The sequence below is a fragment of the Mastacembelus armatus genome, chromosome 3 (assembly GCF_900324485.2).
Source record: "Mastacembelus armatus chromosome 3, fMasArm1.2, whole genome shotgun sequence".
NCBI classification, from domain to species: domain Eukaryota; kingdom Metazoa; phylum Chordata; class Actinopteri; order Synbranchiformes; family Mastacembelidae; genus Mastacembelus; species Mastacembelus armatus.
In genome coordinates, this window is record NC_046635.1 from 23,093,614 (window position 1) to 23,381,971 (window position 288,358).

The 288,358-nt window shown below is 39.9% G+C and overlaps 14 protein-coding genes and 1 long non-coding RNA gene across 28 annotated transcripts; 6 read left to right on the forward strand and 9 right to left on the reverse strand.

Annotated features, from left to right (window-relative positions):
• Positions 1-12,266: 12,266 nt before the first annotated feature.
• On the reverse strand, positions 12,267-18,785 carry LOC113122572 (synaptotagmin-4). 2 transcript variants are annotated; one of them, XM_026294007.1, is made up of 4 exons: positions 17,611-18,785; positions 13,746-13,917; positions 12,725-12,891; positions 12,267-12,615 (listed from the first exon to the last, which is right to left on the reverse strand). In XM_026294007.1, exons 1-4 carry the CDS (start codon positions 18,763-18,765, stop codon positions 12,475-12,477), a joined length of 1,635 nt encoding a protein of 544 aa, XP_026149792.1. In that variant the 5' UTR covers positions 18,766-18,785; the 3' UTR covers positions 12,267-12,474. The 2 variants fall into 2 exon arrangements, 1 of the variants encoding a protein (XP_026149792.1); XR_003294872.1 differs by lacking the exon at positions 12,267-12,615 and adding an exon at positions 13,268-13,359 and having other exon boundaries at positions 12,825-12,891.
• A 10,213-nt stretch (positions 18,786-28,998) lies between these two features.
• On the reverse strand, positions 28,999-30,048 carry LOC113122734 (uncharacterized). The gene is made up of 3 exons (XR_003294895.1): positions 29,948-30,048; positions 29,352-29,471; positions 28,999-29,183 (listed from the first exon to the last, which is right to left on the reverse strand). It is a non-coding gene; the product is annotated as an uncharacterized LOC113122734 (long non-coding RNA).
• Positions 30,049-30,891: 843 nt separating this feature from the next.
• LOC113122494 (semaphorin-7A) lies at positions 30,892-42,739 on the forward strand. Its single transcript, XM_026293893.1, has 14 exons — positions 30,892-31,109; positions 32,027-32,151; positions 32,267-32,323; positions 32,433-32,531; positions 32,732-32,834; positions 33,136-33,243; positions 33,409-33,551; positions 33,646-33,824; positions 35,423-35,531; positions 35,844-36,030; positions 37,118-37,233; positions 37,402-37,547; positions 40,389-40,447; positions 41,788-42,739. Exons 1-14 carry the CDS (start codon positions 31,016-31,018, stop codon positions 42,141-42,143), a joined length of 1,881 nt encoding a protein of 626 aa, XP_026149678.1. The 5' UTR covers positions 30,892-31,015; the 3' UTR covers positions 42,144-42,739.
• Positions 42,740-44,165: 1,426 nt separating this feature from the next.
• On the reverse strand, positions 44,166-92,466 carry LOC113122543 (AT-rich interactive domain-containing protein 3B). 2 transcript variants are annotated; one of them, XM_026293966.1, is made up of 9 exons: positions 92,288-92,466; positions 90,535-91,167; positions 70,164-70,238; positions 68,836-68,908; positions 53,223-53,406; positions 51,600-51,859; positions 49,497-49,772; positions 48,532-48,633; positions 44,166-48,288 (listed from the first exon to the last, which is right to left on the reverse strand). In XM_026293966.1, the coding sequence occupies exons 2-9, from the start codon at positions 91,159-91,161 to the stop codon at positions 48,092-48,094; spliced, it is 1,794 nt and encodes a 597-aa protein (XP_026149751.1). In that variant the 5' UTR covers positions 91,162-91,167; positions 92,288-92,466; the 3' UTR covers positions 44,166-48,091. The 2 variants fall into 2 exon arrangements, with proteins under 2 accessions (XP_026149751.1, XP_026149750.1); XM_026293965.1 differs by having other exon boundaries at positions 92,136-92,466.
• Positions 92,467-94,284: 1,818 nt separating this feature from the next.
• fam219b (family with sequence similarity 219 member B) lies at positions 94,285-99,103 on the reverse strand. The gene is made up of 6 exons (XM_026293627.1): positions 98,894-99,103; positions 98,290-98,398; positions 97,197-97,290; positions 97,022-97,099; positions 96,548-96,599; positions 94,285-95,870 (listed from the first exon to the last, which is right to left on the reverse strand). Exons 1-6 carry the CDS (start codon positions 98,966-98,968, stop codon positions 95,721-95,723), a joined length of 558 nt encoding a protein of 185 aa, XP_026149412.1. The 5' UTR covers positions 98,969-99,103; the 3' UTR covers positions 94,285-95,720.
• Positions 99,104-107,120: 8,017 nt separating this feature from the next.
• Positions 107,121-117,818, reverse strand: LOC113122339 (putative gonadotropin-releasing hormone II receptor). Of its 2 annotated transcripts, none has more exons than XM_026293626.1 (4): positions 117,796-117,818; positions 109,720-110,371; positions 107,862-108,066; positions 107,121-107,748 (listed from the first exon to the last, which is right to left on the reverse strand). In XM_026293626.1, exons 2-4 carry the CDS (start codon positions 110,266-110,268, stop codon positions 107,243-107,245), a joined length of 1,260 nt encoding a protein of 419 aa, XP_026149411.1. In that variant the 5' UTR covers positions 110,269-110,371; positions 117,796-117,818; the 3' UTR covers positions 107,121-107,242. The 2 variants fall into 2 exon arrangements, with proteins under 2 accessions (XP_026149411.1, XP_026149410.1); XM_026293625.1 differs by lacking the exon at positions 117,796-117,818 and adding an exon at positions 110,786-110,826.
• Positions 117,819-119,393: 1,575 nt separating this feature from the next.
• LOC113122398 (glyoxalase 1) lies at positions 119,394-122,774 on the reverse strand. Its single transcript, XM_026293716.1, has 6 exons — positions 122,619-122,774; positions 120,901-120,983; positions 120,642-120,782; positions 120,305-120,372; positions 119,981-120,070; positions 119,394-119,631 (listed from the first exon to the last, which is right to left on the reverse strand). Exons 1-6 carry the CDS (start codon positions 122,685-122,687, stop codon positions 119,540-119,542), a joined length of 543 nt encoding a protein of 180 aa, XP_026149501.1. The 5' UTR covers positions 122,688-122,774; the 3' UTR covers positions 119,394-119,539.
• A 679-nt stretch (positions 122,775-123,453) lies between these two features.
• eprs1 (glutamyl-prolyl-tRNA synthetase 1) lies at positions 123,454-141,981 on the reverse strand. 4 transcript variants are annotated; one of them, XM_026293539.1, is made up of 35 exons: positions 141,837-141,981; positions 140,392-140,476; positions 140,100-140,199; positions 139,865-140,021; positions 139,632-139,768; positions 139,269-139,363; positions 139,044-139,170; positions 138,719-138,911; positions 138,430-138,601; positions 138,093-138,326; positions 137,919-138,003; positions 137,536-137,595; positions 134,015-134,125; positions 133,530-133,666; positions 133,220-133,427; positions 133,005-133,117; positions 132,762-132,879; positions 132,059-132,232; positions 131,806-131,967; positions 131,314-131,529; positions 130,235-130,453; positions 129,893-130,123; positions 129,546-129,817; positions 127,801-127,852; positions 127,479-127,688; positions 127,283-127,355; positions 127,008-127,087; positions 126,733-126,834; positions 126,397-126,552; positions 125,990-126,187; positions 125,611-125,784; positions 125,268-125,428; positions 124,874-124,952; positions 124,715-124,779; positions 123,454-124,374 (listed from the first exon to the last, which is right to left on the reverse strand). In XM_026293539.1, exons 1-35 carry the CDS (start codon positions 141,877-141,879, stop codon positions 124,224-124,226), a joined length of 4,950 nt encoding a protein of 1,649 aa, XP_026149324.1. In that variant the 5' UTR covers positions 141,880-141,981; the 3' UTR covers positions 123,454-124,223. The 4 variants fall into 4 exon arrangements, with proteins under 4 accessions (XP_026149324.1, XP_026149325.1, XP_026149326.1 ...); XM_026293540.1 differs by having other exon boundaries at positions 124,224-124,374; positions 131,314-131,355; XM_026293541.1 differs by lacking the exon at positions 131,314-131,529 and having other exon boundaries at positions 124,224-124,374.
• Positions 141,982-143,251: 1,270 nt separating this feature from the next.
• On the forward strand, positions 143,252-149,713 carry tdp1 (tyrosyl-DNA phosphodiesterase 1). 2 transcript variants are annotated; one of them, XM_026294486.1, is made up of 16 exons: positions 143,252-143,292; positions 143,754-144,365; positions 144,721-144,764; positions 144,853-144,908; positions 145,242-145,338; positions 145,660-145,694; positions 146,079-146,171; positions 146,316-146,486; positions 146,694-146,772; positions 147,028-147,204; positions 147,368-147,416; positions 147,551-147,617; positions 147,767-147,874; positions 148,372-148,474; positions 148,756-148,861; positions 149,493-149,713. In XM_026294486.1, the coding sequence occupies exons 2-16, from the start codon at positions 143,756-143,758 to the stop codon at positions 149,564-149,566; spliced, it is 1,869 nt and encodes a 622-aa protein (XP_026150271.1). In that variant the 5' UTR covers positions 143,252-143,292; positions 143,754-143,755; the 3' UTR covers positions 149,567-149,713. The 2 variants fall into 2 exon arrangements, with proteins under 2 accessions (XP_026150271.1, XP_026150270.1); XM_026294485.1 differs by having other exon boundaries at positions 143,270-143,363.
• Positions 149,714-150,807: 1,094 nt separating this feature from the next.
• LOC113122516 (homeobox-containing protein 1-like) lies at positions 150,808-163,897 on the forward strand. 3 transcript variants are annotated; one of them, XM_026293929.1, is made up of 10 exons: positions 150,808-150,977; positions 155,032-155,535; positions 156,466-156,551; positions 156,650-156,760; positions 157,660-157,816; positions 157,965-158,047; positions 158,997-159,092; positions 159,461-159,555; positions 159,889-159,972; positions 160,130-163,897. In XM_026293929.1, the coding sequence occupies exons 2-10, from the start codon at positions 155,033-155,035 to the stop codon at positions 160,457-160,459; spliced, it is 1,545 nt and encodes a 514-aa protein (XP_026149714.1). In that variant the 5' UTR covers positions 150,808-150,977; position 155,032; the 3' UTR covers positions 160,460-163,897. The 3 variants fall into 3 exon arrangements, with proteins under 3 accessions (XP_026149714.1, XP_026149715.1, XP_026149716.1); XM_026293930.1 differs by having other exon boundaries at positions 159,464-159,555; XM_026293931.1 differs by having other exon boundaries at positions 159,467-159,555.
• Positions 163,898-167,205: 3,308 nt separating this feature from the next.
• kif13ba (kinesin family member 13Ba) lies at positions 167,206-206,856 on the reverse strand. 3 transcript variants are annotated; one of them, XM_026293149.1, is made up of 40 exons: positions 206,813-206,856; positions 206,108-206,248; positions 205,515-205,847; positions 198,547-198,640; positions 191,066-191,078; positions 190,685-190,745; positions 190,452-190,544; positions 189,796-189,976; positions 189,060-189,147; positions 188,483-188,617; positions 184,555-184,667; positions 184,053-184,164; positions 183,734-183,946; positions 183,546-183,656; positions 183,291-183,425; positions 182,580-182,710; positions 182,279-182,365; positions 181,841-182,031; positions 181,459-181,738; positions 181,148-181,310; positions 180,896-181,051; positions 180,543-180,692; positions 180,011-180,136; positions 179,657-179,830; positions 179,377-179,534; positions 179,121-179,253; positions 178,770-178,925; positions 178,555-178,654; positions 178,323-178,449; positions 178,171-178,226; positions 177,833-177,957; positions 177,471-177,746; positions 177,218-177,370; positions 176,967-177,044; positions 176,828-176,878; positions 176,525-176,681; positions 175,684-175,814; positions 175,489-175,548; positions 173,779-174,367; positions 167,206-173,501 (listed from the first exon to the last, which is right to left on the reverse strand). In XM_026293149.1, exons 3-40 carry the CDS (start codon positions 205,582-205,584, stop codon positions 173,296-173,298), a joined length of 5,433 nt encoding a protein of 1,810 aa, XP_026148934.1. In that variant the 5' UTR covers positions 205,585-205,847; positions 206,108-206,248; positions 206,813-206,856; the 3' UTR covers positions 167,206-173,295. The 3 variants fall into 3 exon arrangements, with proteins under 3 accessions (XP_026148934.1, XP_026148935.1, XP_026148933.1); XM_026293150.1 differs by having other exon boundaries at positions 175,684-175,781; positions 206,072-206,248; XM_026293148.1 differs by having other exon boundaries at positions 206,072-206,248.
• A 14,298-nt stretch (positions 206,857-221,154) lies between these two features.
• On the forward strand, positions 221,155-233,161 carry pnoca (prepronociceptin a). Of its 2 annotated transcripts, none has more exons than XM_026293948.2 (3): positions 221,155-221,263; positions 229,722-229,855; positions 231,328-233,161. In XM_026293948.2, exons 2-3 carry the CDS (start codon positions 229,736-229,738, stop codon positions 231,943-231,945), a joined length of 738 nt encoding a protein of 245 aa, XP_026149733.1. In that variant the 5' UTR covers positions 221,155-221,263; positions 229,722-229,735; the 3' UTR covers positions 231,946-233,161. The 2 variants fall into 2 exon arrangements, with proteins under 2 accessions (XP_026149733.1, XP_026149734.1); XM_026293949.2 differs by having other exon boundaries at positions 221,158-221,263; positions 229,725-229,855.
• An 873-nt stretch (positions 233,162-234,034) lies between these two features.
• On the forward strand, positions 234,035-245,671 carry pdpr (pyruvate dehydrogenase phosphatase regulatory subunit). The gene is made up of 18 exons (XM_026293693.2): positions 234,035-234,137; positions 234,791-235,058; positions 235,176-235,309; positions 235,586-235,667; positions 236,468-236,631; positions 236,851-236,972; positions 237,059-237,176; positions 237,700-237,849; positions 239,115-239,307; positions 239,528-239,652; positions 240,164-240,319; positions 241,290-241,423; positions 241,758-241,906; positions 241,990-242,102; positions 242,653-242,747; positions 242,959-243,048; positions 243,174-243,356; positions 244,130-245,671. Exons 2-18 carry the CDS (start codon positions 234,802-234,804, stop codon positions 244,535-244,537), a joined length of 2,673 nt encoding a protein of 890 aa, XP_026149478.1. The 5' UTR covers positions 234,035-234,137; positions 234,791-234,801; the 3' UTR covers positions 244,538-245,671.
• A 2,763-nt stretch (positions 245,672-248,434) lies between these two features.
• Positions 248,435-251,421, reverse strand: mrps11 (mitochondrial ribosomal protein S11). Its single transcript, XM_026293694.1, has 6 exons — positions 251,238-251,421; positions 250,986-251,081; positions 250,796-250,894; positions 250,248-250,377; positions 249,168-249,233; positions 248,435-248,630 (listed from the first exon to the last, which is right to left on the reverse strand). Exons 1-6 carry the CDS (start codon positions 251,324-251,326, stop codon positions 248,523-248,525), a joined length of 588 nt encoding a protein of 195 aa, XP_026149479.1. The 5' UTR covers positions 251,327-251,421; the 3' UTR covers positions 248,435-248,522.
• Positions 251,422-251,899: 478 nt separating this feature from the next.
• Positions 251,900-255,769, forward strand: mrpl46 (mitochondrial ribosomal protein L46). 2 transcript variants are annotated; one of them, XM_026293928.1, is made up of 4 exons: positions 251,900-252,163; positions 252,932-253,133; positions 253,554-253,724; positions 255,088-255,769. In XM_026293928.1, exons 1-4 carry the CDS (start codon positions 251,906-251,908, stop codon positions 255,330-255,332), a joined length of 876 nt encoding a protein of 291 aa, XP_026149713.1. In that variant the 5' UTR covers positions 251,900-251,905; the 3' UTR covers positions 255,333-255,769. The 2 variants fall into 2 exon arrangements, with proteins under 2 accessions (XP_026149713.1, XP_026149712.1); XM_026293927.1 differs by having other exon boundaries at positions 255,085-255,765.
• The last annotated feature ends 32,589 nt before the right edge of the window (positions 255,770-288,358 follow it).

Sequence of the window (288,358 nt, forward strand, 5' to 3'; positions counted from 1 at the left end):
AAAGTTGTATTGAGGACAACAGAGGTTTCCCCTGCAATATTTGGGAATTTTGTCTCCTCAGAAACTCAAAAACTAAGGATGGTCATAGTCAGGATACATTCATTTCATCATCTCACATAAATCCTGACTGTCTGTACCAAAACCACATTTGAGGTCATTCATCATTTAAACTGGAAATATCTGGAAGCCTGGTATTGTGGTTCTTACATTGCCATCAGAGGCTGGTTTCACTTGATTACAGCTTAGATCTATCTAACTGTCAAACTTTAGATAGACATCTCCATTTATCTGTTGCACAATGCTATTTAGTTCTTGGCTATTGAAAGTAGGACATTTCTGTGAATTCTGGGTAAATTCTGACTTCATTCAAGCTAAAAACATGGCTGACTAGATCCAGCCCCCTTCCCTCCTGCTGAAAACGAATGCCTCCTGGAAGAATCAGTTTGTGTTTCAAAACACCAGGTGAAAAGGGAGAAAGTAAGTGCAGACGCAGACAGGCTGGTAAATCAAGTGTAACAGTTTGTTACTGAAAACAAAACAAGACTTACTCCAAGTCCAGGGAGGCCAAACCAGGCAGGGGAGAACAGGTGAAGTCGGAGTCCAAATGAAGGTCAAAGACATGCATAGAGTTCAAGCAATAAATCCAGCATTGGAGGCGAGAAGCAGAATCCAACAATCAAACTCATTCCAAACAAACAACTCAACTGTGGTGAGCAGCTACAGCCCAGCCAGGAAACAAAGAAAGCAAGTGTGTAGCAGGGGAACTAATCAGGTAGGTATAGACTGGGTGTGGTGGGTGTGATGGGTGTGGCAGTCAGGACAGGGCAGAAAATCTGGAGACACCTGCAAACCGGATCGGCACTGACAGTCCAAAGTGGAGAACAGAGAAGGCCTGTGACATACTCGGGGAAAGTCAGTGAAGAATGTAAAACACTCTAAAAACTTCCCACTGCCCACTCCACATCAGCAAACCACTAATAATGTTTTTGTCTTTCTTTTTTTTCACAAACTATATTTTGGAGCCACTGGTCAGAAAGTGTCACTAGCTTTTATGTTGGAAAAATAGGTCTTAATTTGAAGTTAACCTTGGGGTATGGTGGTTAACGTTTTAGATTTAATATAAGTCAGTCTTTATTTCTGTGGAGCTGGTTCCTTTATCTCTAAATCCTCAACGCTGATATATAAGATATGACACTGTGGCAACAGGTCCTCCTTGCATAGAGCTCTTTATATATTCAATCCATGTAATGGTGGAGAAATGATAGAAACTCACTCTGCTGTTGTCCTAACCTCCACACAATCATCTCGTCTTTCAGGATAAATTGCCTTAATGAAAGGCTGGTTTCCTGCTAAAAGCTTTGACCACAGCTCAAACCAGTGCTCAGTGAGTGAATTGATGGTGCCATTTTGCCCCCTTTGAGGACTGTCGCCCCTACTTTACCTGGATAAGCTCCTATGATTTATAGTTTGTCGAAAATGCTTGTAAGAAAGTTTCTCTTGCTCCCACAGGTGCACCCAGCAGTCGGCAGCTGAAAGCACAGACTCTCAGCTCAGCAGACATGCACCAAAGCTGTGTCAGCTGGATTTGATTCAGCTGGCTGCATGATGACATGATAAAATAGTCTTCATCAGGAAACTTGCCTGAATGAATACATTTTTAAAAATAAAAAAATAAATAAAAAAGAGCAACACATGCAAAACTCAAACCTTATCAAACTAATATTTTAGGTAAAATAAAAAAAAAAATGTCACAGTGCTCTCTAAGATATGCAGTGCAGCAGCACATCAGTACTGCGTTATCGCTAAAGTAAAAAAAGAGGAGCAAATGTTGCAATAGCAAACAGTCTCTGGTGATAAGTATCATTCTTATTCCGAAACTGGAAAGGAAATTTATGTTTTACTGAAAAAAAATCACTGTCCCACCTGTGACCTTCATCGTTCATGTCAATGATGCTTAAAGTGTAAAGGTGTACTTTGATAAATGATGATGTGTGTAATCTGTGGTAGGTGTGTTAACCATCGGTTACATCCTATCGGTCACGGAGTGGGGATCCCACTGCAGTAGCACTGTGGTCCAGTCATGCAGAGACAGCTCACACTTTGTGTGTGTTCAGTGATCGGTTTAATGGGGTACAAATGGTGGTTATGTCTGGAATGTCTCCGACACAGTCATGACCTCCTCAGACAGGAGGGATTACAAGCTGTGGGAGAGAACGGACTTTCTTTCTTCACACACTGGGCAGATTCTGTGGTCAGACCCACTGAGCAGCATCACGGGCCACAGGAAAAAAAAAAAGGTCTATGAAGCTACACACCCTGAATGACTGGTCTGCTTTTGTCTCTTTGCATCAGAATCTTTATAACATCCTCCTCCATTACAAGTAAGATTTAACACCAAACCTATATTAAATTATAGCACTACAGGTTTTTTTCAAAACTCCATTACTCGGCACAGCATGCTGTTTTTGCATTGAACTTCCACCATTCATCATCACAGCAGAAATCAGAGCCCTACCCCTGGCAGTGATCTACCCCTTTAGCTAAATGGGACCACATGCAGACCAGCATCAAATATACAACAATGAAAAAGTGCATATTTGGAACTCTGTTCCCCTAGCTGACTTTTAACTTATATGCTGCCAGCCCGTCGTGGGGAACAGAATGGGGAAAACGTGTAAATCTCCTCAGTGAAACTGTGAATTAAGCAGCTCTGAAAAGATAATGTGAAAGCCTTGTCATGAATCAGGCTGTGCAGTCAGGCTGCACCATACCTAGCACAGCTGTGTGGCCTGGAACAAACATTCCTGCATGCAGTAACACACACAGATGGTGGTCGAACACACACAATGGAAAAGACAGGATTATTCATCATTCTATTCACACTCGAGGGAAATATTTTCTGTCTTAACTGACTTTTGAGGTGACGTCTCACCAAAGGGAACAGAGACGGGGTGACTAATGGGGCATGGCGCCATGTTTTTTCTCTCAGTAATGGCACTGAGCTGAAATCAAGGTCTGCTCACTGTCCAGCCAGCACCAGGCTTCCCAAGGTAATTGCCACACTTTAATTAAATGGACACTCTTCCTAGGAACCCCGAGCTAATCACATCAACTGGATAAATAATGATGACAGGCAATTCTAATTAGAGGTGCTCACTAAATCTTATTGCCTGTATGTGAGGTCTTGCTACCACCGTATTAGCATGCATTCTGTATATGTGTGTAGGGTGTGTTAGACAAGGTGAAATATCGCAAGGGATCTAAAACTGCATAAACAAAAATAGCTGGTATTTTATTGCCTGCAACACCCAGCTTCAGAGCAAAGAAATGCTTTAGAAGGTATTTGTACTACTCGTAATTGCTGTCGGTATTTAAAAGGCTGCACGCAATCATAAGAAAAAGAAAACACAACATTGAGATGACTGTGTGGTATTTAATCGGTGCCCAGAGCACAGATTAAAAAGAGTGGCCACAAAGATGAAACACTGGATGAAACCTGGTGTCATCCAGAGTCAGACACTGTAGCTGTGATGCTGCTAAAAATGATGCAAAGACTGTACATTTATTTAGGTAGAGTTTAATGTACTGTTAGTAATGTTGTGATACTTTTATTTATACTTCTACTCCTGCACATTTCAAAGGGAATATAGTGTGAGTTGTTAGCAGTTCATTCAGGTTTTCATTTACGTTATTATGGACCCAATGAAATAAAACTATGAAATATGTCTGCAGAGTCAGTAGTTTAACTTTTGATACTTTAGGTACATTTTGTTGATAATGCTATAACTTAACTTATGTTGTCGAGGGATTTACAATCCACATTACAATCAACTGGTTGCCACAAGACTTGATTAGCTCTGTTTATGAAGAATTATTAATATCGCTGAAAATACCTGTTGTTTTACTGGTTCCTTGAACTCACCTCACTAACAGAATCCATGCTAAAAATATAAGACACACCCATGGTCACGGACCCAAATAAAACATGACCTTCCATAATTTCTTTTATGAAGATAACTAAGCACCGTGCAGACAAACTTTTGCAATCCATCTTAGATATGTGAGGTGCAATATAAACAAACTGGGCCTCAGGCAGCAAATAAATTCTTCAGTCCTTAACAAAGCAGGCTTTATTGTACAAAACAGGCAGTTTGGTAATGGGTGAGAAGAGGTGAGTTCAAAACTGTAATGGTACCAGTAAGCAGGAACAGATGGAGACAAGGGGCAAACTTCTTGTGGCAAAGTCCTCAAATTGCTCTGTGTAAAGGTTTGGTGTTTTTCTTCGGCGCTCTTTATAGTTCCCTGTAAAATTGGGGTTTGTGATGGTCGTCATCGTGGTAAAATGCAGAATGCAAACACCAAGGAAGTTATGTCATTAACAAACGATGTGAACAAGCAGTGACTAATTAAGAGCATTTGATCTTGTTAATCTAAAGCATCTGATGATGAGAGATAGCTTACTGCATGAAGAGGTACAGTAACTATTGTTTGTTAAAAACCAACAGCAGATGTCTGTAACACAATATAACTTTCTAACTCAAACCTAAAGTATGAAAAACTTGAATAATCATACATCATAAAACTTCACCAATTCATGATCTTCAAGCAATTCAGAAGCTTTCCTATGGGAATAGAAATACATGTCATTTGTTTATCCTTATTTACCAAATTACTAAAACAAACGTGTGCAACAATTGTCTATAAAAAATGCGAATTCGTTCATTTCTTGTCTTGTACTGTGACTTTCCAGTGTTAAAATTGCAGATTTACAGAATTATTACCAGCTGTTGTTAAGAATACAGAGAGATATAACTAATTCATTGACTGTTCATGCCATTGTCTCTAATCATCAGGCTGTTGCTTGTTTCACTCTCATTTTTTTTTTAGCAACACACCATACTTGCCTTAGAAGAAGGTTCTCTGTGCCAGACAGCAAATAAAGAGAGGAAATAAGGGATTTTCCAGCTCTGTCAAAATGAAAAAGTAATCCACGAGTGAATGAATTAAACACCACAGAAAGTGAATTTGACATCTATTGTACCTGCGTTTGTTGAATGCCTGGGTGTGTAAATGTCTGTGGTCTGTATCCCTGTGTTCACCGCCCACCATGACACTGAGCAAATGCAGAGAAAAGGTTAATAGTGAACAAAGGGGTTAACAGGATCTGGACCGGTTCTTTCAGATCTGTAGGAACATAGTCCCGAAAATAGACACACGTCTGTCTTGCTAAGTGCCTGATTAAACAAGAACAATTCAATTCAACTTATTGTCTTTGGCTGGTATCTCTGTGTGACACATGCACATCATTAGTGCCATGCCTTTGATCCGAGACTCCTGATTGAGAAGTTATTGTCATCAAATATGCCTGAAAGATCCAGTAATGAGCCATGATCTTCATTTAATTCAAAACAACATCTTGTGCAGATAGTAAGCACTAAATAATAGAGCCCATACACACCGGCTGCTTGAAGAAATCAAATCATACTTAATGATTTGTTTTCTTTTTTCAGTAAATAACACTTTATAAACTCTCCAACCTGATCTTCTGGGCATCACATGTGGAGACTGAAATCTTTCCCATAACATCATTGTCACATAATCATCTGACTTCCATTATTGGTTTACTCCTATTTATTTATTTCCCCTGGCAGGCGAACAGAGCCGAGGTGACGCAAATTTGACAGGGCCTGCTGGCTGGGAGTGGTGCGTACACGGAGCAGGCTGTTAGGCCTGAGGACATCGACTCAGTGGAGTAAGAAAACATGGTTCATACTGATGCAATAGAAAATGTATAGATTCAGTACAACTGAAGGTAACTTTTCTGTCACAGTTAACTATTGAACAGAACATAAATGTAATAATGATGTAATAAATTCATGGAATAATGTGAAATTATGTAAAAGACTGTAGTTTCTTTACTCAAACTATATCAAATAAGGTGTGTTGCTGGTTTTGGACTATGCTGGCATCTAAGCATTGAATACCAAGTATTGTTTTGTTTTGTTTTTTTAAAGGATGATGGAAAATAAGGCTTCAGTTTATGAAATGCAGCTAGTCCTTGAATGTGAGTCCTTGCATCCTTGAAGCTCCACTAATAGCAGCCTTTCACAGCATCCTCAAATCCTCCCAACATTTCAAGGAGTTCAAAAATGTATTTCGTGCAGAAGAGTCCGTCAGCAAACACAGCAATGGAGATAGAAACAAGTGTCATGTGTTTTTGCTTAACATTGCCTGGCCTATTGTTTACACAGAGAAGAAAGCGGCACACTGGGTCCAGCTGCTCTGGAATATTCAGGCCCTCTGGTCTTTAACACATTGTCATTGTAGTTTGTAGGCCTCATCCAGGCCTCCTTGCAGCTGTATTCATGCACCATGCTGTCCCCCTGAATGCACAGCAGGGACTGCTTGTTGTGGTGGAGATGTCTATGAATATACTACGTATCGTTTACCAACTCTTGTGTTTCCAGCACATTCTGACTCTTTCAGCAGCTTTTATCACCTTCTACAGTTAACAGTGTTTGGCATATGGGGGCAGGTGATTCTTACTGTTTTTACTTTTTGAGGTATTTTAACTTTTTCTCATCCTGGACTGACATTGAAATCTTTGTGGTTAAACAAACTGAAATAATTCAGTACCATTATATTATTTTGAGATCAAATGAGCAGGATGCTGCAGTTTTTACTAGGGCAGGGTGAATATGATGTTGCTTCATAGTTCTGGGGTGGAGGGTCCCAGAGTGGATAATTGATTTTTCACAGATCTTTTTTTTTGTTGTTGTTTTGGAGCAAGTTTTTGGATTTTCTGGGGGAAAAATGAAATCCTTCCTGTTCAGTGATTATTAGAAAATGGGAATAGGATCAATAGAAAATGAAATAAAACTGCATAGGTAATTTACATATTAACTAAAAAAACATGAATCCTGTCTTCAGTTACTTTGTGGAAAGTGATACATAAAGTGAACATAAACTTCAATGGCCTCTAAATGCCAAGAATTTCTGTGCACTCCCTAGCGCCTTTATGAAATGTATTTGTTGCATTGTATGGGTAAGTGGGCCTTCACAAACCCGTGAGTCTTAACCTGATTACTTTTTTTATATTCATCTCTCACTTTAATACTCCAAGCAACCCAAAGTACCTGTCTACTTTGATCCAGCTGGCATTTGATCCAGCGCTGATGAACTCGAGACCTCTGACCTTGCCGTGATTTCAGGACCCAGAGCAACCTGAGATGGAGGGGTTAAAGTTCTGAGCTGGCACAAGGGGGCGTGAAAGCTGGTCTAACCATGACAGAGCATTCATTTATCATGGTCACACACAGCTCTAATAAAATAAGGAAAATCTGGTCTCAGCTTTGGTTCTCTGATCCTCCACCCGGTCTGTATTGAGGTCCAGATGTGAAGGCTGGCCATGAACTTGTTCCCTCACACACACACACACACACACACACACACACACACACACACACATCCCTGTAACTGAATTTGATTTGTTTTGCTGTGACCTGGTTCTTGCTGGTCCAAATAACAGTGTTCTCAACACGAAAACTGTGTTTAACACTTTCCATTTTAAATGCTGTACCTCAGATATCCACTAGAGGGCAACATTTAAGCTGTTTTATTATGAACTATAGTCAGTTTTAATAGTTACCATGTTTGTTTAAAGTATATTATTAAAAACAAAAACAGTGCCCTAAAATCTAATATATTCATCACTAAACTGTAACTGACTGTAAATCATAGTCTTCCTCAGTAGGCTTATGTCAATTTCATGATGCATATATTGTATATAATACAAATTTGATTAGTTATGTTAACAGTAAGTCACTGACTATATGTTGCAGTATTTCCAATGATACTTAAAATTAAAATTTTCAAATTTGATTAAATACAGTACAATTTTGCTTATGTTGGTACAGTAACTCCATGAGAACTATACAAGTATATGCACAAGTTTTCAAAAAAGAATGTATACATTGGCACAAATAGCATTGAACCAAAAAAAGGCAAAGTGACAGGAACCAAAACGCACATGGACAGGCAGGCTGGCAGATAAGTTCAACAGTTTAATAACAGATGAAAAACACAAAAGGATTACCGAGTTAGGCGAACCAGAGGCAGATTCTGGGTCCAAATGGAGGTTGAAGACATGCAATTGGTCCCACTCAAGCAATTTATCCAGGGGAGCAGGCGATGGGCTATGAGAGGCCGTTGAATCAGCGGTGTCCAAATTCATGAAAATGCTAAAACATACAAGCTACTATTGAAGCTAATGTAATTTGTTCATAAACAATTTGAACAACTTATCCTGAGGTGAACATGAAAATCAAATACCATGGCAATCCATCCAGCTGTTATATATTTTATAATGAACCACAGATGTCAGCCACTGATAGAACTAGAGTAAAAGGAATTAGCCTGTACAAAATAGCATGGTAATCCATACAGTAGACAATTTTTCACTCAAAAATCAAAAACAACTGTACTGACATTGGATTGCCATGAATTCTTCTGCAAACTAACAGCAAATGCCTGCTTTCTCCTCAGATAAAAGCAGGTGTACCGTGATAGGCTGTAAATGTCAGATCGTGGGTCTAGTGAAGGCAAGTGAAGCGACATCAGACCACAGGAGTGAGTCACGACTGCATCCTGCAGTGCAGTGTGGAAGAAAGTTTGAACTCTGTCAGGCAGGAGATCGTTAGTCTCTAAATCATGAGCCACATTCAGTGGTCAACAATGACTCCTCTGTTAATGTTTTAGAGCAAACAAACTATACAGTTTCCCCACATAAGCCAGCAGGGATGGATGTGCCCCCTCACAAATGAACAAAACTTGGTCAGTGTTCCCTAACTTCAGCACAGGCTTCAACATGGTAGATTGTTTTTTATATCTGTTCATATATCAATAAGCTACTCATATTTGTTTACACGTGTATCCCCAGGTGCCCAGTTGTAAATGTAAAAAAAAAAAAAAAAAAAAAAAAACTTACTGTGATCCAGATGTTCTGCAGATTTTTCCAGAAGGTCAGAGGTCAAATGGTCCATTGAAAAGGTCTACTGGGTAAACCTAAGAGCATCCTGTAGGAGGATAAACACCAGCCTGAAACATTTTTCACAACCTGGCAATTTGACAAATGTTCTTATTTATTGATGAAATTTATCTATAAAGCTGCGATAGACTGGTGACCTGTCCAGGGTGTAGCCCTGCCTTCCAGCCCAAAGACAGCTGGGATAGGCTCCAGCAGATCCCTGTGACCCTGGTTAAGGAATAAGTGGGTATAGATAATGAATGGATGAATGGATAAAGCATCAGAAATACAATTTATTACTGAACAGATATTTGTTTGTTTTGCCTTCATTACTTGACATTTTATGAAACAGTGTTAAATGTTCAGTTTCTGTGAAAATGATGCTGGGAGTTTGTTTGCAACAGTAGCCGAGTCTCTGCAGGCACACACACACACAGCCCAGAGACTCCTCTACAGATAGATCAACAAAATCTAATTTACTTAGCCTCTCCCAGAAGAGTGGGCAGATCAGAGGAATGAAGAGAAAGAAGCATGTCTGTATCAAATGGTTTACAGCCTCATGCCAGGATCTTTATTTCACATTATTTACACTAAACAGGATGTGCTGTATTTTGTGCTTTCATGTTTTAAGGATTTTATCCCCAAGCACCACAGACACATCCTGGGAAAAGATTTGTTCAAATTCATTTACTCGGTTTTTCTGTTTTTTGAAGATTTCTTTTTTTCATTATAGATTTTAGATTGATTTGACTAGCTGAATTTTTATCTTAAGTGGAGGAAAAATACAGTTGGGTGAAGGCAACACAAACACACACAATACAAGGCAACACAAAACAACTAACTACCTGACATTCTGTTTTGTAGGAATTTTTGGTTCCTCACAGATACAGAAGTGATGATTTAAACCAGTATTAAATCCAAATTACAGAGTGAGGAAAAGAGGCAGGAATTTATATTGAAAAGCAAAGCTGAATAGGCAACGTTACATTATGTGATGAGTGTAATTAAGTGCAAGAATGTATTTTCCATACAAATGGGTCCATGAGATTCAATTTTCCACATTGCACTGGTTTTCAGAAAGATGACTTGTGTGGGAATGTGCAACAGTGTATGCACTGTTACTATGCCTGTGTGTGTGCGTGCAGCAGTACTTGTTTGGTGATCTGATATGACATAATATCACCTTAGGAGTTAGATTACATGACCTTTGGACTGCACATCCAATGGATATTTATAACCATCCTGAGGAATGTCACCCACTGAATGGGAAACAGACTAAATCATCCCAGTCTGGGGCATCCATCCATCCATCATTTACCGTCTATCCCTGAACATCCAGGGTAAAAGGGGGGCTGGAGTCAATTCCAGCTGACATTGGTGGGGTATACCCTGCACAGATCCTCAGTCTATCACAGAGATGACACATACAGACAAACAGTCACACTCACGTTAACACTTACTGCCAATTTAGAGTCACCAGTCAACCTAACCTGAAGCTGCATGTCTTTGGACTGTGGGAGGAAACAAAATTACCTGGGAAAAACCCACACAGATACAGCGAGAACATGCGAAAATCCTACATGACATCAAAATGTCTTTTATAAAAAAAGAACATGTGGGCTGCCTAAACATACCATCAATGACAGGTTTCACTGTTTGATAAGTATTCAGACTTTTTCCACAGCCAGACTCTGTGGAGCATTTCCAAAACTCAACAAAAGCTGGTTCTTCACTTTGTTTCTTTAGATAACATATTGATTTATTTTGAATTCTCTGAAACTGTTCCTTTCCAAAAGCAAATACATTCATATATAGTACAATTGAGACATACCACCAGCAGGCATCAACATGGTCAGTACACTATACATTTAAACACATCATGACAAGTACTTACCAGCAACACACAAAAAAAAGTTAGTATTCAAATAAATTACATTTTTTCAAAATTATCAATTACGTATGTGAAGGCTGCCAAATTAATATTAAAAATTGTTTTGTTCAGATTGATCTTATATCCTCAGTTAGGGCACTGTGGTATATATCAAAACTTTTTATGACAACCATAAGTGACCAGAGAAGGGTCAACATAATCCTTAAAATTTAATTGTAATATTAATATGTGCCAAAAAAAACAAAGAACAGAAAGTGATATTTCCATTCCCATTTTAAAAATTATTTTAAAGTTTATCTCTCACAAACCTAACCTAACAAACCCAACTCCACTTCAATAAATACAGTGCATTTACTGAATTAATGGATCATATAATTTCTAAGTTGATTTTTGACAGCTATCTGCAGACAAATGAATTTCATACAATTAATCCATATACAGCAAGAAAAGCACTAAAGCAGCATAAGCTTTAGTGATTGTGAATCTTAAACCCCTACATGTTCAGCCACACAAAGTGAGGTCACTAACAGCTTCATACTGAATGAAAGATATGTCTAAGGAGACTTGTTTACAGCTTGAGGACAGATACTGGCACATTAATACACCACAGTGAACCACAGGCAGAGTGGCAGCATATATGCTCTGTCATTTCTGAAATTCAAACAAATTCTAGTGAACAGTTAGTTTTGTAACATCTGGGCACAATGCAAACAGCAGCACAACATCAGCACAAGTTGCGTACAGTACAATAATATAGTTTTACAGACCACAATTAAAAGAAGCCATAGTGGAAATAACCACAAAGGCAATGCAGGATACTGTGAAAGCTGCTGCACCTTCCTCCATGCAGTTCCATGTGTTTCTCCCTGTACAGCTCTGGAGATGCAGAAGGATCACCTGGTTAAGGAGCCACCAAACTAACACTCCAGGTGTCTCGCTAAAACTGTTAGTGTCATTTAATTTATGATCATCATCATCTGCTGATAAATGACATGGAAAGCAAAAAACCTGACAGAAAAATGAAAAGACTAAATTGAATACTTTGGAAGCTGAGGAAATACACAGATGAGCCATAACATTATGACCTGCCTGCAGTTGGTTGGTACTTGTGTCACTCTACAGATCACTCTTGTTTCCAGACTTACACCGTCAGGAAGAGCAGACATTTGTCTATCATTCCGTGGAAAACAGATGCAAAAGGAGTTAAAGCTGTGGTCATGAGGACAAGTTAAAGATACATTTTTTAGACAAATTCAACAAGCTTATTTTTAACCATTTTAAAGATTCAAACCAAATTGGATTTTTTTGAAAAGGATGAAATTTGAAAGTGTAATGTACAGTAGGTCAGACCACCACTTCACCACTTCACTGTTAGTCAGTACTAACCATGGCAGACCAGGAACACACACAAGATAATCAGTGTTTTTCATTTTACCTGTAAGTAGTCATAATGTTATGGCTAATTGTTGCATGTGCACCACAATCACGTTCCTCCCATCTAGTGCCACCTCTAGGACTAGGCAGCAGAGGGCCAGCGGCACAGTCCCAGCCTGCCGGGTCAGTCCTGGATGGAGTGCCATCGAGCTGTTTCGATTTGACCACGACTGCACATTTCCTTCCAGTGTCCCTGTCCTGCTTCAGACACATTGTTACCAATCAAGACCCGACCCAGAACAGTGCTCTTAGTGTAGAGACGACCCTGTAGATACACAGAGGCAACTGGACTTAAAAAGTAATCTGTTGTCAAAGCAGCAGCACATAAATGTGAAACTACATGGCTGCATTTAAAGAGGTGCAGAACATCTTACCTGCATGACAATAAATTCCAGGACCAATGGGAGCTGAATAATGTCACCTGGGGGCAGGTCAAACAGGAAGGGAGCGTTCCAGACAGGGTTTGGCCCACTGGCTCCTTTAGTCTCCTTGGTACTGATTACTTTCCCACCCTGACGCAGATTGATGACAACATAGTGGTCTGTTGGAAAAAAATATTCAGTCATTTTATTATATTGATTTTTCTTTTTTTGCCACATATGTCACAATTAGATTACTTAATTATTTTCTAGATGAGTCGAAAAAGGAACAGCAAAATAATTTAAACTAACATGTACACTCATTGCAGTGTTGTAACTTTGCATGAAATGGCCCACATGTTGATTTCTCTCTGAACACCTTTCCACTGTCACTGCTCCAAATCTGCTTCACCACAAACACAATCTGATTTCCTCTATAAATCCTTTCTAGAGTGATAATTGGATTTACTAAAATTAAAAACCAATGTTACCATCAGACAAGACTCATGCCTCTGCAAAGTGCATGTATTTTCATAGATTTCTGAACACATGACTGACCATATAGCCTCAGTAGTTTGTCAGTGTAGGTGTGGGAAACCAAAACGTCAAAGTTGTTTTCCTCTTTCAAGAAGATCCTTCTTCATCCTCTCCTAACCAGAATCATCAAAGCAGAGCTTTAAATCAGATGCAGCGTGATACGATGCAGACAGGAGGGGAAATGACACCGGGCTGATCGGTTCCTAATCTGATTATACTACAAGCCAATCAGGGAGCCAATCTGTCTGACTATGGCTGAACAAGAGAGGAGAATACAGACAGATGCAGGCTGAGGTTTACATGTCAGCCATCGTGTCCCTGTGCACCACAGCTTAAGGTACACTGTTGTACTGTAAGCATACTAAGTATTGTACTATACCAGTACTGTACAAGTCTACAATTGATTGAAGCAAATCTTCATATTAATGTTACTGATAACCAAGCTCTTGTGCTTTTTTTTTTTTTAAGGTGGTAGGTTTAAGGACTTTCTGGGCTTTACCTGGAGTTCCTGGGATCCGTGTGAGCTTGGTCAGGCTCTCAGCCTTTCGGACCATCACCTTGACACGCTGGGCCAGCGTCTGGTACTGCAGCAGGATGAACAGTTGGCCCAGTACCCGTGGCTCACACACCAAACTTTTCCTGTGATCTAGAGTCTCCTGAGAACTCACACTCTGAGGGCAAAAAGAAAAAAAGAAGACATTTACCAAGAGCGGAGAAATTTTTATTTTATTTATTCCATCCTTTGGGATGCCAGCAATGAAATTAAACCAAGAAAATAAAATTAGTAAATAAAGCAGATTCAAGCTATGCAGCACTTAAAATGCATACTCAATGTTTGCACAGTTCTGCCAGCAAATGGGTCGACCAAGGCACTGATACTATCAGAATCAGTGTTGCAGTTCTCCATCAAAGGGATATGTAATAAGTCACTGACTGTCAAAGTAAAGTAAAAGGTTCAGACTTTGAAACTGAGTCAGTTTCTTTTCATCTGAAGGTTGTTTCTGAAATATATTTTCTTATGCATGAGGATGATTGGCCTGCCTGAGGACCCCATCTGGACTGAATCTGCATTGCATTTTCTATCACTTTAAAGCTGATCTGTACCAGTTACCATTATATGTTGTTGTCAGAGTTATTTCATTTTTGTTGCCAGTGTGACTACCTGTCCCACCATTTGTTCATGCACTTAACCACTTAAGATATAAGTAATAGCTACTGTGCAAATGTGGTGGTAATTTACATCTGATTCCGTGTCAGATCTCATTAACTCGCATTGTTTAGGATCCTGTGAGTCACAGTCTGCTGTCAGCTGGCTGACTGTCAGCCCAGCAGGCCAGGCAACAGCGTGAAGGCAATTTCACCCAACGACTGAGCTTCGGTTCACTGCCTCTGTCTGTCACAAGCACTTTGCCTCAGAGCGTGTCACTCACAGTTACAGGAGAGATGTTATTCTGCAAATACATTCTGCCAAGCAAACCGTAAAGATACGCACATATTTGTTTTTCAGCACAGTAAAATTTTGTTCAGCTTTTCATCAAACTGGTACCTGATAGGCTGCTTAAAAGTATTTTTCTAAAATTTAATATTTAATAACAGTTTTTATCCCATTTTGGAGGTGTAAATTCAGCTCCCCAGTATTTTCATATTCATGTATATAACTGACAGTAAGGAATGGTAATTTAAATGTACATTTGGCAAAAGCTCAAGATGTGATGTCTGTGTAAACATTTTTTTAATCAAAAATCCCTATTTCTACCCTGATGTTCCTCTTTACCTGTCTCTCTTGATTATGTATTTTCTATATAAATGTGTCCTCTTCATCAACAAAATTGCTTTATGTTAAAGAAAAAATGCCCATGTTTTTTAAAAATCCTGGGGTACAATACAGTTGAAAGGTTGTTTTTTTTATGTAGATTTTTTTACTTGCAGTGGAGCTCTGTATGTTTGCTGTCCTGTTATTTTGGAACTCTGTTCACTCGTTACATAACAAACCCCAACAAACTGATTATGAGTCATCCAGTGATCTCCAATGCATGGAAGCCTCATTAGGGAAAACATAATACTGACAAACATCCCTCTATAGTTTACTTCATTTAACCTTTATTTATGCAGGAATGAATGCACACTGTGTAAACATGAAAAAAAACCCTGTCATCAGTTGGCATTAGATTCCAAGGAATAAATTTTGTGACATCTTTCCCTGTTGACGTGTTCCCTAAACCTAACGTCATGTCTTTTGATACTAGATGGATCTATTAGCAGGAATTTAATATAGTATTCATAAATATGTTGTCATTAGTGTGTAATTGCAAGCACTTTGAATTGCATAATGTATGAATGGTGCTATACAAATAAATTTGCCTTTGCCTAATCACTGGAAAATCAACTGTAGCATTTGGTTTGTCTGTTCTGGCTAGACAAACACTGGTTCTAGATGGTAAATTGCATTTTGTTTTAAAGGTTGACACCACCATACCCTCCCTCATGCCTGGAAACAGGGAAATGAAACCGCTAGACCTTTCACATTGCATCTTTAACCTGACCTTAACTTTATCCTACCTGCACCCCCCCCCCCGCCCGAGTCTTGGATGCAAAAGTTGACTTACATGTGTTTGACAACATGTTCCTAAATCATACAACACAGTAAAATAACAGCACGCTATAATGTAAAAGAGCTTTTAGCTCGTTTTGGTAGTTCAGATGAACCAACCACAACAGTGCTGTTTTTTTGTTTAAATACCATGGGCATCTGCTGAAAGCCAATTTAATGCTGAAGCCCTACAAGTAGTCGTGTAGAGTAAATGGATGACCCAGGCTAAAAGGTAAACATTCAGCAGGATACAGAGAGCCAGAAAATTAACTCAATTACCTGAAGAGCTCAGAACCAAAAAAAAAAAATGTCTAAAAGGATCACCCCTAAATCAGTAACAGATCACAAAAATGTTTATTATGGTAAAATCATGACATATTTGTACTGTATATGCATAGCAAACACTTATATCATCACTTTTATATGGATTAATGATTTGTCATTCATATATTCTAAGTCATATATATAATATTTGTATGATCATATTAAACTGGGCAATTTGTAAAGAATGATGTATGACTGATTTTAAAGTCTACAGGATCAGTAGTAAAAGTAAAACGCTGATCAATAGTCATCAAGCTCTTGTGCTAAAAATGCACAGTCCTCAAATGGCTGCCACATCCAAACGATTAATATAATGTAGATGAATAATCATCTATATTCAAGCTGGACCCATTACACAGATTACAAAACCTGGTGTTTTACTAGAAATCCAGTAGGTCTTCGCATTAAAAACTGGAGTCACTGCTGCACAGCCTTTTTGCTTGCACTTTTGCAGAAATTACCTCCTGCTTGTATTGAGCAATAGAAAGGCAGTGCTGTGTGTTTTCAGGGGAGGAGGACGAACCATACACAGATGAAGGAGGAACAGAATTAAGTACACCTGAATAGGATTTTCACGTGTATAAAATAGTAACATTAATTAGTGCTACCTACCAATCCGAGACCAACTAACAAGTTAAAACATCAGGACCCCCTCTCTTTCTTATTAATGTCCTCTGGGAGTGTTTCAACACAACTGCAGAGGGCACAGTGTGGGCACACTGCCAATTTGCTACACTTTGCTTGTTTGCTCTGCAGTCACTAACAACGTCACCATGACTAACAACAGTGGAAAACTGGCTAATGGGAGAGCTGATTAGACGCCACATTCCTTCAGGGATAAAATATGATATGTGCTATTTGTAGTCCTGTGCACAGTTTCTGTTAAATCAGCTAAAAATGCAGACTTTGTCAAAAAGAAATAACATACAGTACAATAATGTCAGGGAAAGCAGTCAGTGGCCCAAATGGGTCCAGTCCCAAACAACCAGTTACATGTTGCAGCTACTTTAGGTTTTGCTCATGCACAGTCATTTCTTGTTGCTCTTTGTTAATCTGAACCTGCACCTCACATGAAACAGAAAGTGTTACACAAAACCACCAGCACAGTGTCCTACTCTACCGTACAGATTAGACAGTGGTATCAATCTTTTCATCAAATTCTTCAAAAAAGCAAAAAGCATGTTTACTTCACAAAATGTTCCTTTAATGTTTATATTGACAAAGATATACCTATTACATTCTCCCCTGATTCAGCTTTTTTTTTTTTTTAATGTTCACTGCAGTTTTGACTACTTGTTACCAGTCAGGACTAGTTTGGTGCTGGTTAAGGCAAAGGGTGCTCTATTGCAGGCTTTTAGAGACCTCAAGGGCTCATGGTCAGTAGCTGACTGACTGCCTTCACTGTGTATATAATGCATCAGTGCAGTAAATGAATGAAATCACCATATACCTTTTTCAGCTTGCTTTTAGTGGGGTTGAGTTGCCTGGTGAAGGTGATGGTAGTGTCAGGTTCCCAATCAATCTGCTCACAGGATAGATCCACCACCCCCAGCGCAGCCTCTCTTAGGCCTGAGAAGTCCTTGCTGTAGACAGCCAGTCTCAAGGTGCAGGTGCGCAGTTCTTCCACAGAGCCCACCTGCAGCACAAAGCTGTGACGGTGGAGATCTGGGCTGAGGCTGCGGCGCCGAGAGGAGATCTGCTGAGGGGAGGGGCAGAGTGGAGGAAGGCTAGCCCGGACAAACACCCCGCTGCGCCTTCTACTGGCCCCAAAGAGCCCTAAGATGTTGACCACCAGGGTGCCATAGGTAGAGGAGAAGAGCAGGGAGAAGTGCAGGAGAGGAGCAGGCTTTGAGGGGATGGACAGAGAGTTAGAGCCATACTGAGATAGACAGGGCTCTCCCTGCTGGGTGGGAGCTCTGGCTGTACCAGCAGTCAGTCGACTGCTCTCACTGTAAAGGAAACTTTCACCACTTACGGTGCTGCGTCGACCCATTGCTCGGCGAGACTTGGACACGAGGCTCAGTTTAGTGAGGGAGGGCAAAGAGGCCCTGCCATGAGTTTGAGGTTTATTAGATGAGCAGGGAACAGCTGGGGTACTAAGCCGTCGCATTGGAAAAGAAGACCCAGGAGCCTGCACCAGTTCAGCTGATCTGGTGGGACTGGGGTCAAAGGGCAAAGCAGTGAGATCATCCTCAGAGGGAGAAGAGCTGCTCTTCGAGGAAGGGAACTCCAGCACCTCTCCATCCAGCTCCTCATACTGCTGCTTGACAGGCTGTGTACATGGAGATGGAGTCAATGTCACCGTCACCCTCTCAGCAGGATGAGGAGACAAGAAAACTGCCTCCTTGTCCTCTGATAAAACACTCTTCTTTCTGCGACAACAAAGGATGCAGCCAAGAACCAGGCAGTAGCAGAAAACAGCTAGACCCACAGCCAACAGGATCTGCAGGTGAACTAGACAGGAAACAAAGCAGTGAGGTGTATTATTGCGTGAGTGGCATCTGTAAGGAGCGAAGTGAGATGAGGAAGCATGAAAACAAAAAGCAACAAGGAGAAAAGAAATTAAGAGAAAAAAAAAAAAACATGTTAATGAAGGTAAGATCATTGTAAACAAGAGACTTCCAATAAAACCAAATTCATTACTAAAGATCATAGGAAACCTGACTCTAAACATGATCTTGCTGCATCTGCATCCTTAATGAGATTAAAAGGTTCATGTCTCAGTCTTGTATTCAGAATGTTACAAATGTATTGTCACAACTGCTAATTTGAGCCAAAGCAGCAGCAGCAGCAGCGCACGTGTTGGTGTCAGCTTTCCTGGCAATCAAACTGAGTGTGTGTGTGAGTGAGTGAGTGCATGTGGTTATATTCATCATTAGAGCATCAAGCTGATTACACATTCATTGTCAGCATAATGATTTCATTCTCTCACATGCTAATGTCTGTTTTACACTTAAATTTCCTATTACACTTTGAGTAAATACTTCCCTACACACTGACATCACATAAGAAAAAAAATTAAAGCTTAACATACTGGACTGAATACGTTAGAAACACGAAATCTTGAATAGAAATTCAGAAAAATGATTTAAGATCAATTACTTCTCTGCATAAAATCAGACCTGCCTGAGGTTCTGAGATTTAAGCTGCGACATCTGTTAAGGCTGAACCCTGATACTCATTTATGTCAGATAATGAGACAGTGTGTTGGATGACTCATGCGCCACATGTGGAAGACAGTGTGGTGAAAAGAAGGTTGGAAAGCTGTGAGCTTCAGCCGGTGACCACTGCAGGGTAAACAGACAGCAACAACAGAAACATGTCACTGTGAAATCTGACTGATTTTCTTCTTACAGAAATAAATAAATCTCTTCTGTCTATCTGAGGGGTGTGTCCCAATAGGTATTACAGCTCCATCTTCACATCCTCCTAAGACTTATCAGACAGTTAAAACATTAAGACACATCCTTATACAGATTAGGTCACTATCAAAGCAAGTCGGTGTCTGTCAGTGCAGACAGAGTTCAGTCTGTCCAGGAGCAGGCAGCCTCCATTAAGAGATGAAAGTACAGAGGGGCTGAATGCTGCAGTGATGGTAGCAAATAAAAGGCTGATGGGATCGCTTCAAAAGTATGACTCACACTGGTCAACCAGTGGCCATGACCATAAATCAAATGAGATAACGGTGAAACCTGAGCCGCGCCAATAGAGCATGTAAGGTAGGACTCTTATTCCTGCAGGATGAGCCTGGATTTTACTGCTGCGGTGCGCACAGGCTGCAGATGGACTTCATTTAATTATTCCTATAACCAAGCCAACATTTCTAATGAGTCCATTGACAGAAAGTGTTTGACTCTAACCCTCGGGCTGTGCCAAGACTGTCCACACAACTTTTGATCGTTGTTCTGACAAAGTTATCTGAAACAAACACAGACGAGTTGCAGCCCTCTGCCTTAAACTAGCCCTTCATCTTCAGCTCTTCGTCACGATTGAGATCAGAAGAAATTCATATAAAGTACCAACATTACGGGATTATAAAAAAAAAAAAAACACTCCATGTTCTGTTTGCGTTTGTGCGTTTCTGTCCGGGAAAATATGCGACAAAAACGCGCAGATAAAGTCTGAGATTATAGAAACTCTAGATTAAACAAAATGACTAGGATTAAAAGAAACAGCCAAATTGAGGAAAATGCAAGTGTCCTTACCTCCCAGAGTGTACTGCGACATGTTTCCGTGTGTGTCGAGTCAGTGCGAGCGCTGGATATGAGAGCGGTCCATCGCAAGTGCGCAGAGCCTGCCAGCCAATAGCTGCACCGGCTGCCTGGGCTTTTAATTCCAGTCGCAGTGATTACAGTGATTACAGTCACACTTCCATTCAGTTTCAGTAAACAGATCCATGGTCCAACATGTCTTAGGGTGGAACGATTAAAGAGGCCACAGACCAGAAAGATCAGGCAGTAAATACATATCTATCCCTGCACTGCGACATAAAGTCACTACATTTTTGCTTTGGCACATCACCACAGCAGTGATGGCAGCAACTCATGCCAGACCAATCAGTCAGCGTCAGACCGCGCTGTCTACCTGCGCTGTCTACCTCCACTGCCTCTACCTTCAATCAAGAGACTATTAAGAGACAGCAGGAAAATGATTAGATAGGAAGTGACCTGAAAAAGAAAACTCTCCCAGAACCAAAACCACAAGTCACGTGACCAAGGGGATAGCTGGGGTCACTGCTGTACTTTAAGCTTAGTGACTTTTTTTCCACCAGATTTGGAGACTTTTAAGACCCTCTTAACTTGTTTTTTTACTGTCAGTTTGCAGCCAGGCCATTTTATACGGATCTGGCATAAGGGTTCAGTGCTGACCCTCCTAACATTAGTGCAACAGTTCAGCATCAGTGTCTGTAAAATGGGGAGAGAACACATCTTCCACCATCTACCAATAGGAAGTCAGATAAACCATTGATTGGCCACATAGAGACAAACAACCTCACACACTCACACTCACTCCTATGGACAATTTAGAACTTATGTCAGAATTAGAGCAAGGCCAGGACTCAACTGCAGGGAGCCCCAAGAGGTGATAAGCTTAAATCGGAGTCTTTATTTAAAACCAGGGATCAATCACACAATACCTGACACAGAGTTGAGTCCAGGGAAACCAGGGTTAATCAGAATAATCCACATGGAAAGTTCACAAGACTCAGTAAAGAGCCAAGTGAACAATAAATACAAGATACTGGGTAAGAACAGACAACAAGACCCAGTGACAAGACAGTAACAGGAGAAACTGAGGCTTAAATAAGGACTAGGACACTAACAAGACAGGTGAAAACAATCAGGCAGATTATAGGGAATAGGTAAAACAGATAGAAATCAGGACACAATCGGGACAGAAAATATGTTCAAAATAAAAGACCCCAGACAGGAAACAAACAGGGATTGTGACATAAATTCCCTCAAACCTAACCTAACTGCATGGCTTTACACTGAAAGAGGAAGCTGGAGTACCCAGAGAAAATTGCAGGCATGGGGAGAACATGTACACTCCACACAAGAAATTAAACCCACACCCTACTCCAAAAACTTTTGTACATACCCTAAGTAATCACTCTTCAGCACAAAATACAAATAAAGTTCTCTGTCAAAAAAATGGGCTGTAACTGACTATTTTCACAATTTCAGATGAAATGACATTTAAAGGCCAAGCTATTGGACTACACTCCATATACTTTCAGTCCAGGCAGACAAAACTAAGAAGGGAGACCCTGAGGGAGAATCAGTGTGTAAATAGGGGTCTGAGAGAAACAAATAGTCTGCATGCAGAGGCAATTCAAATGGGTTTGGCAGAAAGCAGAGTCTCGAGACAGGTGAAGGAACGTGGAGGAAATACTTCATGCATGATGGTTGGTGCTGCATAGACAGAATGATTGGATAAAGAAATAGAAGAATGCCTGCAGCAAGTTACCATCACACTACTGTCTCTCTCTTACAGCATGTGTCACATTATCACACACTGAGGATGTTTATTGTGAAATATTTTGCCAAACTAAGACATGAAAATGATCCCAGTCAGCTTCAGTGTGTTAGTGTGTCCACTGATGTTGTGATTCAATGCATGTGTGGCTTTAAAAAAGAAAGAATACAAGTGTGTTCACTGACTGCAAACTGTGGTGCTTCGCCCTGACAGGATCACAGTGCACTAACTACTCTACACACGGTTCTAAATGAAGTTAAATGTGATTATGGTTCTGTAGTTTGATGCCAAGACCTCCAAATAAAATGTAGAAGCAGTCACTCAAGCACATTTAGGACCACTAGAGGGCAGAAGTTGAACATAAAGACAAACTCTGCAACCCTATAGAAGGCTGATGCATTTATGCCACTTCTTCTAAATTGTTAAGAAGGATATCACACTTTTTTTTTTTCTCTTTGCAAGTATGGTTTTAGTGTCTTATGTGCCAGACTAGCATTACTCCATTCCTGATGAAAGTAAGAATGGCTCTGAGCTTTAGAGCAGCCAGCATTTTTAGGTTTGTTGACGGGTATTGATAGTGATTGTATGGGGATTGATACTTCAGCTAGATACAATGTCAAGGTGCCCCACTATAAGAGCATACCAGTATAAGAAAATCATATGTTTTTATATTGGAATATCTCTATGTTTGTTGTTTTGAGTATACACCAACATCTTAATATATAGAATATGAAATCTATAATGTTTAACTCAGGGTTATATGAAGTAAAACAGGTTTACTACAATTATATTTTAAGATGTCATTAAGTAGAATTTCAACATGACACCTCCCAGCTAATCAGAAACAAGCATTATTATAAGTGCTGTAACTCTACACCCAACAGATGTTTGAGATGCAGAAGCAGAACAATCTCTATTTCTATTTCTAGTTTGACTTTCTTTTTTTTTCTGTGTGCACCATGTGTTTCCCTTCTTTTTATCTCTTAGGAAACACAACAGAGGATTTTCTTAAAGTTAAGTTACATGATATCTACCAATTTAACCTCCTGTGGTGTTTCTCTCACTTGCCTTTAGGCTGTCTGTGCACAGGTTGGGGTTGTAACTTGTCTAAATAAAAGTGACATGTCTGAATATAAAATGGCATTTTCAGATTGATTTTGTGAAGTGCACCAGAGAAAAGATTGAAGGGGTCAGTGCTAGTTATGGACCCTCATAACATTATCACCTACCTCTGGAGTCCCCCACAGCTATAGATCACCTTCACGTCTATATTGGATCGTTGTTTTGATTTTCTGGCCCACAACTCAATTTTCATTAACCTTGTTTCCACCCTCAGTAAGAAATGTTTGCTGGAAAACAAAACAACAAACCTCTACAAACTCTAGACAAAAATACAGTGTGGACATACAATAGTGGAGCAGTGAGCCAAACCAAAAGCAGCAAACAAAAACAGGGTGAGAAGGAGAACAAAATTAGACTTGCATTTGTCATGTGGCCAGACCAACAGCCAATGAATTCTAATGCTGGAGGTTTGTGAACATGTTTGCCATGTCTCTGTGGTTTTTTCAGCTTGTTGCAGCATGACTTTAAGAAAACAAACCACAATACACTCTTACAGTCTCCAGTCAGCAGTCTTGTCAGCAAACAGTGCCAATCCATGAACCTGATCTGTTTTATAAATATGGCTGCATTCAGGCCAACAGGGCTCTTAACAGAAGCCACCTGGGGTCACCTTTTCGGCTTGTACAGTGTGGGTGGGCCAAATATCCACTCACCTGAATGCAGATAAATGACAGCTACCTGTCATGATTCCTGTTAATATTGCCCACTGTACCCCTCTGTCCCTGTTAGCCACATGCTGACTCTCAGGTACTTGCATTCTCACTGAACTTTCCTGACCTGCTGTTCTCCATCCAAACACCAGATGCCCCTGCAGAATCAGCCACCAGACCGTATCACTTTCACACCTGTTCCAGTTTCCCTGTCCTTCTTCTCTGTATGTAAACCTGCTGCCACCACCTGCTCCTTGAAAATGTTCTGTTCAAAATTCCAATGTATAGTAAAGTGGAAAACACTTCTGTTCGCTTATAAAACTTTGGTTTAGGTCCAGAATAAATGACCAGTCTGCTGCTCCGTTATGAACCATTCCAACCTGTAATATTATCTGGGACAGGTCTACTTAACTGTTCTCAGAGTGAAAATTAAACTTGAAGAAGCAGCATTCAGATTTCAGGTACCACATATCTCAGTCTTTTTAAAACCCCAGAAGTTTATCTCTTTCACTCACTACAGATACTGTTGACATGTGAATGGAGGTTAGGTAATCTTGCCAAAAGCACATTTTTCTGTAATCTGACACAACAATGAGCTGCTTTCCACTGATCTCAAACACTGTTTCAGGCAGTCAGGTTTAGAGAGAAGACACATTGTAAATGCCTCAAAATGAAATGTAGCTTTGATGAATGTGGTATGGGTCTGAAATATTAACCAATATGATTATCCATGATGAAATGAGTATGATTTGAGATGAGTAATTGTAGCCAGGGATTGTATCATTACAATAAAACTAAATCTACTCTGTGAGCTTTATTAGTAATCAGAAAACTGGGCAACCATACTTCTAGGTTTTCAAATGTTTTTTTAGATTATGTTGTACATTGTAGTCTTCTTCTTCTTTTCCTTCTGGCTGCTGCCTTCAGGGGTCGCCACAGCAAATCATCTGCCTCCATTTAACCCTACACACAGACACACACCAACACTTGCACGTAAGTTTCAATACCTTCCAAATTCTTGATGAAGAGAACCTGAACAAGGAGCCAGAGGAGGAGCAGCAGGATGATGCCTTCAATCATTCCCTTACAGCAGAAAGAGACAACAAGTTGCCATGCAGGGTGGTTGAGGTTCTCCTCTTCAGCTTGATGAGGCATCATCTATTACAGATAAATGTTAGTATAAAATAGTTTAAAAACTGATGTTTATAAAAATAACAACTTTAATTTTATTGGCTTTGAATTGAAGCTCATGCTAATGGAGAACTTTGGGCTAAAATCAGCTAAAAGCTGTAAATGTAATGTTCTTAGAGGACTGTTAATAAAACATGTCAGACACAGACTAACATTAATCTTTCCCTGGATCCCTTTCAATGAAAGAATGAATGGCGTCACTAGTTGTAAACAGTGGATGTTGGAGAGATGCAACTTGAGGTCCCTTTTCATCAGTGAGATCCTAATGCCATTCCCAAACCTGTTCAGTGTTAAATAAGTAAAATATCGCTTGAATGACACAGGAAAGAAGATAAATCATTTTCAAGAGCAGCAGATCTGCAGAAAAAGAGACACAACAGTTAACTCACGTGCACTGAGGAGCGTTTCCCACCTGGAGCCAGCATCCACTGGCTGTTGGCTGTTGTCGCTGATGAAATCCTTACAATGCAAGTGATGCTAATAGCATGCATTATATATTTCTTTTGCTATTTTCCATAGTGCAGTGTTTGGTTGAGTGTCATGAATGTTGGTCGACCCAGCTCAGCCACCATTAACTGCAGAGAGCTGTCAGCTTGCGTGCTGCTGCAGCATTTACAGTACTCTATATCTGGCCAGCTTCCATTCAGAGCTGCAGTCAGGTACTAGCTGTTGGCTGAAGACACACACACACACACACACACACACACACACCAGCTGTAAACATCTGTTGTCCTGACTATATCCAAGGGGGAGTTTAAACCTAAAGGCTACATAGACTTACTATTTTTCTTTATAATGACAGCAAACAATAGTAGTAATTATAATAATAATCTTAGAATGCATAAAATACATTTTACAAATTTTTGCCCCAAAATAATAAATTAAGTGAACTTCAGAAACTCCGGGGACAGTAGCTGTTTCTAACTGATGCAGGTGCACATAAGCAGTGAATTCATATGCCATTTTTTTAAACATTTTTTGGTTTAGTAGGTCACCTATTTTGGTCTAATTTGTCATATTGCACCTGCTAAATGATTTTTTTTTTTTTATGTGTGTGTGTGTCTAAACGTAAATGATTAATATGAGACTACTGTTAATAAGTAGAAGTATTTCTATTGACACTACAGACTTGCTGGTTTGGATAGACACCATATACATGACATGATGACAGAACGAACCAACCAGAATAGTCACAACTAGTAATTAAGTCTAACTGCAAATGGGAAATGACAGAGCAGTAAGTAAGATAAGAGCTAAATGAAAACAAACTGTTCTGTCGGGTCTTGCTGCTTTCTCGAAAAATGCTACCGCAGCGCGAATCGTTAGCGGACTCTGTCGAGTCGCGCTACCCTATCGAAAAATGCTACCCCTGTATTATTAACTAAATGGGCAGGGGTAGCATGATTTGACAGTCCATTTACCCTGACGAATCATGCTACTTGTGGTAAAAGCTTATATTTTACCACAGGCAGCATGATTTGACAGTCCATTTCCCCTAACGAATCATGCTACCTGTGGTAAAATATAAGCTTTTACCACAGGTAGCATGATTTGACAGTCCATTTACCCTAACGAATCATGCTACTTGTGGTAAAATCTTACATTTCACCACAGGCAGCATAATTTTCACAGTCCATTTACCCTACCGAATTAAGCTCCTAGTACAAATTTCACTTCGTATTTAACTAACACTCACTCCATCTGAACTGTAAGAATTTTGGGAGCATGTTTTAAATATTCACTACTTAATAAAACCTGTGTAATAGTCTTTGAAAATTATTCATAGGAAATACGTCAATCAATAGCAGAACAGCTTTGGACACAAAAGACAACAATTTTGAAGACAGTCTGAATCTGGCACAACTGTACATTTATATATATATATATATATATATATATATATATATATATATATATACACATTTATTTTTATATACATTTATTTTTATATACATTTATTTTTTACATTTTTTACAAAGATATGGTGCACCAATTCAATTCAATTCAATTCAATTCAATTTTATTTGTATAGCGCCAAATCACAATACAAATCATCTCAAGGCACTTTACAAAAACTAAAACTAAAAACCCAACAATTCCCTTATGAGCAAGCACTTGGCGACAGTGGAGAGGAAAAAACTCCCTTTAACGGAAGAAAAAAACCTCCAGCAGAACCGGGCTCAGTTTGGGCGGCCATCTGCCTCGACCGGTTGGGGTGAGTGGATAGAGCAGAGAGAAAAGAACAGCAAAAATAAACAACAAATAGACACTGCAAGTTGGTGGGGCCAGTAACTGCACATCAGCGATAAACAGCTCCAGGACCAGGGACACCTGCAGAAGGTACAGAGAGAGAGAGAGAGAGAGAGGGAGGGAGAGAGCACAAACTAGGGGAGAGAGAGAGCACAAGGTTAGTAACATTCAATGGTGGAATATACATGAGGTGGGAGAGAAGGGGGGGGGGGGGGGGGGGTAGGGTAGGGGAGCTCAGTGCACCGATGGTCCTCGGGCAGTCTAGGCCTATAGCAGCATAACTAACTAAGGGATGGTTCAGGGTTGCCTGAAGCCAGCCCTAACTATATGCTTTGTCAAAGAGGAAGGTTTTAAGTCTAGCCTTAAAAGTACAGAGAGTGTCTGCCTCCTGAACCCAGGCTGAGAGCTGGTTCCACAGGAGAGGAGCTTGATAGCTAAAGGCTCTGCCTCCCATTCTGCTTTTGAGAACTCTGGGAACCACAAGTAGGCCTGCACTCTGAGAGCGAAGTGGTCTATTGGGATAATATGGTACTATGAGGTCTTTAAGGTATGAAGGAGCTTGATTATGAAGGGATTTGTATGTGAGAAGAAGGATTTTAAATTCTATTCTATATTTTACAGGGAGCCAATGAAGAGAAGCCAATATAGGAGAAATATGATCTCTCTTGCTAGTTCCTGTCAGGACTCTGGCTGCGGCATTCTGGATTAATTGGAGGCTTTTTATTAAGATATTAGGACATCCAGATAGTAATGAGTTACAGTAATCTAGCCTTGAGGAAACAAACGCATGGACTAGTTTTTCTGCATCATTTTGAGACAGGATGTTCCTAATTTTGGAAATGTTGCGCAGGTGAAAGAATGCAGTTCTAGAAATTTGTTTTATGTGTGAGTTAAAGGACATGTCCTGGTCAAAAATAACTCCAAGGTTTTTTACAGTAGTGCTGGAGGCCAGGGCTATGCCATCTAGAGTAGCTATAATTTTAGAAAAGTTATTTCTGAGATTTTTAGGCCCAAATATAATGACTTCTGTTTTCTCCGAGTTTAAAAGTAAAAAGTTACTGGTCATCCAAGCCTTTATGTCAGTTAGACAGGCTTGAAGTCTGGTTAACTGGTTTGTGTTAACAGGTTTAATAGATAGATATAACTGAGTGTCATCCGCATAGCAGTGGTAATTAATAGAGTGCTTCCTAATGATATATCCTAAAGGAAGCATGTACAGGGTGAACAGAATCGGTCCTAGCACAGAACCTTGTGGAACTCCATAACTAACTTTTGTTCGTGTGGAAGGTTCATCATGGACATGAACAAACTGGAATCTGTCCGATAAATAGGATTGGAACCACTTTAACGCTGTTCCTCTGATACCAATCACATGCTCCAGTCTCTGTAATAAGATGTTGTGGTCAATGGTGTCGAATGCTGCACTAAGGTCTAGGAGGACAAGTATCGAAACAAGTCCATTATCTGAGGCTAAGAGAAGATCGTTGGTAACTTTCAACAGTGCTGTTTCTGTACTATGATGTGCTCTAAATCCTGATTGGAAATCTTCAAATAGTTCATTCCTGTGTAAGTGGTCTGATAGCTGCTTAGCAACAGCTTTTTCTAGGATTTTAGAAATAAATGGCAGGTTGGATATTGGTCTATAATTAGCCAAGACACCTGGATCAAGACTAGGCTTTTTGAGTAAAGGTTTGATTACTGCAGTCTTAAAGGCCTGTGGTACGTAGCCTGATACTAGAGATAAATTTACCAAGTCCAATAAAGCACCACTGTCTTTGTGATATTGGGCACATTCAAAATGTGCCCAACCATTACAGGAATCACACTGCACCTGAAACAAAATCAATAAAAAGGCATGAAGTACAAAAGACTCCACAATGATCTAAATTCTATGGTAATACGCACACACATTTGTGAGTAAATTGATCATACAAAACACAAATGTTTGTGCTATCTTGCTGAGACACTAGTTACATTTGAATGTATTTCAGGTACTCACCCTTTACTGTGAATTTGGAGGCGTACCTCCTAAGATTTAATCTTTGGGACTTGTTATACCCAGATGGGTATGTTCCCAGAGAGATGAACTCGTACAATTCGTCCCACCTGTTCTCCATAGCTATGCAGAGAGACGGGATAACTTTATGACACACCAGTGTGTTTATTGTTATTACATGATACATATCTCGTTATAACAAGTATTTACAAGGCAAATTGCTTAAATAGCTGAGATGACGATAAGAAAAAAACCTACAGAGGAAATAGCTTAAATATACTGAGGAGTTGTTAAGTTTGTTTCTCCTCATTTAATAGTAAAAAATATGATCGGCTTAATCAAGAAAAAGTAAGGAACAAATAGCTGTATTGGGTAAAGAATGAAGAGCACACAATTTTTAATGATGTGTTTAACTTTTAAATTAAACATGGTCTTAAAAGGTGCAGCAACATACGCATTTATAACGAGAGACGCTTGTTTAAAGATAACACTCGCTGCACGCTAATATCAGCTAATTCCTTATTGCTGAAAATGTACATACAAATATTTACATGTTTACAGGTCAAAATGAGGAATAAGAAAGTTTAAATAATACTTACCACCAGCCAAAATCTTTGCAAAATGAGTTTCCACAGCAAGGTAGCATGGATTTATAGGCATGGAAAAGCCGAACCAGACATCTACTCCGAGTCACTCTACTGCGCGCATGCGCAGACTCGCAAAGTAGCATGCCTCGGCAGATAGTGTGTTTCGTCGAGACACCGGAAGGACTATAAGGAGACCACTGACTGTTGTTCAGTTGTTTTGTTTGAAGATTTTGTGTTGATAATATTTTCGTTGTTTTTGATTATGAATTTAGACATTTAGGCTACGTTTTGTGTTTTGTTTTCTCCTGTTTTGTTTTAGGAGTTTCCAGGCTGACGACCTGTGATTTTGTGTTGTTTCTTTGGATTAGCTATTATAGGGCTGTTTAGCGTTTTTGTTACTTGATCTTTTGTTTGTTTGAGACCATAGGGCTATATTTAGCGTTTGTGTTTGTTTTCCAGTATTCGTATAGTATCGTAGGGCTCACGAGGCGTTTTTATTTGGAATAGGGCTAAATTAGCGTTTGTGTTTGTTTTGACCATTCTGTATCGTATTCTATGTTTCAACAGAATAAAATTTCTTGTTAATTGTACTTAGTATTTTTCCGTATTTGTTGAGAGTGGAAGAGGTTTGGAGAAAAACTCCACAATCGTGTTATGCACCGGGAACCCCTAGGCTAGGGCATAACATATACAGTAAGAAAGGTTTGACTTGAAACTGATGATTTATTGATGCTTATGACATGTTCAACCCTAACCAGGTCTGTGAACCAACAGCATCTCACATATTTCCCCCAGGAAATGCAGACTGGTCTAGATTATTTTACCACTCAGTCATCTAAAGATGCAACATTTCTGTTGTGTGTTAATTAATAAATGAGTTATATATGTCAAAATAACGCGGTCATTTGCCAAGAGAGTATTTCCTCTTTCCTCATTGGCTGAGCGTGAGCAAAGGAAATGTGCGTGTCACGGTTGATCAGCACGATGTGGACACGCTCAGTTCTACTTTGTAAAACCCGTATCGACTTGTGGACATAAAATCTAGTAAACAGCTGGATCGATCAAACTATCGAAGCCAACATGGTCCTTTTCCTTTATTTATTGATTTCATCCCTCCACTGTGTGACCAGGACCAACTCAACGTGTTTTCCTCGGATGATATTCACAGAAAAAGGTAAAACAAATTTTTACCCCGCGACATTTTTAACTTTACTCAGTTAATGAAGGAAATTATTGAGGTGTTATTGTCCATATGCGTGACATGATGACAGAACTAACTAAGCAGAGTGCGACGATTTTGTTTTTTTCATTGTTGACTTTATGTTTATTTATTATATTTACGTTTATTGTTCCGTTAAATTAAAGTTGGTCTATGAACTGAAAAAATAACGTTACAAATAAACAAGAGGTGATAAATGATACTGTAAAACTCAGTTCCTGTTGCTATTTGCTCCAGTTCCACCTGGTCCCCAAAAAAAGCTATAGTGAAATGTGACAGAGGGCATCAACGCTGTGGTCCTGAGTAGTATTAATCTCTGGAAACATGAGAGTGAAATGTTGAGCCGTTTCTATTAGTGATAGTGAATTTCTAAGAAAACCACGCTTCAGTTTTAAATATTATCAGTTATGACTGTGCTTTTTCTGCTGTGTCCTGCCAGTGTGTTGCCTTTGATAATGGTCCATATTTTGCATAAACTGCTGCCAATGATAAAGTAGTCATAGTCATAGTTTAAAATGTGGCTTCAGCTTCAGACTATGTTCTCTGAAGTTCAAATCGGAGCTGATGAGCTGTGCGTATTGTGTACATAGCTCAGCCTGTGTGTTGATAAGGGTTAGAGACCAGTCAAATAAGACATTTGTAATTCAAATGATCATTTACCTGCCAACCTAGAACACCTGAGAGGTTTTATTGTGAAGGCCAGTGCTTTGAGCTGCAGATAACATTAGCATGCTGAAGTTAAATTCACTTGTTGGTCAAACTTGAATAAAAGTCAGAGGATGACCAGTTTAGATAGGGTTCATCCTCTGAGGACACCCAGTGCACATGCCCAGGCCGTGTCAATCATCCAACATATATATTTTTGATTGCAGATACGATTAAAAAGCAACCTTTGCCTGGACACAATGTTCGGATTCTACTGGACGAAGAACCAGACACTGTCATGGCTGCTGGACGAACAAGCCTGAATTCATACAACTTTCAAAAGGTTCCTGAGGTAGTGACCAACTCTACAGGAAACTGAACTACTTAGAATTACTGCATTGAAATTTAAGAAAGCCTGATTTTATGCTAATAGGGAGCAAAAATGATCATGTCATTTCTCATCTCAGATTCATGGAGAAGGGAAGGTGTTGTGGAACACAGAATGTAATGACACTTCACAAAAAGTGAGCATTGGAAAATGACTAAAGCAAACGGAGCAGAGTGTTTGAGCTGGATCTGATTATGACCAACAACATCTGAAATACAAAATAAAAATCCTCCTCTTGTGTTTAGGAGTGCAGCTATAATATCACTGTGGTCCACAAAGAGGAAACAACCAACAAGATGTTCGTGTGTAAAACCAATGACAGAGAGACGCTGTGCTGTGTAATGGTAGGACACTGCACATGTGTACTGGATGTGATAATGACAATGTTGGTGGTGCTCATTTCTGCTTATGGTAACTGAGCTACTGCTTCTGTTAATCTGAAACAACTAGTGCTGTTTCAGGAAAGGTAAATGGACAATCATATTTGTGCTACCAGTGACGGACAATAGTGGGGACATTTAAAAACAAATTGTATTTTTTGTAGAACCTGACAGAGCAGACCCCCACGTGCAGCCCTATAGAGAAGAACATACAAGACAGCGTTCAAAGCTTTTTATTAAATGAACGTGAACCTTCAGTTTTTGTGGGTGAGTTTTTTTTAATCTGCTGTTTTTCATGATGGCTTTTAAACTTTTTCTGACTTGGAGAATTTATTTATCTTCCATCTAGAAAAGATGTTTGCTGAACATCTGTGTACTTATAAGTTTCTACATACCTGTTTTACTCACCCTATCACTTCCAAATGGTTTCTTCTTTCATCTCGCTGCCGTTGCTTGCAATGAGCTTGCACTGGTGTTTCTTACCAATAACACACAATATGTTTCTCACACAATGACCAGGTTTGTTTATCAGTATGAGGTCAGACTAACATGACAGTTATTTTTCCAGGATCGGGAGACACTGCCAGCTTCTACACCACCTACTCTGGATCTAAAGAATATGTTGGCATCCACAAGTTTGGAAAAGACAGAGTTCGACCAACTATTCATTATAAAGGTACATGCATGCTGATTCATTTCTTTGGATGAATTATGTTATGAAATCTTCATTAGGTTCTAAGACAAAATATAAATAAATAAATAGTTTCTATCTATCTATCTATCTATCTATCTATCTATCTACGACTCTGCACACACAGTGACTTTGTATTTCTGTCTATAGAGCAGTACTATGTGGGTTTGATGCTCAGCAGACGTAGAGACGATCCTCTCCAGGACAAAGTTTATGCTTTCTACAAAGAGAAAAACAAAGATACAGGCTTCCACAGTGACATGTGGCTCCCTTATGTGACCCAGGTTTGCATGGTGAGGCCTGATTATTTACTATAGGATTAAATAACTTAATGACTTTAGACGTGTGTTTTGAAGAAATAGATCATTGGCTGTGTGTTGCTTCTAGGCAGATATTGGTGGTCCCAAGAACAACCTGCAGTTTACCTGGACATCCCAGATGTACGCCAGGCTCTTCTGTGGAGACCATGGCAGGAGGCAGCATTTCTCTGAACTGGTCGATGTGGCCACTGTGTATGCAGAGCAGTGGCAGGATACCAAAATTTATGCGCTCTTCAGAAATGAATGGTAGGACTCCATCGTCATTTAAGCAATGATTGAAAGAATATAGCAAAGTTTAACTTAGGTGAAAACACTGCTAATGAGTTTGAATCGTACTGGAATGAGATGATCTGTGTTTCACTGTTACATGAAGTTTGGTGAAAATGATTAAGCTGAGTCAATACTTTTCCAAACCAGAAGTTGTTTTTCTCCATTTGACTCAGACACTAGTCTGTCCCAGCGTAGTACTCTAAGGTGAAATCCACAATGACTGGGCTGCTGTGTTGCTTTGTCTTCATTTAAAGGGAAGAAAATTCCAATATTTTTATAAATATAAAATAAAAAATAAAAAAAATTCCCGTCTCACCCCTATGGGTGGTGTGTCTTCCTCAATCTCGGGTCCTCTACCAGAGGCCTGGGAGTTTGAGGTTTCTTCGCAGTATCTTAGCTGTTCCTAGCACTGCGCTCTTCTGGACTGAGATCTCTGATGTTGTTCCTGGGATCTGTTGGAGCCACTCTCCCAGTTTGGGGGTCACAGCCCCGAGGGTGCCGATTACCACGGGGACCACTGTTGCCTTCACCTTCCACATCTTTTCTAGCTCTTCTTTAAGCCCTTGGTATTTCTCCAGCTTCTCATGTTCCTTCTTTCTGATGTTGCTGTCACTTGGGACTGCTACATCTACCACTACGGCTTTCTTCTGCTGTTTGTCCACCACTACTATGTCCGGTTGGTTAGCCATCACCTGTTTGTCGGTCTGTATCTGGAAGTCCCACAGGATCTTAGCTCGGTCATTCTCCCTCACCTTTGGAGGCGTGTCCCATTTTGACCTTGGGACCTCCACCCCATACTCGGCACAGATGTTCCTGTACACTATGCCGGCCACTTGGTTATGGCGTTCCATGTACGCTCTGCCTGCTAGCATCTTACAACCTGCTGTTATGTGCTGGATTGTCTCAGGGGCATCTTTGCACAGCCTGCACCTGGGGTCCTGCCTGGTGCGGTAGATCCCGGCCTCTATCAATCTTGTGCTCAGGGCCTGCTCTTGTGCTGCTACGATCAGTGCCTCTGTGCTGTCTTTCAGTCCAGCTTTTTCCAGCCACCGGTAGGACTTTTCGATATCAGCCACTTCTTGTATCTGTCGGTGGTACATGCCGTGCAGGGGTTTGTCCTGCCATGATGGTTCTTGCTCCTCGTCCTCTGCATCGGGCTTCTGTTGCCTGAGATATTCACTAAGTATTCCATCGCTTGGGGCCATCTTCCTGATGTACTCATGGATCTTGGCCGTTTCATCTTGGATGGTGGTGGTATAAATATATATATATATATATATATATATATATATAACCCTCAAACTCCCAGGCCCCTATATATATATATATATATATATATATATATATATACTAGGAACATTATGACCGATCTTACTTCTGTCACCTAAGCACACTTTTGTTTCCTCTTGTTTGTTGAAATGGTAAAAAGGTTTACTTTGGTTCCTCTTTCTGAATAAGTCTTAGTTCTGCCTGTATGTTTGACTAGCATGATTAAAGTCATTACTGACCTCTCAACAGTTTCTTGTTGCTGCACCTATTTCTGTGTTGACCTCCTGACATCTGTCTCTCTGCAGGGGGATGAGTGCTGTGTGTGTCTACACCATAAAAGACATTGACCACATATTTACTAAAACACCATTTAAAGACTATGGCCCAGACACAGACAAGGACAGGCCCAGGAAGGTATGTGTCATTTAAACTAATATAAACTAAAAAACTAAAACATGGTTTTATGATGGACTCTAACGTTAAACATTGTCCATATGTTACAAAGTGCAGGATGTCAATGAATCCTGAGTAATAAACATGACTCTGAATGTAGTCTGAGTGTTTTAAAAATTCTTAAGTGATAAATCTGCCACTGTTGTTATTGTAAAGTACAAATATGCTGTGTGAGAGCAGGAAACTTGGAAGTACTTGGTAGTAATGGCAACTAAAGGTGTTAGGGCCCAATCAGCCTTTTTAAAACCTACCAACATGCCATTTTTCTTTCAGTGTGTTGAAGACAGCAAAAAGATCGCTTCAGAAACCCTGAGAAAGATTGAGAAGACTTTGGAGATGGAGCAATGGGTCCAACCGGTGACTAACGCCACTTCACTTCACCATAACTACACTCACATCTACGTTGACAGTTCGCAGTCCAAGAGGAACAGTAACTACATAGTTCTGTTTCTGTCTCTAAGTGAGTACTACAGTGAAATTCAGCACTTAAATCAATACCAAGAATGATGCACCCTATTGTGCTGTTCTATCAATAGCTGGGAGAAAAGTATTTGCCCATCTCATAAAAACAATGTAACATAACTAAGGGTTGATGCAGGCCAGTGGTGTTGTTCACTGTGGTGTCAACCCAAAAAATGTCCTTGTTGGATCTCAAAACCAGAAGGCAAAATTAACCCTAAATTTGAATATAAAGTTAAAATGCAGTGCAAACCCAAAACCACCTAGCTTTAAACCTTTTACTGGAAAACTTACCACTCACACAGTCAGATGTTTCCTTATATTCTTGTGAATGTTTTTGTTCTTGTTTTCACATGACTCCCTAAACATGACTTTTGGTTTTAGGTTTGTTTTTATTTCCCAAATACGGAAATGCATCATGTGGAATTATTTTTTCAGGAATTAGCTATTTTATTTTATGTCACCCTGTGACTATGATGGGTCATCGGTCTTGGTTACCACTCATATTTAAAATAGGGTAAAGAGATTTAGGACTTAACCAAGACGACTAAGAGACTAAAGCAGAAGAACGTCCTGAATCTTAGCACTTTGTATATTACTCATCTAGACACCCACGTTTTTTGAACATTTATGTCTCTGCTATGTTATGACAAAAGCTTACTTCTACTAGAATCATCCTGTTCTTGTAAGATAAATATAATAACAGTGCATTGTCCATGGTCTTACTCACAAAAGACACGTGACTTGGCAAGTTTAAAATTACCTGATGAGCACATATGGAATGATAAGACATGTCAAGTCTAAATAGATTTTGTGGACAAGGAAGTTCAAAAATAGTTTAAAACAAACACCCATAGGCACACAAGTATTTATATTTCAGTTCCAGATAATAAAAACTTTAGCCATGCACAGGCAGAATTACATGTAAATAAACTGATACCAGCTTGGCTTTTCACACCATTTTTTTGGAAAGGAGACAAAGGCATTTTTCATCATATGAGCTAATGAAACATGAGAATTCTTTGGTGCTGTGTTCAAGCAGGTTTGAGCATTTAGTCACAACTCCTCTGCATTGTATCGTTAAACAGATAATGGAAGGATTCATAAAGTGATGCAGAAAAAGGGTCAGACCTTGATCATCGCTGAATATCAACCCTTCAACCACCAAGCCCACATCCTCGGCCTTACCCTCAACCCTGCCTCTGTGGGTAACACAACTCCTCCACACACCTACACACCTGCACACCTACACACAAAGACATGAGAGAAAGTGTAATAATGGTTATGGGAAACTAAGAAAGAAAATGGTAGCAGGTCTTTAAATGAAATGTCCAGTATAACTAAAATATCTGTGTATTCTGTATCATTGTAGAAGAAGCTGTATGTGAGCACCAAACATGAACTGGTCCAGCTGGATGTGGCAAACTGTAGTCAGTATGGAGACACCTGTGAGGACTGTGTGTTAGCCAGTGATCCGTACTGCGGCTGGAAAGACACCCACTGCACCAATGAGGCAGAGTAAGACCACTGAGCTCGATGTATCTAAACTTTAATCGAAATCAAAATCTAAACACACTTTTTTTCTTTTCACATCCAAAGATTACATGCAGCATGCAGCCCTGTACACGGTTCTCCATAAAAAGTCACTTGTTAAATAATGAGCAGACTTACTGTGTAATCTGCAGCTTGCTACATCTGATTTACTGCAACCTGCAGCTACTTCAGGAAATTCACTTCCACAATGGAGCAACTGTGATGACGATATAAATCTTGTTAAGAAAATATGTCAACACTTTGCAGGAAGTTTAGTCCTTCTACAGTGCAGGAGTGCTATGAGAAACTTTCTATGGATATTTTCATGGGTACATAACTTTATTTACAGAACCAAAGAGCCTAGAAATGTGGACGATATGTCGACCTGACCTCTATAAACATTATTACATTAGTAAATAAAACACACAAAGAACAATACAGTACAAGCATGAAATGAAAGTGAGCTGGAATGAGGACTGTGATGATAACTTGTGTAGTTAAATATCAGCTGATGTGACGTTAAGCAAATCTGTGTCATGTGTTTTGGCTGGGAAACAGCCACTAGCTTGTGCTGATCATGTGTTAGAATTGCTACTGAAAAATAGGTTAATTACAGCAAATGATCTGAAAGCATATTTAGCCTTATGGTGAGGAAAAATTGGCATTATCATGAAACACTTAAAGGAATTTTTTACTTATCATTCATATAGAATTTGTCTATCACATAATATAAGTCGATCACCTTTATTTATATTGAATTAAATGCAAGGAGTTAAGTAAATAATACAAAATATACAACAAATGTATTATGATCTAAGTAAAACTGAAACCAACTGAGCATAATGACCAAGTGAATTTGAAAGGAGATGAGTTAGTGTTGGTGCATTAAATGCTGAAATATAAGCTGAAAAACCTCTTCTGTAGAATCTAGACTAAATCTCTTTCGGGAGCTAAAAATATTCATCTCTCTTCCCGTATTACCACTTGTGGTTTTGAATGTTGATCATAATGTCAAAAAGTTGTGTTGAACATTTCCTGTAAAGAAAACGTTTTTGTTATAATGTTTTGTTTTTTTTTTATTGAAAAGACAATTTTCCTACATAATGACACAGGAGTTTTCTTCTCATGTGGTAGCTCAGTTTACAACTAAGAAAATGTAGAGATCTGGTGTGCTGGCAATATTATTATATGTTTAGTATAGTTCAGCTTTGATATCAGGATGGAAGAGTTTGATGAGTTACGTTTTTTTCCTAAAAGAGGCCTTATCTGCTAGAGTTTCTCAATATCTGGCGATGGTGTAAGTGTGTGGGTGTAAACTTTGACACTCCTTGTTCAGACACAAAATCACCACCCCAACTAGCTCAACCGTGTTCAACTGCAGTTTTTACATTTGGCATAGACAAGCACCCCTGCATGTATGCTGTCTGTGTTGTGATCTATGGAACTCTTGAGGGTGTTGAAACATAAACACACTATCAAAGTGTGATTCACAATTTGCTCATTTACACCAGGAGGGAAAAAATTTGTGACTAAGAATAAATAACCTGACATAGGGGAGTGGAGCTCTAACTCATGCAAAACCCCCCACACTGGGTGCTGGTTTGCAATACTCACAGGATGTGGTGATGAAAGGGAAGAAAGGTCTGTGTTGGCTGATTTAAATAGACACGAGGTTTTGTGAAGGCCTGCAGACTAAAAGCGTAGATTGAGACTGTGACGGTGAATCTCAGTTCTTTTGTTTTACTGTTACTTAGTCAACCTGCAAGTTGTTACGGTCTGCCATGATGAAGGATTTATTTGGCTGACTAGAAGAGATTTAACCAAGGATACACAAATGCATCCTGCATGGAAGTTACAGCTGTTACAGCTTGACAGTCTCCCGTTTATCAGAAATCAATTAGTGATTGGACGTTTCACATTAAGGACCGAAAAGGACACTTAATGTCCTGGCTCCTATGTCCTTGCTTGTTTTTCTTGCATCTGATGTGGTTGGGACTAAGGCACAAGGAAGAGACACAAGTTAAGGAAACACAGATGCGATCAATGGAGCCCAGCCAGCCCAGGTGAGAGACATCAGCTTAGTTGGCTCCATCCATCCCTTCAATAGCACAAGAGAAAATACGAATCAAATAGGATGAGCAGGGCACATCACAAAGCATGTTTTTAAATGTGGACTGAACAAATGTTAAATTGATGAAACTGGCAAATATTCAGCCTCATTTCTACACAATGGGGCCACACTAGCTTGAACATGGAGGCTAAAATGTTGCAATGCCCAGATGGGAGCCAAAGCTTCTTTCTCAATCAAAAGGTTAAGATGGTACAAACTGAACTTCAGGAAGAGACTGACTTAATGAACAATGCACTATTCAATTGTTTGTACCAAACATCTGAACAGAGTGATCAATATAAGGTGGGCAGAAGTATTGGCTTTGCCCTCAAATCACATTATCTACCCCTCTCTCAGGTAGTATTCATGGCCCAATATCATTTCCATCACATTTACAGTTGGTTAAGAACAACCAATAAAAACGTTTGCTTGGAAACAGTACTGAAACTGGTTTAGCGAAGATGTGGAAAAAATGTACTAAGCGCCTGTCCCTCAACATTTACCCTGAAATCTCGGCTTACTGCTAAAACAGTTGAGAGCAGATTACCTCAGAACTCCTCCTCATCCACCTGTGGTGAGATGCATGGACCAGAGAGAGTCTACTGTAACACCTCTGTACTTCTGCATATCATAGTGGACTATGAGTTACTTTACTCACAGTGCTGTTTTGTCTCACACAGATTTTTCTAACTGAGATACCCTTTCCTTTTTGACAGTGGTACACTTCAGGATGTGGAGGGAGGGAACCATTCCATCTGCTCTCAACACGGAAAAGGTACGAGGACATTTAGGAGTTTACTACTTATAAAGCTCAATCTATAGCAAGACCAATGAATTATAGCTGTTTTCACATAGACTACTGAGAGTGGGGTCAGATAAACCGATGATTTAATGCTTTATTACAGACAGTAACTACAAGCTAATTTCATTGGACTGATTTCAGCTGAAGTGTAGTTGCCAAACGTGTCAAAGGCATGATATGTTTCATTCTGAAAGTTGAACTTCTTAAGTCTTTCCCCCCATTTGTTCTCTTGATAAACTAATTTCCAATTAGTGAAGTTACACCAAAAGTTTAGTTTGCTTAGGCTAGCATTTTTTTAGCTGAGTATTCAGGTTTTCAATCTTTAGAAAAATGAACAACGGTTCCCCTATTCACCCAAGTCCTGCATGCACCAACTTCTGTTAACACAGTTCACCCACCACTGTTTTTCAGCAATGATCAAAACAGATCAGATGGGCCTGTAGTTGTGATCATCATAGGCAAACAGTGTGTGCAAAATAAAACAGGTTTAATCAATTACATGTAAAATGGAAATTTTCCAGTGCCCAACAGTTCAGTAACTAGACTTAGGCGGTGACACTATGATCTTTGGGAGTAGTGTGTTTTCATCATATCATATCTTGAGGTTTGGTCTGGCCTCCTATTAAAGACTATATTTGAATTTTGGAGTCTGTAACTACACTAAGATCTTTAAACCCACCCAGTGGTGAAGTTCCACCCTACCAGTCCACAGCACTTACTGTAGTTTCCCTTCAGCTTACTCCAAATCCCAGGAATCAGTGTTCTTGTGTATTTTTATCTTAAACGGAGTAGTCAATCTCATTCCATCAACTGCACGTATCTTTTTAATAAGGCATATTTAATATTGCTTGTCTTTGTTCAGGTTGACTTGAGCTCTCACGATCCTTTCTTACCAAACGCTTCACATGATATGTCAGACTTATCATTTAGTTAATATTGGTGTTGAAAACATGTTTTTTTCCACGGTTTCCCAACTTGTCACACCCACTTTTGGTCATCAGGACAGTACCACAGGCTCAGTTTCAGGGTTATCATACTTAGATATTTGGTTTTCACATTTTAGAAAAACACATTTGAAATGCTTCCAGTAACTCATTATGTGCCTAATCCTGCTTGACTTGGAACCTCAATTGCATCTTGAACAAGGATCCGAGCTTGTAGCCAAAAGACTTAACATGATTTGGTGCTTATGCTGAAATAAGAAAACAGGTCTGGTCAAATAAAGGTTAAACAAATGAAACAAAGTTAACGTCCATCTCAAAACTAAAGCAGCCTTTGTGTGTGTGTGTGTGTGTGTGTGCGTTTTTCCTCAGCACTTAAATATTCCACTGGCACACATGTAGATAAGAAAATGGACAGCATCACACTTCCCTCTCAGTCCAAGTATTTTCTCCAGTGCCCAGTATCGTCTCATCATGCCCAGTACACCTGGCATCACGATAAAAGCTCCACATCATGCAGTTCAAAGGAACAGAACTGCCTCCTTCTGATAGACAACATGGGCCCCGAGCAGGTGGGAACTTATAAATGTGTGTCAGAGGAAATGGGCTATAGAAGAGTCCTGGCACAATACCAGCTACAATTGGAAAGCAGGGCGGTGGGCCAATTACCAAGTCCACTGGTCTGGGTTTGTCTGTTGGCTGTTCTTATTAAGAGTGTGTCCTGTTAGCTGTTTGTAACTCACAGGATATGAATACGATGGTGACAAATGATAAAATTATGAAAATATTAGAATTATGTCTATATGCAAATGTTATACAATGCTGTGAGAAAGTCAAAAGTCACCCAAAATTATTCTGCTTCACATGTGGTAAAACATTTGGACCTATCAGCAATAATGTCATTTTTCTATGCAGCAGCTGTTGACGAAAAGAGAAGAAAATAATAAACACTGACTAAATGCACATGGTACATTATCAAAATAATCTATGTATAATGTATCATAGAAATCAAGCCAGAAGAAGCAACAGAGATGCTACGTACAGTGTGTTACAAGCAGGTATATTTTCCCAGCTGCAATTTCTGACCTTGTTCTTGATCTACTACCTCATGCTGGCTGTTGGTTAGAACTTGAGCCATGGACTCTGTTAGGTTAGAAGTTGCATGATACTGCTGTGATGTTGAAAGCACAATGTTGAGAAATCCTTTTTTTCAGACGCCTATTTTTAAGAAGTGAAGTGTGAATGTTTAGTAGACAAAGCAGACATGTAGTAGTCTGCAGTGTTCCGTGTTTACATTTATGCAAAAAATAACCATCTCTCTCTCTCTCAAAAAAAAAAAAACTTTCTAACTTTGCAGGTCTCAGTTAGCTTATATGCAGTTTTTAGCACTCTGTTTTGTTTGTATTTTATTTGAAGTTCACAGCAAATGTAATATATATACGAATGTAAAAGCCCAAATCACACATGTTAAACATGTTGTCCATCCATCCATTATGTATACCCACTTATTCCTAACCAGAGTCTATCCCAGCTCTCTTTGGGTGAAAGGCAGGGGTACACCCTGGACAGGTCACCAGTCCATCACAGGGCGACATAGAGACAAACAACCTCACACACTCACACTCACTCCTATGGGCAATTTACCAATCAACCTGACATACATGTTTTTGGACTGTGGGAGAAAACCAGAGTACCTGGAGAAAACCCACACAAGCACAGGGAGAACATGCAAACTTCACACAGAGTTGGGTTGTGAACCTGGGGCCTTCTTGCTGTGAAGCAACAGTGCTAACAACTAAGCCACCATGCTGCTACATGATATGGATAGGACATTATGGACGGCTGGATGGTGTTTTTGAACTTCCTTAATGATAAATGCAATTCAACAACAGAATTAGGCAAACATGAAAATTACCTTCAAATTAAACTGCATTTTCTCATTTCTCCTAGTTAGTGGTAGCTTACGTTTTAATTGATATATTCATTGCTGTTCATCTCAGATTCCTGCCTTCAACCCCAAATAATGGAGGCAGGTCATTTATTGTTTTGCAGAATACAGTTGTTTATATAAATGTGAACTATTGTGTTATTTGTAATGTTGCTGCAATATTTCACAGTAAATACTGCTTTTATTTTTGTAAAATAAATTATAAATGATCTATTTGCATTATTTGTTTTAACGTAAAAAAAAAAGCAATTGTCGGTAATTATTTCACCAGGCCACTTCTTCAAACCTGCCAACTGTGATGCAGCACGCACTTTACTTCATGTTCTATCTGCACCACTTCCTCATACAGTGTAAAAAAAAAAAAAAGTACACTTGTATTTTCAACCTGCTGTCCTCTTCCCCTATACCACTTGGTACAAAGGGCTGACGGGAAAACAAAAGTTCTTGTTCTTTTATTGACATTTGCTGAATGCGATGTACATGCAATCAGACAGTCTGTTGAGAAATGTTTTGGATGTTTAATTCTGGCATTTCCTATTGCCAGAGTGACTCAGAGAACCTAAGGTGATGTACTTGTGGAATAACCAAACCAACTATATCTATAGTAGAGTCGTGAGGTGGGATTTCTTAATAGGGAACCTGCTGAACCAGTGATACAGAAACCAAGGGTTTCCTTTCTGGAAAGAGACTTTGAAAGATGTGAAAATGCTTCAGGGAGTTTTACCAAATATATCATCATATCTGGTAGTCTTAGAGGTACAATGACATTTTAAAGAGGGTATAAAACAAATACACACAGAAAGAAGATATAAAGTAAAACTTTATCATGACATACAAGTTTAAAGCCCTGAGAACCATATCTTTATATTACTAATATGAACAAAACTGAATGTGTGAAAACCACTTTGGAAAAGTGCTCGTCTTAAATACAATCAGCACAAACCAGTTTTTACAAGCATTCGTGTGTTTTGTCCTATTTTTGTTTGCTTTAATCAAAGAGAAAACTATAATATCAGTAATATCATTATTATCATGTCCATAATAATAACAACAGTACAAAAATATGCACAAACCCCACAGTTGAATTAATATACGGAGCATTGTACAAGCCAAAATCAACAAAAAAAAATAAATTGATAAATGAGGTATTCAATAACCACTTGCATATGCGCCTGTTTTTACACAGATCAGGTTAGTTTCTAACAATTTCAGAGTGAATTAAGTCCAAAATAAACAAGAGACAAATGGTTCTGCAGACTTCCAACTTCACAGCTTCCTGAGTGACGAGACTTCATCTGCAGTTACTAACGACAAAACCAAAATGCAACACCAAAAACCAAAGTAGCATTCAGCAAAGTGACTGCAGACTGCACCAGTACTCGCCCCTCAATGCAGCTTCAGCATGGAACACAGCAGTGACTGCAGCTCACTGCCTTGAGGTATTGTGGTATGACGAGGTAGGGGGAGGCATCTCAAACAGACACACACACACACACAGATGCAGGCTTACAGGCAGCACACGTCATCTATACTCATCCACACAGCAAGTCAGGTGGCAGGAGCCTAAAGGTCAGTGTGGTGGGGTTGATGATCTGAAGGCCAGAGAGAAGAGGGGAGAACCGGAACTCAACTTTTCACTCCCTAAACATTCTGCAGAGAGCTATAAGTAAAGATTATTATTATTATTATTATTAATAAAGATTAGTTTTTAAAAAGATTATTTTAAAATATATCATTAAACAGGTTGCTGGTACCACCTGCTGGATCCTTAAGGTTATTACAACTGTATGTCAGTGTGCAACTACATGGAAAAACCGCAAACGCATCCAGCACAAACTGAACCTACTTGCACAAACACACACTCAAACATACCAAGGCAGCGAAGCTACACTATCAAACAGCCCTTGTGGGGACTGACCATATGAAATACAAAGCTTGGACTTAAAACAAGAAAATGTTTTAGTAACACAGCCTAAAAAGAGTCAGGCTTAACAGTTTCTAAAAACAAGGTCCACCAGGAACAACACAAATAAATAACGAAAGTCTCCTTTGAAAATTGGTGTCTAACATCTGATTGAACTGTTTCTCCCCCCAAAAGATTGTTATTCTCCAAAAGATTAAGCTCCAAGAGAAAGACACTTTCCCAGCCAGTTGAGAAGTGAAACCTGCACTGGCCGGATCTCACCAGCAACTATTTTAAGGCAGCATCTATAGTTTTCACCTTTATACAATACAGTTGTGTGTCATACAGGCTTCAAAGGTACACCAAAAGGACTAGCAGCAACATCCTCAGAGTCCTCAACTGTGATTTACACTGCAAAATGTTCACAAAACCTGACACATAATGGCTATAATACAGTCTTATAAAAGCAACAAGGCTTCCTTCCTCCGGTCACACTGGGTTTAACAAGGTTTCTGGACAGGTAACATTCAACACAGAAAGATATATAATTCTTTTTAATCATTTATAGTAAATCAAAATGGTAAAAAAAATTCTTTTAGAGGTGGAAAACTATCTTACAACTGAAGGGATAATTTCGTGATTATCAGGAAGTGGTTCTTTTAATTATTACACTCGGGTTTTCACCCACTGTGGATGCCAGTGTGGACAGCCCCAAACACCCATAAAGTGTAAAAGATTAAATAAGGGAAGCAGCTTGGTGAAGCCACGGCATCTGGGCTACTGCTCAGGATAACAACACTTAATTATCTGCAAACAGTATGCGAATATGTACATCTGCATATATCACAAAATTTAATTTTGAGTCTTTCCAATTCAGTTTTAAGTTTACGTCAATTGTAATTTTCCAATAATCAGGTCATGCATGCAGATCATGCAATCAAACATAAAACAGAGGATTTGGTATCACTTCATCCTAAAGAGGTTTTTAACTTAATTTAGAAAAAACTCAAAATCAGATTTGGTGAGATCAGATACATTTTCTGCAGTCCAACCAGACCCTGACCTGCCTTACTGCACACCACAGGAGGTGTGATCAGGATTGTACAAGAGATCATTCAAAAGCGACCGGGGTAGTCTTTGGCATTTAGCTGTGCAATAACCAGAGGATTAAGGTGTTCAAGGGCTGGCCACATGATTGTACACATGCATATCATTTAGCGATCAAGGTTAACTGTGGACTTTAGGTTAACTTAAGGACTTTGCAGTCATCTTTAAGGTTCAAAGTTGTTTTTTATGTTTTCTGACCTCTGTGACCTTAACAATCCCAGAAATCTAAACGTGTCAGCAAAGAACTAACTATTCTCTTTCTCTTCCCTGAAACATATGCTGATATGTCACTCTTCTTAACTGGGGAAGAAAACAAAAGAAAGAAGAAAAGAGAAGCAAGCATAAAACAAGCCCTACAAGTAAATACAAGGAGAAAGGGAAAGTAAGCCCATCCCAGTCCTGTTTGTCCCTAAAACCACCAGCAGTGTGTCAATATGTTCATGTCAGTTTCAGTTCAGGGAGGATTTCCATCACAGGTTGGGGCATCAAGTCTCAATGACTTGGCAGCTGCATGAGGTATGTAGTGTAGCGCTCCTTCTGAGAGTCTGATGAGGTATTGTGGAAACAGTCACGTAGACTTTCATTCTTCAGGTATGAATCCTTTCTTTTCTGAAATTAAGGGTGACAGCTGCAGTTGTCACATTGCTTCCTGAGAGAGATGCCCTCCAGAGCAGAGAGGCCATGAGAGGTCTGAGAAATTTGCCCTGATGGGGAGGCCGTCTGATTGACATTCAGCTCTGAGGCTGCAGCTGAAGGAAGGATGCCAAAATAAAATGAGACACAACAAACTCAAACCTGATTCTGCAGCAGAGGTTAAGAATCCCTCAGTACTACCACTCTGCACTCTGAGCTCAGGGTCTGCTGTGGTTGGATAAGTGTCGCTGTTGTCACACTGATTGTTTAAAGACAGCCTGTGAGGACCTGTGACAGATTGAATTGAAGGTTAGCACTTCCAACCTTTATTATGATCTTTCTTTCCAAGTGATCTGAAATGAGGGCGGAGTCATGAAATGAGGTATTCTTTGTGCTGATCTACAGCATCTGATCATTCACTAATTTGAGCGGCTACAGCATGTTAAAGAAACCTGAGCGACTCGGGCTGGAGGCCACTGTCAGGTGGGTGCTCTGACATAAGGTCCCACTGATGAGAATTACCCGACTTCCCCTGATTGAAACTAGGTCAAAAAGAATACAAAAATAAAGTCAATTCGGGTTAAATATACTACAGCTCCTGAGGTAAAGACACCACTGCAGGTTACTTGATTTGAGGTATGTAAAAAGAGAAAAACTAAAAACAAAATCATTCTAAACACAAAATCAAAAGACATCAAAATGGCAACAAACAAAATATCCTAAGATAAAACTTTTCAAGTTCAGTTGTGACTACACCTGTCAGTGGGTTTTGGCTGAGCTGATTGTGTTTAGCATTTACATTAGGATTAACAAATGTATATGTGATAAGACTGCGGGTCTGTGTATGTTTGATTGTGTGTTCGTAGTGTGTGCATGTGTTTGTTAAATGCATAGCTGTGCATTTGGGCACATGTTGTCATATAATATTCTCAGGCTCTGTGTTCACGATTGGACAGCCAAGAGATTGACAGGGTTGATGAGGTATTTGTTGTGCAACAGTTCGTTATTCTTATCGGTTTCTCATTGTACTTTTATATTCATGCTAGGCCTCCCAGTGGAGGAACAGGTATAAAGGGCAGCCTGAGTTAAGGTGACCCACTGGGGGCTGGCTCAGTTGAGCTGGGACCCTTGGAAGAGGAGGAGGAGGATGTGGGGCTCAGGGTCTGAGTCAGGGGTGCAGAAAAGCCAAAGCTAGTGCTGGTTCCAGCAGGGGAGGCTGAAGCAGCAGCAGCTGACACAGCAGGTCCAAGGGCCCCACCAGACTTCTGGGCAAATAGGGTTCCTGTAGGGAAAGAGGAAACATCATTACATAACGATGGACATGGTGCTTTTATCACATTTGGTGCTACTGACATGACCTGAAACCCTGAAAAAAGACCTCACAGGTGCTGAAAGCCATGGATCATAGATCTGAGAAACCTTGGGAGCATTACCATTTACACAGCATAGGTGGAAGAAAATGATTTACCACATTATTACTGTTTATTACTAATATGTAACATTCAAATCCCTCACCCATACTCACCTGAGTACATTGTTCCATTAACTTCCACTGAGACAGTGATGCTGGCATTTCCATTGGTTGAGATGCTCAGAGACATGTCCTGCTGCTTCTCATCTGAAGAAACTGAAGTAACAATACACTGATGATTATTTTTGTATTTGAGTAACCTGGTTACTGGGTTGGGAGCTGGGGGTTACTGGGGAGAACACATTTACATGCACTCTAGTCACCTGGTAAATCCATGTATAAATACAGAAGATCGGTAACTGGATTTCTTCTGAATCCTGAATTTTTAAATCATGGCTCAGAGATTTGAACAATATAGTGACAAAAATCTTCATGATTTTTATTTTATTTATTTATTATATATTCTATTTTTCTTTTTTTGCATCTGTATTAGCAGGCAGACAGAGCAATATAACTGGGAAAAGGATTCTCTAATTGGTAACCAAGTCTGTTGATTGCATAACAGTTAAGAAATCAGTGTAGGAGGTTGTAGTAAGACAGTAACTGATTTCATATGACTGAAAACTCACCCTATGAACTATGTAATATTTAATGTCCATAAACTGTTCAGGTGAATTAGTGGCATTCACCTATCATTAAAGTTTCTCTCAGGCCCCTCTCCCCCCACCACGTTCAACAGCTTTAAAGGTTTATTGTTGATGTCATTGTCTGTGACAATATTTGTATAGGGTTGTATAATATCCACTGGTGGTTATTGCGACAGAATTAAAATGTTCACTCATGTTACTGGAAAAATGTTGCTCAACATCCGAATTGTCTTTCTGTTCAGGACATAAACAACAAGGCAATTCTGATGTTGTTTCAACACAGTATTGTCAGGTACATGTTTCTTCTTGAAATGAGATGCGACAAAACTTCAAAGGTACATGACCTAATACTAATTTCTTCTTTTGAGACAATGGAAAAAAAACTCAATTTCTACATTCTCTTAACATTAGCTTAAACTTGGCACCACTGACCTCTGGTGGTGATGGCAGGGGTTCCCAGCCGCAGGTTCATGGGCATTTGGGAAGCCATGGCCAACAGGTTGTGCTGGAAAGCCTGCTGCATCAGGCGTTGCTGCTCCTCTGCTATGCGAGCCATCTTCCTCTCAGGCCCCTCTCCCCCACCACTGGTTTCCAGCTTTTCTCTCAGCTGCTCCAGTGTGGCAGCTCTTGCCAAACCAGCAACCTGCTGCTGACCCAGTGCCAGTGCCATGGAGGGCCTTGCTGCCATAATAGGGGGAGTTAGGTCATCTGGAAAGAGAGAAATGCAGGATTAGTGTATAAAGTCTGGATTCTATAGTCCATCTACAGACTAAAAAATGAATCTAAACAGGAATCTACACAAGGTGAATGCGAATGGTTTCAGCCCAGACTTTGCAATGCTGAAGAGGGTAAGTGGGTTTTAAAATGGATGGATAGTTTATCTTCCACATATTGCAATATAAATCTGAGGATTTCATCATGATAATGTGAAATGGCATCATGATGCCAGTCAGAATCTAACTGGATCCCAATTTTACCTCAACAACAAACTGAAAATCCAAGCAGACCTTTGGTAAAGCAGTTTGAATGACAAATTAGATTTTTAGCTCAAGCACAAGCATATGATGAAAGAATAGTGTATGTATTATTTTTATTTTACTTTCCTTCTTTGTTTAACCTCCTATCTTCCTTTTTAAAAAAAAAAAAAAAAGTGTTACTTTATTTTAATTCTTGTACATAGAGAGAGCTTAGTGGAGTCAAATTCCTTGTTTGTGTGCACAAACTCAGCCAATAAAGCTGATTGTGATTCTGACCCCTATCAGAGTCCTTCAGCGACCCTGGCTATACATCAGAACTCCACTTTAAGAACCACTGACTTAAATAAAAACAAAACAGAGCTGATTCTGAGCATATGAAGAGGTAACAAAATAAAACTGAATAAGTCAGTAAAACTAGGTGCCATCCTACATGGCCAGATAAAATGAGTGACAGGTAAAATACAGGGAATTGCACAAGTCAAACCAATGACGTTATTGGGGTCTAGAGCAAAGTCACATTCCAGCCAAATCAAAGAGACATCAGATAGCCGTGTAATGACAGTTATCAACACAATGGACTGGAGGCTTCAGTGTTCATAATTTGTCCCCTCAGTGTGGGAACATGTTATTAATCAGTAGTAAAGGTAAGGGGGCTGTGAGCAGCCTGAGGCAAAACACATGGACTGTAAAACACCTGGATGGATTACACGCACAGGCAGCCCTGCACACACTCACAAAGTCACATAAAACACCAAAACCACACACATGTACTGACAGTGGGATGCAGTGCAAAGGAGGAGTATGAGCTGGTGTGAGAATGTAATACACAAATGCAACACTACACCCTCATACCTACATTCCTGCATGCACACACGCAAGCACACACTCATATACACATTATCATACACGCGCACGCACGCACGCACGCACACGCACACACACGCACACACACGCACACACACGCACACACACGCACACACACGCACACACACGCACACACACACACACACACACACACACACTTGTTTTGATTTCTAATCGGGACTTTGTATTGACTTACATTCATTTCCTGGAGACTTATCTTAGCCTGAACCCCAACCACTATTTGCCTAATCCTACCTCTACCCCTGGCCCTAATCTAACCTCAAACAAAGTCATCAATTCACTGATTTATAGCTCCACAAAACAGGCCAAGTACCCAAATTGTGTGTGTTAACATGTTTTAGTGTGTGACCAATATCTAGGTATGCACAAATGGACAGCAAGATGCCAATTGATTTTTGACCTACTCTCAAAGCATATAAATTATGTCTTAGAAATGTGAAAAGTCTCCTTAAATAATTTAAATCATAACCATATCTGGACGTACAGTTTCATCCATGTTTATCCACAGCTATGACTAGATGTAGTTTTTCCAAATTACTCCAGAGGGCAGTACTTCCCTATAAATATCTGAAACTCCCACAAAACCTTGTCACTGGAACATTTTTATAGCCTAATAAACAAAGGGCACGCTATCAGAAATCACAATTATCCTGCACAACTTTAAGGTGCGAACCTTTCTTCAGTGAGTGTCCGGGTGAGGCCTGTAGGCCATTGAGGGCCGATGAGGTCCCGGCCCCCAGAGCTGAAAGGTGCATCTTGGGAGGTGAGAGGATGTGGGGAGCAGTGCTGGGAGAAGGAGAGAAGCGGAAGAGGCTGCTGCTGTAGCTCGGACGACGACCCTCACGTCGGTTACTGTCAATTGCAGCCTGAAGCTCACCTGGGGAGCTGAGGCCTTTCCTCTCACACTCATAAGGGTACAGGTATTTCATGTACCTTTAGGGGAAAACAGGCACACACATACACAAGGTCACATAGAAGCATTCACATGGCAAATGATGGCATTATCAAGCTAATCCAGCACAAATGACTGAAAGTCAGTCTAATTTGAAGTGATTTAGAGCTTAAAGATGTGTCTGTGAAGATTTTTTTATTGATTTTTTTTGGCTGCAGTGAGAGGACAGGGTTTGTAGTGAGAGATTACTGATTGATTTGTGAAATTTGGAAAGTCTATGATATTTGAATGTCAGTTTGACAATTTGGATTTATTTTTCAAACAAAAGAATACGGATATGAATGTCATTTTTTTCTGTGACACTCCTGCCACAGTGACTCTGTCTCTTCCTCCATACACATTCACACATAAAAATCACATTTGATACCTGGTTACATTACATATACATGGAATAAAAGTAGAAAAAAAAATAAGTTTCCCAAGCAGAAATCTTGCTTTGTTTTTCTTTCTCTAATTGTCAACCCTAATTTTAAAAACCAGGTCACTTGTTCATGTGACATCTACAAAAATGAGGTTATTCCAGACAGCAAACAGGAACCTCCTTAATTAAGTGAATGTATTTTGAAGATTTTAATGAGGTACCTGAGAGATCTTTTGTTTGCTGAGTATAAGTGGATGAGTGGCTCTCTAAGTATGCAGTCACAGCTCTGGTATATTTTCCATCCCATAAGCCCACACTCTAAAATGAAATTTCAATTTTATGCAAGCTGACTGCATAATGGTGGAATAGCAGCATCAAGGATCAAGGATCAATAAGAAGAGCAGACGCGTCCATTAGATAGATTCACAGGAGTAATGCTACACAGCAACCAACCAACATTAAAAATACATAGAAGTTCATTAGGGGAAGCTTACCAGTGGACAGGGCAGAGAGGTGTTACTTAAACTTAAGGGTTTCCAATGAGGGAGCGAGAGAGGTTTAGTCGACGCTCGGCAGACAAGCAGTCAGTCAAACCCTACCTTAGTCATTGGGATATCTGACCCAAATCATGTCAATAAATCTATCAATGGGAGGTAATGGCTGGAGGGATTGACAGAATAAGAGGGAAGGCGCCTGGTTGAGGAAACAAACTTGCATGTGTATAAACACACTAGCACAGGTTATTATTGACACTGCTACTCAAGCCACCAAACAAAAATCCACAATTACTTTCTGGAACACACATATAACAGAGGTGCTTATTTAGCTGAGACCACACATTTGACATTTTTAATTTAGTTCCAGTAAATTAAATTAGAATTTACATTAACACTGTATATCTGTGTAAACAATCAGTTTAAAGCTACTGCTGCCAATGACATGAATTTTGCTGATTGTTTCGTAGCATAGACATAAAGACTTACTGTGTGCGCAGGGTGAAAGCTGCACTGGTGATGGAGGTAGGCAAGTTGAGTCCCTTTGTGATTTCTCTCCAGATCTTCTTGTTGATAACCTCCACAAGGCCTCCCTTTTCTGTCACTAGCTTGTACAACATGTACAGATCCAGGACCTGCTTAGCCATGATGGGGATACGATTGACTGGAGTTCCTGTGGAGGACAGGAAAACCATAAAATAAATCAATATGGTGCTACATCATGCATTTAAATTAGAAAAGCTTTATTTCTGAACAATAAATGTTAATAGTGGATTATTTTTGTTTAAAAGTGCATGTCCATGCCTGGACTTTTAAGATATACACTCTCAATGGGAATGAAACCCCTAATGACGACAGGGTGCATCTCTGCTCAAACACCTAACAAGAAACATTTAAAGCTGTTCCAATGGAAGTGACAAACATTGTGCATTATATCATCAATCAACATGCTAAAACACGCAGGACCATTTTGAGATCTCTAGATAATGATCTCAGTGCTGTCAGGATGCTGGTAAGACAATGGGCACAGGCCTGTTTCCTGCACACCTGTTAAATTTGCCTTGAAAACGTATTAGCCCAGTTAAAGCAATCTAGCTTGACCTGGAAAAAGGGATTTGCAAACAACACAAAGCAAAGTGGCTCCAGTCTTTTGATACAGATACATTAATCTTGTCAACAAGATTCAACTGTAGTGAAGCTTGCAGGAAGTGAGCGAGGAAGGGGGGGAGGATTACACAATGGGCAAGGAGGGGAGGGGTAGTTCTCTGGGCTACACCAATTTAGCTATTCCAGCAGAATCAAAAAGTGCAATGTGCAAGAGCGTAAGCTTGAAGCGGGAGGAGGGGACTGAGGATTGTGACGACCTGCTGATCCATAAGCAGTTGTGGGTGGGGGCTCCTAGATATACCAGTATAATGAAGCTAATTTAGAGGATTGTACTGAGTAAATCCACACCCCTCTCCTGTTAGTGCTGCTGGTCCCAGCGCCAGGGAGTCATAGATTTGTCCTTGCCGTTAACACCAGTAAGTCTTTTGTCCTTTAACAGGCTGCTCTTAACATGTAATTGGAGTCATTAATGTGTAAAGCAGTAGCGTGATCAGGCCATTAAGATTAGCCAGGACTGATTTTCTTAAGTTAGCAGCATGGCTTTAATCCATGTGCAAAGAGCCCAGGTGAACACATGGACTTACATAAATGCAGAGATCAGGAAAGTGTAGCAGCACTGTCAGGGCACCATGGGTCTGATCTACCGTACCACTGTACAACTGTACACTATTAATGTGTTCACTAAAAATCATTCTTTAGGTTTCTGCCTACAAATACAGCCACTTTCTAGAATACAAAGGTGTGACATACAGGGCACTATAGAGCAGTGGTTGCCAAAACAATAATTCTTTGGCATTGTCTAGGGTTTCCTCTTTCTCTGTGTTATTTTTGCAATAGAGGGATGTGAGTAACATCTTGTTGCAGACTAAATAAACCCTACTTTTAAGGTTGATATATTCAAACAGAGAGCAGTGAGTAATTAGAGGCAACCAGGCTAGCATAGAAACAAAAAAAAAAGAGAAGGAATGCAGAAATACATGATTTAGAGGTGACCTGTATAATTTAATGAAATGTAACACACCATCCCTTTGATAAACCAGCATTAACTTTATTATACCCACCTCCATTCACATATGAATAAATAATTAAAAATTGCATTGGATTCCATTAAATGGTACCGGTGGGCCATCTTGTGTGACCATGAATCTCATAATTAGAAAACACATTAAAATGAATATACAAACTCAGAGCAGAATTATAACCCTCTACACAGACAGTAAGGCCATCTTGCCTTGTAAAATGAACTTAACCTCAGCAATGCAGCATACTGTGTGTGGTTAATGTCATATTAATTCCAGAATGAAATCCAAACATATGCTGATAAGCAATTTAAAAACAAGAAAAGCTACAGTAATGTAATACTACATGTGCCAACTGTATACTAAATCTGAATTTTAAAGAATGTTAGACACATTTTTGCTGACTGAAAAAAAGATTGTATCATATTGTTGCACTGTAAACTGGATCTCAATGCCACAACAGCTCTGGGCAGTAGCAACATTTCCAGAAAGCACAGTAGAGAAAAGCAACAAGGATGTTTTGCTACTAGCACACAGCAGTTATTTAATGCACCACAGCATCAATCTTACATCAAACAATTAGTACAAGTAGAGGGGTCAGAGATCATCCAGGGGTTATTGATGTCTGAATTAAACTGCAGGTCAGCAGGAAGCCATGTTTTCATAGTGGCCTGGCCATGAACAATGAGAGCACAACAAATGAGACACAACAGCATTTGCCCCATAGTGACAGGCCAGCAGTTAGTTAGGCTTTAATCCTACACACCTATGCTTCCATTCACCTCCCTATGAACACCTGCTGTCAAATCAAATTTAGATTTCAGATTTAATGTGTTAACACGGAAGTATTTTTAGAGCATGCAAGCACACAAACAAAGCCAAAAACACAAATGTTAGACAAGAGAGCACAGATTATGCCAAGTATAGCTTTTTGAGAGAAAACCAAATAACTATCTATATATCTAAAACCTAAAACAGCATTATTTGCATAAATTAACACATGACTTCAGGCAGGTTTCAACAAACACAGCCTAACCACATGTGAAAGCACTGGAAAAGCATGTTGATAATACCGTAATTGACCAAAAATCACATTAGCAACACTTGGTCAGTTCCCCTCAGTGTTCCCTGATTTGAGAGAATTAACATGCTAGTTGCCTTTGGTGTCCAACATCTGCTCCATTTCCAACCCTGGAGACATTTAGCTATAACAGGCTTAATTAGACCAATCCAAAACATCTTTTGATCACAGCAGCACAGCTCTTCTGCTTCATAGTACCATTTGATGCGCCATGCTGTTAGAATAGTTCCCATTTCCACCTTATTGCTTATATTATTTAGAGAAGACCAGAGGCAACATCATTGTCAGTGTTACAAGACCACTTCGTGACATTACGCCATGGAGGCCTCAAAAAGGCAACTACTGGTCATTTCATCTCTCTATAAAGCCCTGATATGTCCACTCGGATGTTCTGAGCCAATCTGTAATTGGCTGCAGGCTTCACCTCCCATCATCCTTTGCCCCGGACTGATTTTCCCCCAGGGACAGGGCCATCAGGAGCCTAGTGATTAATGGCACCAGGGGTCAGAGGTCACTCTGGTGGGAAGTGCCACGGCTGAGGGCCCCTGAACCACTCCCTAAGCCCTTCCTCCGACTTCCACAGTGAACACAAGAGCTACACGGCTAGGCTTCAAATGATAAGGGATACAGACAGATAGAGGGGAGAAAAGGGCAATGAGTATCACTGAAAAGGACGTTTACAATCTTTTAGGGATAAAACTTTTGGAGAGAGTTTGATTATTAGCTAATATCACTGATAGTTTGGGCACATAATCAATATCTTTCTATCTGATAGATTTCATGCCAGTGATGATTTCCCAGAAGGGTTAAAATCATTTATAGTATGGTAAAATAAATATTTCCACTAAAAAACAATGGAATGACAGTTATTATCATGTCATTATCAAAGTAAAATGTCTAATCAAATAAAAAGTCCATTAAAAAAGCTTAAGACATTGATTAGACCTTAGGCAGTTTGCAATAATACTGGAACCATAGACAAAACCAAATCTGACAGACAGAGACAGATTGTCCACCTGATTCAAACATTTCCAACCTCGCACTGTACTTCCAGCTTTCTATCTCAATGTAAGGGCAAAAAAAGGAACAAGGATATTTTATCTGACCCCTGACCTATTTTTAGCAGGAAACAGCTGCTCACATTGAGGTTCCTCTATAATAAATCAATTAGGTGCCTCTGACACCAGTAGTGGTAAATTAAGTATCGCTGACTTCACATGATGGGCATTTTTTAAATAATTAAGTGACAGAGTGACAGCCTTACAGTGGACAACACACAGGAAATGAATTTTCTACTGAATGAGTACTGGCTGGTGTGAGGTTTCACTACCATCTACAGTGAAGAAAGAGGAAAAAGGAGAGGGACAGTGAAGGAAACACCTCATCATCATGTGATCTTTGCTCAATCTGATGATGAATTTAAAGATTATTCTACTGCAGTTCTGGTAGGAGAAGAAAGAGATAAATAAAAAAACAAATATGAAAAGGAGAACAAAAAAGATTTGAAGAAAAATTGTTTTTTCTCCCTCTGGGACGCAAGTAAGGAAGGAAGGATGAAAGGAAGGAAGGAAAAAAAGGGAAGGTGGAGTTGTAGCCAGCTGGGAAAAGACTGGATTACTGCTGTAAGAAAGGTATCAACCAACACAAACAGCATCTGGTCTCATGGCAGTGTCCTTTCCAAGGACCCACACCTCTGCCACCTAGCCACATCTTCTTCCTCCTTCCTCCACATCTACACAGCGGCTGAGGACTACATTTCACTCTGTGCCCCTCAGACCATTTCCTCCGATCAGCTGAAGTACATTCATTGCACTTACTACAATGGCTGTTAGTGTAAAGCACTAAATCTAAACAAATATATGAATCATTCATTGTCAATAATGCCTTCTGCATTAAAACGTCAAGAAAATTCATTATTTGAAGAGCAGTGGTCAATGCTGTCAGTTCACATTAACAAGGTTTGGCCGACTAGGGCTTTTCTGTGAGTTTGTATGTTCTTTCCAGGCCAAAATAGGTTTTCTCTAGGTGTGAATGTGACTGGTTGTCTGTCTCTGTGCATTACCCTGCCACCAGAAAAAAATTACTATATTTTATATTAACACAGAACAGGCCAAACCCTTCATGGGACAGAGAGACTGACAGGAGAGAGATGAGCATCTGCGCTCCACAGGCTGAATGTTTACTTTACATCAAGCAATGTTAGCTGTTTAGTTTATATGTTCATGTGTCAGGGCAGCATGCTGCCAGAACACTGTTATACACTGGAGCATGTTTGTTTTATTTTTAATGCATACCCAGGGACATAAAAGGTAAAAAAGCCTTGAGTGCATGGAATTTGCTATCTTTAGTCGAGACAGCCACCACATGCATGACGGACCAATTCATATCAAGTGTTAAGATATGTACTCTCCTCATATGGGAACTTAAATGTAACATTACACTATAGATACACTGCTATTCTAAGCATGACGCTAAACACACAGCTGGTAGAGACACAGACATAGAGAAAGAAAGGGCGGGACGACCTTTTAATAACGTCTATAATGTCCGTTGAAATGGTCTATAGTGTTATTGGCTGCATGGGTCTCATTCCTGTCATGTCAATACAGTGCGATAAATGTGCACTGACAGAGGGGGAAGAGCCGAAAGACAAATGGAGAGATTCTGCCAAATGTACTTAACCATGATGTGATAAGGAACACAACAAGGGAGGAAAACAAAATCTTTCCCTTGACCTGTGAGATTCAGTGCAAAAATAAAAGATATTCTGGGTGTCCAGAGGTTGAGTGGATAAGGCATAACCCACATGGTTGCAATGTCCACAGTTCAGTGCTGCATGTCATACTTTTTTTTTCTTTCTGCTGCCTTTCAAAAAAAAAAAAAAAAAAAACTTCAATACATCTACAGCAGTGGAAAACGTCAGTGAAATAAATTAAACAATTGCACAAGTGTCAGGTCTAACACATTCAGAGTGAGCTCACATTAGATAGCCACATGTCAGATTCAGCTTTTTTTTTTTTTTTTTTTTTTTTTAAGAGGATCAAATATCACCAGATCCTTTTCACTTATTTCATTTGCCTAACCATTCTTCCATCCTAATAAAAGGAGCAAATATTTAAGGGTAAAAGAAAACACTCCATGATGACTTTGTCAATCATGATATATTTCCTCAAACAGTGAGAGTAGCTTCTTAGTAGCAACAATTAGAGTGAGCAGGCAGCCAGTATATTAAAAAGGCCTTCTTCTGTGCACTGTCATCTGTTTCATTCCATGGGTGCAAGCGTCACAAAACTGGTAGGGCTACAAACAACAGCCAGAAGCTGAAAATGTTTCACTGTGTCAATGTAGTTAGACTACATTTAATGACTCTAGTAGAGCTTAAATTCCACAATTAATAGTGTATCAAGTTCAACTTTGCAAGAAATCTCTACAATGAAGAGCCTTATACAGTTTACATATGATGCTAAATAAATTGTTCACCATTTCATCCAGCTGAAACCTTTTAAGAGTTGAGCAAGTAAAGCACCTCTGAATGCAATTGGAGAAAAAAAAAAGAGAGAAAGAAAAGAGGGAGAAACATGACACCTTCTCCATGGGTCATAAAGATGGGTCACCTGGTGAAATAGAGGGGGAGGGAGATTGAAAAGGTTGGATGGTGCGAAAAGTGAGATGGCCTCTCCAACTGTAATCCAAGTCCCCTTGATCCCCAGAGACCTGACAGATCAACTGACTGGACCCCAATCAACACGGGCTGATATGGAGCCGACAGCGAGATGGATGAATGGACAAATCGGTAGATGGATGGCTGACGTTTCCTATTCAACATGGTTATTCAGAGTCACTGGCCATTTAATTTCTGAAGGACCTCAGGAAGAGAGGGAAGATAGGTGACATCTGAGAGATGCCAGGCAGAGATGACTGCACATTATAAAAGAATATGCAGCATTTACAAATTGTATACAATCATGTCATTCGTCAGTGAACCTCAGCTGTGAGCTGCCAAACTGGTAAAGACTGTAAAACAAAACAAAAAAATGAAACTAATACAAAGCAATGAAGTGCTGCAGTTTTATGATGGAAAGTTATAGAAAAGCCATGGGTATAATTCAAGTAATAGATGGACATTTTATGAATGAAGGGAACCTGACAGATGTCTGCTACAGGCAATACTTAGCCCCTCTTCTCTGTTTTGAGCTTGATAAAAAAAAAAATGTAAATGTTGACTCTGTCTCAACACACAGTAGACACATAAACTGTCATCCAATAGATTTTCAAGCTGTTTCTCCCTGACACATCTCTGGTTAAGTTACTTCACCTAGCAGTGATCTTTGAAGGTAACCATCCAGAATCTGGAAATGCTTGTTGTCTGTAAACGTCTAATAGATCAGTGACATTACGCTGGTGGCTGATTAATGAGCATTACACTAGCCAGAGGCCAGTGCTTTCAGTGTGGGATGACATATACTCTATGATTTATGAATCTGATAATAAAACCTCTACGGCGTCGCACAGACGTACTGTCTGGTGTTGATTTAACAACACATGCATTTACCATAATGATTTAACATTTTTCTAATAACTTCATAACTACAGGCTTAAACTACAGCAAATGGAAAGCCTTTTGCATTGCTCACACATGAGAAATGCACTCAGTATGTGGACATTTCTCCACCCTTGTTGCACAACTACTAAATCCAAGTACTGTCAGCAATTTACATTGCTATCGATGGTATAATCCAAGTGTTGCTTACTTATTCTGTTTAGTACAAACATGTTCTGATATAAATCTGGACGTTATCTCTTCAAAGATTTCCAATACAAAAGTATTAAAGTTGCATATAAACTGGGATTATAAATGTATCCATCATTATCTCACCCCCCCATCTGAAGTACATCACCTGTACTTGCTTAACCTCTAAAGACCAAAGCTGTAACTGTAATTGAACTGAAAATATATTTTGCAAAACAAAATGTATGAAAAGGTTTTTATTACAAGGGCAAACAGAAGATGACAGCTTGAGTAGATTTAGGATGTGTGGTTGCTGGAAGAGGTTGAGGTAAAATCTCTGTTGACATGCAGTGGTTATAAACACTGATGATACAGGCCTGTATTGTGAGTTACACAGTCAGTTAGGAAAAGGTCAGTGAAAGTTGTTTTCTATCCACAAGCTGAACTACTCAAGATCATGCATGAACACACTAAAGGGTATAAGGTCAGCTAAATTTCAATATGTATTATTACCACTATTAAAACTGTTTGATGTGCAAACATATTTAAGAATTTCTATCTAGAAATGAAGTATTATGTCCATAACAGGGGGAGTGGAGTTGGAATCAAATATTGATTCCCACGATTAAACTGGAAAAGGAAAAGAGTAACATTTAGAATGAATAACAAAAAAAAAAAACTGTAAGTAAACGAGAGGTATACAAATAAAAAGGAAACATAATCAGAACCCACATTATGTCCACTGAGAATAGCCTCTAAGGCCAACATTGGTGACAGTTTACTGGTGAGAATGGGTTTAAAGGGTTAAATTGGTGACAGTGATGTCTTCACTGGCAGGTGCAGCATTGAGGCAGCTCCTTCTCCTAGCAACCTTTATAACACAATCAATGGACACATGGATTGACAGATAAAGCCATCAGCTGACGAGCACCATTTGAGGCCAAGCTTTGCTGATCAATATGGGAGACATCAGCTGCTATAAGCTGAGAAGGAGGGATCTGTTGAAACTGGGGAGGAGACTGTGGGTGGTTGTACACTCATCTTTAAAATTTTAACTCTGATCAATGCTAATTACTTTTGGCTTTTGGAATCCATGGCAATGAGGAGTCATACATTCACCTTTGAGGGATTCAGCTGATGCTCTTGATACAAACTGACATAGAACAAGGTCAGCAGCAAAATTAGTTTTAAGCCTAGTTACAGTCTTAGCATGATATTTGTCATGTTATGACTTAACTATTTCTTTTATCAACATCATCACATCATCTTAAGTAAGCAAAGATGTAAAAACGGCTGTGTTTCATGTAAATTTCTTCCCTCATATCAAGCCATTGTGCCCCTTTGTATACATCTCCGTTATTGTGTGGTTTATACAACCCTGCTGCAATGTCAATGGAAGTGAGCTCAGGGCTATTGTACTGCTGTAGGGCTCCTCTGGGGGCTGTAATGCATTTCATACCATCCATCACAGGGTGTGGAGGCCAGGAAACATTACTTTAAGAGCACACACAGGACACAGATGGAGAAGCAAGACACGCAGATATGCAGAGAGAGCAAAGGTTTAGGAAATTTGTTGATCACTAGAGAGCTTCATGTGAGAATTGATTAACAAAGCCTAAACAGATATTAAATATTTCACATGAAAGGTTAGTATGTGAGGGAAACCAAAACTCATTAAAATTTGATTTTGAAAGAACAAATAGATCCATTCATTACATCCACAAATAGATTTAAATCATTTAAATAAATATGCAGTGGCCAGTTAGTGCAATACAACAGGCCCGCAATAAATCCTCTCTTTATGAAGGTTACACTATTCCCTTGTTTGCCTCAGAGGTTTTGATTCATCTGTATGATCATTATATGGCCACAGCTTGTGATGCTGTTTAACTGTACTGTACTGTACTGTACTGACAGGTGTGTGTATAAATAAATCAGTAACAGAGACACCTGTGAATAGAAAACAATAAAATTAGTCAACAACACAAACTGCAGCCTCCAAAATTATCATCCAGGTGAATCAACATCATTGCAGGACTGTTGAATTTGATTGACTTAAGTGAATGTATGTGTACCTGATAAACTGCTGCTGCAGCAGGTTCAACCATATTTCACTTTATATGATGTGCAACACCCTCTTGTGTTTCAGTAGCCCCTTAACATATTTTTGATGCATCCATTTTTACCCTCATTCTTTGTTGACATGTTATTACTCATCGATGAGTATCCGATTGCTTGATTTGTTGTGAAAGGCATTAGTATATGTATTCCGTTGAAGACAGAACAAGATACACTGACAAACTTAGCATCCAGTGTTATTTTTACCCTGACCAATGACCTAGTTGGAAATCATCAATCTGCTTGAGGCTGGCACTCGTCCTCGTTCCTACTTAGTAAGTTATGAGCATGGTGATTAAGAATCTCCCATCTCTGCACCTTAGTGACTTAAATCCCTGTACAGTACAGTCGTAATTAAAGGTGGAAAGCACAGTGGCAATCCAGGACTGTGGATTGCAGAGTCTAGGTAAAAAAACAGAGGAAATAACAGAGTAAATGTGCAGACTAGGGGGTTGGGATAAGGAGACACAGAGGGGAAGAGACACAAAGAGTAGTCTTGGTTGGTTGAAAAAAAAAAAAAAAACAAGAAAAAAAAAAAACAAAAAAAAAAAAACGCATCCACATACAAAATAACATCAGGAAAACTATTATTTCCTTCCTTACAACCTTCCACATTTCCAATGTGCTCACTCCCTAACGGCTGGGCTATAATTTGCCAGGCAATGGGTGGAGTTAACCAAAAGCAAAGATAATCTCAGCTCTCAAATATATCAACACGGTAACCACAAAATCTTTGATCACAAATGCAGTGGAGGACATGTCCAATAAGAATAGTCAGAGCTCGTCTTGGGGCAATGATTAGAAAGCAGTGGTTAGGATCTGTGTATCATTAGGGTTCCCACCCTTTCCTGAGAGTAGGGGCCCTTTCCTACCAATTCTAGTTTTCTTGTATGTCTGCCTGATTATCCTTCTGTCTGGTTGGGCAGCTCAGTCAGCTTTAGACCACTGACTTTCAAAGGGAAATGAAAAAGCATGGTCTTGTCTCTACTCAGGCTGGCTGATGCCTCTCTTAACCTTCCCTCAGTTACACTAGTACTCATCTACTACTCTTGTCTACTCTTGTCTCCTACTGTGGTTTCCATGTCTGCCCTTTTCATCCGTCATTCTCTCTTTTCTCCCTTTTCACACATACAGACACACGACGGTCACTCCCTTGTCTGCTGACCATCAGCGTTGCCCTATCAGAAAAGGTTGGCCTCCACTTATTTGGAGATCATTAATCATCCCGTGTAGGACAGGAGGCCCCTTAATCCAGCCACTCCTCTTCCAGGCCTCACCAAGCAGGCCACAGCACAGCCCTCCGCCCCAATCCCCCACGGCGTTATCAAGTTTCAGTGGTTGTAACTGTAGCACAGTAAACAGAGTGGGGAGAAGAATGAGGTAGGCCAACAGAGGAAGAGATGGCTGCAGAAAGAAAGAGAAAATGTAATTTCCTAACTACATTTCAATGGTGCAGTCAATGGAAAAAGACACTTCTTCGGTCTCATAAACTGAACCCCATGTTGAGAACTGTATCAGTAATGAGTCATATTATTCAAACTATTTGAAATAAGATGATGCCCGAACTGCAGGTAAAAAGGGATTATATTTATTGTGTATTAGTAAAGCAACATATCAGTTTAAAAGGCTGCTCTCAAAGGTAAACAATTTAACCTGTAATCCAGCACTATCTATAATGAACAAATGTGCTCACAATACCTTGTGTTTTTGCTGTTAAACCAACCAGGACCAGGTGCTGCCAGTTTCCAGAAGTTGTGGGGTGTTAACTAAAGGAAAATGAGGCCATATCAAAGAGCCAGTGAATGTTCCTATTGTAGTGTGGTGTTTGTACAGAGGGTCTGCCTGTTACGAGGGCCAGTGTGAGGCTGACCGGGGGAGTAATATAATGCATACATGGATCCCCCAGAGCCCATTCATGGTGTAATTGGTGTGGACAGAGATCTTGGTCTCAGGGTTACAGTTAGGAAACTTCCTCTAATGTCCTGCTGGGAGGCCACTTTTCCCACACCACAAACACTGCAAAAAATACCCAGTTTAACCTGGACATAAGATTCTTGTTTTTAGGTGAAAAAAGCTCATACAGCCTTGTGCTGCCCAGTCCAAGTAGTTTTTAGGGTATTTCAGATATAAATGGTCTGCCGTTCTCATCTTGTTTACAGGAACCTAAAAATGCCATTTTCTTATTTCAGTAAAAGAAAGTAGGATTTAAAAGGGCCAATAATTATCGACTAGCTCAAATTTAATTATAGCTTTACAGGAACAAACTGAGGGGAGGCATTCACAGTAAATTTTACTATGGAGCTGAAGCAAAATAAAACATGCTTGTTATAATCATTTCCATCTTGCCTTTCTTCTCTCCTGACTTTTTGTCTAATTCTACACATCTTTCTCCAGCCTTTTAAAGACCACTACAACTTAAACAGGACAGACAAGTCCAGCTTACCACTTTATTACCATGATCAGACCTACGTTTAGTATAGAGGGATTTACCCCTAAAATAGCTCTAAAGCAGCGATAACACACCATGTGGTCCCTCTTAAGCTGAACCTACACTTCTTATTAAGAGTGTCACCCTGGGATAAATCTAGCCTTTGCTGAGCACGACGTGTGAGGTTTTCAGGCTGGAGCAAGAGGGACTAAAACACTTGTCTTTAGTAATGGCATTACTCCCTCCCTTCTTGACTGGTGATTTCACTGAACAGGAGGCTCTCTCTCCTTGCCTCTGTCCATCAAATCACCTCTGGCCATTAATCATCTCAAGCGGACAGCGCTGACAGGCAGTTGGCTGCATCACTCTTTTATTTTCTTCCCTTTTTTTAATCTTGTTTCCCTTACTGCTGCCCCCTCACCAATTACCTCTTTACAGCCCCACCTCCTGCCCCAAACCCCCCCAATCCAAAATAAAAAGTGGCCTGGTGTCAAACCAAAACAATCACCCATCTGCTTAATCGAAACCTTTGAGGTGGTTAATGGCATCAGGCTAGCGTTAAAGCTTCTCTCTGGTTTCCCAGTGGGGGTTATACAGCAAACCCTATAATGGATATGATGAACAGTGATGCTTTGCATGAAGGCTGATATCCCACACTCTTACAACATTAGCAGCCCTAGTGCATTTACATCATGCTTACATGCTGTGGCTTTAACCAATGTTTAAATTGACAGTGAATTGCAGGAGGTTTTCCACTTTAATAAAACAGCTCATTTTCTAAGATTATAAGCAACAAATAGTGTGCAGGTTAATGGTAAACGTGAAAGAGACACAGCAGTGGATCTAAGAAAAATTCCTATGGCCCAACAATGATCTTATATGACAGAACAGTAGTCATTGAAGAAAAAAGAGCTCAGAGGGTAAAGCTAGAGAGAGTTTATATGTGCGTCTTCTGCCATTGCTGTGATGTACAGCTCATCAATGGGCCCCTTTACGCACAGACAGGATTTAGGACAGCTGCTAAAATTCCTCAACCATTAACACACACACGCCTGTTTTTAAGTGCAGAGGCAGGAAATGGGAATCCCTCGTAAGTTTTCCTTCCGCTGTTGCTTTCCTCTCAAGGTCTAGAGGCCCCACAATGAGGTGGGAAAAGCACTTCACCATTTGTCTCTCTCAGTTTAGAGATTCCCCTGAATTTCACTTAACCTCACAATCAACTTCAGACAATCTGAGAGTATTTTCAAGCATTGAAGCAAGTATTTGTAAGGTCAGTCAAATGACGAGGTTGGCTTTTTCCCCATTATCTGCTTTAATTCCCCTTTCGAAATCCCATATAGCAGTGACATTAAATCTAAAGGGCCTTTTAAATGCTCTTTCATTAAAAAGAGTGCAATAACCTTGGCCTCATAGCTATGAATTGAAATGAAAGGAGGAGTAAATGCACAGTAATTAGAGGATGCCATCAAGAAGAGCTAAGCAAGGCTAGTTCTTTTATCTTACATATCTCTGGCACTAAAAGCAAAAAGGGAATCCAGTCAGGCAATTTGTTCCCTGTGATTAAGACTCTGGACTGAGACACAGTAGAGGTCAGCCAAGTGCCTCTTGCCTTAAAGGAGGGGTGAAGATTACACTCTACAGTAGTTGAAATTATGCTGTACTGTCTTGTGCAATAGGTTCCTCAGATCTCTCATCTCTAAGGTCAATATCAACATCCTGTATCCAGATTTTTCAACTTTTCCATTTAATTTTTTCTTGCCCTTTTGTTTTCTCAAGTGAAAACATTCAAATAAAATCATCTACCATTGCTACTTCTGTTTGTTAAAACTGTTGTTGGGCAATGCTCCTTGCATTTTCTCACTGTTGGTCACTTGAGCTGATGATGATACAGGAACTTGATCCACACGAGCTTACTTCAGTAGTCCTAAGTGAATTACATTTCCAAATGTAATTCAACTAAATAAGTTAGGCAAAATGCAATGCAATTTTAACTGCTGTTTTATTTTATTTATTTTGAGATGGGAACAGTTTACTAGCTAATTTGTCATTTTTGATACTGTTATTTCTTTCGCATTTGTTCTGTTGTGGTTTTTCCTGTCTTTCGTAAATGAAAATCTAATGAAAATAATGTGATGTGGTGCAATGTAATAAGCCAGTTATCTACTGTCAGGTGGTATTTTTGTCAGCTTGATGGATTTCTCTGTCTGACCAGCACAAGTAAAGGGTCAGCCAATCAGTCCTAGTGTCTGCCACTGGACAGAGACGCTAACAGGGCCCTGACAGATCCTGTCCCTCCCTCTCTTTGACTCAGCTTAATTCATCACCCTACAAACAAGACCTCCGGGTGCTAAGACCAGACCAGACACTCAGAAGCTGCTGCTCGCTAAGAAAAAAAGCACACACATCCACGTCAACGCACATGGCCCCATCTACACAAGTCTACACACCATCATCATCCGTCACAGTCTGACAAAACAAACTTATGCGTTGCATACACATTCACATGCACACTATATCACCCATTACAGCCTGTGACCAAACATCATCATGTATGAACCACACACATGCACGCACTCACAGACCATCATCACCCATCATAGCCTGCCAAAACATAATGTGAAATATGCACCACTGTGATAACATTGTGATTCACCTTGGGAGGTATTGCTCAAGGCATGGCACCAGATTTGTCTGATAAAGGCCTAAAGCCGTCCTGGTAAGAGGGGTCTTGTAGGTAGTGTCAGGCAGCATGCAGTCAGTTGAGCCTGCCCGGCTGTGGGCCAACTAAATAAGTGAGGTCATGCCAGATCCTCTTGGCTTTGATACTGCAGGATTAACAGAGGTAGATCTCACCTGCTGACCCCTTAAGGCCTTAACTCTGGGGAGGGGAATTAGTAAAGGATTTCTTAGCTAGTGAGAGTTACAGCATGTTTTTTGAGTTGATCAATGATCTATGACTATGAAACAAGCAGAAACATTTGCAGGACCAGAGCCACAGAGATTTGTACTTTTGTCATTGCTCAATTTACACGGGTTTTAACAATCACATGACCAAAGAAACCATTTGTTGTAGGCCTAACACCAATCTACAGTGAAATTCCAGATGCCCTGTAAAAAATAGCAAGGTCTCTTCACACTGAGACAGGAAATGACTCTTGAGAAATGGAAGACGTGTTCTATTTGCTTTTCTCCACATAGACAGAGGGTGAGAAATTAACTCCAAGCGATGCCACATCTGTGGCAACTCTTATAGACCCACATTACATAATGCAAATGTTTTTTCTTCTAAAGGGTTTAAATACACCATTGGCTTGTAGATGAATTTTAGAGTATATACTGAATTGTTAACAGGGTACAAAGCCTGAAACCATACAGCAAAACCCAGGTCCTTCAGTCAGGGAACTTATTGATAAATGATTCACATAAAACTTTAATATGCAGGGGTTTTTCACAAACCTTGATCCTTGATCATGTTGTAGCAATCTTGAGAAACCTCTAAATTCTATGGAGAACTGCATACACATGCATATGCAACCCAACTAAACTTTAATTTGAAGCGTATGCCAAACCACTGGAACAGAGTAAATAAGAAACCATAAATTACTAAAGAGCACCCTTACCTCTTTTTTGCATGAAGGTAAAGAGGTCGTCCAAAAACTCCTTCCTTTTGGGATCACTGTCCAGTTCATACAACTGAAAGAGAAAACAGAAGTTTATTATTCCACTGTGCTACATTTAGCTCATTCAACAAGTTAAATTGAAACCGAAGTTATAGTCGCCTAGCTCTTCAGTCGAGTAAACTATGTAGTTTTAGTTAAGTTTCTCTTTATGGTTTACATTTGCCCTTTTCCAATATAAATCCACAAGCTGACAATGTCAATGCAAACACTGAAACACTTTTAAATTGTGATATTTTAATAATTCTATATTTTTACTGTTTGATCAGATTTACACTTATACAAAAATACCTCTCTGCAATGTTCTTTGCAGTATAATTACTGAGCAGTTCTTTCCCCTCACACAGGTGTAGAACATACAAGCATGTCAACAGTCAGTTAACCAATGGCTGCTGTCATTGTGGTGCAACCAAGTGCAACTTTTAAATAGAAGAGATGAGGCAACAAGAGGCTATACATCCATCAGTCTTTGTCAGTGCTAGTTCTCTGAAGCTGGCACGGAGTTTCATGGCCATGGAGATACATTTATAGCTCTGCATATTGAGGATGCTTCAAAAGGTTAACCTATTTACAATTTTCATTAGGCTGACTTTTATAAGAACGCATGTTGTCATGTAATTGATGCAATGGTTACCTTATGGCTGAAGCCATTTTAGCTACATTTACATTACAGGCCCTAATTCAGATTTTGGGGGGGGGTTTTGTGTTGATGGTTCACATTCATGTTTTTCAAGTGGCATGCATCTGCCTCCAGGGTGAGCACTGTTGACCTGCCATGTATATACAGATTTTGTTGAAATTTGAGTCACAGACATACAAGAATAACATCATTTGCGCAACAATCAAATCTCGAAATGACCTCTAACTTCTGCCTAGAATATGTTCTTTTCAGTTTAGTCTCTCCATAAATGTCCATCAAATTTAAATGTCCATCATTTCTCCGCTGACCCCTCTCAGTTTTGCTCTTCTTCATTTTTATTTTTACCAGTCTGTGAGTGGTCAACCCCAAATGAGGGCAACTGACAATATGCACATTTGAAGAGGAGTGAGATGTTGAAAAAGCCCACATTCATTCAAATCTGACCTTTGTGATAGCAGCTGCATAGTCAGAGGTCAAGTATTATATCTGATTAAATCTAACATGAAAAAATCTAATTAGATTTTTTCACACTTCCCTGAAAGAAATCAAATGTGAGTCACTTGTAGCAAAAAGGCCACTTTTGCATGTCATGCGACTATAGCTCCTGTGACCACAATTTCCATGTGCTCACCTTTGCAAAGTCTCTGGAGGCCTCTCCTCTTCCTCTGCTACTGTCAGCATCATCTGCCCAGCCTGCATTCCCATTCTGTGACAGAGAGAAAACAGATAAGGTCAGTAAACAAAGAAAGTGATTATAAACACACACACACACACACACACACACACACACACACACACACACAGAATTTACTCTGTGGTATTCTCATATTTAGTAATGTAAATGGATTGTCAATTATTTAAACATTTTTAGATAAGATCATTTCTAATATTTGTTTCATTTTTTGATAGGGACTAAAGAGACCCAAACAGATAACATGATACACAACAAGGTTCCTGACCAGCACTGACCCAGTGATACTGCCTGTTTCAGCCATGAATGTAGTTGTATAAGAAGGGATTTTTGGCATTATTTTCCAAAACGTGTTGATTTGATTTTATCTGCAAATATTTCATCAGGTTAACCTAGACTGCAAGTGAAAGACGTTCATGCTCAGCCAAAACACTGGCTAAACTCTGTGGTAGTTACCACAAATACCAACGTTCTGCGGCACAAAGTGAAACAGTAATACACACTCAAACACCAAGAATGCATTTTTCCAGGGGTTGGAGGAGTAACCTCTGGAGTTATTGTGCCCCTGAGCTCCAGTGTGTCCCTCCCCCTTCATCCTCAAACATCTCCATTTGACCTAAACCATCTGCATCTGGGCCTGCCCTTCCCCCACCAATGTCTTCCGACCCAGCTGGATACAAGGGCCCCCCATCCTTCAATCTTAACGCAGCTGTGACGGGTGGCCAAGTTCATGGAGTGTAGCTGGCTGTCAGTAGGGGCCGGGGGAGGGCTGGTCAGTAGCCCTAGTCCACACACACATGTGCGAAGGCTATGTTTGTGAGTCAGGTAGGAGGGGCAATGGCCCCACAAGAAGGGAAGGAAGGAAAATATGGGAAGAAAAGAGTGCACGGTATGTGCCGACCAGGAATGTCTCCTAAAGACAAAACCTATAAAAGCATCAGGAATCAAAACAAGATCTGTTTGGGGGGGTCTTGTTAATAGCTGCAGCCCAGAGTCTAGTTTCAACCAGGAGCCCATTGGTCAGTGGCAATTACAGAGCCTGAAATGAGAGCCGGGAGGGCAAAGGTTGTCAAGGCCCCTGAGAGCAACTCATTTCACCCCCTCACTGTCTATATGTGCAATGGCTGTCAACATTCATGCTCCATAAACAAATACTCACCAGCCATCAATTTGTAAACCCACTGCAAATGGTATGTTTCAGGGCAGAGTTAAAAACATAAAGATTTTAATACAAAATGATATGTCTGTTGAGAGATGTCAGCAAGCAGCCAGTTTTACACGTCAAAGGTAATGTATATTCACATTACAATTGCAGACTCTTTGTTAAGATACAATCAGGCACATTTTGAGCATAGAAAAACTAGTATTTGAAGTTTGTTTAAATTTTCACCAGTTGATTACTATAACATATCTGTTTTGAAAAAAATGGTTTCTCAGCTGATATCTGGTGTTGAGTATGAATTTAAAAATACAACTCATTTCTTATCAGAAATATTTACAGTCAACAAAATTAGCAATACTATGCCATATAGATTACAACAACTTCATCAACAAGGTAAATTTATTATGACATATTTGAAGGCCTTCCAGACCTTTGCACACAATTTGTCCACTGTTGTCAACCTATGAAGGTTATAAAAGATTGTAGCAGATTGTAATAGACGATAATTCAGACTGCACACATATAAAATTGGCAATTTCATGGGCACTTTTGCAAAGACAAAGCTTTGTATTCTTCACAATTCATACATGCTGGATGTTCCCTATTCAATGAACCAGAGGTTGACATCACATACTGACAGCAACCAAGCAATATGTACAGAATATAAATATCGTTTTAGTTAGATAGACCTCTCTCTGAATGTTTTGGCTGATAAAATGCTAAACTCACACCATCAAATCCTTTTAACTAATTATTATAAAAAAACTTTCCACAAGGTGACTTCTGTCCATACATATGAGGCACACTGAGCTGCATTAACTGTAAACTCTGCTTAGTGATTAACATGTTCTAGTAATTTAACAGATGCTCTTATCCAAAGTAAATTACTATGAACCCTCCAACACGTGAATGACCTTCCAACTCAGCAGTATCACAGAGGAAAGGCAGTAGTTGCTCGGTTACTGGCCTTGGGTTTCTTAGGGGAACACAAATGTGTCTATACAGAAACAACACGCACACCGACACACACACATACACACACGCACGCACGCACACACACACACACACACACGCGCGCGCACACACACACACACGCGCACACACACACACACACACACACACACGCACACCTTTCTATAGTTGTGAGGACATTCACAGACGTCATACATTCCCTATTTGCTTACCCTAACCTTAACCATCACCGGTAAATTCCTAACCCCAATCTTAACCATAATACTAGTTATAACCTCAAACTAAGTCCCACCAATCAAACAGCCCTTTGAGGTTTTGAGATCTGGCCATAACGTCCCCACAGCAATAGTTTCAAACTAAAATTTGTCCACGCAAACACACCCGCCTGATTGAGGGACACTCTGTGTTATGGGAACACAGGGGTCAAGGTGTTCCTGACATCAACCAAGAGTAAAAGTCCATAGTGACAGAACACGACAGTCCAGTCGGTATCAGACTTGGAGCTGGAGCTAGACTTTAGAGCCACCCCCCCCTCACTTTCTGCGGTGCCTCTAAAACATAACATTTATTAGTATTCTACTAATTTTGTGTACAATCTGTGGATATTTCGTTTATTTGACAATGGGACAACTTTATACTAAATGGTATGTTAATATATATATATATATATACATATATAGCATAAACACAGTCGCAATGCTTTTCTTTATGGTGGCGACAGTGCAGTTACAGAGGTCAAATCTTTAATCTATGTTCAGCACAAAAAATGCTAAGGTGAGCCAAAATTCATATCATGCAATACAAATATAAAATCTAATAAAAAACTTTGTAGATAGAGGTGGGAAAAATCATTACTGATAATCAGCCCCTGCATTTTTATGATCTTTTTTGGAAAATAAAATACTCAAAATAAAATTAGTTCCAATGAATCAAAAACTTTTTTTCATATTGTTTTGCAGCAATAAAATATATTCTCACAGTGACTGATTATTTTCCCAGCAAACATATGTTGCAATTTCCCCATCAACATATCTGGAACAGCATAACAGCAATTTAAACTACATATAATATGAACTGAGTTTGCTAACTACTGAAATATCACTCTGAACTGTGGAGTGCTCTTTAGCTGAACAAGAATTCATGGGTGATATGATGAGAGAGAAAAGTGATGTTCAAGATAAAACTACACTGTTCTATTAGTAATATTTATTCCAGCGCAAAGCCTGTTTACTAAAGCACCTTAAAGCAACCAAAAAGCTGTTTACAACAAGGACATTTCTGCATCATGTGGCTGTGGATTTTGATACCATCAACAATGAGCTTTAGCGACTAAACCAGAGGCACTGAAAGGACTGCTGTGAATGACTGCCTGTGACTGGGTCTGGGAGTGGCATTTCTGCTGTCACTTGGCATAACGCAAATAAATCCAGCTGCATCTATAGAAAAACCTGTCTTCTCTAGGTGGTTCAAAAAAGACACAGTAATTGGAACTTGGAAGCCATTAACCATGAATAGACATGTCAGCTCTTGAATTGGGACCTTGGTCAGCTCAGGAATGTTAACACCATGTTGTTTTTTGTCAAGTGAAGAGTGGATACTGATGTTTTGGGACTACTCCTTATTATCAGCCACCTCAGTCCCTTCATCACATTCAGCACTCCACCCAGAAAAGACTTCTTTTTAAAAAATCCTATACCCTACCTACATTAAGGACAGAAGTGTACAAAATTTGGTTTGCCTTGATTAATATATGCCTTGGTAATGCAACTTAAGATTTTGGACTTTATATCATAAGCAGTCTTAAAGCCAGAAATCTGAAAGTATTCCTGCAAACATCAATTTAATCAGGTTAAATTAAAGGGTGATATCTGTATATCTCCGCGCCTGAAGGAAGTTATGTCTATCAAAATGGCAGCAATTGGCAACATTACCTCTCCCTGTTCTTCCTTTCACTAAAACTCTAAGTGCACCAGTTCTGAATTCTATGTATTTGTGTATTTATGCAACACCACTTCCACCCATTATAGTGGACACCCTTCTGGCTGCAACAAGTTGACATTCTTTGCATAACCCTGTATGGGACAAACCTCACAACTCCTACTTGAATCTTGATACATAGCTTCAGGGTAATTCTGCGCAGCCATTATTGAAAGATGTCTAGAGTAGAGCCACCATTTTAGTGAGGCCAAGCAGGGAGGCCAGGAACAAGAAGGGTTAATGGCTGCTGCTTGGTGAGTGGGGGGTGGATGGCATTGATTGCCCAGGATGTTGACAGCACTTCTCCAATTTGATAGTGGAGACTTAATAAAAGCATCATGTGACCTGCAGTTTCAGCTAATCAGAAACATGGAGCCAGACCTGAAAACAGTTGCTGCTTTGCAGTGCAGTGGTATGATCCTGCAGACTAAACACAGTCTAATGAAAAAAGTACATTAGAGCCTTGTTAACCCTGAACCATACACCAAACCCATATCTTCCCACTCCGAACATGGTCTTTTCTCTTAGCGTCCTACCCACTTCACAGTTCCACACTGCAAACCAAGTTTCTTGGACCACAGCCAATGAAGGGGAGGCCCCAAAAAACAGCACTGGATGTGCAAGCACAAGGAACCACTAAGCCCCTTCTAAATGTAATCTCACAACCCACAGCAATACTCGTCATCTGCAGTCATCTACGCCATGCTAAGGTAAGTGAGATGAGGGCAGGATCACAGCTCCCAGGGTGACCTAACCTCCCTCAGCTCCAACTAGATACCCCAATTTTGGGAAACCCTCATGAAAATGCAAGTATCTACAAAGAAATCAGTGTAAACAGCCACACCTATCCTCAGAGCAAACAAAATACATGCACATACAAGCAGAATCCCTATAGCAACCCCAGGCAGTACACCAAGAGTAACAGTGCTCTAAGTGCAAGCTCTGCCAGAAGAGAGACTAGAGGAAGGGTGAATTGAGTGAAATTCACCAACATTCCTGTACACCAGTAATAGGACCTCACAATAACAGAGCACCAGAGAGCCCCTCTCATCCCACAGGTACTCTTAACATCTCAGTCACGGACTAATCTTTTTTAGCCAAATTGCTGCCTGTCAAAACAGTTCAGCGAGGGAAATCCTTTAAACAGACACAGCAGCAGTAATTTAATCACAATTAAACCCTGCAGTAGAAATCTGGATCACAGCCAACAACAGTGACAAATGGTAGTCAAAAGCAGCTACAAGTATACTTAAGAGTTAAACTATTGCTAATTTTGCACATTTGACTACAAATGACCTTAATATTGCTAAGCCGGTAGATGCCCTTTTTTCAAAAATGCACTGTAGTGAACTAAGATGAAGACGTCTTTATAGGTCTTTGCTTTCTACATCTACATCTCAGTACATTTACAGTAGCATGCCCATTTTCTCCACAAGAGAAAAAAAAAAAAAAGCCCTGATGTCTTTTGTTTAAGTGCATCTGTGAAGTCTCCTTAATGCTCTCAAAGAAAGCGAATCTGCTTTCCCCTCAGCATGGCTAAAATAACGAGCATTGTGGGGGGCAGCAATCTCTAATCCAAATCAAATAATTGGGGTCTTGATCCCACTGCAGGACTCCAGGAATCATTACATTGCCTCTCACCAGGGAGAGAGGTGGGTATGTTGGGAGATGAGCTGAGTGGATGGCATCCTTTTTCTGCCAACTGCTATAAAGGATCTCATGGTGAGGTGACCATAAGCTGCAACCAGCCAAGGCTTTTGACTAATCGCTATTCCATGTGCAACAAGAGGGAAGTAAATCTCACAGCCACTCTGGAACATATGGTAGAGTTCATACTTAACATCAGATCCACTACAAATTCTCTGCTCTCATTAAGAATTATTATGGAGCATAAAAAAAAGTCACATATCAAATGAAAGCAGGCCAGAAGCAGTGAACAGGACCCAAGGGCATGCCTGCCTCTGAATGTCCGGTCATGTTTGGAACCAGAAGAGATTTCTGGCTTTTGGGGGAACAGGCAAAGTGGCAGGGACAAGGGGCTATAACACCCAAGGCAGAACGTGTTTCTACCTGCCCCAGCCTCAGTGGTGCTGCACCTCTAAACAGGCCACTGAAAACAGGCCTCCAGGCAAGACCACCTCTCCTTCCATTAATCACTCCAATTACAAAGCTGGAAGAAAGAGCTAGAGGAAAAAAATGGGTGGGTGGGAGAGTCACAATAGAAAGACAGAATAAAAATAGGCAAATGGACACACCAAAGAGAAACCAAACTCATACCCTGGTCAACACACCTCATCCAATTTCACACGCAGAGAGAGTTCATACTGTAACCAACTAGAAAGACTTAAGTTTGAAAGAAAGGGGTGGAGCTGCATATTTAGTTCCTGGGTAAACACGTCGGTTGGTGACCAGCAAGTCTGGTTTGCCAAATAAACTGACTGCATTTGTTCAATTCCTGTCCTTTCACCAAGATACCACATTCCAGAGGGAGAGGCCCCATCCCCCATTACACGAGCTGGCCCCTTTCGCTGCCTCACACAAATGCAACTTTTATAGGCTGGTGTGGGCAGAAGTTCACACTCACTGGTTCAAAGACCCTTTCACAGGCAGAGCAAACATTTCAGTGAATCACATCTGTGCCACCACATACACTACTCCACAAGTTAACCCTTTCCCATAGTGTTTCAGGCCTATAAGAAGCTAGACTTTCCACCTAAACTATGCCCCGACTTCCCCCCTCATGGATAATTTGATTTAAACCTCTCACTTTTGCTCTATAAAGTATACAAAGACAGATGTTAAGTTGTCTCCAATATACAAAGCACTAATGATAAAATTATTCAAATTCCTATTCTCACAGCACATTTACACTAAAAGAATTGCACATCCACAATAAAAAAAATGTTCAATAAAACCAGATTTTAGGGTCCTTGGTAATCATAACTGCTTTGAGCGAGAAGCCATGGTGCTGCACAGGTTATGGCAGATTAGCTGCTTATTCTGGGTTAAAAGCTTTGGCTAAAAATACCTTGCATATCTCACATCTTTCAACGAGCAAGCATCCACTTCACCCCCATGCTAATGGTAGCTAGAGACATCACACAGACCTGATAGGCCTTTATATACATTCTCGTCGTTATACTGACAGTGCTCAGAACCTGATACATTTAGAATCAACAAGAAACCTTCACTGCTATTATACGTCACATCTAATTACATATGAAATGACAGAGGTCACAACGCCTGCAGTCATAGGGGTAAATGACTTCTTTGTTTGGTGTATCGCAAATGGGCAGAGAGGTATGGGGAGGGCTAGAAACCAGTACCATTATTCTTAAGGTTTCCTTCATCAGAGAAGTTAGTGTTATGACTATCTCTTTAAATCTGTAGTATCAAATGTTCAAACCATAAGCACAATTCACAGCTGTCTATAGAGCCTAATCGATAGGGAGCAACTTCCCTGTTCAACGCCAGAGGTATCTGTTTCCTCTCCGCTAGCGTTAAGTGTGCAGGGACATTCCACCCCTGACAGGCCAGTACACCCCAGGGACCTGGGCTGGGATGGTGCAGCCCGTCACACATCTGGAGCTCATCTTCAGGGGCCAGCAAGCCACTACATCTCTACTGGAAGATCAAAACACGGTAGAAACTTAAAAGGAACCAAACCATACCTAACTTATTTTACTGAGGGAATTATTTAATCAAAATAGAAGGAAAACCACCTTTCAGTGTCATTGCTGTGAGTTATGCAATCATTGAACAGCCATACTTAGCGTGGTATCTTGGCCAATGCTATCAAGCTCATCAGGTTAAAATATAAGCCATGCTGTGCAACAGTCCTTTAGAACTTCTTTTGCCACTTGTCATTTACTTTTTTTAACTAGTTTAAAAATTAGAAAAAAGGTTTTTACCATAAACATATGGATGATAAATGATACTTGCATAATCAGGAGTTAAGGCAGCTAATTGACAGGCCGAGTTAGTTCTATTTGTTGTAACTGACCAACTCCACCAAGCATAGGCATTCTCTGAATAGTAATCATGTATTCTAGTACGTTATAAGACATTAATCAGCTTTCACTTAGCATGCTTTTTTGTTAGGTCTCTGCTTAAAGCAGCAGCCACATGGAAGTGGTTACCTTTTATTGTGCAATCCCTGCTCTATGGAAAACCATGTTGTACTGTATCTGCCGCTTTTAAAGAAAGTTTTTCTTATTCTGAGGAAACACTGTATACAATTAAGAAAATGTTGTTATAAATTATCAGTTTGTCATTACTACATACATACATACATGCATACTAATATTACCCAATTTTTCTTTTTGGTGTGTTGCAAAAGTGGGGAATGTAATATAGACAGCAAAGCAAAGAGAACCTACAAAACAGAAGCACATAATGAGAACAGCAAAACAAAAAAAAAATTAAGAAATTAAGTCTTTCTTTGAAAGACTGTAAAGAATGTTTTTCAACCATGTGCAACAAGTTGCTCTATTTGGTAATCTAATTTTCCTTACCCTATTTACATGTATGCTGACTCATGTAAAGTGCACTTGAACTATGATTCCAAAGTGAACTGAGAACAACACTCTCCAAATGCATTAGACATTGTTCCAACTTTGAGTTATCGATCATTCAGTAACACACGCAACACAGTCAGTCATTTAGCTCATATCCTCCTTGTGCTGAAAGTGTGGAGCTTCCTCAGGTTTTGTAATCACATTTATTTTTGGGCCTAAAAGCCTGAGATATCTTTGTTTGACCAGATGGTTGGCTAATCAAGGGCGGCTCCGCTGGGGGTTGGGGCATCCCAAATCCACCAGAAACATTACTGAACCCTGTTCTACATTAATATGTTTATGTTTGTCAAAAAAAAAAGCAGTGTGATTTGATACACATTATTTAAATTTCAGAAACACACTCTACATGTTTAAGAAAACCACCCACTCACTGACACCTGACTATATAACATAAGATTTTATTTATGTTGTCAAATAATTAAGTACAAATGGAAATAAAAAAACAATTCAGGCTTCATCAACCTGAAAAATACAGAACCACATTTAACAAATTTAATAATCTCCTCAAGTTCCAACATATATTTTTATAATAACCTACATTCACAGTAGTCCCTGTTAACATTTTAATTTTCTGTGCCATTGTTTAATCATTTACTAATGTGGCTTTTGAAATTATCGACTGCAGTTGACATGGTCCATAGTACTATTCACAGTGTGATTGTTTATTAACCAGATTAGCTACAGTTCAAAGCCTGATGTGTTTTTTTCTGTCATCTGAAATAATTCAATGTTTAAAGACCAACCTGTCAATCCAATACATGCAGTGAATCCAACATGTGTGCTGCTGAAAGTCACGCAAACATTAATCTAAAAGGATCAGACTTCCACTCTTTTCATTTCAAATGCTCAAATATTGTACTTCAGTGAAGTTGAATACAGAAATGAGATGCATAGTTTGATATATTCCCCGTTTGTTTACAAAAGCATTAATCAAAGCCTGATTTTTAATTATTTGGGTTTTAAGTTCAGAACTTTTTGCACAGAAAAACATATCCATCACAACCAAAAGAACCACCAAATATCATGATTTTCAACATAAATATGCTGTCCAGTAACCAGCGTGAATGAATCACTGTTACAAACAGGACTTTGCTCTTGCTAATGGGAATTAGCAGAGTTTTTTTTCCTATGTGAATCTGTGATAAATACTCTACTATCTGCGGGTTTCTTGTGTTGACTTTGAGTGGGGAAGTGAGCAGCTTAGATGTACAGCCCTGCGTGTAGAATGTAAATGTTAGAAGCTGAGCTGTGGACACATTGTCTTTAGTGTAAGTGACGTTTCCTGGGCTCCAGCCAGGAGCTTTTTTTTTTTTTCTTCCTTCCTCCTCTGCTAGTAGCTCCCTCTTACAAGCACATGATTAAGCTCAGCTGGCGTTTGAAGACTTGGCAGACAAATAACCTGGCCACATGCTACTATAAACTACATGGGATTTTGGCAGGCAGCGCAATAAGCGTGCTGACTGAAAAGCAAGCAGGCTATAGTGAAAGAAAAGCCTCCTGCACATCTTTCACCTTCCTCTCCTCTGTGTGGCTTTGTGCCAGATCACAGCCAGCTGCTGTGTTTACCCAAGGGCCTTGACACAGTGGCCCAGTTATACCTACCAAGCCCTGAAACCAGCCTGGAGCACAGCCAAAGCAGAGACAGAACACAGCCAAGAGAGCCAGCAACAATAGAGACACACGCTACACCTCTTCATTACAAGGCCTTGTCTACAAGGAGCAAAAGCCAATGCCAGAAGCAAAATTTTGCCCGATGCAGAAGGCTGTGGCTAACACATAAATGCTGCTTGGCTTCAGGTCCCCGATATGATACATCTTACAACAGTATTTGAAACACCTGATGTCTGGTAGTTCTTTAGATTGGGCATATCGTGGTGATTAATGTTAGTGAAACCCAAATATACAGAAACAGTGAACGCAACCCTCAGTACCACTTTCTGTTACCAGCTGCGTTAGTAATGAATATTACAAATTCTCAAATAGCCAAAGCAAATTACCAAATCAAGTGTTTATTTAGCCAATTTTTGAATTATATATTTTGGCTTCATGCTATATGCCCTATGTAAAAATAAACAAGCAAATAAAATAAAGTTCTTGTACAGGAGTCTAGATTCAGACATTATTTTGCCTGTAGAAACTTTGGCTTCTTTTGTAAAATGATAAAGTGAAGTGTCAAAAAATGAGAAACTGATTTGGTTTCAGTATCACAATCCAGCTATCATAATGACAGCAGCACTAGCAGGATGGATGGACAGAATGGATAGACAGATAAAATTAGAGGTCGACCGATCGATCAGCCGAGCCGATTAATCTGCTGTTTTTTTGCACATTTTAATTAATCGGCATCGGCCCATTTCGCTGCACATTAGGCCGATTTATAGGCTGGCACATCTGCAACCAGCTAAGCGTTGTTGTGGAACACGTGAGGACCCCTCTTGCAACAAGCAAGCTGTCGCCACCAGTGTTCAGTAAGCTGATGTTCCCGTCTGCTGAAAAGCGTCCAAAAACGGTAAGAAAGTACTTATCTTTCGTTTTTAATCTAGTCTAATACGTTTCATTGGTTAAATATGAAGATACTTTTGGAGAGCGATTGCGAGTACCTTTTTGGGTCTGTATTGTTAGCGAGCTGTAGGCACGGGTACCAAAACATGCTAACAAGCCCAGCGACTAAATTATTATAGTAGCATGCGTTGTATGGATAAACTCTATGTTATTAATTCTGTTTCTATACCGGAGAGTTTCTCTTCCTCTGCGTGAGAGACAGAGCAACGCACACACTGTAGCCATGCCCTGTTTACATTTTACACACACAGCTTCAGCTAATGATGGCAGGGGAAAACCATTCGTAACGCGTAATTACATTGTAGAGTATTAGAATTGATGCTGACCATGCTTATCATGTGTGCAACAAATTTGAAAGTAGAAACGCGTGCAATTCAGACGAATACTCTTGCTAAAACACGCAGGATAACTTTCCTCAATAAATGTGTCTGTGCGTCCGACACACACAGGAAAGAGATGAAGGGGGAAAATTAACATTGGCCAAAAGAATCGGCATCATATATTGGCCATCGGCTGCCCTGATTTCTAAATATTGGCATTGGCCAGAGAAAACCCATATCATCGACCTCGAGACAAAATCAATCAGTATAGACAGCAAGTCTATTTGAAACTAACAGAAATGTTGCTCAACAATGTCATATGACCATGGTTCTATTTCTCACCAGCTGCCAAAGGCGTTGGTGGATGTCTTTGTTTCATTTGGCTATTCCCCTTTCTCTGTTTGCCTTCATTGAAGAGCAGGTGTTGAGATATGTTGACTGGGAGTGGTTGTAAAGGCCCAATAGTGCCAGGAGAGGGGGGCTTGTGGTTTCACTACCAACTGATCAAATTACAGCAGGCATCAGTAGCTCAGTTTCCATTAGAAGCAAGGAAGTCAATCCTCCAGGGTCGATTTAAGAAAAAAAAGTGTGACAACCCTAATGGACATGCACCATTTGCATTTAAATGTGAGAACTTCTGCCACTGAATTCAATTAAATGGATTTAAAAAAGTAATTTGCATGATGTTTCAGAAGCAGACAGATTTCTCATATATCTGAAGAGGGAAGTGTGCTAATGCAGCGGGCTGGGACATGAAGTGGTGGTTGTACAAAACAAAAGACCATCGTGTGAGCAAAAAGTTTTATGTAGTTCAACTTTTTCTATACCACAACGTAATGTCCAGCGAGGTCATACATTTTAAACGTGTGTGAATTTCTGATGGATTACTTTGTTACGTCAATGCTGTATTCCTAGATCTTCTTGGGAAGTTGATGATCCAAGATAATAAGTTTCCAAAGCTGTAAAATCCCATCTGTATTACAAACTGCTGCTGTGTTTTGCTGTCTGATAAGCTTTAAACAAATAAAAACATTCTTCCAACTGGACTTCCCAGATCATATTTTGTTGTCTCATGGTTCATGAAATTTGGGGGAAAAAAAAAACAAAGCAACACAAAACAAAAACCAAACATGACTATTGTTGATCCTTGAGTCGTTTTAACATGCGGCAAATGTTTGTGGATACAGCCCAAAGCAGACACCTCTCATACAGTATCAAAAAGACCTTGTACTCTTAACAGGTAACTTAACAAAGCAAAATGAAATGGGTCTATTGAAAGGAACACCACATACTTCTTCCTCTGGTGAAGATGTTTTTGTCATTTAAAGGACAAAGGTATTTAAAGAGGGATCTGAATGGGAGTATGTAACACCCAGGCTTAAATGGACACAACCTTCTCCGCAAACATGTCTACAATGCAAATCACTAGAACATACTGATGATAAAACCACAGAGGAAATGAGCATTTCAAAACAGCTGCTTTGTCAAGATAAAAAGGTTTAGACGAGGAATGGTCCTATAACAGAAATTAAATTAAGATCAGTGAATTTTGTTTGTTTGTTTTACTGTTTGGATGAAAATGCATAACTCTTATGTGATGTGATAAACACACTGAAACACAAGCTGTCAAATATTTTCGATCCACGGGACCACAGATTTCCATTTGAAAGAAGGCTGGCCCAAGTCTTCTCCATCTAGGATGTTTGTGTGGTTTATATTTCACCCACATTACCAGTGTGGAGTACAAAATGTAACTATTAGCGTAAAACCATTCCTCACTTTGATTGACTACCACAGGATCCCCTCAGGGATACTGGACCATGAAACCATGAAAATCTAACACAATCTAACTCCTTCAGTCTTGTGTGTAGATGGCAGAATCATCACAACAGGCTAAACACTGGCAGTTATAACTGTGTTTGACCAGGCAACGGTGTGGCGGAGGTGAGGGGCCTGGATGCACCATGAGAAGCCTCCTCTCCTGTCTGCCAGCAGCAGATGTGCCCTTTGGGACACAGACAAATAAAAAAGTGTCTCTGCCTGCACTAGTTGGCCCTCCCATTCTACTCCTCCCATTCAGGCCCTTTGGCTTTTTTCTTTTACAGCCCCTGCAACACTGGGTGAAATGAATTGAAAGATCACCAATCAGGGTCCCACTACAAAAACGAACATACACTCACCCACCCCCATCAACCCCCCCCCCCCGCCACCATCTCTTGCTGGGAGCCCCCAGTGGGAATGTTCACTGTTTGAAGAGTTAACTCTTTAATTCCGTCTGGAATGTTTCCTCTGGGTGGGGCAGCGTAATGTGTTGAGCCAGTCCACTCACCCCTCTTCCCCAGCATCTCCCCCTCTCTCTCCCTACCCCCTTCATCTCCCTGCTATATTCAATACCTCTATTTCTGGGTAGGGGGAATCTTACACACTTGGCTGTTAAGAGCAGGTCAGCACAAAGTGAAGCTTGTGCTATGTCAGGATGAATCTGTCTTAAGCACTATCCCTGATAAATCTGCCACAGCCACCTGCATGTAAAAAAGAAAATCTCTCAACCACACTGGCATATTAGAGTTTTTCATGGATGTTTACTATCAAAACTAATATGCCAAAAAAGTTCACTTGAACTAGTAGCATGATACATGATAAATCAGTATCAAAAAGCATGATACTGGACACTATAGGTTTATCCAATTATTTGAAAATCCCAAGCATTTTCTGAGAATATTGACAACAGTAGAACATGTTTTGTATTTCATTTCATTTCAAAATTGTATTACCCATTTTTAAATACAACAGGCAACTTAAATCAAATTACATGTTCCCACATTGCCAATACACCAAATCTACTGGAAACGGGAAGTCTAAAATATAATTATGCATCACTAATTGTGTGGGTCTATGTCCTTATTTGTTTTCATAACAGTAGGAGCTACATTAAGCATCAATCACAACATTAAAAAAGAAAATCTAGAGCTAAAAGCCTCCATCCAACGCAACCAGCCAACGCCTGCTGTTAATGAGGCAAAGCAAGGCTCACACAGTACTGGACAACAAACATAAACTGAAAATTTCCAGAGCAACGTACCACATAAATGAATGTGCAAACACTACACCTCACCTCAGTCCATTAAAAATGCTGGACTACCAAAACAGACAGTTCAGTTGAACAGTTGAAAAAGATCGTTTTGAAAGTTTAGCACTTGATATGAAGACACAAATAAAATAATTTATAACATTTTATATCCAAATTAACCACGTGGCTCACTTAAAAAATATTCACGTTTTACGTGAAAATAGATTGAAGTGCTTGTGTACAAACCTGAATGCATTTAAACAGAAACAACAAACCATATAAGACATCACATTAATGAGGAAGTTGTTCTGGTTGAACAAATGTATATAAACAGGAATAAGGAGAGATGGTAGATCGAGCAAACAGAATGTTGAGGGGAATTTCACCCCAGCTAAAAATACAGATAAAATCAGACACCTTCAGCCAGCACAATCTGAACTGAGATCAGTGTTGTAGCTAAGGGCAAATTTATAAATGAGGTTAACCAGTAACTGTTCCTGGCAATTCATCACAAATGGCATTAGTAATATCATTTTGCAGTCATGAAGTCGCCCAGATGACAAAGAAACTGGGAGAGAGTTTAAAAGCTCCATTTTCTCAAAAAAAAGTGGAAAAACTGAAAAGAACATAAATTTAATTCAGTTTGTGCATTAGGGTGCATGTAACAAGAGGAATTAGTGTAGATAACAACAATATAACTGACAGATAGGATTGCCCCTTTTTTGATAACTTACAAGCCTTTATTTTTTAAAATCACAATTGTACTTTTCCTCATGGTACTCATATATCAACTAATGACTGCGCTGCTACACAAAAGCAGATTCAAATGCAAATAAGCCATCATCACTTCCATTACTACAATGACAAATATGCTGGCTTATTGTCCTTTACTGTAACATTCTTCAATTGTTGGTCGGGTAAAACATAGGAGACAACGTATTCATTGAGATGTTAAAGCATTTCTGTCAGTCTTACCAGCAGAAGTTATAGTTGACATTTTCTATTCCCTTTGGCTGAGAAAACACAGGTCTCACACATTATGGTCATACATCTTGGTCTGAACAGGCACTGCAACATGCTTTAATGGATCTGAACGTTCCTCATTAGTTCTCATCAGAAGGACCTCCATTTGAAGGCGATATTGCACAAACAGAGGTCAAGCAGTAATTCCAGCCTTATTACATCAGCCTAATAGGAAGTCTAGCAAACAGAATAAGACTATGTGCATCATTTAAAACAAACTGACAGTTATGGCATATGAGAGACCAACATAACAGTCAGAAAGCAGAAACCAGATCAGGTCGGTGTATACAGCCTTGCACGCCAGACACTGAGGCCTCCCGTCTCCCACCGCTACACTACTGAGAGAGATTGTGATACAGCTTTCCCAACCACAGTGCAGCAATGGGCACGACACACCAGCATGCTTTTGTTTTACATTTGACTTTCTAAATGAAAACTTGAGTCCATCAGCTACATATAATGCCCTCCTCATTTATCATAAATGAACTATAAATGAGGCCAAACATTCCTGCCTCTAAAAGCTCACACACAATCCTTATCGATTTCTGTGATGCAGCCATGCAGATCCCCACTTCCTGGCTGATGTGTTGCTGGGGCAACAGCTAAATTATGCAACAGGGCTGGTTCAACAGACAGGCCGCAGTGCCCAAGCAGGAGAAGCATGGTGAAAAAGTGAAAAGTGATGATAAGGCTTGACAGTAGATTTGCCCAGTTCTCAATTGTTCTATTCTGTCCCCCCCCCGATTAGCCTGAAAAACTTTCCAGTTTTTCCTGGTTTGCAGTATCTCAGAATCCAAAACACCCAAAATGACAAACTACAAATGTAATCAGGTTGTAGTGTGTAATTATCCAGCCAGCTGTAATGGAGCCTGCTAAATACATTACCTTGCCATTGTGCATCTACATTTACTAGGTTAATGTTCGTGGCTGTCACGTAACAAAATCAGTCTTTGTGAATCAATGACGTGCTAGGGATTCTTAATAGGATTTTCTTTGCCGAGTCACAGGATATCACTAAACAAGAGCACCAACACTTAAATTACAAACAATGCCTGGCTACATGCTCCTAAAACATACTGTTCAGCTCTATGACGAGAGAAGCACTCATACCTGTTTCTGTCTCCCCCTCTGTGTTCACAGCAATGCAAATGTGGACATGCTCTGTTCACAGCTTCCATTTTGTCTCATTTGTCAGAGTCACAGGTAGTTGCACAGGAACAAACAGTATGTAAACATAAAAATCGAGAGCCACTGTATCCACACACCTGCAGCATACCACACAATGCCTCCTGCCAACACAACTGAAGCAATGTCACCACCAGTATACTAGGGCATAAGACACAATCTCTATTCTATGTGATTAAAATTTGAAGTGGAGTCGTCTATGGACATGTTTGTGTATATGAGCATCAGTGGTGGTTGGGTGGATTACAGGGGTCATGGAACCTCTGTCCTGCTGCGATGGAAGCCAGCGTGCTGAGGCCAGCCTGTTTCCCGCCCCAGCTCTCTCTCTCTCCACGCGATGGCTTTGTCCATTCCCTTGTTTAACAATTATTTACTCTGCTGTTTAGGATACGGCTGAGGTCACCTCACATACATCACTAGCATAAAAGCACTGGCTACCCTTTCCTGTCCACCCCCATCTGACCTGTATAGTCCCACACTACTCATATACACTCAAAACACTGAGGAGTACACAGAGTAAAGGACAAACTAATGTTGTCTGTCAAGTGCTGCTGCTCAATGAGACAACTAAATGTTATCATTATCATCATTACTACAAAGCTACACATGGTTTGTTCCTTCATATATCTGTGACATGTTACACGTTGCATCCATTGCCAATTTTAAACATTAGGGAGTTGCAAATAAAGTTGCTCTATGTAAAATTACAAGCCAAATTCTTTAAATATGGACTCATTATCCCAGTATTTGTCACAGATCACACAAAAAGTACTTTGTATAAAAGCCTCCACCCAGCAATACTGACTTCATGAAATGTAAATGTTAATGTAAATGGTCTTGCGTACATTTGACTCTTCAGCTAGTCATTTCATCCCCCCCTCTGTCAGTTCTTTTGGAACATAATAAATGTGTTTCACCCGTTATTAGAGGGGGTCGGCATTTGTGGCATCTGCCAGGCTCGTCTCTGGCCTCCGGAAGACAATCACATCAAAAAAAAAAAAAAAAAAGAAAAGAAAAGAAAAAAGAAAACAGTTACCCTTCCTCCACTATCCCCTCCCCCTACAGCGGTGCAACCTGAAACTGCCTGAAGAGATGAGCTGTCATTAAATACTGCAGAGCTGACATAATGACAGGAAAGATAAAAGAGAGGAAACAAAAAAAGACCAGACCAATTCTTGTCCCATAATGCCTCCCCCAACCCCCAGGCTCAGCCCGCCTCACCTAATAAAAGACACCGGGACACAGAGAGGGCACTGGTCAGCTGCAACTGTACTGTCAGGATCTCCTGTTCTGACAATGTTCACACAAAGCCTGGTCACCTTGCAGAATAACACTACTCCACTCTGACATGCCTGAAAACTAGAAGGCAGAGGCTCTAGTTGATATTCAACAATAAAACAACTGCTCCTCCTCCCACCACCTATATATTGCTGCCTTCCCTGAGCATCTCTACTGTAGTAATCCTGTGTGTCCTTAACAAATGTGCATACTTTAAAGCCAAATTTGGAAATGGCTGGAGAGCATTTGCCTTTAAATAGACAGTAATTAAATCCAGTCACATCACAGTTCAGCACCCTCAGCCCAGTGATCAAGAGCAGATATGTCCTCTGATACTGTCTGCTCTTGTGCAACCAGGGCTTTTTATATCACCAACAGAGTGCTGAGTTCTCTTTACCCTGTTATGTCCCAAGCTATGATGCTAACCCACGTGTAACTCGGCTTCGTTCCCAGCTGGCATTCCAGTGTTCTGTAACACTGTGCTGAGGCAATATTTACCTTCAAGAGAACGTGTACTTGAAACACAGCCGAAACTCTGTGGGGTGGGTGGAGTGGGAGGAGTAAGGAAGGGGCTGAGGGGTTGCTACTGTGCACAGCATCAAAACTTCCCACCCACCCAAAATCCTCGTGTTGACCCGGCCAACCACCCACAGCCTCACAGCAGCAGCCCTACCCTGGCTGACTGCTACCTGGATCAGAGCCAAACCAGAGCCTGAGCAAAGTGCCAAGAGCAAAGGAGAACGAGAGAGAGACAAATGTACTGAATGTGAGTGCAGAGGGAGAGAGCTAGTGAGCATGAAAACATTGCGCTTCAGTCTGGCCCTTTGCCAGGACTCACATACGAGGATTTTTAGCCACAAAAGCCAGTTGCCAGTCAACCCTCCACAGAGTGAAGTGTCTCACAAAGATACTGCTGGAGAGGTTTATCCCACAGTCAAGATTAAGCAGTGGGAGGCTGGACTGAAAAATCAGAACACTCAAAGGGAAAGCAGTAAATGGAGAGGGGGTTTTAGGTCACTGTGTCACTACACTGTTTTGGTTATGGAGCTCTGTGTAAACTCACTACATTTAAGATAGGGCCATTTTTAACAGAGACGAGGCTTTTCTAAGATATAACATCCAAAAACACGGTATATGGACTCATCTTGATTTTATACACATGAACAGGAACTAGCAAGAGAGATCATATTTCTCCTATTTTAGCTTCTCTTCATTGGCTCCCTGAAAAATACTAAATAGTATTTAAAATCCTTCTTCTCACATACAAATCCCTTCATGATCAAGCTCCTTCATACCTTAAAGACCTCATAGTACCATATTATCCCAATAGAGGACTTCGCTCTGAGAGTGCAGGTTTACTTGTGGTTCCCAAAGTTTCCAAAAACAGAATGGGAGGCAGAGCCTTTAACTATCAAACTCCTCTCCTGTGGAATCAGCTCCCAGTCTGGGTTCAGGAGGCAGACACTCTGTACTTTTAAGGCTAGGCTTAAAACCTTCCTCTTTAACAAAGCGTATAGTTAGGGCTGGCTTCAGGTAACCCTGAACCATCCCTTAGTTATGCTGCTATAGGCCTAGACTGCCCGAGGACCATCGGTGCACCGAGCTCCCCCTACCCCTCCCCTCCCTTCCCTCTCCACCCCCCTCACATGTATATTCCACCACTGAATGTCACTAACCTTGTGCTCTCTCTCTCCCCTAGTTTGTGCTCTCTCTCCCTCTCTCTCTCTGTTCTCTCTCTGTACCTTCTGCAGGTGTCCCCAGTCCTGGAGATGTATATCGCTGATGTGCAGTTACTGGCCCCACAAACCTGCAGTGTCTATTTGTTGTTTATTGTTGCTGTTCTTTTCTCTCTGCTCTATCCACTCACCCCAACCAGTCGAGGCAGATGGCCACCCAAACTGAGCCTGGTTCTGCTGGAGGTTTTTTCTTCCATTAAAGGGAGTTTTTCCTCTCCACTGTCGCCAAGTGCTTGCTCATAAGGGATTTGTTGGGGTTTTTGTTTTTGTAAAGTGTCTTGAGATGATTTGTATTGTGATTCGGCGCTAAACAAATACAACTGAATTGAATTGAATGAAACAAAGATGTCTTTATTTTAAGGGCAAGGCATAATTGGAAAAACACCAAAATAGAAACCAATCTAATTAGAAGGAAATGGTGCAGCCAGGAGTCTACACACACCACTAACCTGTCTGAAATGATCGTCAAAGCCCCAGTCAGCTTGTCCATTGGGAGAGGTAGCAGATTGAGGCCCTGCAGGAGACAAGCCCTCGTCAGGCTCCTGCTTCACTCTGACGGGTGGTGATGCAGACCTCTGGGGTGCCGAAGCAGAGTAACTGCCAAATGGACGGGCCGGGATGCGGGAGGCGCTCTGCTGCAAAGCAAGAGTCTGCTTGCGGAGGAACTCAAGGCCACTGGCACTTCCTTCGTCCTCATCACTGCCCTCATCTCCCTCTATCATCTCATTGTCATCGTCCTCATCCCCAGAATCCCGGCCTCTGTCCTCATCATCCTCCCTTTCCGAGTCCACACTGGTCTGATTGGAAACCCGTGGAGGGAGCCCACCACCTGGGATGCCTCCAGCCATCCCTTTGCCCATGAAGCTGGCCCCAGAGGCGCGGGCAGCTGCTAAGATGGCATGCTGGGCGGCAACCTGCTGAGCATACATGATATGGGCCTCTCGCAGCTTCCTCTCCTTGCGCTCCATTTCCAGTCGGGCCTGCTGCTGGCGCTGGAGCTGCTCCATCACTGCCTCCAGCTTCATTCCCCCTGTAGAGGTGCTCTGAGGAAAGGCCACACCAGGCTCCTGAGACATGCTGGGCTGCGGGAGGTAGAAAAGGAGTCAGTGATGACCTTTCCTAAGTTACCATTTTATCTCATTATACCAAATGAAATGAGACATGCAAGCCCCTCTGAATCTCTAAAAAAAAAATTCTACCTCCAACTGAAAGAAAGAAACCAGGGTTAAACATAAACTCCCACACATTTCAGGTAACTCAATCACATAATTTTCACCAGAGTCACACAGTAAAAACTTAACCAGGAGGCCTCAAACTTAAAAAAATGGAAAAAGTGCAGCATTATAGGAATAACGCTAAAGTATATTAAGACCCCAGCATGTGTGAAATTCACTAAGACTGTAATTAATGTGGCCAGGCTCATTAGAAAGCAGCCGGTCCAAACCTCAGCCAAAAGAGAGAAGTTTGAGAGAAGTAACACAGATTAAAATCCACACTAATGTTAAAGGAGGCGACATCAGAATGATTCAGTAGTGGAAAAACAAAAATGTTAATAATTCACTGTATTACTGTGAGTTCACATAACAACTGCACGATCATTTATCAAACCCTGTTACACGTTAAACCCCTTTATCAAAGCAAAGGGTGAATGACGCTGAATCTGTTTTGACATTAGTGATTAAACTAGTCCACCCGAGAAATTTCGCTGTTAGTTAAACCTGCAGTCAGCAAACACCTTTTCCGCATTTTGGCCAGATGCCCCAAGCTCAAAATACGTGGATAATGTATGCGTAATAAGTTTCAGGATGGGTTACTGTACAAACAAGCACAACTGGTCCATTTTGTTTTTCCAGAAATGTTTTGTGTTGTTGCTGTTAGACTGTGAAATTAAATAAAAAGTAACCTACCCTATGTTCCGATTAGCTCTAGCTTTCCCCTTTTTCTTTTGGTCAAAATAAGCTAGCTCAAAGTAAAGACGCTCTTTCGGCTCTTCAAGTAATTTTACGGATCAGAGGAATGTAAAGGGCCGCCAAGCAGGACCGCGACTCACCATTTGTGCCTTACTACTGCCTGAATTGTCCACCATCCCTCCTTCCTCGGCTTTATCCTCCTTCTTCCCTCGTTTCTGGCACTCGTTCAAACACTTGTAAACACACGCGCGCGCGCGCGCACGGGGGAAGGTCAGAAACAGCGTGCACGCACCTCGGAATGAGAGCGCGGACAGAAAGGCGCTGGCTGCTGTCTTCAACTCTCCAAGCGATTCCGACTTTTCTTTCCCCGCTGACTTTTCCCGATTTTCTTCTTTAATACAAAAGGGGACCAAGTGGAAAATGGCCTGATCTCATGTCTCAGAAAGCGCTGAGGTCACTCCCTTCACTCGCTTTTTTTTTTTTCCTCCCCTTCAATTGACACCCCCCGCGTGGCGCACGACCGCACTAGGCCCGCCCAGCGACGGCAACAAGTCTCACGGACCTTCAGTTGCGTGACAATCTTAAGTATTTGAATCTAATTTATTCACCTACGTTTCTTCATTTGAATAATATTTCATTTAGTGGTCACTAAGAAGTAAATAAATGTAAACAAGACATTGCGCATTGGGGAACCTTCTAAGCCGCACAATCTCAGCAAAAAGCTAAAGCGTAGAAACGTTTAAAAGCAGAACTATTTATATCGAGCCAAATAAAGTTCAGTCTGTTATCCTGAAAAGATGCATTAATGATTGACCCGCATGCTATCAAGTGGATATATTTTGGAAGCTACAGTGCATGGTCGGAAATGCATCTTCTCACTAAGTACTGCAAATACCTACATGCATAAGTTACACTTGGCTTGTTTACAGAATCACGTCTTTCTTTTAATACTATGACATGGATATGATTATGATGCAATGTCTAAATGAAATGCTACAAAACTCCCACGGGGAAGGTGCAATAGGTATTACATTGCGACTGCTGCACAGCTCCACGCTGCCCCCTTGTGGTCCTACCGTGTTCAAAATGTATTAAAAAAAAACTCAACATTCCATGATGGAAAGGCTGCATTCACATATTACATAAAATACTGTATAAAAATTATCATTGTCATACACAAGAAAGCATAGATAACTGTTTTATTTTAGAATGTAAACCTAGAAGCAATACAATAACATAAAAAAGATGATTAGTGTTTACATCATAAAATAACAGTATAAGTTCATGTATTTCGCACTGCAGAACACTCTATTCTCACAATGTTGTAAAAACAAGCAGATTGTCCCAATAGTTGCATAGTACAGGTGAGTCAAGTGTACTTGCTACTGACCACTGGTGTTAAGTGCAATATTTATGTATGTAAAACATCGTGCAGAGTCAGGGCCAGGGTCAGCATACAGCTCACACTTTTATCAAGTGACTCACACTTAACGTAAGAGTGAAAACGACTTTTATTCCTAAATCACCCACATTACAACCATGGAGTGCTGGGAGATTATGTACATTATCGGTGTTAAAGTAAAACTTTAAACATCCTATTTTAATTTGTGAATTGATCTTTTCTGTCATTTCCAGTCTATATCTTCTTCATGGTGGTCTGCTATACCATTTTATTTATCTGTTTTGAAACAAACATCACAGAATCAGAAATAAGTGAGTCTGCAAATAAGTACATTTATCTCCACCTAAAACCTCTACACTTTGTGCAGCTGTGCAAATTTTAAGATGTTTTTATTTTACAAATATATGTGAAAGGCAACTTCATTTCTAGTTGCACACACATAACCATAAATTAATGTCTTACTATATTTGTGATACTCCCTGACATAATGCATTCGCTTGCTCCTTAGCCTAACCTTAGCCAAATGTTAAACCTCAACCCTAAACTAAATCTAATTCAAATCTTAACCCTCAAACGAGGGCATGAGAAAGTGAGGCCTGGCCAAAACTTCTCACTTTTTCCCCAAAATGTTCTCTGTATTATACTCATAGTATTTTACTCAAAATTTTTCTCACCAAGATAGAAGTGCACACATATATGCAAAATATTCAGTGAAACCGGTCAGTCACTTTTTCAGAGTTTTTGTTTCAAATTTAACAATTAATAGTGAAATAAGACCTGGACTGTAACATGATATATAAAACTGAAACATAAAATATGTGTATTGTTTTTTTAAAGACTCCTCAGCACAGGCAATGTGTAGAAAATAAAAATAGACACATAAAAAGTATTCTTAATTCTATAGCCATTCAGACTGTTTTTAACTTGTAGCAACTTATTTTTAGTGTCTCCAGTAATTATGTAATGAATAAATAAATATGACAATCAAAACCTGCTTTCCACATAAACTGTAATGCTTTAAAGATGAGAGATCTTTTCTAAGACTTACATCTGATCCAAAATGCTACTATATTGGCCAAAAGAGGGAATAAAAACTGAGACAAAGAGTTTTGAATCTTTCTGTCACAAATTGTTTTCTAAAGCATGTATATTTTTATAAAATAACTTAAAATTTTAAACATATACACACACAACCTGCAAGATGACTTACACGGGAAGGTATAATACATTTTGCTTTTTTGCCTACAATCTTTTTGTAACAGCTTTTCTGAAAGCGGCAGATAATGGTTTCTGAAATGAAACCAATTTCTTTTACAATTCACAGACTAAAATGTCAGATCTAATTAAATGATGGTTCTGCCAATGGAACTCAGTAACACATCTACTTGCATTTTGTGTCATTTGCAGTAGTGTAGCATTTGATAATTGTAAGTATTTCTCAAAAAGTGGATACTAAACTTTGTAATAAGATTCTCTCTATGTGCATCTTATGTAACAGTGGAAAAGTTCTTTTTGGTATGTAGCCATTTACTCAATGTCAACTTGAAAAATGTAACAAATTGTTAGACAGAAACTAAAAAAATATTGAGCCAGCAGAAAATAGCCCCGGCCCAGAATTGTCTATAGTATTTCATTTCAGATTATTGAGACAGTTGATGAAAACAAAATTATCATTGTACATAAGTCATAAAGCAATAAAGTGATTTCAACCAAACATTACTTCAATTCAGTGTTGGAAAACATCCTTGTTATCTTTCTTAAAATGTGTCAGCTCAACGTGGAATAGCAACATTTGTAAGGACAGACAGAAAAAGAATAAATAAAAACAAAAATCGGCTAGTTAATGCAAAAGTTGGTGCTTTCATATAGCAGTTAGTATTAAAATTCACCATAAGGCTGGAACATTAAACATAATACATCACACTCTGATGCAGGTCGTGCTTAGTGGGCTACATATTTGTTCGCCAGTGATCAACAGACAGGAACCAGCTCTTCAAATGATGAATGACTGCCACTCTCTGAAGCAGTGGAATAGTGAGCATTTCATGTAGTTTATAAAAAGAAAAAGTAAAATAAAAAATTGGTCAAGCTCTGGGGTCACAGTGGATAAGGCTTGTTCTTACATCTCTCCGTGTTTTCAGGCAGGTTGAGCAGTCTGAGTAGTCGTCATGCACACAATCCTGCATCAACAGGCTTGGCTTCAGAGGTGGAAGTCCTCAGGTAGCACAGGAGTAGACCTGGGTTACAAAGAAGGCCTCTGGCACCAGTGATGGGGACTACAGTGGAGCCAAGCCTTTGTAAGGATAATGTCTCAGCACAGATATCATTGCATGGAGCAGGACCATCCCTCAGAGCAGCAGCAGACAGAGGAGCCCATGGCTTTGGGCGGAATCAGGTCCAGGTCTTCATCATCAGGAACCTCATCCAGACGGTAGCCGTCCTTAAGTAGCTGCCTGGTTAAATCTGGATGGATCTGGAGAGCAAAATGAAGGATCTCACTGATACGCATAATATCATAGATTATTAGCTAAATATGGTATAGTGTTGTTTGTAATGAACTTTTAATACACTAAGATCCTCTGGCAAAATAAACCAAACTTACCTACAACTTTACTTGAGCAGTCAGGCAAAAGAAAACATTCTTTGTGAATTTACATTGATTAATCAGAGAGCCAAATGCCTTTTGGGTTAAAGTTAATTTGCCAGTGCCACCATCTTCAGCAAATGAACAACAAGCAGTCCTGCAACAGATGGTATGGCCTCCACACAGCCCTAATCTCAAATTCATGGAGTCGGTCTTCTATTACATGAATAGACAAGCGACACTCAGAAAGCCTAAAACCACACAAGTGTGGGTTGAAACAAGCTACCTGCCAAGTATTTTGACAAATTTTGTGCAAAAATTCCAAGAAAAACTGGTGCTGCAAAAGGTTGTCACATCACATATCTATTTAGAGGGTTTTTTTGTTAACTAGACTTTGTATCAAGTTTTTGATAAATTTAAACAAAACTATTCATGGCAGTATTTTTGAAAGCAGCCTCACTTTACTATTAGTGACCAAAGCTTTTGCACAGTGCTGTATAACCACAAAACAAATGCTTGCACAGCCAAACAGCTATATTCAACTATGTCCCGCAGGGCACACTTACCTCAGCTGAAGAGTATCCTGAGGAATACTGCTCAAAATCAATCTCTTCATCGCTGTAAATACAGGTAGGACATGTTCTGTCATTCTGATATAAATTACTGCAATGTGTCAACTGGAAAAATGTTTAGGGACACTACAGTGGGGGAAATGAGAGAAATCTAACTAGAAGTGATAAATGGCACAATAAAATGGCTGCATAGCTGGTTAGTTGTTACACATGCTAAACAAGTCAAAGAATTTGTTTCTCATTCTTTGTATGGACAACTGAAACTACAAACCACATTTTTCCACTGAACATATTTTGCTGATAAACTGATAGTTTTACTTGTCCTCTCTCAACTAGACTGCATATATACAATTGCACCAAATGATCATTTTAGAGCAGTTTTATTTTAACTTGTGAGGAATTAAGGACATAACTATGAACTGAAAATTTCATATGGAAAGAACACGATACAGAGTGGTGGAACCTTACCTGTCTGAATCCAGTGCAACCAGTGTCTCATCAGCGTGCTGACTCAAAGCAGCATAGCCCTTATTATACTTGACCGTCCTTAAAAGAGAACAAGAAACTGTAAATATGCTAAAAACACATTTCTCTACTTAACAGAAGCAGCTTCCCCTTTCATTCTCACGCTTCCTTGTCTTACCTCTTGGCTCCTTGTCTGGGCTGTTGTATGACTGGAGGTCCTGGTGAGAGGGCTTTCTTCTTCAGTGCTTTCCTTGCCATCTCCCTGTGTTTCTCTAAGTAATATCAACAAGAAACATTTTTCATGTTAACAAGGACTGACCGGATAATAGCCAAGGCAAAAATCAATATACGAAGTTAATGACTTTTTTTTTTTTTGTTTGTGTGTTTATATCTGAATATAAGGACCTCAGTGTTTCTTCAGTTTAATCAATCAGGTGGCATTTGAAATGTGGCATTTCTCATGGACCTAAACAACTTCCAGATCAATGGAGGACAGAGATATAATAAAATAAGGGAATTAGGATCCATGCAATGAAATACATATAAAACATGACTGTTTTGTGCAGGAGGCTGCCCTGCCAAATGAATGGTAGAAGAATCACTGGATTTGTTACAATTACACTATACATACTGTATTTCAATGAAACCAGGGGATTTATTGTTATATCCTCTAACAAAATCACTAATGAATCTCACTGAAAAGTGGTGTAAAATTAGAGTGTAGAACTCCCTACACTCACTGTAGACACACACTCAGCAAGGAGTACTTCTTTTGGCATCATAATGTCCTAATGCTTAAACAGTATTAATGATATAGTTCCTGTTAGATGTTATTGGGTGTATTTGATGCATTTAATAGATTGACAGGCTGTTTGTGACACCACAAATTAGGAAAACAAAATTGCATGAAATACCATCATTTGTATGCCATACTTCTTATATAGAGATTTACTACAGTTAAATTTAGTTCTGCATTTTGCACTAATATACCATTATGCCCATTTCTGGATCTGTTTTCACTGCACTGTATGAAATATGCCTTGGTCTTCTTCCTGTTTTGCTCTAACAAACAAAATCTTGAAAAGTTCATTTCAGTACATTCTATACAGTCTTAGTTCATCAGTCATATGACTCAGGCTAGTTTGCTGCACATTCAACACTCTTCCTTTGCGCCATTGAACACCTAAGAACAACAACTAAGAAAGGACTCTACTGACCACCACAGTGTTGATCTATTGTCTTATGTCATGAGTTATGATGAAAATGCTTACGCAGTTTGAGGTGAATGGCTGGAGCTCTGGACATGATGTAAGGTCCTCTTTTCTCCACCAGCCTGACGCCTCCATCAGCGGTCTTAGATCTTGTGCCACTACTGGGCCCCTATGGTTATAGAAATGAAAGCAAAGCTTTACCGCACATTCACAAACGATAGTGAAATAAAGATCATGTTAATAAACATGACAACGTGGTTATGCCGTAACGTTATGTTAAATAAAGGACACGCCGACAAAAAAGGCACATCGGTGTGTTAAACACTTTAAATTTTTTTGTTTGTGTGCTTATCTCCTGTTTTGTTTTATCAGTAACATTAAGTCATCCTGTCTGTCTCCTATGGTAAAGCCCCAGAGTTTCACAAGAAACACATTTATTTATTTATTTTTAGAGTAAAAGGCAATCAATTTTACCTGATTTTAAAGCTTATTACAACTATACTAAATATAATTTAAAACTTAGTTATACCTTACATTGTCCATAATAATTTCCTCAACATGCTTCATCTAACAGCTGCTGAAAATCCGACTCTAGCTAACCTCGTAACTACTATTTACAAAATGTTAGCGTTAGCCCGACTAGCTTTAGCCAGCATTTAGTTACCGACAAAACTTGTGGCTCCTGCTGCGTTTCCAGCAGGGAGTCCTTCTCTGGTTCCTCTATGATGTCGTTCATCATTTCGACGTTACTTGTCAGAGTTTGTACCACCACACAGCCATCGTGGCAGGTGTCCCGCCGGAGAGATTACGTTGTTTTCTATAGCAGCAGGTAGCCGCTTCTGTTAGCCAACCATGCTAACATGCTATCAGTAGCTGACAGGTTACGCACTACTTCCGAGAAAATATTTCAAAATAAAATCCTGGCTTTGTGAACAATGCATACTGGTCGTCGGTGCATTCAAATTTTTGGATAAATGGTTGGTTTTAAGACATTTTAATAGTTAACCCACCTTCCATTTTAACACCACGCACAGGAAAGCTAATAAAAAATAATCCAGGAATAAGTCACAAGACAGGAAAAAACGATGGACATTTATTATATTACAAGTAACCCACATTAAAACCTTTATACTCGGCTGTCATAATGATCTGTTATAATGCCTCCCTTTGAATTATAAAGGCCATATTTCGAAAACGTGTGAAAGGTAAAGTTATTAAATTATTACATTGAAGACCAGTGCATTATTTCCCATGTACCCAGCTCTACAATAAACAATACACAGCCTTGTTGCGCCCTGGTGGGGGAGCGACCAACGTAAAAAATATATCCTATACTTGGCGTCTTTAGAAAGCTAATAAACTATAATCTGAACTATGACAGAGTGGAGAACTACTAAACTGAAAAGGCGCTTTCCACTGAAATATGACCTGCTAATAGTAGTTTTCAAAAGCGGGTCATCCTCAGGCTATGTGCTGGCAGACTCATCTTTTAACCTCAGATGGAAAAAAAAGAAATAATAAAGCATGATAAAATAATTTCAGTGCTATCTGACACTAACTCTGCAACTATCACTAAATTTGTCATTGTTCGCCTCCATATCACCATGCATATCACCATCTGACCGGGACCGACTGGCCCTATTTTATTCTGACTAGCTTTATTCGTTGTTTTCTAAACTGGCCCCACAATTATTTTTTGGCATTTTCGTTATCATTTTATTCGACAGCTGGTCACGGAGAGGTGGACAGGAAACACAAGGAAACCCGCAGGGACTGACCGCACATGTCTGGCAGCGACTCACTAACCTGTCTGGGCGATCCAACGCAACTTTTAACCGAAACAAATCTGGGGTTGTCAACCTGTTCAATCCTCCACCGGGCCCGAATATGCACCTTATGTACTGGTCGAGAGAAAACCAAGGACACCTTTCTCTCATTCACTCTTTTCCTTTCGTTCAGTCTTTATTTTTTCATATACTTTTTTTTTTCCCTCTTTTTTGGTGCGCCTTGGGGGTATGTGCACCGACCAGTGGCAGTTTGCAGCTGTTCCTTTGTTTTTTCTCCTGTAAATATGAGCCATCAGATCCTCTTATATTTATGTCATGGTTTAAATATCACCACTGTGCGCGGGGACCGAACCCTTTTCCACATAGTGCTACGAGGAGCCAGAGGACATTGAGCTGCAGGACTATTTTCAGACACAGCAAAAAGCTAATGGGCTGGGTGGCGCCCTCCCAACATTTACAGTAGCCTGATGGTAAAACTCTGTTTTGGAGAAAGCGGGTCCTATGTGTAACTATCCTCATCAGTCAATCTACCAACTTTTTATTTGATTATCATTTTCTAATTAGTTGGTTATTCTGCTAACAATGTCCACTGTATTTCTTCCAGAAAGGCTATTGCCTTTTTACATGAAATATGTGAATCACGGAGCCTTTCCAAACTCCTGTCTAATGACATTGACAGACGTGATAAACTTTATTCATCTTTACTGAATAAATCTCAACTTTTGGGTCATTAGATAAAAGTTTAGAAAGGCTGAAACATTTTATTTGAATTTGTAGGTCTAATTAGTCTGGCTGTAGCGTTAGTTTACTATATTCTGCCATCGGCTACCATAGTGATGTACAGCATTATATATGGTTTCCTTCTAGTGCCGCTTGTAATTGGAAACGTAACGTTAGTAGTTGTATCTTTTATCCGCAAAGGTGGCTTAGGCCGCCTATGCCGAAACGTTTGGCTAAAACGTCAGATCCAATAGAAAAGTGAACAGATAAACGTTACACTGTCTTTTATTTACAGGCGTTAATTCTGCACAAAAACAAACTGCTGGAAAAGAGTGTTGTCATGCTAACGTTAGCTGTTAGCATCTGCTCTTCCGCTGAGTTCTCGTCTGAAACAGCAGACTCCACCCAGGCACGGACACCGACCAACAACCGAAAAAGAAAAACTCACTGATGTAAAAACTTACGCTGCTGTCACACGTCCGGTAACCTGGCTCCAAATCCTTTCGGATGAAGTCTCACTTTCAGCACACGCGGAAGAGTGAGCCGCCATAACACCGGCGATGAACGTAAACATTGAGACGCATTCCACGCAAATCTACGTCCTGTCGTCACCGATTACGTCAAGGCGTCGTTCCGGCCATTAATGTGCTGTATTACATTAACGCTACTAAAGCTGAAGTAATTTCAAGTTTTATACGCACTGTTACTCCCCTGTGTTTTGACATGGCCATGTCTAATACCGTCGATCAAATGTTTAATTTCTTATTAAATGTATTTCTTAAATATAACGAATTATATCACAAAAATCTATTGTGTTGAACTCGTGAGAATGCTGGTCTGGGTTTCTTGACTTTTCTACTCGGGAGAGGGACACCATGTTCAATGTTCAACAGCACAACAAACCTACTGACCCAGGCTACAGTCATGTAGTCATTCTGCATCATGCTGAGGTGGGAGAGCTGAAGCTTCCTTCCCTAAAACATGTCAGCATTTGTTTTCTCTTTGAGCAGGATTATAGCAGCACGCCACAGTCGGCTGATTCACAAAATCAGAGGGATCCTTGTCTGGTTTTGGAAACTGCACAACCACGGCACACAGCTCAAACCAGGAGTTATTCTGCAGCAACAACTAAACCTCCAATCGTCTGACATCTGATTTCCTTTATCTCCTGCTTCTCTGATCCATCACTGGATTAAACCTGTTTGATACTAACTGGTCTCAGCTCAACTGGTGGAAGTAGCATTTCTGAACACACCAACATCAACACTGACAATACTTCAACATGGTGTTAACCTGTACATTTAAAGGTGATCAGCTCTTTAGAATAATTGCTGTCATCATCACCACTAGATGGAAAATTAAACTAACACACCCGAGGCAAGGTGGTGTTCAACAGCAAGTGCTTGTTGGACGCTGGGTTCTTCAGTCTCAAGGAAACCAGACTTCAGATTTGGTTGGTGCTCATCATTGCACATGCACCTAGAAGATCCTTTAAATATTTAGTGCAACATCATTTTCTTAACTGGAATTTTATCCAGAAAATCAACTAACATGGTTAATGTTGGATAGAAACCAGGCTTCCCAGAGCTGTCACAACCAACAACTAACACGAGCAGGTTAAGTTTTAGCTTAGGCTGTCACTCACCTTCCAGGATCAGTTTTCATGGTCCTTCTGAATCTAGATGTGGTCAACCTGGAATCTTTATATGGCAATCTTTAGAAGAGGCATTTTTTTTCCCCCCTTCAAGGACAAAGGTTATGGATCTCTGTCCCACCATCCAGCAGCCAATATGGCCTGTTTGTGTTTGTGCCGGCGAGGGAGGAAAGATTTGAGCTCTAGTTCTATGTCCTAAGCTGCCTGCGTGTTTCTGCGGTGGACTGGACTAACACCTGAGAACCTGGCACTCAGAGTTTAAAAGGCGGTGATTGACGGCTACACCCACTTCGACTGGCCTCTGGTTGATGATCGGCTCAGCTTTTTTCATAGGTCATTTCCTTTTCCCATGTTATTCATCGATTATAAAGAAATCCCAAGGTTTAGAAGAAAATAAAAGGCATTGGGTTTTTTTTTTTTACATTTGCTACACATTTTGTCATCTAATGTGGATTGTGAATTCAATTAATCATAGATAGATAGATAAGAAACCTTTATTTGTCCCACAATGGGGAAATTGCATTGTTGCAAAAGCAACGTACAAGTACACAGCAGAGTGCCAGAGGTAGCAAAGATGTGAGATAAATAAGAAATGAAAAATATTAAAAAGTACTAAGTGGCTATGGGTGTGCACAGTTTATGGCCATCGATGGATAAATAAATAAATATCAGGTAACGTGACTACAGTATATTGCACTGGTGTGATTTACCTTATACTACAGTATTGCACATGTTCATAGCAGATGGATGACAAATGTACAGTGTTAGTCATGTTCATTGTAGAGTCTGACAGCAGCAGGAAGGAAAGACCTGCAGAATCTCTCCTGCTTCACACAGCAAGGGGGTATCAGTCTGTCACTGAAGTTGCTCACCAGGGCAGACAGGGCCTCCTGCAGAGGGTGAGACTCATGGACCAGCATAGATGTTAGTTTAGCCAGGACTCTTCTGTCCCCCACCTCCCTCACTGAGTCCAGAGGACAGCCCAGGACAGAGCTGGACTTCCTTAATTTTCTTTGTGATACATTAACTATTATACTTTATAACATAATTACAATTATTTGTGATACATATTTGTCACTTGCAAGTGTTTACAACCCTGACATATGCACATAGAAAAAATTAAAATACAGCCAGGATGTTGCTGATGGTCCTGAAATGCTGCGCTTGATAGTGAACATGTAATATACTAATATAGAATAACAGAGTCATTGTTATTATTGGTACCTGAGAAGGCCAAAAGGGCTGCATTTTGCATTGAGGACATTATAACAATGAAATCAAGCCTGTTTTGGAAGTTTCGCACTGCACTTGCCACTAGATGGAAGCAAACTATGTCATGATTATGTTACTGTTATGTGGCGTTATAATGCAGAAATGTGATACCAACCTTCTAATATCAAAAGCACTGTCATCTGTGTGTAGTGCTTACTTTGATTCTATTTTTTTCCTATCCGTTCCCATCTGAAATTAGCATAAATATTTGACCAGTTACACCATTTATAGCCAGACCAGCGTTATGTAGTGACTGATATTAATTTAAATTGGTCATAGTTGGTTTATGTATATTTTCACAGCAGGAGAAGCATTGTGTTAATAGTGACATTATCCAAGTGCCCACTCTCTGTAAGTAGCCTAGTAAGCCCTTAAGAACCACTAATATTAGCTGGGAAAAATGAAAGTGAATGCATCATCAGTGGTACCTGTGCTTTTCCTAAATCAAAATGCCTGCTGTAAAAGAGTCCCTTATCTTAGAGGTCCGAAACCACTCCGCAATTTATCATTCACATGCACATGGATGTCAGCGACTCACTAAGCTAAGCTAGCGCAACTTTTAACCGAAAAAAATCCGGGGTTGTCAACCTGTTCCGTCCTCCATCGGGCCGGAATATGCGCAATACCGTCGATCAAATGTTTAATTTCTTATTAAATGTATTTCTTAAATATAACAATCTATATCAGAAAATCTGTTGTGTTGAACTCGTGAGAATGCTGGTCTGGATTTCTTGACTTTTCTACTCTTAAAACCCTAAAGGTCACGCTGTACTTGATGACACTGAGCAGCAGTGGGCGTGATAAACTTTATTCATCTTTACTGAATAAATCTCAACTTTTGGGTCATTAGATAAAAGTTTGGAAAGGCTGAAACATTTTATTTGAATTTGTAGGTGTAATTAGTCTGGCTGTAGCGTAAGTTTACGCTTCCGCTGAGTTCTTGTCTGAAACAGCAGACTCCACCCAGGCACGGACACCGACCAACAACGGAAAAAGAAAAACTCACTGATGTAAAAACTTACGCTGCTGTCACACGGTCTGACAACCTGGCTCCAAATCCTTTCGGATGAAGTCTCACTTTCAGCACACCGAGAGATGGAGCCGCCATAACTGGCGATGAACGTAAACATTGCGACGCATTTCACGCAATTCTACGTCCTTTCGTCATCGATTACGTCAAGACGTCCTTCCGACCATAAATGAGCTGTATTTTAATAAAACTAAATGAAAAGTCAATCGCATCCTCCAAACTATTTTAATTGAAATTCATTTATACCTTAAATCTCTCAGATTTGTCACAAAGACAGAGGCATTATATTTACCACCCATGAATTTTCATCAGGAAGTCTGTTATGCTTTATTGTTTTGTTTATTGACATATTTATTTGCAATTGCTATTTTTCAATAAAAAAAAGTACTGTATTATATTTTAAAGTTCTCATATGCTGGTTTTTAGAGACTGGTTTCACTGAGCACTGTTTCTGGCAATATGGATGTTAAATAGAAAAAGCCAGTTTACAGCCAGTTGTTGCCTACAAGGAACCCTTGAGCAATTTCGATGTCCTTCACAATTTAGCTAATTCTGATGTCAATAAGACATATCCCTGACAGTGTCTGGAATCAGCTTTAATTCACTTGAGAAGTCAAATTTAAACCTCTCCAGGTTTTACTTTGTGGCAAAACTTAGTTCTAATATGTTAAAAAAGATTGTCACTTTGGTATACAAGAACTAGTTATGAACTAGTTACTAGTTAGACTGTGGCTCGTTGCATCTAATAAATGAAGATTTTGTTTTGAAAATACATCCACTTAATGGCATTCAGCTATCTCTGCACTTTATCTGTAGTGTTCAATGGAGAAAATCACGTTAGCCTGTACAGTAAAGTGGCTTAAATACATCAACAATACAAAGTCTTCAATCTGACAAATCCCATTACATGAAACTGACCTTTAAAGAGCTTAGCTTAGACTTCTGTGTGAGATTTTCCCTTTTGAGGAAAAATGTGTGTATTAAAAACAAAACTGTAATATTCAGCAGTGGTGATTTCACCAGACACACAACTATGAACTCTGTAAGAACAGCAGTTTTTATGCAAGGCCGATGTTGTGGAACATTGGACTGTCTTTATACAGACATATACAGTATTCGGTTATAACACTGAATTAGCAGCTGCAGAGAGGTTTCTTTGCTTCAGCAGATGTCCTTTAGCAAGCTACAAGTTGGCACATCTGTTTTGTGAGCAGATTGTCTGAGATAAATGTAGAGAGAAGGCTTGTGTGATGATGCACTAATCAGACAATGTGCTACCGTCTCACTGGAAGAGATGTAAGACGAGCAGACAGGCTTTGGAAAGGACCAGTGAGCAGTGAATAAGTTAGGATTCTTTGGATGATATAATAATGGGGACCAAGTCCAAGATAATGTAACCAATAACTTTTTGTCTGTCATAGTAAACAATCTTCAAACATGCATAATCTTTCAGTCATGATTGAAAATAGGATTGGACTGAAACCTGCGCCAGTGTCAGTGATATGCATCCTGGCAGGTCACCATCCAGATTGAAACAAGAGTCTGTTGTATGACTGGCTGTGACTGTAATATTTTGTTTCTTTCATGAAGACAAAGGTTGTTTAGTCCTTTTGGTCAAGAGGACAGAGTCACATCATTGCCTTTCACCATATGTGCTGACGGCCCTGACAACACGGACCTACCTCCAGAAAATCCAGTGGAACTGGTTGGGATGGGTGTAATTCTTCTAAATATTCTCAGGCATATTAATGGCTCATGATGCAAATGTCAACAATTTCATTTGTTGATGAATTATTTAAGATATAAAAACTGAATGACCTTCTTCTTAATTTGGAGATTACCCTCTACTAAATGTTTGCAATAATATTTTGGCACAGCTGGCCAAGTGGCAGTAAAGTTGATTTAATTTTTGCATGTGAGAAAAGGACAAAGCACAAGAGTGAAAAATATAAAAAACTGTAAAAAAAAATATTCCTGCGATTGCTGTGATCAAGCTCAGGTTCAAGAACTGCTTTTTAAAAGTGCATAATTTTTCAGAAATGTTGCTTTACAGCTGTAACAAAGAGCCTAACAGGCTTCATGGGATACCTTATATAGGCCCATTGTGAACTGTTTATTTTCCTGACTGAAAACATTTAAAAAACATCCCCTGTAGGTAGTGTCTAGCATACAAAACACAGGCAGCACTGTTGTGTAACCTGACAATCACTGTCTTTTGTATTTAATTTCATCTTCAAGCTTTCTGCAGAGACTGGTGAATTTAAACTGTGTGCAGCGGACTCATCTTGAATGGGAACCAGTTACACAACGCACAAACCATAAACAGCTCCAAGCATGTTCTACTCTATTCGTTAAAATGTTTTATAACCCTAAAGTGTGACTCCACCAGCATACACACAAACACATCAGTTGACAAATTTGTTGGTGTTTTATGTTTATTGACTTAATCTATACTAAATATTGTTGTGAAATAAATACACCCATTAAATAGATGGCCTCAAAGAATGAGAGAATAATTCAACAAGTTAGTGCTTATGCTCCATTTTCTCATCATACTGTGTCAGCATTGATATGGCAAGGTTGTCCTTGTCCTTGACTGAACACAGTCAGACACTTGTCATAACTGGAACGTGCCTCAGTTTGTTCACAGTGGCTGTCCTTTTCACTAGTGATTAGCCCTTTTTTAAAGTGTAGGGAGGGAGCACTGCCTTTCAAAGACTCTGTTATCACCATGTTAGTTTCCTTATCTGACATCACTGCAGCTTTGTGGTAGCGGCTCCTCAGTCCCTTACAGAAGCGTAAGGTGAACAGACCATAGATAATGGGATCCAGGCAGGTATTGAAAAGCCCAAAGATAAATAGGATGTGGGTGAGGGAGTGTGAGACCTTTCCCTCCAAATCATCTGGGAAGAACCAATACCACAAACCCAACAGGTAGTATGGAGTCCAGCAGACTATGAAGCAGATTACTATGACAATGCTCATTTTCAGAGTTCTCATCCGAGCTTTGGGGATGTTGTTCTTTGAGCAACGCAGATGTGGCTCACTGGGGGACACTAGAGTAGAAAAAGAGAGTCAGCTTTTAATGGACAAATGAGATAAAAATATGCATAGTAATTCATTAACAATGTTCTACCTTTTGTTTTAATAAATCCAACAGTGAACTTACACCTTGTTTTTGTCATGCGCTTGGAGATCTGGATGAAGATCCTGGTGTAGCAGATTATCATTATGACCAGCGGCAGCAGGAAGAGGCAGGAGAAAGTGAACATGTTGTAGGCTGTTTCCTGCCAGTGAGTACCAAAGCTGCCCCTCGTGGTGCACTGAGTGAAGTTTGCTGGATAGGTGATGGTAACAATATGGAAAATGAACATCTGGATGGATGTAAAAATGAAAAATTATTAGAGTAGCATTTTGCTAAAACCAGTTGTCATCCAGTATATTTTCTTTGACCTCTGGTAAAGATGAAAGCTTTATGTGCTTCAAAAATGATTAAAGTGAAATACAATGTTTTAAAATATGAATAGTCAAGAATAAGTTCCAAGTCTTGAGTATTTGATGAGGAGTGATGTTATGTTATGTTCTCTGAATTTACATTATTTCCTTAAATTACTGGAACTAAAGAGCTTTACACTGTAGTACTGTGACGTCCCGGGCTAAAACTTCCGATGAGGGAGTTTTATGCTGAAAGGTCAACAGGATTCTGCAATGCCAGAGCTGCAGCACTGACTCATTAGTTAATGAATTTCACCTGGGAGTCTTTTCACTGCTTAAATAGCAGACCCCGGGCAGCAACCAGCTGCTAGGTTGTCTGCTGCCATCCCATTGTGAGTTTCGTTTCTCGACCCTGCGCTAACACTTACGCGACTTGACGCCAAGTGGAAGGTGGTCGGGATCTCCTGTGGGCCCACGCTATAGAGAAAGAGAGACCTGGGGAAAACCGCTGACGGTTGAACACCCAGCCAAGGCGAGAACGGCACCCGACCCTCTACTAGAAGGAACAGGTGCGTTACTCGTTAAACTCCTTTCACTAACTTCTTTTCCTTTCTTTGTTTGTTTCGGACTCCAAGCATTGGTGAGGACGGTTCGGAGACCTGGGGTAGAGGTCCGTGCCTGTGATTGCTGCAAGCATTAGTCCCAGGAAGGACCACAGCGCCATCTCCTGGATTCATCGTTTTAAGCGCCCGTGCCGGCCATAACCGCTGGATTATTTCACCACTGACTTTTGGACATAAATAAACTATTTTGTTGTTGTACCTCTGACTTCGTTCCTGAGTGTTCTGTGTGGGGAACCAAGATCCTACACCACACCTCACATCGTTATGACAAGTACAAGCACAATACTGTTTTTTTATTTCCATATCTTCTGCATGGATTATCAGCCAATGAGGCAAAGATTTTATTTGCCTGGAATATACAGCTTGAGCTTTATTATTATATGTATGTAGCTATCAAAGGCATTTTTATGAGCCTATACAGGAATCTCATTTTAAAATGCACCACTTTGATAGTTTTGGGGTTCTATTGCTCCCAATACTTTTCTTACCTAGGTTATCATTTTGTATACAAAAAATGGTCAACAATTTCTAATAATTTATAATGAGGCCAAAGAGATATATTTTCATTGTTACTCTACTCAACCAACAAAAACCATAGATTTCCAGTTTACTAACAAGAATGAAACGCATTGCAAATCTGTGGGTTGAAAACACTTAGTGAACATATAAAAACATTGTGATTAAATGTCTGTTTCAAAACCATCTAACATCAGCCTTCTGTTGGTGAATGGTTTGAGCCATATCACCACACATGATCAACAGTGTTACATGCTGAGTGTAAAGCTATGTTTTTTTTTCTTCTGAAGCATCTATATTGCCAGGATTAGAGATTGCCATCTTTGTGTTTATGTATGTAGAGCCAATCATCTGTTGTCAGATATAAAAACCTACAGCCTGCTTACTGCGACACTGTATGGAGCACAGAGGAAATGTTTCACATGTATCGAACACATTATTACCTGGCCTTACCTGAGGAACTGAGAACAAGGCACTCATTGTCCATGCCACCATCAGCATGACCCTGTTCCTTTTCCGGGCCATGCTAATGGCCAGAGGGTTGAGGATAGCTGACTGCCTGTCCAGACTAATCACCACTGTGACAAACGCACAGGAGTACATTGCCTGTAACTTGAGGAACATCAAGAACCTGCAAGCCAGGTCGCCAGCCAGCCACTGAACCGTGATGTTCCACACAGCGTCCACGGGCATCACAATGAAGGTAACCAAGAGATCAGCCGCAGTCAAGTTGATTATCAGTACTCTGACGTGGGATTTGAGCTTGTGGCCATTGACCGCCCACAGCACGGCCAAATTGCAGAATGTGGAAATGCCACATAGTATGAAGGTAATGATCACTCTGACTTTAGCTGCAGTAGAAAAGGTGGGCAGCTGCAGAGCTCTGTCCATTGATGTCCAGTTACAGTGAGGAGTCAGCCAGTCACAGGTGGTGTTCAGGTCAGATCCTGAGCTCTGCTGATACAGGATAACTGGAGGGTCACAGCAGGAAGAGGCATTCATTGTCTAACCTTCACTAGGAGTCAGCATTTTGTTCAACTACAGGGAGGCTGGTGGTGTCAGAGTCACTAATATATTCATGAGCAGGCTGGTACACAAGATTCACCTGTATTTGCATAAAAAGACAAAACAACACATTCAGTGAGTAATAAATCAGCTGACAGAGAGAACAGTTTGCTGCACATTTCTCTGATGATCACCGATGTGGAAAAATACTATGATTACTTCTACCAAACCACATCATTTGCAAAGGGAGGGGGTTTAAACTTTTTCCCATGCATTTATTTGATCTGTGAAGCCTTACCCTGGTATTCACAATACAAATGTCTCAGTTAAGTAACATCAAGATATTCACTACCTTGAGCAGTACAAATTAAAGTAACTTACATGTCATTTCCATAGAGTTTCTATATTCTATCCATAATTTTGTTTATATGCTGAGAATTCAAGGACGAGCTTATAATCAAAAGTGATTATAGGCCTAATATATAAATACAAGCAATCCTCACTACACACTTACTGTACATTTATATCCGTGTTGTCGGGCAGCGACTATTTCCAAGAGCAGACAGTGATAAAACAAAGTGAAAATCATCTTCAGCAAAGCCCCTGACCTGCCTGCTAGACTCTTTAGAGTGATTTTCTCAAGAGTCTCCGGTCTTTCCTCGCAGTTTCATCTGTGTCTTTTCAGTTGATTTCGTGCTCTCTCCGTGGTGCGCGTCAGCCGCTCCGTGGGCGCGGTTACGAGGCTCCGCGCACTGCTAGAGAGTCAGTTCAATGATTCCTTGACCCAGACAGGGTTTCTCATTTTAAACCTGCCAGACTAAATGTGAAGAGAGAGACCAAAGCCAGCGTGCATGTCTTATGTCTGGCTAGACTGTGTGAAGATGTTTAATACACGCTACATATTTTATTTTAACTTTGGTTCACCATCTCTTCACTCTTGAAATGCATTGTATGGTCCACGCTTATCAAATAAAGACCAAGCCAAGACTCATTGGGCATAATAATCATTAAAGTCAGTGTTAGCAGCATAAAGTTCTTTAGTGAACAAAGTGTGTGTGGTCCAGTACAGCTCAGCTCAACACAGGCAGATCCATCAGGTGAACACAGCCACATGCTTCCAACATGGAGTTGGGTCACAGGGATCTGCTGGAGCCTATCCCAGCTCTCTTTGGGTGAAAGGCAGGGGTACACCCTGGACAGGTCACCAGTCCATCACAGGGCCACATAGAGACACAGAGACAAACACCCACACACACTCTCACTCACTCCTATGGGCAATTTAATCTGAATTATTTTGATTACATGATAATCACACATTTATAACTCACCCAATTCTTTAAAGCATATGGCAAGTATGAAACAAACCTCATTGTCTCTTGGTTTAGAAAAAGGAAAAAGCTACAAACAGGGACCTAAATTGAATTCACCACATGACTAAAACATTTAGAAATATTTTATTTTCCCTTTCCACTAACTAGACAAGAGAGGTATGTGTGAGTGATGCTGAAACAGAATGATGTTGTGGGAAAGGTTACAACCTGGATCCAAACAAACAGGCTGTTACGTAAACGGCCAAGCTGTCACCGTGCTCCACTTCTCATAGGCTGATTGTTTTAACAGGTTAGAGCATCAGGTTTTAATAAAAGAGGGGAAAGCATCTGTTCATTCCCTCTGAGCAAAAAGTAGCATATCAGCACTAAAAAATGAGATAAAGTAGTGCTCATGTGCATAAGAATAATTTTGGTGTGAATTCAACAGGACTTGTACAAGCCGACAGTGAAAGGCACCTCTTAACACAAAACACTATCAGCATCCTAGTTTGTTTTCTCACTCATGACCAGAGAGAAAAACCTCACATGAGAGAGACATTTTATATAAACTGTCTCATAAAACCTTTATTAAACCATGGTCTCTGCTGTTCAGCTGATTCAGTTACATAATTATGATAAAGAAATTAACACTGAGAACAGCTTGTCTTTGGTGGACAATGTCGAAATTCAAATGAGACAATTAGTTAAAACATGCGGTCGCTCATGGAGGTGGAATCAATTATGTGATCCTGACAAAGTGGAAGGAAACCTTCATGATAACTGAATTAAGGTACAGTTTAATTACTGATGCTATCTTTCATATGGCTGTACAGATGTAGAGTAGAAAATAGACATACTGTTGGTATGTCATTGTGTTAATCCTTGCTGCACATTCTTGCCTAGCCAGTCTACAGCTGTGCATTATCAGCTGTGTGCCAAGCGATAGAGCAGCTGACTGGAGCTGGCTGTTGGTTTATGCAGATGTCAGACTCCAGGCTTCTGTCCAAACAGGCCGTGGCATTAGATCCAAAGATATCAGACTCATTTTCATGTGTATCCACAGTAACTGTGGTGTTTGCATTGTGGTTAAGTATTATTATCATACATTGCTTCACCGTAATCCCTCTTTTTTCATAACTAGCAAACATGAAGGCATCTGGCTGGATCTGTGCTGTTTTCCAGTCTGATTACAAAGTTAGTAAAGCATTCTTTACTATTATATCACTGAAAAAATAGCCACTTGCTCAAATATTCTGGTATTATGTCTAGAACTTATGCAAAGTAATAGCCATATTTATCCCAGCGACAGTAGCTGACAGAGAGTTGCTTCACTTAAATAAAAAAAAAACACACACACACACACACACACACACATATATATATATATATATATATCAGATATCCGAGAAAGGGTCTCCAACATGAAGAACTGGACAGCACCGGGGCCTGACATGATCCACACCTACTGGCTAAAGAAGCTAACTGCCCTCCATGAACACCTGGCAGCTCAAATGAACCAGCTGCTAATGGATGGGACTCACCCAGAGTGGCTAACTGAAGGCAGGACAGTCCTGATCCTGAAGGACCCCCAAAAGGGAGCAGTCCCATCCAACTACCGTCCGATAACCTGCCTCTGCACAACCTGGAAGCTCCTGTCGGGCATCATAGCGGCTAAGATGAGTAGGCACATGGCTCAATACATGAGCGGGGCCCAGAAAGGAATAGGTAAGGACACCAGGGGAGCAAAACACCAACTACTGGTGGATAAAGCGGTCGCTCGAGACTGTAAGACCAGGCAGACCAACCTGTGCACCGCCTGGATTGACTACAAGAAAGCCTACGACTCAATGCCTCACACATGGTTCCTGGAATGCCTGGAGCTGTACAACATCAATAGGAACCTAAGAACCTTCATAAGGAACTCAATGGGACTGTGGAAAACAACCCTAGTAGCCAACCTCAAGCCAATAGCACAAGTCTCCATCAAGTGCGGCATCTACCAAGGAGATGCTCTGTCCCCGCTGCTGTTCTGCATAGGCCTGAACCCCCTCAGCCAGATCATCACTAAGACTGGCTTCGGATACCGACTGCGAAATGGGGCAACCATCAGCCACCTCCTGTACATGGATGACATCAAGCTGTATGCCAGGACTGAACGAGACATCGACTCACTGATCCATACCACCAGGATATACAGCAACGACATTGGAATGTCATTCGGACTGGACAAGTGTGGTCGAATGATAACAAAGAGAGGGAGAGTTGTCAGGACTGAAGGAGTTGAACTCCCAGAAGGCAGCATAGCGGATGTTGAGGGCAGCTACAAGTACCTTGGAATCCCACAGGCAAATGGGAACCAGGAAGAAGCCGCAAGGAAAGCAGCCACAGCCAAATACCTACAGAGGGTAAGGCAAGTCCTAAGAAGTCAGCTAAATGGGAAGAACAAGGTCCAAGCCATCAACACCTACGCCCTGCCGGTCATCAGATACCCCGCTGGCATAATAAGCTGGCCAAAAGAGGACATAGAAGCCACTGATGTCAAGACAAGGAAGCTCCTCACAATGCATGGAGGACTTCACCCCAAATCCAGCATCCTGAGACTGTACGCTAAGAGGAAGGAAGGAGGCCGGGGACTGGTGAGTGTCGGAGCCACCATCCAAGATGAAGCGGCCAAGATCCATGAGTACATCAGGAAGATGGCCCCAAGCGATGGAATACTTAGTGAATATCTCAGGCAACAGAAGCCCGATGCAGAGGACGAAGAGCAAGAACCATCATGGCAGGACAAACCCCTGCACGGCATGTACCACCGACAGATACAAGAAGTGGCTGATATCGAAAAGTCCTACCGGTGGCTGGAAAAAGCTGGACTGAAAGACAGCACAGAGGCACTGATCGTAGCGGCACAAGAACAGGCCCTGAGCACAAGATCGATAGAGGCCGGGATCTACCACACCAGGCAGGACCCCAGGTGCAGGCTGTGCAAAGATGCCCCTGAGACAATCCAGCACATAACAGCAGGTTGTAAGATGCTAGCAGGCAGAGCGTACATGGAACGCCATAACCAAGTGGCCGGCATAGTGTACAGGAACATCTGTGCCGAGTATGGGCTGGAGGTCCCAAGGTCAAAATGGGACACGCCTCCAAAGGTGAGGGAGAATGACCGAGCTAAGATCCTGTGGGACTTCCAGATACAGACCAACAAACAGGTGATGGCTAACCAACCGGACATAGTAGTGGTGGACAAACAGCAGAAGAAAGCCGTAGTGGTAGATGTAGCAATCACAAGTGACAGCAACATCAGAAAGAAGGAACATGAGAAGCTGGAGAAATACCAAGGGCTTAAAGAAGAGCTAGAAAAGATGTGGAAGGTGAAGGCAACAGTGGTCCCCGTGGTAATCGGCACCCTCGGGGCTGTGACCCCCAAACTGGGAGAGTGGCTCCAACAGATCCCAGGAACAACATCAGAGATCTCAGTCCAGAAGAGCGCAGTGCTAGGAACAGCTAAGATACTGCGAAGAACCCTCAAACTCCCAGGCCTCTGGTAGAGGACCCGAGATTGAGGAAGACACACCACCCATAGGGGTGAGACGGGAATTTTTATATATATATATATATATATATATATATGTTTATTCAATTTTTTAAGAATAGAGAAAAAAAAGAACAGAAAAAAGAACACATACAATCACATAACCATGCTTACAGTACCTACTGTGATTTGGTTAGGTGTACCATCTAGTGGCAAACAAAACTACACAGGGGCTTTTTGAATAAGTCTTTCGTCCATACACAGGAAAGGGTGAAGATCACTGCACTGATCACTTTCCCATGTTCTGTACAACTCATTCTTGAAAACACACCACTCATTGTTTAGTTTACCTACAAGAACAAGAAGACAGAGACTGAAACAGCAGCTACGTGAAGATACAGAAACCCGATAATAGGTCATCCCTTAAAAAATATAATGTAATAAAAACATTTATTACAAGCCCCAGTGCTGTGACTTGACAGTACACAACAAAATATTAGGCTTCAAATAGTTATTAAAATTCATCCTCTGGGGAACATGACTATAGCAATTTCATGGTAGTCAGTCCAGTGGTTAAATTTGGTCATAAAATTTGGTTTAACTTTGCTCATAAATTCAAATACCAACTTTTTGGTGAAAGTCAGATTATCAAAGTCAATGGGATTAATTCTCTGGGTGCCATGAGTATGTGCACAAATAGATTTTGTCTGATGTATATTGAGATATCTGCTAGATAGTGACAAGTTTGACCTGCTGAGAAACTAAGGATCACTAATCACTAATGTCATTAGGTACCACGAATATTTGTACCAAAATATCTCATAATGGCACTTACAAATGTCAGAGGGCCACCAAAAATTCTATTTATATATACAGTGGGTACGGAAAGTATTCAGACCCCTTTAAATTTTTCACACTTTGTGTCATTGCAGCCATTTGCCAAAATCATAAAAGTTCATTTTATTTCTCATTAATGTACACTCAGCACCCCATCTTGACAGAAAAAAACAGAAATGTAGAAATTTTTGCAAATTTATTAAAAAAGAAAGACTGAAATATCACGTGGTCATAAGTATTCAGACCCTGTGCTCAGTATTGAGTAGAAGCACCCTTTTGAGCTAGTACAGCCATGAGTCTTCTTGGGAATGATGCAACAAGTTTTTCACACCTGGATTTTGGGATCCTCTGCCATTCTTCCTTGCAGATCCTCTCCAGTTCTGTCAGGTTGGATGGTGAACGTTGGTGGACAGCCATTTTCAGGTCTCTCCAGAGATGCTCAATTGGGTTTAGGTCAGGGCTCTGGCGGGGCCAGTCAAGAACGGTCACAGAGTTGTTCCGAAGCCACTCCTTTGTTATTTTAGCTGTGTGCTTAGGGTCATTGTCCTGTTGAAAGGTGAACCTTCGGCCCAGTCTGAGGTCCTGAGCACTCTGGAAGAGGTTTTCTTCCAGGATATCTCTGTACTTGGCCGCATTCATCTTTCCTTCAGTTGCAACCAGTCGTCCTGTCCCTGCAGCTGAAAAACACCCCCACAACATGATGCTCCCACCACCATGTTTCACTGTAGGGATTGTATTGGGCAGGTGATGAGCAGTGCCTGGTTTTCTCCACACATACCGCTTAGAATTAACGCCAAAAAGTTCAATCTTGGTCTCATCAGACCAGAGAATCTTATTTCTCATAGTCTGGGAGTCCTTCATGTGTTTTTTGGCAAACTCTATGCAGGCTTTCATGTGTCTTGCACTGAGGCTTCCGTCGGGCCACTCTGCCATAAAGCCCCGACTGGTGGAGGGCTGCAGTGATAGTTGACTTTATGGAACTTTCTCCCATCTCCCTACTGCATCTCTGGAGCTCAGCCACAGTGATCTTTGGGTTCTTCTTTACCTCTCTCACCAAGGCTCTTCTCCCACGATTGCTCAGTTTGGCTGGACGGCCAGGTCTAGGAAGAGTTCTGGTAGTCCCAGACTTTTTCCATTTGAGGATTATGGAGGCCACTGTGCTCTTAGGAACCTTGAGTGCTGCAGAAATTCTTTCGTAACCTTGGCCAGATCTGTGCCTTGCCACAATTCTGTCTCTGAGCTCCTTGGGCAGTTCCTTCGACCTCATGATTCTCATTTGCTCTGACATGCACTGTGAGCTGTAAGGTCTTATATAGACAGGTGTGTGCCTTTCCTAATCAAGTCCAATCAGTTTAATTAAACACAGCTGGACTCCAATGAAGGAGCAGAACCATCTCAAGGAGGATCAGAAGAAATGGACAGCATGTGAGTTAAATATGAGTGTCACTGCACAGGGTCTGAATACTTATGACCATGTGATATTTCAGTTTTTCTTTTTTAATAAATTTGCAAAAATTTCTACATTTCTGTTTTTTTCTGTCAAGATGGGGTGCTGAGTGTACATTAATGAGAAATAAAATGAACTTTTTTGATTTTGGCAAATGGCTGCAATGACACAAAGAGTGAAAAATTTAAAGGGGTCTGAATACTTTCCGTACCCACTGTATATTTAGTGCTGGACAGACCAAATTGCTATAAATCCATAAGGTAAACAGTTCTGTCTTTATTTTCATTAAATTACATTTGAATTCCAAAAATGCTGGAGCACATTAAATGTTTGCACTGAAGCTTGACTTGATTACAGCACAAAATAAAAATGCTCATTTTCCCTGTAATTCTACTCACCGAAATTCTGAGAAGTGATGTTAACATTCCCGTCTCCTCTGGACCATCTGCATACACCATCTGACCTGTTATACAAACCAATCCAGCCTCCAAACATAGAAAGCCTGAAATTGTCCCATATGTTACTGATGGTGACCAAGTCGGTGTAGTGCATTCTGCAGTAGGTCTGAGCAGTCATCCAGGTCCTCTTAAGGGGGATGTGGACAACCTTTGAAATCTTCAGGTCTGTTTGCTGAACACAGTTCACTTTTCAGCAAAATAACTGTGTATTTTACATTTATTACAACAAACTGTTATAATTAGAGCAGCAATTTGTAATTATTCATTACAAAGTGATGCATCGATCCATCTATTTGTTCACATTCTATAGAGAAAGTAGTCTTTAGTTAGGTAAATAGCTTGATATAATTGCACAGGAGGTTACCTTTATGATACCACAGTGATCAGTTTTAGGGCAGTTATTTTTTAATTTGTGCATGTTACTCTCATCACCAGGCACAGCATCTCTTTCCACAGCTATGCTGATGAAACTCAGCCAGCTGATTTACTTTTTAACTGCATTTTAGATAAAAATGCCTGAATTTTTTGCAACTCTCTCTGGATCAACCAGAAATACTGATCACTGGTTTAAAAGCTCAGAGAGGAACTGGCCTCCAAACTAAATACAAGAAGAAAAAAACTTTGAGTGATTTTTGATTGTGTCTTGATTTTAAAAAGACACGTGCCCAGTGTCAAAAAAACATTTTCTAATTTAGAACACATTTCTAAAATAAGGTCATTTCAAAGTCACTCTCTGAACAACACAAAGACTAAAGCTGTTTATGACACCACCATGAAACTCAGTCACCTTTTCCCCAAAACAACCAAGCATGTGTCTACGGTAACACTCACCACAAACAATGGCACCAACAGGAAAATCAGCGTAGCGTGTTTTTGTTGAAAAGAGAAGGAGGACTGTGTATTATGTGGGACTGTGTCTATGCACCACCTATTAAAGCTCTACTACATCTGATCTCCACCTTAGTGGACCAATCAGAGCAGTGTGGCACAACAGTCCGGCTCATTTACCTGGAGATCTACTAAATACATATGTTTGTGGGCATTAGTCAAATTAGTCAAACAAAGAAACACACACACACAAATATGCTGTTGTTAAAAACTTAAAAATTTATGCTTATTTATATATATATATATAGATCTAGCTATTATTATCTATTATAGATCTATCTATTTTTCCTTTATGACCAAACTGTGACCTTATTGTTGCTGATTCATTCATGATATGATACAGACAGCGAGACAATTGGCAGAGCTTAGTTTTGATAGTTTGACTAAAAATTCCATAACTTTTTATTTAATCTCTCAAAACTATAACAAACCACAAAAATCAATACTGTTTGCATGGTGACTTTCACATTTATTGCATTGTAAAACTCTTTTTATGATTTCAGCATTACTTTTCTTAGATACAAACTGATGATGGTAAACAAACGGAACAGCAATACAAAATAATTACTATGATTAGTAATAACTCAGATAACTAATGTTTTGCTCTATTTAGTATTAGTCCAGCCCATGCCAGAGCACACTGGTTGTCGCTGTGCAAGCAATATTGCTCCATATTCCCTCAGCTGTCTGGTGCATGTCACTAAATCTTTTCCTAAAGCACAGCTTTCTGCTCTTCCTGTGAAGCCACAGTAGGTCTGGCCTATATGCACGGCTGCAGGTACCATGTTGTCAGTTTTTATGAGGTAATGGGCACCATATTGTTAGGACTCAGGATCTCAATCCAGTAGCCATCAGGGTCCTGAATGAAGGCCAAGCCTTTCATTTTACCTGAGGAAGAAGATAAGGGCGGGTAGATTTATTAGAAATATTAAATAAAAATGCAAAATACATTTCAACTTCAGATTTCAATCCCATCATTGTGAAAATCCGAATCATACTGTGGTAGTAAAATGACAATACATTGAATGGAAATGTATGTAGACTTGTATACTGAGCAGGTGTTTTCTCTTTTCCCCATTTAAACAGTGACAATACCAACAACAATTCTTAATCAACAATGGTTTTTATTGAATGAGTAGTTTAAGCAATCATCTCAATTTTAATAATTTGCACTTAAGAAAAATGCAAATGTGGAGATTTAACCATTGAATCTGTTCATTAACATTTCACATCTTACCATCATCTGGCTTCTTGACAAACGTGACCCCTTGCTCTTCAAACAATTTGCAGGCTGCATAGACATCAGGAACTGCAATGCCAATGTGTCCTGTCAAATGTGAATGCACACTGCAGTTACACACATCCAGAGTATAATCTAGTGAGCTGCTACAGAACCATATGGACATGTGCATTTATATAGGAAAAGACAAGAGGGACAGATTATATCCTTTATATATCATAATGTTTTGCATGTGACAGTCAAAAGCAAAAATGTGACAAGTTTATTTCATTTTATTGGTTCAAGCTGCCTGCTTATTGTGCAACAAGAAAGCAATCTTACCAAAACCACGTGGATCGGAGTTTCCATTGTGATAAGACTGAGTCTCATCTGACTCAGATCCCCAGTTGCTGAAAGAGTAGAGGTACAAAAGGTAATGGTGGAAGAAATGAGAAAAGTTGGTTAATAACTGTAAAGTGAATATATGACTGACATATTTAAAACCTGGAACTAAAAATACAGGAAAGGCTGATTTCAAAATACCCACCACTGTAATACAACAGTGGAATAGTCAAAGCAAAGACTGAAACGTTTTACATCTGGATTTTAATCACAGACAGTTGTTTTCATCATTTCATTATAGATTGTGCAGCTTTAACTGTACTATGCAAACCCGTACTGCGTCAGTTCAATGGTGGCTCTTCTAGAAAATGTCCAGGCCGTCCTTTCCTTCACATCTGTGGGAATCTCCTTCTTATCCTCATAGCCCAAGAAGAAGAGAGAGAACCGCATGGAAGGGAAGTCAAACTTTTGCAGAAGCCTGTAAGTTTAGGACAAAATAGGAAAATGTTCCGGTGACAATGGCTGGATATGACAAACCGGACAAACAAATGTTCATTCAATGCATCCACTGAACTAAAGCTCACACTAATACTTACGTCATGCCGAGGATTCTGGTGTAGAAGTCCAAGGATTTAACTGGATCTTTAACTCGCAGCATAGTCTGCTGCATCATGAAATCCTACAGCAGCATGAAAAATATAACAGAAACACAATGAGAGAGCTATAAGTAAATGATGGAATGGAAATTGAAAAAATAGAAATTAATTCACTGCAGGGATCAGAAACAAGAACAATATAACTCAGCAGAGTTTTATTTTTGAGCTAAGAGATGTTTTAACAACACATTTGTTTGCCTGGCTGAAAAACTCCTGTGGGTCATGCTCGCTGTGCCTGAATTCCAACAGAGGAAAATTTGTAACATTGCGCTCAGTTGTGAAAAAGGATTTCAGCCAAGCTTCATCTGTGTACAACCAAGCACATACGGCCGCACCATTTGTTTGGTAGCTCAAACAAATGGGGTGGAATTACCCTATAGAACAGACCAGGCCTGCTTGGATAAGTTATATTTACTTCTTTGATTTCGGTGCAAAAACAAGCTTTACATAGCGGAGGTCTGATGATGTCTTCAAACTTATACTGTAGTGGGATCCATTTTTGTGAGCACAATGCTGAAGATGGCAACAGCAACACATTTCTTAAATGATCCATGCTGATAAATCGCAGGTAAATTTGTGAGTACTGCAGGAATCTCACATGCCCATACGGAGGTGAGAGGTGTGGTGTGGTGTTTTGATGGCATGTTAAAACTAATGCAAGAAGAAGTGATCTCATGTGAAGTACCCAAATGCAGCTTCCATTATGCAAATTCAGAGGTTGTAAGAATATAAGCATATGGATGTTTTATCTCTGTGATTGTTCCTCTTTCCTGTGCCCATCCCTCAAAATGATTACACTGTGCAATATGTATCAATACGTTTATAGAAACTCCAACACCTGCAACATAATGAATTTCTCCACTTCAGTACTTTCAGATATTGTCAGTTTTGCCAACCTGTGGTTCACCCAGAGCTTCAGGTCTTTAAACCCAATAATAGCAGAGGCAGAAGCAGTTAGTTCTGCCACAGGCTATTTACACACAGCAACTGAGCAGGAGTAAGTTAGTGGATCACATTGCAAGGTTTGAGTTTCATTTCAATAGATGTCGGTGCAATATTATTAAATACTGTACGTTCAGAGTAAAGTATGTTTACTGTCCATGTATATCGAAAGGATACAAGCAGCACAGCTGGAGGGAGAAAATGACATGTATTGTAAAAAACAATAAATTGCGGATGTATTTATTCTGCCACTTTATACTTTAACACTGGCCACATCAGTCTTTTCCAGATCTGCCTGTTTCAGCCACAATGAGCGAAAATATTCCGGTCTGACCGCGCCTAAATGTCACACTTCTTACGATTGCGGGGCAGTTTTTCTCTTGTTGTTTGAATAAAATACGTCTCAGCCTCGGACTGACTTTTGTTCCACGCACCAGCGAAAGTTACAGACTAAAAGTTAGCTGGCTTAAAGCTCGTAATGAACCAACTAGTCATACATGGAAGGTGAAAGTCCCAACTACAAAACTATTGGCAACTACTTTTTATGTGCCCGAATCACTTATCACCGGTGTCCAATGCATTTTCTGTGGAGAAACGTGTCGCTGTCCGATAATGGACGCATAGCTGGCTAACCTGTCTGGGAGTCGCTGGCCTGTGGAGCTGACAGAGTGTGAAGAAGCTCAGCTGAACTTCGACGGCAACAACAATCATGTTACCTTCGTTATTGGGTCTCCATCTTTACAAGCCACAGCCGCTGCCTCTGCCGAAAGACCTTTGTCGCTCATTTTTTGCGTTACGAAGCTGGATTGTAAGTGCGGACTGACATGGAGCAGGATCTACCTGAGGGGTATTAACACCAAGACCTTCCGGTACCAGCATTCCACAATAAAAGTCCCACTGACGCCCACACGGGAATCTACAAGAGCGCACGGGAGGAGATCTGACTCTCAGTACATTTTATATTTCTTATAGGGCGAAATATAAAATCAGATAATGTTATTAGCACAGCTATCAATTTCTACATTACGTTTCATGACCCAATTGGAAACATAAATTGACTCAGGCAAAATTAAAAAACAAATAAGTCTCAACGTAGGAAATATTTGTTTAGTCTGTCACTATTAAAACATTTCACCGTTAGCACAGTGACAGGCTGAAATACCAAAAATGCTAAAACTGAAATAAACCACAGTCACGCTTCATGTTTTATTTTGAAACAAAAACAGGAAGTTTTTATTTGTTGCCAAAGAGATTATGTAACCAATGAATACATCATGTGCTCGTTAGCCTGCATACTTACTAAATATATTGCTATATTAAAGTAGCGTTACTATGATTTTATAAGAGTCTTTGTGGAGGTTTAAGCCGTTTCTAATTCATCGCTAGATTTACATTGGAATGCCTTAACTTCACATGCATGATATTCGTCCTGATGGTTTCACTCATGCTGTTCCAACACAAATAATTAACGAGGTATTCTGCAGAGCAGGGACAAGCTAATTTAACATCCTCAACTATCTTTGGCCAGGATCAAAAACGCCAACAGGAAAATTTGACATGGAAATGAGTTTATTATAGACAGGCTGTAGAGTTCCTTCATGTGAGAGATGTGCCAGGAGGCTTCATCACAGCTATTAACCAAATACATTATTCATCAAAGCTGTTAATCCCTTAGCTCTGTTGGAAGCAGTCATATAGTAATGGGGAGGGCCAACACATGTGTAAGAGTAACACCAAAGCCAAAGTACCTGCAGAGTTCCTGAGACAGACTGCTGGGCTGCAAGGGATGTGACAGCTGTAGTAGTTTCCCCCACACATTAGTAGACAATGTTTATCAGGATTTTTTTTCCATTAGTACTTGTTTTGCGAGAGATTTGCTTTCTCATTCAATTCATGAATGCTGAAAATATTTTATTACCAATAACACAGGTATAGAGTTATAAAAAAAATATCACTAATTTTCTAACTCTACCAGCCCCTAATCACATTTAGAAATACTCCGTAAGGTCCTGTCAGGTCAAACTTGCCTGACAGGAAAGATTTAAATCTACCTGGTATCCGTCCTCACATGAACCATGTCTGGATATGAAGGGTTCCTCAACCATGTAAGGAGGGAAATGACACAAACACTCAGAGTAACCAATTCTTTCAGCTCCACCTCCTTTCAGATGCATTATAACAATGTTAACACATGTTTAAAAACAAAAAATATTCCCACAGTCCTGTCACCTCCTCATCTCTATTAACCTAGACACCCACATCAAAAGGGAAGAACCAGACTGAACTACAATGTTTATCCTTGAGCTCCCCAAAGCTTGTCCTCAATAGCTGCGTCCAAACATGGTGTAGTACTGGGCCAGCTCCTTGCCACTGACACACATCTGACCAGGCTGCAGCGTCTTCAGGGGAGAGAATGGGATACAGAGACTCTTGGCTCCCATGGATGGAGCTCCAGGCTCCAGGTCCTGGTCCCTGATAAGAACAAAAGCACAAAAATCTTAAATGGTTTGAATTAGAGCTACATGAGATAAAATTGGGCAGAAACAATTAATGTGACATTTTGTAATTTCACAAAACCCGACATGAATGGGACAAATTATAAGAGTACTTTTAAAATGCCTTCAACAGAACAGAAATCATTTTAACAACAGCATGCATCATTTCTTTTTAAGGATACATACAATGTCCAGTGTATTTGATAGATACTTGTGTACTGTACAGATGATATGGGTGACCAGGGTGGCTTATGCTTCCTTACGCCTTGATAGACCAAGGCACTCACTGTCATGTAAGAATGGTGTTTTAAACTTACTTGGCAGTGATTTTCTTGATCCAGTCCTCACACTCGATTCCTCCACAGAACGGGATCTGGACAATCTATCAAGCCAGACAAATATATATGATCAATTGTTAAATCTGGTGAGGACAGACAGTAAAATGCGTTGTGCTCGGAGTGGGTTGTGTTATTCACCTTGCCCTGGTCCAGCTCTTTCTGGAACTGTTCCATTGTGTCCACAGCTACCATGTGATTCTTCAGGTCATCTGAAGCTCTGACAAACACACAAACACTTCGGTCAATCTTCTTGTATGTGTATGGACACCATGTGTTCAATAGTTCCACTATGGAATAATTCTGTTAGTGTATTGTCCCATTCACAATCTGTCATGTCTGTGTACATTCATTCTACAGTAATATTACCCCTAGCTGGTTGGGCTGTATTAGGTTTAAGACTGAATGTGATATGGTTTTTTGTGCCTTTATGACAGTTAGTCGATAAACAGTGCAGCTATCTGCAGTGACAGCAGACTCAGTCCAGTTCCAGCCATGTGCAGTATAAGTCTGGCCTTGGTGTGCTGTATCTTACTTCTTGTAAAGGCTGTTCTGGATGTCCTCCAACATGGCAACCAGCTTCTCCTCCACGTCGGCTTCTGGAATTGTCACCTTTGCACCAGAGTCTCTCCTCACTGCGACACACTGACGCTGCTGCATATCTTTAGGGCCGACTTCCAGACGAACAGGAACTCCCTGCACGAGAACAACAGGCAGTGAGAGATTCAATGATAAAGCTATTTGTTTGAGTGAGATCACTAACTGTTGTTCCCATTATTGACTCTCATTCTTGAGATTTCTCATGACTTTGAGATTTAGGTGATATCACATTAAGCTAAACTTAATTGTCCTCCTTTAAATTTCATGTTGGTAATGACCTTGAGCTCCCAGTGGTTGAACTTCCACCCTGGGGAGTAGTTGTCTCGCAGGTCATTCTTCACCCTGATGCCAGCACCCTGCAGCCTGTTCATATATTTAGAGCACTGGGCCAGCAGCTCCTCCTTCTCCTTCTCTGGCAAGGAGGCAGTGATTCCACATGGGATGACGATAACCTGAAAAAGGAAAAGGAAACATTGTCTGTCTATGCTCACATAAAAAAAACCACAAGATAAATTATAATAAAAAGCAGGTAAACATTTAATAGGTATATCATTATATATTTGTCATAGGAAGTACAGCATTCAGGGTGAATTTTTGTATATTTCTGTCTTCTGTGTTTCCATGTCTCAGTGAGAATGTGTGTAAATGAGGGTCTACCTGCAGGCAAGCGACCCTGGGTGGCAACACAAGTCCCATGTTGTCTCCATGGACCATAGTGAGGACACCGATGGTCCTGGTTGTGATTCCCCAGGAATTCTGGAAAGCCAGTTGCTTCTCGCCCGGCCTCTTCGGATCTTCAAACATGATCTCAAACATTCTGGAGAAGTTTTGGCCCAGATGGTGGGATGTAGCACCCTGAGAAAGCACAAGGCAATGGTGAAAGTAAACATCAGCACAAGGCACTCACCGAACACACATCAGTTAAGTGGTAGAAACTGAAGGATAACTGTCACAAATTAGTTTCTTTGCAGCTTCTTATTAGCGTTCAAAGATTTATTAAATCTAATGTTGTTCCCCTCAGAATATGAGAGGACTGAGTAAAATAACCCAGAGTGCAAAAGTACCTGAATGGCTCGGCCGCTGGCAGAGATAAAAGCCTCCACAGTGGTCGTGTAATCTCCTCCTGCAAACTTCTCCTTCTCTGTCTTTCTCCCCTTCACAACAGGTATCGCCATCAGCTCTTCATACACCCTGGCATAAAGATCCAGGATCTGCAGCACCTACAAACACATAGCATTCACACACAAAGCACACAAAGACTTACTGGTTGACTTCGATACAGTATAGAAGAACAAAACAACCATCTTTCATACTTTAAAATGTTCTAGTGATGCACAAGCAGTATATTTAAATCACTGCATCCCAGCACTGATGCAATAAGATGAGTCTAAGTTTGTTACCTCCTCAGCTGCCTCCTCTTTGGTGGCAAATGCTGTATGTCCTTCCTGCCAGAGAAACTCTCTCGTCCTGAGGAAAGGCTGGGGGTGTTTGAACTCCCATCTCTGAAGGGAGGAGTGTGGGAGGATGAAGAGAAAGCAGACAGAGAAAAGACTACAGGGTTTACGTTTTTTTCCTTCAGGAATGGTAAATGCTTGCAATTAAATTACGATGTATGGATAATGTTGAAATGAAATGTATTTAGGTCATGCACAGAAGATTATATGAGAACACTGACCACAACGTTACACCACTGGTTGAGTTTGATTGGCAGGTCTCTGTGAGACTGGACCCATTTAGCGTAGGCTGGGTACATCACTGAAGTAAAAAACAAAGACAGAGCCAAGGTTCAAAACATGACCAGGCAGTAAGACTACACCCACAGCTGCATTAAATACAATCTAAATGTTTTAGAACCGATTATGTCACAGTGTATGTTAAGTATACACTTGGACTGGCATAATTATATAATTAGGTCTAAAAGCCAGAGTGAACTGAGGAGCAGGTCCAGACCTGTCTCACTGGTGGGTCTGACAGCAATGGGCTCTGCCAGCTCAGTCTTTCCTGATCGTGTTACCCAGGCAACCTGACAAAGGACATCACCATTAACAGATATAACAGTGTTTATATTTTAATTAAATTAATAGTTTATTTTTACTTTCCACACTGCTGCCCCCCTATTATTTTGTTTCAAAAAGGCCCTCTTTACCTCTGGAGCAAAGTCTGCAATGTGGGTCTTTTCCTTCTCTAGAGCGGCCTGAGAGACAAACATGGGGAAGTAGCAGTTTTCTACACCCAGTTTCTTAATTTCTCGGTCAAAGAACTCTTTAATGGACTCCCAGATGGCGAAGGCCCAGGGCCGCAGTACATAGCAGCCGCTAACATCATAGTACTCAATCATCTCTGATTTAGTGATGACCTGTAGAAGAGATGCAATAATATCACATTTAAAGGGCATATGGAACTAAAAAGAAGTTTCAAGACACCAAAGACTGGGTTTATAAAGTATTCTGCGACCTATATTGACTCACTTGTGAGTACCAGTCAGCCAGGTTCTCTTCTTTCTTGGCCTCCAAACCCAACCTGATAGGAGGCAGACTGAGTTAGTTTGATGTAAACCTTAAGATGCACCAGTCATGAGCAAAATAATAATATAACACACGATTACAAGTGTAAATACATGTTAAACTGTTATGGTGTTAGAGCAATCAACAACACAAATACTGTTTGCACTCTTGCAACGCCATGCCTATTTGGTTAGTCTGCAAGGACAATGATCATTACTCATGAGTGCATTAAAACAATTAAAACAACCTTTCCCAACCAAACCTACCATGCAAAGCCAGAAAACTAGTTTTCTGCTGCTAAAACAAAAAACAAAACAAAGAGCTCAACCATAAGGGTAAAATCATAACCCCATTACTTGCACAATATTATGACCATTATCATTAATTTTGATCTGAGGAACAAAAATTACTTTCTGTACTTTTTGCATCTTACATAAAACGATCTTCAAATCAAAAAACCTATTCGCCTACTGAAAGGTCTTTAAAGTTTCAATGGTGCTAATGTGCCAATACCAGACTCTACAGCCATGCTAAGCACAGGTGAGGCTGATAGGATTCATCTTCTACATGACATGTAATAACTGTCAAGACATTTAGCCAAATGTAAACTCTGTGAAAGGTCAGGGATCACGTCAATAGGATTCACAATCTGGGAATTAATATATCATCACACTTCTAATAGTGGTTCAGGCAAAGTAGCTAAAGTCACTAAAAACTATAAACATGAACATACATGATTAGTAGTGCAACACTACCATAAAGCCAGCAATCAAATTTTACCTTCAGGCAAAGTAGCTAAAATCACTAAAGCCACGCCAACAGCACGGCTATAAACATGAACATACATGATTAGTAGTGCAGCACTACCATAAAGCCAGCAATCAAATTTTACCATCAAGGCTGACAGCAGACAGGCACTTATTAAGCAGATGAAAACCACACCAACCATATAAACTCACCAAATCTCATTACAAAAACTCTCTTCAGCCATCAAGCTACAGCAGCAAGGGGCTGCGCTTAAAGATGATCTGTCTTCAGTGTCCAAGCAACAAATCCAAGTACATTTGCTTTTGGTCCCAAAATTTCAGTATTTGGCTCAAATATGAAGCTCATGGCAGAGTAATGTTTGAATTAAACTATGATCCACAAAGTTCCAGTTACTGTATGTTGAGTGTTTTCTGGTAAGATTTCAACACTTCCGCACAAAACAATGCAACTTCGTAAGGTGTTCGTATCTTAACTATAATGTGCTTATCAAGACAAAATTCTGAGAAAACGGTTCAGAACAAGACGTTTTATTAGCTCAGACATTTGGACACCACTAGTCAGTTTCAGCCAAATCATTTTCACCCTCATCTCATCTGGTCAAACATCTGTTCATGTAACTGCAGATTTCCATGCTTATTCTTCAGCCTGCTGGGCCTTGTGCAAAACATGGGATGGGACAGAAATATTATCACAAGACTGACGGCAACCACAATGAAAGTGCGAATAGGTTTAGAAACAGTTAAATCTTCACTTACGGTGAGACTCAAGGTAGAAAAGTTGACTTCAGATGCAAAAAGTAAAATAATACTTTGTTCTTCAACATTTTTCCAATCATGATCATATGTATAGTAATAAGGATTACCATTTTATCCAAAAGTTTTAAGTTTGTCTGGATCTACATTTTCACCTCTCTCCCTGTTCATTTGTTTGCAGGTTCTCACCGTGTTTGTTTCTTGGGTCCTTGGCCCTCTCCTGAGCCTCCTGCTCCTCCTGATGACTCCTTGCCCTGACTGGTTTTGTCTCCTTTACTCTTCTTCCCTGCTCCTGCTCCTCCTCCTGTCTGTTTCTCAGATTTGTTCTCCCTTTCCTTGCGGTTTTTGTCATCTCCTCCAGTGGCTCCAGCAGCACCCACTGGTTTGTATTCCACTCCAGTAAGTGTCTTGTACCTGCTCTTCAGGTCCAGCAGAGTCTTCACGGCTTCATCCACCTGGTCCTGAAATGGAAGCAGTGTTGCTTTTAATCCATCCAAAACTAGACGTATTTCATTCCACTGTGATTAGATTCTTACCTTGGGGGCCTTCTCGGACTTTAACTTTCTCACAAGTTCTCCCTGTTGGGACACCTGAGAGAACAGCTCCTGGGCCTGCGGGGAAGAACTGGTCGTTGTTGATGAAGAACTGGACTCGGTCTGTGCAGCGTTAGCTGGAGGTTGCGTGCCTGGTTTGTAATCCTGCCCTGTCTGCTGTTTGTACTCTGCCTTTAGAGCCAAAAGCTGTTTCACTGCAGCATCTACCTGATCCTATTGAACAAGAGAACCAACCAAAAGGAGAAGTGTTGAGCCAAAAATGCAGTTAGTAGTAAATGTATTCAACAGTGTATACAATGTGTTGGGGAAACACTATAGTCCCACCTTGGGGGCTTTTTCAGACTTCAGTTTTCTGACCACTTCGCCCTGCTCAGCAACCTTCTCATAGAGCCCGGTGGCAGTAGGGGCAGGGTTGGAGCTGTTCTGGACCGGGGCAGGGGTTTTCTGAACTGGGGCTGCTCCAGGCTTATATTCTTGCCCAGTGACCTGTTTATATTCTTCCTTCAGAGCAAGCAACTGTTTCACTGCTGCATCAGTCTGGTCCTGAAGAGAAGAGAAGTATACTGTGACTCAGTTCTCAGCATATATCATAACCCTATAATGGCGCAGGCACATTGTGTGAACTACGTAAAAAGATTAATATTGTAACGAAGTGAAACTTTAAAAATCTTGATACTGATGAAGAAAGCCCTTTGTAAATATATTAAACATATGTAGTTATTGGCTGGTCTTTAATTTATCACTTTTTAGAGGGTGTTGGACTGGCTGATGTCCCATATTATAAAGATATAGCTTGCTAGGTTAATGTTTAAAAGGAAGAAAACCCAGGTATGGTTCCTGTCAGTGTGCCAGTGTTACACTGCAGGGAAGAGTAAATGATGTGTTCAGTACCTACAGATCATGGGCAGCCTGTGTTCTGTTAGTTGCACTTAAGACAGCCCAAGTGCCATTTGCGGGTGCATTTATTAACATAGTGCGGCTGAACCACTAGTTAACCTGCAAACTGACATCAGTAATGCACTTCTCTCCAGCACATGTATGTTTGCTGGCTTATTCAACAAGCTAAGGTACAGGACAAGATGTGTTTATGTTAGCACATTAGGTAAGAAGCTAATGTGGGTTGTTGTTCAAAGTCTGAATGTTGAATGTTGAACTGCATGCTGGTCTTTAGTTTAGACAAAAAAAAAAAGGAATTTAATATCAGCTGGATTTAAGTTTTCTGACATGGAACATTATAGTAGTGAGTGTCTACCAATCTGCTCTGCACAACAGTAATTCATGCCCAAAAAAAAAAAAAAAAAAAAAACACCTATTGTGGTTGAAAGGTTGATTTATACTGATACATATGCTTTGAGCTTTAATAAACACTGTTTCCTACTGTACACTACATTGCATCTGGATACCTTGGGGGCTTTTTCAGACTTCAGTTTCCTCACAACCTCCCCCTGTTGTGCAACACGAGCATAAAGGCACGAAGAAGAGGAGGAGTCAGGCGTAGAAGGAGGAGCAGTGGAGGTGGGAGTGGGTGGGGCCATCCCTGGTTTGTACTCCTGACCAGTCAGCTTTTTAAACTCTGCCTTGAGAGCGAGGAGCTGCTTCACTGCTACATCAATCTGGTCCTGGCATCGTCAACATATGATCTTATAGTTGCATGTGGTAAATAGTAAATTTGACTGGCATGCAAATGGCATGAGGACACGATTGGAGACTCAACAAATCATTCGGGACAGCTTCAACGATGTGCTTTGGATGTGAGAAGTGACTCGACAAACGCATGGAGAAGACAAGAAAATGACGGGAACAATCACTTGATATGAGACCACGAAAGGACAAATGGAAATGTGGACGCAAACAGTGATTAGACAAGACAAGTGACTAGGCAAATATTCAGGTACCTTGGGTGCCTGCTCTGCCTTCAGTTTTCTGACTAGCTCGCCCTGCTGTGCAACACGGGTGAATGGACAAGAGGTGCAGTCTGAAGTGGGCGGAGCTGGAGCAGAGGTGGTAGGTGCCATGCCAGGCTTGTAGTCGATGCCTGTCTGTTCCTTAAACTGAGCCTGCAGAGAACGAATAACACAGCACATTTTATGAATAATGAACATAGTGTCTTTATTTAGAGTTTAATTACTTTTAGTTACTCAGATGTACCTTTAGAGATAGCAGCTGTTGAACTGCCTTGTCCACCTCGTCTTTAGGAGCTTTGGCAGTCTTTAGCTGGCGGACAGCTTCACCCTGAGATACAATGCTAGAGAACAGGTCGCTGGCTGAGGTTGAGGCAGGCACTGGGGCAGAGGTTGAGGCAGCCTTGGTGGGACTGGCACGCTGAGGCAGGAGATGGGCAGATTCAAAGATAAAAGTGCAATAAATTGACATGTACCAGATTAAGCTAGACATCAAAGAAATAAATGAAGGTTAATCTAAGCCTTTTGTCATTAAAGACTCTCCCTCTACTGGCATCATCAACTCTGAGCCCAAACATACAAGGCCAAACATTGCTGGTTAGACTAGTTAGCATTCACCATGTCATTGTCCTGCTACCGTTGCGCTTGTCTCCAGTTAACATCTCTAACAAAGCTGTGCTCTGATCTTTACTTCAGCTTAAATATTTAACATTTTGTTAACCACTCCATGTACTCATCTCAAGCTTGATCACACTGTTGGGAGGCAAACTCTGCTTCAATAAAAACTATAATAGTCCTGATCAGAAATTGAAATCAGCCCTGAGCTTAAGGGTAGGTGCTCTGATTTTAGCACTAATGTTGAGTCATTTAAAATGTTCTTCATGCTGATGACACAATCACTGATGCACAATTCAATGATTTTAAATGGGATTTTCTTCCAAAGCACTCACTGCGTTGTTGGAGCTCTGGCTCTTGCTCTTGTCTTTGGATCCAGAAGTTGGCATCTCCTTGGTGTGCCCATCAGGAATATAGAGCAGAACACAGGGACTTTCCTTACAGCTGTTAGGGCTACAGACAAAAACAGGAGAAAGTTGTGATAGTATTGTCAAAAATCCAGGTATATACATTTTATTATCTCCACTGAGAGTGAACCAGGGAGGGCTCAAGAAAGAAAACCGATAATTTCCCCTTACCTGATAGGCTCATAGGGCTGGTCACAGATGTAGAAGCCGCGTCTCTGGAGCTGGATGATGTCACCTTTCTTCAGGTTCTTCAGACAGGGATCTCCAAGCATCTTCTCCTCCAACTAAAAAAATGAGACCGTCAAAAATGGATAGAAATGACCATAGCAAAAGTAATATGAGCGCTGACAAGAGACTGACAAGAACACACACACTATAAAACACACCTTGCTGTCTTTATTAATGTACTCTTTGAAGTCGTCATCTTTGGCAATAACGGCTTTGGAGATGAGAGGCTGGTAGGTGATGCAGACAGTGGGCATCAGGGGGGCGCTGTTTGTGTCAGCCAGCCATGTGATTTTTGTTGTCTTTTTGAAGTCCTTGTTGTCCAGGTTCAGACGAGCCTCCATGGACACAACCTTACCGTCAGGCCCTCTGAGTGGTGAGAAAGGGAGAGAGAATGTGTACAGGTGGAAAACCATATTGTGCTGTGTGATTATCAACCATATGGGTCACCTGAGCAGTGGAATTACATACTTGTTAATCTTGGTGATGATGAGGTTGCCCCAGTTGATGAAGGTGACTGTCTCACCCTCTGAGAAAGTCTCAGCATCTGCTCCATCAATCAGAACTCGAGGTCCATACCAAACCTCCTTCATGCCCACGTCTATATTCTACATGGGACAGCAATGACATCAGCACCAGGATGTCTACTGACAGACAACTGTGGTACACAAGTGAGACTATAATGATGTGCAATGTGAGCTGATGGTATTAGTAATAACTTGCTGTGGGAAATGAGTGGCACATACAAAAGGTGAAAGCAGATTTCAGTTATTTGGCTGAAACATGCAAAACTACAGGTGTGGTTCTTTAAGGGCAGTGACTATTATTTCATGAAGTATTGCACAGTATAAAAAATATAAAATACAAATATTATGAGCAAATCATGCTAAGTAAAAAGTGTCCCATATATATATATATATATATATATAACAGAGGGAGGCAGAGAGGCCTCTAACCTTGGGGTGCTTGGCTACTTCCTTCATCTCCTCTTTAGCTTCTGGGATGGAAACAGGAACCACATAGGAGGAAGACAGAGCTGTGTATCTCGGGGCTACTGGGTCAATAACCTAACAAACACACACGCATATACAGAGACAAGCAAACAGGTCAGTAAAAGGTGACAAGTGCTTTATGACTATCTCCACTTTCAAGTAATGAAATAAAGCAGAAAATGATGCAGCTTCATTTATTTTATTTGGAAAAAAAAAAAACAAAGAAAAACATACACAAAAAATATCCCAGCTCAGATAAGACATCAGACACATGACATAAAAGGCGAGTGGAGAGAGGTTAAAAGCTGATTTCATAATGAATCATGACTGTATGAAGGTTAGGGAAACAAGCTTTTATTCAGCTGCTTATTCAGCCAACATCCACTCTCACTATTTTACCAGCCAGCATGAGGGGTTAGGAACCCAAAATGTAGCTGAACCATTTGCAGAACAGACTGGACATCATATAAACATTATCCCAGTAGCTGTAATGTTGTTTAGATAACAGAAGATAACAGAAGAGCTGATGGATGCTCCAAAAGGTCTTATCAAAGTAGTTGTGGTTTCACAAGTCATTATTGAGGGCAATATTTTCTTTTCTTACAGATGCATCAAATTTATCTTGTGATTTAGTTTTACAGCACAGTCACTTAGGAAATAAAACAAGAAGCACCTCTGCAATCTAAATGATGAGCACAGAAAATGGAATGCACGTACTGGATAAATAAAAAGGCAACCTCTCAAACGCTTGGTTAAAAAGCTGCAATGGATAGTTGGGATGGTGAAGACGACATAAGGGGGGAGGATGGGAAGAATGTCCTGAGACTTTTAAGCTGTTTCACTTGACTGCAGTTTATAGAAACAGTATGAAAAAAATCTGTCTATAAAATCAAACTTTCAATCAGCCCAAATCACAGAAACATACTTATACTTGTAAGCACTTTGTACTTAACAGGGAAAGCACCTGAAATCCACCGCTATGGTCCCTTAAGGTGTCCTAAGTTCCCTGACCTGTTTATAACTGAGGCACAGTAGGCTTCAGCACCGAGCATCCCTTCCTTTTTTCATTTGTCTACACAAATTTGTCTTGCATAGCACTGGGGTGTTCACAAAAAAAAACAAACAAACAAAAAAAACAAACATCAGTAACACAAAGCCTTCTCTAACTGAACAGGCCTATTGGCCACAGACATAAATACACTCCTCCTCCTCTTCATGTCTATACGCACACGTTGCACAACAGGGGGAGGTTGTGAGGAAACTGAAGTCTGAAAAAGCCCCCCAAGGTATCCAGACATCCATTCATGTCTGAACTAGAGCCTCTCTGTGAAGTGACTATTACCTTCCTGAAGCTCATAGAGCTCAGCACAAAGACTCAACTACTACAAACAAACATATAATGGCAATAAAGTGAGGCAAAACCACTGCAGAGAGACTGAAAATGACCACTAGGGGACAAACAATGCAAAACAACACGAACAAGATGCAAAGAGAAAAAGAACATGGTATGCAGGAGAATAACAATGATCTCACAAATTCTCAAATAGCACAAATTCCTGTGACATGACTCAGAATGAAAGATCAAAGATGTACAGAGGGGGCTAAATTTAAGATGGTTTATCAACTATTTTAATAAAAACTGGAACTTCTTATTTACCGAGTGACACCAGAGACCACTTGGGAGCTGGAGCAGAGACTCAAAGGACATGTTTCTGACCACTACATAAAACTAGACTACATATACTACTATACTATACTACTACTTACAAAACCTGCTTGCTTCTTACTGATTTCAACAGACTACACCAGATCCCCAATCCTGGTCTCCATATTTACTCACCTATACATACACCATAATTTTTACTGTTTATCAGTTTGGTTGTTTTATTCCTCTACGGATCTGCCTGACACCTGTCAAAACACTTTGTAAACCCCTGTTTTTAAAAGGATTATTATTATTGTCATGATTAGTATTATTATTACTGATTGGCTGGTAAAATAGTCAAGGTTGGTGGACTCTCAGACAAACCCTCCCAGGCAGTGAGTAGGTGTATGTGAGGAAGAGGAGAGGAGGAGGTAGAGGAGTACCTTCAGACAGCTAATTGGCAGCTTGGAAACAGAAGAGTGAGATGCTGTTTAATGTCAGATACAAGGAGGGAGGGAGAGAGAGGAAAAAAGTAGACACATTTACATATAATGAACCGTTTACATAGCTTTCCTCGCCGTTACACCTTCCTGTTTTTCTTTGTCTCTCACACTCAACACCTGAACAAGTCTAGTTTTTTTTTTTCATACTAGCCTGTGCTCTGAACGTTGCATTCTGCAATCTCACCACTAGACGCTGCTAAAACTTCCATATTTTATACATGGCACCCTTGATGTCAATGTTTTGAGAAAGTATAAAACACACACACACACACATACACACACGCACACACTTATTTTGTCAAAGTAGTGCCAAATATAAATTTAAATTATGCTCATGATGCACAATTACTTGTCAGACTAGCCATTCGTTGAAAGGGGGGTGCTCAGTTGTGTGCATTCTGTAATGTCACCACTAGATGCCGTTAAATCTTTACTTTACACATTGCACCTTCAAATGACATGATGGAAGTTTGGGAGTGTGATCCTGTCTGAAGATGACAGGGAGGAGCTGGTTAGTTGAACATGCAGATGAAACAGCTGTTAGTTCCTAAATCTCAACCTCCAGCCATGTTATCATTATATTAGGATTTATTCCTGACACATTAATGACATTCTGGAGAATCTTAAAAATCTGAATTCAGGTCCACCAAAATCCAAGTAATACTAATGTGTTGTAATGAGCATAAAATCTACTTCTAGTTCAAGCTAAAGTCTGGATCCCACTCATCACCTTCACACCTTCCACTGGACCAGGAGGAAGCAGCATGTGCCAGCGAGGAAAACCGCACAGAGGAAGCAAAACTGATATCCAGACAAATGAACATTGGGGAAAACAATATAATTACAAACACCGATGGGACATGAAATGAAGCAGCCGGTTGGTTTGGGAGGTTTTCAGAACTACTAGGGGTAATATGGAGGCTGAAGGTATGGTAATGAGGTGAAAGAGATGTCAAATGAAAGCTTGCAACAGAATGCGAATAGCAAAGCAGAAAGAAGCCATGCCAGCAGCAAACCTACAGGTAATTCTCTGAACCTGATAAATAAAAAGAACTATGCCATGAGGTGTCTTCCTCTAACACAAAACAGGTTTTACCAAGGGCACATACACTGGAAAACGTAGCTCAGTAGACATGTTTGCAGTTGGATTTTAAGTGATGCAATTCAATAGTCAACTTTTATTGTGATATTAAGAATGTTGTCTTTCTAATTTTCTACTTGGAGTCACAGTTGTCTACAGTAAGACTAAATTCAACATTTGTATTTATTTGTACATATGCAGCAGAGCTGCACAGGCATCAAGGAGAATTGAGTCAAAAGTCAGAAGAAAAATGTACCTTCTTATTGAACGCCCAGATCTTGTCCCACTCCATGTTTACTACTGACCGTGACCCACCCTAGAAGGAGGGGGATAATAAGAAGTTATAAAACGCATAATGGATTTGTTCCTTCAATCTGAGTAATAGCAGTCTTGGAAGGGTGACTTGATAATATCTTGTTTCTTAAAATATTCAGATGATTCCACATTTTAATAAAATTAATTCCTCTGAAGGAAATTATACATCATTTTTTTACACTAAAGAACTTACACATTTGTAGACACCTGGGCCAAGATGACTTAATGCTTTAGTTCCTTATCCATTTATCAAACTGAGCTTGAATCTTTGTATTAGAAAAGTATCTCCTACCATCTCTAACTATGATTGGCTGACAGACACACCTGTGCTGCTATGAACTGTTTGAGACCCTCCACAGTCATTCCTCTCCGTAGGACTCCCCTGACAGTGGGGAAACGAGGGTCATCCCTGGAGAATGAGGTGGGCAAGAGTTTGTAGAGTTAAGAGGAGGGAAAAAAAGACAAGAGGGAATAGAAAGGGAATTCATCTAAACTTACCATCCATCAACATATCCCTGGTCAACAAACCAGGTGAGTTTTCTCTTTGACAGCACTGTGTTGTTGAGGTTGAGTCTGGCGTACTCCCAGATGTAGGGCTTCCTGAGGCGCAGGGCATCGATTACCCAATAAAACTGCTCATCACGATCATGGTACTCAGTTGTTCTTAGAGCATGGGTCACACCCTCCAGGCTGTCCACAATGGGGCAGGCAAAGTCGTACGTTGGATAGACTCTGTGGGTGGTATCAAAAATTATCATCTGTAGAATATGTTAAATGCTAGACATAAATATTCCAGAAGTTCAATTACAAATTGTGGTGTTATTATGTCAAGTACTTGTAGGTGGTCCCAGTGCGAGGGTGTGGGGTGTTTTTGCATCGGTAGAGGGTGGGGTCTCTCAAGCAGCCATTGTTGGAGTTCATGTCAATCTTGGCCCTCATGCAACAGCTCTGACCGTGCTCTGTCCCAGCTTTCATTTCAGACCACATCTTCATGTTCTGCTCCACCGCTTCAGAAGGGAGGTAGAGAAATTACAAATTACAGCATCAAAAAGTTCTTTAATCTGCATATTGTACATTCAGAGATAACTGTGACAGGTAAACATGGCATATGTCCATGGCCGTACTGTTATTTCTGCATTTGGACTCAATGCGCTGCTCCCGCTCCTGTTTCATCTGCTCAGGAGGGGTGTCGTCAATGTAGGCCTTTCCCTCAACAAGCAGCTGTTCAGCAAATCGAAGTATGATGGCAAAATGGTCGCTGGTGTAGGTGAACTGGTCTGGATGGATTTGGAGCATGGCAACATCTTCAAGGATGACCTGAGAAGACATGTAGAAATAAGAACACCAAACTAATTTTTTGGCTGAAAAATAATCAGATAGTACTGTGTTCACATGATCACTTATTATAGATGTATTTCTCCATTTGTTCTAGGACCTTGGATGTCTCACCTTCTCAAAGTCCTCCTTTTCCTTCTCAGGGTTGGTGTCATCGAAGCGCATGATGAGCTTGCCCTTAAATGTGACCTGGTAGTGCTGGTTGAGTAGAGCAGCTTTGGCGTGGCCGATGTGCAGATATCTAGACACGAAGAAACAGGAAAATTTCTTTGTTAAGAAAGACACCAAAAATACTTGTTTCTTATCTGAGTGTTTCCTAATATTCAGATCAAGGCCTACCCGCTGGCCTCAGGGGGGAAACGGACAACCACCTTGCCCATCTCAGCTCCGGGCAACTCCGCAAATTTTCCAACATCCTGCTTTTTTTCTTTCAACTGTCAAACAGACACGAACAGTCAAGAACACAAGACAGCCTTCATTTCATAGTTAGTCTGTTCCTTGGCCCCATGCTGAGTTCTAATGAGATCAAAATCTTTAATACAATGATCACAAACATAATCAATGAATAAGTAATGTTTAAGAAGTAGTTTGTTACTATGTTAATTAGGAAAATAGTAATTATACAACTACACCACTCTGACTTTGGGAACATTTTAAAAATATTTAGTCAGATGACATATTAGTGACTAACTATACACTTACATTGGATTTGTTCACTGGAGCTTTGTTACTGGCGTACTTATTGCCCACAGCAATGAAGGGAACCTGCGAGCTCAGGAAAGAGAACCACCGATTGACATGGGAGAAGGATTTGCCAAGGCTTGGCCACTCCTTGTTACCTGCAGAGAAACAACCACAACCTGTAGTGCTGCATTTCACCTGATTAACAATACAAACCACAGCCTCTGAACTGATTTATCCACTATAGAACTGACTTTTGAGGGCAGCCCAGACAGACAGGTCAGCTAGGGTGATGGCGTGTCCAACCAGGTAGGTCCGCAAGGAAAGAACTTTATCCAGTTCACCCAGCGCCACAGCCAAATCAGGCTGACAACACAGACGCTGAGCACTGAACTCCAACCAGTGGTCGACCTGCAGACACCATCACAGATTAGAACAATAAAACCCAAATTTTGACATCATCTCACACAAAAAAAAAAACATATAAACCTCAGTCTGCTCCATGATGTTGGCTCCATAGAGACCAAGAGCAGGAGCCATCCGAGCCAAGTATCGACTGATAGAGCTGGCATCATTGAACTGGATCTCACTGAAGGAAGGACAGATATAAAAACAGATAGAAGATCTATTAGTAATAAAAAATGAAGCAATAAAGTGTAAACTTTGTAACATTCTTTATAGATATATTTTGTACATGCAGTGTAGAACCAATTCATTTATTCCTGTGGTTCTACACTGCATGTTTGAGCTTGATGTCTGATAAAATAGTTGTATCACATACTCGGAGACATGAAACTGAGTCTCTTTGCCTTCCGCCACTGACACCTGCACACTGCCCTTCACATGCTCTGCTGCCAGAAGTGCCACTGAAGGACAGAAAACAGTCAATGTTAGCCTAACACTGCTTCAGTCAACTTTGAAGTTAAGTCAAAGGCAACAGGTCATGCTTTGGATTCTTGAACACATTTCATCTCTCATCAAACATCTATCTATCAAATCCTTATGATTAGAGAGGCAGCTGAACTGGTTGCCATTTATACACATCTCAGTGTTTGAGTTTACTGTGCTAAACCTGTAATCTTCACCCACCTGCTTCAACACCTTTCAAAAATATTATAGTAGTTTGACTAATACAAATGTTTTTTAACATGTCAGTACTCAAGAGTTTAGTTAAACTCTTGCACTGACTAAATATCATTAAAGATAAATAAAATAAGTATGTAGCATTTTTTAAAATTAAGTTTTAATTTATTAAATGGGAGAATGATTAGGGAAGCAACATTAACATGTGATACAGAAGTGACAAATGATTTAATTCAGCTTTCACTTAATGCGGGCTTATTGTGTGGCCAAAAGTGTTTTAATTTGTCCCATTGCAAATTCCTTTTACTTATGATCTAAGCATTTCCTCCTTCTATTTGTCTTATGCATATTCCAGCGTCAGGAACCATGCTGGCTCTAAGGAGTGAAACAAAAATCACTGGAAAAGCATAAAGAAATAAATAAATAACATGCCCCAGCAATCCAGCCCTCCACGTTTCAGGATGCTTGCATCAGCCTGCTGTTTCCACCGCAGACGCACTGAGGTGCTGTTTGGAAAGCTGAGCAATGGATTTAACATGATCTTAATATGGTGCCAAGCATGGACACACTAACCTTTGAAAACCCGTGTTCAGACTTCACTAAACATGCAACAGTTAAATGTCACATATTAAAACATCACATTGGATTACAGATATATTTTAGCCACATATAACGTTGTCTAAACCAGCGATAGCTACTGTCAGCGTGTCAGTCTATGATGTGTCCATGTGTCTTTTCCGTCCCCCCAATTAAGACACAGGTCAAATTACAGTCGCTGCTATTTTACAAAAAGAAACTAGCACTTCCTAGCTAACACAAATCCTGATTTTCAGTGAATTTATTGTCATTCAATTTGTCTGATTTCTACAACAAAAATCAGACAATCTTCCTATAAAATTTAATGCTCTATTACTATATTGTGTGCTGTAATAACGAGGTGATCCTAATAACAGATTCAATATTTATTTTTCTGCGATTGAGGTTCATATTATCAATTAAAGGCCAATAAAAATAAACCTGAATATTTTCCTACGGAGTTTTGTTAGGATGACACGTAGCAAAACTACAGCTAACGCTAGCTAGCTGTCAGCATGCACAGCACACGACTCACGGACAATTTAATGTTTCTGAAGCTCAACTCACCCAGAGGCGGATTGCTTATGCTGACGGTGAAGTTCATCGCCATACTGTGAAGTCCCTCTTCCACACACTGTTTATGAGACCCAAATAAAAGTCCACACACCGACAGGACTCCACACCAAACACCAGCGCGATACAAGTCGCTTTATTTAGGGTTAACAAACAACTTAAGAGCGCAACAGTGCCCCCTATTGTACGGGAGTGTAAAGGTATGTAAACTAAACGAGTCACTCATCCAGAATAATTAGTTCAACTCTCTTTTTTGTGTTAAGGTTCATACATTTATGGTACAATTAATCTTCTCATTTTCAATTTTTAAGCTACATTTTACACAAGTGTCTATGCGCAGTTTTCTCAATACAAATAAAAAGGTAGATATGTTTTCAGTCTGTTTTAAAGCAGAAACACACCAGCTGCAACAAGAAATACTAAGTATACTAAGTAATTAAATATTTTTCATTACATGCGACATCGTACCAACACTGCCTGTTTCTGATGTAGTAGTACTTGAATACTTGATGTAGTAGTACTTGAATACTTCCAGTTCTGCTACATCATACTTCTCCCTCACCACATTTTAGAGGAAACCAATATACTTATTTGGCCACTAAATTAAAATTACTAGTTTTTCATTGAGTTGTTGTTTTTCATTGGGTTAGTAGGACAAAATTAGAAAAGGCATTTCCTGCAGAAAATTCAAGTGAATGCTGAAAGCTGAAATGAGTTACTCAACATTGCTGAAAATGCTAGTGCCAGCTAATGTTCTGTATAATGGCACCTGCTTTACCGGTGGCAAATGTAGCAAACATATCAATTACAGCCAGTGAGATTTTTTTATAGAAAGATTAAAAATACTTGAGAAAAGGGAAAATATGTAAACGGGTGACAATCGGGTAAAATGGTAAAATACGGGAGAATCCTGGGAAAACGGGAGGGTTGACAGGTATGGGATGAAAGCAAAGAAAGCAGAGTGAGAAACTCAGCCCTTATTTCGTTAATAAAACAAAATAAAGTATAATCATACGACGTTTTTGGTCTCCAGTGGACAATGCACACGCCAGCCAGCAGTATAAGTCCTTCCAACTGTAAACACACCAGGTTATTCAAATTAGCTCCGTGTTTTCCAGCTATAACATTAAAGTGATGAATTATAGTCCAATAATATAACAGTGTACATTAATGTTGACGTACTATTGATGAGCTACTTGGTACAGCAAGTATATTTGGCTGCTTTGTTCGAATGTAAAATTTTGAATGTTGACTTTTATTTGTAACAGAGTATTTTCACATGAACTTTACGTTTTTTATTGTTCTGTTTTTTTTTTTATTGTTCTATTTTTTATTGTTTTTGTTTTGTTTTTTTAATCCCAACGACGTAGCAGCGGAACTATAAAAAGGGCAAAGCTTCGACCCGGACTCGTATTTCCAGTGCACCTGTTCCACTGTGGTTTGTTATGAGGTTTGTACAGCGATAGGAGTCTGTGTGTTTCCAGTATCGTTAACTTGGCTGCGGCTCACGTTTCTGACTCGGTAAAACGCATAGTGCGCTGGACCAGTTCATTATTTAAGCTCCTCTTATCTTATCACTTCTAGTTGTCGCTCCCTGCACAACCTGCACGATTTGTTGAGCTTGTACTGGCGCTGCGTGTCTGTTGTTTCTTCATCTTAAATAAACTAATGCAGCTGTGAGGGTTTTCTCTTCATAGCGTTTGAACATTTTGTGCCAACCCTCTTTATTTTCTGCACATCTGTATGCTTTCCGCCTGTTTCTGTGTTTGGCACCTAACCGTTTGTCTTCTATGATTTTATATACTTTGTCATTTTAGTCAAAGACAAAGCATTTAGCATTAAAAATAAAATCTATCTTTAGCAGGTTCCTGCTGTTCAGCTGACATTTGAATCCTCTGTATTTCTGGTCAGGTATGTCTCAGGGCAGTCAACACGGCAAGTGGACCATCTCCAGCAGTGATGACGATGATGAGGATCTTCCTCCTTCTGGGACTAAAACTAATAAGCCTCACCGACCTGCCAAAACCACAGGGGGCCAGGGGTCTGCCTCTCCCTTCAGCCTCAAACTGGAACCAGTATCAGCTACTGTGGAGGTGAAACCTGAACCAGATAAAACCCGAGTGTCCTCACTAGTCACTGTGTCTGAGGCCAGACAAGCAGCTGCAGTGAGCCAGTTAAATCCAGTGAAGTATCAAAGTAGTCCTTCGTTGGCTGGGAAGCGGAAGAAAGAGGTGTCAGACAGTTCCGGCTGGGCTCTGTCAGACACTGACGACGACGATGGAGAAGTAAAGGCGAATAGTCTCAGTAACTTACCAAACAGGGCGCCTTCTAGCCCTAAAACTAAAAAACTGAAGGTGGAAATCAAGCGTCCTCCCAGTCCCCATGGCAGACTGTACTATATTGATGAACCAGAGGACTTTTTTGAGTCCAGCATTCCTTGTCTTAACGACACCTACAGGTTTTACCTCAACAAAGTGACAGGGCTGGATAGGAAATATAACAGTGGAGCTCTGCACATCAAAGGTGAGAAGGGTCTATTTCTAATTTGGTGGAATTTGACATTTCATGGTAAAAAAAAACAAAAAACCCACAAATGATCATTTTAAGCCACTGGCTAAGGAGGTTACTAGTTTGAGTATATTTTAAAAAAGCCTCTGAGTCTAATCCCAGTACCCTGGTGTTTCTGATATTATTATAGGGGTGCAGAGTGACCCCTAGACACTGTCTAGTAGAATAAAGATGTTAATACATTGATTTTAGTTCCCCATGACTGTGGATTTTTTTTCCTACTGCTGATCCGCACTATTTGAAATCAGAGGAGTAAAGTCAGCATTTATCATCATTGTTGTGTACATATTATTTGTGTCTGTTAATCTAGACATCCTGTCCCCCTTATTTGGAACTCTGAAAGAATCTGTTCAGGTATGTAATCTACAAAAACAATTTTATGTTGTGTTTTTTATTATGTTTGGAGGGACCTTCAGCCATTAAAATCTTTCTTTCTTTCTAGTTTAACTACTGCTTTGATATTGAATGGATGGTGAAGCAGTATCCATCAGAGTTTAGGTAAGCTCTGCTTCTTCTTACCTACAGTCACATGATCACAAACATACTCATTTTTCTGATTAGAGTGGATCTGCATTCTGTAGTGTATTATGACTTGTATAATATGTTGATGTGCTACATGTGATTTTTCCTCATAGATTGGAGAAAGAAAAGTCTCTAGCAAGATTGAAGTGCAAGTTAGTGTAGTGTGAAATTCTGGTGCTAGCCATGAATTAGTTTATACGTTTATTTAAAGACGAGTGACTCAATTATACACTGCACTTATTTAGTTCAAGTAGAAAATGTGTTTTAGTGAAGAATTGCTATAATAAATATTTTGGGTTGTGTTTCCAGGGATCGCCCAGTTCTCATTGTTCATGGAGACAAGAGGGAGGCCAAGGCCCGGCTGGTCCAGCAAGCACAGCCCTTTCCACATGTGCGATTTTGCCAGGTACACATTTACTCAGTGTGATTTGGATAATGAAATACAAACTCTGTTGTCAGTTTATTAGGAACACCCAGCAAATAGTACAACACCCCTGAAATATGTCCTGTGTGATCATTTTCTGTTTGACTTGCTGTTGAACTGCACTGCACCATATAAACAGGTGTGTAGTAGTATTTGGCCTGCCCTCACTGATTTGAATGGGTTGGACAAAATAATAGAACCCCCAGTTATTATAATGTAATTGAGTTCAGTAGTGATACTGAGAAATGGCTGTTACTGAAACCTGTTCCTAACTAGATTAATGTGTGAGATTTTCTTTGACAGGCCAAGCTGGACATTGCTTTTGGAACTCACCACACGTAAGTGTTTCTGTTGCCATTTATACAGCAGACATTTTGACTCGTATCAGCGAGAGCAGATGTGTAATTTAAATAACATTGACAACAAGTACATTACATGTAGATCTACCAGTTCTGTTTCCTTGGTTTTGTGTGCTTCCTCACACTGGTTTATTGGGATTTAGCCAACATTAATTTTACTGAGATTTTCCTGCTATGACAAATCAACATGTGCTATGAATCAGATATATTTGTACTGTAGTAATAAACTCCTGTGCATTCTGAATGAAATTATTAAACATTGATCTGTTTTTTATATGCAGATGCATCGGTATTCCACATTTTAGAAGCAAAAAAGCTTTGTTTAAAATAGAAAGCATATAATTGGCATTTGTCTCTCTGCAGGAAGATGATGTTGCTGTGGTATGAGGAAGGCTTCAGAGTCATCATTCTGACCTCCAATCTCATCAGAGCTGACTGGTATCAGAAAACACAGGGGTGAGTCTGCCTGTTGTAGTTTCTTTGAACATTTATTTAACAAAGTGAAGGACAGTCTAAGTTGTGAAAGAAAACTGTTTCATATTTGTTGCACATTGAATTTTGCTTATGGAAATGCCCCTGGATCTGTTATTTCCAAACCAGAATGTGGATGAGCCCTCTGTTCCCACGGTTACCAAAGGGCAGTAGTGCAAGCGCAGGTGAGTCGCCCACCTTCTTTAAGAGGGACCTGCTAGAATACCTGGCCTCATACCGCGCACCTGAACTTGAGGAGTGGATCCAACGAATCAAAGAACACGACTTGTCAGAAACCAGGTAAACATACTGACATATGTGTGCATAGATACAGATGTAACACAAACCTTATACTAAAGTCTTGAGATTGAATGAGCTATAACTGTGACTTTTAGACCCCCCCAACACTATCATCTATACCAGTTTGTAATTAAATGATGGTTGTGTATTACTTCATGAATGTAAGCATCAGGATTACAGGTTTCCCTAATTTTATTCTCTTATCAGGGTATATTTGATCGGCTCGACCCCAGGCAGATATGTTGGTTCAGATATGGAGCGCTGGGGCCACCTGAGGCTGAGGAAGGTAAAGGCTTGCTTTTTTTTTTTTGTTTTCCCTCTTCTGGTTCCCTCAGGCCCCACTACACCCTTGCCAAACCTGCCACTAAGCAGTTATCCAAAACAGAAAAGTCAATAACTACCAGACGTTTCATTATGTTATTATAGTTTTGTGTAATATTTTCACAAAAGAGAGATGGACAGGCAGACATCAACACAGAACTTTTTATGTAGTTTTTAACTGTTATTTGTTCATCTCCTTTGTCTCTTCTTATCCTTCTAGCTGTTGTATGACCACACTGAGCCTATTCCTGGCGAGGAAAGGTGGCCTGTGATTGGCCAATTCTCCAGCATTGGCTCCATGGGACTGGATAAGACCAAATGGTTGGCAGGAGAATTTCAGCGCACCCTGACCACACTGGGAAAATCCTCTGTTCGCCCAGAACCCCCCATGCACCTGGTATGTTCCTCCACATGAATCTCAACAAAAATAGTACAAAGACACTGATCTCTTAGTTTTTTGGTTAATGCCGACATATGCTGACATATATCCAGTTTCAGAATTTAGGATTAGAGACAACTGAATTTCTAAAGTAAGTTGCTAATGGCTTGACATATTACAGCTGTATCCATCAGTAGAAGATGTGAGGACTAGTTTAGAAGGCTATCCAGGTGAGTGATGTTTTTTTTTTTTTTTTTTTTGCATATATATGATGATCACTTTTAAAATATTTATCAAAACTCTACTTACTATTTGGTGCCTGTTATCTGTTTGGTTGTCACATCTGACATTTTTTGTTCTCCAGCGGGAGGCTCTCTTCCCTACAGCATCCAGACAGCACAGAAGCAGCTCTGGCTTCACTCCTACTTTCAGTATGTTCACTACTCTTACTGCTCAGAATTCAATCCTAGTGTATTCATCATCGGTAGGTTACTCTGGATCCTGTCAGACAACTTCAACACAAACTGCAAGGTCTCATACATACAAATGTGTGTGTGTGTGTGCGTGTGTGTGTGTGTAGCCGTTGGAAGGCAGATACAACAGGAAGAAGTCACGCCATGCCACACATCAAGACGTATATGAGGGTGTCACCAGATTTCACTGAGCTTGCCTGGTTCCTTGTTACCAGGTGAATGTGCTGGCTTTATTTATTTATTTTTTAATTACCTGAACTTATTTCGTCTCTGTCTGTATATGTTATTTATAGTGGGTTTTTTTTAATATTACTTATTGCTGAAAGTGGTGTTGTTGCTATTAAAAGAACCATTCATATTTTTCCCAAAAGCAGACATTCATTTTATAATCTTTAAGATCAGATTTATTTTCATTAGTGTCCACTAAATTCCCAGTAATAGGCAAAAGCATTTGGACAGTTCTACATTTATTTGTTTATCAGACTTTACGTGTCTGTACATTAAATGTGAAATAAAATAATTGTAACTGTGTACCAGAGCTCATACCTCTTGTGCTGATTAAGAGCTGCCATTTAGACTGAGGCAGAGTCTGTCAATATGAGGAGTGGAGAGGTGATCATGCAAGGGAAGATAATGAAACACAAAAGACTAAAAATCTGATCGTGTCCTTATGTACACACAGCAGTACTAAAACGAGTTTGTGTGATTTTAGTGCCAACCTGTCCAAGGCAGCATGGGGTGCACTTGAGAAGAACAACACTCAGATGATGGTTCGTTCATATGAGCTGGGAGTCCTCTACGTGCCTTCTACCTTTGTAAGAACACCACATATGGACAAACAGTAGCTCTATGCTAATATGTCTGACTGTTGGAGGGACAATGCCTGCAGTGTGAACTTGAGTTTAAACGTGTCTTGATTGGCGTGCACAGTAAAAAAAAAAAAAAAAAAAGTCATCTAGGACACACCTCTGAGCAATTCCATAGTGAAAACATATGAATGACAAAGCAGAGAAAAAGAATTATATGTTTTGAATAACAGAACTCCAAATGGTATAGAAGTCTATGTGTTTATGTGGCCTGATGGTTGTCTTTCTAGAACATGAAGACCTTCCCTGTTCACAAAAATCCATTCCCTGTCTCCTCCTCGTCTCTCGGTTTCCCTGTGCCCTTTGACCTTCCCCCTACATGCTACTCTGCAAAAGGTACAGGAATATGTTTTTTCATTTACATATGTGTATGAAATCTGCTGTATGTATCTGTATTGACTGGATTGTTCAATGTCTCTGGTACTCTCTCATTTTTCATTTGACTGCATCCTAACTGCAGTTTATGGGTCAGAATACCACACAGTCTGTAAAAATGCTATTTGTCCTAATGTTTTGTGGTAAGGGTAAAGTAGAAAATTGTTTTCCCAGTCTGCCAAGTTCAACTTCAGAATCCAACTGAATACTGTGGTCAGTTAAACCCAGGCTGCCCCATGTGCAAACTGCAGCTCTGGGCTTCAACCCAGCTCCAGTGCAAAATCACGGGTGATGTCAGACCTCGTTCCATCTGTTTGATATACTGTGTATGGTTAAACCTTGAGCACAGCACATTTAGTTTAAACTGCATTTACAGTTCCATCAATAGAAATTTAGTTGAATGCTGGAACATTAAGCAAATGAGTTTATACTGAAATCACAGATGTGCTTTAAACTGCAGCTTCTGAGGATGTAAAGAGGTAAAAGACAACACATTTAAACTATTGGCTGAGCTCATAGTGGCAGACACTCTAGGTTTTAATAGTTAAACAAAATGTCTTTTTAATTTACTGACCCCTGTCTGTGTTTTCAGATCGGCCTTGGATCTGGAACATTTCGTATAGCCAGGCTCCTGACACACATGGTAACATCTGGGTTCCCTCCTGAATAAATACCCTGTACCTCTAATACTTCAAAACTGCTGTCTGTACTGTTTCTAAGTGTGAGTTTTCCATAAGATTCATTTTTTATATTTTATACTGTACTGTAGAACCACGTTTTCTATCAGTAAATAAAATATATTTACATCGTTCAGTTGTAATGTTATCTACTGACATTGCGCCAGGTTTTGAATGTGAAAGGACATGCCTCCTAGGATTCGATTATCCAAATTGATTTAATCTTATTGAGAATAGGATTCCACTGAGATTAATTAAATTTGTTCACATCAGGCCTGTACAGCAAGGTACCACAACATAGAAAAACAATGTACTATAAGTCTTTACATTAGTGGTGTTTCAGTGAATTTTTAATTTATATTTTCCTGGGGTCACATCTTGGTTCACCTGAGTTAACTTAAAATGACAGTTTAACCCAGGTGATCCCTTTCAAATCAAATTCCAAGATGTTTATTTGCTCTAAATATAGTACTTCAACAGTGTTAGTTAATGAATATCTGCATGAAGTGTGAATGTCATCCAGGGTGGTAATTGGCCTTAATAAATTTCAAACCTAAAAAGTGTGTACATTGTCTGCAAAGACCATGTTCTGTGACATGCACCAGCACATATTGCATGGGTGCAGCGGTTTTAAGCCTTGACTGTCAGGACCCACAGCGTGCTCTCCCAAGTGTACATTAGTCACTGACTAGGCAGCTTCAGTCAAACCAGCAGGGCTCTGTATAATGAGCACCGCTTCCACTGACAGGGCCGGACCTGCGTTTCTTCTGGTCCTGGGACATCGTTGGCATTCTGAGCAAAGACTTTGCACCTGAAGAGTTAAAATTAGTTATATGTAGTAACTCTTCTGTCACAGGATCACAACCAAGTGTTCAGTCCAGTGGTAGTAACATCAGCAGGTTGGCCTTTTTAACTTTTTTTTTTTTTTTTAATTTTGGTGAGAGGAACTCGTGGGTACGCAGGTGTGTTTATATGTTAAAAGAGTCAACTAAATGTTTACATTATAAATTAATTTTAACATAAAATAATGAATTACTTTAATCATAGTGAAACCAGTGGATCTAAATAGTTGAAAAGTCTCCTGAGAATATAAAAATATAAATGGAAAAACATGTGATTCATGGGTGTATATCTGTGCCCAGGTGTACCTAATAAACTGAAAAGTCTGTGTACTGTAAGTTCTATGTACTACAAATCCCGTCGTTCCTTGCGTCAGTGTGTCAACATGGCGCCTGTCTGCCGGACAAAAGGCGAATCTGTCTGACGGCGGATTGAAACCCAATTAGAAACAGAGGAGACATTTTGGGAAAACTGTCAGTGCCCGTGTGTCCTGGCCCTCCACCGCAGCACATATATGGTAAAATAAACGTCTGTGGAGGCTCGGAGACTGGAATATTAAGGTAAGTTACGATCTGCAGCTCCAACTACTGTTGTCTGCAAACGGTCCTGGGAGCCCGATGCATTTCCTTTTCTCTGGATGGTGATAACTGAAAACTCCTTAGAAATTTCGGCTGTGTTGCGGGGTTTTACTTGGAGGTTAACGTTCGCAACACTTAGCCAAAAAAAGTCAGTGTCCTATTCGGCGTGCACGGCAATCACTGCGAAACGCTTAATCCAACACAATCTCAACTTTTTCACCTTTGTGCACAGTGTGTTTTAGTGATGTGATAATTGCGGCGAACAACAGGCAAGCCATCAGGTAACTGTACCTATTTGTTGTCTTAGGATTGTTTTGGTTTATAAAATATATGCCGAACTGAGGAGGAGTTCTTCCTGATCAATTAAACATCGTGGGATTTACTCGAGCGACAATAGTTATTTTCGAGGACCAGTGCAAAAATAAATTCGCCCTTTTTTTTTTCAACGCAATTCGGCATTAAAGTCCGTATTTAAAGAAAACACTGAATCGGGTCTACTGTGACATCTGGGGACAGCGGAGTTATTTCTGTGGCCACATTATTGATCTGATCTGTATTATATTTATTTGCTTTTTAATTTTTGATTTCATGGCCAGTTGAGGAGTTGCCCAGAGTTGTATTTAAATGACTTCTGTCTGTATGCTCAGCTGACACATCTGCAGGCAGGTTTACAGTTGATGCCACGTGTGGTTAAGATGTTAGGCAGGTTACTGGGTTCAGGAATAGAAGTACAGTTTATCTTTAACATTCAGGACAAGGCTTTAATGTCATGCTCCAGGACAATCCAGGATTGTGTGAGTTTGAAGGGCACATTGTGAGTCAGACTGTTACAGTATCAGCTACACTGTTTGTGACCTCTGTGTGTGTGTGTGTGTGTGTGTGTGTGCATGCATGTGCATGCATGTGTGTTTTGATGGGTGCCCATACTCCCTACACACACTTTGTCTGCTGCTTGTTGCTGCTTAGTGCCTGCACCACTTGAATTCTGGTCCCTCTGTCCCTACATACACACATCCCAGCCTCACATCATCGCTCACACTGCTGGTTTGCTGCCACTCCACTAAATCTGACACTTAGAAATTTCACCATGTAATATTAATTATTATGTCTTCTGATCTAGTTCTGGCTTTTTTTTTTTCTTGATGCTTTCTCTGCTGTATAACTATAAGATAAAATATGACCTGCTTTGATAAAGTGACCTTGTCCCAAGTATACTATTATTATGTCATTACTAAAGTGTGTATGCCTGCTGCTAAGTCATGGTTAATGTATTATAGCTATTGTGAGAAAGTTGAGTGACTGCCAACTAAAGGGCTGGATCATTATCCCATATGCAGTATATGAGAGAAAATGAAGGCAGGTAGCCAGTGTTGAAAACGTATAAGCTCTTTTCTTGCCTTGATACCCTTTGTCGTTGGGGAGGGATCATACACTGCAGTGTGCTACGATGGATAAAGTTCTGTTTGCCTCTGGTCACATCGTGTCATTGTGCATCCAAAGCTTCTGTGTCTTCTGACAATCGTAGTCCCTTTTTAAAAGGAGGCTGGTTTGCTGATATTAAATGTCATGCATGTTTTTGCCTTGTGGCATGTGGCTGTACTGAAAATTTTCACTCTGCTCTTTGTTGCTGTCAAATGTGTAGCAAAGTGCGTTGATCGTGCCCTCATGTCCCGAGGCATTTGCACATCTACCTCTTTTTTTAATTTCGTGTTTACATTGTTTGTATGTTTGTTTCTGTCTGACTCTTTAGTCAAGAATTGTATTATTTATTCTATAGCACATATGTGCACACGACAAGTGGTAAAATGTCATCCTGAAATAAATAGTACCTCACTTATTAAAGCTTTGGGTCACAAAAACTCTGCTTCATAATTGATCAAAACTATTAAATGTTTTGGTTGGATGACAAACAATCATAGAGTACAAGAAAGAAAGACTTATCTTTATGGTTTTTGAATTTCCACTGCTCTGTCTTAGTTTAACAAATGCGGGATGTGTCCATAGAATCAGTGGACACACCCTGCACCCCACACCCCAGTCTGTGTTATTCCTGCTGTCTTTTAACAAATCCAGCTGTTTTGCTTGGAGGTACAGTTTACCTTTCTCCTTACACATATTGCTGAAGATGTTAAGAAAACTTTAAGGGAGAGCTCAGCTGTCTGTAGAGTTAAAGCCTTTGTACTCAGCACTTCTTGTGGCCACTTCGCTGGGTTTCAAATAGACATGGCTTCAGTGGACTTTTACAGAGGTGTGGTCTTATTTGAACCTGCAAATTGCACTTAAATATATCTTGTTTTTTTTTTTTGTTTTTTTTGATCATTCTATATTTTTTAAATATACACAGGCCTGTTGTGGTTCTCATAGACTATGGGTCTTGCAAGTAGAGCAAAAACCAAACCTCATCATTATAAAAATGGAAGAGGTTTGCAGCCAAGACTCATCTAGAGCCCAGCTCAGACATTACAAGTTATTTGGGGGGTGCCTGTCATGGATTGGCCAGGAAACTTTGCTGCATGTCATTCATCATATTTGTCTTCCTCAATTGTCACAGCTGACATCCAAAATAAGTATATTTAGAAGATGTTCCTATTGTTAAAAGCTGATATTGATTAAGAATGAATGAATGTTTCCTATACTTTGACTTTCTTTCCTAACCCACTATGGTCCAGATGCTGTCTTTCTGTATGTTTTGAATTTGTGTTGTGCTAAAAGGAAAACTAGTCTTGTAGTTTTGTTATTACAGTAATACATGCAGACCAGAGATACTGGGTGTAAATACTTCAAATTAAACAGTTAATGTGCAACAAAAGGACTCAGTATTTTTATAATCTGTTATTATGAAATTAAACCAAAATTGCCAAGATAATCATTTTGCCATAAATTAGCAGTCCTGTATTGATCCAGTGTATCAGTCAAACTTTATACAGTATGACTCATCCTCTGCAGCAGAGGGAGAAAATATGGTGCTTGTCTGCCTGAGATGTAAATTTTCCTTGGCATTCTTCCAAAGACACTCACACACACACACACACACACACACACACACACACACACGCACACACACACGGATACACCCTCGCCTTCTTTCCCTTTATAAGTGTTGACATGTCTGCTGACTTTGATTCTCTGCTCTAGCCTGTTTTTCTTCTCAGCATTAGAAAAGCATCAGGCCAGATGTGTTGTCCCATTTTTCCATTTATCTTCACCACTTACTCTCTTTCTTTCTCTGTTCAGTTTGACTATTATTCCAACAGTTTTTGGAAACACACCCACTATAATTAAAGTCTTATTTAATATGCAGTAATACATGTCATATCTGGATATCAGCTGCTGATCTCTGCTGTCATGACTGTACTTCTGTTTTGCTCTCTCTTTGGTGGTGCTTTTTGGGAACGTAAGACACAATGGCAAGAGCAAGGTCACTAATCAAAAGTTACAAATGTAATAAAACCCTTACAGTTATAGTTCCCAAGATTTTCATTGTATTAGACGCAATATTAAATACTATTTATGGCCACCATCTTCTGAAACAACTGTGAACACGTGAATTTGTCTTCTTTAATTTCCTCTTTTCCATGTGTAGTAGATTTTATTGTTCATGCTGGTTCAAAGTATGCATCCACACACCAGGGATTTACAGAAAGCAATCTGTACATGCACTGGATGTCATGTGGAAGCTAAAAGCTGGTGCATTCCCACATTTAAGCCAGTGCAGAAAACTACTACTTTGCAGTACTTAGTTGTATATTATATGCTGGATAGCACTGTCATCGTTAGTCTGCATATGAAAACATGATACAACTAATTCTTTTATTTGTTCCTACCCCTCAGTGATTGATATGTTATTTCAAACCAAACTGTGACCTGTAGGATTAACATTAACTTATTAACACCAGTATGAACATGAGTTCCCAAACCAATAAGGTGTAAAACCCCATTTTCTGGATTATAAATTAAAATTGATTTTACTTTAGATTTTTTTTTTCCTTTTCTTGAAGCTGATTCTTAAGCTGTTAGTTGTTATGTTTTCCTGCAGGATGTTCCAGCAGTGTGAAGAGCCTCGTTTTACCATCGAGCAGATCGACCTCCTCCAGAGGCTCCGGAGGACGGGGATCACCCAGAAAGAGGTCCTCCACGCCCTGGACACACTGGACCACCTGGACCGGCAGCATGGACACAAGCTTACACATAAACCTTCCTACATACCTCCCTCGTCTTCCTTGTCTTCTTCCAGCACAGCCGCCGCCTCTTCCTCCATGACTTCTGCCGCCACTCAGACGAGTTTCCCTGACAACCAACTCTCACTGTCGCCTAATAACAACTTTGGCACCACCTCCCCACCTCTGCCAGTTCCAGTTACCTCTCCTGTTGTCATGACGGGAGTAGCTCAGAACGGTCTAGTTGCTGTCACCAATGGGAAGCTGTCACCCCCTCGGTTTCCTCTGGGTGTGGTTAGTGGCAGTGTCACAGCAGCAGGCTACGGGTTTGAAACCAGTGAAGAGGACATAGATGTTGATGACAAGGTGGAGGACTTAATGAGGTAAGACCAGACTAGAATTTTTTGTCTGCTTAACTTCCCTATTTTCTGATAAAGAGCATGAAAGTGAAAAATACATTCAGGGACTCTCACCTGTTGCTAACCTCAGTTATTAGTAACATTATGAACCAAGAGGAAAGGGTGACAAAGAAACCGTAAATAAACTTCTGTTCTGTTTGACAAACTCAATGCAACATGCATTTACAATGTTTCTCTAACCTACTACACAACCTAACCTTGTTGTTGACATTATTAAAGACCGACAGAACTCGGAGCTGTCATATTACAAGCACATTCTATATGGTTTGCCACAACCATGAGAATAATAAATATTCATAATGACATCATGGCTATAAACATGATTAATGTGGTTTTTGAACACTGATGCTGAATTGTACTGAGCTCTGTTGCAGCAGTTTCAAATGAATTGGCTTCCTTGTGTTTGGGCTTTGGCTAAAAATAAATTCTATTAAATGGACAGGATTTGTAATTACCTTCACATCTGGAACATGCTGGAGATCATTTCACCATAGAGCAGGTGTTAAAATAAAAAGCCTGATGGAGCTTATAGCACATAGTGAATTTGAATAAGATGTCAGAATTACTGCCTACATAACCTTTCACACACACACACACACATATACACATATACACATACACACCTATACACAGACCCTCAGTGCCTCTCATCTGTGGGCTGCAGCCAGACAGCTGCAATCAGAGTGGTATTGATTTTACAGTGTGTCGAGATTAAATCAAACCAAAAGAGCTCAGAATATTACAGCAAAAGAATCTGGTCTCCAATTCCTTCACAGATTCAGCGGCAATAACCACTGCCATCTGGTTGTCTTGTGCACCATGTTTTAGTAAGATTGCTGAGGATCTAGGTATTTGTTATATTTTGTGTAAACAGTAGATTCTCTCTGCTTGTAGGAGGGACAGTGCTGTGATCAAAGAGGAGATTAAGTCTTTCCTGGCCAACAGGCGGATCTCCCAGGCTGTGGTCGCTCAGGTAACAGGTGAGAATCAATTTCATCTGTACTTTAAACAGGGTCAGTAAATCACTACCAGAAGAACACATACCTCACTCCTGCTCTTCCTCGTCGTCTTCCTTCAGGGATCAGTCAGAGTCGGATCTCCCACTGGCTCCTTCAGCAGGGATCGGACCTCAGCGAACAGAAGAAACGAGCCTTCTTCCGCTGGTACCAGCTGGAGAAGACCAACCCTGGTAACACCCCTGTCCACCACCAGGCCCACATCTCCCGCATAACCCTGATTTCTTACACTGAAAAATCCTGTTTTTAAAAAAAAGGCACAAAAAGTTTTCCCATAAACAGTGGGTAGCATTTAGACTTCTACTAAAAGAGGACAATTACTACTGTAACATGATGAGACAAGGTAATCAGTCAAAGTATGGTTTCTATGGACAGTGTATGTATGATTTGGACCATCATCGCCTCCTTTTTTCCCTCATATACGAGGGCAGAAAAATAATTTTGTACCTCAGCTCATTGTTATTCTTAGCTGTGCCTGCAATCTTGGGCTAAAAAGATGAGAATTACTTTTCAGTTATAATTTAGCTTCCAGGTATTTGGAGAGTTGTAGATAAAAGTTGTAACCAAGTCTTTAAAAAGAAAAAGAAAGCTGCATGCATTTGCATTTTTATGAGCATCTTGTCTCTCATTAAAGCAATAAAAAAAACTGCAAACTGTTTTCCTGAACAATGACTACACAGTGTTAGTTTGAGACCAGCATGGTGGAATGTACATTATAAAAACATCAGTACAGTTTAGTTTGAATTGTTCTCTCTCTTCACTTCAAAAAAAAAAAACAAACAAACAAAAAAAAAGACTTGCATGATGCGTTAATAAGAAGCTCTTGAGTTGAGTTTGGTTCATTGGCTCGGTGCTCTAAAGTATTTTGACATCAGGATGTAACAGGTCACTGTTGTCCCCATGACCTTGACAATGATGTGCAGTGTGTGATATTCTGTTATGATAAGCCAGACATATTTTTAAGGAGTAACATTGAATAGAAACATGCTCAAATGTGGTGAAATCCATCCCACTGGATAACATGCTGACCTGATCTGCTATTTTTAATGCTCTCTGGTGTTTCTGTCTTCAGGTGCCACGTTGGCCATGCGAGCAGCCCCATTGGCTTTGGACGACATGATGGACTGGCAGCAAGCCCCACCCCAGTTTGGCCCAGTCCCCGGTGGCTTTCGACTTCGGCGAGGCAGCCGATTCACCTGGAGGAAGGAGTGTCTGGCCGTTATGGAAAGGTGAGGAGGAGAAGGTAGTGAGCTGTCAGAGGGAAATCTATCTATATATTATTGATATTCAACAGGAGTAATTGAGGTGATGTGTCATTTTTAATTAACTTTGTGAAAAATAACATAGAATGTGTGTGTTGTGTGTTTGTCTATGCAGCTACTTTATTGATAACCAGTACCCTGATGAGGCGAAGAGAGAGGAGATTGCCACTGCCTGCAATGCTGTCATTCAGAAACCAGGTAGGTCAAACAAGGGCTGAATGACTGTTCCACAGTCCATAGTTGCTGGGGAAATCCTTAACAACATAGTGCTTAAAAAATAAAAAATAGTTTAGTTCAATTTTTCTTGCATAAGGAGTAAACTGTCACTAAGCACACTGAGTGCAGAGTGAGAGATCACTGGCTCTGCATTTGAAGAAAGGCATCCTTGAGGGGAGTTTCAACCATCTGTCAAAATAAGTCACAAGATAGGGTTAAACAGTGGTCAACCATCTATTAAGATAAGTCACAAGATAGGGTTAAACAGTGGTTAACCATTTGACAGACACAGAATGGGGTTAAACAGGGTCAACCAGTTGTCAGGCACTGACAGCGAGAAGCTGCCTGCAGCAATGTTCTCAGAAATTACAGAATGTACACTTACAGGAAACTAAGTGTAGGATTATATGTAAACAGTTGTATCATAATGAAAAGCAAAAAGAATAAAACATTTTTCTAACAATAGTAATATTGGTATTGGTATTTACGTAGATGTGACTGGATATGAAATATATCCTATTCAGTAATTACTGAGGAGGTGTGAATGAGGATTAATGATATGCTTGACATTGAGGGCATAAGGGAAATACGATCATGCTTTCAAAATCAAGCTAGTAAATAGATACACATTTTCTTTTTTGGTTAATGTGGTAGTTACATGTGGTTGTATACATTTGCAGAATCAATGCACAAGATAACTAAAAGCATCACTACAAGACAAATACTTAAATATATCAGATGCAATACAATGTATTGCAGCATTGACTCTATTTTTAAGCTAACCTGTGTGAGGGGGAAAAAAACAAAACAAAACTAATTATCTGTCAGTTGCTTGAATAAGTCAGAGCCAACCACAGGGAGATGAATGTAAAGACAGAGAGCAGCTGCTCAGTAGCTGTGGATGTGATGTCTGTGTTTGTGTGTGTTACAGGAAAGAAGCTGTCTGATTTGGAAAGAGTCACATCTCTGAAGGTCTACAACTGGTTTGCCAATCGTCGCAAAGACATCAAGAGGCGCGCTAACATTGGTAATATCTACGTCTGTGTGTGTGTGTGTGTGTGTGAGTGTGAGAACGATAGTAGATGTTTTTGCAGGTACATATATATATACCATGTTATTTCCTAAGACGTTTATATCCACTTATAATGTACAGTAAATAAATCAGCAAAGTACTTTCATTCTTCAGCATTCAATCTCGACCAACTGAATGTGTATCGCAGAACCAATCCTGCTCATCACAAACGCTATTGTAGAATTTCACACACTCAGGCCTTTGTGTTGGTACCAGGATGTTGTCTGAATTCCTTCGTTCTTACTAAGTGTGACCGTTCGCTTGCATCTGAGTGTGTTGTTGATTGCGGTCGATATGCTATGATGAAGTTTGTGTTTTTGAAGAAGCAGCCATCCTAGAGAGTCACGGCATTGAGGTTCAGAGTCCAGGAGGTCAGTCCAACAGTGACGAGGTGGATGGCAACGACTTCCCCGACCAGGTACACGACGGTAAACACACCTGAACACTGCTTAACACACACACACACGGCCTCCGTTAGAGGCGCTCAGTGACAATAGCACACCACTACATGTGCCCTGAACAGTAAATAGACTTGGTTGAAACATTACAAAATCTACTTGGTTTTGTTTCCTGCTTACGCAACCTGTTTATTCCTGTTCATCTCCTATATTTAAACTGACATTCAGTAATAGGATAAGCATTTTCTCTAACATTATACACAAGTAGATGTAAAGTCAACAGCCAGATGTCACAGTCTCCCTACAGCAGAATGATCTGTTTGTTGAATGAAATTTGTGCTGCTCTGTCTTAGGGTTGTGAGGTGTCCTTATTTGACAAGAGGGCTTCAGGCAGGCAGTTTGGTTTCAGTCGAGCTGATCTCTCCTCTCCGACCCAGGTACAGCCTGACTACACACACTGTATTTATCAAAAAGTTTTGGTCTCAGAATAAAAGACAATGATAGATTCACAGGAGAAACTTTGAATTCTGATATCCACATTTTCACTAATTATACCCCTTTTTGTTTTTTTTTGTTTTTTTTATCCTTGCTCAGGTTCCCACTCTGCTTCCCAGCTGGTTTCCCGCCCTGGGGAGGGGAGGCTTGTCTGCACAGAGAGGCACTTCTTTGATTGGCCGCTCCCTCGCGACAGGCGCAGGTACTCAGGCAGAAGGTTTAAGATTGACAGGTGTCTCCTGGTCTCCACCCTCCCCTTCCCTCCAGGATGAACCCAGCATTCACAGCGCACTGTCTGAGTCCCAGGACCCAGTCGTCTCAGGGAAGACGGCTGCTGACCACAGTAACCAAGCTCTAGCCAATCAGGTGGATGGGGAAGGGTGCAGTATGGGTAATGACATCAAGACGGAAACGCTAGAGGATGACTGAAGGGGCTGGTGCATATTGGAGTTGTCGGAGGGATGATTAGAACAGGTGTGTTAATATGCAAGCAGATTTTATAGGAATGTAATATGTGGGGAAAAAAGACCAAAAGTCGTGTAAACTCCAACCCTCAGATACCTCCCAACCCTACCTCCAACCACCAACCTGCTCTGCTACGCTCTTTCAGGCGTTACTAGTATAACAATGAAAATGATATTGTACTTTTATTAAAGTCCTCCTCAGCAGACTGTGGAAGATTTAAAATGTGTAAATAAAACAAGTCAAACATGAAAGAGAAAAATGATAAATTACTTAATTACAACAGTAAAAACATACAGAAATGGAAAATGCATATAGCAATGTGTGTTGATTTCCACTTTGTTGACTTGGTTTTATTAAGGCATTCCAAATCTTCTACTGACAGACAGTAACAGGACATGATGCATTGTGCAGATTTTCATGAAAAACTGCATTTTCACAGCAGGACGACACTGTATTTGACAAGGGGTTCAAATAGTTTCAGGGTCTTGCACTGTGATCACAACTGAACAGCCTCAAAAACTAAATACGTGAATTTAAAGGTTTAGTTAAGTTTTAAAATTATGTAGCACATTTCATCACAGTTTATATTTTTAATCTTTGCTGTTGATTCCTTCCAGTGAGAAGAACAGCAGAATAAGCTTAGTTTTCGTTTAAAAAAAGATCAAGTTCACAGTACGTTCATAATATTTTTCTGAGATTAAGATGATTTTAAAATTGAGAAACAGATCCACTCCTCCATCCCCTGCCACGATAAAATAAGCTCAACATATGGAAACAAAGAAAGGCCATAATAATTAAACAGCTAGGTACCTAATTACGAAATGAATACATCACCATACTTACTGTTAAAGTAAATGGGCCCAACCACAGAAAATATTGCACTGAAATATTTTATTTTGAAAGCAAATTATTTTTTTTTGTTCATACTTTTATTTTTTCTGAAATTTGTTGGCTGAAATCCCCCAATTCAAAATAAGCTTCTTTCTTTTTTGCAGAAAATTATTGAATTTGAGCAACTTGAAACATCAACACCTGTTTTAAAGGTTCAGTGTGTAATTTGTAGAGCGATCTATTAGCAGAAATGCAATACATTATAAATATGTTGTCATATCATACCAACCACTATTAACCACCCAATAATCTTAGAATGAAATGTACAGTAGTGCCAGAAATTTTTCATTTTACGCATTCTACTTTTTTTGGGGGGCTCTAAATTATATCTCTAGATGGTCCTCTAGATAAAAAATTTCACTGCTATGAATTCAGTGGTATTAGTAAAAATCAAAGCTCACAGTTAGATCCTCAGTTGGTTCTAAGATTTGCGTGTAGATCCTTATGGCCTCTTTGTTTCTGTCATATACATTTCATAATTACAAAAATACTCAAAACATAAAAAACATAAATGTCAAAAGTAATAAACTGTTGACAGATTTGTATAAAAACTACAAACCTGGAGGTCCAGGTGCCTGAGTATTATTCATTCATGTCAAGTTACCTGATGGGTGATGAGGCAATGAATGATCACTGTGAGATAATATATAATCAATACTGATCAGTCAGCCGGGTGGGATTCAGCAGTGTAATAAAACTGTTTAGATACTGCAGATTAAAATCTAAAGTGCATACATATATATATACTAATTGTATATGTGTGCACAAAGTATACTCCCGTACGTATATATACAGTATACTATATAGAATGCAAGGGTATATGTGCCCTAGTCCATTTCTATTTACAATATATAGATATATTAGCTTCATATAAGAGAAATTATCAGTATGAGTCTTGTTGGTGAAAGGTGAGTGAAGCATTAGCCAAAGTATTAAGTTTAAAGTCAGTGTATTTTCTGAGTGTGTGGTAGTCACGGGTTGGAACTATATATTAGAAAGATGCTAATCAAAGACGCATCAAATGTGTCAAATCATTGAAAGCTGATTGGAGAATTTTTTCCTTTTTAGTGTTTGTGCTCGATATGCCATGTGTTCTAAACACTTACTGTCATGTTTATCTTGTCGTTTCATTTTAAATGACACTTTATTAGATCAGTACCATGGTGCTTAGAGTCTTTGCTGTTTAAACATTTCATTTTTCAGTATGAGTGACAGAGAGAAAACTGATTGGGGAAACTGTCTTCCTCAGAAAACTAATAGTTCACCTTGAGAGAGTTTTTTTTTTTTTTTGTTTTGTTTTTTTATTGTTTTTTTTTTTTTTAAACAGCCACCACAGCACCAAGCATTCAAGATTCAGTCAAATCAAGAAATAGTTATACCACTAACAGCCATTGTTGAAGTCCAGCTGTTTGCATTTATGCTAATCTCCACTATGAATTATTAAAAGGCAGTTTCTGCCGACTTCTCTGTAGAAGTAGATACTTCACTATAGTGTTTATCAGGAACATTGTGCTCTACTGTGATACACTCCACTATAGAATGCACTGTATTTATTTTTTCCAAAACAGGTTACGTTGTGTGTAACTTACATTAGCGTCATGATTTGATTTTTCCTAGAGGTCGCACAACAACCTGTAAATAGCATTGACATATTATAAAGTTTTAAAGTTGACTAATGTGTTTGAAAAAAGTCACCTAATTACACAGACCCAACATTAGCATTAACTTAGAATTGTATTTCTAGACATTTGGCATCTTTAGGTGCAATATTCTCTATTTGGTCTTTTTGGTTCTTGGCATGGAACAATTTATTGGCTAAACCAAAAAATTGATGAGAGCAGCTTTAATCCCTAATGAGAGTTTTCCCTTGATGCTGAAAATTAAGTGTTTATATTCGGTGGCTGATCACTGCTGATAAACAGACTCTAAAATCTGTCACACATTGAATGTAGCTTCCCCCTCTTCTGCATTAGCATAGTCAGCTGCTTACATCTCAGTGTGACACAGTAACAAGTGACACTAACAAAAAAACTTACCTCTGGTTAAAAAGTAAAAACATTTGGAGTGCAGGATTGCATGGTGCAGAAAACCCAAATCCCTATTAACACACACACACACACACACACACACACAAACACTCGCACATTGCTGAGCTATAATATATCAGCTTTGATTCAACTACACAAAATCATTTCACAGTTTGTCCAGCACATGTAATGTACTGTTTGTTTTAAGTTGAAGTGCCTTATTTTGTTTTGCAGTGTATTAGCACAGGATCAGTGCATGAGGAGGGACTTCTACAATGGCTTTACATTCGTCAGTGGATCAGTACTAATATGTGAGGAAGCTAAACACGTGATGTTGTGTAACAGCCAACACCAAAGTGGCTTCATTCAAACTGGTTCATTGTTGTTTATCATCAGGTGCTTCACAAGCTAAGCTAAGGCTAAAGCTACTAGTTCAGAGTTAAAAACTCGACCCAGATACCTCACTGCCCCCCCCCCCCCCCCCCCCCCCCCAAGTAACAGTATAAGCTACACACCACTGGTTCCTCCACAGCTGCTTCAATGTGAATCAAAGATTAAACTGTTCAGAGTGATGGCAAACTGTGACGAGGCTGAAATGTCAGTATCCTTTTAAAAGGGAAATTTGCTCTCAACTCAAACCAATAAATACTAGTAAATACTGGTAAATGGAAATTTCACTCCAAATATGATGGATTCATTCATTCTTGTGCTTCCACCAGAATCCATTAAGTCCTTGTAAAATATTTTTCTGGTCATTGTGGTGGAATCCTAACGCAACTCTTCAGTGTTTGTTTCAGACTCAATGTCTGGAAAAATGTATGTTTTGTGGTGGAATGTCTCTTTAAGTGTAAGACAGCAGAGCTGTCCTGTGTGTCTTTGCTTTAAGCTTTTAAAAAACTCTGAGGCGTCATTAATCACTTACGTAGCTTTCTGTGATTAGTTTGAATTATTTACACCAAAAATCAAAATAGGCTATCCCACTAAGGGTTTTTTTTTTTTTTTTTACCTTTTAATCTGCTAAGCAGAAGCCTTTCTGAAGTGAATGGATTAATTTAAGACAATATGCTGTTTTGAGATTATTTCAGGATTTTGAAGTTGCTATGAAGCAGCAAACTGATTTAGCCACTACAAAGCCAAGACATCTGAAAACAACAACAAAAAAAAAGGGAAAAAAAATGAAAACCATAAACCAAACTGAAAACAACAAAATGTGAACAAAGAACAGAAATCCACCATAAGACACAAACATAACTGTTACAGACCTTCTGAAGAATGAAAGTGTAAGTGAGACTGTGGTCTTAGTTTTGTGTACAATAGTTATTTTGCATTCACGCCCTCTTCCTGCCTTATTTGTTGACCATGGTCTGTAGGTGGGTTTTCATCCACCTGTTTTATGTAGAGTGTGATGCTTAGACAGAAAAAAAGCAACAGAAACACATTTGACAAAAATGAACAAATAGAAAATACTTTTTTTCCCCCATCATTTTGATTTTTCTAATTCTAATTCATCCTGTTTCTTCTGCAGTAGGTTAAACTTACCGATTGGAAGATTGGTGCCACCAGCTGCTTATTTCAACTTGTTAAGATGAAATATTTTCCTAAAATTGAGAAAAAAAACCCACTATTGAATTAGTCTGTAGTGAATCTTAACATGACCCCTAGGACCCACTAACAGGGCCAAAATTTAATATAGAAATAAGCCAAAATAACTATTTGATATAAATTATGATTTCATGACCACAATCTCACAGTCTTTATGGTTGTTTCCTATGTAGAAGGTTCCTTCTTGTTAATTGGTCTTGGTTTTTGTACCTGACTACATTTTATTTTAGTTTTTGACCTCAAAAACTTTCTGTGCCTCAAAATGTTTAAGTTAGGTTGAAGTAAAAATGCATAAAAACAATAATGCCACTTTCCCCCTGCGGCACAGAAAAGCCTTTGGTCTTCTGGTTTTCAGCGCTGTGTCAGGCTGTTCATGTGCACTTTGTTTTTGACAGTAGTGACGGCGTCACGTTTTGTCTTTTTGTTGGTTAAAATGCAGTTGGACCATCTGCCTTCAGTCCTCTGTTGCCTTGTGCTGGTTTTGGTCAAAATGATGAACATGCTTCATTGGTTCTTCACAGGAACGAAGCAGCTGACGATTCAGATCAGATCCTGTTTTATAGCAGGCATTACCTGTACACTCCTGGGATTGACCATTTCTTGATCATGTTTGTCTTTCTCATTATTGTCTCACCCTCTGGTGATATTCCTGTTCCTCAATATAGATAATCCAGTAAATATTTGTCTTAATACTGCTTTGATCTGAGATACTTGCGTTGGCACTTGGTTGACAGAATTAGGCTGCAGGTCGATGAGGTTGCTAACAGGGTTGTCTAGATCTACAGTCTCAATGGAGTAAGCGCCAGAGATCTGGTGTCGTGGTGGTTTCAGTTCATGCCTCAGGACTGAATGTAAATTATATATTCTGTTATCCTTCTAGCCAACTCGATATTGTGAACACATGAAATGTAGAATTGCATTTGAAGAGTTATAGTCCAAAATGCTGTTTTTACTTAGATCAGTAAGAGGACATTCATCCTTCATGCATTAAATGTAGATTTTTCCAGTCTTAATGTTCTCATGTAATCAGCCACTGACTGGAAGATCTGGTTCAAACATATTATCAGTCATGTAATAGGGTTTTTTTTTTTTTTTCCTTTAATCTCAGACATGGTTGCTGTTTCATTTTGGCAATAAACACCTCATTAATTCTCTGTAAGATGAAAAATATCAAACCTCATCAGGACGTTTGTTTTGTCAGTTTAAATTGGTATTTTTTAATCCCCTTTGTTCTTTTGTATTTCAAGATTTAGTGCCTTTTTTGGACAGTAGACTGTTCTGTAATCGCTATGTAGAAAATCTACATATGCCTTTTGTTACTTTTTCATCTGTTGGATAAACCTTATTTGTTATTTTTAACGTGTTTTTAATCGATATTCTATTTACAAGGGAATAAAAACAGACCAGAGTCCATGCAGTGTGTCTTGGCCTTTTCTTTTGTGTGCACAGTTAATGTAGTAACACTGCCAAGGGTCTGGGTGATTGTTTCAACTGAGACCATTTACAGTAACTATAGTTTACTTGTCCTCAACTATTGAAAACTAAACAAAAACTTCCTGAAGGAGGAGGACTAAGTGAGACCTTCAGTTCAGGTTGGCAATTGGACTTGAACCATTACAAAGTGCTCCTGCACACACAGCACACACCATAACCATTCACCTATCAGAGTGCTGCTCTTCTGGTCATCTTGATAAACTCTAGAGGTCTTCTGACTGTACCTCTGCAAAGAATTTCAGGACATTTAGTCTAAAAAAAATGACAATTGAGAGTAGTTTTGTATATGATTTCTGACTCAAACAGCCCAGGAACTATCATCAAATTTTGATGCAAATATTATTAAACTTCAACCCAGTGACAAGAACAGAGACAAAAACATATTTTGTGTGGGGGAAAAAAAAAAAAAAAAACTTTAACTGGGAACGTATTGGCTCAAAGCAAAAAGCTGAGTCAGACAAAAAAAAAAAAAAAAAAAAAAAAATCTAAAAATGGCTCCACATACTTTAAATGAGTAGAACACCTAAACCAATTATTTTTTTTACACACCAGTGTAAAAACCCAAAAAAATATCATATAGTCTCATAGTTTACATATGTCCATATTTAGTCTGAAAGACAAAGAGCAAATATCCCTCAATCTTCCTCTTTTTATTTTTTCTTACCTGATTACTGTTCAGATGGTAAAAAATGAAGATTAAGTGTATTATAATACATGTTTATTCTTTGGATTGCAGCATAGAATTACATAAAATAATTAAATTAATCAAAACCCAAACTTGTGCTCAGATTTATCTTTTTTATAAGTCTTAATATGCGCATATATACACACATAGATAGACCAACCACTCCAATGGAGCCTCTCACACATACAAATGACACATCAAGACAAACCCACTCCACAGAATCAGCAGTAGCAATGATTGATGATGACCATTTAGGATGAGATACAATAATACTGTTGACCAGGCTGAGGCCACATTAAACCCATGTACAATTATCCTAATTTTGTTTCAGATGAATGTGTGAAAGATTACAAGGACCGGAGGGGCTTTTTGCAGGAGTAGTGTGGTCCTAGTAGAACTCCCTGACTTAGCAAGCACCGACCCCTCTCCTTAAAGAGCTCCTATTAGCCATCCATCAATACACCCCTCAGTTAAACGCGGCCGCTGGTACCTAGAAGGAATATTGATACCAGCTGCCTTTAAAATGCACCAAGAGGTTCAGCTGTATCTGAATTTGGTGAGCTGATCCAGCTGTCATTGCCAAAGACTGCAAAAAAAAAAAAAAAAAACTAATAAAAAGAAAATGGCTGTGCACCTGCAAAAAGGCTGCAGCCATGTATTGCTTGTTTTGTGTTGTTTATTCAAATGTTTGAGAACGCACAAAGTGAACTGGATGCAGCCAGCTCAGTAGTGAAGCAGGTACAAATCTTGTCAGCGAAAAGGCCTCAGGAAGGAAGTTGGCAGAGCAGTCTGGATGGCCAAGACTAAAGACAGAGGTAGTAACAAGGTGAAAACTCACTACCAAGGTGGGAATATAAGTTTTTGTCCAACACAAATCCAAAAACTACTAATCAGAAAATTCGACAATCTGATCCCAGATAGGCAGAATCTGTGAAGCACGCTCCTGTAGGGCAGTGGTGGGTTGTAATTCCACTAACTGATGATTTTCTGCTTGTACAATAAATTCCCCTTTTGGAATGATACAAGTTTGACAGCTTGTCTTCCTTCCAGTAACTAGAATCTAGTTGAAGAGAGTAACAAAACCTGACAGCTGATGTGACCAACTAACTTGATTTTTACAAGACTGGAGTAGTTTTATATAATTTTTTTTAATAGTAAGCCAGAATAGGTTTTTACGATTTTGAATTGATGCTCTTTAATAACACTGTACAGGGTGTGTTTAGTAAAAGCTGGGATTATTCCTGCTTACAAAAAAACCCAAAACAAAAAAAACAAACAAAAAAAAAAAACAGGCTTGATCCTGGTTGAAGGCCACGTTACAGAAGGGGACACGCTGCTCCAGACCAATGACCCCGTAGTTAGTACAGAGCTGCAGGAAATGCAATAGCAGGTGAATGCAACAAAGATATGGGACCATTTCTGAGCAAAACAAAAGCACTTAGGACAAGAAACCAACAGAAATCAAACAGTAAAAACAGAAACATTCAGTAGGGCTGAAGAGTCGTACAGATTAATATGCTGCCTCAATATGCTTGGACACAAATCACATCGATAAAACTAGAACTGAAACGTGGTTCTGGTTGATACAATCAAAAATAACACTGCTGCTGGCTTTGCTCTAATATCTACAGTGGCAGAATTGGAGGCCACTGAAATGAAGTCACGACATTAAGTACAATGTGATCCAAACAGTTATTACTAATGCTAGTTTTCTCTTTTTACAGTTCCTTATGAAAATGGCTCTCGTTGCTGTGTTGATTAACATGCAGTGCACAGCCCAGGAGCTGCACTTCTATCTAATGTCAACGTCACACTTAATCTGATAAAGAATTTCTGATGCTGCAAACTGTGCAGAGAGGAAAAGACATTTCTGTTCGAATTCACTGCATCTGACCTTAGCTGTGATGTAAAATATTACCTCACAATGTAACCAATTTTCATCTATTGAAAGGTAGTTCAGTAATAAGTAAAGGAAGAGAGCTGAACAATATTGCTGTGAAAACTCAAACTCTTGAACTGAAAGCAGAATGTTAAAACAATATTTAGGACAGTTTAAAAGAACGACAGGTAGTCTGAGAACCTACATATACAATTGTTCCAGAAATAAACTCTTCAATTCCCTCTGGAGATTTTTGTGCAAATGAATTGAAGCGTTGATATGAGAACAGTGTGTGGAAGCTACATAGTCACATGGTTTCTGAGGCACAACATAAAGGAACATCAAAAGCCTGAAGTGATCTCAAACCCCTAAAACATTGTCCAAGTAGAGACCAGGATGGAAAAGTCCAGCAGCCCCAGAGACTGGAATTTTACATTGCTGAGGAGAGCAGGAGAGTGAAGCTCTGTCACTCCTGGTCTGAAATATGAAGTAAGAAGTGGCAGCTGGAGGTCATTTCCCAGTTTGGCACAGACACAACTAAATCAAACCACACCACCATATTTAACCACACACATACACTTACACACACACACACACGAGAAACCTTTCCTCCCTTCCTTTATTACCACATAACCGTTATGAACCACAATATTATAAAGAGCCCAACCTACAGTACGTACCCTTTCACAACCTGATGACCAATAACAAATCAGACAGACACCTGCAGTAACCAACCAACCAGCCAACCAGTCAGAAGACTCCAGGGTTCTGTGCTTTAAGCCCAGACAATACACGGATGACCAGACTATAATATATTGTCCCTCATCTCCGAACACAATGCAACTCCAACGTTAGTTTCCTCATTCCTCTTTATACAAGTAAAAATAAAAGAAATTGCAGAGGTGATTTTTCACCCAGAGAGCTCTAACCATCACTTCTTCAAGGCTCACATTGCAAAGTGTCTCATTTTCAAATGTTTTACTTCATATGAAATACATTGGCCACTGAACCAAAGCACTGTTTTTAGTTTCTCTATCTTGGATTAAAAACAAAAAATAACTACTGAATTCCAATGTGGCATACAGTAAGAGATAGAGCATGTTAGATGAATCAACTGATCCACTTACAGGTCATTTTATAAATGCTATAGCAGCAATTTTCATAGAATCATTTGTGCAAGATTTATTAAAATAAAAAGGCTTTTTTTAATTTTCATGCAATAAAAGCATGTGCACTAGCATTTAAATATAAATATAAAATCACGCCTCTTGAATTAATAAGACGCAGGATAAAAGGAATGGAAGAAAAAAATGTATCCATGGCATCATCCAGGCTGATAGTGTCTGGATATACTGTGTGTGTCTGCATGCATGTACTGAAATCCAGATAATGTAATGCAGCCATCATCACATCATTATCTGATTCTTTTGTGTACAATAATTAACTGTTACCATAGAAACAGCCTTTAGACAACAATCCCTACTCAGTGGACATCAACAAGACATCCATCCGACATATTCAGGTGTGTCTTCGTCAGAATATGCTTAGTTTGGCTGCTGTAAATGAACAAAGCATCCCAAATAATGTAGAAATAATAATTATGCACCATTATATTAAACCGTCAACACATGCCTACTCCGTAACTCACTCGGTGAGCTCAAACCAAACACTTTACACTGACCTTAGGCCCGGTTTTTAAATGGCCACTCCAGCAGTTTAGTAAAGGTTGGAAAATGCAAGAGACAGATTTAAAACCCAGAATGATCCACATCCACATCAGAGCAGCAAAGGCCTAGCTATGCTGAACTTCACTATGCGCAAATATGGATTAAGCCTCTAAAACACTAGAGCATACATCTCCCATAATGCAACTAATTTTTTTTTTCTGCCAGTATCCATCAATCTATCAAGTCTGTTTGTAGCACAGTTTTTGTTGTGTAGTCTTCATGTAGTAACCCTGATGATCTCATCAGGGTGGAGTGAGCCTTTAACTTATAGAAGAGCATTGGAAGCACATCTGTATCCTGTTTCCATCCCCTACTGAATTGACATAAAGTAGGTTTACTGCCAAGGCTTTTCCAGAAATTAGTATTTAGGAGCAAGGTCAGTATAAAATGTCTAAGTCCCTCTGGAATGTCTAACAGCTTCTTTAAAAAAATCCCAAAGTCTGGCACATCTTCTTGTATTTTCTTCTACAGATATGTCAGGAACGTTCAATCAGTCTTTCAAACTGCTTTCATTTGTTCCCAAAACGTACTTGAAGCTCATTTTCCAGTTGTGTGAGTCACTTAAAAAGATAAAAACTAGATTCTTTTCTAAACAGATTCAATGCATAGAAACAAATCAATTCTCTCCTCGAGCATGAAATACCCAAGTCCTTCTCACTTTCTTTTCCTCAACACATGCACATGCCTATTCCCACCAACACAACACCAAGCTACTATTCTATACAGTGCCTCCTTGTGTCCAAATGTCATGAGTCATTGGACATTTGCTGTGAAAGAGAGACATCCACACAGCGCACTCAGAGGACATACTTTAGCTTAAGGCCATCAACAGCTGCTTTGAGGTAGGGTTGCTACAAAGTTATTTTTATTATCAGTTAACTAATTGTTTTATCTGTAAAATGCCAGAAAACTGAAAAATTCCAGATTAAACTGTATTTTAAATCATTTAAGACCAACACGTATCAGATCCTGACACTTGAGTATTTTGGCCTTTTGCTTGGAAAAAAAAAAAAAAAAAATTTCATCTATTCTCAAAAAAGTTGTTGATTAATTTTCAGGTAAAATTAATCATTGCAGTTCTAGTTTGAGGAGTCTGTTAACACATCATCTACCTTGCTGTCTTGATACAACCTGACCACAGAAACCTTCTGTCCACATACAGAAGCTACTTCTCCAACATCTCCAGTGCAAAATCGACTTTTAAAGCCTCCCACTACAAACAAGCTTGCTCCCACAGTGGCTTTGTCCAACAAGGACACAACTTTTCCTGCTTTACACAGCCACAGCTTTTTTGTGCACACAGGGAAACACTGTACAACATTTACAAATGAGCTCACAGACACACACACACACACACACACACACACAGACACACACACTCCTCTTTGTCGTTTCCCCACTACAGTCCCTGAGATCACCTCACACTTAGTACAAGGCATTCTCTTCAACACAAGCACAGTTGATGGAAATTAAATACACAGACAAAAGCACAATGAGCCATGGAGAAGGCACATTCTGGGAGGATCTATCTTCAGGAGAAAAGAAAAGGAGTCCAGGAGGGAGAGACTTGAACAAGTCTTAGTTTGCAGACTAGACCCAAGAGAAGTGGCAGCCGGACTCTGGGACCTACAGCCAGGGAGAAACAGCATATCCAGGGATGCAAACACATCACATGTTAAAAAAAAAAAAAAGGGCAAAAGCCTGCTGTCACAGTAGATGTCACTCTGACTATATATATTTTTTTAAAATGTCTAAAATCAATGTGTTGATCTAGAATTCTTTTCCCATTCACAAAGAGCACATAAAGAGATCAGAAACAAGCAGAAATAAAGGGAGAGTAAAAATGCCAAATACTAAAAAAACAAGTTTTCAGCTTGACACAGCAATGTGATTACAAATCATTATGAACAGTGAAGAATAATAAACCAAAGAAACTAAAACATGGAAAAAAGTCACCACCTCCCAACTCTAAAACTGGCCCACTGCCCAAATTATCATCTTATTAGATTTCAAATATACTCACAGATGGGCTTTGTGATCAAAAAAGTGGCTCCTGCATAAAATGTGATTAGTTTGCATCCCTGTATATCAGCTCAGAGAGCAGCTCTGAGGCAAGTCATACAGTCTGCAGTGTCCAGTCCATAGCCCCCGACAGCTCGACAGTTATGACAAAGTCGTAGCAGTCTTCCCACTGACTGCCATTCATTTAGCATTATCTTCCCACATGGCAAATAATGCTTCTGTGGACTTTTATATACTCTGCATATCTTTCACCCTACTTGCATTTGTTCTGAATAGTCTCTTTATAGTCTGTTCTAATTTCATCCATTTTCTGTGAATGGATGTATTGAGTATAGTTTCCAACTACTGGAGGTTAGGCAGTAAGTCATTTGTGATGTTTGAGCCTGTTGCATAGCTAGGAGGAGAAGAAGAAAGGATGTGAAGGAAGAAGGCTGTGGGGAGTTCTCTTCCCCGTTCACCTCCTAGTGTCGGCCTCAACTGCTCCAAGACTTGCGGTTCTCCCCCCGGCGGGCAACGATGGCTTCTCCTCGCAGGACGGGGACGTGGGCAGGAGGGGCAAACTCTCCTGTCCGCCGACAGGTCCGATCACAACAGGACAGTCGGTCTGGACGAACCAGGACCCCGTATCCTGGTTTACAGTGGAAATACCGATGACCTCCAACAGAACCATCATTCTTACCTAAAGGGAGAAAATAAAGGTCATCAGCACCAGTCAGATATCAGGAAGCACTAAGTTGAAATCAACACATCCAATCAAACGCAGTATATTAACATGAGAACCTATCATGACTTAGCTGGCTTAATTAATCAGAATTTATGTGACTATTACAAAACAAGAGTACAGTATTGCATATAGTGACATTATCGGTGTTGTACTCTGTCAAAGCATACATTTGGTGAGGAGGTTTCCCATGTTTGTACTTGGGATTGACTGCCCATTTTCATTGAAAACCTACCTAAAGGGGTGTCCAGCTCCACCCCCACCCACACTCCCCCAGCAAACTGCGTCACTCCCACGTAGCGCACTGTCCCAGCCTTATTGCTTCCTACTGTAACATATGCCCCTTCTATCAACCAATCAGGCAACTCGTTGTCGTGGCTACGCTCTTCATCGTCAACAAGGATCTCCAGCCTCTCAAAGGCTTCTCCAGCTTCTCCTCCGGAGGTTACCAGCTTCTGCTCAGAGAAGGAGCTTCGTGTTGTGACGTTGTTGTGATTGGCTGAGCTGTGGGAAGCAGGTGCAGCGGCAACAGCCTTCTTGGTGCCACACTGAGAAGGAGAGGTCACAACATCGTTGCTGTCAGCACCCTGCTGCTGGGGGGTTGTGGGTAATGAAGTCTCAGCAGCCAAGAGGGAGGAAGACGAGAAGGAGGGTTGCAGGACATCAGACAGCGTAACTGTAGAAACACTAGTGGAGAAGTAGCCACTTGATGACTGGCTGAGGGGGCTGAGGGGGGTGGTGTCATGCGGGTCATGCACAGGAAGAGGAGGAACCTCAGGGAACTCTGCCTGCCTGTCTTTGGTTGGGGGCCGTAGAATAGAAGTCTACAGGAAACCAACAGTTGCCGCAGGAACAGAGGGACAGACGAGAGCATGCAGACAAGGCAGAACAAAACAACAATTAATTTCCCCAAAAATATTACAATCACTTTTTGAGCAAAGAGGAAGGAGTGTCTGTCTTATGGGTAGAACCTTTTATTATGTGTTGCTTGGCTGCATTCGGGCTAACCAGTGACAAAACTTAAAAAAAAAAAAAAAAAAGGAATACACACTGCAAACTGAATCTGAACTTCTACGACCAGATCAAGAACTAATGTGGAACCAGAACTTCAGAATGAAACTGGTATGTGTTTAAAGGCAGGCTCACATTTAGTCTATTAAAATGATATTGACATGCCCACATATACACTGAAAGGGTTCTTGGCTGTAATTGCTTTTCCTCTCCACAGAATTGCCTTCCTAGTGGGATTTCACTGAATCAATAGTCCTCATTCTGACTAAATATTTCCAAGTTCTGCTGAGGCTCATCTGAGGCTCTAGCAGTCAGACCAAGTAGATCTTTTCCAGAGATATTATATTTGTAGTATGAAACAACATTGTTGTGTTGTCTTACACAATAACTATGGAAGAATGCTTTTTGATATATCTTACACACACTGTTCAAACCTTCCATTAGCCTCAGCTCAAATGCTGAGATCAATGATCCCTGAGTTTTTTACCTGCAATTCTTTCATGGGGCACCCTACTGATTTTGCACCTAAGGGTATATTTACGTGTCATAAGGAGTACTACTATGGGCCCAGGGTATTGTTCCCCATGGCTATGGAGGAAACCTCCAAAACTTAAAAAAATAGCTCGTTTAAGTTTAGGAGTATTCTAATTCTGCATTACAGACTGGAGGTATGGGGGTTGCAAAGTTGAAAACGCTGTGCACCATAAAAGCGACTACTTGATAGCTAAAGCAGTGGTTAATCACAGAAATAATGTAATAAAATTAAAAAAGTGAAAAACATAAATATCAAAGAACTCTGTAGTGTTTTGGCATGAAAGAAAACTTTGTATTGGTAAAGTCCTAAATAAAACTCTGAGCTTAAAGTTACTGATCAACCACCAGGCAATGAAACAGGTCAACACATAAGGGGAAGAAGGATGGGGAAAGACCTCACCGACTCAGTCTTTACTCTGCTGTCATCCCCTCCTGATGATGTCATGATGCGAGGCACATGCTGGTGGGTAACAACAAATCAGGTTGAGTCAAGAAAGTGCATGTGTGCATACAGGTATGCTCAGTTTGCTGGAAATGTACATTGTAGTGGCCTATTCGGGGCTCCACTGAGCTCTACTACACCATCCCTGCTCACCTGCTGGTTGTGCGGTGAAGGTCTCAGCTCCTTCTTGTCGTCTCGTGCAGGAAACAGAGACTTGAGCAGTTTGGGCATCTGAGGAACCAGCGCCTTAACTGAAAGATAAGAGGCAGCAAGTCCTGAACGACCTGGGAGAGAAGGGTGGGGAGGTCAGAGAGGAGGAAGAGGAGGTAGGAGAGAGGAAGGAAGCAAAGAAAACGAGAAGGTGCGGGAGGTAGAGGAGGTGCGAAAGATTAAGACATGAAGTTGACAGCAAGTCCAGGAAACGGCAAAAACCCCAACACAGTGATAGACCACCAAAAGAAGAAGACATCAGCCGGATGGTTTATCTAACCATTACAGTGTGATTTAAAAATATTCTAATCAAGATTGAGAAACAGAGATTAATCAAAAATCAATTAATTCTGTTTAGTTTCAAAACAGAATTAATCAAAAGCATGTGGCATTAACATGAATTCTGACTAACATGGAAGTCACTATGGATCAAGCACTTGACAGAAATATTTAACAAACGTTTGTAATGATATGAGAATGGATGAAACAGAACAGAGTGGAAACCCAGCATTTACTGATGTAATATAAAGTCATGTTATGACAATTTAAAAACAATAGAAGACTGCAGTACAGAGGGGGAAAGTTCAAAGAGTGTCTTGAAATGAAGCAACAAGCACTACTGAGATCAGCATGGAGTCAAAACAAATAAATCCAGGTGGAAAAGATAATGGAAGAAAGATGGACTGGAGTGCAAGCTGGAGGAGTGTAGAGAAGAGTAACATAGTTTTATGAGGGAGAAGAAGAGAATTGAGGTGAGTCCATGGGATATAAGAAGGAGGTTTACCTTGCTCTGTTTCTGGGTTTTGTGGTGGGGTCATGCCGAACGGAGTAGGGGATGGCGAAGGGGAAGTGGAGTAGGTTGATGGGGAAGAGGCCGGGCGGGGCAGAGTACGCTGAAACTGAGAAGGCATGAAGATGTCTTGTTGACTCTCCCATCGACCCTGAGAGGTACACAGGCAGAAAGATAACGGGATACTGGTTAGAGAATTCTAACAACAGTATCAGAGCAATGACCTATACTATACCGTTTGTGCTGTTTTTGAAACTACATGTTTAAAAGTGAACAGCTACAGTTAGTGTGTGTTACCTTATCGTCCAGCAGGCAGGTTGTGGACAGGTCTTGTCTACTTCCAGAGAGCTGAGGATGGACAGACAGAGAGCATGTTGACTATACTGCAAGACACTGGCAGCATTGTTGGTATATTGGTATTGCATATGTGTTTCACCCTGTGGACAGAAGGAGAACTTAGGCTCCGTCTGTTGCTCCTCCCTCTGTTAGTTAGTTGCTCCTTCACTGCCACCTCCTAAAACGCACACACGATTTTTAAGATATTAAGAAATACAAAAGTAAAACGATAAAAAGTAAAAATAATTACTTTAGAGAATCCTGCCGTGAGTGCTGAAAGTTCTTAGATGTTATGACAATGCATGGTTGACTGCTGTGTCCGGTCTTATGTATGAAACAGACTCAATCTACCTGTCTGAGCCGATCTAGAGTCAGGATGTTCTCCAGACTCAGGACACTTCGGAGGTATCTCTCAATAGCAGCCTCGTCATCAGCTGATTGGCTGTTGTGTGCACTTGCAGCGAGCCGGGCCAGCATCTCCCTGTCCTCTGATCCAGGGGCGTCCTGATGGGACAAAACATCAAAGATGTGGGTTCAATAATCTACCCCACTGAAGGCATCTTCAGAAAAATGTTTATTTTCTAACATTTTCCTATTTCCTCACCCCTGGGATGTTGGAAACCACCTCAAATGTGACCCCGCAGCCAGGTATGGTGCTGCGTGTGGACATGCGTCTGAGAAAGTTGTGGGCAAACCCTTGGCGGCCTGGATTAACGTTGACGCAGATTCTCTTCCTCAAGACCAGCTGCATATCGGCAGGGTGACTCAGCTGAACCACCACTCGAACTGTCAGGTATACCCGCTGTTCAGGCCATGCTCCCCCACGACTGAGCTGGGGACACTCGTGAACAGTGGAGTCCCATGATGCCTCTGCTTTCACCTGTAGGGTCAACCAAAGTCAATCAAACTGTTCTTCCTCAGAAAAAAAGAAAGAAAAAAAAAAAACTCACATAGGTTGATCCTCACCTCCCCATCATAGTGTTTAACAATCTGTAGGTCAAAGAAGTCATCCTCATCTTCACCACTCAGGGTAGCATCCCAACCTCCAGCCTCAGGAACCTCAAACTGGTCTTGAGAGCTGAGGTCATCAGCTGGAGAAACAAAAACCAAACAAATCAAGTTGCTTGAGAAGAAAAACACTTGATCAAGGATAAAGTCCTCAAACAATAAAATACTCAATACTTCAAATAAAATAGTTTATTTTTGCAAAGTTGACCAGTGTTTCACAAAGCAGTAGAGTCACATTTTAGTGATTAGAATTAGATCAGAATCAATATGTTTTTTCACTCAAAGACCTGACGTACGTTTGAGGTTCAGGAAAAGGACAGGAATATGAGTCTCCATGCCTGGCAGAGGAACCCTGTGAACATACATACAAACATTGGGATTAGCATGTACATTTGCTGGTGCCTCAGTAAAGTGACAAATTTCACCCACATGCTGCTATTTGTCATACCATTCAGCAGGTGCTCCAGGAATGCCGCTGCCAGCAGAGGGCACCATGACAGCGTTTCTCTCTTCAGTTAAAGTCAAGCGCCACTCCAGCAGCTGGGCCTCCCTCTCCATGTCATCCTCTGTCTTTTCTGTACACAGTTTTTTTTTTTTATGAATGTTGTGTGTGTGTGTGTGTGTGTGTGTGTGTGAATATATATGTATATATAAATGTGTATGTTGATTTGTCTCCCTACCTGCTTTGCTGACAAGACTCTGAAGGTGTTGGTCCAGGTATTCCTGTCTCTTGGTGAGAGCAGCTAGCCACTGCTGCCTCAAACGCTCCAGATCTCTCTCCTGTCCAACACACCAGACAATCACCTTCAGCTTTATTTAAGTGCTAAGTTGAGCTAGGATTTAATGAAAATGGAGAAAACAAGTCTCTTGGCAAAGCAGTATTAACAGGGTCCACCTGGTAACTGTCCATCTCATCTCCTTCCTGGTTTGCTGTGCTGTTTCTGATCTCCACGCAGCCCACTGATACTGCAAGCACTATCTCGGCTATCAGAGGCATGGTACCCGAGTCCTGAACTGAACGTACATCTATCTGGACCCGCCTTGACTGACCCTAGAGAGCAGGGTTAAGGGCAAAGCACAGACATTTAGAATGCAGGCATAAGATATAAAATACTTATAAATAAATAATATATATATATATATATATATATATATATCTGCATTATAAATTATTCTTTAGCTTAAGTTTGAAAGTTCCATCTGCTGTGACCTCAATGACTGTGTCTGTCTCTGGGCTTATCCCTACCTGGCGAAGCTGGAAGATTCCCCCAGTGCGGACATCTCTAGCAGGAACCACTTCCACTGGGACAAAGTCTCCATTCTCATTTATCTCCAGAATTTGAATCCAGAGCTCCAGGCGACGTGTTACTTCACTCCACCTGCAAAAACAAATGTCATCAGCACATCTGGGCAGCACCAGTACATTAATTCTTCATCAATTACTCGAAAGCTAATCATGCAAGCCAGACTAATAGTCAAGATAAGTGTGTGTCTGTGTCTACCTATCTCGTAGTGTGCGTGTCTTTGCCTGGATGATACTGAGGTCCCACAGGGCGGGGTTCCTGCCTGCATCTGCCTGCCTGTGCCCATATACTTCAATTGGAACCGCTCCTTCTGTGAGGTATTCGATGAAATCCTCAGTTACTGACACTGCCAGCTCCTAGAGTATCAGCACAGGGCAGGGTCATGCAAGTTATTTGTCAGCACTGCTCCACACAATAACAATTTAAAATTCACTATTATAAGTTATATATGCTCCTCTCCACCCTCTCCAGTCTTCACCTTGCAGCTGTCAAACACCACCATGCAATGCGGATCCTTGGAACTGGGTGACGAGGATGATGGGTCAACTTCAGGAGCCACAATAATGGGCTCAGGCTGGTCCCAGAATGAATACTGACAGAAGACGAAGTTGGACAAATATTGGGGAAGACCAGTGGCCTGCAGGATCTTAATCTGAAGGTCATATAAAGGTTTTTTTTTTTAAAAAAAATTGCACCACAAATTTAAACCAAATTTTTTTGATCTTTTAGATACACACTTCACAAGTATAAACAAAGCTGCAATGATTTTAAACTACTGACTGCACCAGATAATACATGAGATAATGCAATTCTCTCTGATGATTGGCCTTACCATGCAGACAAGTTTGCGATCCTGGACTTCAGTGTCTTGGTTGTTTTCTGGTTCATCTCCTCCAGCCATGTTGTCCTCTAAGCCCCCTCCAACCCTCACCACCTCCACATGGAGACGCCCTGCAACCTGGCCACAGGGGGAAGAGGGAAAGCAGAAAACGGCCTTTACCCCAGTCACACCTGGAAGATGTCATGACTTTTCACTCATGACTTTTGACTTTGCTCCCTACAATAGTGGTGTTGTTAGATATATTTACCCTTCCACTGATCACCTGAAAGTCTATAATGGTGTAATAAGGATTGCTAAAACATAAATGTAAAATATTAATGAAAGCAGCTAATGAGTTATAATAGAATCCTCAGCAGAAACTGCACTAGTCAAGCTCACAATAAACCAAATCCAGAAAATAACAAGAAATCTTACTCATTTAAAAACACAAAAAGACAGTGTAATCCTTTACCGGACTGAGACATTAATGGTACAGTAGGGTACTGGAATTATATTGCTAGTGTTTTCTTCTGAGAGTCCCTACCTCTCCCTTCTGGTTTATGATGGGAACAGCATACTGCAGCTTGACATCGTAGAAGAGACAGGAAAGGAAGACATTGGCAACACCGATCAGACTGTGGTTTTCCTGCTCGTCAAAGAAGGGGTCAGCTCGGCGGAAATATGAACGCATTACCTAGATAAGGTGAAAAGAGAAATCCAAGACAGAGTAGAACATTTTAAAAATGTTTTAGTTAGACCCAATTATGTGTGTCTCCATTACAAAATTATAGAGTCATACAGTGTATTTGTCTGTCCATGGTTACTGATAGTGCTCTCATAGTGACCAGGGAGGGCTGCTAGAAGATTTGGGATGTTAGATATGTTAAGTTAACTCACTGGGTTGTCATTGTGATGGAGGTGGTAGTCCTGCCACTCCTGGTACAACTCTCTCATGTCCACCAGACGGTTCTCCATCTTCTCCAAACTCCAGATTTGTTTTCCTCGACACCTTCTTCGAACCTGAATCGCTGGTTCGCTGAGCACAGCATCCCTCTACAAACACACATACATGCATTTAGAGAATCGGTCGTGCTAAAAACAGAAGATCAGCGCAGAAGTGTTTACATTTTTGTGTGTACTGTATGAGACCTTGCGGTTTGCATTGAGGTTGTCTGATGGGATCTGCAGAGTGACTCTGTACTCAGTGTGTCGTTCCAGTTCGTCAGCGATGAAACAGGCTTCTTGCACCAAGAGGTTTGCTCTTACTATCTGCTCCCTCAACCTCCGCAGACTCCTCACCAACACCACCTCCCTTTAGGAGAGGAGGGACCACAGAACAAATGAAGACAGAAAAGAGAAAAAGGAAATATGAGGAGGACGTTCGGTTTGCATAAGTATAATAGACTGAAGAAAATGCATCTTATTCAAAATTTCAATTCTTAGTGCGCATGCCTTCTGACCTGTCCTCACTCCACTGCCTCAGTCTGCTCTGAGCGCTACTTGAATGGCTCATCCCTCCCATACTGAGTCTCTCCAGGCTGCGGTAGTGAGACTGTTGTCCTGGACCTTGCTGGCCGGAGGCCGGCGCGCCAGTGTTTCCTGTGGACAGGCGGTCAGGGTTCAGCTTCTTTCTGAGCTGCTGGAGCTCCTGCTCATACATCTGTCTCTGACGCTCCAGAGCACAGCGCTTCTCCTCTTCATGTTGCCTTTCCAGAGATTGGAGGACTGCTTGCATGGGGTCTGACAGAACACAGCACAAACCAGTGAGAAAACACAGAAAGGAAAGGAAACTAACTGATGTTCTGTCTATGTAGGGGAAAAAAGTGTGTTTTTCCTAGTTACCATTGTTACCCAGAGCCTTCATCATGACCTCTGTTTGGGCAAACTCATAGGAAAAGCTGACTTCACTCGACACTTCACTGGCTGAGTCACCATCTGCATCCAGCTGTTCACTGCTGCCACTGTTTTTCATCACACCACCTTCACCCTCCTCCTCCTCAGCCCCTCGAGTTCGCCGCTTCGGCAGGTTGATCCTACAGAGACGATGTCCAGTTAAACGCTGATCTTTGGTACCACTTTATTAATTTGCTATAATCCAGTTACAAGTGTTTAACTACTTCCTTTGGAAAAATTGTACATATTGATCAAATGTTTAAAAAAAAAAAAAAATCGAGTGAAAAAGTATATTAAAGCACACAAATGTGAAACTTCTGTAAAATGACTACATGTTTCATAGAACATTAAGTGACTTTAAGTCTATTAGTGTTTGTACAAAATTACCTGAAGAAGTGGTTGTTTCCCCAGAGGATTCGGTCGCCATGGTGGAGCTGCAGGGCGCTGGTCACTGGAGAACCATTAACACATGTCCTATAAACACAATCAAAATAGCAATAACACTAGGATGTAGTGTCAAAACCTGATATAAAAAAAAAAAAAAAAAAACTGGCAATGTCAGCGCCTCTCCCAGAGCTCCAAAGGCTCTCTTACTCATTCCCCTAAACCTAGTTTTCTGTATGTTCTCCACACTCCACACTCCACACTCCGCATGAACCCCAGGCTCTGTCATGTTTGTGTAACTTACCGAGCATTGCGGTAGGGGGTGAGGATGACAGCAACTTCAGCTGTAATGTCGATGACACAGTGCTCGGCCTGGATGCCCATCCCGCACAGTTGGATGTCCTGGGAGTCTGCTGAACCCACTTTTGTGTGTTCCTGAAACAAACCATTCAGTTATTAGATTATGTTACTAGATGAGAGTCAGACAAAGAAATAAATGTAAGTGTGTAAATGTATGTGAGTCATTTCTAGTGGCATAAAGTGCCTTCAGGGCTACACGCAATCAAAACGGGCCTGAACTTGACCCTGCTGTAACTGTCTAGATGTGACTTTATGTGTCCTGATCTAACACATTAAAAATGACTTGATTATATTTTCTTGAAAGCTGCTTTATGCTTTCAGAATTGGTAGAAATAAATTATTTTCCCTCTTGAGGTTTCAAAGCACAAAAAACACTCTATCCAACATCAGTCACATGACAACTCCTACTCAACCAGTTGCTTATATAAAAAAAAGAGGCTTTCTGTGGTCCCAGCAGCATTTGTAAAAGGACAGTAAAGTTGAGATGTAATGTTTAAAGGGAAGATGAATCAGAATCTGTGTTAGACACAGATGGCACAAAATATTCTAGTATTAGTATTATTATTAGTATAATATATTTGGGTTTCTGTGTAAACTGCAAGAATAAATAAAGTAAAGCAAAGTAAGTAAAGCAGAATGAAGAACTTGTGTGTACCTTCAGGTAGTACACCAGCAGTTCATTGAGAGCAGGATCAGCATTAAGGTTGACCAGAAAACTCTTATCATCTCCCACTTTAATCCCTGAGGACTGGAGAGAAATACCCAGACTTTCTAACTGCTTCTGACGCTCCTACAGACAGACAAAAAGACAATTGATATATTTACACAGTGTACAATCAAATAAACAATGGAAAAATAATAATGTGAGGATAATTAATTTGATCGTTTTCACATATCTTGCGTGTCTTACCTGTGCAATCTCCTCAGTTTTACGCAGCTTCTCCTCCCAAGTGATGGTCATCTCTTGAATCAGCTTCTCTGACTCTTCCAGACGCTCCTTTAGCTCAGGAGCCTTCAAAGACTGGAGAAAACACAGCAGGTGAGAGTAGGCGAAAGCAGAAATTTGTGCTAATTCTTAAGATTTCTGAGATTTCTCACCTCTGCCTGGGTCAGCTGAACTCGTAGTTTCTCTACTTCCTCTCTGAGCTCCCTGATGATGCGAGCGTTGGGGTCTTCATTAACAACAGCATGGTTGACAATATTCTTTGCTCGGTCTGCGTAGCGCAGTGTCGACAGAGTCTCCTCATAATTGTCTGCTGCTGGACTCACAGTTGCAACCATCGCTGTGCGACTGTTGCCACCCAGACAGTCCTAAAGCCAGGTGGACACACAAAGGTAAGAAATGATAAAAACAGATGTACACAGGAAAATGCTTTTCCTTTGTCTCTGGTGACATTTATGAATATCATTTATGTACCTTCAGTAGCCATGTCAGAACAGAGTCTCTGTAAGGAACAAACTTGGTCTTGTTTTTGGTGCTTCCCTGTTCAGCCAGGGCTGAGATCACTAGGCCCAGAGTAGTCAGAGACCTGACAAACACACATATAGATGAAAAAAGAAAGGTCAAGTGGCTCCATTCCATTCAAGCACCTGTTCATGGTTGATATTATGTCCCAGCTCATGCATTCCAATCTGTGTTCATCAAATGTATTTCAACAGGTAAAAGTAAAGTTGCTGCAGAGTGACTACAAATACAAGTTCAACGTGTACACGTTTTCTTTCACACTTATAGATTTAAGTGCAAATGATGAAAAATGACAGTGTTCTGTGCTCAGAAAGGCATTTAATGTGAAACAAATGTAACACTGCCAGGGTGACAACATCAATAAGGCAATCTATGCTTCAGACTCAAACAAACAGCCCTTATTGAGAAAACACCACATCATAAATTTGTGTATGTGTTAATTGTTTCTGCATACTTGTTTATGTTGCTTCCCTCTTTCAGTCGCTCTCCTGCTGCTCCAGTCTTTGCAGCTCGCTCACTTCCAGCCAGATCTACCAGACTCAACCGGCTCACCTTTTCCCCACTTGTCTAGTAACACAGAGAAAAGCAGAACAAAAGGCAGATTATTGTCTCATTTCTTACAGTAAATGTTTGTATTTGCAAAATGCAACCAGCAATTGGTGTGATTCAAGGTAGCAGGCTATGTGGTGGTACAGCACTGAATGTCCAGTCTGCTCTAAGGAAATTCAATTGTCCTGGAGCTAGACTCTAGGACATTTATGCGGATCTGGACCTTCTCACATTCCTGACAACAGTAATTTAAATCCACATGGGCTCTAATAACCAATCAGGCGCCACTTAAGGACAATTCATGATAGTTTCTCAGCAGCTTTCTCAGTGCCTTCCACATAACAGCAAGCACATAATTCCAAAATGCTCTGTCAGACTTTGGTTTCTCATCTTCCAGTCTCTTGTTGAGAGGTTCCCACTTCATCTTCCCGAGATCAACTCCAGGCCAAGCAGGCCAAAAAAAAAAAAAATTTATTAGAAAAGTCAGAAAAGCATTCAACTATTAATTTCTGCTTCACAAAAATTATTTCTACCCTTCACTTGCTTTGCTCTCTCACGTCTTAGCAGTTGGAACTATCCTACAGAAATGAAATGTACTTTCCTTCAGTCAAAGCACAGGTTTAGTTCCTGATTTCTTCCAAAGGTTACTGGTCCCTGATGGTAGAAAAACCATATAAGACAGGCACACACCTCATTCTGTTGTTCGAAGAAACCTATTGTTTCGTTTTTAAATATCAAGTTTTACAGGACAAGCTCTGTATGATGGAGAGTGGCGTGCATGTGAACACAAAATGAGTGTTTGTGTGTGTGTGTGTGTATAAGGGGGTTTCCATTGTGTTGTGGAAACAAAGGCAACCTTGTCTTAAGAAATGGATAGTTTTAATCCGTCTTAAACATTTGAACAGACATCTCAAATGTTTCATCCACTAACACACTGAACAGGTTAAACTAATTCTGATCTGAATCTTAAACCATCCTGGTCATGACACTAACTGACAGACATGAACATTCTGAGCACTGATAGAGATCAGCCTGATCCCCCGGAGTAATGCAAATTATTTAACAAGTGATGTGTATCTGGAACACTGACTAAAAAAAGACCAACAGACCAATTGTCAGACACCATAAACTGTGATTACATATTGAAGTACCAAAGACAGAGGAAATAGAGTGGGTAACTGTGACATTAGCACATACATTAGCAACTCAATGTCTAATGACTGTGTTGTTGGGAATAATACTATATCAATCAACCCTTTTTCCAATGTTCATGTGTATGTCTCTGCATTCTCAGGTTCTATTCCTGTGCAATTCTAGCTGGATGGTCAAATAGTGAAAAATAGGAAATATTAGCTTCTGTGGATTTTTTCCTGCTTAATAAAAGGGAGTTGACACCTGAGTCAGTAACCTGATCAGTAAGGACATGTAGCTTGTCTGCCTTGGCAGCTTTAAGGTACCAGCACAGAGCATGTGTGAGGACATCAACATATCACTGCAAATGGTAAACAAGCCAATAGATGTAACTAAGGCACAAACAACAATTCCTAGAACAGGGTTCTAAGAGCTAGCTTTCATACCCATTGTTCTGAGTTTTAAATTTTTTTGCACAGCCTGCACTGGACCTCGAACACGTTGCCACTAACTGGACTTAACCACGGCGCAAAATTAGGGTTTTGTAACCAATTGTCATTAAATTTACATTTACCCATGGCAAAAGACTAATGCTGAAACTTTCCCGCAGTTCACGCAGCTGCCGGAAAGCATGTGTTAAATAAACTCCCCTCAAACGCGTATTTTAGTTGGTTCTGCCTATTTCGTTCTGCGTAACAAATACAGGAAAGGCTTTCAAATTGATTTCAAGATGAAAATAAAATCTTCTTTATGGGGTCGGTTAGATTTCATTTTAAGACCTTTGAAACGCGAATTTAAGACATTTTAATGCTAATTAAGGCCTTAGTTTTATAATATGGAATTTAAGACTTTTTAAGGATCCGCGGACACCCTGTAGAATATCTTAAAACTCCGCACTATACAAAACATGCAGCCAATGCTTGGATATATGTAGCAAGGCAAGAACAAAATAGCAAACAACTAAAGGTTTGGTAGCAAACAGGGTCAAAGTGCAAATGAACACAGAACTGCGAGTGGAGCATTTGGTTGACAAGTCAAACACGCTACTGAAAGGAAATCCTGTAATGAGGTGTTCAGCATCAGGATGACTCATCCAACAATGTGTGATTGTGCTACCCGTTACCCGTTGTGTTTTTAACCTGTCCCTTCTCTTCTAGCAACACTGGTTAAGCTTTAAGGGGTACAGAGGAGATCCAGTTCAGTTATTTTTTGTGATCACGTTATATGTTCGGGTTACAGATTAAAAGGTGAAAACACCACAGTAAGACACAGGTAGATATAGAATTTTTTTGGGCATATTCAAACGGTATATTAAACAAACACCCTAGGGTTTACAAACTGGTAAGATGATACCATAATACAGTGTTCTCACTGCCTTAAAAACACTGCCTTATGGTCTTGCAGTCTACTTAGCACCTATTGTTCTTTAAAAGGTATTTTTGCATACTGTACACACAGCACTTGTTACATTCCACTTAACTTCTTAATAACAAGAAGTGAAACACAACACAAGCAGTCATACTAAAAACTAAACAGTTTTAGTATGACAGGTCACAGCATATTATACCAGTTGGCATCCATGGAGAATTTAAAAAAAAAAAAAAAAAAAAAAAAAAAAAAAAAAAATCAATGCATTTTAATTTCTGAACTGAATAGTGAAAGCAACACAGAAAAAGAACTGACTCATGCAATTACAGAACACGTCAGCTAAGTGATTTACTCACTGTCTAAACTTTAGCCATTTGCTTGATAAACCTACTGACTGATCAACTTACTGACTGCCTCTGGGTGTGCCTTGAAAACAGAGCAGCCTGCATCAGCTGACAAACTCAGTCATGCCTGTGAATTATTAACAGGATTTGCTGGTGGCAAGGTTATCTGGAAATAAGAATAAGGGGCAAGAGAGGCAAAGTGGGTCAGCGGGGACAGAAAATTAGTCATGTAGATCATTTCTTAGAGTACTAGGTCAGATATCTGGAATGACATCATCCCATTTGGTAACTACCTATTCACCTGCCAGCAGCTGCAGATGAGTGATCAAAAACTTGCCAGACACTGTTTGCCCAGTCAAAGTCCACACAAAATTACACACAGATTTTGGGACAAGAGAATGCAAGAGAGGAAGAAATGTAATAGCTGATCACCTGAAAACCTGTAAAACCTTACAGTGCATTAGTGGTGGATATTAAGGTGTGGAACATGATTTACTTTAATACTAAACAACATCTGGAATAAAAGACCTTATGGGAATTAACCATATAAATGAATGCATTGCATGAATAGTGTATTCCTCTTAAACTGAAGAAGTAGCCATCAGAAGTGAGTGGATGAGGGAGTAGGTGGACAGAGTAGGGCAAATCTCACCACTTGGGGACAGAGTATTACCTGCAGCTAATGAAATATAAAAAAGCTACTTTCTTTGCATTCCAGGATATAGCGGCATGGGGCCCTGCCCACAATATAGATACAACCTGTTTGCTGCGTACACCTGCATAATCATCCTCACAACAATATGACAACAGCAGCACCAACTGTCCCAATTGTGCTCCAAGTAGAGGTTGTGAAGCAAGCACACCAGTTTTCTGTTACTGTTTCCAACCACAGACGATCAATTGGTAAATTGAAACCACCACACACCCAGAATGATCTACAGTAAACTCAAACTGCATGAATTTCAGCTCATATTTTTAAAGCCAGCTTACCCCAGACTGCAAGTCCTTGAGCGTGTGTGTGAGGATTATGTTGAACACGGCATGTGATCGACTGCTCTCCTCATTCATGTTTGTAGCAGCGACAGTCCGAGATTTATTTCCCTCTGACATCAGAGACTCGATGTCCTATCAGAGCAACACAAATCAACAATTCGTAAGTGAACGACGACAACAATTATAATGATGATATTTACTCAGCTTGATTTCACCTCCATTTTCGTCTTATGGGACTGTTTTGGAGAAATGAGATACAGACAACATGGTCTGATGTATTCTAGTCCAGTTTAAAATCTGGTGACTCTTATTTGACCAACAGGACCCTTGACTTCCCTGGAGAGCTCAATATAAACTACAAAATGCTATAAATTCTCATAATTTTATAACTACCGTGTGATTGGTGGGACTACTATGCAATTTACTGCTATTATGTGAGGGGAATGCAAATATGATACTCCGCTCACATGTGATTGAGACCAGCCAAAATGGGACACAGAAGTGTCCAATGGATGTCAGGGGTATGTGCAGGTACATCAAACTTGAAATGACTATTTAGGATGAATATTTTTACCTTGTAGCTGGCCACAGCTAGTCGAGACAGTCCATCCACATAGGGACCTAAAACTTTATGCTCCCTCACCCTCAGAGTTTGTCTCCCCCTGGACAAAAATAAGAAAAAGGTTTAAAACACAGAAACATCAGTGCTACACTTTGTAAAAAAAAATATTTTTTGGATGTACAATATTAGCAGGAGGCACAGCTGGATCTTGCCACCACTGCAGCTTTCATCAGTTCTGTTTAATGAAACTATGTGAGCACTTAGCTCTCTAATCCTAAGTTAGTCTAGGTCTGAGAACCTCATCATTCTGTGCTCCACAACAAAGCCCATATGGCTGTCAGATGGTCTTCTCTGCTTCAGCCCATTTCACTGAGGTTAAAGGTCACACAGTGAGTGAAGGTCAAAGGTTATGCTGTCTGGGGCAGCAGACACAGGCCTATGCTCCTGATTTACTGTTGACCTGCTGGACACGAACTGGCCTCCATCAGTGACTACAGGTCAAAAGAATAAATCCCTTTTATCTATCCACTGACCACAACAGCTGGTGGTACCAGAGTCAATCTGTGACTTTTGTCATTCTACCAAAATACTGTTTACCTAAAAAGTAGGCTTACATACAGTATATACCTGTTTTTTAATGTTCACATGCTGGAGTTTGATGTAAATGGGTAGTTTCTGATCTATATTTTTATTTCGGATTTATAAGAACCTATTGTTAAAGCAGTAGAAGATTATCCTGATGTCATACCCTTTGGGGTCGAGCAGATCCCGGACCTTCTCATTGTAGATCTCCATGTAGGACACCTCAACAGTAAAGCTCTCCTCCTCCCGCTGTTCCTTCTGGGTTCGTTCAAACAAAGCACTGCACAGGCGGGGAATCAGACCTGGCTGGTCCCCTGATCCCATCATGGTGTATGACTTTCCTGAACCTAAATACAACACAGATACACACACAGAAAGAAAACTAGTATGATCAAAAGGTGTAGATTATCCTTTTATATACTGCTTGCACTGTACATGTTTGAGAATTGTTTTTTCAGTCGTCAGTCTGATCAGTCAGTCAGAGGCTGTCTAGGCCTCCCATCACAACACATCCACACCGACACTCCTTTCTTCCTTCAGGGCACTTTGCTATAAAAGGTGCAGACTAATTTTACATTTATTGTGCCCAGCCTGTTATTACTCAATAGTATATTTTTTATATATATATATATATATATATATATACATACATACACACACAATTTAATAGCAAAAACAAACTCCAAAATCATATAGTTTAATAAACTTAACATAAAATTCAGGAAAGATAGACAGGACTGCTCTATTAGGCTGAATTAGTTGCAGCTAGGTGTACACCCGCATCCTGTTTCCTACAAAGCGTGGTGTGTCATGGTTATTTACCAGTTTGTCCATAGGCAAATATACAGGCATTGTAGCCCTGGAAGGCATTGTGGAGAAGACTTTCCCCAAGGCACTGGAACACCACCTCCTGACCTAGAGACAGACATAAACATAAACACACAAACATGGTGCATTGTTCTGTATGTACATTTAGCCGTTCTCAATGTGTGGAACGACAAAGATGCCAATTTTGGCATTTTAATACAGTTAAGGATCTGAGTTAATATACTAACCGGCAAATTTCTCTTTATCCGTCTCATCCATGGACCAGAAACAGTAATCATAGGCAAAAACCTGGGTATCACATGGAGACACAACAAACACAGTAACAGTGTGAGAGAGACACAGAAGGGACATCTAGGTCTGACCGTCAGACACAAAGTTGACATTAGGCAAATATTTCATTTAAGGTTAATAAATTAAGGCTAAAATAGACAAAATAGTTTTAGAAATCGCTACTTTGTATCATCGCCTTTAGATTTGCACACAATTCACAATGTGAAGATAGTAGAAACACAGTGGCTTCTTTGCTGAACATAGAGATGACTCACAACTATGGAATCAGTTTAGTGTTGAGAATATCTGTGTACACTTGTGTGGGTGTGTACCATTACCTTGGATTGACTCCTGACATGTTGGGAGGGTCAAGGTCCATAGGAGCATGTAGAAAGATAGAAGACATTTAGTGCACATGTTAGAGAGGATGCAGAATGCTGACCATGTATTGTAGCTATCCAACTATCTGCCATTCAGTATTTTTGGTCTAATATTACCTGCCCTACGTTGAATTGAAGATAGAGAGAACAGGAGAAAGAAATAAACTGAGACACAAACAGAGCCAACTTTGTACGTGTTGCTTGTTAACATCCTGACTGTCCCATGTGAAAACCAGCTTCATGGGGGATTTGGTATTGTGGTGTGTGTCTGTGAAAGTCATGCTAGGCACTGCATTTATCTCTGAGGACTTGGGGAAGGAAAAAAAGAAGAAAAAAAAAAACCTTTGGGATTCAGTGAAGAGTTGTGGGAATATCTAAGTGTGGGCATGGGATAGAGGGGGTTGCTACTGAAGTTGGCAAAGGGTGGAGAAACAGTGTAGCGGAATAAATAACAGTATCTGTGATCATATCAGTGTTATCTTTTACAGAAAAACCGAGTAAATGCATGTTTAAAGAGGGTCACTCATGAATCCACACACTATAAGCATTTAGCCAACAGTCATATCCTTTAAATCTGAACTCATCAGCACACAGATGCTCACGCCATATGGAAATGGCATGACAAACCAGCTGATTCTCACAACTATGTTATAAAATTAAAAAAAGCTAAATAAATTTAAAACACTAAAATAAAACAACAAAAGTGTAAATATTAATATGCAGAATACATAGAACTATGGCAGAAGCAAATTATATTAGCACCAGTTTTTCCCTAACACATCCAAACATCAAATAGGCTCTTAGACAAATCTGGTGATATGAATGCAGGACACATCCAAACACCACTAAAATGTGCGATTACAAAATAGCTACACTTAATTCCTCTGATCGGTTTTTACATGGAAGGTTAAGGTCAAAATCAACTTTTTTGCAAATATATGGTGCATGGATTCACTGGACATCGAAGGCATCACAAAGTCAGCATACTGTAGCTATCTGGCCCTGCACTAACATGAACTAGCATGAATTTAAGTCAACATTAATTACATGGCACTGAGTCATTTAGTAGACATCAACTTATTCTGCTGCTGAACTCAACATCAATCTGTCATTAAACAGAGCATTTATTTTAACGCATTGCGCCTTCAATATGGGTGGCATACATTATAAAAATGTGTGTTATCAGCACAGCACTAACATTGCACACTCCACTTAGCCACTACTTGCTCGACCCATGGATGTGGGTAGTTGTCAGTCAGAGAGCTACATCAGAGGACAGACTGCCAATGGTGTACATACCATACATACATACACATACACACATTACTTCAGTACTTATGAGGATAAAACCCCACACTACATGGATTCCATTTCTCAGAGGTTGACCATCTGTACTTGATCCTAAGCGACATCTCAAAAAACAGCCTCTTAAGTGTCTAAAACTCAAACTAGCCCGCTTAAATAAAAGTACAGTATATGAACATGCACCCACACACACAGACAAAAAATATTCATACACCTGTTTCCTTTTAACCCATACACATTCTTTATAAACAGCCAAAGCTGCAGCTCTTGCACAAATCAGCCAGAAGCCAGTCCAATCTGTAACACTTCATATTTCACTGACGTTCCACTGCTGACATGCTGTACTCAGAAAATACATGCAGAGTAATCCCTATCTGCAGCCTAATTTATTCCAGTAGCTCTTCAAACCATTATACAGTTAATCTTTCCTACACAGCGCTGGCGTTTATTCATAGCACAAGTGCACTGCATTTCCAGTTAGTGAGGGTGTTTGACAGGGGTTTTTAATGCCTATAAGTTAGATTAAACATCTTATGAGTATCTTATACTCTAAAAACACAAAGAGTACAACAAAATGATCTTGTTTTTCTGTGCTATCTCCCCAGAGTCATAGCTCCAAACACTGTAGGGGTGAAATCAGTGTGGTAGGTTTTGACATACATATTGATGACAGCTGTCATGGTTGCTTCAAAGGCTGCAGGAGACAAGGGTTACCCATATCCCACTGCTCAAATGCCCATTAGCAAAGCTAGGGAAGCCCCTCACCAATGAGAGTGGAGAATGAGGAGGTCAGGAGAGCAGTGAACCCGCCTCCTTTGGTCCTCAAACACATTTATTCGTCCCTTCTCACTTCCGCCTGCTTCTCCACTCTGATCACTGTCATTTAAAAAATAACTTAATGCATGGTTGCTCCCCCCCACCCTTTCTCTACTGTTCATGCATTCTTTTTTTTTCCTCTCTGGGACTGTACCATCAATGCCTGTGTAGGGAAGAATGAAGAATGGAGGACGGAAAGGCAGCTGAAGGTAGCCAGCAGAGTTGGGGAGGAAAGAGGCTGGGCCTGAGACTGGAATGTTAAGCTGAAGCAGAAACATCATCAATGTAACACAGCACATACTGATGTCAGAGGACAACAGGACGTGTAAAAGGCTAATATTTAATTTAATTTAAAATGATACTGATGCTGAAATGAATGATCATGCCACAAATACCATATCAAGAAGGCCACATTACACTATCCAGTCTGAGGCTGATGTTAATCACGTCTGAGGAGAGCTGCTCGGGCATTATTTCCCTGACATTTATTGCAAATTTATTCCAGATATTGCACATTCTGTCACACTGTTTGACAGTGGATAATTTTTCATGTATTAAACAGGGAGAAGTGCAAACTCCTGACACAATGCAATTCAGTAATACAGTCTGCTATTTCACTTCTCTTTTCCCACCGGTATAAATAAAACCAATCCAGCTAAACATGTTTTTTAAAGTGGTCAACTTCAAAACTGAAAGGCTGGCATTTTTAGTTGAAATCTCTCCTTAAAAAAGTCCAAATTAACAAGCACAAAACAATTCTTCTGAAAAGGCCAGTAAAACATACACATCTATTCATTAAAGGTGCCATCACTAATAGATTTTGACCATGACAACTTGATAGCAAATGGAAAATACAGGCACCATTTACATCAATGCCTGTGTGTGTGATATTAAGCTCTTGAAACAATCACTGAAAATCATGATTTCCATGGTTGGTCCACATGGTCCACATGGTCGACATGGTCCACAATAACATTTCCTGCTCCAGACTTATTTTCTACACTCATATTATCTCAGTATATGTATACTTGGATATAATATTGCTGTCTATTATTGACTTATGTTATATCTATGACTAGAAATGCATGCTACATGGGCAGTGGTGACTATAAAATAAAATGGCAGTTGACACAAAATATTTTTCTTTACCTTTAATTTTTTTAGATTTCTGATTTCCTTATTTGATTTTGTTATCTAGACAGTATTACGGTAACTATCCAAACCCTGACGTGAGTGTGACCAAGTGGTCTGAAAAATGGTATAAACTTGGATTTCCCCATGCTTCGGTCAAGTTGGTGATATTGGTTCAGACAAAATTCAAAGCAGGAAAATTCTGGGGAAAATAAGCCATTGTGGCCTGTGGGTAAATGACACTTTCTTTCCTTAATTTCCAAACCCATCATTATGCTAGTGAACAGACATCCAGTTGTTACAAGGTTCATTCAGCCTGGACAGTTAAAACACTTCACTTTGCATCCAAAACTCAATTTCTTCATAAATCAATACACCATCAATTTTCACTTCTAAAAACAATGTTAACAAGTACAATAACACACATACTCGCTGATACATACATAGTGAATAACAATGTCTAACATCATTCCAACACATAGAGCCACAGGGTCTCCTTTGTGTATCGTCTTGGAAACTAAGCCCTGTGTTTGCCTTGCTGACATCTGACAGCAGACAGATCATTGTCATGGTGTGTCAACATCCAGCTTCACCAAACAAATGCAAACAGCCTCAGGTCATCATACAAACTGCAGTGTCTGGCCACATGACTGCAGGGTATTAAGCCGTCTGCTGTCAGACCCTGCAGTTCAACAGTGTCCCTGGTGGCTGCAAAACTGATTCAGACAGAGCAGACAAGACATCAAGCAAAATGTATGTAAGATACAATGTAAAAATGAAGTACCAAACCAAAAAAAGTAACTATCTTGGCTGTCAGACAACACAGTGAGCTAATACAGCATAGTTTCTTAAACGAATAAAACATTTAAAATGCTTACATTTTATAAACTAAGATTATTCTCACCACCACAGTGAGTCACTGTGCCACTGCCCACTGAGGGTTGCAGTGTGAGGAACTTAAATCTGGCCCTGCCAATATGAGCTGCTGCTGGAAAATCTGAATCAGTCCTCCAAGCAGAACACACAACTGAGTGAAAGAAATAAAAAAGGAAAGGATTTGTAAGTAATGTAAGTAAGGTCCTTTCAAATTATTTTAATTGTGGAGCATCCAACAACAAAAACAGTCTGCGGATGTTTTGATCATGTAAATACGGAGTACACCTTCAGTCCTGAGCTGAAAATGTTATGACACTTTTACATTCATCAAATTAGGTTGCGGAAAAGTAAAAACTGTTTTATCTATTTTGTCACATGGAAGAAACTTTGAATTTGATTGAACATATAAACAGTCTTTCTAGTTTATTTTTTTTATACTAACTTCTAAAATTCACCAAGAAGGTCTTACACTTGCAGCTTAGGTCTCATTTGGACAAAATGGTGTGTGTTCAAAAAGGCACAGAATAGGTCATAACACTGCATGGACAAGGTCTTTTCGTGTGAGGATGGTTTAAAATTGTGTTTAACCAATTCTGTACACAGACTCATCTTCTTTCAATGATGGGTGGCCTTCCCTTTCCCATGACTGAGCAGACAATATGGTCATTTCTCAGTAGAGTAACAGAATTTGATGTTAAGCTTGTAAGACAGCCATAACACACCAATAGGATATTCGGTTATATGTTGAAAACATGTAAAGTGTTGTAATCATCTTAAAAGGTGTCCTCCCCACATTTTCCATCTACTGACTCCTGCAAATCAGAGCTAAAACCAATTTGGAAATGAATATAAAGCACCAGCGAAACATGGGTAAATATTAAACTATGTTAGTGAAGTTAGTAATTAACCATTATTTGGCCTCTCAGGATAACACCTCAGCCTTGTTATCAGAGCACAAAAAGGAGTCGGTGAAAAAGTGGCCACAGCTTTGCGCTCAAAAACATACTATTAAGTACCATCCTGAAAAAATATAACCAGCACTAATGTATTACCTTAAGGGAATTCAGCCAGAGTCAGAATCTAGATACAGCTCAACAACTAAATGCGCTTACTGACCAGGAATAAGCTCTACTGCAGAGATAGTGAACACTTACAAATGGAAATTCTATTGCCCTGCTCCAGTGAACCATTTATTGAACAGATATCAGATGAATGCAAATGTGATGGAAAGCTCTTTCTGAGAACAAAAGAGATTATATTCCTCATCCTCATTTATGTTTAAACAGAACTAATCCTTAACTTGGGGAACCACCCCTACAAAAACACTAGTGGGAAAGATTTATGTTAAACTGCAGAAATTAGAAGTCTACAGGGTAATACACTTACCTGTGAGATTACTTCTGTTATCAGGAATATTTAAAATATTCATCATTCCTAGCACTCACTTGTATAAAGAGTCTATGCCGTGCCCAATTTTTAGGCTAGCCTCTGTTCCACACTGTCTTAACAGTGCTTTAGTGGTTTAATGCTAGAAAAACAAATTTTGTTTTCTGTACAAATCACGAGTTCAGATTTCAATAGCAAGACAGTGCTAAATATGAACTTATATACATATGCACCAATCTGTGAGCAAATGAAAGCTGAAATACAATAGATTTGAAGAAGTGACACTGACAGTGATAATGTGAGAAACACTGAAACACCCTGTGCTAATCACTCTGAAGTAAGGATCCTGTTGTTACATCTTGTGTGGTTATTCTGTGGAGAAAAGTCAGATTCAATCAGGAAGATGCCGTCTGTTATCTGTGCATTATCTTCTACAGATAGGGCTCAGATAGGTCTTCCCTGTTTTAAACGAAAGACATCCTGGTAACTCAGTTAGCCTAAACAAACATGCACCTACAACATTTATTGCATACTTCCTCTATATGCCTACTCCAGTTTTTCTCAACTATCAGCATCCAAGTGAAATGCTAACGAAAAGATTATCCTCCAGTGTACACACTGTGTAGATGTAACCTGCTCACAGACAAATAGAATGAAAATAGCATATGCATGCTAAGAGTAGCAGTCAGTCAGCCCATCCTCCTCGCTCCTTTGTCGCCAACAGACAGAGAACGAAATTACAGGTCCACTCTTGTTCAGTCCTCCATAAAAGTCATCTGTGGAAGTTTATGGTCGACAGATGCTCGTGTAAATGACAGGGTTGCCCCCCCTCCTATCGTGTCCTCACTTATAGAAAGGGGCTCCAGAGTGACCAAGAGCAACCCAGAGTTAACCTCCCCCTGTGTTGCCACGGAAACGGAAGAGCTGAGAAAAAGGGAGGAAGTCAGGCGGTGGGGAGTTACGACCCGATGGAGTGAGGAAAGAGAGGAGCAGAGTTAGTCTTTTTAATGTATAATTGTCTCTGTCCGCCTGTGTCGTGCTGCTGCTGTCTTTCTTGCAGGCAGAGGTGCCTCTTATACACACTCACAAAAACACAGCTGCTAGGGTCTGCTCCTGAACTTCAGCCTGAAACCAGAATTATACACCACGTCTGATCTAGCAGCTGCAATCAGCTCCACCAGTCACAAAATCTTTCTTTTGGCACAGCTAGTGTCTTTCAAGATGGCGGGTTGGTGGTAGTCAAGCATTCCTTACTGACCAATTCTGAACCACTAATTAAATTAAACATAAAACTTTAACTCTAAAAGGTTATTAATTTTGCAGTCTGTCATTCCAGTGTTATATTTGCAACAGTTTGCAGGGTTTGATCACTATTGCAACAACGCACACACATTCCTGTTCCACCCACTGCAACCAAATTCAACATGCCCTAATGCAGAGATTGAGACAGGCACAATTCAACATTACGTAGAAAAACTAGCTGGTTTCAGCATGGAACAGAATAAAAGCCAAAGGAGGGAAACAACTGACAAATGAGTTGAGTTAAAAAATACACCTGTCCCTAGGAGCCCCAACAGCTGCTGAAAACTAAAGCATGTGGAGAACATATATCATCAAATATAGATGGGTGACAAATTAAAGGAAAAAAATCAAAATTCAAGAGTCCTCCAGTGAGATCTGGCAGCTGTGTTATGCTGTGGTGGGAATTTTGCTGACACGGTGTGAGTCTATTTGTTCTCAATGATCACCTTTAACCTATGATGAAACATTTCTATCCTGAGGGGGGAGGGCTTGTTAATTTTGTTTTCAGAACACCTGCATCTTTGGCAGTACATTCTCATCTTTAATTATTAGACCACCGATCACATGTGCATTAAGAGAAGAAACCACAGTTGTGGATATAAATTCAAAAGGCACAAACATACCTGGAGTCTGCTTTGCCCAGGTTAGCTCCTGCAGGATGGAGGATCGTCTGGTTCTTCACCATCTCCACAACACATTTAGTGTTTAATTCCTTTTCTGTAGATCAGACAACATATATTTTACTATCACTGCATTGAACCTCACCAAAAACTCAGTTTGTATCATTGATTATTTCTATATCATCATTCAATTTCATGTTGTATATTTCTTTCATTCCCAATTCCATTTTATGAGAAAATTGGGTAGAAATAGTCTTGTTATCACAGATAAAGAGACCTAAGTGATAAATAATCCTGATAATTATTTTTAAAAATCCACAAAATTGATTAAAAACTGCTGAGTATTTTAGACAAAAGTTCTGCATTTGGATGGGTCCACTGCACAACCAACCATTTAGGCCACAGCAGCTGGATTGTGTAGTTGACAGAAAAGGGCCACAACACAGAAGATACACACACAGAATAACAAAAATTTGCAACTGTGAGGTATCAAGAGAGTTACACAAAAAATGACATTGTGGCAAAGACGGTTTATACAATACTAAGGGTGGAAAAACGGCAGTGTCATATCTTGAAAAATTCACAGGTGACATATGTGACAAAGACGGGAAAGGTACAGTTACTGCCTACGCAGTACACAGAAAGCCAAAGTTTGGGCTCTAGACGGCGGCACTAGCAGCAAACCAGCAAACAAGCATCTTCAAACCCCAGTTTTAGAATACAATGAAAGGGGCTGATTCCATGCATGAAGGACAGAAACATTTTTCACTTTCATGCAGAATGCAGGGGAAAAGTGGAAGAGCAACTTGACATCCTACCACCACTTCTGCACAAATAACCATACCAGTGGATCCATAGACAGTATATTGTCTGTATATTCCAGTATATTGCCTATTCTTCTGGTGTTACCAGACTGCTAACTAACCAAACAAACTGTACATTGTAAATACAAGTATGTAAATTGATAAATTGTATTATGGCTGCAAGCAAGATGTAATGTTTACATTTCCCACATCTATTATAAATATATTGCACTACCTTATTTGGACCTCATCCTCATGGACAGCACCCTCTCTACCAGCCTCAACCTAGATCAAATCTGCCTGCTATTGGACCTTTGTCTAAACACCCCATACTTCTCATACAGAAGTGAATTTTACAGACAGAAACTTGGATGTGCCATGGGCTCCCCTGTGTCACCCATCGTTGCCAATCTGTACATGGAGGAAGTGGAAAAGAAAGCTCTCAGCTCCTTCACAGTGATGATTTACGCCACAGAGCAAACAACATCCCTACCTCTATGGAGGCCAAGAGAAAGGAGGACACACATCTAAAGACAGCCCTCAAAACCTGTAGCTACCCTAAGTGGGCTTTCAACAAGGCAATATCCACATCAGGCAGAAAAACAAGAGACACGCCTGGCCTTAAGCTCCACAGAGGAAAAACCTGGTCATTGCCTATGTAGCAGGTGTTTCAGAGGCTTAAATGGATTTTTGGGAAACATCAGATACCAGTTCACTTCAAACCCACCAACACACTGAGACAGAGACTGGTTCACCCTAAAGACTGGACACCAAAACAGAAGAGCAGCAATGTTTATGCTGTAGTGTATGCTGTCCAGTGTAAAGAAGAATGCTCAGAACTCTACATTGGAGAAACCAAACAACCACTTAACAGGAGGATGGCCCAGTACAGGAGGAGCAGCTCCTCAGGACCACAGTCAGCTGTGCAACTCCCTTGAAGACAGTGATGTACATATTTTGGACAGATAAGATTTGGTTTGAGAGAGGAGTCAGGGAAGCTATCTATGTCCAAGTGGAAAAACCCTACCCTAACAGGGGTGGAGGGCTCAGACATAACCGGTCTTCAATTTGCCAGGCTGCCCTTTCATCTCTTCCCAGGAAATTAAACAACAAATCAAATGTTTTCCAGGGAGGACATTTTTTTGGTGAATCAGAGAAGTCACATGAGCCTACCATTAGATCCTAACGACCATCATCTGAGCTCACTTCTTTTGTTCACCAACAAGCCTATTCAGGCCAGGTGTGAAGTGAAACCAATTCAGGACTGTGGGTCTAACGACTCTCACCTGATTTACATAGCTCACCTAGTAATCCCATGGGACTAGGGGTGGAGTGAAACCAACCTGGAAGATAAATTGGAGGTTCCATACCAGCTTTTTCTCAGACTGATCAAGCCACTTGGATGGGTGGTGAAACGTTTTGACCTAAAAACTAGAAGTCCAGCTGCCATGACTCAACCTCTAGATGACCTCATCTGTACTTTTAGGGCTCTTAGTTAACTATGAATCAGCAACTATTAGATATGTGTATGGAGTATCCCCAAGTATGTTTTCACTGTAGCACCATGGGTCCTAGAGGAAGACTGTTTTTGCTTTATTATGTTCTGTGTTTACTGTACATGGCTGAAATAACAAATTACAGATACCTGACTACTTGACTTGCTAAGAGCTAATTAACAAAACAATCTCACACAACTAAGGAACTCCTTTGGTGAACCTTGCCTGTTTCTGTCATCATGCAATGCTGGAAATACAATTTCCAACTTAGTATAAGGAGTGGTCCTACTCCTTTGTCCATTCAGGTATGTGTCGATGCTACAAGTCAGTAGACTACTTAATCAACGTTGTAGTAATCCCAAAACCAATTCCACTGTTCCATCAAAAAGTCATACACATAGAAGGACTGCATTACTGCAAAAAGACACATACAGAGTAAATATCTGACTGCTTTCAACAATGTAAACAGATATCTGAAGGAGTTCCTAATTATGTATTACAGTGTTGCATACTACGTTTTTTCTTCTCTGAAATACCCTTCTAAAACATTTTACTCCAAATCTTACTGTGAAAGTAACCAGTAGAAGCAGTGGAAAATATTTCACAGAGCTGGTAAGTCTCTCCATTCATGTTGCCAGTGAGCGTGATCATCACACACACAGGTTTGCTCCTGTAGTAAGCATTAAACAACTGGTTACTTGCACAGAAGACTATATCAGCAGCTGCAGACTAGCAGTATTTTACTAGTTACTGGTGAATGCCCCAGCCACTGAAATGCAATATAATTGCAGTAAAAAGCCCCAAAAACATGATCAGACTGATTGTTTCTATCTAAGTGTGTGCATTAGGCTCATCAATAACACAGAAACAGGTCACATCACGTCCTGGCCTAGTATTAACACACAAACAGCTTGCAGACAATCAGCACCTAAAGTGCTATTACTAATCAACGGAGCAGGCATGCAAAAGCATGCAAAGATATTGAAGTTTAGTAAATGTGTCAGCACAGGGAAAGTGTTCTGTGGTTTCAATCCCTTTCTTCTAGAAGAACTATCTAAAGTAGCAATACACTGTGTTGTTATATAGCATCTATGGTCTTCAGCTACTTGTTCTGACCAATGTATGGCTACTCTGAGGCAGGAATGTGACTGTAACCAACAATGAAGCAGGTGAGCAACTGAATTTCTGGATAAAGACAAAATGAACAGATTCTCAACCATCACACCTAGAGTTGGTTGCAGTGTAGATAATAATAAACATTTTCTTGATATGAAATGACTTCATCAGTGTATTGCTTCTGTTATAAAGCATGAATACTTCGCATCCTTTCTAAACAGCACCTGGTCATACCAGACCATTATGTTTCCACCAGGAGTTTGATGTGTGTGTTTTACATACTTGATTATTTGCATTTATGCAAATAACCATTTTATCTGGAGAGGCTGCTCAAACAGACTGGTGTAACTTAGCCAGCCAAAGTCACAATGTATCCCAAGTTGCCTGATTGTGGTTGATAATTTCCTGGGATATGACAGAGAATACCAGCCTCAGCAGTCCTACATCTCTTGAGAGGCTAAATATGTCTGTTGAAACCAGGAATACTGGGGGATTGAGTCAAGAGTGTCTGCTTAGAGAGTTTCAGCACTACATTTCCTGGCAGGAACACGGGAGGAGAACTATGGAAAATTTGTGTCAAAGGTCACAGGACCTGACTTACCCTCTAATTCGTCTTCTGTCAATGTGACAAAGCAAAAAAAACAAAACAGAAGAATGAACGAATGGAATCTGAGTGACAAGAAAACAGTGAGGGTGAATGACAAGCTAACGTTAAAAAGGACACCACAGGTGTTGCGTCAGAAAACTTTCTATTTTGCCCTCTCTCTTCTACCTCTGCCTACATTACCCACATACCCATATTGCTGCAGCTGTACGTCCTAGTCAGCAGAGAGGAAAGTGTGATGCGATGTGGTAGGGAGGACAAATGTATCCATTGTTTTCTGTCTCTCCTTGCTCCACAAGTAGCTCTCACTTTCCACTGGCCTTCTCTCTGGTCTTCTCCAGGGCACCGATGCTGAAGTTTGGCACAACAGCCCTAACATCAGCCAGGAAGCTGATTGGCCGGTGTTACCATTGCTACGGCTGGTGCTGCTCTGTTCTTCGAAGGCCACAGCCATGGGAACATGGAGCATTACGCAATGTTAGCAAATATTCATTCAGACTGACTCCCTTCCTGCCTTTGTCCAGCTAGGCAGCAAGACCACCTCTCCTTCTCAACCTGGGATACAAAGGACAGTGCCCCCAAGGTTCATGAAGCCCACCTATTATTTCAGTATCACAGGTCTGAATCACAGCACAAGCAAGGGAAATGTAAGTGGGGAAGGTGAATGACTACTTCTCAGTCCTCCATCAACTAGGGCTACTGTGTTCTGAAGCAACTGTCTGACAGCAGGAGACAGAGGAAGAGCTGTGTCCCAGCTGAGCAGCTCAAAGGTGTGAATGTTAAGAGGCCTAAATATCAAAGGATGTGGGCTTAGAAACGAGTATGGATTCAAACTTTTCTCTAAGGACCAGTAAGTTTTGATTTTTAAACAGCTCCTGTTCTGAAGTGCAGTGCAATGGAAGAATTATTTGTCTTCTCAAAGCTGATATGGTTTTTGGTTGGCCAGTGGAATCATAAAAGTCATACATTAACACTGGCAGTTGTGGACAGAAGCCTTATTCAGACAGGGAAAACCAACAGAAACGTGGCAGTGCTTATTCCAAACTGCCTTCAGCAAGCCACCAATTTGCCTGCTTGCTCCCTTTCACCAAAATTATGATTGCTTTTTGGTACTAAGCAAAGTAAGACACATGCAGACATTTGATTGCATAAACAAAAAAGTCTTCCAGGATCAAAACAGTGTAGCAGTGAGTTTAGACAATTATTAGTAATGGATTCATTTTCATTTTCATATTTATTAACGAAATTACTTTTTGGTGGATCTATTGTCCATTAGTACAGGCTTATAAAAAGCAAATATGTGAGGTGTGAAAGAAATTATACATTTAAAAAAAAAAAAAAAAAAAAAAAAAAAAGCAGCAACAGCTAGTTTTCAACCTGCTTCTACTTCTCAAAGATGCTTGAAACATGCACAGTTTCAACATTAGATTTGATGCTGCTTTTATTGTCAATTTTTATCTTGTGGAAAATTTTTAAAACTGTGCTTAATTAGAATTGATAGATTTTTCTTTTATAGCATTTAAAGCTCTTTACAAGAAGAAATTATACAAGGGAGACAATGGTTTGGGTCAAGTATACATGTCTGCTAGTTTGCCATCACCTGTTCCTGTCAGGTTACAATGCACACTGACGGAGAAGCGGACATGTTGACAGGTACCCAGAGACTGTTGTCACAGTGATGTATTTACAGTAAATAGCTACCTCACTGAATCCAAACATACTGGATCTGAGACAAAAGCTAATCTGTAGCCTGTACTTCTATACTTCACCATCTCCATAACAGTGTTGATAAAAATACCCATCAACTAAATTGTCGTTGTTGTTCACAGCAACATGTGGGACTTTTGTGTGTATAAAACAAATGTCTAACCTTGCAAAGAGTCACCCGTGAAAAACGTCATCCCTGTTGCTGAGGTTTTCTACAATAAAGTTTATGGTTAAGTCTATGGGAATAGCATGTCATTCCACAGCATTGGTCTTGTGACTGACTTCTACAGCTCAGAGGGGAGAGAGAGAGAAAGGGACACATGTGATCCAATCTGCCGGTTGTCGGTCAACCACTCTGGTTCAGTAGCTCTTCTTCTTCTTCTCCTCCTCCTCCTCCTTTCAAGGGACACATGGTCTCCAAAACCAAAAACGCACCTTGGCAATTAACCAGAATGGATCATCTGCGGCTTCCTGCATGTGGCTATGATAATCTGCAATACAACTACCAGAGCATTTGAGTGTGCATGCACACTGTGCCTTTGTTACTATGGCTTTAAAATTAGAGATGATGATTTAAGTGGACATGAAACTGGCATGGGAAAAATACTGAAGATTGTCCAAATGGTTATGAGGCAGTGATGGCAGTGGTCAAAAGAAGAGACAAACCTAAAAAAAACATCTGAGAAAACCAACTACTATTAAATAGTCACTACTATTGCAGGAGGTGACAGATGAAGTTAAGAAGCTATTGGCATCTGGAACAACCAGCAAAAAAAGACAAAGAGCCTAAGCTTTGTAGACAGCAGATCTCACACAGCAGCTCAGCTTTAAATCAAGCTGGATGGCAAACAGCCATGAGGGAAGCCTTATGGCAGCACTGTACAAACATGTGCCATCCAGACCAGCCATGCTTTTTCTTTTTTCAGTTAATCTGCAGCAGCTCATTTCACTAATGGGTGGTGGTGATTTCTGACTGGCATCCCATTCCAAAGAAATTAAACAGAGAGTGCTTAAGTCAAGATAGTCTCCTATTGATAATGTTACTGTACTGTGCAGCTTGTTTATAGACAATCTGAGAAGGTCTGTGTGTCTGAAATAGTCTACCACCAATGATCTTTTTGATTTTCATCTTTTCATAAGAATAACCTCACATTTGGTCCATAATGCAGCCTAAATGACAAAGCAGACAGTCTTTATGAACAGAAGTAATCTTTGAGGCAGTGTACCAATAAGAAGCCCTCTCACCTCTCCTGTTCATGGGCCGTACCCGAACAGCCACCTTGACATTGGAGTCGTCCAGGTTGGGTTCCCCCATGCTCACTCCTTACCCAGGGACTGGAGGTTGCGCTGATCCCAAATAAATCAGCTCTTCAGCTAAACAATCATCCAAAAGCCTGGAAATGTCCCGCTAGCCGGACTGGCAGCCAGCTAGCTTCGCTCAGCTTTGCTCCATAGACCAGGCATGTCGGCGGAAAAACAAAAAGCCCAGGCAAAATCCCCCTGGAAGCCAGTCGCCACTGCTTATCCCCGTCTTCTGCTCATATTAAAGGCTAGTTTAGATCCACAGAGACGTGGAGGCTGGAAGGGAAAGAGCATATTAAGACATTAAAGCCGCTGGTGGATGTGACTGAGCATATGCTATGTGCAAGGTAAAAAAAAAAAAAAAAAAAAAGGGCTAGCCAGCTAATTTGCCAAGCAAACTGAAGGGGGATCAGCGGCAGGAAAGAGACCAGTTTGTGGCCATTTTCTACCATTTAGCCATATAACATCCCCGGACACTATCCAGCCTCCGAGCTACATACCTCGGTGGATTCATTCCAAAAGCTGACAACACTAACCCACAAGTAAAACCGAGGGAGAGAGCCCCACAGAACCGCCCGACGATGATCTACAGCTTCCAAACGGGATCCACTATGTCCACCCTCGGTGTCGAGCTACAAGCTGCTGCACCATCCTCCCTTCCGCCTCGGTGTTCCGCCCTTCAAATTAAAAGTCAAAAAGTCAGACGTCAAACTTGCTAGAAGGTATTTTCCCCGAACAAATAAGAATATAGCTGAGTAATCTTAAATGTTTTGTAACTGAATAGCTACCTCAAATATAGCTATATCTCGTATTGACGCTTTTATTACTAATCAACGTGGCGTGTAGTTATGTCTCGAAAAACAAAAACGAGCTTAAATTCCTGCGTCACCTAACATAAACTCCCACCGCGATTTATAGAACGAATACTAATTACAAGCTTATTTCCAGTTCTACTGCCTTAACTTTAACTTTGTTGAAATTACTGACGAATATGTTAAAAAAACCCTCTATTTTTACAGCTGTGACCTGACGTTACAGTTTAGGTTTTTACAGGGGGACATGACTCACGTTACTGCCCAGTCGGCGACCGTTAACTTTAGGTCAACGAGTTAAAAATCATGTCTGGACCAATTAGTCAGAAGTCGACATATAGTTTTATACGCAACACGTGAGACACAGAATGAATAACAAGTAACAATGCTCTTATTTAGGTTAAAAATGAAGAAAAAAGTATTTATTACCAAACGTGTTCAAGACAGTCACGCGACACTTCCGGCGTTCACCGTGAAGATGAATACAAAATAAACGTAACACTTCCGTTCCGCTTTTCAAAATAACGCCCCAAAATCAAACCAGTCATATAAACTCGGTTCTAGCGTCTGCTATACATTAATTACTTGAAAAACAAGAACAGCAACAACAACAAAATACTGCAGTCACATAAACAGATAAAACACAGGCATTCTTTGAAAAATACACATGGTGGTCAAATATCACAATATGCAAATGAAGAAGTCCTAACAAAATAAAATTGCGCTGGGGTTTTGGATCAATGTGTCTATGGCCACGATTGTAATAAAAGGAAGACAAAAATTACAGTAGAAATTATATTTTTTTAAAGGCTATTGTCGATTATTTTGGAATGAGACACACTCTTTAATGCACTTATGGACTCTTGGTGAATTGTATTTTAACAGTGCTGTGGACTGTCAGACTGGGATGTTTGTGACACCTGCTGAACACCAGTGGAACTGCAGTCAATGAGCAGTATGGATTTGACATACATGAACATGTGTGTGCCCTCACTATAACATTACTATATTATACATATAATGAATGCATTTGTATTTTTTATATTCACATGTCATTATAGAATGATATAGATTGATTACGCACTCTCATTTATGCATTATCTAGTGTTCAAGTGATTTCGGTTTTGTGCTTGTCTGAGGAACTGAAATCATGAATGTACATACTATGGGGTGGGTGTCAGAGGCGCCACCTGCCCCAACTGATCTGTTCCCACTTTGAAGGTGAGGTAGTGCCTTGCTGTGAAGCTGAATGGAGCTGGTTCACTCTGAAAAATGACAGAAAGAATTATGATAGAATTAATTTGCTAGAATAAGGATATAAATACGCTTCTGGATTTAAGCCCTCGTAAGAACCACTAAACCAGAGGAAAATAAATAAATAAATAAAAGAATGAGGATTTACTTGCTTTACCAGCCAATCCGGTTAAAAATGTAAATTGTGCCTGTGAATGGAATAAATCACATGCTCAGCATTTAAAATTCATTCATTTTCTCTACCAACTTATTTATACTTGCGTGTTATCCCTGCATACACAGAATAAGAGACACATTTTACAGAGGTTTCTGATGAATAGAGTGCTTTGACATAAATCAGACTGCTCTTTCTGTTCACTAATCTGAGTATCACCTATGTACATATAAACTTTCAATCAGCTTCCATAAAGAGCAAAGAGCAAGAGCAAAGATTTTCCTCATCCTCTTCTCTCTCAGAAATGCTGAATACTTTGTCTGCCTAATTATTAAACCAATTTGCTCTCAATGCTCGATGTGTTTGTGGGTTCTTGTACAAGAAGCACTTGCTGGTTGTTGCTGAGATCTGATCAGTGGAGCAGTGAGACCACCAGAGGACACTGTGCTGCAACATGTGCAGCATTGGAGTGGGGTGCGATAGATACCATGGAGAGCAACTGGCTATGTAAAAAGCTCTTCTTGCAGAGGACCAAAGTAAAAGTATTAGAAACCAAATCAAACAAAAAGCACAAGTTAACGGTTATATGAATATAAGATCTTTATACATGTTAGTGATGGTTTCCATAATAATAGCTGAGTGGACATCACGAATTACTTTCTGTTCACCATAAACCACTTAAGCTTTATTACATCCCTCATGTGATTTGCAGTTATCAGAGATAGCAATCGGAAGGACAGAGTGTATTCAATGCTTGTCGTCACAATGTTGGAGCGTAGGCAGAGAGAGAACAACGCAGAGAGATGGTACCCCGCCTCTTTCTCCAGGAGTCACGTAAACCCCAGCATCTGCTGTCATTGCTTACGTCTGAAGGAGTTTGGAGTTTTTTTTTTTCATTTTTTTTCATGGCTCTTAGGATACATAAACTCTTGCACTTTATGAATATTGGTAATAAAAATACATAATTTATGGTCATTCAAGCAGTGAAATTTAGAAATTAAAGTTACAGAAAAGTATATTTGAAAATAAAATATGCAATGTTAGGACTACTTATGATACACTGTGTACATTATCATCATTTACATATGTAGTGTATGCTACTGTATATTGTACATATGCTCTGTATTAGCAAAGTGTTCCATATAGCCTCACCAATCCATTCCCTGCTATATTAAGAAATCTGTTCGAGCTGCCGATTTTCTCATGATTAATTTATCACTATTGCATTTCTGTCAGTGGGCTTTCAGCATAAGTCAGTATCAATATGCTCTGAATTTGATTTTGAATGAATATAACATAGGAAATCAAGCCTCTGCTCATTCCTTGTATTCCTTGCTATATTAAAATGTCACCAGTGGATCTCACTGGCTCTCTCAGGATTCTGTACTAAGTCATTTTCAAATATACCCATGTAAAGATGCAGTCTGACATCACTGTGCTGCCCTTAGCCACGTCCTTTGATTATAGTGAAAAACATTTTAAACTAAATGTTTCTGATGAGTTTAAGGCTAGCTAGGCTCTGTACCACACTCTGTACAGGGAAATGGAAGTATGAACATGCCCACATTACAACATCTGTTTTGTCTGTTACAGTTCCTGGAACCTGGCAATCTGTATATGGGAAGAGCTATCTGCAGAGCTGTTGAGAAAGACAGTGAGAAACCTGCCTGTGATCAGCCGATGTGACTAACAGGGAAGACAAACTCTCACTGGAAATGTACTAGAAAACTCTCAGTGGACATTGGAAAACCACTGAATACAGAGTGGAAAAATACATTTTCACACAAGCATGAAAATTTAAGACACAGAAACATGTAGTCTATATGAGCTATAATAGAATACGTTTTCCTTACAATCTCTTAGCTATGTATAGCCTGTGTTGTGTTCATGCAACTGTTGAAACATTGCAATGTGAATAAATATATTCTTTGAGAGTATTTTAATATAAGTCTGTGGACAAGCCTTCTCTTTTTAATGTGATTTGGATGGTTTTCATCTTGTTGCTTTATTTATGTTAATATGTTAACTTGTGTCTTTAAGGGTTGTAGTTGTCGTGTCGTCCAAATTCTGGAAAACAAAACCTGCATTTCCTCCGGAATTAGTTAGTTATAATGATTTTGTCATGCAAATGTCTCACCATCCAGCCCTTAAAATTACCCACAGAATGTGCTGATGGAGGGGCAGGAGGTGGGATCAGGTGACTGGCAGAGTTGGAAAATTGCTGAAGGCTGTTTGTGGGCAGGTGATGGTAAACCCCATTGGTATCTGATGGTTCATTACGTGAAAAATCAAATGGATTTCACTGAGGCTGACTTATAGTCTAAAGGAGGGAGTACACCCTGGAGTCACATATTACATAGACTGCATGATGTTCCTCCATAATTGTCTGTGCAAGGAGGAAACTCATGCAATAAGTGTAGGCCTACATAAAACATGTACTGTTTAAGGACTTATTTATGAAAAGTATAACATTTTGCCGTAATGGAATATTTGAAATTATTAGGCCTTGCTGTTTTCAGTCCTCTGCTTCCCTGCCCTGTCTTGTTGCTCCGCAGGTGGACACTTGCATAATGATTAGTGCTACGTTAGTGAGTGGACGTGAATAAGGAAATGTCAAACAAGTATTGAAACACCACTCCTCTTTTACGTAAGAAAGTTGGTTCTTAAGTAGAAATAGCACAGCCAAACAGAAGAAGTGGGTGGCAGAGTACAGAGGAGAGAAGGATGTCAGGGCTGTCACCATGACACATTGTAATTGACTGGATAAAAAAAAAAATCAAGGTCTGTTTACTTTCCTTCAAGCTGGTTAATTTAAAGTAAATGTTTGCAACTCACAACTGAAGGGACCTGGAGGGTTGAAGTGATTAGGACTCCCATGGGGTGTTCCTTTGCAAAGGGCACAGGCTTTGAAGAATGTTAAGAGCACTCCTATTGTTTATAGTATTCAATTTCACCTTCAATAAACATCAGGGTAATGAGGATGTTATTTCCGTCAAAGACATATTGTACAGTGAAAAGACACATATACATTATTTTTATAATGCAAATGAAAGGTGAGGAGGGTGGAACACAGAACATTTAAAGGATCAGTTTATTACAACTTAAGTCTAATACTTGTAGTTTTAGTATTATTGTTTATGATAAAGATTCACTGAGGTAAATACTGACATCTATTATCTGCTATAAAAAATAAAAGTATCTTAGATGGAAGTTGTCAACTTTTTCTAGAAGTTGGGTTAAGGGTTAATATTTAACAGAACTTAAGTCAATGTTAAGACTCCTGAAGTGATGGAAACACAATTCTGTGTGCGTGTGGGTGGGTGGGTGTGGTGATAAGGTTGGAGGGGTAGAGGGGAAGGTCTGACTCCTTATCTGCTCCTTCGTTAAGATGACACGATTACAGTAATTGTTCCGGCCACTAATCAGACTAAAGCAGGAGATGATGTGTATGTGTGTGTGTGTATGTATGTGCGTGTGTGTGTGTGTCTGTGTATGTGTGTCTGCTTGGTGTGTGATGATTTGCTGAAAGATGGCTATTGTGGTTTCTTAAGCTGGTACACACAACAGGTAGTTTAATCAGAGCAACCAATTTGAGACAGTAGTCCATGAGTTCCAGTCATTTTTTTAGTGCTTTTTTGTGCTTCTGTATATATTGTACTATATTTGTATAGTTTTGATTCATTGCTTTCCATGTTTATACTTTGTCTTTTTGAGATTTTTCTTTCACTAAATTTTCTGGTGTTTTCCATTATTTTTATCAACTAGTGCTTCGGTGCCTTGCTCAAAGTTATGCTGATAGCTCTTACAGAATATCAGGAGAGCACTACGCATTCTTTCTCCCTGTGCAGGTTGTGATAATGTGATATATTAAATGTTCCACATACTGTGGACATTAACCAGCATTCCTTGTTTCCTCGTCTGTCTGCAGCAGGCAGCCAGCAGTTGCAGCAGGTTACAGGTGCCAGCTGGTGATTGGAGTGCTGCTTGGCTTGAACTCCCCAAAGACCCTGGGAAATCCAGACGTATTGAAGACATGATTGAGCGATGCTACCCTTCATCGGTGTACTGTGGACAAACACACACATATATAGTGTGTTTTTGATAATGACAGCTCCTACTGAAAACTGTTTGTACTTTTTAGCCCCCAGGGTATACCTTCACCAGTCTATACTCACTCAGTCAGACAGATCACTTGGGGTCAGACAGATCACTGCAAAACAATTCCAAAACTTAAAAATGTTCTTCAGTATTTCATCAGTCACTTTAGTATTTGATGCAGAACAGAACTTTATATGTGTGTTAGACTAGTTATGGTTGTCATGCAAACTTGAGAACAACACCATTCAATGATATTTAACATATGAACATGATCTGAGAGCAGTTAACCAGAGGTTTTTGTCACGGTCTGAGCCATGTGATGTTATCCTGTCTATTACAAGAGGCAAAGCAATGCATCAAGCCTGCACATCGCCTAAACCTGAACCAAAAACTTCCAGCCAACCAAACCCTAATGGGATCTCAAATGGTTGCTTAATATAATTGTCTTTATTGCGTTTTGCCTCTGTGGAGGCTATGGCAGTGGCTAGAGCTGTAGTTAGTGCTGGGTGTGTGCAGATGGGGGGGCGGGGGTTGGCTAAAAGCAGAGTGGAGACAGTGGAGATTGCTCTTTATGGCCATTGTGGCGGAGATCCATGCCAGAATATGGCTGCCCATTACAGTGGGCTCTATTAGGTTAATGACTTTAGCAGCTTTATGGCCATGAGCTCATTACTTAAACGGGCCAATCGAGTGCGGCTGGCGACCACTGACATAGTAAACTGGTTTGTGTGTGAAAAATGAGCTCAGGGGTTTTCCCTGTATATCCCAAGAGATATACTCATAATTTCTACCTTGTATTAGTGTATTCAATTCACCAAAACTACCAGATAGGAGCAGCAGTAGATTCAACATTTACTCCACTAAAAAGAGCATTTCAGTTTTAATAACTGGATTGGTTGAGTTATTTACCTAGATGTTGAAATAAGAAATGACTGTATTGTCTGTTTGTGTTTTTTTGGGCTATATGTATGCATGTATTTAGTAAGTATGGCTGTGTTTTTTTTATATGGCCTCCAACAGACAGGCAGACAGTGATGAGAAGCAGCAGCAACTTGTCATCAACTGTTCCTGCATTGACTCATCAGCCTGGACCTTCCTGAGTCTGCAGGGTTCAATAAAGAGCTGCAGGAGTTTGTTTGGTTCCTCTCACACATCAACCGCCGACAGGGTTATTTTAAACCCAGGGCTTGATACTACACAGTGGTCTAGAATTAATGGAAGCGGCTTGTGATGGCCAAGGCAAAATTTATTTTCACTTATGATAGCATACTTCACTTTGGGCTTATCTTGTACCAGTTTCTACTCTGCCTGATTGCTGACAACTGATGTCAATATGTATCTTACAGGTATGCTTTCCAGCATGCACACTGAGTCAGTAGAAAATGTGGTTCATTATATTGCATTTACCTTCATGTGATCAAAGTTACGACCATAAGAACTTTTTTCAGTTAGCAAAATCAAAATCCTGCCTCACAGAAACACAAAACCTCCTGCAATTTCAATCCAATCAATAGAAACTTCCTTCCATCCATTATCTATACCTGCTCATTCCTATTTAGGATCACACCCTATCCCAGCTCTCTTTGGGTGAAAGGCAGGGGTACACCCTGGACAGGTCACCAGTCCATCACAGGGCCACATAGAGACAAACAACCTCACACACTCACACTCACACTTGTCCTATGGACACTTTAGAGTCACCAATCAACCTGACATACATGTTTTTGGACTGTGGGAGGAAACCTGGAGAAAACCCACACAAGCACAGGGAGTACATACAGGAAGGCCCCTGCTGAGTTTTGAACCAGAAACCTTCTTGCTGTGAGGCAACAGTGCTAACCACCAAAAGAAACGATATACTGTAAACTGTAAAGTAAATATATTTCTTCAAAATCTCATATAAAATTTAGTAAGGATGTTTTTAAATGTTCAATAGTTTTCCAAAATCTCAATTTGCTGGAGTGACTTAGACATGTTATCACTGTGATGTGTATGTGGCAATAGGTGTTTCACTCTGTTAATACACATCCTGGCAACAGTTTTGCTTGACAACTACAGAAGAGTCAAGAAATATTGTTAAGATAGATTTATCAATGGTAAGTTAGCAAACAATAGCTAATAAGACAATAGTTGCACAGACATAGGGAGGACGAAAGGAGGAAACACTGACTCCAGTTTCATTGAACTGTCGGTCTCATTTGTGGAACACTTTATATGTCTTATACTATATACTTTATACTGTTTATTTTATCTTTATTTTAGATTGTTTTCACATTTTAAAAGGATCTAACCTTATGTTAGATTGCTCAGTGCTCACCAAATGTAGACTGGATGCTGCTACTACTGTGTGGGTGTGGGCTTCCATCTGCCTGCATGTATGAGCTGTGCGTCACTGTAATCCTGTGACTGTTTTGTGTGCAGGTGTGTGTGTGTGTGAGAGAGAGAGAGAGAGAGAGAGAGACAGAGGCATGAAGGCAGAAGTGAAGCGTCCAGGGAACAGTAGTAGATAACACAGTGTTTCTGTTCTCTGCTCTGCTGAACACCAATCACTTCCTCTTATAGATAAAGCCCTTGGGGAATGAAAATAGACTACTGTGTGTGTGTTGAAGTCTACACAAGGATGTCTGACAATGAACCATTTACTGTTTGAAAAATCCTGGATTAAATATATTTGCAGTTTTGCTGAGATGGCTGCTTTTGAGTTACTTTTCTCATCCTTGTTTGGACTGACCATCTGGCAGAAAAATCCCACACATTTGTTTGGCCAACTTAGTCCCTGATGTTTTGGTCTAACTCTTAACTCATTTTAACTATAGTTGTGGCCTCTATTCGCACCCCTTCTTTTCACAGATTCAAGTCTTTATTCCGTTGCCTCCTATTCTGTTACCATTTTTTTCTGTCTGCACTATGTTTTCAATTATCCACTATTCTTTTCTCTTCCAAATACAGTGAAGATGTCGCTGACACTCACAATGGCAACATCAGGACTAGATCAAGACATTATGATGGGATTAAACCATGAAGGTGACCCACAGAAGATGAGGTTTGGTAAACACAACCTGATAAATTAACCACTGTTGGTATACTGTAGGTTTGTAGACTGCACTAGGGAATTAACCCAAGATATAAGGATGTGAGCTGAAAAGACAGACTTCTATTTTCCTGCAGGCACAATGCCAGCACTTGTACAAACACAGTTTTTATGCAATTATTTTCTGGTGTGTCTGTGACTGGTAATTTCCTGGCACCAAACATGTTTGCACCAATGTAGGAAAAAAGGGACTGAATTGCTATTTATGGTGATTAGGTACAATTTTGGTGCTCATTTTGGGCTAAAATTGTATTTGTGTTAAAAGCTTCTCAGACTCCCTTTATTGTAACCACTGAGGCACACACACACACACACACACACACACACACACAGACCATTCTAAAATCAACAACACCATTCATTATGTCAAATTTGGCCTTTTTTTCTGGTGCTTCACTCTGTTGAGTTGTTACGCTAATGTGTCCTGTTAGAGTTTCCTCTACTGGGTTGGGAACTATTTGTGCAACCTGCCACCCTGAACCTCCATCTCAGCCACTTAATAGAGACCTTCAGCTCTATCAATGATCTGTTTCCATCGAGATAAGGAGCAGTGTGTGCTGAGGAGAGAACGCATCAGTCCGTTTGATGTGAGATGCATCACTGTAGCCTGTTCATCTTGGAACTGAGTTGCATATTAAACTCCTTTCCTGTCTCTGTCTCAGCATCTTCTTTATTCATCTTGCTTTCTCCATCACTGTTCTATTGAACAACTAATGACTAGATTATTCACATTTCACCATTGACCAGCTGATGACTCCTTGCTATGAATTATGATATTGCACTGATTTTACAGCACCATCCTGGCTCTCTATTATCATTAAACTCCTTGGATGCAATGGGCCGTCACAAGACAGTGATAGAGAAATATATTTACTTAATCATTTGCTCATGACTTCTGGATGATGTGGCCATCACAGTGTGGCTTTTAGAGGCTGATAAATCAGTTATTGTGGTGGAGGCGGGCTTAAAACCTAATTGGCTCTGGCCTTGACATCTCCAGGAAGCGATGGCAAAGGGAGTCGCAAAAAATAGAAATGGAAAGACAAGGACTTTCATTCTTGTGGTTTTATTAAGATTATAAACCAAAATGCAGCAGTAACCTTTGATTCATTTAGGCTGCTCAGTGAAGGGAATGTTTTTTTTCTAATAATGACCAGTGTGCTATACGTAATGTATAAAGATGCTGTAGTGTTCTGCAGTAAACAAACACATGTACATCATCATCAGATATGACGATGGCAGTGGCGGGAGGATGACCATTAACCTTATTAGACAGCACCTCAAGGAAGGAATAGCAGCAGTGTGTTGTAGAGAGGAAGGGGCAGTCACCATAACCTTTTTGGCATCATGCTGGGTAAAAAAATGACAAGGTCTGGCTCTTTGTGTATGAATCACATCTGTGACATTTGTTCCATTGAGTGGCTTTCACATGTGGTCTGTTGGTTAGTAACACCTCCGCACTGGCAACTAAACAACAAGTACAAGTTCAAGATTGTTGAGAATGGAAGAGTTATATACTTTCTGGAGCACTTAGAGCCAATGACTACATGATGTACTTTGTCTGGTCAATGCTTTATTTGGTTTTAGAAGTTTATGAAATGTCAAGTCTGGAAGGGTATTGCATGCACATATCCTTGTGTATGGGTAAACAAATTAAATGAACTTGTTCTTTATCTAACAGGCCTATGTACTTTCAAGAACTCACAGGTACATGATGGTTTTATCTTAACTTAGATGGTTTGAATTTCTTTTGAAATCAGTTTCAAAAAGTTGGTGTTAATTCCATACCTCTTAGAAAAAATCTCCAACTTAAATCAGTGCAATGCTTCTTCAAACCTCACCCCTCCCTCAACACCTTTGTTTTTCCCTGAACTTCCTTCTTATTGAGGCTTGGGTCGATTAATTCTTTTAACCAGGTCTTGATTGGGTCAGACCTCTCAGCGTCTGGCAGGGTGAAGATAAGACCTGTTATCTCTTTTCAGCAAACCTGCAACCTCCTTCTGTCCTCCCCATGACTGGACCACAGGAGTCTGTAGAGAAAGAGAGAAAAAACAAAAATACATCCACATAGTTATAATTAACAATGGTGCTACCATGTGTACAAAAACTGCTATGAACTATAAGTTAAAAGACAAATGTTGTGTAAAAGTTAAGCATTTTCATATGTTTAGCAGTTCCCTTATTAGTGCACAACAACTAAAGATTAGTGAAAATTTAATGAGGATGGAATTGGTGAAGGAGCAAAAAGAAGAAAGCAGTAAATACAGCAAAGGTGATGGCATACAAAAGAGTCAAATATTGTTTACTTTAAAGTTCAGACATAACAATAACCTAGACACCTTAATATGCCCATTAGAGCAGACAACATAGAGCAGCTTCAGGTAAGGTAAGTGTAAGATTTCATTTTAAATTTGCCCATTAATCTATACCAAATAACCCATAATAACAAAAAACATATATGATTGTCAGATGTTTTTGGTAAAATTATTGAAAATCAAAATCTGAAAAATCTGCAAAAATAAATATGTTCAATCTACCTCCATTCAGGTGGCCATGTCTAACAGCCTAGTGTAACTGGATGCAGATATGGGGCAGAGGGGGCCTAAACTGAAAAATGTTAGGATGTAATTGTTAGCGCCAACCTTGAGTTTTAATTGTATCCTGTCATGAATTGAACAAGAAGTGCTAGGCAAGTCACTAAATTCTGGTAAGTCAATATGATAAAATAAGTAAAGCAACATCATAAAAAATAGCTCAGATATACAAAAAAATGTCACATTTTTGCCTGTACTGCAAATGTAAAACCCAGTGGTGCTGTAAATGATATTGTTCGTCTTCTAGTTATTTTGAGGCAGACTAAAATGAGTTCTGTTGTGCTTCTTTTCCCACAGGAAAATCGTTAACGAGTATTTAATTAATGGCATTGATTCATTTGGTGGAGGAAAATCTGCTTCATAGATCAGACACCGAGAACGGACACTGTGACGTCGCTCATATTTCCTTAGTTCTTGTTTCAATCACTCACTTTGTCTTGGACACACGCATTTTGCTTCTTCTCTTCATTGTGTCAGGCTGTGTACAGATGAACCTGCCTGTTACCTTTGAATGTACATTTCTTTGTGGAGTTGTTTGCTGTTTGTTAACGGTCAACTGGATGTAGTCGGCTCTGCAATAAAACCGAATTGCTCATTTAGCATTTTGTTTCTTCTCAGGTAGCCAGAGCACGAGAATGTGTAATCAGGGGTGGGCACTCAATGAATCTAGGCAAATAAGTCTGGACCGTCATTACAATGTGGCTAATCGTCTGGTGCCACTGTGGTTTATGGCCATTTGCTTGGTTTAGTCTCTGAAGATGGAGGAGAGTATAAGTTTGAAGTGAAGGAGATATAGATCTGGTGACTGTCTGCTCTTATTATTATGTACTATCTGTTCTCTGTTAATCTCATTTGTGTGTGAGTTGATTCTGTTTTATTTGAACTGAGCTAAGTTGGGCTGAGTTGAGTCAAGTAAAACTATTTAATTCTTTCTAGCTCCTTTCTGACAGACAAGTTCCTGCCACTGTTCATCAGTATTAATTATAACACTGTTCATGATCTTTTTAAGACTGACAAGGGAAAATTTAACATTCACTTCACTGTGATTTCATAAAAAAACTAATTATGCAGGTAGTGATGAGGCACTAAAAGCATAGTGTCTCCACTAATGTCATGTCCCACAGTGAACTTACGGTGATCACAACACATATGGCTGCTCTGCCTGAGCAATTTTACTTCCTTTCAGTAACAAATGGAAAGAAAATCTGTAGTTTTGACCTTTTCTTGAGTTTGTAAATATTTCTAAGGTTTGAATATAAAGTACCAAGCTGGACTAAAATATTAATAGTGGCCAATCAAAGTTCGATATCTCGTATATGAGACTGTTAGAGCCTTTTGGATTACTTGACCAAACTGCTCTCTGTCCACTGATGGCAATCTATGAACCACTGACCAGAAGAGGCAAACACAGAATGGCCTATTGACTTCCATATGCTGCAAAAAACAGTTTGTCTGAACTTAATGATTTTGGGGGAACAAGCTAACATTTTTGACTTCATTCTCCAGCGAGCCTTTACCTCATAATTTAAAAGTCATTCTCTATAGGAAAAAATAATTTAATCCTTTACAGCTCTATGTACCAAATAATAATCTCAGCTATTAAATACACAAATTAATATATATTGTTTTATTTAATGTATTTAATTAACAAAAATGCTAATAATAAAAAAAAACAGAAACAGAAAAACAGAGCTTCATTGTGCAAACAGACTAAAGAAGCAGATTCTCTGTAGATTTTAGGTCCCATCTCACAGGGCCTCTGTTGACTTAAGGAAACCAAACATGATGCACACAACCTGAGGCAGGAAATACTCCAGAAATAGTAAGCGAACCCACCAGGTTGACATGGATCCTCATGAGGAATGACCACTTGACAAAACCTATTTTAAGTGGCTTCAGCTCTTCTCAAATTGACTGCACCCCTCTGAACAATTCATTCTGCCTTTCGGACCATGTTGTGCAGGGTTGGTGAATGGGTCGTGACACATGAAAATGATTTGTTATGGCTCTTACAGTCATCAGATCTGAACTTAAGTGAGTTAGTCCCAAGACAATTTCATGTCTAAACCTAACCAGGTTGTTTTTGACCCTCTCTGTGTGTCTGTGTTACCCATGACAAAAACATCACGTTGGAGGTGGAGTAGGGTCCTACTAACCCAGATCTACGGTCCCAGTAACAACTGATAAATAGCATTTGAATGCACTGATGACACCTGAAGCTGGTGTATATGTCATAGTCGTAGCACTCACACTTCACTGTATGCTGATGTTATTTGATTAATCACTTTATATTGTAGTCACACAGTATACATTCTGTCTGTTTTCTCAAGTGCTAGCTGGCAGGAACATCACGTTCATTTTGTTTCTTCCTGCATCAATAGGCATACACAGCTAAAGTCAAGTAACGCTAATCAGAGAGAAACAGGACACATCCTTCCAATAATGAAGGCCACACAGACGCATAATAAGAAACTCTGGCACACATTGGGATTTTTTTGTTTCCAGCACTGGTTTTTGCTTGTGAGCAGAATGACAGTAATACAGTCCTGCCACTGCCTGAAGAGAGGTTGGAGGACATCTGACTGTCACTCCTCCACCATGTCGTACAAGTGACAGTCAAATGTCCTCCAACCTCCCCTCAAAACTTCCCTACCTGTTAATAGGACTTTTTATTTTGTTCTTATTGGGTGATAAAAGTAACAAAAGTATATTGACATGGACAGTAATAACAGGTAGGATATAGTTACTAGGACTAGTCAATTTTGAGGTGCATTAACCAGTTTTACTATTTTACTCAAGTTGTGATTTTAGAGCAGTAAGAGGTAGATAACTACTTAGTAACCCCCAAGAAAAAACGAAATACAAAAGACATAGATTCAGTGCATGTACAAGTCTCTCCTGATAGAAAAATGTGTGTTCTGCACTCTGATGTTTGACCTTCTCTGTGCAGAGTTTGACTCTAAGACAATTTTCACATTAATCTGTTGAAGGGAGAATGTTTCTCTGTGCTCACATTAAATCTCAGTTTAAACAAAGTGGATATAAATATTGTTAATTAAAATCATGTCTAATCTTTATGGTAGACATAAAAATGTGAGGATTTCTAGTGTCTTTTAGTGTTTATATAGCATATTTGATCCGCACTGAATTTATTAATATAGTCATCATGTAACTCAACCTGAAAAAAAGAAAATATATTGTTATTATAACATCCTTCATCCTTTTTTTAGCTCCTCTTCTCCTAACCTATGCTCATTTCTCCATCTCTCTCCCTTCTCACAATCCCTTTCTTTATCCCACTACCATTTACTTTCCCGCCTATCTTCCTCCCCTCTGACACCCTCCTTCTCTCCCTTTCACCCCTGTTCTCGCTCCCTGTCCCTGCTGTCTCCCGATCCTCTTCCTCCTCCCTCATTCTTTCTTATTTCCATGCTTTTGCCTCCCCTCCTCCTCTCTCTCTCTCTCTTTCTCTCTGTGTTGAAAGAGGGAGTTTTGAAAGAGAGAGAGACTCAGAGGAGGAGGTTGAAGGGGAGGGGTGGACCCTATAAGAGCAGCTGTCTCCAGCCTCCACGTAGCCAGAAAAAACGCACCCAGACCGAGAGGAGACAAACATACATACGCTGCATCATAGATCCTCTACCTTCACCCAAGGGACCCCTCTAGGCACCCACAATCTCACCTCAACACAGGTAAGAAGACCCTGGGGAGGAATAGGGTGGTGGAGGAAGGTGAAAGAAGGGGAAAGAAAATGGCTTGACCTCTGACCTTTGATGCGGGATCATTTTTCTTGTAAAAATAATAACTGCTATTTTGTTAGTGGATCAACAATCAGGAGAGACAATATAAAGACAATTGGATAAAAACCTAATTGGAGTAAAAAAAGTAAGGATCTTTTCATCCTTGTAGCTGCTTAAAATGTTAGTGTCAATCAGGTTTACAGGGTCCAATGTGAGCTCCCTTTTAATTAAGTCTTAGTTAATTAGCCCCGAGGGAGGGAAGGAACACGCATGTAAGCTTTTTACTCTAAACGTTTTTGTCACCATGCAGTCTTTGTCTCCATCATTTCTCCATCATCTGTGACTGCTGTGGAGTCCCAGGATAATTGCTGCAGCTATTGTTACTGAGCTGTAACCTTCTGACCCTTGAACCCCTGCCAGTTAAGTGCTTCTAATGATGCTGATTAAAGAATCTAAGCCATCTGCTGACCTTGGTGAAAGACAGAGGGATAAATGACACAGAGTGGGTTAATACGAAGGATCATGTATCAGGTCACTCAAGTTAACAAGCCACTGGTTCCCGATTTCATAGAATCAATGCATCACCTCTGAAGGAGTGAGTACAGACTGTTGGGTCCTATAATGGCCAAAGTGAAATATGTGTTTGAGTGAGTTAAAAGCATGAAGCAGGAAAGATGTACACACTACGGAGAGCTCAAGGTGAGGACTCTCCATCTGAAGAATGTATATGTAGTTTGTTTTGTCACTGCGTTGGTATTTAGCAAAGAGGGTAAGGTCATAAATCGTGGGTCCTGATTAGTCATTAATCGTTAAGGCCTGATTTACTGCTGCAGTCTAGTGGGTTTCATGAATGAAAGGGGAGTCTTCACAGAAAGCTACTGTTTGTGTTTACATTGTAGCTCAAGATACAGAGGAATGAAAGGCAATTTAGGTGAGTGCATGCTGGTTAATCAGAATTTTCAGGACCAGATTTTCATGAACTCATTTCATCAGAAGACTATTATTAGGTTTTCAGTAACTGCATGGGTGCACTGATGATCTGTTTAATCTTTTCCTAGGGCAAATTGCCTTTCTTAAGTTTAATTCACAACACAATATGTATAAAATGTTACAGGTGATATGACATTTTATATGGGTAATGATTTCACTGTGATTTCAATTAGTTGGTTACAGGTAGATGGTATTGGTGTTGACATTCACAGCCTGCTCCCCCAGGGTAAAAAAGAAATGCTCGATAGACAGTAATAAACACAGCAATGTAAATGGATTTTATTGATCACATATAAAGTCTGTAGGTCCCTATGCTCTTTATGTGCCTGAAACATTCCAAGGCTATATAAACTATATACAATTACATAACAGGATGCATAATAATTTAGAACTGCAATTTGATATAAGTAATCAGGTTCTGATGTAGAGGCTATTATTGTTATCATCTTATCCTCTTATTATTATTATTATTATTATTGTTGTTGTTGTTATTAGTAGTAGTAGTAGTAGTAGTAATATCATAGGACAAAGCTGTCAGGAAACATTCATTACGTTAATAACAAACTTTAAGATTGAGTGTCACCTTTTTTTTTTTTTTAATCAGTGAATAATTAACATAGTGTATTTGTTTAACCTGAGGCTGACTTTTCATTTGACCTTGAATGGAACTCCATAAACAAAGGCCCAGTTCAAATGGATTATTTGAAATAAGCTGCTACAAATTGGCTCTTTCAGCAGTGACTTAATTTGTGCATGTGTCTGGTTGTAAGTAACTTCAGAAAGAGGCTGATGTAGATCTACAGATAATGCTTGAGCTGAAACAATGTAATTTTTAACAGATTCAGGCTCCTTCTCATACCTTAGGGTAAAGTAGTCAAAGCATTCCTCTTATTGTAACACAACTTAGCTTGCTGTGAAATTAAGATCTGATGTGCTTTGTGTTATGTTCTAGCATTTCTACACCAGATGGGTGAAATTAGTCAAGTAATGTCTTGAAGTGGCAGTGAGGCTATATGAAGGGAATAGAACCCAGAGTAATTAACTAGCCTAAATCTGACAAACTGCATCAAATGAAAACCCCCAAAAGACAAATCAACAACATGTGGTGGTGTCACCCCCACTTTAACCATCATTAACCTAAAAAACACAGGCACAAATGCACAACAAATTCAGCGAACGCTAGAAACACTTTATTGAATTGCAGTCCAATGTTCACAATAAACATATTGTCATATCCTAAAAATCTGTTTTTATCCATCTTGCCTCTCCTCAACACAAGCGGATTTGTTGGTTCCCTACACAACTTGGCACACATCATTTGTAAGCCATGATGAAATTTCCTTGACCTCAGGAAACCATTCTCATTCAAAGGCTGGATGGAGAAAATGGAGGGAGAATAAGAAGTACTTAATTACAGGTCACACAGCACAGTGCTGGTGTGCACTGCTCTGGTGGCTGCATTGAAGTGACTGTGAATGTGTGCGGTTAATCCAGGGATACAATGCTTCTAACACAGCAGCGTCCATCCTTTTATGCTGGGAGGATTTCACAGATAAATCTTCATCTCTCTCTGATACCTCCAGTATTTTCCTCTTTTGTTCTTTGTTTCTACATCAAAGAAGAATGGACTTCAATCAGATGCTGTCAGATCATTTAAATTTTGGTGGCAAAGATATACATTTTCTTTGACAGGGAAAGATTTTTGAGCAGACAGGCCCTGACCTTTCTTGTGCTGCCATTTATCCACCTTGATTCTGAACTGAAAAAATATTCCATGACCCTTATACATGCATTCCATACACCTCCATACATGCAGGTGACCATCAACACAGAGAGAGAAATTTTCTATTTTATTATGAAATTTTAAACCCAGATCATTGTAGGAAAAACTCATTGTGACCTGTCACAGCAGAAAAAGCTGAATTATTAATAGTTGTTTCCATTTAGGTGTGTAAATGAGTCAAAGCTAATGCTTTTTAGAAGTATTTGAATACTAATGTAGTTTAGCTACATAATAGTAGCCCATATTATAAAAATACAAGGGAAAAAACTGAGGACAAATACATGGTAGTACAGATGTGATATAAAAGAATAAAGGGCACCACCTTATTTCAAAACATAAACAAAAAGCGTAACCTAAAATAAATATTAAATGGCTCATTACTAATTGTGTGCAGGCATAGCTCCCAGCGATTAATTCATGTTTGGTGATTAGATACCATACACTGAGAAGGGAAACTGATTTAGTTTAGTGTGCATGTTTGTAGTGGCTTTAAAAGTGCCGCCATTTTGTAAGAAATACATCTGTGAGTGGGCATATTCATGCAAAAAAGTAAATAAATAATCAAATGCTTTAAAAAGTAAAATAATATGTGAAACACAATCACATGATATTCTTACAGCTAAGCCCCTTGTCAACCTTTATTCCAGTGGTTGTAATAGTTTTATCAGATTTATATATATATGTGAGAGACAAAGCGTGAGCGTGATGAAGAGTATGGCAGAGAGAGGAGGAAAGGTCTCATGAGTGGGTTAGATGAGTGGCAACATCAGATAAATCAGTAGGTAGATAATTCAATGCAGCAAGTGACAACTACAGAGCGGATTTGATGTTTTTAATCGACCTGATGGGTAGTATAGATTTACTTTAGTGAAATATGTCACATCAGTGATCATGGTGCCATTTTGGCAGTTACTTATGAATATTAAAACAAAGAGTACAATGTATTTGTAGTGGGCCTGGAACAAGTTGTCTATCAAAGTGACTTCTCTGACAAATAAAGTAGTCAAAAGTAGTGGTGCCATCTAGCTCCAGGGAGAAGACTAAATAACATTTAATTACCTGTCAAACTGGCTCATCAACTAACAAAGCCGACATCATGAATACACTTTAATTATTGGTCCTCTCAACTTTAAGGGTTGGAAATAATTGTCCTTATGTTTATTTTAGTTTAAAGTAATATGTCATTGTGTAGCTGATAATTCTTTGTAATTACCTTTAAAACTGTAAATTTATAACACATCAAATCACCTAAAAAAAAATTTTAAAAATTGACATTTGAAATAAAAAAGAATAACAACTATTTTAATAAAATATTTTATAGAGAGGGTTTGAGATACATTGTGCATATAAGTTTAGGTTACTTAGGTTACTTACTGTCTAAGTGGCCAGGAGGCAAGTGGTCATATTGTACAAAAAAGGCATTTTACATAATAATAATAATAATAGTTATCATTATTCGCTGTTCTGTCATATGCACGCCGTTATTGCCTTTAAGTTATGTAATGAATCTGCAGTTCAGCTTTTAAAAATAAAGATGAACTCCAAAGCGAATGCACACTACTCCTCTGTTCATGCGTGAATAATCCGGCTTTAATTCGCTTTTGGGGCTGGAAGTAATTTATTTTATATTTCCTGTTCTTGACGAGAAAAATGAATAATGGAGAAAATGAATGATTGAAACAGTTTAAAACAGAGACAGTGTAAGAATTTCTTACTTAGAATATGTTGTGTGTTATTGGATGGCAAGACTATGAATGGGATCAGTCATATAGCTGAACATTTTTTTTTAATATTCAAAATACTTATTAATAGTTGACTAGGCTTAAGGAGACTAATCATGAACCTGTGCTGTTGTATTCCTTTAGGGAAATGCCCGTTTGCAAGGTAACAGGTCACAGGGTGAGCCTGAATAAGAAATACTGCTGAGATATATTGCTGTTGTAGAGATACTCTATGGACAGAGTTTTCTGGTGGTCTTTTTTATCATTTACTGGACTGTAAAACCTCCATCAGCAGTGCGTTAGCCCAGCACCAGACAGTAATGACTTAATTAACTGGTATATTTAATGGTTAATCAGTTAATTAAAAGCAAAGTAATTGGATTGTGAGTGCTCTCAAGGGAACCAGGCAGACATCTGTATAAGACCACGGACAAGATCAGTCGTTGAGAAGTCCAATTCATTTTTACAGAGCTTTTAACAACACAGGGTACAGAAAAAAGTATCACTGATAGAGTGTGTACCTGTGTGTGTCTATAGCTACATAGATACAGAAAATAAGCAGACGACCAGCTTCAATTTAAATTGATAACCTGGCATTTTTGCCCATCAATCTACAACTCATACAATAACTCATAATGACATTAAAACATGTCATTAGAATTTTTTTTAGCATTTAGTATTAAAAATCAAAAATTTAAATCTCTCATTTCTTAATTCAGGACTTTGTGAGATAAAAATGTTCATCAGTTACAGCTGAATCTTCTTGAACAAAGTCTCAGCAAGCTTTCCACACCTAGATTTTTGAACAGTTTATCACCTTCTTCCCAGCAGGTCCTTTCAAGCTCCATTAAATTGTCTGTGAAAAATCACCTTGAGGTCTATCCACAGATGTTTGATAGGGTTTTGAGTCTGGGCTTTGTCTGGCCCACTAAAGGATAGTCAGCTCTATCACATAGGCCTGTTTCATGGAAAGCTACCGAAATGTTTCAGAGGATTTCTGAAGCTCTGTTGGGCTCTTGGTCACTTCTACTGACCAAGGCCTTTCTCGCCTTAGCCAAATCTCAGAAGGACCAAGTACTGACCATGTCCAAGTACTGAGACCCCTTTAGAAATAGTATTATTTATGCCTCACCACAGTTCTGCTTCACAAGTTTACAGAAATTTATTTGAATATCATGGACTGGATTTTGTGAGTTGTGGATCCTTGAATGCACAAATATGCCTCATGAAATGTTCAATCAATTCAGTTTCCCACAGGTGGACTCTAATCAATTATAGACACATCTCAAAGATAATTAAAGCAATGGACGCACTGTGTTGGAAAGTACTGCACAGGACATCTGACATTAATGGTTTTCCATGGGAAAGAAAGAGGAACTGCCAGTACTCAGCTAGGCCACAATAATTGACTGTTGCATTCACCCTTGAGTGAAGCATTGAGACTGCTCCTTAAACCTCAGATGACAGTTGTCAAAATGTGTTCTATGATTCATGCTTGAGTTATCAACTACCAGACATACTGATATGAAATTTTCAGAATGGATGTTAATAACATGATAGACATCATACCTGAATGTATATATATACATGTTAGTATGTTATTAATGCCTCTGTGAGCATTTTGAAGTTCTGATGTTAGTATTTGGTTCAAAGTGCTGCTGTGTTAGCATCATGGATGGATTACTGAGTGGGGCCTACCAGGCACAGGCCCAGGGGCCCAGTGGTTTAGGGGGTGAAGGGGCTGCTAAATTTTTCATTGGAAAATGAACCAAATCACAAAATAACAACTAAAAAAAGGGACACAAAATCAGGGATAGAGAACTTTTTCATGTCTGTGCCCAGGGGCCCATTGTCCTATAAGCGTCCATGGCTAGCATGACTGTGTGACATATGAAGGAATGGAAATGGGTTTACATGCACGGCTGTCACTGTTATCGTATTTAGTCAGTACTAGATTAAGGACACATGAATCACAAATTCTCTAGATGCACTTCAGTTGAGAACAGAGGTAAGAAGATGGCTGCTAATTTTTTTGGATTCCATGTGGCACAGAGTCAGTGACAGGAGAACGCACAATGAGATGCACTGTTGCTGAATGAACACACCCAAGTTGTTTGTCTAAATCTGCTGCCATCTGCCAACTTAGTCATCCTACAATATTTTCTCCTGAAATGGCTTCCTGTGCTTTTGTCCTTCACTAACAAACCCACCCTCTTCCCTATTAGACTAAAGACATGACACACACTTTAATTGTTTGCACACAAGAAGACTGATTAATTTTGATTAATTTTGCAGAGTTGTGGTTTTATGGGTAGTTAGAGATTTGAATGAACTGTAGTGCAATTATATTTTTATCAGATTTCAATTAATCTGAATAAATTCCAAATTTATAAGATATTACAAAGTAATAGCTTTACTTTCGGCCACAATGATTGATGGTAACAACCTACAACTAAAGGAGCACTGTAGCAATGTGTGTGTGGGCGTATATAAGTATGTCTACCAATGTACCGTGCAGTGGTCATGTACAGTGTGTATACATTAAGGATGTTGGCGACTGCATGTATTTGAATGCATTTGACTTTGTGTGTTGTATAAGCTTGTTTGTGTTTTCAGCAACAAACAATGACTCAGTTTGTTGCCAGGGGGCTGTAATTGCAGCATCAATTAAAGGACTTAACGAGTTTGTTTAATGAGATGAAAATGTTGGTTGTGTTTCTGACGTCGCACTCACCAGAGTGGGCTGTTCCAACTAGAATAAGGTCACACACATTTCTTTTGCTCTCTCTTCCTCTTTGTCAATTTTTGTGGCTGTTTTGCTAACTGTCACTCTGTTTGGCCCCCAGTCTCACTTCCCATCCCCTCTAACTCACTCTTGTCAATTCCCATTACAGTGCCCGAGTGCTATATGCCTCTAAATGCAAATCATTCACCTTGATTGTACATGACATGGCATATTAATGAGTAACAGCAAAGTTCTTGTAGTAATCAATGACCTCCAGTTCACAGTAGAAGAAAACAAGCATTTAAAGCCTGTTCTTTGCTGTATTAGTACATCTATACAACAAATGTAAGAATACAAATGACGTGGAGGACAAACATGTATATAACTACAATACTACTACTATAAAAATGACTAGGTACACATTATTTTCACAAAAAATAGATAAGAAAAAGAAACTTCACATTTTTATAGAAGAAAGAATTGTGAAATTACTACATAGATCTACTCTAGTTCCTTTTCATAATGCTTAATATGTTATCTGAACTTGATCAAACACCTGAGACATTGAATTGATGTTTACAGATCACTCTCATTTATACCTGGTTTTAATATGTGATCAGTATCCGCATAGATTATCTCTATAACAATATCTGATTCATGGATCTTGGTATTAAAATTGGATCTGATTGATGATGGCATTGTGATCAAGTCTAAATATGTCAGTGAGTGAGTCAGACTGGCAGGCTTGTCAATAAACATCTCAATTCAATTGTAACAGTGCCATCAACCAGTGTTATTAATTTCAAAACATTTTGTGTAAGAGAAGCTTCTGGCCTTTACTGCTAGCTTTGCCTGGCTTGCTCAAGCTATAAAATCCATCGTTAAGGGACACTTTAACTTGCTGAGCTGATTTCTGTCTTTACAATGAGGCCATACTCCATGGATTGCATTTACACATCCACCCACAGCTTAGAATATATCAAATGATCTCACTGATCCAATTGCAATCCAACCACAATGTACTCTACAATGTATTTCCACTTTGTGTATTTGTCCTTATCCATACAACATATCCACCTATAGGTCAGGTGTTAATGTCATAGGGAGATGGAGTAAATGTCTTAGAACAAAGCTGAAATTCTCTAAACAGATGACTGTTGGACTGTAACTGGCCTGTCCTGTGTTGTGCAGCAGACATTGCAGCCATGAAGATTGTGGTGGCTCTGCTGCTACTCTGTCTGTGTCATCCTGGATGGAGCGACTGCCAGGCAGACTGCCTGTCCTGCAGCAATATCCTGCCCAAACAGCTTGGGTTCAACACTATGGTGAGGAGTCCACACAAATATACATGCACACAATTATACACCTGCATATTGCAAGAGTTTGTGTTTCTGCTTGGGGTTCAGAAAAAAAATCTAAACAGTTTTACACCTTCAGTCCCACAGAGTCACAATTATGGGCTGCAATTGAGAAAAGGGGCATCAAGATAAAAATAAAACAGCTTGTGTGAAAGTTAAAACTTATTAGTGAAACTAACTGTGCTCCGAGATATTAGACAAGGTTCTATCCAGACAAACGTTATACACAAATTAGTTAGCATATAATAAATGGAAACCCCATCTTCTTGTGTTCACCGTGTCCTCTACATCACTGTCTGACTTAAGAAATTAATCTTTTGGCATTTGAGATTTAATTTGTTGTGGCTAATTGATTCCTGGGGATAGATGCATGTTTCTCTTCTCAGTGCCTATGGCAGCTGGTTGTTTGCATCTAAGACATTTTTGTAGGTCACACACAAGAAGACATTTAAGTGCAAAACAAAAATAAAACAGAATTATTAGTGTTGTTGGTGTGAGCCACTTAGGTCAAAGCCATATATATGTGTTTAGAATACATTACTTTAACTCTATCGCTGCTTCATGGCTGAAAAATGTTGTGCTTGTAAATCAACAAATGACCACAGCTTCAGTGATTAGTCTGCTTTATGGAAATAGCAGATGATGACACTCAAATCAATGTGGAATTTCATGCACAGGCATAATCTCCAGTCTTATTTTGACAGACACATTCCTCCACATAATAATACACACATGCACACTGTATGTATATCATCTATATCTATAACTACATCTTTATGGCTATATCTATATCTCATCAACAAGCTCATTGAACCATTAAACTGAAGAGTGTATGTGATAAATGATGTAGGAAACCAGTCAATCTCTTGCTACTGTATTGATTATGCACTTGTTGAGGACTTGGACAGTATGTACTTTGCACTCATATAATCCTAACAAGATCCTTTAAATATTGCAGGATGCTGATTTTAAAATGCAGTCAATCAGTTTACTGTTGCATTGTATTAAATGATTCTTTTAAAGACAAGACACCATATATCCTTGATTAAGACATTTTTAATATTTCACATACAGCACAGTGAAAGAGGAGTTTTAAGTGTTTTATTTAAAGGTAACTTAAGTTTTGAAGTATCTGCATCAGACATTAACATGTAATTTACCGTGTGGTCACCCCAAAGCATAAAAAATGTCCTGGCTACTCAGAGTGATTCCCAGTTCTCAGAATTAAATATTTAACTCTATAGCCATGCTAGCATCTCTGCTTTGAGCAAAATGCTCTTGTGATGAAATTATTAACAAGTTAATATTTAGCAATTATAATATTTAGCATGCTTACAACTGCCAACAGTGAAGTCTGTCTGTTTTGTAAAGTAAATTACCTGAATTGAACGAATTCCAGATCGGAAATGAAGATGATCACCTGTTTTTGTCTTTGTCAGGTATGTCTCATTGAGTGTGAAGGCAACGTCACCCCAGCCTTTTCCTGGGACTTCTGTCGTAAGACACTTTCATCACCACTTTCCTCCCTAAGTGGTACCATGCTTAAAAGGTCTCAGGAGGAGGTTGGGGCCCTAATTCCTGAAGAGGAGGAGCAGGTGGAGGAAGGTCTGTTGTTGCCTATTGCTTTGCAGAGGTTTGATCATGTGACCCGGGCACTCGGTGTGGAAGGCAAGGATCTGGCTGGCAAGAGCAGCCAGCTGAGCACCGCCTACAATTCCCAGAATTCCCCATCCTTTGACAATGAGTATGAAGAAGAGGCAGGGCAGGAGGAAGGGGATGCTGACCTGGCAGCAAGGGGACAGGGCGATGTAGGGATGAGCGTCTCCAAGAGGTTTGGTGGCTTTGTCAAAGGGAGGCATGGTTATAGGAAGTTGATATCTCCAGGAAGATCATACCAGAAGAGGTATGGTGGCTTCATTGGCATTCGGAAGTCAGCCCGAAAGTGGAACAACCAAAAACGTTTCAGTGAATTCCTGAAACAGTATCTGGGGATGAGCACTCGAGCCACTGAGTTCAACAGTGTGTCAGAGGACCTGACCCAACAGAATGAAGTTTAGCAGATTGCATATCAAACCACTGCCATAAAACAACTTCCAAATGTATTTTCACTGATATTTATTTCAATCACCAAATATGACATTATATGATATTTATTTCACTCACCAACATGTCAAACTTTAACTGGTGTCACAAAAGCTGACCTATGGACTTGAGTCACTTACCAAAATGTGAAAAATATGCCCCTAATCTAAGACCTTTTTGTCCCAACAAATAACAAAGGCTGTTTCTGTTTTTTTGTTTTTTTTTTAATCACTCTTATTTATGTTTGAAACACTGTTTCAATGTTTTGCTTGTGCTGCATACGTCCTCATTAGACTTAACCGTCTGGTGGAACAATTAGAAACTTTGGTCCCCCTGAAACTACTTCATAATTCCTGGCAGGTTGAATTATTCAGACCTTTTATTTGCTGCCCCTTATGTGCTGATCATGTTTTGCATAATTAGCTACTCAAACACTTATCCTTATGAGCTCCGAGGCAGCCTCTACTTTGGGAATTCTTGGTATTACTGCAATCATTTGTAGTAAAATAAAGGATGTACTTTCTTGTTAAAGATATCTGCTAGAGAAGTCAAAAATAAAGTTACTGTATGTTTTTTCTAACTTCCCTGTAATGTACAATATATTTACCTATTTATTTCTGCACTGTGTAAAAAGTGCCAAATCTTCTTAAATGGAGGCCTGTGGTGTTTGAAGGCAAGGGAATCTGACTTTCTGTTCTCAAATCTAACTACTGCCATCTTGTGCTACAGTTCTGTTACACAGCAAGTTTTATTTTTATGCTTTGGCATTATTGTTAAGGCAATGTCATGTAATGTACTATAAAGTATGATATGTCTGATTTTTGTTAAATAAATTAAATCATGCAAAATACTGTTGAAAAAAGATTTACCATTATGGTAAAACGCACTTGAGACAGGGTTACTGATGTTACTGATGCAGTTTTAATTAAAAGCTCTCTAATTCAATCTGGTGCAATGGTAAACTAAAACACTACATTCCTAGATATATGCTACTGATCTTGGCAAATTGGCATACAAGTGCAATCTCTGAAAGTCTCCTGTGTCCAGACACCAGATTCCTGTATGTATGAACAGATTTTTGTTTTTAATTGTGTAATGGTGTGAAGATGTTTGTTTTTGGTGTCCACTATGAGAACCTGTAAAAAGCTGAATTTAAACAAGTCAATAAACATAGTTTACTATTTCCTTCAAGGCTTGTCATGCAGCAACTGATTCTGTGTCTTGAGGTATTTTGTTCTTGGTATTTACAATACAGCCAGTAAATTGGGGTGGTGCTACTGTAGCTTATTATTTACAGTTACTTCAAGATTTCATGGAATTACTATGTTACTGTGATCAGTTATAAGGAGTCTATGTGAACTAGAACTGCCAAGCTCTCTAATACTCTTTTGGTGGTGTTTTTAGGTAATAGGCAGTTATATATGTTGGTAGCCAATTTAATTGCAGGGGAGCAGGCTTATCACTCAAAGTTTCATTAAAAAACACCACAATAACAAAGCAGATAATAAACTACCTGCAAACTGAAAAACCTGCAATTTGGCTTTTGGTGCCACTCGGTGGTCACTGTTGAACATGCCCATGTGCACATACAGTTGTATTTTTTATTCACTGTGAGCATGCTCACCATGCAGAACGTGAAAAATGAGATATGGGAACTTCTTTTTTCAGTAAACAGAGGAAACAGTATCAGACAGGGACTTTTTCAGCAACCCCCTTAAGATGGTGTTATTAAGATGAAGGTTAGTACCTTGCCAGAAGATTTTTTTTCTGATCTTCATTTCTTGTCAAGTGTGGAAAAATAGTATTTCTCATGATACAAACTCCAAATATAGATTCCCTCAAAAATTAAACTTAAAACACAAGACAAAAACACAAAAATAAAATAAAATATAATAAAGCACACAGCAGGAACGGTCCCTTCGCTGTTATCAGAAGCACAGGAATTATGTCAAATCATTGAATACCTGCCATGTCAGTAATATCGGCCAGTAGGGATCGATGAGCTCACGCTATGTGAAGGACTTTATTTTGAAGGGTAAAACCGGAAGCTCTAATTGTTGTTAGTGGCAGTTTGTCGTTAGTGCTCAAACGAGACTTCCTTACATATTGAACCCCAAGTATCAGGTTCTCCTTTACAATATCACAACGTCTGGACTTGGCTGCTTTTGTGAGTTTTATGTCGCTATAAACAATAAAGGAAGCTGCGGGGAAAAGGTTTACGTTGCTGTTTAGCTGCTGGGGTAGCTAATATTTAGCTAGCTAGCATTTCGACATTCAGCTAGATACATTACCTGTAATACTAACACTAACTGTGAGTTAAAAACCTAACATGTAAGGAAGCTTTAAGAAACTTTAGGTTAAAAGTCTAAGGTAAAACTCCAGTGTAGTTTACAAAGGTGCTGACATGCGGCTAGCTAAAGGTAGCAATAAACTGCTAAGCGATGCTGTAGAGCTAACACTGGTCTCTATGTAACGTTTGTTAACCGTGACAGCTGAAGGACTAATGCAAGTTAACCTTGTCGGCTTCTCAGGCCTGGTCTTCTCTGCAAAATGTTGAGTATTAACTGTATTTAATGCGGTATTGCTTTATCTAGTTAAGCCAAATACAATATCTTGGTGCATAGCGTTAGTAATGTCCAAAAAATGAGCTAGCATAGTAACTTCATTTAAGGTTACACTGCATCCTTGTGTAACCTTATAGTAATTGGATAGTGACAGTTGAAGTGTTAACGATTTCATTTGTCTTATAGAAAACCTGGATTGTTACTAGTGTGACCAGTATGTAAGGTTGTGTTTTGATTTGTGTGTATATGTGTGTAGGAAACACAGCTATGTGTAGCTGTGTGAAGAGCTCCAGGGCTCTGTCCCCTGTCCTGCTCCCCAGGCTGCTGCGTCCCCAGCACAGATTGGCAGGCAGGGGACTCTGGACCTCCCCCCAGTGCATGACTGTCAGTGGAGATTCCCAGCGGATCCCGCTTCCCAGCCAGGCCCGTGTGGTGATCTGTGGAGGAGGTATTGTAGGAACATCAGTAGCCTACCATCTGGCCAAACTGGGCTGGACTGATATTGTGCTGCTGGAGCAGGGCAGGTGAGATGAGTGTCTGTAAAGTTATGTGCCTTTGGTATATTGGGGTAGCAAGAAAGACCAGTGTATAAGTGCTGTAAAGACTCATCCACGTTACCTGTCCCGTTATCCGGTTGGCAGACTTGGTGCAGGAACAACCAGATTGTGTGCTGGCATTGTCAGTGTAGCCAAGCCTCTTTCCATTGAATGTCAAATGGCCAACTACTCCAGTAGTCTTTATCAGCAGCTGGAGGAGGACACAGGGATCAAAACAGGTTTGCCACTTGACGTTATTTTGTTTTCACTTAATATTTAAATAATTGCCAATATTATAAATGCCAATACTTAAATAATTGAAGTCAAAGATGTTTTTTACTCACCTTTGCCTTAACACTTTCTGTACTTTTTGGTCTTTTCCAAAATGATAAATACAGCATAGTTTTATGTTTAATTACAGTCATCTTGACATTACTTTGCAAAGTGTCTTGCCTAGTTTTAGCCCTGCTAGGGTACACATTGCTATGTGATTTTGACTGTGTTATGTCTTGCAGGATATGTAAAGACAGGGTCTTTGTGTCTGGCCCAAAATCAAGATCGTTTCATCTCTCTTAAGCGCCTGGCATCACGACTCAAGTAAGACCCCAAGACATCAAGCTAGTATTTACTAGATATCTTTTGGCAGCATCCATTGCTTTGAGTTCAATTCAATTCAATTCAATTCAATTTTATTTGTATAGCGCCAAATCACAATACAAATCATCTCAAGGCACTTTACAAAAACTAAAACTAAAAACCCAACAATTCCCTTATGAGCAAGCACTTGGCGACAGTGGAGAGGAAAAAAACTCCCTTTAACGGAAGAAAAAAACCTCCGGCAGAACCGGGCTCAGTTTGGGCGGCCATCTGCCTCGACCGGTTGGGGTGAGTGGATAGAGCAGAGAGAAAAGAACAGCAAAAATAAACAACAAATAGACACTGCAAGTTGGTGGGGCCAGTAACTGCACATCAGCGATAAACAGCTCCAGGACCAGGGACACCTGCAGAAGGTACAGAGAGAGAGAGAGAGAGAGGGAGGGAGAGAGCACAAACTAGGGGAGAGAGAGAGCACAAGGTTAGTAACATTAGATGAGGTAGCTCAGCACATGGGAGCACAGAACTTTTTCTGTGCAAAAATTCTCATATTCTGCCAAGTTACATGAGGAGGTTCAGTTTTCTCTAACCTAGCCACTCTGGGACACAAATTTTACAAGTGCTTTGCACAGACATATTAACGAGACAAATTACTTAGATTTTTTTGACTGGCCAATTTTGTTGCTGGTACATACCAAATTCTCACTCAGCCCCTGTATCTTCAGCTTAATGTTGTGCCAAGTAAAAGTATAAAATCTGTGTTAATATTGCACATTTGTCTCTCTCTCATATACTGCTCTCAGAGTATTGGGGATAAGCTGTAATGTCATCAAACCTAAGGAGGTGGCAAAACTTCACCCTTTAGTTAACATTCATGACCTGGTAGGGGCTCTCCACCTTCCTGGAGATGCTGTCGTATCTCCACCTGAAGTTAACCATGCACTGGCTGTGGCTGCAGCTGCACAAGGTAACTCAGATTCACGTTTTTTTTTTTTTTTGCTTTTGATAGAGAATTAATGGATTTTGTGGCAAAATGTTAAGCAGGCACCTCTGGTGATGTTTAATTTTAACCTATCCTGCTGTTACTCCCTTTACTCCTCCTCTTCATCATTATCTCCTCTTCCTACCCTTATGTTCTTCCTTTTTGCCTCCTACTACGTCTGTGTGCCTTTCTAATCCTATTCAGGGGTTCAGATCCTGGAGCGAACTAGTGTTCAGCAGGTTCTGGTTGCAAAGGGTCACGTAATGGCAGTGGAGACCGACCGTGGCTCCATTCAGTGTGAATATTTCATTAACTGTGCTGGACAGGTAAAACTTGGACTAGGATCGTAAGATACATCAGAATCAGCAAATCGCAGTGCAAGACATATTTGTTCTGTCCGTCTCTGTTGCAGTGGGCTTACGAGCTGGGCCAGGCTAGTGAGATGAAGGTGTCAGTTCCTCTTCATGGGTGTGAACACTTCTATCTCCTCACCAAACCTCTTCAGGAGCCACTTCCACCAAGCACACCAGGTCTCATACATCAATCACACAAGAAAATATTATATTTTTTACAGTAGGCACATTTTCTAATGCATTTTAAATAGGTTTCTTGGTAAATTTGTTGATAGAAATATATATTACACAGTATATACTCTATAGACAAAGTGTCTTCCATTTTTCTAGTTGATTTCCAGTGATATAAGGTGACATCTGCTTAGTGATTGAATGTTATTAAGATGCAGTTTGTACATTTGAACATACTACTTAAACTTATACTGTGGAGTATGTTGGTAGTTATGTTAATAGGAAAAATCTTTGAGAACATAACTTCACATAATTCTTGAATGATTTTGCAGGTTTTGTTCAGTTTATTGAGTTGAACATCTTTCTGTGAAATTATTTAGTCCTTTATATCCCTGTAACAATAAATTTTTCCAAAAAATTGAAAATAAAAATCATTATGTACTGCCTGCATTCTTTATGTTGCACCTGTTACATAATGCAGGGGGGCTGTAACCAAGGTGGTCTAACTCAGTCTGTCTGCGTTTTCTAGTGCTGATGGATATGGATGGCAGGATATATGCCCGGCCATGGCAGGGAGGCCTTCTGTCAGGTGGCTTTGAAAAGAACCCCAAACCTATCTTCACTGAAGGCCGCAACCAGCTGGAGATCCAAAACATGCAGGAGGACTGGGACCACTTTGGTAAAGGAGAAAGGGAATGTTGGGGGACAGGCGGCAAAGGGAGGGAGAAGGGGGAGAAAATTTTAAAACAGCAGTTTGTCATGTCATTTCTATAAATTTTATAGTGAAACTGAGTACCTCTGCTTTAGGTTATTTCATGATAGGCTTGCATTCTTTTGATGCTGTTAGAGCAGCAGTCATCCATGTGTATACTGCTTTCTGCTCCTGTGGGATCATCTTCCTGGACCAACACCCACACTGACATGTCACAGTTTTTTAGAGACGCTTCATTCAGTCCTTTTAAATGATTTCAGGCCATTCTTATATCCTTGCTGGTAGTGAGCTTCCTCCCACTCAGCTCATTCAGCAGTGCAGTTCTGTTAGCAGAATCTCTCTCCTCCTGGCTGACAGCTTTGCTCTACCCCTCAAGCTCTTTCTTGCTGTGGGTGGTCACTGTTGGCATTTTGTAGTGCCATTCACAAGAGATCTCTCCTCTGCTTTCCTCCACCCAAACAGACGTACACTGATTGAATGTTTATTTTATGCTGCGAATTAAACATCACATAAATGCAATGTTCTACATTGTACTCACTTCAAAGTACACCTGTCTATACAGATGTCAGCAGACACACACGTATGCCTGCCCTAATAAACTGAGAATCATCGTGCTGCTTGACAGGCTGTCATAAAGACAGCAGTTTTTCACCAGCCACCCATGGACCACAGTCACTTCTTTTGTATTTGTGTGGTTTCACAGTTGTAAATCCAGTTAGTTTTCATATTTTCATGCTGTTTTGAAAGTAGTTATTCAGAAAAAGAATATCTCGTAAATGTGTATGAAAAAAGGCGAATAAGAGATTAAATACCGGCACACTTCCTGTCAAGAAGTGTCATTATATACAACTTTTAAGGTATGAAAGTTCAGTGATGACTGGGAAACAGTAAATTTCCAGAGTGTTTGTACTGTATCATGAGGCTGTGATAGAATCGAAGAAACAAATTGAAATTGAGACAGGTAGCATTTATCAATAAACTGAATTAATATGAACAAAAGAAACACTTAATCTTGTTTATACTGGCTCTGCAGTTGACATTATTGCTGCTGAGGAAAGAAAATTTAGCCATAGTAGTTTGGAAATGTGAAGACTAACAATATCTCTGGTTGTTTTATCACAACATGGTTTGGTCAGGGGAATTAGGAGAGCATTACTCATTTGTAATACAGTACATTGATGTGGATTTTCTGAAAAGAAAATGTTTATCCGGTGTATGTATTCCACTTCCAGAGCCAATTCTCTCTTCCTTGCTGAGGAGAATGCCTATTCTAGAGTCAGCTGAGATCCATCAGCTGGTCAACTGTCCAGAGTCCTTCACCCCTGATATGCGCTGTCTGATGGGGGAGACACCGGGTGTCTCTGGCTACTATGTGCTGGCAGGGATGAACTCCTCTGGTCTGGCTTTTGCTGGAGGAGCTGGCAAGTAAGCATGGGTATATGTGTATTGATAGAGGGCATTCTGTTGTATAACCAAATGGTTTTGAACACTATAGTCTTTTACACTCATATACAGTATTTTGGTGGTTTACTGAAATATTTACTTAGAAAATAATTCAGTTGACTGAAGTGTAGTGATCTGAACTGTGATGTGTTCTGCTTCCATTGCAATGAAAAATACAACAGTTGTGTGGTTTGGAATCCAGGTATCTGGCAGAGTGGATCACTTATGGCTACCCCACCGCCAATCTCTGGCCACTGGACATCAAACGCTTTGGCAACCTGCAAAGCAGCCGAACTTTCCTGAGACACAGAGTCATGGAAGTCATGCGTGAGTAGTGAACTTTTGCTGGTTTGTGTGTTTGGTGTGATCTGTGTTCTCTGGCTGTGGTTCCTATTGTGATAGCTGATTTAGACAGTTCACACAAACTGAGTCTTTTGTTATAAATTGATTTAAATGTTTTTTTTTTTGTCAGTTTCTTAAGTCTAACTAGCTAATTAATAACATCTCATTCACTCATCCAATGTCAGGCCAGGAAAAAGAATGACAAGAAACCTGAAATGCTTTGAGGGGATCATTTCCAAAATTTTTCATCAAGAATTGTTTCTTTTGCAAACACACCATCAGAGCGATTAAAAAATGGCATAACCACTAAAAATTCTTGAAGCCTAATGCCGCAGAACAGTGATAACATTGGTAGGACCTGATTTTGGCCATTGCAATTTATATAAATTTGGTCATAATTTTGTTTCCTATATGTCATAGGTGCTAATTACTGTATCAATGTTTGTTTTGCTCTCGTATGACACCATCTGTAATTCCACTGTGCCTCTGTATCCAGCTTTGCTGTACGAACTGAAGGTTCCTCGCTGGGACTTTCAGACAGGGCGTCAGCTGAGAACCAGCCCTCTTTATGACCGTCTTGACACCCAGGGAGCTCGCTGGATGGAGAAACATGGCTTTGAGAGGCCAAAATACTTTGTTCCTCCAGGGAAAGGTACAGATTACTGAACAGCCACACTATACACTGATTTATTTGATCTTGAAGTATTTATTGAGCCTCAAACAGCTTTTATTATGTTCAGTATAAACAGATTTTTGAAGGTCAGATCAGTAAATGTAGTAAGTGGTCAGTAGTATTTAGATAAAAACCAGTAACTGTTAACTGTATGTACTTTTATGTGTCAACCTGGGAGTGCCGATTGCGTTATTTTGAAAGCGGCTGCTGCTAAATTTCTGTGTGGCTATAATGTCAGCAGTATTACTTTCTAGCTAGTTGACTTGAATTTCTGGGTAGTGTGGAATGCAACAGTCACTGGCCATCATGTTTAGCTAGTGCTAACTACCCAACGACAACAGACTGAATAATGTAGAACCTTACATCTGGCAGCCAGAGATAAGAACCCCTCCACAAACACAAACTGAGAGCTCATATTGGTGTACAGATTCTGCTTTTCTGTCTGTCCCTCTACTTTTCAAATGGAAAAGCCATTTGGTGTATGTCAAAATAAGCCATTGCATAACATTTAGGAAAGATGTACATAAGAATTGAAAAGATCTATCATGGGATTTTAAGAATTGATATAGGATCACTCTTATAAAAAAAAACTAACTGAATAGAGAGTCACCTGTGTGGTGGCTGACTGAGAATAATGTGTCTTTTTGTGACTTTTATCATGCAGCTGATTTTGCTTAAAGGTTTTGCTGTATTTTCTAATTGTCAAACATGGGAAGTCTAAATTAGAAAATGCTGTTCACAGTACAGTTAAAGAGATTTCAGGAGGTGTTATTTTAGATTTCATAGCAGGAAGCAGGTAATTTTAAGTTAATGAGGTATGATGAATGAATTCATGGGGTGTAAATTGGCTGAAGTAAAAACCTGCCAGATTCTCAGCCTTCCACAGCACTTAATGGACTGTATTTTCCCTGAAACAGACCTGATGATTTCTTTTTGTTTGTTATGGTAGATCTGCTCTCTCTGGACCAGAGTAAGACCTTCTACAAACCAGACTGGTTTGACATTGTTGGAGCAGAAGTGAAATGCTGCAAAGAGGCCGTCTGTGTCATTGACATGTCCTCCTTCACCAAGTTTGAACTGACTGTGAGTCATGATGTACTACGGAATATTCTGGTTCACATAGGATAGACAACAGCTGCTGCATGACCCTCTGTAGCTTCAAACTTCTAATCACTCAATGGTCTTCAGGTCACACGCAGTGAGCAATTGCTTTCCTCTAATGTAACTTTCATCTAGTCCACAACATGGATGTTCTGAAAATGGCAGAGTAAGCAGCTTGTTGTCAATTAACAGCCACTTTTTCAGGAGTAATGTACTCCCTCTTTTTAAATGAATGAGTTCTTCTCTAAATATAATGCAGCCAGTGTGTTATAGTGAGTTAGTCAGTCAAACCTTCTGGTCTGTCCTGATATTGCAGTCCGCAGGGAACCAGGCCCTGGAGCTGCTGCAGCATCTGTGTGCCAACGACCTGGATGTTCCTGTTGGACACATCGTCCACACCGGCATGCTGAATGAAAGGGGAGGCTATGAGAATGACTGCAGTGTAGTCCGACTCAGCAAGAACAGGTTTGAAACACCTAAGGATTTTTACTGTGCACATACAGCTTACAGTGATCATTTATAACAACTCACTGTTGTCTCCTCTGCAGCTTCTTCATCATCTCCCCAACAGACCAGCAGGTCCACTGTTGGTCCTGGATCAAGAAACACATGCCCAATGACCCACACCTCCACCTAGAGGATGTCAGCTGGAAGTACACAGGTAAGCACAGCACACCATCTAGTGGCCACACAATATTAAAAGCTGAACTGGAAGCAGTGCACTACTATAACATCCATACTCTATTAATCCAATATTTAAGTGACCTACCTTTGGTTTTGGTATATGTGAAATCAGACACTAGTGAGGCCATGTGGATGGTTAATTACATCTCCAAGATGTTATTTATATCTTTAAAATGTATTTTTGTTGCCTGTGAAATAAGAGCAACACTAGGCTGACATTCTCTTCTTTAACAGATACAATAAAACACCAGCTGAGGATCTACCTTGTCCTTACCTTACTGATGAAAATATTCTGGGATCACTCATGAACCACTATTTTCTCTGTATTTCTAGACTCCTTAACATCTCCTGTGCAGTTTTTAAGGAGGATTGCTAGTGAACACATATAAAGCCATGCCTTAAAAGGGGTTTATTAGTATTTATTTAAAAAATGTCAGTTGTGAGCTGAGTCAGGAAACCTGTAGGGTGAAAGCACATGGTCTGACATTTGTTAATCAAACGATCTCTCTATAATCTTTTACCCACAGCTTTAAATCTTATTGGACCTCGTGCAATGGATGTTCTGGCCGAGCTGTCCTATGTTTCCATGACACCAGACCATTTCCTTTCTATGTTCTGTAAGGTAGGAAACAAAACTGCAAAACATTAATACAGTAATAATAATACTAGTAGTCCAGTAGTTACATTGATTCGTAAAGTAGCTGAAGTAGTAGCAGCAGCAGTAATTTGTGGTTGTAGGAGTATTGCTAATAATAGCAAGTAACTATGCCTGGTTATTGTCCCTACATTGGCAGGAACAGTAATTGAACATGTGTGTATTTGTGTGTTTACAGGAGATGAGTGTGGGCTATGCCAATGGGATCCGAGTGATGAGTATGACCCACACTGGGGAACCAGGTTTTATGCTCTACATACCTATAGAGGTGTGACTGGCTTACGTCTGTGCACATAAACAATATCTAGTCAACAGTCCACATTATGACTGGTGTAGAAGTGCTATACACTGTTAAAGCAAACCAACATTAGTATTTTCTTCTGCTCTCCACAGTATGCACTGCATGTGTACAACGAGGTGATGTCAGTGGGTCAGAAGTATGGGATACGTAATGCGGGGTACTACGCGCTACGCAGCCTCCGCATAGAAAAATTCTTTGCCTTCTGGGGTCAAGACCTCGACACCTTCACCACCCCTCTGGAATGTGGAAGAGAGTTCAGGGTGAAGTTTGATAAGGTCTGTTGCCTGATCAGCTGTGTTACCAGATCATTTTATTTCAACCAGTGTGGATTCTGAATTTCTTGATGTGGCCTAGAAGAAGCCTGTTATATAGCACTGTGGTGTTTCAGCAACTTACTGTTACACTGGCAAGATTGGTGAAGAGATTATGCCTTGCATTGAATTTAGAAGCTCTGTTTTACACTTCACTCACTGCTTTATCTCTTTTGCATTAAACTGTTGTTAAATAATATAGGGCTAAAAGATACTATGCCATATGCTTTGCTAAAGCCTTCAACATCTGGGTTGTCCTTGTTGCCAGGATGTGGAGGAAAATTTGTAAGTAAGCTGCACCTGCAGGCACAGTAGGTGGCATTTTACAGCAGCGGTGGTAAAGGTTACCATCAGTCTGATTTTGCAAACACTGGAACATTCAGTAAGTTGTGGGCTGCATACAGCTATAATATCAGCACAGTTTAATGAATGGACCCTGTAGTGTAAAATTGGTTTCACAGATTGCTTTCAGATGAGACAAAAGTGTGAAATTAAAAGGCACTGGTTTCCTGTTGCTCCTCTCTGCTCATTCCAGCCGAGCTGTGTTAATTGTTTGTTAGCCAGCTTCCATAACCAAATGGTATTTCTTTAACTCTTTTTTTTATTTATCTTTTACTGCCACCTCTCCTGTTCTTCTTTCTTATCCTCCCTCACTTCTCATTTCTTCACCCTTTTTCTTTTTTCTGTCATATCTTCCTTCTCTCAACACCACCTCCTTTTTATCCGTCTCCCATCAGGACACAGATTTCATTGGCCGTGAGGCATTGCTGCAGCAACGTCAGGACGGCCTGTCCCGGAGGTTCATCATGCTGGTTCTAGAGGACCATGACACTGAACTGGACCTATGGCCTTGGTGGGGGGAGCCCATCTACCGTAACAATGAGCTGGCTGGGACGACCACAAGCAGCGCCTACAGCTACAACCTTGAGCGCCATGTGTGCCTGGGTTTTGTATCTCCACCGCCAGGCCCAGGTGGGGTCCACACACCCATCACCCCGGACTTCATCAACCGTGGGGATTACGAGGTTGACATTGCTGGCCAGCGCTACCCGGCCAAAGCCAAACTCTACCCCTTCAGCTCTCTCTTCACCCAGCAAAAACGCCGCAAGGAAGACATGGAGCTCAGCAACCTGCAGGGGAAATGATGCTGATTAATAGAAAACCTTACATTTGCCTCAGTACAGGCTTGTGACATTTGGTTCACCAAACCCACTCCTGCACGAATGTTGCAGTGGCACCTTATCTTCCCCTTTCTAGCTTCTAATCAGAGGCAGTGCGCACAAACAGTGTTTGTCCCTGTAATATCTAACTCCCAAATTGAATCTCTTTCTAAGTGCAATATAAGATGCACCAATTGCTCAAGCTGTATCACATACAGAGATCTGGTGTGTAATCAAACAACCCGTCCTCTACATTTAAACACAGCCCACAAGGTCTCATGGCTGGATTACTGAGACAGTCCATGGTTAAGTGCCTTTGTCAAGGCAAGATTAACACTAGTAGTTGCTGACTAGTTCACATTGTTCACTTTAACCCATCATGAAAGGATTTTGAATGACAATCTCCCCGACTGTTCCAGTCAAGGTTTCAACACTGCACAGTGTGGAAGAGTCTGAAGGAAAGGTCAATTCAGATATTGACTCTAACATTAGTCATTTTTGTTAAATTGTAAATTTGCTGCTATGAAGAATATGTGATACTTAATGTGGCCTAATTCAAATGCTTTGTTCTGTCCACTACTGTCAGCCCAACTAGATTGTACTTGATAACAAGATATCCATCCCAGTCAGAGAAAAAGGCATGGAAAAGCTGTGGGAATACATCAGGAGACCTGATATGATCATAAACCATAGTTTTGTGTGCCACATGTTGGTCCTCTTCCAACCCTGATGAAAAGCCCTCCCAGGCTTTCTGAAAGCCTGAAACAGTTAACAGCTAACAGTCCAAATTTTCCCCTTGATAAAGTCTTTCAGTAACTTTCAACTCTTCTTTGCTGTGTGTTGAGCTTGTGGTAATGTATTTACAGTAATAGAATCTGATCTGTTATTTATGTTTTGTACTAGTTTTGAATCAGCATCACTCTTTTGATGCGGAAGTGACGTTTTATCAACGTGTTGTTGAATGTGGTTAGGTGAGCTGTAGATTAGGGAAGCACTTTGCGACCTGACCTGCTGTTAGACTCCACCATATTTTACACTGGTGGCTTGAAAATTGCCTGATCCAGAGTTTCGAGGTCTGTGTAAAAGTAAGACTCAAATAAAGCAATGCATTATTGTATAGTTAGTGTATGTAACATCTCTACTTTCCATACGGCCCATTTTTCTTTCTGCTGTTTTCTGACGGTGCGTCATTTGTCAGCAACCGGTTCCTTCATGTGCACCTGTGTAATTCGGTCCTGTTGTGTATTGCCCCTTTCACAGATCAGAAACCAGGGACAGCTACATTGCAGCAGGTCTGGAGTTGGTAGGGATTTAGTGTGTTGCTGAGACGCATCAGTAGCATTGTGAAATACAATGCTCAGATAAGCCTATTGCGTCACACTGTGTAAAATAGTGAAACCCTGAATGTGTCATTTTTGTGTGTGTGCGTGCGTGCATGTGTGTTTGCTTTCCTAGGTCTGCACCAAACTGCATCCTTACCTGATGGGAATCTCAGGCTGGCTCAGTTACAGCTCAGAAATCATTTTGGTCACACACAAAGCACCTTTACAGATTTTGAGGTACACAAAAATCAATAAGACGACCATAGCTGGAGTCCATAGATAAAAAACATAGATATGTCTCTTTGATCTCATCACTGCCCTACTTATAATTGTTACATTGCTAATGTAAGCAACGTTGTAATGGCACAGTAGATCTGCTGTTAAGTAAGGGTGCATTACCTAGTAGTATTTCATATTTATATTCTAATTATGTTGTTCAGTGTTAATGGCATAACAGTTTGCAATACATAGCCACAAAATTGTTCTAGTTTTGTTTGTTTCCGGTGTGCTTGAGGAAGGTCGGTGATGTTAATGATGAAAATTAAAGGCAAAAGCTCCAGCTCCATGAGTCCTGCTGTCACTTTTCAGCAGTTTAGTTTGAATACAAAATTTATTGTGCCTTAGCTATTACTACTTTGGTAAGATAGCAGGCATTTTGTCCTTTGATTTTAAAATGAATGCATAAAATGAAAGGAGCCAGTTTTAACAGCAGGGCAATAAAAGCACAGGTTTGTTTTCAGTTTTAATAGGTTCAGTTGTACATGAGAAACCAGCTGCAACAGGTAACGCCACATTCATAAAGGGCTCTTCTTTTTCTTCATGTATGCACTTAAGTTTGTAAGAAGGTGTTAATATTAAATGAAGCATTTACATGCGAGAGTGCAATGACTCATTATCAGTGTTTATATCGGTGCTGTTACTGCAGTGCATTGACCCTGTCTTCTGTACCATAGTACTAACACTTCTCTTTACAGTGACTCTGCTTTGGCTTGATGCAGTTAATTTTTCCAGGCCCCATTTGTACAAGAATCTATTTTAAACTTCGTTTTTAAAACACTGTCTTTTCTCATCATATAAAGCATCATAACCAAGACTCTGTTAAGTACTGTGTGATGTGGACACACACTTGGCTGCATAAGCCACTGCGGTGCTGCACTTAGGCTGTTATTTCATCAGTGACTTCTTTTGTTAAATTGTCTACAGGTGAACTTATATGGTAAAAGGGAAATTTGCACTAAGAGTGAAGGACACCCAGTGTTTTTCTGATGGGGTCACGGGGTTTCTGTTCAGGCCTGAAAAATATTAGAGGTATTTTAACTTGATGGTTTACTTGGATTTAAAGATTGTAAAGTTTCTCAACAGTGCATAGACAGGTATAGTCAGATTTTACATATACATCTACAGTCACTTTAGAAAACATTCAGGTCCTTTGTATTTTTTGCACTTAAATTTGAAATAGATCAAGTTAAAATCTTGCCCATCAGACTCCACTCCCCCATCACAGTTACCAGATTTATTTTTTTTTTTTTTTCAAATTTTATAAAAATCAAAGTTAAGTCATTTACAAATGTATTCAGACCCCTTAATTCAACACTTTATACCTTAAAATGTTGCCATATTTGGTGAAGTTGTAGACATAGCTCCAGAATAATTAAAACAAACAGTATAAACCTGACCTCCAAATGTAGTGTCACAGAAAAGGGTCTGAATAGTTCTGTAAATGAGATATTTCAGCGTTTGATTTTAATTGGTTTACAAAACAGTCTAAAAGCATCTTCACTTTGTCATTCTGTATCTCTGTGTAAATCAATGGGCAAAATGGCAATTTTCAGTTAAAAATAAAATCTGTGACACAAAGCGAAGGGTCTGAATACTTTCGGAAGTGACTGTATGTAATCTAAAAATGTTTTAAGGTGTAATTAAAGAAATGGTAAGAATGGAGGTCCAGAAAAGTACTGCACATAAAGTGTGTTATTTTCATGTCTAATCAGCCAGATGATAGTGCTGTCTGTCTCAAACACAGGCACATAACAATGGATAGTGGTTTAGTGCATGTTATTTTCATTTAATCCTTGTTTTAACCCTACTCATTTTGGACTGATCTGTAAATGCCTGTTTGTCCTCCAGAGCTTTGCACTGATGTATTTATACCATGTTAAAATGTTTGGCTGTCTGATGTAAAATATAAAGAAAAGTTTGTTCATACAAGGCTAAATTTCCTTCTTGCACTTACCCCAGGTATGTGGGGTGTGTGTGTGTTCCTGGGAGCTCAGTGGGGGAGTTAGGCTCTAACACAGTCAGGTTTAAGGGCCCACAGCTACTGATTGAGTAAAGTGTCATCAGTGTGAAACGTTGCCGTTTTCTCTTCCCACACAGGGCCATCAGTCTGTTTCTGTCTCTGCAAACATCAGTCTACTAATGAACATGAGTGCCTGCAGTGAGACTGAAGGTTTATTTATGTGTCAACAGTTGCAGCTGAGGACTGGGACACCTGTTCTCTGCTCATTAATTACACAATCTGTAATTAGCTCCAGAAATGACTTACGTAAGAATAGCAGAGTTGGGAAAGTTACACAACAAAACACTTTATTAAACACATTACAGCTCAACATCTTTCTTCTGTTGCAGTGCATTCTGCTTCAGGGAGATCACATCCTCCTGGCTTTGCGTGGGCGGCATCCGTTGTGTGGCACGGGTGTGTTGTCAGTGATCGATACCACCTCCAGGCCTCCCATAGTCAAGCCTTTGATTGCAGACTGTCCAACAGCGATAAATACATTCATTCATTTATTCATTAACAGCTAACAGGAACAGATTAACATGTCTGTAACCTCTAAAAAAGCCTTAGATTATCCTCATCATAGAAAAAGTGTGACGTTAATCAGATGCCTTATTTCTTTGTGTAGTGACACATTTATTTGTGCTCTATGCCCACTATGAGATCTATGAGATCAATTTGCTCTGATTTTTCCATGTTCTGTTGTGCCTCAAGAGTTTCTCAGCATCTAAATGCTTGCCTCTAACTTTGAAATATAAGATGATCTTTGAAACTTAAATAACCAAAAGGGAAGAGCATGAACATTTTAAGTAGAAACAATAACTGAAACTGAAACAATAACTAACAATCGCCAATTAGTCAACCCATTTAAGATTTACGACTGGATCTGGCATTTCAACTGTGAGGATTTGCTACTTTAATCAGTTTTATGTCAGCGTAAACTGAATCACTTTTGGGATCTCAGAGCAATAATGTACAATACAAGCAGCAATAATTGTGTTTTACTTCTACTCACCAGACGTCCAGGACCAAGCCCTTTGACCACAACACGAACAAAGGTAATTCCTTTCACTGTGGCTTTCTGTTCAGAGCACAAGACAGAAAATGAATGTGCAGTGTCTGACTTCTCTGTTCTGAACAGCTAGAGATGTTTCATTCGGTAACTCCAGCATTAGGAGACACAAATGATGCAGAGGTTAAAATGTCAAGGTAGCTGAAATTAAGAGTCAAACCATGGAGCCTGACTCATGAAGGTTGGTAAATGTAATTAATCATTATATGTTAGCATTACTGAAACTTTTATCAGTTAACTTGCCAACTGACTGTAGAGCACGACATCAGCTTCTCAATATGAAGATGAAAATTAGCTATTTTTCTGTTTCATGTTAGAAATCTTTTGGTTTGAGACTGCTGGCTGCACAAACAGCAATTCAAGACCTCATGGTAGGCTTTCAGAAGTTACGATTGCTGAGAAATGAATTTCATAGAAAACTATCTTTAAATGAATTCAATAATGGTTGCAGTACTCATTCAGTCTGTAGTATTAATAACTTTTAAATCATTAACTACTACCACTATTATTCACACTATCATTAAATGTAGCTATCATCTTGTAGCCCAAACTATAACAACTGGAAACAGCAGTTTACTGGTATGAATATTTTCACTGGTGCCAGTGTAGGAGACTATGGAAGCACTATAATCAAACGTTTCTCACACTGTGTTCAAGAAAAAAAAAACATGTGACCTTAAATCTGTTACCCTGCAGTCTTCATAAATCAGCCTAATAAAAAGTCTAAATGAGCTCTGCTCCACTCAGTCAAAGTCCTTAGAGAGGGCAGCTTATTTACAACAAACATTTAACATTCACAAATGACACGTTGCTACATAGGGCAGAGAACCAGCTGGGGCTGCAGTCCTGACTAATTGTTCTGCAGAACCGACATCATGTTCTACAGAAAAGGTCATTTAACACAGAAAACAAAGCCTCAACAGTCATGTGCCTTGTTGCCCAAATGTCCTCGAGCAAAACACTGAACCTCCAACTTGCTGCCTCACTGTAAGCTGCAAGTGTAAGACTGAGTGGGGAACGTACGGCAGCAGCAGCGATGCCTGCAGTCTGAGCAGCGATGGGTGTCGACTTCTTGATGTTCTTGAATCCTTCTGTTCCGCAGGACGTCCTGACCATCGACTGTCCCGCGCTGTCTATCAGCTGGATGTGTGTGCTGGCACAGGACAAGGCAGTTTACTGAGTCACTGACTCACAACCAATGGGGACATTTACTATTTAAATACGGAAAAGGATGTTTTTCATACACCATTGCACTCATGGCAAGTTAAATGTTCCTCATAACTGGTTTGGCTGGGGTATTTATATAGTGTGGTATTTCAACTTTTACTTTATTTTTATTTATTTGAATATTTCTTTCACCACTTCTTGAATTTCTGTCCATCTTCCTTCCACCATCCATCCATCACCTTAAAAACAAATGATGTTGTGCCTAATCCAAACCTCAGTATTTCAGTATTGCAAGGTGCTATTCATATGATGTGTGAGAGAGATCAATTAGGATTGACCCAATTCATGTGTAACGCTAATATTTAATTAAAATCTTCTTATTCTCTAATGAGTTTTGCACTTACTTGTTGTACGTGGCTTTAACGTGAACGACCGGCAGCTCCTCAAACTTCCTTCCCCCCCAGCTGAGCGGACTGTCCTGGCCAGGCAGCGGGGGTAAATGGCTGAAAGGTGACAAAACATAAAGCCCACAAAGAGCCATGAGCGAATATGCCACCGTGGGACAGACAGGTACACAGGTACGCGGTGTCTGACCTAAAGTCTTTGGAGGTTTTCACCGAGTCTGTGCTGGATGCTTTGGTCTGCTCAAGTCCTGCAGCGTCGCTACATAAGGTTCGCTGAGGTCCACAGCTGTACACACAAAACCAAATGAGCACCAGTGTGGTTTGTCTGCTCAATAAACATCATACATCATACATCTGCTCAATAAACTTTACGTGCATCACGCTGAGCACTGAGGCGTTAGCTAACAGGGATGCTAGCAAACTACGGCCGTAAAAAACTTACAGATTGCTTCCCTTTGCATTTAGGGAGGCAGCCAGCTGTCGACATGTGTTACTCACTGACCGAACCAATATACACTTTAAATTATACATATCTGTCAAGCCTGTACGTCGGATAGATGTCAGACAGTGAGCTACTTCACACAAAACAAACGTGACATTGAAAGTGCTGCGAATCCGAACCGGACCAGTACTTTATTTTTAAGGGGTGATAAGATCATTACACGATTATGATTTCTATTATAAAGATAAGCGTCACTGGTAAATTGTACTAAAATATAAGTTTAAAGAGTAAATATTTGAATCTGACTTATAATGGATGTACAATTACTGATTTTAATTTGTACAAAAATATATTGAAGTCATAGCCCCCCTTTTTTATCCTAATGGACCATCCGTTTTTCTGCACAGCATTATGGGTAGAAGCAGTAAAATGCTGCATTCACGTACATTCTCGTAAATAAGTACTTCACTTAAATAGTTGAACGAGCTGTTTGATAACAAAAGAATGTAGAATACACGCCTTACATAGGGGGAGAGTGGGGCACAACGATTACACTTATTTTCTGGTATCACAAAAGAGTGAACTTCACGTCCACGTCCGGTCTTTTTACACAAGTAACCCCCAAAATCCCATTTTTTTGCATGTACATTGAATGTAGCAGAAAAAAGATGGCTGCGCTCTGTGGACGGACGGCGAGTTGGTCTCTGTCGCGGTTTCGGTCTGGTTTTAGCCGGGCAGCGCTCGGGTCGGGATGCCGTCAGGCTTTCAGCACTTCTGTTGATCGGGCGACTTTACAGCCTCAAAATGCGACAGAAAGAGCGAGTTCTCCGTGGACTTTGAAGGCAGCGGTGTGCCTGCAGAGGCTGCCGGTCATTTCAGCGGACTGCAGCCCGATAGAGCAGAGGTTCAGACACATGATGCAGCAGGTGTGTTTGGTTTTTAGGGACGGTTCAACGTGAAATACATTTCATTTGACTCGACTCATATGCATTACAGATATTTGACTAGTCAGAACTGAACCGGCTTAAACCTGTTAAAAGACAGAGAAAGCAACAAAATGGTTTACTAGTTAGGGCGTCTCATTGGTTATATTTATAGGAAGAAATGACCACTCCCCGCACCAGTTAATGTAACTACACACAAAACGTGTTCTAACTGAATGTTAATATTATTTAACCTTGTAATAATAATAATATAGAATTGCACCACGTTTATTGCATCAATCAGTAAATTCAAAACAAATTAAACCAATGTATAACTTCATCAAATGTATTAACAAGAGGGTCTTTATAGTGATATTAATTTATGCATCTGCTTTCAGAGCCATTTTACATGAATGATGATGTAATGTCAGATTATCATGCTAATGATTTTGTCTATACTGTGGGTGTTTGTGAAGGTTAACAGGCACATCGTAGTCTACAATATGGATCTAGAGGTTGAGTCATGGCAACTGGACTAGTAGTTTAAAAAAAATGAAAACTTAAAAAACTAAAAGTCTTGTTGCCATGACTCAATCCCTAGATCCTTATTGTAGACTACTATGTGCCTGTTACTTTATGCACTGTGACATAACGTTCAGCTAGGATTTAGGAGGCATGAGGAGTCAATGTCAGGTGTGTTATTATTTGCCACCACACCCAGCAACAATTTCCTGGAGTCTAAGATGGAGACCTGTCCTGCCTTGATTTCAGATGGAGCTGGAGAAAAGTATGCTGTCGGACCACGAGCTGCGGCTGCTGGAGGATGCTGAGAGAATGAAACGTAAGCAGGTGGGTGACTATGACTCTGATGAAGAGGATGAGCGTGGGGATCAGGAAATCATCTTGGCTCAGGATCTGGAAGACTCCTGGGAGCAGAAGCTGAAGAGCTTCCAGCCGGCACCCAGGGTCAGAGGTCAGTTTTGAAAAAATAAGACATCCTTTACTAGAGGGATAAACAAGGAAACCAAGATATACAATTATTCCAAGTTTATAAAAATATTTTTTAAAAAATGCATGATGAAATAGCCTTAATTCTGCGTGACATATTATAGTTTTCTGCCTTTTGTCTTGCTCCTATCAAAAACAGAATGGAAAACAAAATTAGATCATTTGAAGGCGTCTCACACAGCTGAGCTTAAAGTAAATAAGCAGTGTATTATTTTCAGTGCCGGATTTTAATGTTTTTTTGACATTCAGAAAATCTATTCACTCCAGCAATCCCAATTTGCATTTTACTCCCCGTGACATTTAAAAAGTTTGTGTAATTTGTACTCGACAGTCACAGAGAGACACATCTGTCTTGAAGCGTCTGAATGCTCCGTCTTTTGTTTAGCTGATGTAGATAAGGACATGACCTCAATGGAGCGCTGCCTGGCACACTCGCTGGTTCTCCTGGCTGAGCAGCAGGTCGGCGCTGAGAAGCTGTGGCTGCTGCCTCAGGCTCAGTGGCAGGAGGGAGAGACGCTGCGTCAGACGGCTGAGAGAGCCCTCACTTCCCTTCCAGGTAACAGGAACCTGAGTTTTTAAAGGCTGATACAAGTAATATTTTAATGAAGCTGCTGATATTTTGTGCTTATTTTGCTGTATTCTGTTTTCCCTTGAATTATTTTGAGTCGTGCACGAAATCTGGTTTAGTCAAGTCCTCGAGGGCCACTGTCCTGCTTGTTTACCAAAAACATAGGTGAAAAACAAGCAGGACAGTGGCCCGCGAGGACTGAAGTTTGACACCCTTGTCCTAGAGTGTGGGTGTGTTTAATTACTGGTGGATAGTATAAAGCTTGACCCCGACCTTATGGCCCCTGGAAATGAGATAATTCATGTTCCACAACATTATGCATGCTGTTGTGCGCAGCATGCATAATGTTGGCAAAACCGGTGGCAAAAGTTTTTTAATAGTACATTTCATGCATATCGCACCTGCCATAGCTAAACTATAGATATATAACTTTTAAAAGAGACATTTAGACCTTTGTTCACTTAATATGTAACAGAATCTCTCCAATACATCTGGAACGTGTATGATCTCATTCACGGTTTACAGAGATCTACTGTTAACTGTCTTATACTGCACATACTTGATGAATTGTTACGAAGATGTCAGGATTTTCTGTGGGGAGAAATTTCCCAAAATGATGGCGATTCCAAACGCACAGCAAAAATCACATAGGAAAAAAAATAAATAAATAAATCCAGGTTGTCAGCTGCAGTAGTTGTGAGCCTTGTAGTTTATAATCAGCCACATTATAAACTACTGCATATGGAGGAAGTTAATGGTCAGAGGTCACAGATGAACCAAATATTATGTCCACTGACCCTAGAATGATTTTTTTACTGCATGTGAAGCCTATAAGCTCTTAAAACCCAAGTAATTATGTTAAACTGCTTCACAACATTGCTTTAAACTATTAATGTGCCAGCTCCATCAATCACTCCCTATTAAGAAATTCCACTTGACATTAACGTGTGCCCTTTGGTGGAGGGTTTTATTTAAAATGACTTACAGTAGTAGGACTCAATCAATTTGTAATGTACAGTAGCTGGACTCAGTGGGATTTGAATCTCTAACATGGCGTTGGAGCCTTATTCTGTATATTAAGCCAGCTGGGACCATGGGATTTAGACTGACTGAGATTAGATTAAAACATAATTGAAAAAAGAATGTTGTTGCTATAGCAGAGAATGAAAAACAGAGTATTAGGGTAACACTTCATTACAGCAGTCAAACACTGATAATCCAGAGAAATATAACATACAGCTGCAGTATCATGTGATCTGTACAACTGCTTAAAGTTTAAGAACAGCTCCACTTTAGCTCACCTTTTGTCTCCAGCTGTATTAACCTGCAGTATTTTCTCTTCCTGTAGCAGCTGGTTTCAAGGCCACTTTCCTCGGCAACGCCCCCTGTGGAGTGTACAAGTACAAACTGCCCAAAGCTGTTCGGACAGAGAGCTGTGTGGGAACAAAGGTGTTCTTTTTCAAAGCTGTTCTGTCAGACAGAGGCCCCCCTGCAGCCCCAAACTCTTCTTTTTTGTGGCTTAAGAAAAGTGAACTGCAGCGTTACCTAAAACCAGCATACATGATGAAGATAGACCGCTTCTTCCTCGACCTGTAAAACCTAGACACATACCAGGGACGCTGACCTGCAGAACAAAATGAAAGAGACCCAGAACATTATCTGCCATTTATCTGTTGTCATGTATTACAAAAAAATCTGTAAGTCAATGTGATATGTATGTTTTATTGAATAAATAAATAGTTTTTCCATACATTATGTATGATCCATTGAGGTTGCAAAACCCTCAGATCTGATCTGAATCTTATATGTCCATGTTATATCTATATCAGCATGTCTAAAACATCTATGAAATGGTTTTAGGAACGGTCCTAAACTTTGCCGTTTTTATTTGCGACTGTGCATCTTAGTGTAAAGAAGACAAAAGTAACTTTGTCAAAATCCACAAGTGATTTTTGAGTGCTGACTGCATTTCCTCTTCAGTGCTGTTAGACAGTTATGTCTACCCGACATACCCTCCCTCAGGCACTGGTGTTTCATTGCTACATTACAGCTTCATGCATATTTTGTCAAGCTTGCATTTTCGGTATATTGGAACATCCATTTATGTAAGATAACCCAGTTTTGTCTTTAGTATAGCTCTCAGGAATATTTAGCATTGCTGCATGTTCTTTCTTGAATGAACTGAATACTAGTAAAATCTGTTGTTCTTATTAATTATAATGATTATTAGTTTAAACAAATGTTACATAAACTTAGAGTAGTGGATGTCTTTCGTTAACTGTTGTATGTTTTATGACTTCAGCAGCCAATGAGTACACATCTAGCCCTTAAAACTAAACACCAAATGCTGCCATTTTGAGTGCACACTTGATGCTGAACTGTGTGGGCCTGGCAGGCCTGCTGCAGGGATTCTGCTGAGCGTCAGCTGGAGGCAGGCTGTCATTGTGTAACAGTAGATGGCAGTGTTTGCACACCGGCCACAGAGGAGCACTGTGAGAAGCTGTGTAATTACGCCTGTGTGTGTGACCTCAGAGGGGGACTGCAGAGAGAGCTTTTCTGATCAACTTGGCTTCCTCTTACTCATACTGAAAATATCCATCATAGCGGGTTAATGTTCCTTTGGAATAGCTATGATAATTTGTCTTAGGAAAGAGCATTCTGATGTTCCCAACCCATTCTGCCTGCGATCAACCTGTTCTTTCTATTTGTGTCTGATAGGAAAAGGAGTTATTAATGTTGTAGACATTGGCATTAGATTTTTCTATCTTTATTTTCAGGATTTGTTGAAAGCCTGAGCTGTTTGTGAGATTGGCTGAGTGCAATGCAGTCAGTCAAGATCTGAAGGTCAGGGTGAGCTGATAAAGGCCATTTCGAACTTGTGGACAATTTGGTTTGCACAGAGAATGAGAGCTTACTGTTCTGACAGCTGACAGTGGTCTCCTGCTGCCCTCAGTTCAGTTGTGGTGCATCACATCAAATCAAAGTGTAATCACAGGTACAAAGAGAGCAACAGTTGCTGCTTTCATCTCCAAGGGGAGTGTGATGAAAGCATCTTTGCTCAGTTTGTTGTGAAAGGTTCTTAGAGGCTCCAGAAATTGGTTTGGGCATCAGAAGGTTGAAGATCTGAATCCCAAAACCCTTAGGAAGTTGTAAGTTACCAAATAACCCTATGTGGTGAAAGAAACAGTGTCAAGGTGCTTGTGAGCAAGGCACTAAACCACTACCTTCCTTTGGTGAACTGCTCACTGGGTATTTACCTCTTTTATAGCTAAAGCATGCTATGAGTTGCATTATGGGAGGTGTAGGAATAAAAGTCAGGATATCTATCTTTTTAAGGTCTGTTTCACATGAATCTCCCAACCTCATATAAGCACAATACTAAATCACTGGAGTACTCTAGAAGTATTTAGAGGCTCTCCTGCTGGAGCCACAGATCACATTATAAAACTGTTTTCACAGATTAGTCAGATTAGTCTTCTTTGTGGTGACTGATCTGAAATCTGTGTAAAATTGTTGGACCAAGTCAAATGTTTTATCTTTTTTTCTAGGACAATTTACTTCTGAGAGTCTCCAACCACAAATTAACAACACAGATTTGTAAATGCGTCGACTCGTTTGTGTTATAAAAGGGGTCTCCCAGTTTTAAGATCAACAAACATTAATCAGCTGTTATGTATCATATCAAGAGACAGATGTGCAAATGCCAAAACATCTGACCAGGTAAAAACAGTCAGAGGTAGAAGATCACAGCTTTGAAGTGTCTCACTTCCTCTTCTGCCAGAGGCTGCCCCAGTCTCTCTTCATCCAATTAGATGGCATATGATAGCACCAGGATAACAAATGTCAAAGGAAAGGTCTTGCAGTTTTTTGCCACCGGAAAAGGTAAAAGATAGACGGTAAATGCCGGCGATGAGGTGCCCGCCTTGGAGGTAGCTGATGGCTGCCTTTCAACCCAGCTGTAGCTGGAAACAGTAGCACATCCAACAGACAATGTTATTACTGTCACATTCACACTGGCCTCACTGGGGATTTCGAACTGATTTTAAAGCAGCCACTGAATTTTTTAACCTTATTCTTGTGGTCCTTTGAAGTTCAGTGCACAGAGCGAGGCAGTGCCAGGCTAAGGGGCTCAGTTCCATTGGGGTGACCTGTGCTAATAATAGTACACTCACTTATGGCAATGTCAGGCACTATCAGCAGTAAAAGCCTCCACCAAATAGCTACTGTATCTCTTCTTTAGTGACACTGCTGGTAGATGCAACACCTTGGTCATAGATTACATAACAATTTTTATACTAATATCTGTGGAAATCCACTGTACCAATCACATCTACACATTTTGACAGCAGTTTGGCAGGGTTGTGAAAATGGGCTCCGAGCAAGAGCGCAAACAGTCAACTTCTCCACTCTGACCTGTCAGTGTCATCTGTAGTTATAAACAAAGCCTGGCTCCAGAAGACAGCAACCATCTGTAGAAAACACTGAGCTATGTCTAGCGTCAACCTGACTTAGTGAGAATAAAGAACTGCTACAAATCTCTACTTGCAAAAAAAAAAAAAAGACAGCAATGCCTTCCACCCAACTGTGTTTACATGCTGCAGCTTTTTTTGTATGCAAATCTCTTATGAGTGAGTGGGATGTAGGTAGGCCAGTCTTTCACAGCAGTCTACCACAACATTTGATAAAAAAGCTTATTAAGACTTTTTGTGTATACACAATAAAGCACGAGAACATGCAGGTAAAGGAATGTAGATCAGAGCGAGGCTTCTGGATCCCGACTGAGCCTGACCACCTTAAGAGTCTTTACCAACAGCCTCTGTAGTTCCACATTCCCAGCATGCAACGCAACCAGCACTGCACCATATTTCTTAGCCTTAATCATTCAGTGACAGTCAGCTAAGCACACCCCATGCTGCTTTGCCTTTATACAGCTGCACACACTGAAAGATATCTGCTGAGTGAGTTTTACCTTTTTGTTAACCACCTTCCAAGTGCATTTGCCACCAGATTAGACTTTATTCAACTTTGTCACTGCTACCAGTAAATATCAGTACAACAAATGCAGTTTAGCATCTTACCAGACACAGTACAAACTACTGCAACAGCTTATATATAGTGATGTATAAAGACAAATACACACAATGCACACAATAGTACCCCAGTGTTGCCCATACCAGCAATGATGCTGTAAAACTTTCCTTTCTGCAAAAACCATTCTTCTGAAATGTACTAGTATCGAGCTAAGAAATCTACCAGGTTGAAAAGAAATGACCTAATAAGATTTCTTGAAGTTAGTGTAAACATCAGGCAGGCAAGTAACACTACAAAAATGTATATATGAATAGCTATATAGTAGTCAGACATTTATAATAGTAAAAAAGAAGAAATATTATGCTATTTTATCCTAGTAGAAGGAAAAGAAGTGATGAAAATTCAGATATTGCACATAAAGTGCTTGAAAATACAGTTTTTAATTCAGTTTTTTGAAATACTTGGTTTTATATCATATATTTACTTGGTAACTTTAAATGTTTATGACTAAATAAGCAACAATGCAGTTTATTACTTACTTCTGAATAAGAGATTAACACTCAGCTAATCTGCTTTAACAAGACTGTGTGGGTGTGATTTTATTTGATTTGATTGGAAAAAAGAAGCCAACCCACTAACTGACTGAAACATAAATCCTACTTCAAACAAGTCTACACAGCAGACAAAAACACAAATACTCATATTTCTTGTGTAAAAATAGTGAAAACTATTAACCTTGGTAAAACATGACTTGTAATGTATGATCGTATTGCCTGTAGTTAGAGGATAATTGAGAAAATCTGTTTAACTGTGACAATGTTTAGAGAAAATACAATAAATGCTGTACCTGCTGCATAGCTGGGTGCTTTCTAACAGCCCACGTGGCAGACAGGGGGAGACGCAGCTCGGATGAGGTGTCGTACACTGTGATGGCTGGGATCTGTGACTGAGAAAGGGGGCGGTGATGTAAGCCATCTGAACCCATGGTCTACCATCCATCATATCGGAGAGAGGCAGCCACAGGGGCAAGCAACCTGAGGAAAACAAAAAAAATGTATTTTGCGTCAACCTGTTCCCTCCCACTCTAAAGTGTGTCCAGTTGCAGAGATGTGATTTCCATCTCTGCAACTGGCTGTGAAAACATCTTAATTTCCAATCACAAGCAGACAGTCAAAGTGGGGTTTCCTGGATGTCATTTATGGACTCATGGGTCCTTATGGGTTTCATCACTAAAAAATGCCTGAACAGCTTTTGATGTAGGCTATATTTAAGTAAACAATTACAATAAACTGTGTTCCAATTGTAGTGGCCTGTACACTATTTATAAATGTATGTACATTATCCTCCTTTAAAGAAGGCCTAACTGGCACCTGGCTCTTTCCCATGTTAGCTAATCAAAGATGCCTCAATATTAGTATTAATTATAAATAATTATGTTATGGTCAATGTGAACCTGCACAAAACAGTAGCTAAGCAGGTTGAAGTGAAATCATTTCACCGTTTAGTTGCCCAGGACCTGCCATCAAACACTGGCTAGAAACGACTACACGTGTACTGGACTGTGCGCTTCTAAAACACGGATGCCCTACACTCACTGCGGGCCCTGAACGCCTCTAGTGTAGAAACTTGCGCTCACCTGGCCTTTACGAGGACACAGCACCGCGTTTGTATCCTCGTATCCATCCGCTGTGTTTGTAAATACGCCGCCTGAAACTGATGAGGGAGAATGTGTTGGTGAGTAAACAATGGAGCACAGTTAGTTTTATTTCCACTTTAACATTAGTCCAACACCTAAATGCACTTTAAGCTTAGAATTAAAGTGGCACGTCATCCAGTTAAGATAGTGCTAGGCTATCTAGGCTAAAGTGAGATTGGATTTTTCCTTCCAAGAAGAAACAACACTCTCCTCTTGCATTTGAGTTCATGTTGGCTAAATGACTACAGTTGTTTTGTTTTTCAGTCCTTGTGCTGCTGTTAATTTTAATGTCATTAAACATGCAGTAACTGCTTTTTGTTTGTTTTGTTTGGACACTTCGGGGAAGCTGAATGAAAATGTTGACATATTGGCATTTTAAAAAGGTTATATGATTAATGTGTAAGAATTTGCTTATGTAGCACACACATCAAGTTTACATGTCGCATTTTCTGTCCTCCTAGTGAAAGTCTAAGTCCAGTAATTGATTTTCTCTAGCTCTGGGCTGGTCTCCTTCAAATGGTGAGAAAAATATTTGGGCCTGTTCACAGTAGCTTCCAGCTAGATCTGTCTGTGGGCCACATGATGCTGGGAAAGGTTTTTAGAGGCTTTTTGATGAAAACCGTTTCCCTGCTTTGGCTGTAAATTATCCTACTAAGAGAGGTGAGACAGACACAATAGTGAAGGTGTGGGCTGGAAAACAACAGGAATGAGTTAAAAGATGATGAAATTTAATCTGACATATTCCTATAATCACCACTTGTGTTTTTTAGTTTTAAAGGCAAAGCACCAGAGGTCACAACACTCTGCTGATTCTGACTTTAATGATCAGTGGCATTTTCTTTATCTGAAAATACCCTTTTTTTTTTTTTTTTTTTTTTTTTTTGAAAAGTTAATTAGGGCTAAAAATGTAAATAATGTAAATTATACGTGAATGTTTATGAGAAATGATTTATATGCAACAGAATTAGAGGACTGTTTCTTTAGTCTAAATAACGCATGAAGTCATCTAACTAAATCTTTGGCTTTTGGCTGTTCCTGCTTTGTGTGAGTCCGACTCGAGTGAGTCTGCATGCATTAGGAAAGAGCGAGAGATTGTGTGTGATGTTGTTGGGATGGAACAGTTGGAGAGGGCAGACGCTCCTCCTGCTTCCTCCTGTACCAGTCTCCTCTCTGCAGGAGGAAGCTTTGGTCCCCCACACCTCCAGCTATCCTTCCTTCTCGCCCTCCTCCTTGCCATCCTTGCTTCCATCCCTCCATCAAAGCTGTGTCTCGTTCTGTCACTTGTTTTATGAATGTAACCTAGACTTACTTTGACTTTGTAAGCTGTATGTGATATAACTAATCTTTTATATATTTCTATTATATATTTCTATTGTTTTTGTGTTACTGTGGATGGAAAGATATGTATGTTCAACTTCCTTTTTTTTTTTCTCTTTTAACTTATTTCTTTTATTTTTTTAAACCCATCCAACCCAACTCATCCCTCTCTGCCCCAACCTCTCCAAAACAAACACTAGCATTTGCATACACACATACACATGCATCCGTTCATACTGTGTTTGGCAGGCAGACCTCTGGCCGGCAGGGTGTGTCCTCTTCCCCTCCTCTGACTGTTGGATCTGCCACCTCCTTCGTATCACCCATAACCTTCCCCCTTTCCCTAGAAGCTGTCAATCTAAAACAGACTGTCGAGTGTGTGGGTGGTTGGGGGAGGATGGACAGGCAGATGACAAATCTGGTGTTTTGGTTGGAAGTAGTGTAAGTAAAGAGAGAGTGTGAATGGACACCAGGAGGGTTAAGGTTATATCCTACTGTGTGGTAAGATGGCATCGTGTCAGGTTGGATGACCCCTCCGCTCACCGTGACTTCCTCCATTACCATCACCCCCTTACAGCACTTCTCTTCTTCTAACTTGCAGGCCGTCTGATTGGCTGCTGGGGTTAGTAGTTCACCACCAGCCACCAGCTGGACCACAGCATCATCACACCTTCAGGTCACTGGTAGCATATGGAAAGAAGGCTGGAACAAGTTCACTGGTTCAATACTGTATAATAAGGTATAAAGAGAGGTGCTGGATTTTAATGTGATCAGAGAGGTACAAATGTAGAACAACAGCTGACACAAAATCAAATGAAGGCGAAACAGATAAATTTAATACAGGTGACCTCCCCATGTACACTCACATTTGGTGTATTCATTGATTGGTGTGGATATTTTGTTGGCAGTGGCCTGTGAAAAGGCTAGTCTCCTTCCAAAGACCTTTCTGATGACGATCAATGGTCCCTGAGGAACATCTGAATGCCTCCGATTTGGCTGCAGCGCCTGTCCGACGTCCCCTGGGACTGACGGGACAACAGCTGCTACAGCGGGACCAAACATCTGGCAGAAAGGTAGGAAAGTCAAAGTCTTGTCCAAATGGTTGTTAGGAGAGGCAGTGGCACTGAGGATCATGTTAGACGATGCTGTCATCGTTAACAGAGACTGCAAACAGCATGGCACACTACTCCCCAGACAGAAGGCTCATCTGTAGCTTTCCTTCAAAGTGCTGCGGAACATTTCTGCAATGATAAAAAGACACAGCAGTTTTGATAGGAAGGCCTCAGGGACTGTGTTAGACTGTGCTGCATAGTGCATGCATGGTGGCAACCAGTGAGGAAGGCACAATTTTTAAAACTGCCTGCCTCCTGAACTACTGCTGCAATTCAGCTTCTTCCCCAAGAGAAGTCATTTAGGACATTTAGTGTCTGTTCATGTATTTTAACATCTGGGGGTGGTTCATACCTTTACACTTCACACCATTTGTAACAAATAAAAAATATGGTGGCATGAAAGGGGATGTTTATGATGCACTTGATAGTTGAGAGAAATGCACCTACTGGTATAAACCAGTTTCTTGTGGATTTTGCAATCGCAAGGATAAACTTAAATTCGACCAGTCTTTCCTGTATTTCCAGAGATTTTACAAATTTCATAAATGCACCATTGAGGTGTTGTAGCACAAGCAAAAGCTCTTCACCGACATAACACATACACAACATAAAGGAACATAGAGAAAGAAAAACACTGCAAGTGGTGCACAATATCAGAATTAAGCTACAACACAATCAGAATTATTTTCAGAATCTTTGATTCGTTTTGTAATTGATTATATCGCCATAAGACAAAAAAACAGCAATAATTGCCAAACACAATTAGCTCCCAAAGGTAATGTAATGAAATCCTTCGTCTGAGCAACACTCCAAAACCTAAAAATACAAAATTTAACAATGCTAAGACAAGTGGGAAATTTTCGTACTAGTGACTAATGAAATGCCATAGACACTGTGCTAGTTTGTTTTGTTTTTTTTTTTTCCCTTTCTGTGTTTTGTCTGTACTTATAGTGTGTTATTTAATTTGCCAATGTGTCACCACAGTGGTGAAGATATTCTTTCAGTTACTTCTATCTGTTTGCATGTTTTCTTCATATATATCTGTGTGTTAGTACAAATTGCATGTAAAAACTAAAATCAGACCCAATTCGACAAATAAATGGCAAATAAATATCAGGCCTGACTCTCCACATGTTGTAACTACAGTGGAAAAGATTTTGTTTGCATAGGAATTTCCTTCTCAATCAGTGCTTTCCAACAGGCTTTGCTACAACCAAGCTTGTGCAAATTTAAAGTTACCAAAAATGGAGCAATTTCTAATCTGAGGCAATAAACTAAGGAATCCAAAAACTGGATGGCAGGACTGACTGAAAAACAATGAAATAATCTTCGGACTAAATTCAGGAAAAAATACACTACTGAGATTTCTAAGAGATTTCTGGATTTGCAAAATGATTATCAGTAAGTGATTTTAACACTTTTTACAGCTGAGTTGAGATCTTTGTTATTGCAGTATGATACAAAGTACAGAAATGGCAGCAAATTTGGACACAATTGTTTTAAATGTTGCTGTAAATTGGCAATAATCTAAAAAAAAAAGTGAACTCTGGGAGGTTCAAAGAACAAAGAAAAAACAGGCATTTACTCCACCTTTGATAATAATTGCAATTATCATGTTTGGTGATGTCAGTGTCCTGTAGCTTTCATCCTATCATGCACAATGTATTATTATGGCAAGTCGATGCTATTCCAGACATTTTTATCTCATTTGCCCTTGTCAGTACTTACCCCTCTTCAGTCTGATGGAGAAGTTCCACAGGAGGCTGCTGAGCATACATTCTTAACAGAATCCCTTTTCAAATTAAATTTAAATGACCCCCTCAGCTCATAAGCAGAGGCTCTCCTGACAACTTAATTCATAATTCAGTGCTGAGCCAGGGCCTTGAGGGCCATAATGATGGCCTAAATGGAGAAGAGATGCTACTAAATGGGCTGTTTGTTTGCACCTAAACCTCTTTACAGGCCACAAGTCCACAGCTCAGCATTGTGGTGGTGAGGAGGAGAAGGGCTGATGTAGAGAGGAGGTGGAGGGCCGAGACAATTTGCTGACCAGTCACATTCTGGTCTTAGATCGTCGTGGGCTGCTTGACCACAGCGAGGTTTGGGGAAGTTATACATGTTTTAAAGAGCACCTCCACCTAAATTACACGAGTTACAAGCTGGAATTAATTTTGCGTGAGTGTCTTGGTGCAGGAGCTGGGAATAGACATGTTCTCGCTCATGTGATATTTATTTCAAGGAGATGATGGTGTGAACAGTGACACGGTAAAGCTACTGAAGTAGTTCCTTGGATCAGTTAATGTTGCCACGCAGCCTTCAACTTGTTCACTGAGCTTGAAGCAACGTACAGGTTCATGAGGAGGAAGAGAAAAGTGTAGAAGAGCATGGTCTAGAGGAGGTACATATATATATATATATATATATATATATGTGTGTGTAAATTCTTTGTTTTGGTGTATGGCACTTTGTGTCAGCTCTTGCTGTTCTTAAAGCGCCTTATAAATAAAAGTATTATTATTATTATTATTAAGTGAGCAATGCTGGATGAAGGGTAGAGCCAATAGAGATGGAGAGAATTGTAGAAAATGAAAATGAGAATTCAACCACCTCTGTTACTTTTTCATACAAAGCGAATGTGAAGGTGAATCTGTAGTCTAATGGGATTAGCAGTAGTAACTGTAATCTGTAAACTTGCATCTTTCTCTCTAAAAAAAAATCCTCCATGAGAGGACAGATGAATGCACCAATATTAATATTGCATGACCAGGGACAATACATTGATTACCTGACAGGTGCACATTAGAACAGAAAACCTCAAAGTGCCATCTTTGAGTTTGGTATCCAGTTCCTAAAGAGATCCATAGCTTTAGTCCTGCAAGCATTCAGGCAGTAACACAAGCTAAAGTTGAAATTGATGTATTTTTACTGTTTACAGTCTTTTATTTTTGAACCCTTACTGCCAAAGATGAATGATGTTCTCACAGTTGTTAAAATATTTGAAAATTCCCAAGTTAATGGTCATTATTGAGTAGAAACTAGCTAATAAGGTTGCAAGCTGGAAATTGTTAGCAATTTAGCAAAACTGCGTTGCTGGCAATTAAAAATAACACTTGGCGCCAACACCTATACTTTGCTGGCATCAGCATCAGTTTGAAATGTTTTGAAGACTTAATTAAATGTTTACAAGCTCTGCATTTGGAAATATTAACAGACACAACAGTAAATACTGACTGCAGGACTGCATTAATGTCCCTTCATTATAAAGTAATGTAAAATAAGACAAATACATAGATCTGCAATACTTCCCCTCAGTTTAGGCATATATCAGGACACTTCTATGTCCTGTTGGCCAAGGCCTTTGAAGAATCTATCAGTAAAAAATATAATCTGGTTTAAATCTAAATAGAATTGATCACTTTTACTTTACTTATTTTGATTATTTTGCAGTTTAATTTAACTCTTCCTCAGAGAGCAGGCAAAGAAGGGTAAATGAGTTGTTACTGTGGCAAAATAAATAGTGGGCCTCTCTTCAAAGAATGATACTAGAGTAACACAAGGTCTTTTCACTGACCAGGCACTTGATGTGCTACAGAATATGAAGGACAACTTGAATTCTCTGTTTGAGTTCATTGATTCGCTCTCTGGTGAATTGTGCCAAAGTGTGTCCTAGCTTAAGCTAGAAAGGTCCTGATCTCTTTCTGACACAAACTCAGCAAACAGTATGCAACACAAAACCAACAAAACACATCAGTCAAAAATAGCTAATCTGATATCTTGGCATTGCAACATTGAGTGATCCACAGTTTAAGGCACAGTATATCAGCTGGGATAAGACCAAAATAAGAGCACTCAGTGAAAACATGCAGACAAGCAAGACATTGTCACATTGTCACCTCGTAGTGTTCAATCCATGGAGAAGAGACATGGCAAGAACAAGCTGCATCAAAGAGAAAGGCAAAGTCACAGTACAGCAAACACTGTTGGACCTCAAGATTCAGTGACAAACAAATTAGCAGACAGCTTGGGAAGCAGTTACAGACACTGGAAACAGACACTGAAGCTGTCCAAATGCTGCTTTTCCTCATGTCCGTTTCCAGCTCTGCAACAAGCAGCTGAAAAATAAGTTTCAAAGTTCAAAGCTGCCAGTCTGAAAAAAGGAATGATACGCAAGCACAAAATTTGACAATTTACTTGATATTTTCTGATGCAGTCATTTGTACAAAAGCTGTCATGTCCAGATTTTTTTTCTTTTTTTTGCTGTCATGTAATGATTTAAGATTGCTGTTGAACAGTAAAGAAATTGATTTTAGTTTATTTTTGTAATCTAAAATTGTTCTTCCACACAGTTCGTGGTTGTTTTCCCATGCTGTGTGTCTGCTAAAGAGAACTCAGCTTAAAGGCCCTGCATTGGTCTTTTCATTTCTTCTAGTTGATTACACCTCTTTTTAGGCAGGAGCTGGGTGGAGGGTTTTTGGAGTGGTGGATTGTAACTAAGTGATCACACCAAAGCTTGTTTCAGTCCTGTGAGGCCCACAGGAGGTTTACAAAGAGCTTCGTTCAGTTTGGCTATTTGTGAAGTTTTTCAGCTACACTGGGTGAAATAATGTTAGAACATTTTTATCTGGTTCTAAGTAACAGCACAATAAATGGAACCTGCTGGTCTAATAAGAATCATTCTCTTACATTACATTATAAAATCTATTATACAAACATCAACCATGAAGTTACAGTACTTTGTTTTGGGTCAGAATATGTCTTATGTGTGGCCTTTTTGGCCAGTGCATAGTTTAATCCCTTTACTGTAACATTTTGTGCTTTAATCCAGCACTTCTGAATAAAGGTAGATTTAGTTATGGTTATGTATAAACTTCTCGGACTTTGCCCAGATGTTGTAGTGCCATAGTGCTTTGACTGAGGTCTAACTACTCACTTCAGACAACACTTAAGTACTGTTGGTGTACTGGATATTAATCTTTAAACTCAACAGAACAACTGACTTAATATTTTAACATCAGATAAAACTTTAAAATTGTTGTAAGATTTTTTTTAATGTTTTTTTTTTTATAACATGTTTGGGATATTCAAGAAAAGAGGGAAAACATGCCAGGTTAGAGATGCGGGGCGAGTCCCTGAGGCAGCGCTTCTTTCCACAACCAAATGAGTCCAGGCAACACAGGCAAGCCCTCAAATGAGTTATTTATATATATATATATATATATATATATATATATATAATATATATTTTTCCTCTTTTATTCACCTTTTACTGTTCTGTAGTTCATGTCTGCTATGGCTGCCATTACAATAACCACTTTAAAGGTAAACCCTCGTTTTAAAAAAAAAAAAAAAAAAAAAAAAAAAGCATGTACACCGTATTTTTTCAAATGGGTGGATGATGTGTCACGACAATAAGCTGATAAGCTATAGTATATAGTGCATCACTCTACAGAAGGTTCTGTGTGCTCCTTTAGTTGGTTGGATTGTATCATACTGCTCCGTTTGGGTTTGTGTCACAGCCAGTCCTGTATTTAAGGCATGCACCACGTAACAAAAACAGTTAACTGATGTATGAACCATAGCAGTCAGTTGCATGTAAAATGGTCTCTCCCCTCTCCTCTCCATGCCTGTGTAGTGTGGCACTAGTTACTGTTTTCTTATTATACATATTTGTATTAATGGGAAGAATGATAATGAAAAATCAAATGTTTTATAAATGTTTTATCTGTCGTTCTGTCGAGTCTGACTGAAAAAAATTAGCTCCCCTGAAAGCCATGTTATAGTTTGCACACTCACAGGAAAAAAAAAAGAAAAGAGACAACGTTCCACAAACTTCATGTGGGTAAATTAAATTTTTATAAATTGATTTTTTTCTTTTCACCACATTTGGCAATTTGTCCTTTTTCTGAAGCAGCCTTTATTTAAAGCCAACACTATATAAGCTCCTATGGATTTGGTTTTGAATGACAAGTTTATTCTCAATTTTTTCTACTGCTCAGTAGTTTCATCAAGTAGTTTTTTTTGTACTATGTTAGCATTAAGCTCTCAGCTTACTGATCTACTCTAATCTTGATTTTTGGTTTTGGTAGTTCAACAATGTCATGTGTTAACGGCAGAGTTTCCACAGCGAGCAATTTATTTTGTATTTTAAATAAATAAAATACGCAGCAACAGCAGGTCTTATAAGTAAAACAGTGTATCCTACTCTAACCTGTAAGTCACTGTCAGTTTTATAGTTGGAGAGGAATTTTGGTGTTTTGTGAACCATAAATCAAAACATTGTTTTCCACTGCCAGTGTATTTAGTTCAGACATGTATTGTATGTATTATTGTCTTTAGGGAAATCACCTCATATGTCCTCATTTAAAAGGTTGAGTTACCTACATTACCAATAAATTAAAAAAAAAAAAAGCTAATATAAAAATTTAATAAAGGTTCATGCTCCTCCCTAGTGGTATCTGGTCATTTAGATAGCTTCAACTTGAGAAGTCCGAAATGTCACCAATCTAATGCAAGTGAATGGAGTTTCTAGTACACTGTACACTGTAATCCACATTAACTAGGTTTAAGAATTGTCCCTGAAGCAATAGTCCCCTGTCCCCACTGTGCTCTCCCCGACTTCACTCAAAATGGGATTACTTGCCCTCCTAACAAATCCCTGGTTGTGATGTGAGCAACAGCGGTAAGAATACTTATGAATCATCTGTACTTGTCGAAGCTGGATGACAAATGACCTGATGTTCTTTTTCAGCTGAGTCTATTGCTGTTGCTGATGAATACTCATACATTGGTCCAGATCAATAAATGGTTTGAAAATAAGCTGTCAGCCATTGCTCAGTGTGTGCAGGTTGTAGTCATTGCAAATCAAATAGACATTCAAAATCAAGCGCAAATCAATCTGCTTTACCGCTTACATGCACATTATATTAATCGGAAATTCCCCAATGCATTTCTCTGCAGATGAAACTTTTGTAATTGGTAATTTCAAAAAACTAAGAGACTTTCAGGGCATTTTGAGAGCCACAGGACTTGATCACAGTAATCTGGTAATCTAATTACCAGGCAATTATACCTACTTATTTTGGGATGCATTAACAAATGCAAAAACTCTAGTCAAACATAATAATTTACAAAAACAGAATTTCCATGTCCCAGAGATTGTCATACAGTATAAACACGCAGGTGTCTCAACTTATAAACCCCCATTCTGTTTTATGTGCTACTTTATGGTTTTCTAAGAAGAGTTTATCAGCAATATACATATGGTTCTAAAATAAAATCTATAAACCTTTATTGATTATTATAAATCACATCTTCACTCATTCCAGAAGATTATAAAGTACAATACTTAAGAATGACAATGGCTGTAAGTTCTAGATGCTAACTCAGAAATAGGAAACATTAAATTTCCTTTCCCCCCCTGCTTTTAATTTTTATTTTATAAGTCCTCACAAATTTGGCAGCCTCAATTCCTTAGGCAAGTCGTTCTAAGTTGAGGAGTCCAACTGAGTGTGTATCAAGTAACTGAGAGCCCAACACACATCTGCAGAAAGCTGTTGTTACCTAAGGGGGCAGTTGCTTTTAAAGAGCCCGGACCACCCATGTCCTGCTGTGCCATTACCTGCTTTAACAGCAGTGATTTGTCGGTGACTCTCACTGGCACTCTGTGATGTAGGTCTGGGAGTGAGCTCTATTAAAAACTCATTAAAGCTGAGAGAAAGCATGGTGGGCTCAACCCTCTTGGCAAAAGGCGCCTCTGGAAATTACTCCATCCATCATAATTACACCAACCGGACACTGCTTCGCAGAGGCCAAGGGACACAGATCCTTCCATGACCTCACTGAACCAGACTGTGAGCAGAGAGGGAAGAGAGAGTGGACAAAATGAGAGAAGATCTTGGGAATGAGAAGTGAAAGAAAGAACGAAAGAAGAAAGCACCCTTGGTTTAAGGTATTATTGGGATAAAGGAAGTGAAAGACGCAATAGGAGAGGAGGAAGGCTGCAGGGAGTGTTGGAAGAATAAAGGAAGAAGGAAAGAAAGAACATATGACCCTGTTTGATTGCAGTTAAATGGTGAAGAAAAGCTGCTGTCATAAAACAGATGATAACAGAATGGAACATATTTCCTTTGTATCTGCCTTTGGCTCTGTTTCTGTGATTCAGTAGCACATGGTTTGGCAACTGATTTTTGATCATTTTAAGGCCAGAGGCAAACAGCACAGCTGGAAATTGTGTTTTGTATATTTAGAGAAATGAAATCTGTGTGTCTTTATTGAGTCATGACCAATCAGATAAGCACTTTTCTTCCTTTTAAACTTTGAAAATGTTATGATGTAATTGTCCAGAGCATCACAAAAGCCTCTCTAGGAAAAAAGGAAATTAATGTCCTTGTGTGGGAGGTGCAGAATTGCCACAAGTGAATATATGGTGCCTTAAATAAACTACTTAAGGCTGTTGATTGTATTTGTTGCTGTGGCCGTAGGGGACCCGTTGCCCTGTGCAGGAAATGATATTAGCAGAAGAGACAATCAAAGGTTGGCAGCAAATCACAGTGTTAGCCCACAAATTGACTAGAGACTGTCCCAGTGCACATTGTTTGGAGAAAATAAAAGCAACCTAGATGACCTGTCAGTCCATTATGGGGCTAACACAGATAAACACACATACATATTCAAATCAAGGGGAAAATTACATCGTCCTCTTTAGAGTTGGAGTTCGATTTTATTGAATCTGAGTCTGATATTTAATCCCCTATCAAAACCAATTCATTCACTAGTTGTAATTAACTAAAGTTTAAATAACTAACTCAGTGATGTGTGTAGTCTGCTTATGTTGGCTGTAAAGGCAGAAACACTGCAGTTCTGAGTGGTCACAGTTCTGCATGTTGACTACTTGTGGCTACGGCTGGATAAATAGATGGGTGGCAGAACATATGAGACACCATTGTCAGTGGATGTGTACTGAAATGGGCCATCAGAACCCAGTCCTGACCCCTCAGGAGAGAGTGTGGACATGGGATCATTAAACTGACACATAAACAGTTTATTCTGTTAGAACTTTCAGGTGCTTAAAAGTGCAGCGTAACTTCTGAATAAACCGCTGGAGCTTTGACCTACCCAATTAGTTTGGTTTATGAAAAGCAGTCTATTATAGTGCATAACAAAAGCCATGTTAAGAACAATAACCACTGATTGAAAAGAGAAGATACTGTATGTACATCAATAGTCACCCCATGTTCAAAACACCTAGATTTCAAAATGAAACAATATCAGTGATTTTTACACCCATACATGGTACACATTGAGTTTTCTAACTTGACATGTGCTGTATGTGAAGATCAGCATAAACTTCTTTAGTATTCTGAGGGCTCACTGAGCTTGCTGTCTGAATTTAGCTCGCTGTGTGTCTGGACTGATCTAACGCTTCCATCTCTCTGTGCACCGGAGGCTCCCAGCCTGGCAGCACTGCCAACTGGCTGGAGGAAACATCAGCCTGGAGACACAGAAACAGGTAGCAAGAAGGGTTGGGGTTATTAATGATGACTGCTGGAGCTTGGTGGAATGACAAAACAGGGAAACAAATAGTGTGTGAAATGCACACCTGTCTGCTGCAGTGGCATGAGGCTTGGAGGAGGCGTTGAAGGAGAAGGTGAATACTATGAAGATGGACGAGGAGGTGCAGGGCTCTGTAGAGGAAGATAACAAGGTGGTGGTGCTTGGAATAATAGGAGTGTTGTAGAGGTCAAAGGAGGAGGAAGACAATGAGTAGGTGGAGAAGGTTGTAGCATTAAAGAGAGACGTACAAAATGGAGGTGCAAAGCACTGCAGAAACAGATTTGAAGAGCTGGAGGGAGGAAATCGGCACAAATTTGTTGTGTCTCTGTAGTGGAGGAGGATGGGGCGTAGAAAACAACAGAAAAAGAGGATAGGGAGGTGGAAAATACAAAAGAAAGAGGAGGTGTATGTATGCTGTTGCAGAGACGGAGTAGGTGGAGGAAGAGGAAGCCGCAGAGGCTCTGTTGAGCTGCTTCTGAGTTTTGAATAGAGTCACATCTGCTGGGTCTGACAGGAAAAATAGGGAGAGGGGGAGACAGAGAAAAAGCAGAGAGAGAGAGAGATGCTAACCCATATTTCTATTACTATGTGTCAGTGGTCAGTGTGTAAGGTTTCCTGTTGCTTAGTTACTGTATTGCAACAGCAGCGTCAGTGGCTGTGTTTGTATGTGTCATCCTCCCTGTGGTGGGTGTCTGCACGACTCCCCCAGTGCTGCCGCTGTGTCTGGTGTCTTGAAACTATACTGCTGTTAACAAGAATTGGTCTTCTGACAGAGATCTTTCACCCCAAGCAGTTCCTATAGGCGTCCACTGCATATTCAGCTCCAGACTGTTGGTGTTATTGAGGGAGTAGCATTACCCAGCTGGTGTTGAGGAGCCAACATGCTCCCTGGACGAGCTGTGTGCGTTGGCCCAGGTGCCCTGTCGTAACCCCGCCTATCAATCATCATTGGATGACAGCTGCAGCCACAGCTCCCGCCCTAAGGAAACGTGAATCTCCCCTTTCTCCCCTTCAGGATGATGGATGACGATAGAGCACTGGGCCCTAAGCGCTGGAACTCTATGGAGTGTGAAGCTGCATGGCGGTAGCAGGGGTGGGGTGGAAGACTTGTCACAATACTACAAATTGAATCTTATTGTAGTTTTTAAGATGATATTTTTCTTTCCTTAAAATAATGGAAAAATGTCACAAGCCTTAGCTTGTGATGATTCTACGGGGTACATGAATCTATTTTGATAATCGAGTAAGAGAAATCTCACACTATTGTCAATTGACCCCAACTTCCTTGATATTAGCGACTAACGCAGAGAGAAGAAAAATGATCACCTCATGTCAGATTTGTTTCACTTATTTGAGGAAAATCAAATGAGAAGAGACAATGCAGTTGGATAATTTTTCCATCTTGAATCTGTATAACTGAGGCTGAGGAAGAGGAGAGAAATGTCTTTCAGTGCTGTGTCTGATCAAATGTGTCTCTGAGAATGTGTTAACTATTAGATCTCCAACCAAGTGAAAATAGCAGTGGCCTTTGTAGTACACTATCAAGCACTGTATATACAGTTTACTGCAGCAGTCCTCTACTTTAAACAATATATGTAATTTGGCCCTAACTTCAAATATGACCCGCAGAACTGTAAGACCTCTGGATCTAACTATATTAACATGGAGCCAGCACAGTACATAGTATTGTATATATGACTAATCATTATGATCATTGTCTTTCACATGGTTTCAGCTCAAAGTGGCTTACATTAAAACAAATGTCTGAAGGTCCACAAGCTAGCAGACCTGTGAGTCTGCACTTAGGAACATCAGTGCTTTGAGATACATGCTAAGACTGGCATGTAGACATGCTCAATATTGAGTTTTTGGATTACACTCATCCATACATTCGAAGATAGAGACCGACTAAAATCATTAACATTAGATAAACTTTTTATTATTTAAAAAAAGATATTAATCAAATATGCTTTTTATAGTGGAAATCTTTGAGAATATCAATGTTCCTAGATCCTTTTCCTGCTATAGAAGCACTTAAAAGGTTACAGTTCTCCTTAAAATATGATCGTACAGTATACTGTATCTGAGTCTGTAGCTCAGTGAATATGGGAGGTAGACACCTGTGTCTAGAGATTTTTCAGTGAACAATAAGGAGTTCAGTGCCTTAGTGAAGGCCACTTTGACAGGCCATCATGATGGCTGATGGATGCATTGACTCTTGTGAGTTAATAGATTTTCTTTAGGTTTTGCTTCAAGGAGTTTTTGGCTACCTTGTCATTGTGCCATTCTTTTTTGTTTAATTAAGTAGCTGCAAAATCACTTCATTGCTAGTCACACCTTCTGGTATTTATATTTTCCAAAGATTCCCATTTAGGTTTAATCCAGATGCAAAACACTACAGTCAGTAAAAGTACCATGATGACTGACTAAGAGGCTGCTTAATTAATTCCTAGCTTTCAAAGAGGTATGTTTGATATTAGGCCTAACATTGATTAAAATAAATGACTACGTCTGATGTGTAATGGGTCACTTTTTTGTGTCAGACTCCTTAAGAATGAAAGGCTACACACATGGTGTCCAGTTGTAACTCTCATCATTTAAATGCTGTGAAACATAAAATGGGCACTGTGCTTAAGTAGTTAGATTTTCGATTTTGCTATATCGAATTTGTTTGTTTTTAGTGGTCCATAGTGAGTCTGAGAGTGTTATTGTGATGCAATACTGATGGTCTAAAACAATAAAACATTTTCAAATACCCATGTTTGATATGAATGACCAAATACAGTACATGCATTGCACATTTCTGCTGCTCTTGAAAACCATTAACCTACTGACAAGTGTAAACTACAAGGCAAAAATTACATCCATATTACATTATGCGTTCCATTAGTCACCACGATCACTCTCTTTTTAGTTCATGTACACCTTGCAGTACTGTGTCTCTGGAAGATGCTGCTTTATGTCTTTTATGGCATTAGGACACCTCTGTGAAAACACTAGCACTCCTGAGGGGCTTGTCTCACCTTATCTAAAAGGTTGCCTCTGCAGTGCAGGATGTCTGTGATTCTTCATGGCCACTTGTTTTTGACACACTCATAAAACAACATATGATATTTCTCCCAGAAGATGCTCTCTAAATGAACAGTGGCAACTGAGAGACTCAGTGGATGCAGTCATGCTAATAAATGTGAAAGAGATGAATAGTTGATTTTTGCTGCTCATCTGTTAGCACAGAAATGATGAGAGTGAAATTAGGGCCATATGAGTTGATGTTGTTGTGGGCCAGCTGCAGCACTGCTCAGATTATGCAAATGTATTTAATGCCTATCCTCCAAATAAATAGTTGCTGCCAATATTTTTTCCTTACTCTTGTTGAGATGTTCTCAGAGCTGCAGCTCCACTTCAGTCCACAGATTCCAGCTAACTGCAGTAAAGAGGATTTTCCCTGTTGCATGTTGACAAATGAAGGACATTGTCTTGAATAACATAATGGCCATAAACACAAGTCTACAACTGGAGCTGTGCTGAACACATTAACTGCTTCATAAATGAGCCGACTTTATTTGGACCTTATTAGATGCATCAGCGGCATGATTTAAATGGACCAAAACCCTTACTAGTGCAAGTGCGAACCTCATACAATGGGCTGCTTTGCATCTCCACTGTCCCAGTCAATGTAAAATATGGAGGCCCTCATCACAGAACTGGGGCTAATTGCTGTAGATTCATATGCAATATTTTAAGCTTTTATGAGACTTTTACTTTCAGGCTCAGTATTATTTTGTGTAAGAGGGTAAAAATATCAAATAGACTTTTAGGGCATTTAAACATTTAATGAATTATGAAAAATGACTAACACTTTTGAGCTCGGTGAAATTGGAACTTTATTGTGTGTTTTACAGAGGAGCTAACAGGATGGCATGTGAATTGAGCTTTTGCACCAAAGGAGAGAAAAAAAATCATCTTTTTTGAGGTAATGTGAATCAATCAACAGCAGTGTGTCATAGAGTCAGACACTCACAGAGTCATCTGTGTTTCTCTAGATATGAGTTTTCACTAAATTCCATGTTAGCTGTGACTTTATTTCTAACGCTAAAGCACATTTCATTTTCAAAGACTACAAATGTGCGTGTATCCTTTTAAGCTGGTAGTCCCAGTTCTCCATGTATTGATTTTGGGGAAAGCATTAACTGAAGATCATTGTTCAGTGTACACTCCATCTTCTCTCTCTAAAAGATAGAGCATCCAATCGGTGTAATAAAGTATTTGTTAGTTTTGTCAACAAAGAGCTTACAATTCTTCAAAGCAAGAAAGGTAGTTTATTTTAATGTGTTCTGCTAATGAACAAGTGAACAAGTGTTGATTTATTTAAAAAAAAAAAATGCAGTTTGAAATAAAGTCCTTTGATGATTTCACTGCTATCTGGTAGCAGAAATGATGCCTTCATGTGACACTTTGCTGCCTCCTACAGAGAGAGGAATACAGAAAGAATGGAACTGACAATGACCTCCTAGATAGAAAGCAGGATAGGATTTTATACTGCATTGCTTCAGCCTGCCACTTCCACAGATTCTCGGGTGAGCAGCATCACTGTGATGTGCAGAGAGGATACTTTGTTTGTTAATACAGCATCACTGTATTAATTATATAACAACTTCAGTTATTCAGGCTTTAAAGGTGACAAATCACAGGGCCTTACAAGAGTGTTCTTTTTAAGTTTGCCATTTGTGCCACTGAGCTTCAGTACATGGCTATTGAAAACACATTTAAAGCAGTGGTATGGTGAGAAAACAGTCTGCCACGTTAAAGAACAGGAAGTGAATCAGCAGGAGTGGCATAGCTGCTCTTCTGCTCCCACATACACTAAGTAATGATTTTCTTCAACTGTAGGAGGATGAAACACATAGTTATGAATAAAGCTTTTACTAATGGCCACGAATGCTAGCTTTACAGTGAGGAATTGGCTGGAGGGATGTTTAAATAGTTGGCCCCCCATGACCCTCTACATGATAAGCCATATAATTAATGGATGGATGGATGTTTAAATAGACTGCTACATCAGCTGTTAATGGCTGCATCTCATAGGATGTTCAAATTCTGGGCACTTCTTACATTTAGCCAGTGGCAAACGAGGTGGAGCATGCCAGGCAGCAGTTTCTGACTTCAGCCCTGACGATGGAATGTCCTTGTATGAATACTTACAGGGCTGGTGGGTGAACTGTGTAGCTGATGAATAACATGCTAGACAACTAGTAACATGTTAGTATCAGTAAGTTATGACTGTGGTTGAAAGCGCTCTCAAAGCTAGATATCTAACTGCCAAGCTTGTTAGCTGACATCTAACAGTTAGCTCACTAATAGGAGAAGGCATGTCTAGATCATCATACAGTCATAGAACTAATCATTATTAATAATTTAAGACTGTGAAGCCGTTGAATGTAAGTATACAGCTGTGCAGCATTACAAAATCCTACAACACCCAGAATACACTGTGACTGGTGCTTCTCAATGTCACATCCATTTTTGGGTAGTTTTATTTAGATTTCCTTTTCCTATGGTGGAGTCCAGGTTGGAATTCCTGGCAGATGTTTTCTGTGAGTATCATCTGTGTATCATCACTATAATGGTGTCAGTTTGCTAAAATGTAAACAAATACAGTACATGTTGTCTCAGTTTATTCTTAGGGGGTCCCACTGTGCCATATTTTAAAAATGCTTAGTGCATACCCTTCCATCTCAATAGATCTTTTTAGAATAAAGGTTTAAAAGAGTAAAGTTTTTCAGACTTTCACACATTACACATTTCCTTTCTAAACTTTAGTTTTTTTGCAGTGTAGCACATCTGTGATGAGAAATTCTGTTGGCAACTATGAGACAGAGATGCCTCCCTGTCAAATAAGCTCTTCTTCTAATTTGTACCAGACAGTTGTCAACTATAACCAATTTGCTAAATGAGGTCTGGCTGGGGTATTTGAAACTGCTGTCAGGATTAGGTTAAACTAAAACAAATTTAAAATACATTAAAACAATTTAAAGGTCTGGTTAAAAAGAAATTGAATCTGCTTTTTCTCCATGGTGAGACTGCTGATGTTCTTAATATTATTTCATATTGTTTAAGTTGACACAATAAACAGTAATTGATTTTATGTTCAGATATGGTTTCTTAGCCCATACTGGGACTTGAAATACATTATGTAGTTAAATCCATACATTATAGTTATTGCACTTTTTAAAAAATCTCTTTATATTTTACAGTCAAATAGACATTGGTATTCTGCATTAGTTGCTGTATTTACTGTATTAAAAACTTTATTCATGAGCTAGTGTGCTTCGATTCACCCCTTCTCTATCTTGTTGCCCTGCCTGAGGATGCACAGAAATCTCCTTACTTGTTTCTTCACGCTGGTTTAATGTCACATCCATCTTAAGCATCTGTCGGTTACAATTCAGGCACGATTCAATGCTCCTTTCCAGACAAATGGACAGAAAGGAGATCATTTTCTAGCTCTGGGTTACCCTGACAGAAGCGATTATGGAAACACTGGTTCTTGCATGGATCCAACCTGTGATGTTACAATTATAGTTTTTTTTTTTTTTTTTTTTTAAACGACTTGGCCATCCTGTTGTCCAGTTTGAAAAGACCTGTCTGCAGAGCTGGCAGACCTGATTTGTTCTAGCTGGGGCAGTAATGTATTTTTGTATGTCCACCTAATGCAGACGACTCAATTGCAGCATGCTGGTTATGCTTCATTGCCTCATCTCATATCTCATCGCAACCAGCCCTCTATTGCTCTTTTTTCCCCTCTGCTAGTTTTCTCATTACATTCTTGGCACTCCCAAGGAAATAATACAGAGCTTTTCTATTGGTCTTTGCGGAAAAATGCATTTGCTTTCATCTAGCCTTATGTGGTCATGCGCACTCCGCATACAGTACCTGTTGTACCATGTGTTTTCATGCAGTCCTCCTCTCCATCTTGTCAGGCCCTTTAAATAGGCTATTTTCTCCTCTAATGTTGTTTCCCCCTTCCTTTCTTTTATATTGATTGGACAAGCTTGCTGGATCAATAGATTGCTGTAGATCAGAGCGATTGCTGCTCAAGCAGGCTACCATCTCCTAGCATTCAACACACTCTCCCTATAAACCACTCCGAGAGGCTCTCATTTCTGCGCCAAGGTTATGAAATAGAGGGCTGATAAAAGTTGACGGTGAAGCTTGTTTGTCTTGACCGATGAATAGGTTAACTGCTGTGGCATTGTTGCAAGCCTTCCATGAGCACTCTGGGTCTCACCTCATTGTGGAGCAAATTACCTTGAATCTATGGTCTCTTTATTGCACTCACAAATCCTGAAAGTTGTTAGTGCCACAGGGCTGAAGAACAGAAGGGAAGATTGTATACTAATGGCCCCATGATGCTTGTGTTTTTTGATTCAGTTGAGCTATCAAACCATCAATCACTGTGATGTACTATTAAACCAGAAGTTCTTCCTTGCTGTCATTTCACGTACTCTTTTTCTACTTTTTTGACATTCAGCTGACATTGTAGTCTAGGCAGCCTTTTTAACTTCAGTACAAATCCTTAAGTACCTCAACTTTAATTTCTCCTGAATTTGTGCTGTATGAACAGCAAACTCTTCCTTTGGGTATGTCACATCTATTAAATGAAAGAGTTTTTTACACTGCACTTTAGCCACACTAAATTTCTCAAAGAGACCATTTATACCTCACACATCTTAAGAAACACTGACCAGCGTCCTGGTGAATGGACAAAAAAGCAACATGGCTCTACAGTTGGCAGTGTTGTCTGATGGTCACTTTATGGCAAACTGTTAAGAGTATTTAGATGGCATATGGTTGTCCAAACCTGGGTGACTGCCTCAACTTTTCCTTCTGTGCCACCAGGGTGTTAATATGTTTGGTTTTCAATGAAACACTGTCTTATGTCTTTCAAAATCCAAATTCTATTATTTAACCCCTGACCTTTCCTTTAGCGCTACCAGTAGGTCCAAATTTTCTGCTAATCAAGTAAAAGATCTTTGCTATCTACTAGACTGATTAACACAAATCTTTGTACAGACAGTCATGCTTCCCAGACGACACACTGCCTTTGATGAGTCTATTGGGTTCACTATTGGATTGCTTTCCATGAAATTTGGTACAGACATTCATGTTCCCCTCAGAATGAATTGCTCCTCTGACTTTCCTTGTAATACCAGCATCCATATCCAAATGTATGTTGTATAGGTCCTGTATTTTGGTTTATGAGTAAATACCTGCAAAACTAATTACATTCCTTAAGGCATCTCCTGAACTTTGTGCTGGCAAATTGTGCTGGCAAATTAGCATTCTAATATGCTAAGCTAAGATGATGTGCCCACATTAGCATTTAGCTCAAAGCAACACTACGCTCAAGCACAGCATCGCAGAGACTCTTCCCAGTTCCACATAGATGTCCCAGCAGAGCCATTGCACAGGTATGACAACAGATATTACACGTAGTTTTCTACTGAACATAGAGACCAATGTTCTATATGTTAAGTATAACTTCCTCTGGATAAAAAAACCCTTAACATAAACATACCATGAAATGTTTAGCTGTGGATATGGATGGATATCAAATGGATATCAAATACCTTAAAACAAGCAACTCAACAAGACATCTTTCTTTGCCCTTTGAACACACATAGGCAATTTCAGTAATACCCTATGTTGAGTTGGTTGATTCAAAATACAAATCTAACCCCTGTTTCAAGTGAGTAAACCAATTCAGTTTCTGCAGCTGAAGAGTACTGATAAAAGTTTGTAATGTTTTTGTTATATTTTACAGATCTTGAGACAGTTATCCAGGCTTTATTCCATCTTGTTTATAATACTGCAAGAAACTGCACTCCGGGTTAAATCAAAGATTGCTCTCTGTGCTGCAGTGTGTCCAAAATATAAGATGCAAGGTTTAAGCAAGTTTTAAAGAGACTGTGAGCATATTCCTGTTTTTAGCCTCTCTTTAGCAGCTGACAGCCTCAGAACACCACTTACTAGATAATAAATACATAATGTGCTGTCTTTTCCTTTTGCCCTATATAATAGATAGTTTTACCCTGACAAGCTCCTTTCTTATTCAAATTTTTGCGAAGGTATCTTTTTATTTGTGTTAGCATAACACTCGCACTAAAATTCTATCAGTACTTGTGTCCTTTTTTAATTGTGATGCAAACCATGTGATACATGTAAAATCTGTCCTAATAGAAAACTTAGCACTCTCTCTGCAAATTAGGATTTCACACCACCACATTTACTCTATGGCTGATCATAACACTGTGTAAATAGCTAAAAAAATTTACTTCAGACTGGAATGATTAATATGAAATGATTAATAATTAAACTGGACCATATTCACTAAGGGGGACAAAAGATGGCCCTCCACACGCTCATCATCAAACATTGCTTCTGTTCTCATTCTGTAGTGGAGTTATTTTACCTCTGTTGGTTGTATCTCTTGTTTCTAGACTTACTCTATACTTCAAACTGAAGCCAACTCTGAGACAAGAGGGAGGATTTAAGGGACAGAACTGGGACAAAGCATTATTATTTGTACTATGACAGAAAATGGTTCATTTATTGTGGTAGCCAGCATATAACAGGCGAGAGCTTAATGAGGCCACATCCATCTTTCTTACTATGCAGCCTGCAACCATAGCATCCAGCAATCCAAAGGTATAAACTGCGACTCTGTCCATTTTAAATGACTGGCTTCGTCACCTGTGCTACATGCTCTGGGACATTATGCAAATGTCCCATTCCCTTGCCAGTAGACCCCACTGCTCTCTGCCTGTAATCAGACATGATTATGCACTGTTGCCTCCAAATGCTTCTTCAGCAAATAAATTCACAATGACCATTATCATATTCAGACCTGGTGGGACAAGGGGAGAGCAGGGGGCGGATAAGTGCTGTAGATCGAAAGATCCACATTACAATAGCTGCATATTCGGTGGTGTTTTGGTTTTGGCTGTGAAATGTCAAGTGAACAAACTGAGCTAATGTTTGGGTTTGATCTTATCCACAAATAATAAGAAGAAATGCTTACATTTTGGAAATAATGTCAATTTGCTATTGGATGAAAGATCCCCAAGTCATGTAGAGAATAGTTTTCTTCACAGACTCAGAAGAAAAGATGCTTGGGTGAACATAGCTGCAAAGAGCAAGAGCAGTCAGCAGATGTATAGTTATGTACATAAAAGGTTGAGTTTGTTCAGTCAATCATGTTATTCCTGTCTAAATCATATCATAGGAGAACTAACTCTGGCCTCATTACAGGGAACAGATTCTGCACTGATGAAAGCCTGTTAGCCATGCAAAATATCTGGTTCAATATTTCAATATTTCATCGTGCCCTTACAGCAGAGAAAGTAAACAGCGCTCTGCAGTTCCTCTGAACTCCCATACTTAATCGCTTTTTCTTTGTCTGTGCAAACATATCAGTAATAGGTCTCATTCTCAATCTAATTTTTATATTGTCCTTTGTCTCTTTACTTTCTTCCTTTATAATTATTTCCTTCTCCACTGTATGCCCTTCCCTTGCTTTCATCCTGTCTAGATAAACTAATGTTAAGTGCACTACAGAATGCCCAGTGGTTAGTTCAGAGGTCCTTAGAGAATGGAGCTTTCTCAGTAAATACACAGCTGGGCTGGAAGTGTCTCATAGAGAATTTGAAATCTGATACAGTATTTCTATTGTATCATTCACTGCAAATTAAGGTCCTTAACATTCCTGTCATGTTGATTGCTTAAATAGTTCTAGGGCCTCATATAGCGAGAACATAAGCAATATGTTGCATGCACTTTGAAATATACAAAATCTTGCATTTCAGTAAAATTGCTCCTATTAGTACATATACACAGTTATTACTTTAAAACAGAAATCTGACCTTTGGGGGGACAACAGCTTTAGGAATCCAGAAACGTTTTAATAGCTTTACCATACTATAAACTGTTCCATAATAGAGATAGTTTATGGAATGTAGTCATCTACAAAAAGAGAGCAGTGAATACAAGTATGTCAAAATCAGATAAAATGTGTACATATCTTAATTCTTTTATTTTCTGCTACTGTGCTTTGTCCACTTCATCCTGCTGGTGTAAGACTGATCTCCGTCATGGCAGCTGGCTCTGCAGTTCAAGCAATTCACTCACATATGCAAGTGAAAATTAGAGTTTGGTGAATGGGAAAAACTGCCTCAGTTTGGCGAAATAGTGATCTGAGCTAATGAATGTTGTTTTTTCTCTTTTATTTAGACAAAAAATGTTTGAAACATTCTGCAGCTGTTCTGTTGCTTTCACCAGTTAAAATGGCCAACATTCCTGTCACCGATGTTAATTCCACGAGTAAATTGGAGACAGGAGAAAAGTAAACTTCTCTTTTGTCTGGTTAACCACTATCTGTACTCAGCCAAACATTATTTGTGACTAAATCCACTCTGTAACACTACTGCCACTACACTACTGAGTGTTTTCCGGCCGAGCGAGGAGACTTCTAGTGGTAAAAAGGCTGATTTTGTAAAATTGGTTTTAGGAGTCACATTCTCTCTGCTAAACTTTAATTCTTATCACTTCAATAATTTATGCTTGTAAAGTTAAACTTTTTGAACCGTGACTTTCATTTGTTGGATCAGCTAGTTTGGGAGAATGTGCATGATAATGAGCATCTGTGGCACAAACATTTTGGGAGAAATTTGTTCTTTGTTTGAAGTTGTAGCTTGAGTATTCACAGGACAGCTGTGTCATTTAGGTAAACATCAGTATTTGCTTAGACTTGCTTTCTGCAAATAAAGGAATCAGATTGGTGACAAAAAAAATTCAGTTACAACTTCTCTACTGTTTTGAGTTCTTCAAGTATCCATACATCACCTATATTGCTTTTCATGTAGAGGGTTGGGCGGGGCTGGAGCTAATTCCAGCTGACCCCTGATGAGAGGCGGGGCACAGCTTGGACAGATCACCAGTCTATCACAGGGCTGACAGATTGGACCCAAAACTTTCTCACTGTGAGGCGACACTGCACAACTCTGCCACCCAAGTTCTTACTACATCACTAGAAATTCCAGCACTGCTTTCAGGTTCGACCAGGGCATTATATTCACCTGTACAGTAGAACCTATAAGAGGGCAGCAATAGACTGGAGTGTGAAGGAGAAGCTTAGTAAGCCAATATGTGACCAATCACCGCTATAGCTTAGTAGGCAATGGGCCATCAGCAACATTCTGCTCTTATTGGACTGATACAGTGATACTGAGTGGAAAGTGGACTTCTAGGTATTTCCCCTTTAACCATTTAAGGGTCTGTTATTAAAATATTGTATGTGTGTGTCTTTGTTTGTGTGCCAGAATTTGAAATTGCTCCATTCATCATAACCTGGAGACAGAGAACATTGTTACGCTCACATCCCCAACAACCAACACTACAGAATGACCAATTTGGAGCTGGTCATACTGTTGGTTGTCAGGGTAAATTGTTGAAACACACGCTGAAGTTATTCCAAACTAGGTCAGCAAACCAATGAATCACTGCACTGCATCTCATACCCCCACCCACATATCCCTTCTTGTTCTAACTCACTGAAGAAATAGCCTAACTACCTTTCTCCTTTGCTCTGTTCCTTCATGTATTTTTAGCACATCTGTTCCAGGAATACTGTCAGGCTACTTAATGTCCTTCATTTCCTTACTACATGTAATGTTTATGGTCTTACATTTGAGGCTTATTCTGCTTTTAACTCACAGTAATTCAATCTGGGTAACAGGTGAACACATAGAATCTAAATACAGACTCATGGCTCAATATAAGACTTTAACAAAGGAGATGTAGAATCAGGTGGTGTAAGCACTGATTGATCCATCCTCTAAATGTTTGCTGATGCCCACCTCTGAGTGTGTTACAAAGAAACTTTAACTGAACCTGAATCAAAGTCAGACAGTAATTTCCATCTCTCAGTCAAACAAATTGCCTGTGGGCTGGGGAGCAGGGCTGGGAGGGGTTGTGGTGGGGGTGGGCCCTAACAGGTGTGTAATCTACATAACGCAATCACCACATAATCACAGCAATTGGCTGCACACCAAATTGTGACTTGCATCAAAAGCCACCAAGCATGACGCTTGTTTTGGTGTTAGGCCCCTCCACACCAAGACTTTGCTGCATTCCCTACCATTTTTAGAGTGCGTTCACATTTTGTAAGCATTTAGGTGATTTCCATGACCAGTGCAACAGCACCTCAGCAGAATAAACTCAAGGATGCACAACAAGGCAAGTTAAGTCCATAATGCTGCGACACTGATTTAGCATTTATCAAAAGTGACAGACATAAGTGTTAGATCAAATTAACTGATTATGTGAATTAGCAGGGGCCATGTGATGACACAGTGCAGCCCAGAGGACAGGAATTAGGTTTTAATGAACTTGTTTCATTGTTTTGACAATGACTTCCTCCTAAATTGTGATTTACTTTTCTTTCTTAAGCCTTTGTCTTTTTTTTAAACAAATTCAAAAGGTGTTTTTTTTCTGCTTACTTTCATTTTAGACATTTTTAATCCTCTTCTGCCTCTTTTTAACAATTCTTTTTTTCGTTCTAATGTTACTTTTTGTGCCAAGTAATCATTACTATACTGTTTTGCACTGTACTCCTCAAAGATAACTTGTCACACAGTGTGGGCAGTATTGTTAGAGCTTTATCTGTGTATTTTTTTAGTACTGCATTACCTTGATTGGCGGTAGAGCAGAGTAATAACAGACATTTGATAAGAATGACAGAGTATCACTGTTTGTATGCTGCATCTTAAAATTTTATGTTTTAGATAAGACCAAAGCCAACAAAAGTCTTAGTATTGAGTATTAGTGTTGTCTTTAACAGTTTGTTATGCATAAGTGAGCCAAAGCACTGCACACGGTGATATGTTTCATCATTACTATGAAAATGGACACTTTAATCTGTTTTTAAGTATTCCAAAACCCCAAATCCTGCTGTAAATATACACTAGCACATAGAATGTGCATTTATCCACAGCTGAATATAGTCCCCAGCAAATGCACTATATGCATAACTATACTATTCTATAACATTTGATAACAACTAGTGTCCAGTTGTTCTGGAAAATTATTTTTATTTATTTATTATTTATTAGTTTTTAAATAGAACATTCCACATGTGATGAGATTTTAAAGGATCTCATCTTCATTATGAACAAATGGACATAAATCTGAGTATTACGAGTGGTAATATGAAGTTTTGGAAAACACTTTCACATTGAACTGAATGAGTGTGTATCCAGTGTGTCCAGATTTGACTGGTAGTATAATGGGATATGGAAAAATACACTTAGTTCATGGTGTGTCTAAAGCCATCCTTGTTTTGCTTTAGTGTAAACATCATGTCGTGCGCTCAGAATTTCCTGCAATGCCAGTTAAAAAGTAGTGTCTGTGGGATGTACAGTAATTTCCAACAATCCCACATTGTGAGCATTTGTGCAACATTACAGTGATGCCTCAAAATGATAATGGTTTGTAAATGTCCACAATCTAAATTTACTGCTACCTGTAGAGTACAATGCCAGAGCCTCAGTTTATGGGGTTCATGTGATGAAGATTTGGAAAGTCAGGGCTACTAACTGCATCCACTCAAGTTATTAAACAGCAGGTCTGTAGGTTAAACAGCAGCCTCACTCTACAGGACAGTCAGGAAGAGCTGCAGATGATAGATGGACCTCCATATGGCTGTGGTTGAACCCATTAAAGACAGCTCATCAGCACATACTGTACGTTGCAGGCTCATACACATTCTGTTGCTTGTAGGGATGACTTAGCTTGTGAGGACACACAGTAGCCTCAAACATCAGAATGGCTAAATTGCTGACAAAGTGCTGGCGGATGATTTTGGCTATGATCACACCAATTTAAAAGCTGTTCTCAATAAATCAGCAGTGATGCAGAGAGGAGCCCAGATTCATTTGTCTAAGTTTATATTGATGAGAATAATATCAGGTAAACGATCAATGATGTGTGATTGGTTATCGTTATTTATTACTTAGTCATCAGCAGCAGCCTCCAAACAGCCAGATGGTTCTCAAAGCAACATCTTTTTTCATTCAGGGAAAGTAAGAAATTGTGCTATTTTTTGTTTAGAGCTTTAAGACATCTGTGTTAATCTGTAAGTATGAGTAAAGTGCTACATGGATAGATATCACACTGTCCCTGTAAGGGGCATAGGCTTTTTTCATTGAATAAATTGCAGAGAGGTTAAGGAGAACAGAATGGCAAGTCCAGAGTGCACTGGCCCAGAACATCACCTCGGGCCATTGACACAGCACAGGTATGATTGATCTAGAAAGGGTTTCAGAAACATGTGTTAGGAAGTAGAAGAGATTCATAAAACAACACTAAAGAAATGCAAAAACCCTTCCCATATGAGCTAAATCAGTTTCAAGTTGGCATCTCTGACCTAATGTCTGCTTTTGGAGGTCTGAGACATGACAATGTGTGGATCATTTTGTATCACAGCAGCACACTTTGTTGTGCAGATGGGAGTCTTTTATCATGTTAATGCTCGTCATATCGCTGATAGGGGTGGCAGGGTACTCAAGTACTCGGAACGACAGACATCCATCACTGCAGCCTGTTCTTTATCAGATTGTGTAGACAGAATTAAATTTTCTAACATTAAACTCAAATATCTCAGAATGCTTTTCCTAAGACCTGAATCTAAGCGTCGTTCCGTGGCTTAAGAATGAAAATATATTTCATATTTTGGAGTGAAATTCAAGACTCCAACAGTTGATCATGTCATGCGAATGCAAATTTTTGCGTCATATTGTACTTATGCACTTCATAGCCTAGATGGTAATGTTGTGAAAAAGGACTGTGGCGCAACACAT

Coding starts and splice junctions, on each gene's coding strand:
- LOC113122543 (XM_026293965.1), bottom strand. CDS start 92,171: ATGGTGGACAATTCAGGCAGTAGTAAGGCACAAATG. Junction 51,860..53,222: donor GCTTTCACCCTGCGCACACA/GTAAGTCTTTAT, acceptor TTTCCCCTAAAG/GTACATGAAATACCTGTACC. Junction 49,773..51,599: donor CGGACACTCACTGAAGAAAG/GTTCGCACCTTA, acceptor CTCTCTTTCCAG/ATGACCTAACTCCCCCTATT.
- mrpl46 (XM_026293927.1), top strand. CDS start 251,906: ATGGCTGCGCTCTGTGGACGGACGGCGAGTTGGTCTCTGTCGCGGTTT. Junction 253,134..253,553: donor GCCGGCACCCAGGGTCAGAG/GTCAGTTTTGAA, acceptor TCTTTTGTTTAG/CTGATGTAGATAAGGACATG. Junction 253,725..255,084: donor AGCCCTCACTTCCCTTCCAG/GTAACAGGAACC, acceptor CTCTTCCTGTAG/CAGCTGGTTTCAAGGCCACT.
- LOC113122516 (XM_026293929.1), top strand. CDS start 155,033: ATGTTCCAGCAGTGTGAAGAGCCTCGTTTTACCATCGAGCAGATCGAC. Junction 158,048..158,996: donor TGCTGTCATTCAGAAACCAG/GTAGGTCAAACA, acceptor TGTGTGTTACAG/GAAAGAAGCTGTCTGATTTG. Junction 159,973..160,129: donor ATCTCTCCTCTCCGACCCAG/GTACAGCCTGAC, acceptor ATCCTTGCTCAG/GTTCCCACTCTGCTTCCCAG.
- kif13ba (XM_026293149.1), bottom strand. CDS start 205,584: ATGGGGGAACCCAACCTGGACGACTCCAATGTCAAGGTGGCTGTTCGG. Junction 180,693..180,895: donor TCCATCACAATGACAACCCA/GTGAGTTAACTT, acceptor CACCTTATCTAG/GTAATGCGTTCATATTTCCG. Junction 177,747..177,832: donor TTAAACACTATGATGGGGAG/GTGAGGATCAAC, acceptor TTGACCCTACAG/GTGAAAGCAGAGGCATCATG.
- LOC113122494 (XM_026293893.1), top strand. CDS start 31,016: ATGGTCCTTTTCCTTTATTTATTGATTTCATCCCTCCACTGTGTGACC. Junction 32,152..32,266: donor ACTTTCAAAAGGTTCCTGAG/GTAGTGACCAAC, acceptor TTCTCATCTCAG/ATTCATGGAGAAGGGAAGGT. Junction 32,324..32,432: donor GTAATGACACTTCACAAAAA/GTGAGCATTGGA, acceptor TCTTGTGTTTAG/GAGTGCAGCTATAATATCAC.
- LOC113122398 (XM_026293716.1), bottom strand. CDS start 122,687: ATGAGCGACAAAGGTCTTTCGGCAGAGGCAGCGGCTGTGGCTTGTAAA. Junction 120,984..122,618: donor ATGGAGACCCAATAACGAAG/GTAACATGATTG, acceptor ATGCTGCTGTAG/GATTTCATGATGCAGCAGAC. Junction 120,373..120,641: donor GCCACCATTGAACTGACGCA/GTACGGGTTTGC, acceptor CTACTCTTTCAG/CAACTGGGGATCTGAGTCAG.
- mrps11 (XM_026293694.1), bottom strand. CDS start 251,326: ATGTATAATTTAAAGTGTATATTGGTTCGGTCAGTGAGTAACACATGT. Junction 250,895..250,985: donor AAAACCTCCAAAGACTTTAG/GTCAGACACCGC, acceptor GTCACCTTTCAG/CCATTTACCCCCGCTGCCTG. Junction 249,234..250,247: donor CAGGCATCGCTGCTGCTGCC/GTACGTTCCCCA, acceptor TGCTCTGAACAG/AAAGCCACAGTGAAAGGAAT.
- tdp1 (XM_026294486.1), top strand. CDS start 143,756: ATGTCTCAGGGCAGTCAACACGGCAAGTGGACCATCTCCAGCAGTGAT. Junction 147,618..147,766: donor TGGCTTCACTCCTACTTTCA/GTATGTTCACTA, acceptor GTGTGTGTGTAG/CCGTTGGAAGGCAGATACAA. Junction 148,475..148,755: donor TCTACGTGCCTTCTACCTTT/GTAAGAACACCA, acceptor TTGTCTTTCTAG/AACATGAAGACCTTCCCTGT.
- fam219b (XM_026293627.1), bottom strand. CDS start 98,968: ATGATGAACGACATCATAGAGGAACCAGAGAAGGACTCCCTGCTGGAA. Junction 97,291..98,289: donor AGCCATTCACCTCAAACTGC/GTAAGCATTTTC, acceptor GATATTACTTAG/AGAAACACAGGGAGATGGCA. Junction 97,100..97,196: donor CCCAGACAAGGAGCCAAGAG/GTAAGACAAGGA, acceptor TTCTCTTTTAAG/GACGGTCAAGTATAATAAGG.
- eprs1 (XM_026293539.1), bottom strand. CDS start 141,879: ATGGCGATGAACTTCACCGTCAGCATAAGCAATCCGCCTCTGG. Junction 126,835..127,007: donor ACCAGTGGTGTAACGTTGTG/GTCAGTGTTCTC, acceptor TCCTCCCTTCAG/AGATGGGAGTTCAAACACCC. Junction 125,429..125,610: donor TCAACCACTGGGAGCTCAAG/GTCATTACCAAC, acceptor GTTCTCGTGCAG/GGAGTTCCTGTTCGTCTGGA.
- pdpr (XM_026293693.2), top strand. CDS start 234,802: ATGTGTAGCTGTGTGAAGAGCTCCAGGGCTCTGTCCCCTGTCCTGCTC. Junction 240,320..241,289: donor CTTTGTTCCTCCAGGGAAAG/GTACAGATTACT, acceptor TTGTTATGGTAG/ATCTGCTCTCTCTGGACCAG. Junction 242,103..242,652: donor TGTCAGCTGGAAGTACACAG/GTAAGCACAGCA, acceptor TTTTACCCACAG/CTTTAAATCTTATTGGACCT.
- LOC113122339 (XM_026293626.1), bottom strand. CDS start 110,268: ATGAATGCCTCTTCCTGCTGTGACCCTCCAGTTATCCTGTATCAGCAG. Junction 108,067..109,719: donor CCTTGTTCTCAGTTCCTCAG/GTAAGGCCAGGT, acceptor ACATCCATCCAG/ATGTTCATTTTCCATATTGT. Junction 107,749..107,861: donor GCGCATGACAAAAACAAGGT/GTAAGTTCACTG, acceptor TTTCTACTCTAG/TGTCCCCCAGTGAGCCACAT.
- LOC113122572 (XM_026294007.1), bottom strand. CDS start 18,765: ATGATCTTACCTTCATTAACATGTTTTTTTTTTTTTCTCTTAATTTCT. Junction 12,892..13,745: donor ACGGATCCCAGGAACTCCAG/GTAAAGCCCAGA, acceptor TTTTTCCAACAG/ACCACTATGTTGTCATCAAT. Junction 12,616..12,724: donor TGGAATTTATTGTCATGCAG/GTAAGATGTTCT, acceptor GTGTATCTACAG/GGTCGTCTCTACACTAAGAG.
- pnoca (XM_026293948.2), top strand. CDS start 229,736: ATGAAGATTGTGGTGGCTCTGCTGCTACTCTGTCTGTGTCATCCTGGA. Junction 229,856..231,327: donor AGCTTGGGTTCAACACTATG/GTGAGGAGTCCA, acceptor TGTCTTTGTCAG/GTATGTCTCATTGAGTGTGA.